The sequence below is a fragment of the Humulus lupulus genome, chromosome 5, assembly GCF_963169125.1.
Source record: "Humulus lupulus chromosome 5, drHumLupu1.1, whole genome shotgun sequence".
NCBI classification, from domain to species: domain Eukaryota; kingdom Viridiplantae; phylum Streptophyta; class Magnoliopsida; order Rosales; family Cannabaceae; genus Humulus; species Humulus lupulus.
The window spans coordinates 57,480,992-57,769,349 of record NC_084797.1 but is presented as its reverse complement, the minus strand read 5'-3'; the positions used below and the strand labels follow the sequence as shown (position 1 = coordinate 57,769,349).

Sequence of the window (288,358 nt, the reverse complement as noted above, 5' to 3'; positions counted from 1 at the left end):
GGAGATTTCTCCCGTTTGATCATCCATATCGGTCTAAGAAAGCATGGTTCAATGGAGCTACAGAAGAAAGAGGCCCCCCTAAAGTTTTGAGTGGTAGTGAAATTGTTGAAGAACTAAATCAAATTACCAACGATTTTGGAAAAAATATGAATCCCAAAAAAAGGAGTCGGGATAATAAGGTGGAAGGAATGTGGAGGAAGAAATCTATATTTTTCAATCTACCATATTGGGAGGTTAGTTTAATATATTTTGAAGTTATTTAAAATTGAAAGTTTAAGCTTATAAAATGTAACTTCAATTTGTTGATGATGTGTCTTTAATCTTTGTAGGTTTTGTTAGTTCGTCATAATTTGGATGTTATGCATATAGAAAAAAATGTGTGTGATAGTATTATTAGCACATTGTTGGGCTTGAATGGAAAATCCAAAGATCATCTTAATGCTCGATTGGATTTAAAGGATTTGGGTATCAAGAAGGCCTTGCATCCGGTGGAGAAAGATGGGATTATACGACTTCCAGCAGCATCTTACACACTTTCTAGATCAGAGAAGACAATGTTTTTCCAAAGGTTATTTGATTTAAAGTTACCTGATGGTTATAGCTCAAACATTAGTAACTGTGTAGTAGTTGAGGAACGTAAGTTGATGGGGCTTAAGTCTCATGATTTCCATGTCTTAATGCAACAATTGCTGGTAGTGGCCATTCGAGGATTGATGGAGGATGGTCCAAGAGAGGCAATTATAAGACTTAGCAAATTTTTTAATGGATTATGCCAACATGTGGTTGACGTAAAAGAAATCATAGAATTGGAAGCAGAAGTAGTTGAAACAATTTGTATGTTTGAAAGATATTTTCCTCCTTCATTCTTCGATTCTATGGTACATTTAGTTGTTCACCTTGGACGAGAAGTGTTATTATGTGGTCCTGTTCAATTTCGATGGATGTATCACTTTGAAAGGTAAATATTTTTAGTAACCTTTCAATAGTATAACATGAATTTCCCTTAACTAATGAGGAAGGTTCCTTCTTTATTTGTAGATATATGAAGTTACTTAAAGGGTATGTGATGCAACCTACACATCCCGAAGCATCTATTGCTGAACGTTACCTTGCTGATGAGTCAATGCGCTTTTGTGCATCATTTTTGAAACAATCTAATGACGAAGGTTCCTTCATTGGACGTAACGAATGTAATGATAGTGATGTGATACTTGAAGGTCGTCCACTTCATCGTGGTGTAACTGTTACACTAAATGATAAGGATCTAGCTAGTGCACATCGCTATGTATTATTCAATTTAGCTGTCACAGAGCAATATTTAGAGTGAGTGGATAAACTTATTATCTTCTAATTTCACTGTCGCTTAATTATTGATGGTGATTAATTTTTTTTTTAAAATATAGGATGCATCTACAAGAACTAAAAAAGAATAACAATACTTTAAGAACCAATCACACTCTACTTTGGAAACAACAATCACACTCTGTCATATGTCTATAAAAAAATTAAAATTTCTAAGCACATGAATGATACTCTGTTATTAGCAATTAGTTAGTTCTTTTTATATATGCATAAATAGAATAAACAATAAGAAGACATGTCTGGCAGTTAGAAATTGACTTACCACTGTTGGTCTTTTTTTTTTTTTTTTATGCTACTCCACTCCATCTTATTGTATATAAGTCATAGGGACGTTGGATTGGGATTACTTCTTAAATTCCTTGAGAGATTCGATCCATTTACATCTTCTCTTACAGAATCACTCATTTCACACATTTAAACTTAATTTAACAAAAACAGAAAAAGATATATCATATGAGGCCTGTTAACAGTTTCATTTAACATATAAATCAATTTGGTAATGCAATACAATCAATCAGTAAAAATAATCATATTCAGGAACTTAATTGTTATATTTTATAATTTAGGAACTAATTTACTAAATCAAATAGTTTAAGAGGCTGTTATGCTAATTTTTTTATTTTTGAACTTGTTAGGAATGAATTTGATGTAAAAGTATAACAGACAAAATAATAAAAAAGAGCAAGTCAACCAAGGGTGTAGTTTCTTTTGTCATGGCTTAGTTGATGATCCAGATAAGGGTTCTTTTTTTTAGGCTTTGACAGAGAAAACAAAACCCAGTTCAATATCTGGTTAGGTAAAAATGTTTATCAAGAGATTGGATAAGTAAGATATTTTTTTCTTGGTGTTATGGAGTATATAATATTCTTATTCTAGAACAATGCATTATGCTATATCAGTCAATTAAAACTATTTCAGGTCTGATCAAATTAAGGCAGTAGAAATCCTTAGTAGTTTCTGCATAATCTTAGCAACATTAGATTGTCTTGGCTTGATATGCACATATGAAAGTTAAACTCTATTGGCCTCAAGAGCTGCATTGAGACTACAATTATGGTTAGTTTTTAGAATATCTTTATGCTCTAAATTTGAACTCTTGCAACCACAAACAAATTTCAGATTCCAAATTTACAATTGGCTTAATTGTATTCAAATTATGTGAGCAGTTGCTGCCCTGTTTTCATGAAACTTTTGTACTTTAAATGATTTATTTTTTTCCAATTCTCTTCTTGAAAATGTGTTTCTAAATTTATTTGACAAAGCTATTCAAGAGACACTATTATCACCATTCACAGTCCACCAACCATCCCATCCCTGTTCAGGAGGAGTTGTACTGTGTTTACTATTTCATTGCTAGAATACTGGTTCTGTATGTTTCTTTTGCTGCTGGAGTGTTTACTGTTGGAGTGTTTATTACATACTCTTTTCTTTGCTGCCATTGTTACTGTTTTATTGTTGAAAAACTATTATGTGTACTGTGTTTACTGTTTTATTGCTAGAATACAGGTTTAGTTTTTTTGTTTTACTGCTGGAGTGTTTGGTATTCTGTATGATCAATCGCTGGTTCATTTCTTATTTATTTTAGGCGATTAGCAATAAGTTTAAAGAGATGAGGAAGAAACAACTCCCACATACATGCAGCAGGAGAGGATATGCTCGAACAATGGATGACATGGTAAAAATTTAATAAATATTTTTGGTAGCTAAACATAAGAAAATATATGTTCTCTTTCTGAAAAATGTACTTGGATACAGAGTAGGGAAAGCTCAAAACCTGTAACAAGAGTTCAAGCTTTCTTAAAGACACACACAAAGAAGAATGGTGAACCTGTGAATGCACAAGCTGCTGAAGTTATTGTAAGTAATTTACCCTTTGTTTGTAGAAACATATGTATTTGTATGCACATAGACTTATTTAACAGTCAACTTGAAATGATTTATAGGAGAAGCTACAAGTTCTTGCAAATGAAAAACCAGATTCATGCACAACACAGAATACTGTACAAGATGCTCTCACTATCATATTTGGTCCTGACAAGAATGGTAGATCATTAGCTAATGGGAGGGGAGTAACTAATACAAAGTTAGCTATTCTAAGAGCAAGAGATGACCATATTTCACAATTGGAATCAAGTCAATCTGAGATGAAGAATAAAATGTCTGAGATGATGAATCTTATTAATACTATTGCAAAAAGTGTAAACATTCAGGTAAATTAAATTAATTGACTTCTGTTTATTTTACTCTATTCATTGAAAATTATAAATGACTAAATTATTCTCAAACTTGTAGGGGTTTACTCAACCAAGTGAAGCGGAGTCACACATGCCTTCTCCTATGGTAACTACAATTTTAATTACTACCTATCATTTCACTTTTAATTTTTTAAGTATCAATATTATCTATAAATAAATATATGTTTTATCATGTAACAGAGTGTTAATAATCTGAAGTTCACTCCTGAAAACAATGCTTGCAATTTACTTGATTGGAATGGAAGTGGAGAAATTGTTGCAGAAGGTCGATGGTCTTCTAGTGATCCTTTATGTGAGGTGCATCATCTTCGTCTTGGGCCTAATGCAATGAGAGTTTGGGTTGATGTTGCTAAGAAACCTATTGCATATTTATGGAGATCAACATCACATATGAGTACAATTGAAGAAGCGGTTGGTTGCACTGTTGCTTGGCCTTCTAATAAAGTTACAATGAGGTAAAATTTCATGCAACTTAAAAATGATTTATAAATAGTACAACAAATCAGCTGTAGTAACTAATTATATCATCAAAATATATAGGAAATGAACATAATGGATGAAATTCAATTGTTTCTTGGTAGATATCTTTGGTACGTATCTTTGCATAAAATTAACTAATGAATGAACATGTGTTTTCAACTATTTTGGCTACATTGTTTTCTTAATTTTATATATTTTTCACTCTTACAGGTGCACAACTAATGAATGAAGTGTAATATTTTGGAGGGACGCCCATGATCAAAAAATTATGAATCAGTTTGTTTTAAAACTTTTGCTTATGTATTTTGTCTTGCAATATACTCGTACTTTTGGGATATTGATATTTTAGCTTTATGTAGCGAACATATTAAGAATATTTGAATTTATGTTAAGGTATAATTTTTAACGTGTTATATGTTTATCATTTGTTGCAATTATTCATATGTTAAAAGATAGAAAAATATAAAAGTTTTTGTTATGCCATGAAATTGTTCATATGACAATGATTAATGATAACAATAAAGAAACGCTATTAAAAGTAAGGATGATTACAAACAAAAAACGCTATGTCTGATTACTAATTACATTTTCAAAATGCTATTACATATCTTTACATAATGTTTGGAAAATGCTATTAAAGCAAGGGTAATTACAAACATAAAACGCTACGACTGATAACTAATTACATTCTTAAAACGCTATTGTATATCTTTACATAACAATTTAAAAACGCTATTCACAGTAAGTATGACTACAAACATAAAACGCTACGACTTATAATTAATTGCATTTTAAAAATGCTATTGTATATCTTCACATAACGTTTTAAAAACGCTATTAAAAGTAAATAATACTACAAACAAAAAACACTATGGTTGATAACTAATTACATTGTAAAAACGCTATTGTATACCTTTCAACATCATTTCTGCATAACGTTAGAAAAACGCTATTAAAAGTAAGTATTTTCAATTTAACATAATCAATGACTACATACATAAAACGCTATGACTGACATCTAATTATATTTTTAAAACGCTATTATATATCTTTCAACAGCATTTTTACATCACAATTTAAAAACGCTATGAAAAGGTCCAGACTTTTAATAACATGGGATAATATAGCGTTTGTAATAACGCTATCGTTTGTTAAAGACAGCGTTTTAAAAACGCTATGGAATGCAGTTTTTCTTGTAGTGCCATAATAGTCATCTAATCAGAGAGGTTAATCAATTATTCATAAGCCATTAATCTTAGTATTAAACAAGCTATAAACAACAGACAACAATGATAACATATCAATATTCATCATACAAAACTCAGGGTCGACGCCCCTAGACTGCACCCTCTATTTAACCCACTGTCTCTGGCTCACTTAGGCCAAGCCCAGTGTTTAACCCACTGACTCCGACCCGCTTAAGCTGAGCTCGGTGATTATTTAGCTGTCCTCAGCTACCAGTGGCCGAGCCGCGTCCTGTGCGCAAATATCAGTTCCGACACTCTTAGGCTGTTTATTTCATGCTCACGTGGAATATCACAATCACACAACATATGCATTAAAATACAGGGAATCTCAGTCCCACACAGTCGCATAAAGGTACAATTTTCTTACCTTTAATTCTGAGTGCTTTAGTTACTACGAACGATCCCCAAGCAAGATCCTGTTTCGAGCCCTAGCGTACACCTAGTCATAATCCATAAATGGTACTTCGATGAGTTTAAATTCCAAAGGACAATCTTGGGACCAAACTCGCGCTCTCGGGACCTCTAATTCCACCAAACGATTTGGTGAAACGGTCCCCTGAGCCCCCAAACAAAAACCCTAAAAAGTACCCAAAAACCAAGTTCTGAAAGCTGAGTAGCACTACAATGCTACCAGATGGGCGCTACAGTGCTAGAGTCAGAGACTCCAGCCCCCCAAGAACGCAGCCCAGCGTTGTAGCGCTCCCAACCTAGCGCTACAGCGTTGCAACCAGAACATGCAAATTTTTTGAGTTTCTCCCTTCGCATCTCCCGAACTAAAGCTCCAAAAATCCTTCCCAAATCTCAGCCAAACTCAAAATTGAATCCATAACTCACTATAGCTCACCTAGAATACACAAATAACACCAAAACTTGGCTAACAACCTCATCAAACACAGAAATCAAAATTGAGCTTTGAAGCTTAAGAACACTAACTAAAACCAGGAAACCCAAGACAATTAAGGCCATAAATTGTTACCTTAGTTGGATGAATCTGACCCTAGGATGCCTTCAGTGCCCTTCCAAGCTTTAATTTCTCCAATTCCCAAGCTTAAGTCCTTAAATTCCATCCAAAATCCAAACTCAGAAATCAACCTCAACAAAAACTCAGCAAACTCAAAGACCTTAAACCTTACCTCAACTTGGGAGCTAAATTTCCAGCTGAACTCCTTCAATTACTCCAAAGATCACAGCCCCAAAGCCTAGCCTAGACTCCTATTGAATTCTTAGCTTCAAAGTCCACAAGGAGATGGGTGAGAGATGGAAAACCGTGAGAGAGAGATGGGTGAGTTGAGTGCTTTATGTTTCTTTCTTTTCCTCCACTACTTCTACCACTTTCTCCTATAATCTAAAAGAAAACAGAGTATATCAAGTATATCTTCTAATAACCAAAAGACCCTTTTGCCCTCCCAATTAAAACTAAGCCTTTTAATCAATCTAAGGGTATATTAGTCATTTGCTCCCAATTCCCACTAATTCCTCGAGTGTTCATAATATTTACCAATTAAATCTCATCATCTAATTAATCACCCATTATTTTTCCCCAATGTCTAAAAATCCCCAATATATTTTCTAAATTCTCGAAAATACCCCTAGGCTCCCCCGAGCCGGGTATTCGTTCCCATTGTGACCTTTTCGCTAATTGCTCACTAGGATCGCCTCGTGCCGAATAATCCATATACATCCACTTAATAATGTGGTCTCGATCTAATATCACATATATATTCACATTTATGCCCTCAACGGGCCAAAATTACAAATATGCTTATAAGCTAAACAGGGCCCATATGCATATCTAATACTCATAAACATGCATTTCACACATCCATATAATCATATAATCATACATTTAATCATTAAATCACACATAAACCAATTATGCCCTCCAGGCATGCTAATCAAGGCCCTTAAGCCTTGTTAGTGATTTTGGGTCATTACAATGGAAGTCATCCATGTGTCTGACACTTGTACAATTAGCGAAGATTCATCCACTTGTATACTTGGTGCCAACAAATGTTTTACTGTTACTATGCTCAAAGTGTCAGCATCTTTAGCGCTTGCTAATTTGGCTAAGGCATCGACATTTGAATTCTGATCGCAAGGTACTTGCTGGAGATTATACTTCTCAAACTGTGCTAATAAATCCTTTGCCTTGTTCAAATAAGCAACCATCTTAAAACCCCTAGCCTGATATTCTCCCATAATCTAATTAACTACTAGTTGGGACTCACTATGTATTTTTAGTGACTTTATATTCATATCCTTGGCTAGTCTTAATCATGTGAGCAGAGCCTCGTATTCGGCTTCATTATTAGAGGCCGTAAAGTTGAATCTGATCGCACAATGAAACTGATGTTCATCAGGTGTGATTAAAATCAGTTTTGCCCCCGCATTGTGCTCCTTTGAAGATCCATCTACGAACAACTTCCAGGTAGGGGTTTGATTTTCATCATCGTTATCCATTATTGGTTCACTAGCAGGGAGTCTGGTGAATTCTGCTACGAAATCCGCTAGTGCTTGTCCCTTTATAGCTGCTCGTGGTGCATAGGAAATCTCAAACAACCCCAACTCAACTGCCCATTTTAGTAGTCGTCCAGCGGATTCCAGTTTATGTAAGACTTGCTGTATTGGCTGGTCGGTAAGTACTATTATGGGGTGAGCCTAAAAGTAGGGTCACAATTTTCTAGATGCCAGTATCAAGAAGTAGGCCAATTTCTCTATGGGTGGATATCGTAGTTCTGCTCCCACTAGCCTTTTGCTTACGTAATATACTGCTTTTTGAATGTTGTTTTTCTCTCTGACCAAAACAGCACTAGCAACACACTCCATTATTGCTAAGTAGATGTATAAAGTCTCTCCTTCGACCGGCTTGGACAAAATAGGCGATTGTGACATGTGGGCTTTAAGCACCTAAAAAGCATGTCTGCACTCCACTGTCCATTCAATTTTTTTTTCTCTGAGTAGATTAAAAAATGGGACACACTTGTCCATTGACTTGGGTATGAATCTACTTAGTGCAGCAATTCTTCCAGTCAGGCTTTGAACATCTTTAACTTTGGCAGGAGATTGCATCTCGATCAGTGCTTGAATTTTTTTCGGGATTTGCTTCGATTACTCATGAGTTTACTATGAATCCCAAAAGTTTCAAGATGTTGAAGCATTCTTGTAGGTCCTTGATGTGTTCTTCGACCATTCTCGACTTAACCAGCATATAATCAATGTAGACTGCCATGTTATTGCTGATCAGTTCTTTGAACACATGGTTGACTAGTCGCTGGTTAGTCGCACCAGCGTTTTTCAAACCGAAGGGCATTACTTTATAACAGTAAAGTCCCATATCTGTTTGAAAGATAGTGTGATCTTCATCATGTGGATGCATACTAATTTGATTATAACTAGAGTACGCGTCCATGAATGATAAAACTACATGTCCTGATGTAGCATCGACCAGCTGGTCGATTCTTGGAAGTGGGAAACAATCCTTTGGGCTGGCTTTATTAAGGTTTGTGAAATCCACACACATCCTCCACTTACCATTTTGCTTGGGAACTAGTACGGGATTGGAGACCCAAGATGGATAAAACGCTACCTTGATGAATCCATTTTCCTTTAGCTTATCGACTTCTTCCTCTAGAGCCTTAGATTTATCTTTGACGAGCAACCTTCTTTTTTATTGTACAGGTGGATGGTTTTTATTTATATTCAAGACATGGATAATCACCACTAGGTCTATCCCAACCATGTCTTTATGCAACCAATAAAAGACCTCCTGGTGTTTCTTCAAAACTCCACCAAATCATTTTTTGTTGTTGTCTCTAAGTTTTTTCCGACTTTCATAACCCTAGTCAGATCTTTCTCTTCTAACTGGACCTCCTCGAGGTCCTTCATAGGTCCAATGTTTTCTTAAAAATCCCCAAAGTGAGAATCTAAGTCCCTATCCTCACTTTGGGCAACGCCTTATTTAGTGACTTGTTCACCTGATTGGGCTTGCATTTCATTTAATACCAGCAACCTTTTTTCTACTCCATTTCCCGACCCGCTTTTCCTTGCTTTTGTGATCGAGGAATTGTAGCATTCTCTGGCTTCTCACTAGTTTCCTAATACGCATCTTACTCCTACATCAGTAGGAAACTTCATCGCCAAATGTCAGACTGAAGTTACGACTTGCAAGTCGATGAGTATGGGTCTTCCGATCACAGCATTATATGCAGATAGACAATCAACTACTATGAAAGTAGTGAGTAATGTCCTGTTCTCAAGTGTAGTACTTGCTATGATTGGGAGTCTGATTGACCCCGTTGGTGCTAGCCCTTCGTCGGAGAAACCGTAGATGGTTTGGTGGCATGGCTCTAAATCTTGCACTGACAATTTCATTCTTTCTAGTGAAGACTTATACAAAATATTGATCGAGCGTGTTGTATCTACCAACACTCGCTTTACCATCATATTGGTGATCTGAACATCCACGGCCATAGGATCAGAGAAAGTTATCAATTCTTCCTTTGTTCGAGCTTTTTTGGGAGTTCCCTCCTCGACATTCAGCATTTCGATGTCCTGATCATGACGTAGGGTTCTGGCATATCTCTCCCTTGCCTTTCCACTGCCACTTGCTATGTGTGGTCCTCCACAGATGATCAACAATGTACCAGTGACTGGGGTTGGCTGTAAAGAAGGCGAGCGTCGGCGTAAAGGCGCCTGCTCGTTGCCTATGTAAGTCTCTTACTGAGAACCTTCTCCTGCTCATACATATCTTCTTAGATGTCCTTGTCGGATAAGGAACTCGATTTCATCCTTGAGCTGGTTACACTCGTTGGTTTCATGGCCATAGTTGTTGTGAAAACAAAAAAACTTGGTCGTATCCCTTTTGGATATATCTTTTCGAATCGGGGCTGGCTGCCTAAAGGGGACGGTGGTATGACTGGCTTGATATACTTCAACTTGGCTATCAACCAGGGAAGTGTAATTGGTAAACCTTAGTTCATATCTGTTTTGTTTAGGTCGCTTGCTATCAAATGTTGCTGGCTCGTTGTTTGCCCTTTTCCCCCCATTTTTTCCATTACCTTTGCCATTGTCGTTGGGCTTACCAGACCCATTGGCAGCTTGGGTAGGGTCCTCTTTCTTTCCCTGGTCATCCTTAGGAGACTTTCCTTCATTGGAGATGGCCTCTTCGGGTTTAATATACTTGTCTGCTTGATCAAGAAATTCCAGAGTGCTCTTAACCCCATTCTTTCACAAACTACTCCAGAGGGGAGAATGGCGCCATACTCCAGCTGTGAGTGCCATCATCTTTCCCTCGTCTCCGACTGTCTTGGCCTAAGCAGCTACTCGTATGAATCGCTGGATATACTCCTTTAGGGTTTCTCCCTCCTTCTGTCGAATGTCGACCAACTGATTAGCCTCTATTGGGTGTATTCGACCAGCATAGAGCTATTTGTAAAACTCCTTTATGAACATCTCCTAGGAAACAATGCAACCCAGAGGGAACTTGAAATACCATTCCTGAGCAGATTTAGATAAAGTGGCAGGAAAAATCCTGCATCGAGCATCATCTGACACCTTTTGGATGTCCATCTATATCTCAAACTTGTTCACGTGAGATATTGGATCTTCACCTCCTGTGAAGTTGGGTAGGATTGTCATTTTGAATTTTCTTGGAACCTCTGCCACAACAATTCTATGAACAAATAGGGTGCCTTTTCTCCAATCTAATTCTATATGGGACACTTTATTCCCAACTAGTTACTGCATGACTTGATTCAAGGCCTCTATCTGAGCCTGTACAATATCTGGTATTGCTGGAGCGATTGGAGATAGGGGGAAGTACTCGTTGTGTCTTTCTCTTTGATTATTGAGTACACCCCTTAGGTCATCATATTTACCCCTTTGCTCGCTTTCACCTAGTCGGTCAAAGACATTGGACTATTTAGGCTGCCCCCGAGCATTTTGGCTTATCGATCGATTCTCCATTGGTGGAGGATTTTGTCGTCTACCTCTCTCCTTCTGCTGTCGGCCCTCGTTCCTCCTGCCAGAGTCTACCTCATTATAATCATGGCCATCTCTGAATTGTGACCTATGAGTGTGCAACCTACTATATGCACTGTTCCCCTTTCTCCCTGTTGGTATGTCTTGATAAATAAGGGGAGGCCTACGTTGGTCGTTAGGTCCTCTGCTTCCTGAGGGACATTGTCCCTTGCCAAAAGGGTTTTTCTCCCCAGCTATCTGGTGTTTAGGGCTTCTGTGATGTTACTCGGCCCTATTCTGCCTTTGCTGCTGAACGTTATCTCGACCAGCTCAAGAGGGTGGTTGCTGCTCGTTGTTTCTGTCAGGATTTTGGACTGGTTTTTCTTGTTGAGTAGGGGGAGGTTGCTCTGGTCCTTGAGGATTCCTTGGTTGTGGTGGATCGTGATGGTACTAGGGATGCTTTGACTGTGGATTTTGTTGAGGGTGGGTGCTGGGTGGCTGATCCGGTTGGGGGGTATGTGCAGGTTGTCCTCATGCTAAATGAATGCCTGATTCTAAAGTCATTGTATCATCTCTCTGCCAGCGATCCATGTTAGCCTGCCGCTCATTCAGTTTTTGGCGCTGCTGGTCAATCTCTCTTTGCTACAGCACCATTGTCTCAGCCACATTCTCTTGATTAGCTCTCAGAGTAGCTAATTCCTCTTGCAATATGTTTACCAAATTTTTTGGAAACTAGAATTATGAGAGATAAGAGAACTAAGAAGAAAGGATTTAATGATAATCACTTAGGGTTTTTATGTGGTTGGGGCATTAATGAGCCTTAATCCATGAGTCTATTGTATTAGAGCTTAGAAAGCTTTAACAATGGAGTTTTCTGGAAGTTTGGGCAGAGTAATTGCTTACCAGAGAAAATTCGGGGTCCTTTCTACGGTACACAACTAGTCTTATTTATAGGCAGTTGGGTGTAATGGGCTTGGGCTGGACTAATCCGGGCCCAATAGGGATGTAATCATGGTTAGCTCACTAATGGAGGCTTAATACAAATGATTTTGCTAAATAATACACATTAATCAATGCCCATTGGGCAGGCTTGGGCATAACCAAGCTTTACAGCTGACAACAGTACGTAGCTTCAGACTGGTCCGCGTGGGCTTCCAAGGAGATCCTGGGGACAGGATCTGTCAGGGTAGTGGCAGCACTATTTCCCAATAACAGCTTACATTCCGTGCGTAACCTCTTCTATAGGTTAGTTGAGGAGACCAAACTCCGCATTTCTTGGGAATGTGTCAACATCAGGGAAGTTCAATCCTACCCTGTCCGAAAGCATCGTCCGAGTTAATTTACCAACGTCCTGGTCCATTCACCAGGACCTTGGTTCGTTTACCAGAGCTCGGGTTCATTCTTGACAAGGGTGTATTCTCAGACTGTTGAGCCTGCCACCCTTACTCGCATCCCGGATAATTCCATTAGGTTGAGATTGGGAAGATGAATTGGGTCTGCATCTTTCTCCCGATTCCCTCATTATGATGGTGCCCATCGAACAATGTTGGGGTTACTGACGATTGGGCCAATAAGACTTTCTTCTTCCCTGTTCAGTGGGCTTAGGCTGGGCCTTTGATCTCTTCGAGAGAAACCACGAATCCATTGTGTAATGCCACGTGTCCGGGGGGAAAACAAGGATAACACAATACAATCAAAGTTGTTCACAAGGTTTCAGCATCCATCTCTTCCTCTTCCAGTTCCACATGTGGCTCGTCCTCCACTACATCTTGTGGAGGAGGTTGGTTTGCGTACTTCCAGAAGACTGCCCTGTTTGACCCGCTTTCCTGGAGGATTTTTCCATTGATTTTCTTGAAGGTCTTGAGTTGAACTCTCAATGAAAGCACCAAAATGTTGACTAATGGTTTAGCCAACGGCACGGAGTCACTAAAATGATAAAAAATTATAAGTTTAATGCAAGAATTAAACAACCAAAGGATTTATAGTGGTTCGGCCCCAGATGTTGGTAATAACCTACTTCCACTTAGTGTTTTTATTGATGTATTATGAAACATGCGATCAACGAACTAGAGTTCACTGAGTTTCACAAGCTCCAAGAAAGGCTACAAAAGTTGTGTATAAAAAGCACTAGTTCTCCCTGAATACAAATTATTGCGTCCCCCTCTTTAAATGAGTCCCATGAATCCTATTTATAGACTCAAGGATGCACATATGGGCCAATGGGCCCTATCTAATTTTGTTACAAGCATATTTGAATAATAACAGAAATCATAATATTTACACATAAATAGGGTCAAATATCTTTAAAATATCTGCCTTATAACTGTATTTGAACTCGGGTGTTGTTACTACGACCAGACCTGGTCGCATATGCCAGCACCTCTTCTACCATACTGTTCAGAATCTTTCTTGAATCCATCGAGCAGCTTATACTCTGGTCGCTGGTCGACCTAAATGTAATAACTATATAGTCACGTGCAACCCATGTGCTCACTGATTTTGCCACGTCAGCAAGTAAGTATTTTTCAGCATAAACATGTAATTTAATTCAAAAATAAAATTAAACAATTTAATTTTAATAAATTAAAATTCAAGATAATTTCAATTTTGAATATTTCAATTAAAACAATTTTAATTATGGAAGATTACAATTAAAATATTTTTAATTAAGGTAAATAATCACAATTATTTCAATTATAGAAATTACCAAATTAAAACTATTTTAATTCATTTTCTAATTTTTAATTATATGAATAATTAAAAATATATTTATGGTAACAACACCCTAGGTGTGTACCAAGGGGCGGTGACAGCTGGTGGTATGGCGGTGGAGGAGTGGCTGGACGCGGCTGAGATGCGCAAGGGCGTGGCTGGGCAGTAGGGAGGCGCGCGCAGGTGCACTGGTGTGCACGACAGATTCGCGGCAGGGGTGCAGGGAGCTTGGCTGCCTAGGTGCATGGGCATAGCTGCAGGGGCGCGTTGGCTGGCAGCACGCATGCGGCTGGCTGGGCAGCACCTCAGGCTTATGCTTGGGGTTTGGGCTCGGGCTCGTCACAGAATTTTTAACCCAAAATTTTTAATTAAAAATTTATAAAATTCCTATTCCCCAAATTGGCTTACACATTTCATCTAGAAATTTTAAGACCAATTCTAATACCCAAAAACACCATGATAAACAATCCTTAAGAATCTATCATTATGAAAATAAAAAATCCATTCATTCAACCATATATCACATATAATATAAAAATGCATATAATCCCACACAACAATTAATAACCTAGCTCTGATACAAATTGTTGAAAAACCATTTAGAGCACGGAGAGAAAAACTTTGCGTGGTGGGCCCATTATTTTTTTGTTTATAAACAACAACAATAAAAAAATTTCTTAATCTTATAAACAATTTATATGACTAAGAAAACAATCTAGAAATATTATCATGCAATATTATTAATCATGCAACAAATATGTATATAAATATACAATATATTTATATAAAATATATAAACACAAAAAATCAAGAACATATACTTTTACCTCTTGAAGCCTATTAAGTGTCCTTGAGTCTTTTTGTATTATTAATGATATTCCTATCCAAAGCTTTGAGCACTCAAACGAAGATCTTCTAGAGTGTTCTCTACATCTCAAGATGTGTGTGGGCACTTAGAGAACATGAGTTTATATTTTAGGAATCACAAGTATTTATCAACACATGAGAACTTCGATTATGGTCTGAGAATGGCTAGAATAAAGGAAGAAGAAGGAAAAACTTTTTGTTTGACAAAAAGCTATGAATGATTTGTGCTCTGTGTATTGTGTGTGTGTTATTTTCTCATCTCTTTTCTCTTCATCTTCCATATCATATATATAGAGATTTATATTACCTTATTATTCAAAATAATAATAATAATAATAACAATAATATATAATATAATAATGATGATAGGATTTGATTTTTGGTAAACATCTAACTTACCAAATTTGAAAAATATTTTCAAATTATTAAATAATTAAATAAATAAAATAAAAACTATACAGATACAATATCTATACATTGGTACACGCATGGCATAGTCCCTGGACTGTGTCAGGCGTGTACTGCTATTCCCTTTTCAGGGATCTTACATTTTTCTTTTATTTAATTATTTAACTAAATCAATCTCCCACAAAATAAGGTGTTAATCTTTTTAAGGAAAATATGGCAACCATATTTCAAAAATTTAAATTCTAAATTCAAACTGATGATCATCATTATCATTATCTTCTAAAATTAAATAAATCAAAAACTATTTTTGACCTACCAATTTTATTTTCTCTTGCTCAAATAAAATAATTAATTTCAAAAATTTATTTATTTATATATATGAAATTTGAAAATTTATATATTTAAATTAATAAATACATTTTCAAAATTAATAATTAATTCAAAATTAATTATTTAACCTCAATTATCATATAATTGCATATTTGACCCGAAGAATAAAATTCTTCTAAAATTCCCAAATTACAGTTATACCCATGTATCAACTCTTACCTTAATATGGTGTTGATAGAGCCACCCTAGGGACTTATGAACCTGTAATATCAAGCTTCAATAAATATTACATTATTAATCAAAGCTCTTTGATTACATAATCATATTTATTAATCTCGTAATTACTCCACTAAAAATATGAGATTGAACCCTTGGTAATTATAGACATATATTTACAGACTACTTTATTAAGAATAAAGTGTCCATTGATATAATCATTACATACAATGTTAATCCTCTATTGATGGTTCATAATTAAAAGGGAATAAAATTACTGTTTTACCCTTTTAGATATATCTTATTCCTAGAGTACCATTGACTTTACTAGTGAAGGTTGTGTCACAACAAGTTTGTGATGTGAGCGCTCATAACCTTTTCAATTTCAAAAGTCAACCCAATAGGAAACCATTATTCAATCTATAAGAGGGTATAGATTCCATATGTTAAACTACGTCCCCAGCTATATACATCATTGAGTCCCCAAAACAATTGTTCTTAGCCTGATCATTCTGACAAACCTTAACGCATGAATCAAAGGATCAGATTACATATATAGGATTTCATAGTAACCCCGGGATTAAGATCATCGTGTATCTGATCATCGTTTGATGTGTTTGATTAACACTATGAAATGGTATTTAAACAAGTATTAACAAATCACATCTAGTCCAGTTCCACATACTCTCAGCATGCAAAGTACCTCCACTAAAGTGTCCTACTACACTAGCAACCCGAATCTAGGTCACATGTATTCATAATACTAGTGGATCATAATAGCATTAATTAATCTAAAGATTCCATAACTTTATTTTACTGTGAACTATTTAAGTTTATCATCTTAATCTCGATCTTCCAATACCAATATGAGATTAAGACCACATAGATAAAATTTTGAATTTTATGATATTCACTTAATATTATCATATAATATCGGACATAGTCTATATATATATAATAATTCAATTCAATTATTTATTTCATTTAAAATATTTGTCAACTACAATTGCTTTAAAGGCACTATTCCCAACACAAGTCTACCGTCAACTCTCGACCTTCTACCCGGACTAGTATGACTCTAACCCAAGACCATACCAGCATGTCCTGTCCTGAAGGTAAGGATACACCGCATACAATTGTCATAGGCTCATGTTTTCTATCTATCTTTTCAATAAAGGATACAACAATAAAAGAATGAGATGCACTAGTGTCCATCAATGCATATGCTAAGTTATTAGCAACATGAAGCTGACCTGACACCATGTCGGAAGTCCCATCTCCTTTATCACCATGGGTGAGTGCGTAAACTCACGGTGCAGCTCCAATTGGCTTTGGTTGGTCATTCCCTTCCTTCTGACCAAGATTTGGGTAATGCCTGGAGAAATTTCCAGGTTTTCCAGAGGTGAAGCAATTACTGTTGTTATACTCGCCTAGGTAGCATCGGTTGCATTTTTTACATTGTGGCCAATAATTGTTCTCTTGCCTTGGTTGTTTATTGATGTTTCAACTCGGATCCACTCTCCATTTGTTATTCCCATCGTTGGAAAACCTAGAACTCCCTTGAGTATGGGTCTTCCCCATACTTCGATTCCCTTTGGATGCAAACCTCCCGGAAGGTCTGCTTTGGTTATTAGAGTATCTTCCTCAGTCATTTGAAACATATGCTCGTTCTTCAGCTCTGTAGGGCTCCTTCTTCTCTTGTAATAACCATGATTCTTGGCGGATTGTTCGCTCTATGGATTCATGACACATGTCCAAGCTGGTCTTCCCGATATCCACGAACTGAGCTATCTCTCTTTTTAACCCCTTCATGAATTTGTGTACCCGGTTGGCTTCAGTGTTTACCAAATCCGGAGCAAATCTTGAGAGTTGGTCAAACTTGCGCATGTACTCGTGTATGCTACATGACCCTTGTACCAAGTTGGAAAACTCAACCACTTTTTGATCCTTCACTATCTGGTTATAGTACTTAGCACTGAACAAGTTTAAAAATTTTGTCCATTCCATCCGTGCAGCATTACACCTTTCTTAGCGATGTCCCACCAAATGCAGGCATCATTTCTCAACATGTATATCGCAAAAATAATCTTTTCTCTTTCGGTGGCCTCAACAAAGTTGAAGATCCTTTCCATCACACTGACTCATTCATCTGCCATTAGGGGGGTCAAAGTCCCTTCGAACACAGGTAGGTTTTTTCTACCAAACCATTTAGAGATCGATTTTTGCGGTACTACTCTGGGTGCATCTGTTGGCGGATTTTCCCCCACCGGTGGGTCTTCTTGTGCTAGTGCTTCTTGTTGTTCTAGAATGTCTTCCTGGGTTGCTGAGGGTGCAGGGTTGTTTTGCACCTTCGGAAGTCTTCGCAACAATGTCTCAAACATTTGAGCGTTCATTGCATTCTGCTCACATACAATCCTTCTTAGGTCCTCCATCTGAGTCACCAAATCTGGTTCCGGATGTATTCCTTGTCCTCGACCTCTTCCTCGGTCTCAACCCCGTCCCCTACCTCAGCTGTGACCTACATCTTTGTCAGCTGTCATTCTTTTGGTTGGGTCTTGTGGATTAACAGCTCGACCTCACCTGGCTCGAGTGTTAGAAGCCATCTCAAGCCCCTATACACCATGTATAGCACAGAAGATTACTAACATAACAATAAATGAGCATAAAGTTTTTCTCACAAAAACAACAAAACGACTGAAAACAATTAGTCATAACATTCAGGGATACAACCTAGAAATAAAAAATGATCGTGACAGATCATGCCACGAAGTTTTAGTTAGCAGAACTATAAATATGAAATAGAGCCCTAACTGCACGTTGGGTTTCTACGTACGCCTGCTACTACTATACAAAAGTTCTATAACTTAGTAGGTTTGCAAAGTCTTTACAAAAGTATCCTTTCACAGCAAAAACCTAAGCTATCATATCCATTGGCACATTGAGCTCTATATCGGTATCCTCGTCGGTCTGCTCGGGATCTACTGCCTCGCCTCAAGATATGCCCTCAATCAAGGAGATAGACTAATCCATGGTCCAAACTCTATCTAAATCTGCATACGGAATTCATCCCCGTGTTGTGTACTAGCCTCCAACTTCTGTGTTGAAACCATATCTATGTCGAGCTTCTTAGGCAAATGCTGACATATCTCACCCTCAATCGTGCAGGTGTGTTAGCCCTACCAAAGACCAATGTCATCTGATGTGTCCATTGCCACATGGCACACCGATGCTCCTGATTGTACTCAAAGTGTCGAGGATTATCATCGTTAATGAGTCTATAGTAATCGATCCTGGGCATAGGGATCATGGGTATGTCCTCTATCATGGGGTCACCTATCTTAGGTAGGTCTACCATGTAACCTACAATTTATAGATTCTTGGTTAAGTAAAACAAGTAAAGTCAAAGATTCTAAAAGACAATACTTATAGTGAGTGTCGGTCTATCTTGCAGAATGTACATGTGGTTTTTTCTACAGAATCGGCTCAACTTAAGCTCTGATACCACTTGTAACGACCCAAAAAATATACATGACCAAAATTTTGCGAAAAATTAAAAACTTTTACTTTAGTTCATCTTATTGAAAATCCACATAAAAAACTTTTGAAAGATCGTGTGCACATACTTTTAGTTTAGCAAATTGAAATACAAGTAATTTTCCAAAGAGTTATAATATAGTAATTATCCCAAAAGTCATATCGAGTTTTCAACTTTGTCTTTTCAAAATGGTGATCCATCAAAACCATCCCCATGTCGGGCCACATGTACATATCTGAAAGCAAACTCTAACACTCCCCGTCCCATCTGGCTATTACCTACAACATTAATAACTAGGTAAGCAACAAAGCTTAGTAAGAATAGCCTTACAACACAAGTATACTAAATCCCGATAATGGATTGACCTAAGGTAGTTACCACTACCGACCACTAGGGTATTTGATAAGTTCCAACCCTATCACACATTTTTCTCAAATGACAGCCATATCAAAAACTAACACTTTGGTTGTACCAACAAATTTCACACATATCATAAAACCTGCACTCAGAAAATCCCTGAACATTCATGATATATAATTACACAATTTAATTAATTCAAACAAACACAAAGGAACCTAGCACCAACCCGGATTTACTCTTAACGTCCTCGCTCTAACCCGGACTATGTCTTACCCTTGTCTTGGCTCCAACCCAGACTATATTTTACCATGTCCTGGCTCCAACCCAGACTATATCTTACCATGACCTAGCTCCAACCCGGAATATATCTTACCATGTTCTGGCTCCAACCCGGACTATATTTTATCATGTCCTCACTCCAACCCGAACTATATTTTATCATTTCCCCGCTCCAACTCGGACTATATTTTACCATGTCCTGGCTCAAACTCGGACTATATTTTATCATGTCCTAGTTCCCACCCAGACTATATTTTACCATGTTCTGGATCCAACTCGGACGGAGTTACAGCAAGGTTTTGGCTCCAACCCGAACGGTGTTACACCAAGGTTCTGGCTCCAACCCAAACCCACTTACCATTAACTCGCAGAATGCATAAACATTGCAAAGGTGGGTATCAAGCATACCCTGGTCTTAATGACCCAAACAAAACTAGTGTAATCTACTACTACAAGCACACACTAGTATATTAATGTTATAGCCACAAAAGGGAAAGGCTTTCTTACCCAAATTCCTTAGCTTCCAGCAGAATCCTTAATATCGTGAATCATTTTCCTCTTGGAAATTACTGTAATTAATACAGTGTACTAAGTTTAAACTTTGGCATATACTTATAGCTAATATTCTATAATAGTTGCACTCAATCAATACTCATATACTCTATCCAGTAGTCTCATACACACTTCTTAATGTATAATAGTCAGATTTTTGTTTCGGTCTCTATATTATCGTAGGAGTCAATCTCAAAGTAGCATGCTCTCCATACCATGTGATTTAATATTTCTTTGTGAAGAAACTATTTTATTTTATACTTATGTACTCTTTTTTAGAATCAAAAGAGTCAACAAAATCTCTTTTAGAAAAATACCATAATATTTTCCTCTTTCAGAAAATCTACCATTTTCTTTTACAATACAAAATAATCCTTTTTGACTCTTAATTATATATATATATATTTGAAAAGTTACCTTTTGTTTATAAAGATTCTTTTTAGCATAACCTTCTATATTTTTTTACCAAGTTTAAAAGATAGCCTAAAACCTCTTTTATGATATTTTTGAAAATAATGGAAATTGGACCCTTAATTTATTAAAATGGTAAAAATCATAGTTTACTTATCTCAAACTGACTTAGATTGATTTAAATCCCAAGTCCTTAAATAATTTCATAAAAATAACAAATTTCCATTTCTCACATTTTTAACTCTTAATTAATAATTTCATAAAAATAACCTTTGCTATATCTCAAGTTTTTTGCCAAAGCCCCTGAAATTTTGTCCACTTATTCCTTGCCATAAGTACAGGAGCTAAGCAAAAACCTCGTGTCAAAACTTGTTTTAGATTTTTATAATTTACATTTTCTAGATTTTAAGGCAAAATTTACAAATTTGTTTCTCTTAAACCGTAATGTATTTTTCTCTAAAATATTATAGGGACCTTTATACATATAGAAACTAAAGTCCTATAAATTTTTATAATTTTTAGGATAGTATAACCCACTCAAATATTTAATGAAATCTGGGCAGTGCATGCCGCCCAGTATTTTTCCAGATTTGCATCACAATGCCAAAAAGTGCATAACTTGAGCTTAAAAATACCTTTTTGTGATTTTACAAAGCCTCAAATTAATACACAACTAAAAAATAAAAAGACGAAAAAAATGCAGTTTGACCCGTTGGAAGTCAGACCACGAATTTTGGCAGCATGCATTTTTACCAAGCCTTACCCCTCCCCTCATCGGTTTTGGGGAGGGAAATAGGGAAGTGGAAGAGACTTGGTTACTTGATTGGTTGGGACTATGTAAATAGTAGAGTCTTGCTACTTGTATGCATGAGTGATACCTCATGCCTTACCCCTCCCCTCATTGGCCAACCCCTTCATTTATTTGTCTTTTTATTTTATTTCAAAACTAACTTCAAATAATGTCCAAACTAGCTATTAGCCAATTTTCACCAATTTGCTAAATAGGCATTTTCCATCTTTTAACCTATAGTCTTTAAATTTTCATACATGAATTAATTTGAACATTTTGTGACCAAAAAAATAATATTTGTCACACTATTAAAATTAATTTGTCAATTTATCACATATTGACCAAAATGCCCTTCAAGGCCAAAGCAAGCATTTTTCACCATTAAGCAAAGTTGATTGGAATTCAAACCTCAACCAATCTCTTAAAATTTATTGGCTTAACAATAAATTCCCCAATCATCTAAAAATATTATTATACCATAGTATTTTTCCTATTTAATCCGATACTTTTCTCCCATTAGGGCTCACCCCTTGGTCCAGACCAAGTTTTTTTTTTTTTTTTTGCAAAAAGACTAGATCATTCACCAGATCATCATAACGGCTATAAAAAATCATGAATTGTCTCAATTCATATAATATTATTAAAAATAATTTTTCACAAAAATCTTTCACCGGACCAAATTGGCTACTAACGTGTGTTCAAAACACGGGACATCACATATTGAATGTTTTCAGTATGTTTTATTATTAATGTGATATTGGAAAAACTGGTATTTTGTTATGATTTGTGTCAAATTATGTATTAATAAAGAGATAGAATATTTAGGGCATTACAGGAGAAACAACCATAGTGTTGGGTTTGGCAAAATCTACACCAAGAGTAAGCCTTAATCTTGTTCTTTATCTTAGTTTTGATCTTAATGTGTATCTTAGAGGCCATTGTTGTGTTTTTAGACTTTGAGGCCAATAGGGAGGAGAGAAATCACTATGGATTTGACGAACAAAGAGGTAAGAAAACTCTCTTAATGATTTTGGTGATATATATTGTAAATTAAAAGGTACCTTTGAGATTGTTGCTGGTCTTTGAATTTCGATGATTTACAATATGAGTTTTCATGGTTTAGAGTGTTAGAAAATGGTAAGAATTTGGTCTTGAGGTTTAGATATATGAGTTTATGAGACTTATCGGGTGGTTATTGAAAATGATTGGTAGTTACCATTTTATTATAACCCTGCCGACGTTAATGTAACCATGGAAGCCGGCGGTGGAGATGGGAGGCCACAGGTGGGGTATGGAACACCCAAAAGTGCTCGTGTGCAAGTGTGTAGGGTCAATTTAAAAGTTTAGCACTAGTCGTTGGGCTTTGGTGCATGACCGAGAAGCTTAGAGGCCACCTTCATGGAAATTATTGAGGTGACCACTGATGATGATGATGATGATGATGATGATGATGATGATGATGATGAGAAGGGCCTTGGACATGGAAGGCTCGGGTGAGCCTTAATTTAACACATGGTCGAGCCATGCATGGATCATGCATGTGGGTCATATGAATGACAAGGCTTGAGAATTATTTTGGCTCAGAATTTATAAATTAAGGCTCGAGATATTATTTTCAAAGGTTAGACAATATTTAAGACTAATTATGATATCCAAAAGGAGCTTCGGGCTTGGGATTTGAACTCGAGGCTTAGGAATTAAACTCAGAGCTCGGGAAATGATAATTGAGGTTCGAGTTTTGGATTGGAGAATTTAGAAAGTATTTTCAAGGACTATAAAATACTTTAATTTATGTTTAGGGCTCGATTTTACGTTAAGGCTCAGGAATTGGGTTGGGGGTTGAGGATTTGGGCTCGGGGCTTGGGAATTCATAATTTGAGATATAATTAAAGTTTGGACTTGAAATTTTCTTATTAATAATAAAATATTATTGAGACATAAATTTTCTTATTAATAAAATAAATTTTCAGACATAGATTAATAATAAAATATTATTGAGAATAATAATTTTCTTATTATAATATGGGTTTTCAAGAGGGGAATTGTGGTCATTTTACCCTAAGGGCTTGAGTTTATTCTAAGTGTCGGGAATAGGATTTTGGGATTAAGTTGTCCTTTAAATTCTTTTCTTTTAAGACATAACATGAATATAAGCTAAGATATACATCCTGTTAGAATTAGAGGGTCTATCAGTGGTCACACTCATAAATGAAAGTACGAAGCTAAGGACTCAAGGTAAGGAAGTTATGTACCAAGACTAACTTAGGTTATGTGCATTCTATATGTTTATGAGATATGTATAGTTTATGACATGCTTTACAGTAATATGAATACTTCTTATGAATGAAATTATGTTTATGACTTGCTATGGATGCAACCGGTTGCTGGGCATGCTAAGGTTCTGTAGTTATGGGTGACCATGTGTCCGTACCGTGGTATGTCCATATTACAGGGCAATCATCGTGGAAGTATGTGGAGTTTGCCACTTAGTATGGGAAGTGGTTATTCTTCTGACCATGGGGTCATGAGGGTGATCCCATCCCTATGTTTAATTTGCTATGTTTCATTCATGATGGCTTTACTTATATGATTTGAGTTACATTGTGATAAATGAGATGGGGTATCATATAAAGGTACCGAATTCGCCAAATCTTATGATTATGTTTATAAGTTTTATGATAGGTTAAGATATTAGAGTGCTTGTTATGCCCACTGTTGACGCGGTTCTTTGGCAACAGGTAATTAAGAGAAGGAGAGAAAGGGATTAGTGCCAAACGTAGAACCGTAACAGATATAAGATCTTAGAGAATGAAATAGGTGACTCAAGACACGTTTTTAAGTGGTTCAAAGGTTAAAATCCTTCTACTCCACTAGTCAATATTATTGATATATTCTGGATATTGGGTTACAAAGTATATATCTTTCCAGGGACTATTTTTTCCAACCCTTATCAACTCCCAGGGTCTCCATATTTATAGGAGAAGGCACCTGGAAGTTGGTAAGGAGGTCATCCCGTGACCTTCTTATTTGTCATATCAACTCTGTGACATTCATGATTAATTCCTAAACCTGACACATAAGTGTGGTCAAATCGATAGGTAAGGAGATAATGGGCCGCACGGCCCAACCCAGCCGTGGGTGTCTGAACACGCACGTTCCTGCTGCGTGTCTGAGAAGTCAGGGAGATATCGGACACGTGATGTCATATATATGCACGTTTATCTTGCGTGTGTTGACTTTACAAGGGGTCATAGCCTCCATATCTAGCTCGTACCACGAGCTGCGCATTTGACCCGACCTTCGGCCTTCCGATTCCTTGTTCCAGTCTTGGCGAGTCCTTGAGGATTCCTCGAGCTAAGGGGGGTACGACCTCAAGACAGGAGCTCCGGTCTGGGGGATGTTTATGGACTAACCATGATTAGTCTGAAGCTCGGCCTGCTAATCAGCCCGTGGGAAAATCAGGGCGTACACCCACTATGTATTATTATTATGTTGTGACCTAAAATATATTTCTGTATGTTTTTCTTCCTTACTTGGTGTTTTAGCTCATTAGTTACTATGTGTGTATAGGTAAAGCTAAAGTTTAAGAACTCGATGATGATGAGTTGGAGGGAATCTCAACTGCATATGCATATTGTGACCAACAAACCTGTTAGCTTAGTGGGGTATCCTAAAATATTTCGTACCATGTTTTTATGTCTTTTAAGTATGTGTTATGTTTTCAAGCAAGTCAAGAAGGCCACTCGACCAAGTACTCTATTTTTCATCATTTAAAGACTATGTTTTGTTTTTAAATACTGAGATCTCAGATTCATACACGTTTATCTTTGGTTTTGCGATGTAAATGCTTTTATTATGTTTATGCATGTATTTTTTAGGAGTTTAACGACTGTTTTATGATAAGTTAACCATTTTAGAGTTAGTTGACCACTACGAAAATACAGTCGTTTTCTAGTGGGTCAACCATTAAGAATTCCGAGTTGTTACAATATGTCAAGTGAGCTTGTGCATAATTTAGGGAAAATGGCTGGCCGAACTTCGACCACTCGCTAATAAGCTGTAAAAATCATCTGTTATTTAACAATGGTTGCTCGTACTAATTTATTTTAATAAGACACGATTTTCTATTTTTTACCAGTTAGAAAAAGAATTGTGTGTAGACACGATTATATATAAGAATTTCATTTTCATACGTGTAGTTCATGTTTGAACAGGAAAGGTTAATTGGCAAGTGACCAAGGACCTTAAGCTCCTCGATCACTCAGGGGGAATATATGGTAATAAGAAAGGAAGACATATCATTAGATATGTACAAACACATGAGAAAAATAAGATCTAAAGCATGCAAAAAATACTTAGAATATTATTCTAAAAAAGAAATTTATAATGTGTTATGCTTCAATTGCTCGGTGCATGAGCAATTCATTGTCTAAGGATTGTCTAAGGCAAATTAAAAACATAAATAGATAATACTAAAAATCTGCACGAGCAACATATTTTCTTTGCACTACAAACAACAGAGCCTGGGTGCTCAAATTTAATTACTTAAACTTAAGAAACAAAAACTCTCTATTTTGTAGGAGGAATAGATGAACTGGTAGCATGATTGACATCTTGAACCTGGTCGCACACATCCTCATCCTGATGTGTGGTTATATCATTGGGAGTCGAGGTCTCAAGAATGTGTCAATCAAGGCACTTGCCCAACTCAACACTCCTCAACCAGTCAAGCAAGTATGAGAAGTCGACTTCGTGGTTGTGTTAAAAAATAAATAGAGACAGTTAAAAAAATTCATCATATTTCTGCTTGGTCTCAGCCACATTCTTCTCTAGCTCTTTCTTTTCTCTTGAACAGATTGGTCGTCGTCAATTTTGGCCTTTCTCAACTTCTCGAGAAGAGCGTTAATCTATTCTTCTAAACTACTGACCCACTCTTCGATTTTCTTGGCTTCGAACATGTGAGCTTCGACTTGTTGGAGGTTGTAACCAAGTTACTTGATGCCCTACAAAATAACCAAAGCATGCATGTTATAACTACTTTCAACCAAGTGGTCACAAGGTAGTTTGGTGAGCTCATTAAAGACGCAGACAATGTGTTTGTGATGCCCAACTTTTGTAGCCATCTCTGCAGACAATTATTGTTCAAAAAATTTAAATTTCCGCTCTCATCAAACAAATCAGGATGAGGAAGAGGAATTTCAAACAATGGTGTTAAAAAATTGGAAGAAAAAGAGGAGTCTAATGTGTCGATATATATTGGAAATGCTACTAATCGACTCAATAAAAATACTATTTTCATCCTCTGATGAGGTAACTCTAGAGCATCACGATCCTCTGCCAAAACTTTTTTCCCTTTCCCTTTAGGTTATGGCTAATAGTTGTCTAGAGGTTGAAGATGAAGTTAGGGTTCTTGAACCCTAACCATGAATTTATGATAATTTTGAATGAATACATGAATTGATGATAAATTAATGATTAGATATGTTTAGGAATATTGTTTTTCAATTGCAGAATTGTTGTATGTTGAAATTTGGGTTTGATGATGTTTAAGTTCATGTTCCTGGGGAAAATGGGTTAAAAATTGCATCCTGCATTTTCTGAAATCTCATTAAGCGCGATCGCGCTACACGCCAGAAAGTCAAAACTGTCTGTAAGCGACCGCGCCCAGGCCCTGGCGCGACCGCGCTACTCACCTAGAAAGGGGAGTTTGGTTTAGCTTTATGTTTTTGTTTTTGATTTTTTTGTGTCTCTGATTAGGGGTTATGTATAGAATGGTTTTAGAACTTTTGTGATGACATTTTGAGTATGAATCAACATTGGGAGGGGCATGGGTGCATTTATAACAAATTCTTGGTTTGGTATGAACATTAAGATTTTGGCATTCTCTATTATGACTAGGGCTCAGTTAGGGAACTTGAAGGGAATGGAATTATTGTTGTTGCTTGGACTTGAGGTAAGAAGAGTGGAGACCTGCACACAGGGTGTACGCTTGACGTACTTAAGAATAATTTATTTATATGTTATAAGTATGATCTATGTTTTAAGATATGCATCATATGTGTATTTGTGATATGTTTGTGTATGTTGTATGTTTTGCGTGACATGCTTATGGTATGGTAATTTTCATGCTTACGTTACAATAAATTGTATGCTTATGATTACGTTTTGGTGCTCGATTGCACACTTGACCAGAATAGTATTGGACTACGGCTGGAGTGATTCCGATATGGTATGATATGTCATGTTAGTTATGTTTTTGATATTATTTATTTTGATTGTGAATATGTTATGCTATAGTTATATCTTGTCTTATGAATAGAATGTGTATGTTTAGCATTGCTATGAATATAATATTTTTCGTTATATATTGTCTTAGTATAGGTTGGAGGGTTGTGTCCTACATAGCTCTTCTTACTGGGTGTTAGCTCATGGGTACTTTGTGTTGCAGGTGACATATGTTGATTTGTTTCGTGGCGATGGGCAATGTCCAATCCAAAAAGGAATATATATCATGAGAGTCGTTCAACCTTGTTATGATCAAAGGGATGTAAATGCCAAAGTTTTACTTGACATTTTTTATCATAAGGTCTTAAAGATATTTTATTGTGAATTGAGACCAAAAATAGTTTTGCTTGTTTACTAACATTTGAATCTATTGTACCCTAATTTTAGCCCGAGTTCATTCACTCAACTCGGGTATAGCTGGCAAATAAATAAACAGAGAAATAACCAAGGGAATGGTATCTGCTTTATCCACATAGACAACTCCAGTTTCATATGGACACGTGTGGTATTAGGTGTCCTGGGTTTAACCCAAGCTACAAACACGAAGGTTGTGAAGCGCGAGCTCATAATATTCAAACGGTAGTCGAAGTACGAGATTGGAGGAGATATTTATCTCGTGATAATTTGAACATATTGCACACCCACAGATCCCTAGAAACTTGGGTCCTTTTATGCGTTTATTTATGACTAGGCTGTCATATTTAATGTCCCAGATATCAGGAGAACATTTACTGTATGATCAAATCATATCCCATTATAAATGGGAACTATATGTATTAAATGTAATAAATATGTATATGCGTGATTGACTCACGCGGTTACTCAAACCTGTCCATGTAATTTCTCTATAAATACTGAGAATATTGGACAGGAAAAGGGACAATTATTCTGTAATGCTGAAACTCTGCCAAAATAGTGAGAAAACAACAATAATATAGACTCGTGGACTAGATGGATTTTAACCACTGAACCACGTAAAAGATTTGTGTTCTTGTGAATTCATTTCATTTTTCATTACGGTTTATTTCTAAGCACTAATCTACCTTATTATTTCTTAATACATTGTTGGTGAAAAACCGCGTCAACAGTTTGGTGCTTTCATTGAGAGGGAAATTAGTGCTTCATCAAAATCCCAGTCAAATCTCATCATGGTGCTCACTCGTTCAATGCACGACATTGAGATAGAACAACCTGGTGGGAAGGAGGCCCATCATACCGCTGTTTCAAATGGGCATGGCCCTGAAGTCCAACAACGTCCTGGAAAACAACCAGCTGGTCATGGGGATACTGGGAGTTCGACGTCATCGCCACCGAATCCAAATCCAAACTACTTAACTGTCATTGAGATGGAAAGTATGTAGTTAAGAAGCCATCTTGCTAAGGCAAACAGTAAAATTGAGGAGGTTTTGGCTCGGTTAACCCCTCTCGTAAACGACGTTAATGTTGAAAAGAGGCAAACTGGGTTTCACAAGTCCCACAGGAATAACCGATCCAAACCGAGTTGATCAGTCAGAACTGTAACCCCAAGTTCTATGCCTACAGGGTGAGGCCACCAGAATGCTCATCCTAGTGGCCCTCCTTGGGGTCATCAGCATATCAGTTGATCGGTTAGAACCGCAACCCTAAGTTCAGTGCCTCCTTCACAAGCACCTAGGAATGCCCATGGCAACCCACGAGGAGGGGATGGGACAGGCTCACAGAGACAAAATGTTCCAGCAAACCTTCCTACGTCACGATCGAATCGTCAAGTGCAGAGAGCTAGAAACAATGAGGCAGAACAAAGGCGGGCTAATCTTGTTTCCCTCGATGGGACGAGGATTGTCTCACCAATAAGGTATCCCCTGTCACCTATTATACATCCAACACCACCTCATCCTATGCGGGACATTCCAGCTTATGGAGACAGTAGGAGAACCCTCCTTCTTCTGCCCATACCTACGTCCCACGGACGCGTGTTGAAAATCCAGATCCTTGGCCTCAACCACGAGCTGTAATCTTCACAAATGGAACTGAAAGTTGTCGAAGTGGTAGGTCCGAGGGCAATCTGAGAAAGTAGCTAAGTTCAGCACAAAGTCCTCGATACGATTAACAACTTGATTTTTGTGATCGTCTAAATTCGTAGAGAAGAAATCCAGCTCAGAATAAAGATGTTAGTTATACTCGACAAGAGGGAGGCCCTTCCATAGTACATGATAATGGGAATGCCCCACCAAACTAAGCTCGAGCTTGGAGGGACAATAACCCATCAAACGTGTACGATAGGATGGGAGCTGTTGAACAACCCACAGATAACCTAGGGACTAGAGACAAAACCCTCGGGAGGCTAGCTCTGATGGAAGAGCAAATGAAGAGGCTTTTATCTTGAAAAGATAAAGATGATTGCGACTCAGAGGATGAGCTCGAGCCTTTCGCTCCTAATATTGCGGCGACCACATATCTGATAGGCTTCAAAAATGCCACACCTGCCAAAGTTTGATGGAGATGGAGATCCGTTAGACCACCTCCACCTCAGGATGTTCAACACCATGATGATGGCCCACAATGTTAGATTCGATCTAAGGTGCATTTTGTTCCCTTCAACTATGATCGGGCCAGCTAGGCAGTGGTTTAAGCAATAGAAGAGGTGTTCTATAAGTTCGTGGAAAAAGTTTTCTTCTGACTTCAAAAAAGCATTCCGGGCTTCCCAGACAGCTCGAGTTAAGGCTGATTCATTTGCCAATGTAAAGCAACAACCTGGCGAGACGTTGAAGGCATATCTAAGTAGATTTGCCAATGTCGCTGCATGAGCTAGGGATGCCGATGACAGCTCCAAGCTCATGGCAATGAGGACAGGAATCCTCATCGAGGGCGACCTGTGGCAAGAATTATAGAGAAAAGGAATTAATAGTGTGGACAATTTCTTGGCACGAGTTCAAAGATGGATTAACCTGAAAGAGGCGCGAGCTTCCATCGCAGGAACCAGCCAGATCCCTGTTCAGCCTGTTGGAGCAGTAATGGATGTTGCAGCTATGGGTCAAACCTTTACCCAGAATAACAAAGGGGGGGGGGGGGTAACAAAAGGAAGGGAAATGGTGAGGGCGACCAGAGTGGAACAAAGAAAAATAAATCTAGGGAGAAATTCAGGACTGTTTACGCCACTTATACCGACCTCACGGATACTAGGGAGCGCATCTTTCTGGAAAATTCTAATCGCCTTCCATGGAAGAAGCCAGAACCGTTGAAAAACTAAAGAGCGAAGAGAGATCCTTCGAAATTCTGCCCATTTCATAATGATATCGGTCATAACACTGATGACTGTCGACAGCTGAAGGATGAGATCAAAACTCTCATTAGAGCGGGACCTTTGGCCCAGTACGCTTGAAATCGGGTGGTTCCTAATTAGCCCGCTGGACCAAATCCTCCATCAGCCCCCAAAGTTCCAGTAAGTCAAACCAGAGTTCAAGCAAATCAGGATGATCCTCCTTCGATAATAGGGGGAGATATAGCCACCATTTCAGGAGGACCTCATCTGGTAGGCACGAGCAGAGGGGCCCAGAAGAGGTACATTAACGAACTAAAATCCCATAACGGAGTAGAGTTTGTACCAGAACAACGGTTATCGAAACAACAACAATTGAAAAAACAGCCAATCATTTTTACAGAAGAGGAAGCTAGCCACGTCCAGTTCCCACATAACGATCCATTGGTTATAACCGTTCAGCTCGCCACCGGAGGCTCCAGACGACACTAGTGGATAACGGGCATTTTGTGAATCTACTTTTTAGGCCCACCTTGGAAAAAATGGAGTTGTGTGTAACAGAATTGAAGGCGACCTCAATGACTCTGTACGGATTTTCTGGCGAAGGGTTAGTAGCCATCAGGATGATCAAATTAGTGGTAACATTGGGAGAAGGCTCACAAACTGTCTCCAAGTTATTGGAGTTCGTGGTAATTGACTGTTCAGCTGCATACAATGCGATTTTGGGCCGACATGCGTTGATGGAATTTGAAGCCATAACCTCTATCTGCCACTAAACAATAAAATTCCCTTCAGCTGCGGGGATATGCACTGTCAGAGGTGATCAGATCGCTGCCAGATAATGCTATAACATTTATATGAAGGGAAAATCATAACCCGGGCAGCAATCTATGGTCATAAACGACGGAGGCGAGGAGTCATAGGAAGTAGAAGATACTTGTGGGATGGAAGAACCTCAGCAAAAAGCGGACAGTAACGATGCCCAATGCGATGACATTGATGCACGGATAGGCAAAGACAGGTCAGAGCTCCAGGCTATCGAGGAGCTCGAGGAGATAAACATTGACCCCAATGAAGCTTCAAGAGTCATAAAGATTGGGAAGAATCTAAATGATAAAAAGAAGAAGGAGCTGATCAATTTCTTACAAGAGAGTTTGGACGTGTTCGCCTGGTCACATGAAGACATGGTGGGAATAAGCCCGAGTGTAATCATGCACACTCTAAATTTGGACAAGAACGTGCCTGCAAAATCCCAAAAACGGAGACGCTTGGGAACAGTCCAAGCTGAAGCTATTGAGGAAGAAGTAGCTCGACTATTAAAGTGCGGGTCTATTCGTGAAGCAAAATACCCGATCTGGGTTGCCAATCCAGTGCTGGTCCCAAAGCCAAACGGGAAATGGAGGACCTGCATCGACTTCTCTAACCTGAACAAAGTTTGTCCCAAAGATTGCTTTCCACTACTAAGGATTGATCAGTTAGTAGATGCCACAGCAGGTCACGAGCTCATGTCCTTCATGGATGCGTATTCTGGATATAACCAGATCGCGATGAATCTTGCAGACTAGGAACATACTAGCTTCATGACCCCAAATAATGTATATTGTTATAAAGTCATGCCCTTCCAGCTGAAGAATGCCGGAGCTACATATCAACGCTTATTCAACAAAATGTTCGCTAATCAGATTGAGAGAACTATGGAAGTGTATGTTGATGATATTCTTGTCAAATCCAAGACTACCGATAACCATGTATCTGATCTGAACGAATGTTTTAAAATCTTAAGGAGGTATGACATGAAGCTAAATCCTAAGAAGTGCACGTTTGGAGTGGCGTCAGGAAAATTTCTTTGTTTCATAGTCAATACGAGGGGAATAGAGGAAAATCCTGAGAAAATCAGGTCGCTGGTAGAAATGCACTCACCCAGGTCGCGTAAAGAAGTTCAAAGCCTGACTGGAAAGGTGGCAGCTTTGAATCATTTTATTTCAAAATCTACCGACAAGTGCCTCCCATTTTACAACTTGCTAAGGGGAAACAAGAAATTTGAATGAACTGAGGAATGCGAACAAGCATTACTCGACCTAAAAACACACCTGGCCGAGCCCCCAGTGTTATCTAAGCCTATGTCTGGAGAACCCCTGTTCCTTTATTTGGCTGTGACAGAAAATACAGACTGTGCCGTGTTAGTCCAAGAAGAAGACCGTGCTAAAAAACTAGTATATTATATAAGCAAGAGACTTCTCGGAGCTGAGTCACGATACCCACTGATAGAGAAGTTGGCATTTTGTCTGAAATTGGCTTCCAAGAAGCTCCGACCTATTTTTACTCCCATTCAATCAACGTCAAGACAGACCAACCTTTAAGGCAGGTGTTGCAAAAACCTGAAATGTTGGGACGTCTGTTAAAATGGGCTATCGAACTTAGCCAGTTTGAGATACTATACGTGTCATGGACCTCAATCAAAAGTCAGGCCCTTGCTGATTTCGTGGCTGAGTGCACCAGATTTCAAGAGGAGCTCTTGAAGGAACCAGTGCAGGAATAATGGAAAATCTTCGTGGATGGGTCATCAAATGAGAACGAACCTGGAGCAGGGATCATCTTAATCTCCCCAGAAGGGCATCGATTCCATACAACTCTGAGATTCGGGTTTGAAGCATCCAACAACGAAGCTGAATATGAGGCATTACTAGCTGGGCTGAGAGTGGAAAGGGAGCTCAAGGAAAAAGTCATCCAACGCTATAGTGATTCTCAGCTCGTGATTAATCAGGTATTGGGAGAATGTCAAGCTCGAGATACCAAGATGGCGGCCTACTTAGCCAAGGTGAAGGGAGAGCTGTCCGAATTTGAGTACAGTCCTGTTGAACAGATACCTTGCGAGCAGAACTCTAATGTTGACGCTTTGGCAAGGCTTGCCACCACCAAGGAAGCTGAGACATTGAATGTAGTGCTCGTGCATTTCTTGGAGAATCCAAGTGTAACAAAAAGGGTAGAAGTCGAAATGATTGACACAAGACCGACCTGGATGACCCCCATAACACCTCACAACAGGAAGGCTACCTGAGGATAGAAAGGATGCCAGAAAAATACTATATCAACCTCCAAGGTATGTGATAGTGGATGGGACATTGTACCGACGTGGTGATTCATTACCTCTGTTGCGAAAATTTAAAGCTATGCAAGTATACGTAATTGCTCTTGTAGTTTATTTCGGTAAGACCGATATCGTTTCCACGGAGACTGATTATCAAGTACCAATAGCCTATTTTATTTTCTATTTGGTAATCAAAATTGGAATTTTTAAAACTAAAAATAATAAATAACATAATTAAATGAAGAACAACACAGAACAATAATCTTGCAGTAAACTTGATTCAAATATATATATATATATATATAAGAAATTAGGGATTCTATTCTCCTCAACTATCCACTTTAATATTCATTAATGCAATCACAAAGATAATTCTTCTCATTAAGATGAAAGACATGCAAAAGTGTTAAATATTCAGGTTAAGAAATATAAAACTCGACCTAATGCAAATTCTCTATATTTCTATGAGAAATTTAAACAATAGGAAGCAATGAACTCAGCCCTAAATCACATAGACCAATTTGATACTCTCGTTCTAAATGAAAATCTATGTCTATTCAATTTTAGCATATCCAAATCTCACTTCTCAAATTTTGATTCAAATTCATAAATAGCATGTAAATGGTGCCCAATCAATCACATACATAATAAACAAAAATTCAATAGATCTTAGATGAAGAAGAAATTGAAAACCTACATTAATTCATAATAAAGCTTCAAGAGATTCAATAAAAAACGCTAAATAAAATTTAGTTCATGTTTATCACTAAGAAATCCATAAACATGAAATTAACATAAACCAAAAGTAAAAAGAGAAGAAAAGAACTCTAAATGATAAATCCAATCTTCCTAGAAAGCACTCCTAAAACTCTTCTCCCAGTCTAGATATGCAAAAGTGCCTCCTTTCCTCTCCTTAATCGTAATTTAAACCTAATTAGCATTTTTTAAACATGAAATGACCAAAAAACCCTTCATTAAAAATCTGCATTTTTCACATTTCTAAACATATCCTGCGGTCATAGGATGTCATTCTTGCAGTTGCAGGAATGCCTTAGAGATGCCAAATTTTTTATGGAATTGCGGCCATAAGACAGCCTTCCTGCGGTTGCAGAAAGTGCTCCGAAACACTGTTTTCCACCAATTTTTGTTCTTTTGCGGGTTTTTTCACTGTGTTTCCACACCTAAGTCACCTAAGCCCTTCGACACCTGAAAACACACAAAACACAAGCGGATAATAGAACAAAACGAAACTAAATACCTAATACTCTACCTAAAAATACATAGATAAACGAGTCTAAAACTCGTTTATCAAACTTCTCCAAACTTAACATTTGTTGCCCTCGAGCAATGAAAACAAGACTTAAGATAAACTAAACAAATAAATACAGACACTAAACAAATGAATCAAGATAACCACAATTTTCTAGCCTCAAAATTAATGAATGACAAGCATATATAATTTTCGAAAAATAACTGACAAATAATCCAGATTTTCAATCCAACCACTTCTTCAGTTCACCCTAACCCATTGATCATTTTTGTCTACTCAATCATGTACAGTAAATAACACACATTTAAAATAATTCACACATGCTGAATTCTCACCATCAATCAATCAAATCCCATATTTCCATATGCTTTCTAACTTATTATTCTCCATTAATATAAATCAATGTATGTTCAAGAATCAAAAGGTCTTTTAAAGCTTGTATTGAGAGGCTTAGGTAACGATGGATAAGATAGTCATTTAGGCTCATATATACCATAAGCATATAATCCAAACAAACCACACCTGATATTCACATCATAGTCCAACACAACCCCAAATTTCTCTTTATTTTCCAAGATCGAGAAAAATTCACACTAGATATATATATATTTTTAACTACACTTCCCCAAACTTATGTTTTTCAATGTGAGCAGACATAAGAAGTGTAGTTTATTTTCAATCTCAAATATATTTTTTTCTTTTCGAATTTTTCTCTCAATCTTTTCTTTTTATTTTTCTATCACCACAACCAAATCACAAAATTAACATCCATTACAAATTAATCCCCATTTATATATTTATATGCTTATGGTATAAATCAAGGAAATGGAAAATAATAACGTGTTTAATTAGGCTCAAAATAAGTGTTTAACAATAAAAGTTATTCTTTTAGGCTCAAAAAGGGTAATTAGGGATAAATTAATCAAGGTTGGCTTGAAAGGCTCAAACATTCCAATTTTTTTTGCCTAAATCATTTTCCTAACACATGCATTGTCTATGATTTCGCCTCAAATAACAAGCAAGCAAGTTCTAGAATTTTTCATACATTCTTTCCACATTCAAAATTCAGCAAGTGCAAATACATTTAAATGTAAGAATTTACCAATCATGATCAAATATTCAGTTTTACTATGAATTAAAGTAATCCAAAGAAGTGGTCAAACCAAGCACACGAATTGTTTTTTACAATTAAATATATTTTTCTCAAATTATATTACAAGTCATTCACATATTCTCATCGGCTAATCATTGTAATCTTGATTCGACAGACTCTCTAGATACCCTAACACGAAACACAATTAACACACAAAACCAAACACAATTTAACAAAACATCAAACTAAACAGAAACTTGACTCAACTAACCTGATACAAATAACTAAAATAAATCCCTCTTCCCCAAACTTACCAATAACATTGTCCCCAATGTTTAAATAAAAGCTAAGGAAAGGAAACTTACCTGACTCGACTCACAATGAAGGACCTGCCTCGTCGTCCCCCTCAGGTGGAGGATACCCAAAGTTGGGTGGTTGTAGATATGGTGGAAATCCACTAGTGTTAATGCCAAAATGAGTGGTGAAGGCTTGGCTGTAGGTATATTGATTCTGCGCCACATTGACACTCCATAAGTGGTGCTGCTGGAACTGAGACACCAAAGTGTCCATCCTTTAGTTTATTTTTTGGGCTTTTTTTTCGAATTTTTTTTCATCATTTTTCAATTTTTTTTCTTCACGTATTTCACGATTCCAGATTCAACAATATTTACAAGAAAATTAAAATTAAACAAAAACTAACTAAAAAAATAAAAATTGTCTCAACTAAAATAACTTAAAAACTTAATGAACTTAAAGAAATTTAAATGAGCTTGGGATGCCTCCCAATGGCGCTTTATTTAACGTCTCCAGCTGGACGCTCACTTCCTTCATTAAACTTCAACTCAGGTCAAGTCCACCCCGCTCATCCATTAGAGCCATATTGTTATAAGCAAAAACTCGTCTTTTGATGTTGCTAATCGTCGGAGCCTTCCACCGCTCGTGTAGCCTTTGAGCCTTCCCACTATAGAACTATTTCAAACAATGATGAACTGCTCGACTACCAATTTCAGCATTGGTTTTTCTCTTGGTGGTTTCCAAATTACTACCACCATTACATACCACATCCACTCTACAACAAGTTGGAATATCAATTGCTGAAAAAACATTAAATGTTATCTCTTTATTTTGCACTAGCAGCTTCAACTCCCTCCTTTTGTACATTAATTAGTGCTCTCCCTGTGGCTAAAAATGGTCTTCCCAAAATAATGGGAATGCTTGCATCCTCTTCCATGTCTAGAACGATGAAATCTGCTGGAAAAATAAACTTGTCTACCTTGACTAGCACATATTTAATAACTCCCCTTGGATGCTTGATTGATCGATCCGCGAGCTGAAGAGTAATAGTAGTAGGCTTTGCCTCACCAAGACCAAGCTTCTGAAATACAGATAGAGGCATGAGATTGATACTTTCTCCAAGATCACAAAGAGTATGTTTGCATTCAAATTTCCCTATAGTACAAGGAATAGTAAAGCTCCACGGATCTTGAAGCTTTTGTGGAAGATTCCTTTGGAGAATTGCACTACACTCTCCAGTAAGTGCCATTGTCTTAAAGTCTTCCAACCTCTGTTTCTTCAATAAAATATCTTTCATGAATTTCACGTAACTTGACATTTTCTCCAAAGCCTCAACAAATGGGATGTTAATGTGAAGCTTTTTAAACACCTCAAGAAACTTGGAGAATTGTTTGTCAAGAGAAGTCTTTCGGAGTCATTGTGGATACTGGATTTTGACATTAGAATAAAAAACTACCGGTTGAATCTTTTCTTTGGTTGCAAGGCCTTCAGTAACCTTTTACTCCACTTGGGGCTCAACTTTTTCATAGCTCCCCTATTCTTTTGCCTTCTTTTCACGAGTCCCCTTTAGAGAAGGACCCTCAATTTCTTTCGCGCTCCTCAAAGTGATAGCTTGACATTGCTCCTTAGGATTTACCACGGCATTGCTAGGAAAATTCCCTTGAGGCCTAATATTCAACACATTGGCCAACTACCCCACTTGCATCTCCAAATTTCTGATGGAGGATCTAGTCTCAGTCATAAACTGAGTTTGAGTGTTGGTGAGAGTCAATAGGGCTACTTGTAGTTCACTAGGTTGTTATGTAGGAGCTGGTGGCCTAGGTTGCTGAGAGGTTGACGCTTGTGGTGGAGCTTGAGTCATAGGCCGCTGATATTGTGGTTGAAACGATTGTTGTTGGCCCTGATTATTTCTCCAGGAAAAGTTAGGATGATTTCTCCACCCTTGATTAAATGAGTTGGAGTAGGGGTTGTTGTAGGGCCTCTGAAAATTACCCACTGCTTGGATTTGATCTTGATCTAATGGGACATTGTTGGGATATAAAGCAGCTTGGCACTGGTCAAAAGGATGAGGCCCCCCACAAAATTCACACATTACTTGGGCTTGCACAACCTGGGTAGACATGGTATTTTGTTGTAGCTACTTAGTTAGACACACAACTTGAGAAGTTAAGGCTATGATTGCATCTAGTTCATGAACCCCTGCAACCTTTTTATTATTGCCCAATCGCTCACTTGGCCATTAATAATTATTATTGGCCATTTCCTCTAAGAGTTCATTAGCTTCATTAGCACTTTTGCTCATAAACGCTCCTCCTGTTGCTGCATCAATGATTGAGTGAGTGGTACCGCACAAACCATTGTAAAAGTTGTGGGCCGACATCCACTTCTCAATACTGTGGTGAGCACATTTTCTGATCAAGTCCTTGAACCTCTCCCAAGCATTATACAAATATTATCCCTCAATTTTAGAGAAGTTATTGATCTCCCTTCTCAGTTTAGCAGCCTTGGCAGGTGGCAAGAACTTCACTAAGAACTTCTGAGCTAGAGCATCCCAAGTGGTTATAGTATTAGCCTCAAGTGAATTCAACCAACTTTTTGCTCGCTCCCGTAGTGAGAATGGGAACAAGCGCAATCTAATGGCATCATCACTCACCCCGTTCATCTTGAAGGTCTCACACAACTCCAGGAAGTTGGCTATGTGCATATTGGGGTCTTGATTTCAAAATTGTTTGCCTTTACTGCTGGTGGACAAATGCATGAGTGTACCCCTATGACAGTAGGGAGTACATATTCCCGTAGAGGTCTTTGACCAGCAGGATTATGATCTTGTGGTGTTCCCATGTTCATGTTTTCCACACTGTTGTTATTAATATCAGCTGTAACAACAGTGGAACTTTCAGCCCTCTTGTTTCTTCGGTTTCGTTTGCACTCTTTCTCGATCTCAAGATTAGTTGGAACTAGTCTGTCAGCTCCCCTTCTACTATGCATATAAAGAAAGTACCTGAGATGGAGAACAACTGCAGCCAAACAAGTTAGAAATTATTTCAAGAGAACCAACCAAATTAGAAACAAAACTAGCTATTTGATATTGATAAATTTATCAATCCCCGACAACGGCGCCAAAAATGTGTTGCGAAAATTTAAAGCTACGCAAGTATACGTAATCGCTTTTGTAGTTTATTTCGGTAAGACTGATATCGTTCCCACAGAGACTAATTATCAAGTACCAATAGCCTATTTTATTTTCTATTTGGTAATCAAAATTGGAATTTTTAAAACTAAAAATAATAAATAACAGAATTAAATGAAGAACAACAAAGAACAATAATCTTGCAGTAAACTTGATTCAAATATATATATATGAGAAATTAGGGATTCTAATCTCCTCTACTATCCACTTTATTATTCATTAATGTAATCACAAAGATAATTCTTTTCACTAAGATGAAAGACATGCACAAGTGTTAAATATTCAAGTTAAGAAATATAAAACTTGACCTAATGCAAACTCTCTATATTTTTATGAGAAATTTAAACAATAGGAAGCAATGAACTCAGCCCTAAATCACATAGACCAATTTGATACTCTCGTTCTAAATGTCTATTCAATTTTAGCATATCCAAATCTCACTTCTCAGATTTTTTATTCGAATTCATAAATAGCATGTAAAAGGTGCACAGTCAATCACATACACAATAAACACAAATTGAATAGATCTTAGATGAAGAAGAAATAGAAAACTTGCATTAATTCATAATAAAGCTTTAAGAGATTCAATTAAAATCCCTAAATAGAATTTAGTTCATGTTTATCACTAAGAAATCCATAAACATGAAATTAACATAAACTAAAAGTAAAACGAGAAGAAAATAACTCTAAATGATAAATCCAATCTTCCTCCAAAACACTCCTAAGACTCTTCTCCCAGACTAGATCTGCAAAAGTGCCTCCTTTCCTCTCCTTAATCGTAATTTAAATCTAATTAGCATTTTTTTAAAACATGAAATGACCAAAACACCCTTCATTAAAAATATGTGTTTTTCACATTTCTAGACATATCCTACGGTCGCAGGATGTCATTCTCGCAGTTGTAGGAATGCCCTAGAAATGCCAAAACTCTTCTGGAATTACGGCTGCAAGACACCCTTCCTATGGTCGCAGAAAGTGCTCCGAAACACCGTTTTCCACCAATTTTTTTCATTTTGCCGGTTTTTTCACCATGTTTCCACACCTAAGTCACCTAAGTCCTTCTTCACCTGAAAATATACAAAAACAAGCATAAAAGAGAACAAAACAAAACAAAACAAAACACCTAATACTTTACCTGAAAAACACATAGATAAACGAGCCTAAAACTCGTTTATCAGCCTCTCCTACAATGTGTTCTGCCCGAGGAAGCTAAAACCATTTTGCAAGAAGTGCACGATGGATTTTGTGGAGATCATGCTGGGGGAAAAACCTAGCAATGAAAATACTGAGGCAGAGCTATTTTTGGCCCACTCTAACAAAAGATTCAATCTCGTATCTCCAGAAGTGCGATAAATGCCAATGTTTCGCCATAGTTGCCCAAGCTGCTCCAATCGAGCTAACGATGATCTCATCCTTGTGGCCATTTGCGGTATGGGGAATCGATATAATAGGGTCCCTACCTATAGGAAAGGGAGGAGTTTGTTACGCGGTGGTGGCGATCGACTATTTCACGAAGTGGGTAGAAGCCGAACCTCTAGCAACCATCACTTCAAAGAGAGTCCTACACTTTGTGGTGAAGAGTATCATATGTCAGTTTGGGCTTCCTAAAAAGATCGTGTTAAACAATGGGACACAGTTCGACAGTGATCTCTTCACTGACTTCTGTGAAAAATACGACATTACTAAGAGTTTCTCCTCAGTAGCATATCCGCAGGGCAATGGACAGGTCGAGATTGTGAACAAAACCCTAAAGGCGAGCCTAAAGAAGAGGTTAGATGAGGCCAAAGGATTATGGCCCGAACAGCTCCCACAAGTACTTTGGGCATACCAAACTTCTCACAGAACCTCCACGAGACATACTCCTTTTTCCTTAACTTTTGGAAGCGAGGTTGTCCTTCCAGTCGAAGCCATGGTAGCCACTCACAGGCAAAGGACATTCAACCAAGGGCAGAATGAGGGACTACTTAATGCATCCCTCGATTTGATTGAAGAAAAATGAGAAGAGTTGTAGTTACAACTCGCCCATTATCAACAAAAAATCCCTCGCTATTTTAATTTTAAAGTTAAGACGCGTAGATTTGGATTGGGTGACCTGGTTCTCCGAAGGGTATTTCTTGCAAATAAAGATCCCAAGGATGGTGTGTTAGGCCCGAATTGGGAGGGACCATATCAGGTCGTTGAGGTTTTGCGAGAAGGAACTTTCAAGATAGCTCGGCTGAATGGGGAAGTAGTCCCACGGACCTGGAACACCTTACATTTGAAAAAATATTATCAGTAGCACCACCATCAATGTAAGGTTTGCTTATAAAAGCCATTTTTATTAAATAATAGGTGGATTATTAAATAATCTTTACGATAGTATGAGTTCGTGTTCTAGTTTTGTAAAAGCAACCAAGAAAGTTTCTACATTCTGGTTACTTGGTGGGGCACATAACCTCGAGATAAAAAAATTAAGCTTGCTTGGTAAGTTTAAATCATTGAAATCCCTGGATACAACCAGGTCCAAAACTTAGAGGCTTGGAAAAATTGATTATTCGACAACTTTTTAAGAGCTCGAGTTTTCAATGAACCTAGCGCAAACTAAGTAGAAGTCATTTAAGACCCTTGACGCAAATAGGTCCGAAATTTAGAAGCTTGGAAATATTTATTATTCAAGGGCTTTTTAAAGTTTGAATTTTCAATAAACCTAGCGTGAACTAAATTTAAAATCACTTAAAACCCTGGACGCAACCAGGTCCGAAACTTGGAAAGTTGGGAGAATTGTTTAATATCAAGGGCTTGTTAAAGCTCGAGTTATCGATAAACCTAACACGAACTAAATTTAAATCATTTAAAACCTTGGACGTAACCAGGTCTGAATCTTGGAAAGTTGGAAAATTGTTTAATATCAAGGGCTTTTTAAAGCTCGTGTTATCAATAAACCTAGGATGAACTAAGTTTGAATAAATCAAAAACCCTGGACATAACCGGGTTCAAGGCCTGATTATCAACAGGTATGATACAAATAAATACACAAAACATGGATATAACCGAGCTCAAAATATCTATCCCGATCTAAAAATCGATTCCTAAAATCTCAAATGTACAAGTCTAAAGATTCATAAACATGAGAGATAGTAAAGGAGAGATAAATTGAAAAAAAAAAGTTAGATATATATTGAAATTATCCCGAGGAGAAAAACCTCGAACCAAGCTCGAAGGCAATTGTTTAATAAAAAAAACTGTTAAGCAATTACAGACAAATAAAAAAAAATATATCATTGAGCTCCACCAGTTTGCCCAGTCGAGTTGACCTCCTCGCCATCTCCCTCAGCTGCCCCGGAAACCTCACCAGTCTCTGATGGTTCTTGCAAGAGCCGAGCCTTGAATCTTGCAAGGTACAGATCCCACAGCTCGGCCCCCATGAAAGAGAAGTTCCCATCTGGGTTGAAGGCCCAGGACTGGTATAGCATCTCTTCCATGGAAGACAATGAAGCCGCCTTTTCTTCTTTGACCGTGACCTCGAGCAGTTTGGCTTTGGTTTTATCAAACTCGGACTGGAGTTGTGCGGTTTAAGCCTAGGGGGCAGACAATGCAATCTTTGCAGCCTGCTCGCTTTCTTGGGATGAGGCGAGAGCGGCCTTGGCATCATGCTCACTCTTTTGAGCAGCCGCCAAGGTAGCTTTGGTGGCCTGCTCGCCTTCTTGAGCAGTTGTCAGGGCAGTGTTGGCAGCGTTTAGTTTGGCCTGGAGCTCATCATTTCTAGCCCTAGCCCAGGCCATGCTGCGATATTGGGCCAGGACAGACTGCAAAATAACAAAACAAGTGAGAGATATACCCTTGATTACAATAATAAGGAATATTTCACCAAAGAAAGACAATTTACAGTGAGGTTCATCCCCATAGCTGACTCCATGACATTCTCTAGGCTGCCCTCCTTGATGGTCCTCAGATCCCTCGAGCTGGCCTTATAAGCGTGCCCCACCATATGGCTTGCTGTCTCATAAATGATGCCCTGAAAAGTTTCAGGGATCTTTTCTAGATCCTAGGGATCTACTGGTATTCAGACGGTGGGGGCTGGAGGCTCAGCTTATATTACTTGGGCCTAAGGAGGTGCGAATCGAGGTGGATGAGGAGGAGGAGGAACCCTAGCGGTAACAGTACTCACCAGAACTAATTCTTGAGTTGAGCTCGCGTCTTTCCCCTTGACAGGGGATTTGGAGGTGTTGCCCACTGCAGGAGGGTTTTCTTTGAGATCCTGAGCCTCTTTATGGCGGGGCCCAAACCGGTTTTCTTTGTCTGAAAAGCAGTTCGGAGGTCAGTAACTCCGGGTTGTTCCATCTCTTCGCCTGAAAAGAACAAAAAGGAATTAGTTTGCAAATAAGGTTGTCAAAAATATACATAAAGAAAGAAAATAAACAAAGATCCTACCCTCCGGGTTGGGGGAGGAGTCTATTATCACGATCTGTAGCCTTGGAACTAATGGAGGTAGGGGAGAGTTTACAGGTAATATTTCTGGGATCCTAAGGGGTTCAGGCTCAAGTCCTTCCTCAGGGCTGTATTCATCTACATATTGTCTAAATCCAGGGGCAAATGCACCCTGGAGCAGAGAAGACCAGGTCCTACGGTTGGTTCCATACTCCTAAAAAATGGCAGATCTAAAGTTTAAAGTGTTATCAACAAGAACTGTGCCCTTAGAGTAACTATTGTCATGGCATACCACTAGGTGGTCTACGCATTAGAGCAGGGTTATATTACGACCTGGGTTATGAGGATGACGATGGACGAGCTAATTTGGGTTAAATCAAAGTAACCTAAAATTGGCAACAACCCTATCTAATTCCCTATGGGGGTATGGGTAACCTTGGCCGGAGGGGCCGACTGTTTCCTCACTAGAGGCACCTCGTCCTCTTCCTCCTCCTCACCCTCAGTGGCTGGCAATGCCTCCTCTTGAGAGGAGGGAAGCTCGTAGATCACCAGAAGGGTAGCCCGGGACCTCAAGGCCAGCGTTTGACCTTTGCTGATCAACTTGCATGCCAGCATCGTGACGTCATTCATGACCTGGCGGTAATCCTTCTCGCTGGGTGGAAGCCCATAAAACTTCTCATATTAACCTCCAAGGGTCACAGACTTTCCCATCCTCGCAAATATGGTTGCACGGGAAACAAATTCAGTTAAGACATGTACAAAAGAAACATCTTAAAAGGAATAAAAGTGTCACGAGCTGAAGTCACAAAAGTAAGGAACTTACGAGGTCGGTTGAAGTATCGGTGTTCTCAATTCCGGAACCCATTCGACATAAAGAACAAGTCTTTATAGTCATTGGGATGGCTGGGAAGCTCGATGACGGGGGCAGAGTTGAGAAACCATGTGAGATAATAGAACCCGTCACCTCCCCCTTTCTGCTCCAGGCTAGCTTTGAGGTAGAAAAAGTAGAGTATATCTGCCGGGGTGGGGACCTTCCATTCATGCTTCAAAAATAAATATTCCAGCCCTGGAAAAAGTCTATAAGAATTCGGGCGGAGCTGAAATGGAGCCAAATTCATGTAATTTAAAAAGTTTGCAAAGTATTGGTCCAGGGGAAGAAAGGCCCCAGCCTTCAAGTGCTCGTCACTCCAAGCTGCAAAGTCGTCTTGGAGAGGGGAGCAGCTCTGTTCCCCTTCAAACGTAGGTCGAGCAAGGAGAGTTCCAGTTCTGACCTCTATGTTGTGGCTCAACATGATTTTGTTCACCCTCCCCTGGGTCGTGATCTTCGATACGATACGTTCAGCCTCAAAGTAGGCATTTGGGTCAACCACCACCTCCTTCTCCACAACCGGGCCGAAGTGCGGGATGGGAGACTCTAGGGAGACTTGCTTCCCCTTGTCTTTTGCTGAGTGGATGAGCTTGATGCATTCTTCTTTGAGGCGGTTTTCTTGTGAGGAGCCATCAGATCTCCTAACGAGCAGAACGACCTAGTTAGTAGGCAACCTAAGACAATTTAAGGTCTATGACGCAGGGGTACGAAGGGAGGAATGCTTTACTTTTGTATACAAGTTGAGGTTAGCCTCATCCCCATCGCGTGATGCCACGCGATACCCTAAGTTACGCGCCTCAGATTCCTAACAGACCCCTGATATTTAGGGATCCGTGTGTCAGACTGCTAGACCACTACTTATCTTGGGAGGTGGTTTAGTACAAAACCACCCAAGAAACATAACCTCTAAGCTATCTGGGTTGAAACCTAAAAACCCTTTATTTCCTTTATCCCAAATGGGTATTCTCTAAATTAATTCACCATTAAAATTACCCAGATTTACCCAGAAATTTCTTAGTTTTATGAATGTCTTATTTCTAGAGCTATTTTTTCGGACTCAGCCGTTGAACCTAAGTTGAAACCTATTCCCTAAAAACATTTAGAAATAATCTAACAATGACTACAGTGAAGATTGCAGATGAACATGGTGAAGAACAAAAGTCCATAAAAAAAACTCGTAAAATCAAAGAATGAGATACTTACAGTGTGTTCTTCAACGGTGATATGTAGACTTTGCGAAGGGAAGTTCTTGGAAAACTTCTGAGCGATTGGGTGTGGTGAACGATTTTTGGGGATTTTTGGAAAAGAAGAAAGGCTCGAAAGTGTAGAAAAGGAAGTTTTTTAAATGAAAAGTGGTGAAGTCTGAAACTTGGCCACCCTTTTTATACGTAAATTGTGTAGATTGATCTGGGCCATCCAATTGAGTTAGTTCAAGATCAATGGGCCAAGGTTAAATAGACAAAACAGCGGCAAAAAGGTGACAAGACAATTATTGCAGTCCTCGAAACCCAAACAGACGCCAATTGCAGTACACCACGTGTCCAGTACTCGAGTAATGGGCATGCATGATTTTTGTAATAGAAGTCTAAAAGCCCCTACTGTGTAGGTCAAAAAGTGACAACGTCATACAAGAGTAAGGACTTGGGGGGAAAATGCTGTACCCTAATTTTAGCCTGAGTTCATTCACTCAGATCAGGTATAGCTGGCAAATAAATATACGGAGAAATAACCAAGGGAATGATATTTGCTTTATCCACATAGACAACTCCAGTTTCATATCGACATGTGTGGTATTAGGTGTCTTGGGTTTAACCCGAGCTACAGACATGAAGGTTGTGAAGCGCGAGCTCATAATATTCAAACGACAGTTGAAGTACGAGCTTGGAGGAGATATTCAGCTCGTGGTAATTCGAACATATTGCACACCCGCGGATCCCTAGAAACACGGGTCCTTTTATGTGTTTATATATGACCAGGCTGTCATATTTAATGTCCCAGAAATTATGAGAACATTTACTGTATGATCAAATCATATCCCATTATAAATGGGAAATATATGTATTAATTGTAATAAACATGTATATGGGTGATTGACTCACGCGGTTACCCAAACTTGTCCATGGAATTTCTCTATAAATAATGAGAATATTGGACAGGAAAAGGGACGATTATTTTGTACTACTAAAACTCTGCCAAAATAGAGAAAAAACAACAATAATATAGAATTGTGGACTAGGTGGATTTTAACCACTGAACCACGTAAAAGATTTGTGTTCTTGTGAATTCATTTCATTTTTCATTACAGTTTATTTCTAAGCACTAATCTACCTTATTATTTCTTAATACACTGTTGGCGAAAAACTGTGTCAATAGAATCAATGTTTTATTTTAAATTATGGATATCTGAATACTGCATGTTTTATGCATTATTTAGTACCCTAGTGTGGTTTCAGGGTTAGGATTATGGGGCGTTACATATGGTCAACATTGTGACATTGATTTGATTTAATAATAACAATACTTATTTATCTATCAATAATCAATGTCGGTCCTAGTCTGATATAACTAGATACATCTGATCTTATCTACTTGGTTCATGTCTTGGAAAAGACACCAGACCATTGTGTAAGTAGATCATATTGTAGATTTCTAAATCAGTGAAAATCTTGTGCACTGATTTAATCTTAAGACTAATTCTTTTGAACACATAATTGCAATTATAATCCACTATGCCCTTGTCACTATAATTGTAACTAGTTACACATGTTCAAGATGTTATAGACGTTTGTATTAAATAAATAATGATGTAATAAAACACATGAGCAATGCAATTGATAAGCAAAATGATTTATATTCTTTATTGAAAATAAAATGTGTTACATAAGAAATATAGTTTTATGAGGGCATAAAACCCAATGGTATCTTGATTGTACAGGTTGAAGAAACAAATGCCACACTGTCATGGATTGGATTTTAAATCGAACAAATAATTTATTTCAAGTTAACTAAGAGTAGGCCATTCATATTGGTTATACAATATATATATATATGGAGGATAACATTCTATATCTATTGAGTGTTATTTGAAAAGGTTAGATCTCAAAATAATCACACACGTCATGAAAATTTGAGTGGAGGGGAAGGATGTCACCCATATAACAATGGTAGGTCGACCAGACATTAAAACCTTAGGTAAATTTGCTCTTTGGTTGGGCTTTGTGAGCTGAAAGTGAATATCCTGAAGACCATGTTTGTGAGGATATGAGTCGAAGATTTTCTTAGATAAAGTAGATCTTGGTACTACACGCCAGCTACTTGGTTATTCCCTCTTCGATTTGTTGATCAGTGAATGCGAGTGAAACTGGATCGGTGTTTGCTCATGACCAGCCCCAGTAGATGAAGCAGCTGGTTTTTTATTTCTCGCATGAGCTGGTGGTGCAGGATTTGGAATAAGATTAGAACGAGGATTAGAACCTTGAGCAGGAGGTTGGTGATGTCTTTTGGGTCTGGTGGATTTATGTGCAATAGTTTTTTCTCTCACCACGGTAGAAGGAAATTCAGTTACTATAGTTGAAATTTTATTAGAGAGAAGGACTAGCAAAGAAGGATCACTGATCTATATCTCCATGAAAAGAGTGCTAGGTGTATTAGCTCGAACAAGGAATGTCCAATCCTTCGGAAGAAACTGACGAATTTCTTGATCAATGTCTACAACTTTGTGACGATATGAGTATCTTCTAAGACTCGAAGAAGAAGATGAGGGTTCACTTTGATCGTCATCTTCGAATAGGTATTGTCCCAAATCGTTTTCTATTGGTCGCTCACCTCCCTAGTAGTCATACATGTATATCTAAGAAGAAGACGAAGAAAAAGGGGAGGTGAGTATCTTATTCTACATGCATAGTGTGTGCTTAATGGAATCAAGTAGGGTTGTTCAATAATAAACATCATTGTTTATTCAACCAGTATCTAATTCATATTAAAAAGGTGATTTTGAAAGCTTCTTCAAGAAGCTTTTAACCTACTTAATAAGCGGGAAAAACCCATATTTTTATGAGTAAAAAAATCAAAATTTTAATTTTGATTGTCATGGGGAAAATCATGATTATTTATAGATTAAGTCTACCTAGAGCTTAAAGATAATTTTCCTACATCCTAAAAACCTATTTCCCCTGAAAATTCAATGAAAAATGCATAATTCATCAAGAAAATTCAAACGACTTTGATAGTTTCATAAAATTGAAAAATATCCTATTATTCAACATATATGCCACAAAAATATTCATAGGAAATAGAGGCTTAGAGGATGGAGACTTAATCAAAACACGGATTCAAAGAGAAAATTACCTAGAAATTGTTGGAAATTATTGTGGAAGCTTCGATTGTTTGGGTTCTTTTTCTTGGTGTTCTTAACACTTTAATGAAAAAGTGAAGAAATAAAGAGGAAAATAAGTTTTATAAGCTAATAAGGTATGTGGGAGAGTTGTCCTTTTGCCTTGGGACTTGTGTACCTGTCGGTACGGTTTTACAAAATAGGTAATCATTATTTTTTTATTCTTCGCAAAAGGAGGTGGAATCTTAAAAGGCATTCAAAATTATATGAGTTAGAGGTTGCTTGAATAAAAAGTTTATCTAGTGTTGATCGCACTATAGTAAACATTGGGGGGGGGGGAATGTTATTCCTAAAAAATTAGCCTAATGATGTGGCATTTTTATACAACACATGGTAAAAAAGAGAAATCAAATACGACAGGGAAGACTAGTCAGAGATAGCAATCAGGGGAGGTAAATGTGCTACGAAAGATTTGCAACAATAATATTTATGGTCGCTAAAAATGTTGTTGTTTGACTAGCATGTAGCTAGTCGAGTATGAAGTCCAAAACACGCATTTCAAATAGCTTATTCTATAAATATTTATTTTTAATGTATTTTTTTAATCATTTATATGTAAAATATCATGATAAAAGTCTATATAAGCCTCACGAGCCATTATGTTAGGTCATAAAGTCTATAAATACAAGACTAAATGACTCATTTATTTTCATGCACACTTTACGTACAAAAACTCTATTATTTTTGTATTCTTTCTCAAAGCTTAAGAAACTTAGTTGAATCTTGTTCTTGTTATCTTGACTCTAAGAATTCTTATTCAATAAAAGTGTCAAGTGGATGTAGATTATTACTGTTGGCAGTGAGAACTCGTCAATAATATTAAGTCAGAAAACTCAAAGATATATCTAAGAAAATGATGAATCTAGAAAGAACTTAGAGAAACTCAAAAAACAAGAGCTTTGAATAACAATGGAGAAATAATGCTCGTATATTACTCAATAGCTTTAGCACATAGTGAATTTCCCAACCCTTTGTTTGAGGGGTGGAGGTCTATTTATAGTTGGGATCTAATGGCCCCTGATACATGGTGGTCCCAGGGGACAAGAATGTATGCAGGTAAATTGTCAGGGTAGTGGTGTAGGTAGTAGTGGTGTTAGCTCTGGTACATGGTCAAAGGTGCTTAGGTAGTGCCTCCACTCTTCGTATAGGTTCGTACCACCACTACTTGTCGGATATGGATGTCAAGGTCACGCCTATGTTATGCTCTTGGTCGTACATCCCGTACTCATACACGTACTTCATGCCTAATGGTCCCTCTAACCTTTCCAAATTAAGTCTTTTCTCCAAACTTCTTTATATGTTGCTAAGTGTTGAATAACTTATTTATCTCTCAATGGATATAGAATGATTCTCCTTGTTTCCTATAAAGATGTCAGGCCTTGCATAACAAGACTCTTATTCACAATGGCATACCTCGAGGCTTGGTGTAACGACCCAAATTTGCTAATAAGGCTTAGGGCATTGATTAGCGTGCCTGGAGGACAATAAGTTAATTATTGTTATAATATGTGAATTTGTGTGAATATGTGATTAGTGATGCATGTTTAGGTGAATTAAATATGCATGTGGGCCCCGTCTGGTTATTAGGGGCATGATTGTAATTTTAGCCTGTTGAGGGTATAAATATGATAATTGTGATATACTTGTGATATATATGTGTTGCATGATCCGAGACAGTTCTAGGGAGTGGTTAGTTAGAAAGTCACAACGGGGTTGAAAATCCGCCTTGGGGCGAGTTGAGGGGAGTTTCGGGTATTAGATATTTTATGGGGTTATCGGGTTATGGAAATAAATATTTGGAGATATATTTGAGGTTAGAATGTTTAGAAAGGAATATGGGAGAAATTTACCATTTTGCCCCCGAGGACGTTTTTGGTACCCCGAGCCTTGAGGTAACCTTATAGACTTAAGTTAAATAAAACAAATATGGGAAACCCACAGAAAGCTCTAAACCGACCCTGTCTCCTTCTCTATCTCTCTTTTGTCTTCTCTCCTTTGGAAACTTGGGGAAAACCTTGGAGAATTACTCAAAGACTAAGGAAATTCAGCAGGGATTTTGGGAGCTAGAGGCTTGGAGCTTAGAGAATTGATTTAGGGATTCACTCTAGCTTAAGGTAAGCTTTAATTTCAGTAAATTATATTGAGTATCTGCTGGTTTTTCTTAGAGTATGCATGTGTGTTGGGTGAAGAATTGACTTTGAGTTTGATAAGGTTTTTGGCTTGAGTTCTTGTTGGGTTTTGTTGCTGAATCTATAGTATAACCTCTGTGATGATTAGTTTGGATAGTTGGCTTGATTCTGGGGTTAATTGGAATGGTTTTTGAGGTGAAAATGGTGAGTTTTTCTGGGCTCGAGGGATCGGGTCGTGGCGCTGTTCTTGCTGAGTCGCGACCCCTTAGAACTTGGGGCGCCTGGAATTGAAGACGCGCCGCGGCGCCCTTCAGGAAAGGCCACGGAGCGTGTAGGCTAATTTGAGGCAGGGCCTTGGGTTGAGCTGGGGGCCGCGACATTAGTCCCTAGGACTGCAGCGCTTAGCGTATTTTTGGGTTCTAGAGAGGTTTTAGGCTCGGTAACTCAATATTTAAGGCTCGGGATGGATTTTATCACCCAGATTGATAGAATTCAACGTTCCAGAGATTAGAATTATGACCCAAAGCTATTTAATGGATAAGAACTTGATGGGTGGATATTGTTAATGCGTTGTGACTAGGGTTACGGCGAGGCTCAGACTAGGGAACTGTGCTCGGGACATCAATGCTTGGAAAGCTCGGGATGCTGGTGAGAAAACTACTGTTCCCATAGAGCTTGAGTTGCAGGGCTTGGCCCTATATGACTGTGTTGTAGGGTGTGGCCCTTTAATTGAACTTGTATGTGTTTAAGTATCTGTTTAGTTATATTATGTGTACATATAAATGAATGAACGACGATGGCCGGGAACAACGAAGGCCGGGAACGACGAAGGCCGAGAACGGCAAGGGGCCGGGAGCAGCGTGTAGCACGCGGAGTGCGAGTTTCCAGGGTGAGACCCCATGGGATACCTGGGATATCCTTACGGTATAGACTGCGAACCCAGGGCCTGGTAAAGTGCCTGGGACGACATGGACGTACGTGTATAGCTTGATGATAGCTTGATTTTATGTTAAGTATTTGATATGCATATATTAACTGATTGTGAGGGTTTTTTTGCTGGGCTTCGCCTCATGGGTGATCTATGGTGCAGGTAAAGGCAAGGGGAAAGTCGATCAACCTTGAGTATGGTGAGTGTGATGAGCGGTGCGTACATGTCTAGTTTTCCTGGCTGCCTCGGCTAGGGGTACCTTTGGGGGATGATTGTGCTAAACTTAAATTTTGCCGTTTAGTCGACTCTGGTTATATTTTGAATTGTAAAAATTTCTAAACAATGTTTTTGGGATCCCAAATGTTAAACGCTTTATAATTTTCAATGAAATGTTTATTTTCAAATTTATGACTCTAATTATGGTTTTATTACACTTTTGTCCTAAAACCTTGGTTAGCGAGTTAATTTCACATTATAAATTCACTTAGTAACGACACTAAGGTAGTAGGGCGTTACAACTTGGTATCAGAGCAAACTAAGGTTTATGGTTTCTGGAGAATGACCGAACATGTACGCTCACTGTCAGTGGCAAGCTCGACTCAGGGTTGGTTGGTAATAATTGAATTGTATGTCTAATTATGTGCTTAAATGCCCTGTTTGCCTGTTTATTCCATATAGAGCATGATGAATGATTTAACGTATGCATGATGTTAGAGCATGGCCCGTTGTGTGTTATATGCTATTTGTGTGTTAGGTGGATTACTACTTATGGTTGACTGATGTGATTGGGAGGTGGTTTTGAATGCTGTTATCATGCCTGATGAACGACATCATTGATTGTAGGCATATTTTTTGAGATGCCTCGGCAATCATCTAGACTCCGCAGCATTCGGGCCGAGGATGATAACCAGGGTCAGGACCATCCACCTGCCCCACAGAATTGGCAGCAGATGTTTTCTGAAATGGAAGCAAGATTGCAACGAATAGAAGAAGAGCTGAAACAGTTGAGGCAACATGCTTCTCCACAGGTCATTGGGTTGCCAATTCAGCAGGTTATGGCGCCAGTGCCAGTCCAAACTGTTGTGGAGAACAAGTGGGAACCTTTGTATGAGAGGTTCAGAAAACAGCATCCTCCCACCTTTGAGGGTGGACCAGACCCACTGCGGGCAGAGCAATGGATGAATATGATTTCCTCTATTCTCGATTTTATGAGGGTTGAGGGGAACGAGAGGGTAGCTTGTGCAAGCTACATGTTCAGAGACGATGCCCGCATCTGATGGGATGTAGTAGTTCAGAGGAGAAATGTGACAGTTATGACCTGGGAAGAGTTTAGGAACATTTTCAACGAGAAGTATTATAGTGTTGCAGTCCGAGCTGTGAAGGTTGATGAGTTTATCAACCTGACTCAGAACCGGATGACCGTGACAGAGTATGCTCTGAAATTTGACTGATTGGCAAAGTTTGTGCCTGATTTAGTGCCAACAGATGCGGCAAGAAGAGACAAATTCGTACAGGGATTGAATGTTATGATCGCCCGTGATGTGAAGATCACCTTGGATCCAGAGATTACTACCTATGCTCAGGTTGTAGACAAGGCCCTTACAGCTGAGGGGGTCGAGGACCATATTTGGAGAGAGAGCGTTGTCAGGCGCAATGCCAGGAGGATAGTGCCTCCTTTTATTGGATCCAGTTGGGGTAGTGGCTCCAGTGAGAAGAAGAGGAAGGCCCCAGATTCCTTTGTTCCTCCCAGTTCAAATAGGAGGGCACGGGGTGGTTTTAGTGGCCGTCTGGGCAGAAGTGACAACTGGAGGAGTTTTCCAGTGTGTCCTCGGTGCAGACGATGACATCAGGGTGAGTGCAGGATTAGGGCCTGATTTGTCTGTGGGAGTGCCAATTATCTAAAGAAAGACTGCCCACAAGCCAGGAAGGAGGAGCCAAAGCAGGGCGACAGTCTCGCTCCTGCCAGGGTGTTTACTTTGACTCAGACTGAGGCGGAGGCTAGCCCCTCAGTTGTGACAAGTCAGATCTCTAGTGCTGGTTCTTTTTATACTGCATTGTTTGATTTGGGAGCTACTCATTCGTTTGTGTCTTCTAGAGTGATGGATCAGCTGTGTAGACCTAGTGTTTTATATGCTAGGGGTTTTCAAACTTTGTTGCCGACTGGGGAACTGGTAGTCTATAGGAGGTGGATTAGAGCTTTACCAGTAGAGGTAGATGGTAGGGAACTGTTTGCTGATCTGATTGAACTTGCGATGGATGACTTTGATGTGATCCTAGGGATGGATTGGCTATCGAAGTATGGGGCGATGATCAACGGAAAAAGCAGGATGGTGACTTTTGAACCAGAAGGGGAGGTACCCTTTGTATTTGTGGGAACAGCTAGTGGACCGCAGGTACCTATGATTTCAGCACTGAAGGCTAAAGACCTGATGTAGGAAGGTTGCATAGGATTCCTAGTGAATGTTGTGGATATCTCTAAGGTTGTGTCGGTTGGACCGGGGGAGGCCAGACTGGTATGCGAGTTTCCAGATTTATTTCCAGCAGACCTACTAGGGCTGCCACCGCAGTGGGAGGTTGATTTTGTTATAGAACTGGTACCAGGAGCAGAGCCAATATCTAGGACACCTTACAGAATGGCTCCGGTGGAGTTGAAGGAGTTGAAGATTCAGTTGCAGGAGTTACTGGATTTGGGGTTCATCAGACCGAGTTCCTCGCCATGGGGTGCTCCAGTGTTGTTCGTCAAGAAGAAAGATGAATCTCTTAGGATGTGTATTGACTACAGGGAGCTGGACAAGTAGACTATTAAGAATAAGTATCCACTACCTAAGATTGATGATTTGTTTGACCAGCTGCAGGGAAAGACAGTGTTTTCTAAGATAGATCTCCAGTCAGGTTACCATCAGTTAAGGATCAAAGCGAAAGACATACCAAAGACCGCTTTTCGCACGAGGTTTGGACACTATGAATTCCTGGTTATGTCCTTTGGATTAACCAATGCCCCAGCAGCTTTTATGGACATGGTGAATAGGGTTTTCAGGGACTATTTAGACAAGTTCATGATTGTGTTCATCGACGACATTTTGGTGTACTCACAGTCAGAGACAGAGCATGAGCAACATCTATGTCTGGTGTTGCAACGGTTAAGGGAGCATAGGTTATATGCTAAGTTCAGCAAGTGTGAATTCTGGTTACCGCAAGTTACATTTCTGGGCCATATCGTCAGTAAGGAGGGGATTCTAGTTGACCCAAGTAAGATTGAGGCAGTGAGAGATTGGCCTAGACCGAGCAGTGTTCCTGAAGTGAGGAGTTTTCTGGGATTGCAGGGTATTATCGGCGGTTTGTTGAGGGGTTCTCTAGAATAGCTACACCATTGATAGAATTGACAAAGAAGAAGACAAAGTATGTTTGGACAGACAGATGTGAGAACAGTTTCAAAGAGTTGAAGTGGCGACTGATCACCGCGCTAGTGTTGAGTTTGCCAACGGACAATGAGAAGTTCGTGGTTTATTGTGATGCTTCCAGATAGGGTTTAGGGTGTGTGTTGATGCAAGCTGGGAAGGTTATAGCCTACACATTGAGACAGTTAAAGGAGTATGAGCAGAGATATTCCATGCATGATCTAGAATTGGCAGCGGTGGTATTCGCACTTAAGATCTAGAGACATTATCTATATGGTGAGAAGTGCGAGATATACACAGACCATAAGAGTTTGAAGTAATTCTATACTCAGAAGGATATGAATATGCGTCAGAGATGGTGGCTGGAGTTGGTTAAGGATTACGATTGTGACATCCTATACCATCCTGGGAAGGCTAATGTAGTTGCTGACGCGTTGAGCCGGAAAGGCCCAGGACAACTGTTCAGATTGAGACAGATATCTGATAAGCTAGCTGAGGAGATGACAAGAGTGGGTATAGAGTTGGTGGTTGGTCGGTTAGCCAACATCACTCTTCAGTCTTCGCTCCTTGAGAGAATCAAGGAGGCACAGGGGAATGATTTCTAGTTGAGGGGTTTCAGGGAGAACGTCTTAGTCGGAGCGGCTAAGGACTTCTCTATCTCAGAGATTGGATTACTGAAGTATAAGGGTCGGATCTGTGTTCCGATGGATTCAGATATCTGGCAAGAGATCTTAGATGAACTGCATACCACTCCCTATTCCTTGTATCCGGGTACGACAAAGATGTACCAGGACCTAAGAGCTATGTATTGTTGGTTGGGCATGAAGAGGGATGTGGTAGATTATGTGGCCAAGTGCTTAACTTGTTAGCAGGTCAAGGCTGAACATCAGAGGCCAGCAGGGTTACTGCAGCCCCTAGGGATTCTGGAGTGGAAGTGGGAAGATATCGCCATGGACTTCGTGGTTGGTTTGCCGAAAACCGTGGGACAACATGACTCGGTGTGGGTGATTGTGGATAGGTACACCAAGTTCACCCACTTTTTACCAGTCAGGATGACCTATACTGTGGAGCAGTACGCTGAGTTATATGTGAAGGAGATTGTTCGACTGCATGGGGCTCCAAGGTCGATAGTATCCGACAGGGACCCCACCTTCACTTCCAAGTTCTGGGAAAGTCTGCCAAGGGTTATGGGCACACAGTTACGGTTTAGTACTGCTTATCATCCTCAGACAGATGGTTAGACTGAGAGGAAGATTCAGATATTGGAGGACATCCTATGAGCCTGTGTGCTGGATTTTAGGGGATCTTGGAGTAAGTATCTTCCTTTGATTGAGTTCTCGTACAACAACAGTTATCAGGCGACTATCGGAGTGGCTCCGTATGAGATGCTTTATGGAAGAAAGTGCAGATCACCTATCCATTGGGATGAGATTGGTGAGAGGAGGTACTTAGGTCTTGAGATGGTTCAGAGGACCAATGAAGCGGTTGAGAAGATTAGAGCTCGAATGCTCGCCTCCCAGAGTCGCCAGAAGAGTTATTCAGATCTGAAACACAGGAGCGTGGAGTTTCAGGTTGGTGACCATGTGTTCCTTAGGGTTTCACCTTTGAGGGGAGTGAAATAGTTTGGTGTTCGGGGCAAGCTGAGCCCTAGATTTGTGGGCCCCTTCGAGATTCTGGAACGGGTTGGAGAAGTAGCTTACAGATTGGCGATGCCTCTAGCCTTATCAGGGGTTCATGATGTGTTTCATGTGTCTATGCTTCAGAAGTATATATCTGATTCAATGCATGTTCTGAGATATGAGAATTTGGAATTAGATCAGGATTTGTCTTATGAGGAGAAGCCAGTTTAGATTCTAGACCGGAAGGACAAAGTCTTGCGGAGCAAGACCATCGCCTTGGTGAAAGTGCTGTGGAGGAACAGCAAGGTCGAGGAGGCGACATGGGAGCTAGAATCAGAGATGCGAGAACGGTATCCCGAGTTATCCAGGTAATTTTGAGGATGAAATTTTTGTAAGGAGGGGATATGTGTAACGACCGAAATTTGCTAATAAGGCTTAGGGCCTTGATTAGCGTGCCTGGAGGGAAATAAGTGAATTATTATTATAATATGTAAATTTGTGTGAATATGTGATTAGTGATGCATGTTTAGGTGAATTAAATATGCATGTGGGCCCCATCTAGTTATTAGGGGCATGATTGTAATTTTAGCCTGTTGATGGTATAAATTTGATAATTGTGATATACTTGTGATATATCTGTGTTGCATGATCCAAGACAGTTCTAGGGAGCGGTTAGCTAGAAAGTCACAACGGGGTTGAAAATCCGCCTCGGGGTGAGTCGAGGGGAGTTTCGGGTATGAGACGTTTTATGGGGTTATCGGGTTATGGAAATAAATATTTGGAGATATATTTGAGGTTAGAATGTTTAGAAAGGAATATGGGGAAAATTTACCATTTTTCCCTCGGGGACGTTTTTGGTACCCCGAGCCTTGAGGTAACCTTATAGACTTAAGTTAAATAAAACAAATATGGGAAACCCACAGAAAGCTCTAAACCGACCCTGTCTCCTTCTCTATCTCTCTTTTGTCTTCTCTCCTTTGGAAGCTTGGGGAAAACCTTGGAGAATTACTCAAAGACTAAGGAAATTCAGCAGGGATTTTGGGAGCTAGAGGCTTGGAGCTTAGAGAATTGATTTAGGGATTCACTCCAACTTAAGGTAAGCTTTAATTTCAGTAAATTATATTCAGTAACTTCTTGTTTTTCTTAGAGTATGCATGTGTGTTGGGTGAAGAATTGACTTTGAGTTTGATAAGGTATTTGGCTTGAGTTCTTGTTGGGTTTTGTTGCTGAATCTATAGTATAACCTATGTGATGATTAGTTTGGATTGTTGGCTTGATTCTGGGGTTAATTGGAATGGTTTTTGAGGTGAAAATGGTGAGTTTTTATGGGCTCGAGGGATTGGGTCGTGGCGCTGTTCTTGCTGAGTCGCAACCCCTTAGAACTTGGGGTGTCTGGAATTGAAGGCGCGCTGCGGCGCCCTTCAAGAAGGCCGCGGCGCGTGTAGCCTAATTTGAGGCAGGGCCTCGGATTGAGCTGGGGGCCGCGGCATGAGTCCCTAGGGCCGCGGCGCTTAGCGCATTTTTGGGTTCTAGAGAGGTTTTAGGCTCGGGAACTTAATAGTTAAGGCTTAGGATGGATTTTATCACCTGGATTGATAGAATTCAACGTTCCGGAGATTAGAATTATGACCCAAAGCTATTTAATGGATAAGAACTTGATGGGTGGATATTTTTAATGCATTGTGACTAGGGTTTCAGCGAGAACTGTGCTCGGGACATCGGTGCTTGGAAATCTCGGGACGCAGGTGAGAAAACTACTGTTCCCATAGAGATTGAGTTGCAGGCTCGGGCCTATATGACTGTGTTGTAGGGCGTGACCCTTTGATTGAACTTGTATGTGTTTAAGTATCTGTTTAGTTATACTATGTGTACATATAAATGAATGAATGAAGATGGCCGAGAATGGCGAAGGCCGGGAACGGTGAAGGCCGGGAACGGCGAAGGCCGAGAACGGCGAAGGCCGAGAAAGGCGAAGGCCAGGAACGGCGAAGGCCGAGAATGGCAAGGGGCCGGGAGCAGCGTGTAGCACGCGGAGTGCGAGTTGCCAGGGCATGACCCTAAGGGATACATGGGATATCCTTACGGTATAGATTGCGAACCCAGGGCCTGGTAAAGCGCCTGGGACAGCATGGCCGTACGTGTATAGCCTGATGATAGCTTGATTTTATGTTAAGTGTTTGATATGCATATATTAACTGATTGTGAGGGTTTTCTTGCTGGGCTTCGCCTCATGGGTGCTCTATGGTGCAGGTAAAGGCAAGGGGAAAGTCGATCAACCTTGAGTATGGTGAGCGTTATGAGCGGCGCGTACATGTCTGGTCTGCCTGGCTGCCTTGGCCAGGGGTACCTTTGGGGGATGATTGTGCTAAACTTAAATTTTGTCGTTTAGTCGACTTTGGTTATATTTTGAATTGTAAATATTTCTAAACAATGTTTTTGGGATCCCAAATGTTAAACGCTTTTTAATTTTCAATGAAATGTTTATTTTCAAATTTATGACTATGATTATGGTTTTATTACACTTTTGTCCTAAAACCTCAGTTAGCTAGTTAATTGCACATTATAAACTCACTTAGTAATGACTCTAAGGCAGTAGGGCGTTACACTTGGTGTAGTGCTTTGAGATGGGAAAGTGCGAGGCTTGGAAGGTGGGCCTCGCTATGCGAGGCCTTTGGCACCTTGGCAGGTGCGTAAACAAGATGAGCCTCGCATAGCAAGGCCCTTGGATCTCAAGGGTTCACGTGGGCTGCTTTGAGGAAGGGCATTCCCATGCTTAGGCATTCGTGAGGCTTGGGAATGGGCCTTGTGAGCCTCGGCGGGTGCGTACGTGAGACGGGCCTCGAATAGCGAGGCCCTTCGGTCTAGGGGGTTTATGCAAGAAACTTTGAGGAAGGGCCTCTTAGACTCCTGCTTGAGAGACCTTCCTATCTTGAGGTCTAACTTAATGGAATGGTACGTGGTCATTGAGGGGACAATTACCCATATTCACACTTGTCCCCGAGATGACAAATACACTTTTAAGTGTGCTTGTAGATTCCTTTCACATTCCTTGTGTGATATGTATAGCACTCAAGCCTCACTTTAACTTAACAAGTATGGAAGGCTCATCCTTGGTGTGCTATTTTGTGGTGAATGAAGAAACACAAAATGAACCTTGGTGTTGTGTTTCCTTGTAGTTTATAAAGAAGCACGAAAACCAACTAACTTTTGTGCTGATCCAAGTGTGTCCTTAAGATTGAATGAGAGCCAACCATTCCCAAGTGTGGATCCTAAGGTTGTCAATACCTTTGATCCCCACACTTCATTTTGAATTTAATACAAGGGCTAGTGATTTTCGGTTATTCCTATAAATACCCAAGGCTTGGACTTGTTTTCTCACACTAAAGATTACACAGGCTAGTGGTAATTCTTTGAAGTTACTTCCAAGGGCTCCAAGGTTCCATCCTCCATAGAAACATTTCTTGAGGTAATTTCTGCCCCTTTTAGCTAAATTCCACCTCCTCTTTCTTTTTTTTTTACTTATTTTCCCTTGTCCCATGCTTGCATTGTAGGGAGTAGAAAGTATCTCGTCTCCATTATTACATAGGGTCCATCCTATGCATATACAAGGGTCTGTCCTTGCATATCCAAGGACCTGTATACGTACACCCAGGTATGTCATCTTTTGTCAATGACGCAAGCATATCTCTTTCATCTTTTGTACGATGGTAGGGGCCATAGGTTAGTATGTACCTTTTCCATAAAATTTCCTTGCTTCCATGGTGTGTCAGGTGCCTATATAGGGGTCTTTGTCTTACTCCAATTATACTCCTATTATAGATATAAGGTTGCCTTCACGCACACATGTCATCAAGTCTTAGCTTGCCTACGGTGTCTAGACGGTCCTTCAAAGTCCCTCCCGATGTTGAACCTATCGAGTTTTCATCTTTTAACTCTGATGTCGATACCCACAAACCTTCCATAAATGCGGGTGTGCGAATGCTCTACCTACATCGGCTATCTTACCTTAGGCAAGAAGACTTGGGGCCTTAAGAGTGAACTCGAATTCATCACAAGTGGTGGGGGTTTAGGTCTCTCTCCATGGCATAAGACATACGTTGCCCAACTAAAATCAACCCTTCAGGACTGTATAGCTGAGATTACTTGCCTAGAGAAAATTTTCTTCCTAAACCTCCAACTCTTAATGGTGATGGATCCCCAGACGCTAGGGGACCTGCCCATAGGGGTGATGATAGTTATCCACTTGAATCTGAGTTTCTCTCCATGGTATTTCCCTTGTTTCTTCCTCCGTCCACTGGCAGACATTGTAGGGTCAAGCAGTATGCGGGTAAACATAGAGCACATAGGGAGCCTTCTAGGGGTTGATGAAGTCACTCACTCACAAACCGTATGTTGTTCTGTTCAGGTACCAACCATGCCAAAGAGAATCCCCAACAATTTTGAGATTGCAGAAATTGAGCCCACCTTGACCCAAAACAAGCTTTCTAACATGCTAAAGGCCCATCAACTGTCACTGAACATCAGCTACTTCATTCTGTCTCACAACGACCATGCATCCGAGCTGCCAGAGATGTTTGTAGCTTTCAGCAACTCGGTGATCAGATCCGGGGGGGGGGGGGGCTTTCTACTCCACTCCTCTTTGTTAAGATACTTAACTATTTTGAGCTAGCACCTCTTAATCTGTCACCCAACTCTTGGGATGTGTTGAGTTGTTTGTATATATTATATAAGCAAGTTCATCCCTTGGGGCCCTCTATGAATGAGGTCAATCATTTGTTTACTCTGAGGGCGAATCCATCAGCCCCTGGCATTTGTCATCTCCAAAAGGTTGTGGCCCTCACAGGGTATCATAATGTGGAGGGCTCCATCTCCTATAGGGGTTCGTGGAAGAGTGGTTTTTTCTTTAGCAACAACGTGTCTATCGAGCATACGCATTTTAACAAATCACATAACATTTTTCTTTCTGCATTTTTTTTCTACTTGTCTTTATCCCCCTTCTCAGGTTTTCCTTACTATACCCTTTTATTTTCCTTGGCCTTAGGTCTTGAAGGGGCTGTCGGCCTCGATTTGAGTCCTGTAGCCCGCGAACGTGTGGCAAAGGTCCTAGATATGCTGGCTGCATGCAAATAGGCCTGCTGCCTTTTTAATGAGGGCAATCTCTATTCATCCAAATTGTTGTCTCTTGACCAAGTAATTTCGTTGTGCTCTGTCTCATCCAAGCCTACCAACTAGAAGGACGTAGATGATGATGATGATGATGATGATGAGAAGGAGGAGAACTATCACTACTCCGAGGATGATATGATGGGCATCGAGGATGAGGTTGAGGTGGAGTCTGAGAACTACTCGTATTTAAGGTCCTTCACTAATGGGGCCAAGGAGAATGCTCACGATGGATGCACTGGTGATGTCACTTCTCGAATCCCATCCCTGACAGTAGGTGGTGAGTTTTCCTTCATCACCCATCCTCCCACTTCTTTTATTCCGAAAAGGAATTTCGTCTTGCCTTCCTTTGATGATGCTCTTCTGCCCTTGGGGGCACATTTGTGACATATGTCCTTAGGTGCCTCACTTCCCAAAGAGGTTCTCCATGCCCTTGTTGATGGATCAGGACCCTCCTGGTCCCCTTCTTTGTCTAGGCACACATCAACAGACGTACATGCCTCCCCCCATCAAGCCCATACATCCACTCCTTGTGGAAATCCTTTGGCGGCCGAGTATTGAGAGGCCATGAGCCATTACATGGGGAATATTCTCGTAGACGAATGGGTATGTATGACATTCCATAAGTCGAGTTGGGTGAGGCTTATATGCGAGTCTCTATGCAGGTATGTGTCAAAACACTTACTGTATGTCTTTCAATGTTGATACCGCCCGATCATTGACGTTTTGTTTCTTTTTTTTTTTTGTTTTTGCTCAAGCCTCCATCTTGGGTCACCGTTTTGTCGCCTCAAGTTCTTCATCAACGTAACAGTTACAGTCCAAGCTTGAGGGGTAGATGAAGGACCTTTCCTTGGCGCACGGGTCAGTGACTTAGAGGGACACCTTGCTGAGGTAGTCCATTAGAGGGATGCTGCACTACCCAAGACCCCATCGACCTCTTGGTCTAACACCAGGCTCAAAGCCAATATTTAGACCCTTAATGAGAAGATTAATGCTCTTGAGGGTGAGCTGGTGAATGCTGAGAATGCATAGTTGAGTGCACATTGCATGTCGTGTGGAGGACTAATCATGATGTCAACCTATCCCTCTTTAGAGACTATGCGACCAAGAAGATTACTAAGTGAAAAGGTCAAGGTGGGAAACCATAGGCCCATCTCTGAGGCTTATTATTATATTTTTTGTTGTGGTGTAACCATCTATGTTTTTTGTTTTGCATGGAACTTCTTTAAGTCTTTGGTTACATGTGGACTCTTTATGTCTGAAGTCCTTTTCAGTTTGCCTTTGTGTACAAAACCTTTATATATGGGACCTTTGCTTATCTTTGTATTGACTCCGAGGATGTATTGGCCTTTTGAGACTATGTCACCCACTTTTGGTTATCATGCGTAAGGGGCTTTGATAAGACCCTCTTCTTTGATGAATTCCTTATGTCTTCCTTGGACTGATGAAGATAGTCTTTCTCGTGCACCTTGACTATACTTGTAAGGACATGTTAACCCTTTGGGTTCTTCGCATCCTTTTATATTCTTTGTGCGTTCTTGCTAATTTGTGCGATAAGCGTCCTTCTCGTCATTAGGCATAGTACTATATTTACAATGGTATCTTTTAGGACCCTTTTTGGCTAGATGGCTTGGTGGCCGCTCTAGGCTTATTGGTGGATGCTCTCCTTGAGGCCTTACCCCTCGTGGAGGTATTATCCTTTATTAGGAGGTTATCATCATGGAAACTTTTGAATTTTTTTCACAAGCATCTCTTTTCAAACTCTTTTTGGCTACACTGCTTGGTGGTCGCTCTAGGCTTATTGGTGGACATCCTCCTTGAGGTCTTACCCCTCGTGGAGGTATTAGCCTATCACGAGGTTGTACTTTTAGAACCTTTTGGCTCCCTTGGCATCCATAAGGGTAGCTAATCCTTATGAATTCAAGAAATGATCTAGGCTTATCAACGAATGTCCTCATTGAGACTGTACCCCTCGTGGAGGTATCTAGCCTTTATCGCAAGGTTATCCCTGTAGAAAATTTTGGCTCCCTTGATATCCATGAAGGTATCTAACCCTCATGAATTTAAGAGATGTCTTGCAAGGTTTTCTTTTTTGCTTTATACCCTGCCCACCAAGTGGTTGGCGGGATTTATCTCGTCAAGCACTTTGATCATTTTCCTCATGTACTTTGATAATTTCAATTGGAAATGGGTATACAAGTGTCATATATGTGCTCGTATAATGAAGAAATATTATACAAAAATAAGAAACATATTAATTAAGGATAAGTAGAGTACATAGGTATTCGCGGTAATAACGCGTCTACTTCATCACGAGGGCAACTAGGTGACCTCTTTAATTCATAGTTTCTTCTCCGAGGAGGACTTACTACTACGTTGGGAGGTTAACTAAGGTAACCTCTTTGATTCATCTACTAAATGTAAAGCCTTACAAGATATTCCCTCTTAGGCACGTATCCTTAGGTAGTGACGGTCATCCTTCACTTGGATGCATTCTAGAGCTCTTTCATAGAAGTCGCCCATGTCCTCTATTTCTCTCTTGAGCAAACTTCCCCATATTCTGCTCTTCGGATGTACCCTTGCGATGATGGCCATTTTTAATTCGTTCTTAGATAACCTTCCACTTTAGCTACCTCTGCGTTGAAGTGTTGAATATACTTTCTTAGACTTTAATTTTCACCATGCTTTACATAGATGTGGCTCCCAGCGGGTGCTGCATAGTCAGGGAAGGCGCAATGATGCTGGAGGCATTCCCCTCCATGAGATGTCATGCGTGGTTCTTTTGGGGTGAGATGGGCGAGATTCTTCCACAGATTTATTGGCTTCTAGCTTCCTTTTTTGCGCAACTGCTATCTGGTGTCTAAGGTTCTTCATTTTGTTGCCTAGCTTCTTCCTCCTCCTGTTTATCGAGATCAGAAGGTCGCTGGTGGGTGGAGCTTGGGTCTTTCTATCCTTCATGAAAGAAGTTGTGAGGACCTTCTTTCCTTTCACTCCATCTTCACTTTGTTGGGAAAGGCCTCTCTCGTCCCTTGGCTTCTTATTTGAGGAGGAGATATTCACATCATTCGTGTGCTCCCAATTTCTTGACCGCACTTGTGGTAAAGAACTTTCATGGTGCTTCGAACATGGGGAATTGCTCTTTTGAAGTTGGATATTTCCACCGTCAACGGGTAAGGTTGTTTCCTTATTTCCCTGTTCTTTTCCTATGCACATGGTGGAAGGTACATCAGAGTTTGCGTGTGCCATGCAATAAAGAACATCTAGAATTTTCCACACTGTTTCATCTAACTTTTGGTTTTTTAGGCGTAGCTCATCTAACTCTCTCTTATCTGTTTTAGTTCTGATCTCCTCAGTGACTCGGGGGTCTAATCCGTGTGGGTTTGGTTCCCCATGGATGACTATCGCCATGGGTCCCCATGAGTTGGTAGTTGTATGAAGAGAGGTATTATAATACTCTCTTGCTTCCTTTTGTTCTCCCTTTATGCTTGCTATTCCCCCAGGAGTTGGGAATATAACGGACAGGTGATAGATCGAGGTCACTGCTTTCAATTCTCTCAGGGAGGGTCTCCCCAAAACCGCATTGAAAGCTGAAGCACAATCTACTACAACGAAGTTTAACATAACAATGGTTTGTTTGGGTTATTCCCCCATGGTGAGAACTAACTCGATCGTTCCTAAGGGTTGTATCAAGTCCCCAGTGAATCCATATAAGGAGGTGTGGAAAGGTCTCAAGTTCCTTATTCCCAAGCCCATCTTCTACAAAGTGGAATGATATAAGATATCTATAGAGCTACCATTATCCACGAGGACCTGGTGCACCCTCATATTGGCTGTATGGACGGTTAGTGTAACACCATGGTTAGCCAAGATCGTTACACTGTGAATTTTAAATAGTGCTAAACTCGGTAAATGGGTCATTAGGCCATAAACGTGCATCTAAATGTGATTAACGGTCCAGGGTTACAAATTTTTGTTAAAAGAGATGAATGTTTCATTAAAACGTTAAGCAAAACATGAGATCCCATAATAAACGTTTACAAAGTTTTTTACAATCCCAAAATGGTCATTACAACTTAAAAGTTACAACTCGCCGATCTAATCGACAAAATTAGGGTTTAACCCTAGTTCCTATGAGAAACCTTGGCCATTGTGGTTAGGTGGCCGCATATGTACATGTCGCCACCTAAAATCTCCAACTCATGGCCGGTCTAGCTTTAATTTCCCCTTACCTACACCACATAGCACCCGTGAGCCACGACCCATCAAGAAAACTTAAACATGCTCATAAGCAATTAATAGTACATTATCAAATCATAATAAGCATGCCTAGCAGTACTAACCCTACTCATGCATGCATACCATTCATATAAATGACTACAAAGTCATATGGGATCAAATGCCCTAAATAAATGGTTAACTAAATCATATCGGGCCCCGTTGCCCAAGTACATGACTAATAAATCACACTGGGACTCAGCGCCCTAGGATCTGGGACTAATAAGTCACCCCAGGGCCCATTGCCCTATCCACTGTATAACCAGCCTTGGAGTTGGCCCAACATACTTGTTGCTTTAGTTTTCCATGACCATTGGGTTGGACAAGCATATAATACGATCTTGATTAGGTCTAACCATATCAACCAGCACTCAGCGCGCTATTGCCACTCTTGACTCATAAGTCAATACTTTTTTACCAGCGTTCAGTGCTATTGTCGTCCTTGACTAATAAGTCAATGATTTTCAACCAGCGCTCAACATTATTACAATCGTTGACTGATAAGTCAATGCTTTTCGACCAGCACTCAGTGCTATTGCCGTCCTTGACTCATAAGTCAATGCTTTTCTCAATTATATAATGCTAACATGCATTCATCATATAGAAAATATCCATATACAGGGCACTCAACATGCTTAATCAATAATCACAAGCATAATCATAATCATGCGCATTTACAGGGGTCGACACCCTAATCAAGACTATGTTCAGCATTCGGACCAAGCCCTAATCATGTACATCACATAATGGGTGTAGTTTTCTTACCTCAAGTCCGAGTGTAAAGTAAAATAAGAACGAACCTCGAGCACGATCCTGATCCTGAGCCCTAGCGATAACCTAGTAACAACCAATTATAGAATCCCATAAAAAATGAGTAAATAAAGGCTTCCAGACCAAGTCCTAGCCTCTGGGACATCGAATCCTACTAAACGTGGTAGTAGGATAGATCTTGGGCCTTTAGGTTTGAGTTCCCACACTCAAAACCTCCCCGAGGCCCAAAATCCCTTAAGCGCCGCAACCCCCAAACATTTGAGCCGCGACCCGCTCAAGTCAAAGGCCTGAGCCTCCTTCTTACCTGCACTAGCACCAGAGCATGCCCTATGAGGTGCCACGGCTCAAAACCCCCACAGCCACCTGCTTCCCCTTCCCATAGTTTGAGCCGCAACGCCCCAAGAACAAGGTCGCAGCTCGACCTGCAAACTCAGTTTTTTCTTCGTTTTCCCATGGAAAATCCCTCCATAAACCTATCCAAACATATCCAAATCCCATAAACAAAGTTCCCAAACAACACAGCATCCCAAAATCATCAAAACCCAAGTTACAATCCAATCAAAAACTCATCAAAACTATAAAATCCAATCAAAGCTTAAGAACTCAAAAACTCAAAACTTAAAGCTTGGATCACCTTTGATTAAGTTGTTTTCTAGTTAAATCCTTCAGCTATCAAGCTTCTAATATTTCCTAGAATCATTAAGACTCTAACCTTGCTTGAATTTGAGCCCTAAAACTCGAGTTTCCTTCAAAAATGCAATGAGTGGTAAAAAGGAGAATGGGAGAGAGAGAAAAGTGTTTGAACGTGTTCTTCTGTTTGTGTCAAGTTACTTCGAACTCAAGTAACCTTAAGTAAAACTCAAGGCTTGGGGTCCTAAAAACACCCCCAGGGTAAAATAGTCAAAATTCCCAAAATTCCCTCATGATCTCACTAACTCCAAATATATCCTCAAATATTCATTCCCATTACCCAATATCCCAGTAATGTGCTAAATACCCAATAAACCTGTTGACGGTGAAATCTCGTCAACGAAATTAGATCGGAAAACTCAAAGGTAAGTCGAGTGAGGTTTTTGTAAGAACTAAGAATACACTTTAAGAAAAAGTAGACACAGATAAATGATGAAGCAAATCCTGGTATATTTCTCAATAGCCTCTCCTTACAATGAATTTTCCAACCCCTTTTCAGGTGGTCTTAGGGTTCCTTTTATAGTAGGCTCTAATGGCCTTAGATACATAGTGGTCCAGGGGACCAAGTGGTACATACGTACTGTGTCAGGGGAGTGGCTTCAGAGGTTGCGGTCGTACACCCCGTACAGAAGCAGGTGTCAGGAGGATGTCTCCACTACTTGTCGGTACCCATGTCTAATGCGTGGTGGCAGGCGTAGTGGCGCAGGAGGTAGTGGTGTCGGCTCTGACCCATGGCCGTAGACGTACGGACCATAACTCCTATTCTTGCATAACCACTCCTGGCATTCCCACTACTTGTCTGGTAAGGGTACTATATCCGTACTCTGACTTCTTTAGGTTTGTAGGCAAATTCCATATTCATGCATGTACCTTGCCCTTTGTGAGTATTCTCACCTCCAAGGCCATGGGCGAGGCCATGGGCGAGGCCATGGGTGAGGCCATGGGAGAGGCCATGGGAGAGGCCATGGGCGAGGCCATGGGCGAGGCCATGGGAGAGGCCATGGGCTAGGCCATGGGAGAGGCCATGGGCGAGGCCATGGGCGAGGCCATGGGCGAAGCCATGGACGAGGCCATGGTCGAGGCCATGGGAGAGGCCATGGGCAAGGCCATACCTCATTGCGAGCCCCTGGTGCGCGCGGGGCGCGAGGCCCCTGGTGCGCGCGGGGCGCGAGGCGCATGGGCGCGCGGGGCGCGAGGCCCCTGGTGCGCGTGGGGCGCGAGGCGCATGGGCGCGGGGCGCGAGGCCCCTGGTGCGCGCGGGGCGCATGCGCGGGCGCGAGACCCCTGGTGCGCGCGGGGCGCGAGGCCCTTGGTGCGCGCGGGGCGCGAGGCCCCTGGTGCGCGCGGGGCGCGAGGCCCCTGGTACGCGCGGGGCGCGAGGCCCCTGATGCGCGCGGGCGCGAGGCGCATGGGCGCGCGAGGCGCATGGGCGCGCGAGGCGCATGGGCGCGCGGGGCGCGAGGCCCCTGGTGCGCGTGGGGCGCGAGGCGCATGGGCGCGCGGGGCGCGAGGCCCCTGGTGCGCGCGGAGCGCGAGGCGCTTGCGCGGGCGCGAGACCCCTGGTGCGCGCGGGGCGCGAGGCGCATGGGCGCGCGGGCGCGAGGCCCTTGGTGCGCGCGGGGCGCGAGGCGCATGGGCGCGCGGGGCGCGAGGCCCCTGGTGCGCGTGGGGCGCGAGGCCCCTGGTGCGCGCGGGGCGCGAGGCGCATGCCTTGATGAGACATGGGATACATCCTAGGTGCGAAACGTCTTCTTGGCGTGAGGTCCTTTGTGTGGGACACCTCGGGGCAAGGCTAGGCGCATGAGGTGTTGGCATGCGCGGGGTGATGCTGGAGTGGTGTTCGCGAGGCTGGGGCCTTAACTTCGAGGGGCACGGATAAGGGCCATGTGTGCTTGACAAACACGTCTAACAAGGTGATGCAGCTTGGAGGCCTGGAATGACCTCATGAGGCCTAGGGCTCTGCGAGTGTCTAACACTTCGATGGCCTATAATTACCTTCTGCCTTCATTGCGTACTTGGCGCCCTTGGTGCCCCTTAGCTATTTACTTCTTTAAGGGACTAGAAACTTCTTTTGTGTGTTTTTCTTATTTGGTGGATTTTCGGCATCCACAAAACCCCTTGACTCACCCCGAGTCAAGTATTTGTCTCATTGTGACTTTCCCGCTAACTTGCTCTCTAGAATTGCCTCATGCCAAGTATCCCAAATATATCCACATAATAATGTGGTCCCACACATATATCACATATATGCCAAATATACCCATAATAGGCCAAATTACGAAAATTTCCCTTCTGATAAGAAACGAGCCCACATGCATATTTAATAGAACTAAGCATGCATATCAAGTCATATCATAATATAACTCACATAATCACATAATAACACCCATATATATATATTACATAAACACATAATTTTCCATAGTTTGCCATCATGGCCCCCTAATCAAGGCCCTAAGCCTTATTAGGTAATTTTGGATGTTACAACTATTCCCTCCTTACAGGAATTTCATCCTCAAAATTTTACCTGAACAACTCAGGATATTGATTCTGCATATCTTATTCCAGCTCCCAGGTCATTTCCTTGACCTTATTGTTCCTCCATAATACCTTAACTAAAGGTATAGTTTTGTTTCTCATAACCTTGTCCTTTCTGTCTAGTATTTGGACTAGCGAATTCTCATAGGAGAGATCTTCCCCATGCTCCAAATCCTCGTAACTCAATACATGAGTCACATTTGACACATATTTTTGAAGGGCCGAAATATGTAATACAATATGTACGACCGACAGTGCCAGAGGTAAGGCCAATCTATAGGCCATCTGTCCAATCCTCTCTAGGATTTCAAATGGTCCCACGAATCTAGGGCTCAGCTTGCCCTTCTTCCCAAATCTCCTCACCCTTTCCATGGTGAGACTCTAAGGAAGACATAGTCTCCCACTTGGAACTCCACGTTCCTACGTTTGGGGTCAGCATAACTTTTCTGCCTACTTTGAGAAGCGAGCATCCGAGCTCTGATTTTCTCAATAGCCTCATTGGTCCTTTGAATTGCCTTAGGACCCAAGTATTTCTTTTCTCCTGTCTCATCCCAATGAATGGGAGATCTGCATTTTTTACCATACAGTATCTCATAAAGAGCCACCCCAATGGTCGACTGATAGCTGTTATTGTAGGAAAACTCTATCAAAGGCAAATACTTACTCCTGGACCCATCAAAGTCTAGCACACATGCTCACAGCATGTCCTCTAATATTTGTATCGTCTTATCAGATTGTCCATCTGTCTGAGGATGATAGGAAATACTGAACTTCAACTATGTACCCATGGCCTTCTGTAAACTTCCCCAATACTTGGAAGTAAATGTGGGGTCCTGGTCTGTCACAATCGACCTCGGAGCCCCATGAAGGCGCACTATCTCTCTTACATAGATATCTGTATATTGGTCAACTGTATAAGTTTTACTCACCAGTACGAAGTGAGTTGACTTGGTGTATCGATCCACAATAACCCACACCGAATCATGATGACCCATAGTCCTGGGTAACTCCACCATGAAATCCATCATGATGTCCTCCCATTTCCACTCTGGGATGTCTAGTGGCTGTAATAGCCTTGTTGGTCTCTGATGCTCAGCCCTCACCTGTTGACATGTCAAGTACTTAGCGACATATTCTGTCACATACCTTTTCATCCTAGGCCACCAATAAAGTGATCTCACATCCTGATACATCTTCATGGTACCTGGATGCAAAGAGTAAGGGGTAGTATGAGATTCATCCAGAATCTCTCATTTGATAACAATATCCACTGGAACAATCCAACCCTTGTATCTCAACAAGCCCATATCTGACACTGTATAATCCCTAGACACTCCAACTAGGATGTCCCCTCTGATCTTTGTCAGTTGTGGATCACCCAACTGGCCTTCCTTTATCCTTTCTAACAGCGTAGACTGTAGCATAATATTGGCCAACTGGCCCACCAACAACTCTATACCAGCTCTGGTCATATCCTCTGCCAACTCTCTGGATATCAGCCTCGCACGTATATCTGTCCCAGACCCTTTCGGCTTAAGGCATCTCCCACCACGTTGGCTTTCCCTGGGTGATACAGGATTTCACAATCATAATCCTTCACCAACTCCAGCAAATGCCTTTGTCTCATGTTCAAGTCTTTCTGTGTGAAAAAGTACTTCATGCTCTTGTGGTCAGTGTATATCTCACACTTCTCCCCATAAAGGTAATGCCTCCATACCTTTAATGCAAAAACCACTACTGCCAACTCCAGATCATGAGTGGGGTATCTATTGACGTGGTTCTTCGCCAACAGGTAATTTAAGAAGAGAAGAGAAATGGATTAGTGCTAATAATGAACTGAAACAGATATGTGATCTTTTAAAATGAAATGGTGACTCAAGACACGGTTTTTAAGTGGGTCAAAGGTTAAAATCCTTCTACTCCACTAGTCAATATTATTGCTCTATTCTGGGTATATGATTACAGGATATTTCTTACAAGAGATCACCCAACCCCTATCAACTCCCAGGGTCCCCATATTTATAGGAGAAGGCACTTGAGAGTTGGTAAGAAGGTCATCCCGTGACCTTCTTACCTATCATGTCAACTCTGTGACATTCATGATTAATTCCTAAACTTGACACATAAGTGTGGTCAAATCAATAGGTAAGGAGATAGTGGGCCGCACGGCCCAACCCAGTCATGGGTGTCTGAATACGCACGTTCTTGCTGCGTGTCCGAGAAGTCAGGGGCATATCAGACACGTGATGTCTGATATATGCACGTTTACCTTGCGTGTGTTGACTTTAAAAAGGGTCATAGCCACCATATTCTACTCGTACCATGAGCTGGATACTTAACTCGACCTTCGGCCTTCAGAGTCCAGGCTCAAGTCTTTAGGCAATCTTGGCGAACCCTTGGGTTGCCCCGAGCTAAGGAGGTACGACCTTATGACGGAAGCTCCAGTCTTGGGGAGGTCCACGAGATGATCATGATTAGGCCGCAGCTCAGCTTGCTAATCAGCCCGTGGGAAAATAAGGGCGTACATCTGCCCCCAAGCCCTTGCTCGTGGTATACCACGTCGTATAAGGCCACAGTAGGGGCTTTTAGGCTTCCCCATGAACTCTTCACATTCCACCTCTTACGCAGGTGCCTGATACGTGGAACATCGTGGTTGGTGACGGTACGTCTTACGAGAACCCCATTTAATGGCCTAGCCTATGCCCAGCCGTCGTTTCGTATTTCGAGTGGAGGGCCTCGGATCCCTCATCAGGGCCATCCAATGGCCCTCTATACGTGACCCTTCACGTATATAAAAGGGGTGGCCACCCTACGCATGGGCCACCCTTTCATTTGAAATTTCTCAGAACTTCTTTCCTTCTTCTCTCTTCATCTCAGAAGAAAAAGAAACCCTCTTCTCCGCGACCGCCATTCTTAGTGTTCAAGAAGCTTAGGCATGAGGATTCCTTCGAATCTTTGGAGACATCAACTCCTACGAAGCTCCAATCTAGGCGACACCTTCACTTACCTCCCAAACAAACACTGTAAGTCTCCTGACCATGCGTGTTTTGAAAATATTTTTCACTGTAGCTTAGGTAAATATTTACTGTAGCCACATGCAAGGATTTACTAGTTTTTGTGGGTATGAAAGGTGAAAGCCTTTTAGGTTAGGGTATTTTGCTGTAGGAAATCATTTAGGAGTATGGTTTATAGGATGCATTTTCTGGGGAAAATTTCTGGGTAGGAGTTTTGGAATTTTGGGTGCAAAACTAGGTAGCTTAGGGGACACGCTTCACAGGTGGTTTTGCAATTTTTGCCTACTGAAACTTTCCCCCCAAGGCAAATTCTATCCTGACCCTCCTGACACACGAATTCCGAGTAATCGGGGATCTGTTGGGAGCACAGGCGCGTGTTCATTGAACCGCGTGGTCCCACTCTCTACGGGCTGGGCTTACCTCAGCTCGTGCAAATAACACTTTGATTCTTCCTCATGCTTAGGTCGCCGTTTTCTAAAATCTTTTCTTTTTGTTCGTTAGGCGACCAGAATACACCAAAGAGGAGTGCTTCCAAGCAGACCGTCAGCAGCTCGGCCTCCCAGAAAGACAAAGGAAAGGCGGTGATGCCGGACTCCCCGATCCCTAACTTTGGTCCGGCAGTGGAGCAGGAGCTCGAGGTGGCTCCTGACGCGTTCTTCGAGGCGGAGAAGATCGTCTCAAAGATCACCGACCAGACGAAGATCAATAAGATATTCCTCTCCCACAACATCGCGCTGGGGAGGACGTCAGTGATTCCCCGACCTCCCGCGGAAGGCGAACGGAGTTGCGCGCCACTCGACAAGGCATTCGCGGCCTGGAGTGGCGAGCATTTCAAGGTGGGGGCATTCCTCCCGCTGGACCAGTACTTCGCTGACTTCCTAAATTATGTGAAGTTGGCCCCATTCCAGCTCCCCCCCAACTCTTATCGGTTGTTGGTGGGGTTGAGATATTTATTTTTGAAGCACGAGTGGGAGGTCCCCACTCCAGCGGACATTTTGTACTTCTTCTGCCTCAAGGCCAGCCCGGATCAGCTGGGGCGAGGTGATGGGTTTTACTACTTAACCTGATTTCCCAATACGGTTGCGGTCATCAAGCTGCCCAGCCACCCCAACGACTTCAAGGATCAATTCTTCATGTCGACGGGGTTCAGGAACTGCGAGCTCCACTACTTCAATCATCCTCGTAAGTGTTTTTCATCCTTAGCTCGTAAGTTAAGTGTCGTTTCAGCTCCTCCCGTATCCCTTTCTGACTTAGACTAATTCTGCAGCCATCTTCGCAAGGACAGAGAAATCTGTGACCCTTGGGGCCCAATACGAGAAGCTGGCGGGCTTGCCCCCCAGCGAGAAAGATTACCGCGTGCTCGTAACAGACGAGACGATGGTAGCCTGCAAGCTGATTTTCCCAAATCAGACTTTGAACCTCAGGAGGCCCCGGGGGCTTCCCCCAGCTCGCAACACCAGATCCATCATCGTGGAGGAGGTCGCGGGAGATGAAGATGAGGAGGATGTGGGCGACGAAGTTCCCCTCGTGAGGAATAGGAAGCGGGCTTTGGAGGTCGCCCAGAGGACGGGCGAGGAGAGGATCCAATCCGGAGCACAGCAGACCCCTGGCTGGCTAGGTTCAATCCTAGGCAGCTCATCCACCATCACCGAAGTGATCCGGACCTGAACACAACCCTGCTCCACTGTGTCGACCGGCTCGTGCTGGACTACCAAGATAGCCGGCCTCGGGGTACCGTAGTAGTAGATAACACCTTAGCCTTTAGGTCGATCCTATTCGAGGAGTATGGGACCAACCTTTGGTCATGGCCATCACTCCGGAGGGGCACCGTAGCTCCGGGGCTTAGGCAATATGTAGAGGAATCTAGCCCTGAGTCAGCCTCGGACCTAGAACTTGCGCCATCTCGGGAAGTAATCAACTTAGATTCTTCTTCTAGTCCGGGGGGTAGGATTCCCTTTAGTATACACATACTTGAATTTTTACTTTTCCCCCCTTGTTTTTGTTTGTGTGATTGTTAACTTGTACTAACCATGTCTTTGCTTTGACAGAAGAGATGTCTCAGCCCGAGGAGAGCCTGCGAGGTGCGTTCTTCGGGGGGAACCCCCCAGCAGGGGCCGCTGGGCCAAAAATGAAGAGGCTCCGGACGTCTAAGCACGCTGCCGGGACCCCCACCAAGTCTCCTGCAAAGGAGAAGGAGCAAGCCCTAGCTGCTCAGGTCGTGGGAGCAGTCCCTCCTGGTGCAGGGGGAAGCAACATGCCTCCGCCTCCTCCGCGAGCTTCGGCCACCGCCCGGGACGCAGGAGCGGAGCTTGGGACCTCGGCGATTGTACCCTCCGAGGTACGCATCCCAGTCAATCCCCAGGATCTGGAGAAGATCCCAGAGGCCTTCTGGGGAATGGTGTATGAGTCGGCGAACTACGCCGTCAGCCACATCTATAAGTTCAATGAGAAGGAGCTTCGAGCCATCGAGACAATGAGCCCGGTGGGCGTACTGGAGTCTTCACTGGGCATGACCCTAACGGTAAGCTGACTTTACCCTTTGATTGCTTTTTATTATTGCACTTTGCCCTGTTTTTTCTCTCTTTTTTTCTAAGGCAATTGTCTTTTCACCTTCGCAGAGCGCCGTTGCCCTTCACCGGAGCATCGCCAGGACCAAAACTCAGCTCGAGGACATGAGGAGCGAGCACCAGACTACCCTGCAGGCGGCTAAGGATGCCTTGGCATCCTCGCAGGTCGAGTTGGAAAAAACCCGCTCGAAGGTCCAAGAGCTCGAGACCTCCCTCGCCACCTCGCGGACAGACCTAGATGCTGCGAAGGCTTCGGCTCAGGCCGCCCAGGCCGCCCTAAAGGCTGAGCAGACAACTTCGGAAAAGTCCTTGGAAGACCTGTTCTACAATTGTTGGGCCTACAATCCAGACTTTGACTTCTCCTTCCTGTCAGCGAGCCTCTGGGAGCGCTTGCTGGTGAAGTTCCAAGCTCGCCTTGATAAGGAAGCGCCCTCCGAGGCCGGGGAAGGCTCTGGCGCCGCTGAGCAAGGCGAGACGGCGACCTCCAAGGGGCCACCTGGCGGAGCTTAGGGCATTTCCTCTCTTGTGCCCTTCACTATTTTTTAATATTTTTTGTGTAACCTTTGCATGAGGTGCTTCTACCTCGAGACAATTTGATTTAATGTTTTTAATTGATCCTCTTTCTCGCCCTTACGCATTTTGGTTACAATTTTTTGAAAAACTTAGTTCGCGTTAACTTTTATCCACATCTCGAGCTCTTTAGGAAGAACAACGATCAATAGATTTAAATCAACTTCTAAGTTTTATGACTCGGTTATGACCAGGAACTTATTTTGAAAACTTAGTTCGCGTTAACTTTTATCCATATCTCGAGCTCTTTAGGAAGAACAACGATCAATAGATTTAAATCAACTTCTAAGTTTTACGACTAGGTTATGACCAGGAACTTATTTTGAAAACTTAGTTCGTGTTAACTTTTATCCATATCTCGAGCTCTTTAGGAAGAACAACGATCAATAGATTTAAATCAACTTCTAAGTTTTATGACCTGGTTATGACCAGGAACTTATTTTGAAAACTTAGTTCGCGTTAACTTTTATCCATATTTCGAGCTCTTTAGGAAGAACAACGATCAATAGATTTAAATCAACTTCTAAGTTTTATGACCCGGTTATGACTAGGAACTTATTTTGAAAACTTAGTTCGCGTTAACTTTTATCCATATCTCGAGCTCTTTAGGAAGAACAACGATCAATAGATTTAAATCAACTTCTAAGTTTTATGACCCGGTTATATCCAGGATAGGACTTAGTTAGCGTTTAATCCTTATCAATATCTCGCATTTTTTAAGAAAAACAACGGTCAATCGATATGAATCAACTTCTAAGTCATTAAGGAGACCTGGTTATATCCAGGTACCATATGCCCCCCAAGTAACTGGGAAAGGGTCTTTCATGGTTACTTTAGATTACACTTGCAAACATGTACAAAAGTTGATCTTTATTAATACATAAAGAATGGCCTTCCAAGCCTTACAAGTGAATCATTGATAATATTTCTTTAAGTGGATGGCGTTCCAAGTTCGCGGGACCGCCTCTCCATCAAGTCGAGCTAACTTATAAGTTCCCTCCTTAATGATTTCGGTGACCTGGTACGGTCCTTCCCAGTTTGGTCCCAAGACTCCATCTTTGGGATCTTTCCCGGCCAGGAAAACTCTCCTTAGGACCAAGTCGCCAACACTAAAGGCGCGCTTTTTGACTTTGGTGTTGAAGTAGCGAGTGATTTTCTGCTGATAATGGGCGAGCTGGAGTTGCGAATCCTCTCGCCTTTCATCAACTAGGTCAAGGGAATTGCACAGGAGCTCGTGGTTATGGTCCTGGTCGTAAGATTGGACCCTATGCGAAAGTACCTTAACCTCCACGGGGAGGACTGCCTCACTCCCAAAGGTTAGGGAAAAAGGAGTATGACCCGTAGGAGTCCGATGCGAGGTCCGGTATGCCTATAGGACCTGGGGGAGCTGTTCTGGCCAGACCCCTTTCGCATCATCTAACCTCTTCTTGAGGCTCGCCTTTAGAGTCTTCTTGACAGCTTCGACCTGGCCATTCGCCTGAGGATAGGCCACGGAGGAAAAACTTTTCACAAAACTCGGTGAACAGGTCGCTGTCGAACTGAGTACCATTGTCGGAGACAATCTTCTTGGGCAGGCTGAATCGATAGACAATGCTTTTAACCACGAAGTCAAGAATATTTTTGGATGTTATCGTTGCCAAAGGTTCTGCCTCAGCCCACTTCGTAAAGTAGTCGATGGCCACCACGGCGTAATGGACCCCGCCTTTTCTAGTGGGGAGGACGCCAACCAAGTCTATCCCCCAAACGGCAAACGGCCATGGGGACGAGATCATCTTCAGCCCGACTGGAGTAGCTTGGGCAACTGCGGCGAATCGCTGGCACTTGTCGCACTTCTTCATGTATGAGATCGAGTCTTTGGACAGAGTTGGCCAGTAATACCCCTGCCTCAGGACCTATAAGGCCAAGCTCTGCCCCCCAGTGTGGTCTCTACAAAAACCCTCGTGCACCTCCTGCAGGATGGCCTTTGCTTCACCTGGAAGAACACATCGTAGGAGAGGCAGGGAGTGCCCACGCCGATATAACACCCCATCTACTATCGTATACCTCGGAGCTTGATAGAGTACTCGTCGTGCATCATTACGCCCTTCAGGTAGCTTTCCCTCGACGAGATACTCAAGGATGGGGGTCATCCAGGTCGGCCTGGCCTCGATCATCTCGACCTCCGTCCTTACTTCTTCTATACTTGGTTTCTCCAAGAATTCTAGTGGTACTAACCCCAAGGTCTCCGTCTCCCCAGAGGTGGCGAACTTGGCAAGAGCATCTGCGTTAGCGTTCTGCTCTCGAGGTATCTGTTCGATCGAGCCTCGCTCAAACGCGGACAGCTAAGCTTTTACCTTTGCCAGATAAGCGGCCATCTTGGGTCCCCGTGCTTGATATTCGCCCAGAACCTGGTTTACCATGAGCTAGGAGTCACTGAAGCATTGGACGGAGCTTGCCTTCAACTCCTGGGCTACCCTCAGCCCGACCAGCAAAGCTTCGTATTCGGCCTCGTTGTTGGAGGCCTTGAACCCGAATCTCAGTGCCGAGTGGAATCTATGTCCCTCGGGGGATATCAAAATGATTCCAGCTCTGGATCCGTTCTCGTTGGATGAACCATCCACAAAGATCCTCCACGACGCCTGAGACGAGGTGACCTGGGGTGAGTCTTCTGCGGGATCCTCTTAGAATCCTGTGCATTCTGCCATAAAATCGGCCAGGGCCTGACCTTTTATAGCAGTTCGCGGAGTGTACAGAATCTCGAACTGACTAAGTTCGATGGCCCACTTTAACCTGCCTTAAAGGCTAATCGGTCATGACGTGTATCGATTGGGATTGGAAGTACGGCCTGAGCTTTCGCGAGGACGTGATAAGGCAGAACGCCAATTTCTCCATCAACGGGTATCGGGATTCAGCTCCGAGAAGTCTCTTGCTGATGTAGTAGACTGGTCTCTGAACTCGGTCTTCTTCTCGTACCAACACAACACTAGCTGCACCCTCAGTGACAGCCAGGTAGAGAAAAAGAGGCTCTCCCGCTTTGGGTTTGGATAATACGGGTGGCTCGACCAGATGTGCCTTCAGGTCGAGGAATGCGCTTTCGCACTCTTCTGTCCATTCGAACTTCTTGTTTCCTCGGAGCAGGTTGTAGAATGGCAAACACTTATCGGTGGACTTGGAAATAAACCAATTGAGGGCTGTCACTCTTCCTGTCAGGCCTTGGACATCTTTTCGCGACTTGGGCGAGGGAAGCTCGAGCAGTGATCGAATTTTGTCGGGGTTTGCTTCGATTCCTCAGGTATTGACTATGAACCCCAGGAATTTCCTTGACGCGACTCCAAAAGTGCATTTCTGTGGATTGAGCCTCATGCCATATTCCTGCAGTATCTTAAAACATTCTTCCAGGTCGGAAGCATGGTTATCGGCAGTCTTTGACTTGACTAGCATGTCATCAACGTACACTTCCATGTTTTTTCCGATCTGTTCTACAAACATTCTATTTACTAACCTTTGGTAGGTAGCTCCGGCGTTCTTCAGTCCGAACGGCATGACCTTGTAACAATAGACATTAGTCGGGGTCATGAAGCTGGTGTGTTCCTGGTCCGCCGGATTCATCGCGATCTGATTGTAGCCTGAGTACACGTCCATAAATGACATGAGCTCGTGCCCCGCCGTGGCGTCCACCAACTGATCAATCCTTGGCAATGGAAAGCAGGCCTTATTCAGGTCAGAGAAGTCGATGCAGGTGCGCCATTTCCCGTTAGGCTTTGGAACTAGCACGGGGTTGGCGACCCATATTGGAAACTTGGCCTCGTGGATAAAGCCGCATTTCTTGAGCTGGGCCACCTCTTCCTTCAAGGCTTCTGCTCGAGCTGTTCCTAGGCGTCTTTGCTTCTGGGATTTGGCGGGAATGCTTTTATCCAGATGAAGTGTATGCATGATGACACTCGGGCTGATTCCCACCATGTCCTCATGGGACCATGCAAATACGTCCAGGTTATCTCGCAGAAACTTGGTCAGCTCCGCCTTCCTTTTGTTACAGAGGTTTTTCCCGAGCTTGACCATCTGTGATTGATTCTGCGGATCGATGTTCACTTCCTTGAGCTCCTCAATTGCTTGGATCTCGGATCTGTCTTCGCCTATTCAGGGGTCAATGTCCTCACTTAAGACGACATTTTCCCCTTCGGCACTTTGAGGATTTTCAATCTCAGAATCAGCTAAGGGTTCCTGAGATTCCTCTTCACCATCTTGAATGGCCATTGCCAGCTGCCCGGGTTTAGACTTTCCCTTAATGGAAATGCTGTAGCATTCCTTGGCAGCGAGCTGATCACCATGGACAGTGCAGATTCCTGTGGAAGTAGGGAATTTCATCGCGAGGTGGCGAATGGAAGTGACGGCCTCAAAAGCTATGAGCGTAGGTCGTCCCAAAATGACGTTGTAGGCAGCGGAGCAGTCAATGACCACGAACTTGAGAAGTTTGGAGACTGTCTGAGATCCTTCTCCTAGGGTGATCACAAGCTCGATCGTCCCTATTGCTGCTGATCCCTCTCCCGAGAAACCATACAACATCATGGAGGTCGCCTTTAGCTCGGCGACGGTCAAACCCATCTTTTCCAACGTGGATCGGAACAGGAGGTTCACTGAGCTCCCGTTGTCTATCAGTACCCTCCTCACCCTCTGATTGGCGAGCTGAATTGCCACGACCAAAGGGTCATTGTGAGGGAACTGGACATGGCTCGCATCTTCCTCCGTGAAAATGATAGGTTGCCTCTCCAATCGCTGCTGCTTTGACTGACGCTGCTCCGGGACGAATTCTACTCCGTTATGAGCCTTTAGTTCATTCACATATCTCTTCTGGGCGCCTCTGCTCGTGCCGGCCATATGCGGACCTCCAGAGATGGTGGATATCTCTCCTCCAACCACGGGAGGAGGGACGTCCTGATCTACCCGAGGCCCGGGCTGACTGGCTGGGACTTCTGGAGCAGGTCGACTTGCTGGAACCCTGTTCCGTGTGTATTGAGCCAAGGGGCCGGATCTGATGAGAGTCTCGATCTCGTCTTTTAAATGCCTACAATCGTCGGTATTGTGGCCAACATCGTTATGAAAACGACAAAACTTGGAGGTGTCTCTCTTCCCCTTGTGGGGCTTTAATGGCTCCGGCTTCTTCCAAGGGACTCGAGTAGAGTTAGCTAGGAAGATATTCTCCCTAGACTGGGTGAGCTCTGTATAAGTCGCGAAGACGGGCTTGAATTTGTCTATGGACTTATTCTTCTTTTGGCCGTGCTGACTGTTTTCGCCATTTCCCTTTATTTTGCCTCCACTAGGCTGGTTGTTCTGTGTGACGTTTTGGGTCGCTGCCACGACCTCCATCCCCACTCCAGTGAGTTGTTCGGGGACCTGGCTGGTTCCCGCAGCTGAGGCTTCGGCCTCCTCCAAGTTAATCCATTCTTGGGCCCTGTTAAGGAATTCGTTAACCGAGCTTACCTTCCTTTGTATATCCTTCCAGAGGTCTCCTCCAATGAGGATTCCAGTTCTCATGGCCATGAGCTTGGAGCTATCATCCGCGTCTCTGGCTCGAGCAGCGACGTTCGCAAATCTACTCAGGTAGGCCTTCAGAGTCTCACCGGGCTGCTGCCTCACGTTAGCCAGGGAGTCGGCCTGAACACGGGCGGCCTGGGAGGCTCGGAATGCCCTTTTGAAGTTTGCCGAGAAAGTCTTCCAGGAGCTAATTGACTGTCTTTTACTTTGCTTGAACCACTACCTAGCAGGTCCAGTCAGTGTGGAAGGAAAGATTAAACATCTCAGCTCGGGGCCAATGTTGTGGGCCATCATGAGGGTGTTGAACATCCCTAGATGGTCCGATGGGTCTCCGTCCCCATTGAACTTTGACAAGTGAGGCATACTGAAACCAGATGGGTACGCCGTTGCTGCTATACTAGGGGCGAAGAGTTCCATCTCGTCCCCTGAATCATATTCATCTTTTTCTTTTCCTGACAGGAGCTTCCTCATCAGCTCCTCCATCTGAGTCAGGCGCTCGAGGGTTTGGTCCTGATGTCCTTGGTTATTCCGGGGCTGTTCAATAGCTCCAGATCCATTGTACATATTTGGTGGGTTATTGCCCCTTCTATCTTGAGATAGGTTATTTGGGGCATTCCCTCCGTTACGTATTTCGGACAGGCCCCCCCCTGAGCGATTGTGGCCATCTCCTCCTGCTGGTTCCCCCCTATGGGAGTTAAGGCGATCTCGCAGGTCACCTCCCTGGATGGTTTGATGACTTTGTGCCGAAATCAAACGCTGACGCAGGTCTCCCCCAGAGAGATCACTTCAGCGACTGCCGGTCCAGTGGCTCCTGCTAGATAGGCTTGGAGTCCGCCCTTGGTGGGGATGATCTGGGCTTTCCCTTGGCGCCTTGCTACGCTGGGAAGGTCTAGCTGATGGTGGGTTTCTCCTACTACTCCCATAGGCTGGGATATCTCGGACGGGCCGAGGAGGAGACGGATACCTGATTGGAGAAGGAGGATGCCTGACTGGAGAGGCGATCCTAGTTCCGTCAGGACGGATCAAGTTTGGTGGCGGCCTTTCGGCCCTGCCAACCTGCTGGTCCCGTGTCTGACGATCTGGACGAGGCGCAAGTTGGTTGTTGGGGACAGGCCGATGCTGCGAGCCCTCCCCGGATATCCTTCGGGAATTTCCTCGAGCTCCCCTGGGCGCTCTCGAGGATGACTGGGAACTAGGAGTTGACGTTCTGACCGAACGGCTGTATTGCTGTTGCCTGGCTTCAGGCATTTCTTCGAAGCTTGCCTCTCGGTGATGTGATGAAGGAGTGGAATTGGCAGTCGGAAGTCTATTCGCCCGGCTATGCCTGGACCGGTTACCCCAGCGAGACTTAGGAGCCTCGCCTTGCCTCTCTCCGACGTTAACGTCGGTTGTGAGAGGGGGTAGTCGGGCCAGCACATCCTTGATCTGCTGGTTAGCTATTGCTAGCTGGCTCCTCAACTGAGCGTTCTCCATCTCCACTGCCGTGTAATAACACGAGTCTGGATTAGGTGGCCGGGGGGCCGAACTTCCGGTGTCATCTTGGCCCACCGACTGCTTTCTTGGCCGCTGCTGGGTCTCAGGAACTTGTTCACCAGGGTGGCAGTATGATGAGCCTCTTGCCCATCATGTTGCTCTATCTCGTTACCGTGCCTGGATCGAGTAGTCACCATGGTTGGATGTTTGCGACAGCACTAACCAAACTTGCTCTCAATGAAAGCACCAAACTGTTGACGCGGTTCTTCCCCAGCAGGTAATTTAAGAAGAGAAGAGAAAGGGATTAGTGCTAATAATGAACCGAAACAGATATGTGATCTTTTAAAATGAAATGGTGACTTAAGACACGGTTTTTAAGTGGTTCAAAGGTTAAAATCCTTCTACTCCACTAGTCAATATTATTGCTCTATTCTGGGTATATGATTACAGGATATTTCTTACAAGAGATCATCCAACCCCTATCAACTCCCAGGGTCCCCATATTTATAGGAGAAGGCACCTGGGAGTTGGTAAGAAGGTCATCCCATGACCTTCTTACCTATCATGTCAACTCTGTGACATTCATGATTAATTCCTAAACCTGACACATAAGTGTGGTCAAATCAATAGGTAAGGAGATAGTGGGCCGCACGGCCCAACCCAGTCGTGGGTGTCTGAATACGCACGTTCTTGTTGCGTATCCGAGAAGTCAGGGGCATATCAGACACGTGATGTCTGATATATGCATGTTTACCTTGCGTGTGTTGACTTTACAAAGGGTCATAGCCACCATATTCTGCTCGTACCATGAGCTGGATACTTAACTCGACCTTCGGCCTTCAGAGTTCAGGCTCAAGTCTTTAGGCAATCTTGGTGAACCCTTGGGTTGCCTCGAGCTAAGGAGGTATGACCTTATGACGGAAGCTCCGGTCTTGGGGAGGTCCACGAGATGATCATGATTAGGCCGTAGCTCAGCTTGCTAATTAGCCCGTGGGAAAATCAGGGCGTACAGTATCTCTGTTCATACTCTTTCAACTGATGCGGTGCATAGGCAATCACCTTCCCCGACTGCATAAGAACACAACCCAAGCCCTAATGTGAGGCATCACATTAAATCACGAACGTCTCTTGATCTGTTGGAAGACTTAGAATTGGAGCTATGATCAGTCACTGCTTCTACTCCTGTAAGTTATTCTCACACTTATTTGACCACATAAACTTCTAATTCTTGCGTGTCAGTTTAGTTAATGAAGTAGCAATCCTTGAGAACCCTTCCACAAAATGCCGCTAATACCCTGCCAATCCAAGGATGCTCCTAATCTCTGAGGCATTCCTTGGCCTTGGCTAATCTCTGACTGCCTCATTCTTGGCTGGGTCTACCTTGATTCCATCCCTACTAACAATGTGACCAAGGAAAGTCACCTGAGGTAACTAGAACTCACATTTCTTGAACTTTGCAAACAGTCTATGTTCCCTCAGTCTCTGTAGAACCAACTTTAGATGTTGCTCATGTTCTAACTCTGACTTAGACTAAACCAAAATAGCGTCGATGAAGACTATCACAAACCGATCTAGATAATCTTTGAACACCCTGTTCATCAGATCCATAAAAGCAGCTGGGGAATTAGTCAACCCAAAGGACATGACTAAGAACTCATAATTCCCATACCTAGTCCAAAAGGCAGTCTTCGATATATCTCCCTCCTTGATCCTCAGCTTGTGATAACTAGATCAAAGATCTATCTTTGAGAATACCGTCTTACCATGCAACTGATCAAATAGGTCAGCTATCCTTGGCAGAGGATACTTGTTCTTAATTGTTAACTTGTTTAGTTCCCTGTAGTCAATACACATCCTCATAGAACCATCCTTCTTCTTTACAAACAGGACTGGTGCACCCCATGGTGAGAAACTGGATCTAATAAAACCCAAGTCTAACAATTTGTGCAGCTATATCTTTAATTCTTTTAACTCTGGTGGGGCCATTCTGTATGGTGCCCTGGACACTGGCTTTGTCACTGGTGCCAGTTCAATCACAAATTCAATCTCTCTATGTGGCGACAACCTTGGTAAATCCTCTGGAAACACATTCAGAAACTCGCAGACTAGTCTAGTCTCCTCTGGTCCCACTAGCATGACTTGAGTGGCATCTACCACACTGGCTAAGAATCTTATGCAACCACCTTGCAATAGATCTCTGGCCCTCAATACAGATATCATAGGTATACGGGGTCCAAGCACAGTGCCAACAAATACAAAAGGTTCCTTACCTTCAGGTTCAAAGGTTACAATTTTCCTTATGCAATGTATGGTTTCCCCATACTTCACTAACCAGTCCATACCTAGAATCATATCAAAGTCAGTCATAACCAACTCTATCAAATCAACTGAAAACTCTCTGCCCTCTACTGTCACTGGCAATGATCTGACCCATCTCTTGGATACTACTAACTCCTCAGTGGGCAATAAGGTCCTGAACCCCACAGCATAATAATCACATGGTATGCGCAGTCTATCAATAATTATACTAGCAACAAAAGAATATGTATCACCCAAATCAATCAAAATAGTATAAGGGGTTCCAACACTAAAAAGCTGCCTTTGACTACTGAGGGACAAGCCTCAGCTTCTACCTGTGTCAATGCGAACACTTGAGCTCGGGTCGAGCTGTCCACCTTTCTTACCTTCGGGCAATCTTTCTTTAAGTGTCCCACTATCCTTCATAAAATGCAGACCTTTGCCCGACACTCCCTTATATGGTGCCTCTTGCATCTGGCGCACTCTGGAAAATTCTTCCAGCCCTCATTGCTGCCCTGATAGCCTATCTGAATACCACGTGGTCTCCTGTCAGGGCCTGAGCTGGAAAGGCATCAGGAGCCTTCCTTTTCTGATCACTAGGGACCCTGCCCCTACCTGAACTCATAAATGGAGGTCCCTACCTCTAATGTCTCTCCTGGTCGCATTCTCGCATCAGATTTTGTTCTTTGTACTCTCAGTTGTGAGCACCTTCTCAACCACCTGTGCATAAGTAGTCACTCTTGGCACAGTGGTAATGCGAACATCCCGGGCTATCATAGGTTGTAGCCCTTGGAGAAATCTCTCCCTTCTGGTCCCATCAGTGGGCACTAGTTCCCCGTCAAACATTGCCAATCTATCAAATTTCAAGGCATATTCAGTCACTGATTAGTTACTCTAAAGTAACTTGGTAAACTCTTCAGCCTTTGCCGCCCTGATGGCATCATTGTAGTACTTTTCATTGAGCAGAGTCCTAAACTCTTCCCAATCTAGGGCATTAACATTTATGGTCCAAGATATCACTTCCCACCATATTTGGGCGTCCTCCTGAAACATATATGTGGCATAGGCCACCCTCACATTACCAAATACCCTCATAAAATCCAAGATATTGGTAACCATGTTCATCCACTATTTGACCTTAGCCGGATCTGCGCTACCCTAAAAAACTGGAGGGTATTGTTTCTAGAACCTTTCATAAATAGGTTCCCATTTATTCCCAGCCTCTGGCAGTTGCTCAACTGTTGGCACCATCACAGGTGTTGCCTTTGGCAAAACGTTCCTTGCATGAACCTATTGCTATCTCAGGAGGCGAATTTCTTCTTCCTGCCTCAATACCCTTTCTTGTAAATATCAAGGACTTGGTGCTAGTTCTCAGGAGCAGGTGGAGGGGTCTGACCTTGATCATTATCCTGACCATGTCGTCATTCTGGCCCTGATCTTCCTAGCCAACTGATGACTCAATCTACCTTGGAAGCATACTTCCAAGCTTATACCTTGCTACAATAATCAATTCAGCTAGTTAGGCAGTGATAACTAAACCTCTTGATGCCTCACGGTCCAAGACCAAGCATTTAATCATTCATATTCAACAATCATGCTAATAAGCATGTCGATTCATATTCATATCCAAGTCTAGTGCTAATAAGCATTTCCTGATATTCATAAACAATGCTAATAAGCATTTTCTGGCATTCATAACCATATAACAATGTTAATAAACATTTTCTGGCATACATGTATCTATGACAGCGCTAATGAGCGTGTCCTGACCTACATGTCCACATAACAATGCTAGTAAGCATTTTCTTTTGCATTCACAAGCAAAATCAGTGCTAATAAGCACATCCTTTTATATCATGTAGCAGCCAAGGGCCAGACCCTATCAGAATATCTCATGCTACCTAATAAGGCATGCAGAAAAGGCTATTATATCCTATTTAAGTAGTTAAGCACGTAACCACATAAATTATCACCGAACCCTGAGTCCAGCTTGTCTTTAGTGGCAAGTGTACATGCCCAGCTTGTCTTCATGAACCCTTAACCTTTGCACGCTCTGATACCAAGTTGTAACGCCCTGGTTATATAAATGATTACAGCTTCATATGGGACCAAATGCCCTAACTAAATGATTAACTAAATCATATTGAGGCCTATTTCTGAAGTACATAACTAATAAATCACAATGGGGCTCAGCGCCCTAGGATCTGGGACTAATAAGTCACCCCGGGGCCCATTGCCCTATCATTTGTATAATAAGCCTTGGACCTGGCCCTACATACTTGACACTTTAGTTTTCCACGACCATTGGGTCAAACAAGCGTATAATACGATCTTGATTAGGTCTAATCATATCGACCAGCACTCAACGCCTTATTGCTACCCTTGTCTCATAAGTCAATGCTTTTCGACCAGCGCTCAACGCTATTGACGTCCTTGACTGATAAGTCAATGCTTTTCGACCAGCGCTCAACATTATTACCACCCTTGACTGATAAGTCAATGCTTTTCGACTAGCACTCAGTGCTATTGCCGTCCTTCACTCATAAGTCAATGCTTTTCTCAATTATATAATGCTAACAGGCATTCATCATATAACAAATATCCATATACAGGGCACTCAACATGCTTAATCAATAATCACAAGCATAATCATAATCATGTGCATTTACAGGGGTTGACGCCCTAATCAAGACTATGTTCAGCATTCGGGCTAAGCCCTAATCTTATACATCACATAATGGGTGTAGTTTTCTTACCTCAAGTCCAAGTGTAAAGTAAAATACGAGCGACCCTCGAGCACGATCCTGATCCCGAGCCCCTAGCGATAACCTAGTCACAACCAATTATAGAATCCCATAAAAAATGAGTAAATAAAGGCTTCCAGACCAAGTCCTAACCTCCGGGACATCGAATCCTACTAAACATGGTAGTAGGATTGATCCCGAGCCTTTAGGTTTGAGTTCCCACACTCAAAACCTCACTGAGGCCCAAAATCTCTTAAGCGCTGCGGCCCCCAAACATTTGAGTCGCGACTCGCTCAAGTTAGAGGCACGAGCCTCCTTCCTACCTGAACTAGCACAACAGTGCGCCCTATCAAGCGCCGCAGCTCAAAAGCCCCACAACCACCTGCTTCTCCTTCGCATAGTTTGAGATACGACGCCCCAAGAACAGGGCCGCGACTTGACCTGCAAACTCAATTTTTTCTTCATTTTTCCCATGGAAAATCCCTCCATAAACCTATCCAAACATAACCAAATCCCATAAACAAAGTTCCCAAACAACTTAGCAGCCCAAAACAATAAAAAACTAAGTTACAATCCAATCAAAAACTCATCAAAACTATAAATTCCAATAAAAAATTAAGAACTCAAAAACTCATAAATTAAAGCTTTGATTACCTCTGATTAAATCATTTTCTAGTTAAATCCATTGGTTATCAAGCTTCTAATCTTTCCTAGAATCGTTCGACTCTAACCTTGCTTTAATTCGAGCCCTAAAACTCGAGTTTCCTTCGAAGCAATGAGCGGTAAAAAGGAGAACGAGAGAGAGAGAGAGAAAGAGAGAGAGAGAGAAAGAAAGAGAGAGAGAGAGAGAGAGAGAGAGAGAGAGAGAGAGAGAGAGAGAGAGAGAGAGAGAGAGAGAGAGAGAGAGAGAGAGAGAGAGAGAGAGAGAGAGAGAGAGAGAGAAAAGTGTTTGAACGTTTTTTTCTTTTTGTGTCAGGTTACTTCTAATCAAGTAACCTTAAGTAAAACTCAAGGCTTGGGGTCCCGAAAACACCCACGAGGGTAAAATAGTAAAAAATTCCAGAATTCCCTCATGATCTCACTAACTCCAAATATATCCTCAAATATTCATTCCCATTACCCAATATCTTGGTAATGTGCTAAATACCAAATAATCCCCTTGACTCACCCCTAGTCAAGTATTAGTTCCATTGTGACTTTCCCACTAACTTGCTCTCTAGGATCGCCTCATGCCAAGTAACCCAAATATATCCACATAATAATGTAGTCCAACACATATATCACATATATGCCAAATATACCCATAACAAGCCAAATCACGAAAATTTCCCTACAGATAAGAAATAGGTTCACATGCATATTTAATACACCTAAACATGCATATAAAGTCATATCATAATATAACTCACATAATCACATAATAACACCCATATATATCACATATACACATAATTTTTCATAGTTTTCCATCCTGGCCCCCTAATCAAGGTCCTAAGCCTTATTATGTAATTTGGGACGTTAAAGTTAGCTCCAAGGGGTTGCTCTAGGCGAAATCTTCCTTGGAATATGTACTTTTTCCTTTTCTCGACTCTTCTCCAAATGTTGGATCCCCAAAGACTGTCCTTACTTCCCCTTGCACCTCCGGAGCTCGTTCTTGGGCTCGTGGCGAGGCTGGCCTATCCTCTGGTCTTGGGTTCTCCTTCATAAGATACTTACCTAGGTGCCCCTGCATATGTGTAATGCCCTAGATAGCCAGGACCGCTACATTGTGTACTTATAAAGGTGAAGGACTTGCTAATAAAGTCATTTAGTGAAAAATGTGATACAGAAACCACTAATGAACTAGGGTTAAAAGGTTTTGGTCTCAAAAGGATACATTTTATATAACTAAACATTTATACACATGGGATCCCAAAAAGGAATAGCGATCAAAAGTCAGTTTACAAAATTTCCAGAGTTCAAAAAACCATTAGCCACTCTAAGGGAAAAATAGACGTTTCTGGTTCTCCTGTTCCTGTCTCCCTCTCAACCATGGCGGCTGAGCAGCTGATCATGTACATTCTGCTCTCAAAGCTCTCCAAATCAGGGCTGATCAAGCTTGCCTTTGCCTTTACCTGCACCACGAAGCACCCGTGAGCCAAGGCCCAGCAAGAAAACATATCATATTATATAACAAGCAACAATAACATTTGAATAACCCCTTAAGCATGTTTATACACTTAACATACCACAATAATCACAAAGCATGAAGATTCAACCAAAGATTCAGCTAATCAACACCCAGCTATACAGCATAACAATCCACCAATCAACAATAACAATCAAATCACACGGTAATCAGGGTCGACACCTTAGGTCACACCCTCTGTTTATCCCACTGACTTCGGCCCGGTTAAACCAAGCTCAGTGCATAATAAGCTGTCCTCAGCTACCAGTGGCCGAGCCGCGCCCTGTACGCTAGTGTAAACCTTGGCACTCTTAAGCCATTTTTTTACTATTTACATGGCATAATACCATCCTTCACAAAGCATACAAAATAAGGAACCCTTAGTCCCATTATAAATCCACAATCGGGTGCAGTTTTCTTACCTTTAGTTTCCAAATGTACTGGTTACGTGAGATGCCTCTTGAGCACGATTCATTTCCTGAGCCCCTAGCTTATACCTAGTCACAACCAAGATAAGGGATACCATTAATAATTGTAAAAAGGCTTCTAAATAAGGTTCTAGTCTCTAGAACATCGAATTCCACCAAACACGGTAGTAGATTTGATCCCGAGCACCCTAGGTTAAATTCCCATGCTTAAAATCCCAAAATCCCAAATTCCCTTAAGGGCCGCGGCTCAAGCCTCCCATGTCGCGGAATAGCCCCCAAACAGAGCCCATCGAGGCTTAGAACCAGACACAGGCCATGGCCCTACAAGCCCCATGACGCGGCCCGCCCTCCTTCCTCAGCATGCATCAGCTTCAGAGGGCCACGGCTCACCAGAACTATGCCACGGCCCGACCCCTTCGAACCCAGAAAAACCTCCATTTTTAACTCTCAAACCTCACTCAAAACCATCCTAATTCCATAACTCAACTATCATAGAGCTTCTAACATGGTTCCAACAACATAATCTAGCGAAAACCTAGCCTAATAACTCATCAAAACCCCACTTCAATCTCTGAAACCCAAAATCTCAAGAACACTAAAACCAGCCAAGAAAACATCAGAATTCAAATATTAAATCATAAATTCGAGCTTACCTTCAGTTCAGAATAAATTCTTTAAGCAATTTCTGAGCTAACTTCCAAGTTCCTAGCTTCAATTCAGTCTTCAATTTCAAAACCCAAAAACCTCTTAGAACTCAATCAAAACCACATAATTTAACAACAAAAAGTGTGATTCAATCCTTACCTCAGTCCTGGTTGAATCTCTTAGCTAAAACTGAGCTATTCCCTCAAAACTCTAGCTCAAATCACAGAGTTTTCAGCTGAATTTCCCTTAGATTCTAATGGTTTCCTTTGAGAGAGAAAGAGGAATGGAGAGAAGATCGGTTCCTAATGTTCCACTGAATTCTGTGTTTTACTTAGTCTATTCTTAGGCAATTAAGTTAATCCCGGGGCTCGGGGTGCCAGAAACGTCCCCGAGGGCAAAATGGTAAAATTCCCCAGTATTCCCACCTAGACTTCCTAACCTCAAATATATCTCCAATTATTTATTTCCATAACCTGATAACCTAAATAACCATCCAATACCCGAAATACCCCTTGACTTGCCCAAAGTCAAGTATTAAGCCCCGTTGTGACTTTCTCGCTTACTAGCTCCCTAGGATCGCCTCAAGTCGCATGCTGCAGACTTACCCACATAATAATGTGGTTCTCACAAATATAACATATAATCACATTAAAATTCATATAACCATACAAGCATGCTTATTATATAACCACGCATTAAACTTAATAAATTCACACATAAACCAATTATGCCCTCCCGACACACTAATCAAGGCCCTTAAGCCATATTAGTGATTTTGGGTCATTACAGTATGAGCTCCTCAATTTCCAATTTCAAATGGTTACACTCTCCTATGGTGGGGCCTATATCCTTGTGGTACTGATAGTATTTGCTGTGGTCCCTTTGGGATTGATCCTTCTTCATCGACAGAGGTCTCTTTAATGGGACTCGATTTTCGTTCGTGAGGAAAATGTGTTCCCTGGTGTCTTTCAGGTCTATAAAGAATGTATATGGCACTTTCCTGGGTTCACTCTCGCATTTTTGCTTCATTGGATGAACATTATTCAGTCATTCGTACACTTTCTTCCTTTGAGCATCACCTAGGTTGTCGTGACTAAAGGATATTTGCGAAGGCTCATTTCCTCCTGCCCATCTTTCGCTCGAGTATACTTCTTCACTCTTTCGAAGAAGTTGTCCAAGTTTGAGACCTCCCTCTTGAGCATGTTATCCCATAATTTGCTTCCTCGGCGTATTCCAGTCGTGATTTCCATCTTGAGTTCCACTCAAGTCAGGCTTCCTACCTTGGTGGCTTCCATGTTGAACCTATGGATATAGCTTTTTAGGCTTTTGCCTTCTCCCTGCTTTATGTTAGCAAGGTTGGTACCCGACATGGCATAGTCTCGTATGGCATGGTGTTGCTTGAGAAACTCATCAGAGAATTGTCGCCATGACTTGACGGTTCCCAGCCTTAGCCTCTTGAACCACTTATACGCAGCTCTCTTTAGCGTGACAACAAAACAGTGACATCTTGATCTACTATTGACCCCTCTCAATTTCATTAAATCATTGAAGGCACCTAGATGGTACTTAGGGTCCGTAGTGCCCTCATATGGGGTCATGTGAGGCTTTTTGAAGTTGGCTGGGAGTTTCTCAACTTTAATTTCTCTTGTGAATGATGATTCGTAATCGAACTCATCATCGACCATGTGTCCTCCCGACACAGTAACTATCTTTCTCCAAAGAATTCTCATCTCAGAGTTTAGCTCTTGTCTCCTTTTATTCAAGGAGTCTCTAAGGTCGGAAGGATTGGCTTCCCCTTGCCCGTGTCCTTGGGGGGAGCCATAGGGGGTGTTTTCCTTATGTCTGACCTTTTCTTGTTGAGCTTCTCCCTTAGGACAGTGAGTGCCTCCTTAGACGTAACCTCGTCTTCTGTTCTTGGGTTGGCATCACCCTTTCACCCTTACTCTTGAGGATGTCTCAATGGTGCAGAGTCATCTCGATGTCTCGGGGTATTGCTGGTGGAATGTTGGGTTCTCCCGTTGTCCATAGGGATGGTAGTCTCCCCTCTTCCATGTTCCCTCTCCCTATGCTTGGGAAGGGGCATGTTTGACTTCCCTTGCAGCAGGCCATTTAGCACCTCCTACATGTACGCTAGTGTGGTTTCTAGACTTTGATTCTTTTTGTGAAACTCGCATATCTAATCCTCATAAAATCAAGTTTTGGAGCTAGCACTCATGGAGTGTACCCAAGAACTCTTACCGGGCCTGCGCTTAGAGAGACCTGGATCCCGGTGGCCGGAGCATGGGGCAGTCGATGGCCGAGGAGGAGGGTGCGTAACTACGCCACCCACGGGGATGGCTGATGGTCCTGAGGGATCTCCATTAGGTTTGATAGTTGGGGACAATGCCTCCCTTTCCTCTCCAGGGGCTGGATGTGTTGGTTTTTATAGATCAAATAAGAGATTATACCCAGTGGAACAACAATCAAAATTGTTAATTTAACCCCACAAGATTTCTAGATCTACTTCTTCACATACATATATATATTGAATTAAAGGTACGAATAAAATATTACCTCAAGTCCTTCCTTGCTGCTATCTTTTTGTACGGCAAAAAATCCTTGAGATTCCACACCAAGATCTTCCAAAATGTTCTCAACACTCAAAGAACGAGTGTGGGATCGCTATACAAAATAATAGGAAAAATCTATTTAGTAGATGTTCTCAACACATGAGATCTGATAAAGTTTGGACCTAAGTTTGTGAAGAACAGTGACCTATGCCTGTATCACTGTTCTATTTCTCTCAGGGAGATTTCACGATATATTTTCTATCACTTAAAAGTATTGTTATGAAAAACTGATCTCCTATATTTAATGTAACGACCCAAAATCACTAATATGGCTTAAGGGCCTTGATTAGTGTGCCGAGAGGGCATAATTGGTTTATGTATGATTTAAATGATTTAATGCATGATTATGTGACAAGCATGCTTGTATGGTTATATGAATGTAAATGTGATTATATGTTATAATTGTGAGGACCACATTATTATGTGGGTAAATCTGCAGCATGCGACTTGAGGCGATCCTAGGGAGCTAGTTAGCAGGAAAGTCACAACGCGACCTACTCGGGGCAAGTCAAGGGGTATTTCAGATGATTATTTGGGTTATTGGGTCATGGAAATAAATAATTGGAGATATATTTGAGGTTAGGAAGCTTAAGTGGGAATATTGGGGAATTTTACCATTTTGCCCTCGGGGACGTTTTTGGTACCCCGAGCCTCGGGATTGACTTAATTAACTAAAGTGAGACTAGGTAAAGCTTAGAAAGCAGTAGAAGAAACCTAAACCGACTTTCTTTTTCTCTTCTTCCTTCTCTTATCTCTCTCTCAAGGGAACTTCTGAAAACTAAGAGAATTAAGCTGGAAACTCTGTGATTTGAGCTGAAGTTTTGAAGGATTAGCTCAGTTTTAGCTAAGGGATTCAACCAGGACTGAGGTAAGAATTGAATTAAATTTCTGGTCATTATAATTATGTGATTTTGGTTGAGTTCAAAGAGATTTTTGGGTTTTGAAATTGAAGACTGAATTGAAGCTAGGAACTTGGGAGCTAGCTCAGAAATTGCTTAGAGAATTGGTTCTGCAGTGAAGGTAAGCTCGAATTTATAATTTAATGTTTGAATTCTGGTGTTTTCCTAGCTGGTTTTAGTGTTCTTGAGCTTTTGATGAGTTTCTAGGCTAGGTTTTTGCTGGATTATGTTGCTGGAATCATGTTAGAAGTTTTGTGATAATTGAGTTATGGAAATAGGATGAATTTGGGTGGTTTTGAGTGAGGTTTGAATGTAAAAAATGGTGGATTTTCTGGGTTTGAGGGGCTGGACCGCAGCTTTGATCTAGAGTGTCGTGGCCCTACGGAGCAAGGAGGAGCCAGGAAGGCTTTGAGGTAAGGGAGTGCCGCGGCGCCACAGGGGCAGGGCCGTGACGCGTGTCTGTGTTCAGGGAGGCCTAGACTCTGTTTCAAGGGGCGGGTCGCGGCATGGGTCTCTAGGGGCGCGAACCTTAAGGGTATTTTTGGCCTTTTGAGAGTTTTAAGTGCAGGAACCTAACCTAGGTTGCTTGGGATCAATTCCACCACCGTGTTTGGTGGAATTTGATGTCCCGGAATCTAGAACATCATCTAAAAATCTTAATACGAATATTAATGAAATCCCTTATCTTGGTTGTGACTAGGTAAAAGCTAGGGCTCGGGAAACGGATTGTGCTCAAGAGGCATCTCTCATAATCAGAACATTTGGAAATTAAAGGTAAGAAAACTGCACCCAGTTGTGAATTGATAGCGGGACTAAGGGCTCCCTATCTTGTATGCTTGTTGAAGGATGGTATTATACCATGTGAATAATAAACAAACGGCCTAAGAGTGCCGGAGTTTACATTAGAGCACAGGGCGCGGCTCAGCCACTGGTAGCTGAGGATAGCTTATTGTGCACTGGGCTTGGTTTAAGCGGACCGGAGTTAGTGGCGTAAACAGAGGGCGTCGACCCTGATTATCATATGACTTTATTGTTATTATGGATTGATGAGTTTGTTATGTTGAATAACTGAGTGTTGGTTTGTTGATTCTCTGGTTATGTCTATGGACTATATGATTAATGTGGTAGGCTAAGTGTATGAACATGCTTTAAGTATTATTCTAGTGTTATCATTGTTTGTACTATAGTGTTATATTTTCTTGCTGGGCCTTGGCACACGGGTGCTACGTGGTGTAGGTAAAGGCAAGGGCAAGCTTGATCAGCCCTGAATCGGAGAGCTCTGAAGGCAGAATGTACATGGTTAGCTGCTCAACTGCCACAGTTGAGGAGGAGACAGGAATAGAAGGACCATGACTGTCTGTTTTGCCCTTAGAGTGGCTAGTGGTTGTTTGTATTTTGGAAATTTTGTAAACTGACTTTCAAACACGGTTTCTTTTGGGATCCCTTGTGTAAAATGTTTAATTATATGAAATGTATATTTTATGACCAAAAACCCTTTTAACTCTAGCTCTTTAATGATTTTAGTGACACGTTTTTAAATATATGACTTGATTAGCAAGTCCTGCACCTTTATAAATACACAGTGTAGCGGTCTTGGCTATCCAGGGTGTTACATTTAATATATCCAATATATTAAAAATAAAATAATAGTTTGAGCCATTTCGGGGACCATGGACCTATAACATTAAGCTCCAATAAATTGAAACTAAATAATTAAACTCTTTAATTATAATAGTTAATTTATTAATTCTGATATTTCTCCACTATAAATTCAGAATTGCACTCTTTATGTTATAGATATACTCTTACAGAAATCTTATTCTAAGTTGTCCATTGATATAACCATTTTAAATTAGTTCAACCCTCTAATTAATTAGTTCATAAATTAGAATGGAATAATTACCATTTCACCTTTCTAATTTACTTCTTATCACTACAAAAAACCTCACTTTTGCCAGCGCAAATTTGTGCCGGCAAAAGTAAGGTTTTGCGTCTGCAAAAGTCCGCAACGTACCCCCATCGATAATGACACTTTTGCCGACGCAAAACGTAATGTGCCATGGTATCTTTTGGTGACGAAAAATTGCGTCGGATAAAATAAGGATGCGCCGGGAAATTTTTTTGTCATGTTGTTGTGGAAAATACTTTTAGCGGCGCAAAAATGCGCCAGCAAAAGATGACTCTTTTAGTGGCATAAAATTGCGCCGGTAAAAGATGTGTCTTTTGGTGGCGCATTTTTGCGCTAGGAAATGTGTATATATGCAGTAAGGGTTGAGACTTTTGTCGACGTAATTTTGCACTAGTAAAAGTATTTTATAAATAAAATTTTTGATTATATTACTAATTTTATTTTCAATATATTAATATTAATTAATAAATTTTGATTTTAATATATTAATAATTATTTAATTTTTTAGTAATATTATTTAATTAGAAATAAAATTAAAATTTTATAAATAAATAAAAAAAATTACAACTATTAATATTTATTGTCTCCACCAAACATGAAAATATAAAAGTAGTTTAGTAAATTAAATGTCTAATAAATTAAACTTTAAATAAATAAATAAAAAGTTCTGCAAATGAGTACTGCCCGCCTCATCATCCCCGCCCCCGTCAGCATCATCGTCCTCGTCCGGATCCTGTTCTGGTAAGTCGACAGTAAAACCAGGAGCCAATTCACCAACCTGCTTCAACAAAGCACTTAGCAGGACATCTTGACGCCGTTGACGACTCTCAAGTTTAGTCGCATGCTTCTTTAGGTTCTGATTTTCTAGCATAATGTCCTGATTTTGCTGCAAAATGGTGTCCACTTCAGGTGGTAATTTCCCGGACATTTGAGAAGTTGACGAAGATGCTGCCCTCTTTGCGCCAATTGCCTTCAACCTAGGCAACCCCCCAAACCCTTTCTTATAGCACGAGCGGGGTCCAAGGACATCCGTGACAATATCCATATCACGCGGGAACTGACCGTCGACATTATCCCCAACACAAGAAGCAGCAGATGATACAGGGGCCATACTCTGCGATGCTCGACGCTCGGTCATCTTAGTCTGCACAATAAAAATCACGTATCTCGAATTCCAATATAACATTATTTGAAAACCTAACTTATAAATTTTTAATATAACAACATATAAATATAACTTTATTATCTATCTGCCAACATCCTATCATTAATGATTGCAGACCAGTGATTGAAAAAGAATGTACTTAATTTTGTTCCTGTATCAGGGAGTAAGTGGGCTAAAGTAAATTTGGTCATGAAAATCCATATCTAAATCAAAATCATGAAGATGTTGTTGATATATACAGTAAGTGCAGTTAATTCCATTAATGGGGAATTTATGTCTCTAAACATATACATCAATTATATTTGCTTGTGTTTTGATTTAGATATGGATTTTCATGACCAAATTTACTTTAGCCCACAAGCTCCCTGATACGGGGACAACATTAGTTACATTCTTTTTTTTTATCTTAGTCCACAATCATTAATCATAAAAATATTGGCACATAGATTATAAAGATTTAATTGTTAAAAGTTTAATTAATAATTAATAAATAATTAATAATTGACAACAACCAATTAATAATTAATATTTATTAATTATTTACTAAAATTTTTTATAGTTAAATGATCATAAATTAGTTAAGGTTATGCAACTTACATGTTATGTCGCCGCTACATCACTAATCCACTTATCCTTCTTCTTGTGGAGGTGCTCGAATGTGTCGATCATGCTCGGGAGCTCGCCAGTAGATGGGTCCATCTAAAAAAGCAAATTATTTAAACATTGTGACCTTTATAATATTTTTGTAAATGTAAGGATATAGGTTATTATAATCTACGTGATCATAAACATGGGCAACGATGGATTTGGAATCGTGTCCTCCTGGTATGGTCATTTTTGCTCGAGGCTTCTTTATTTTTCTTCGATATATGCTTCAAACAAAAAATAGTACTCATTAATCTAGATTGTAATTTTATAATTAAAAATTAATGTAAAATCTACGGCATACCTGCTGAGAATGAGAAGCCCAAAAATCGCATAGAATTGCCCAATCAGAAGAAGTAATTGACCCAAAAGGTTTTGATTTTGCTCTCTCGTTGTCCACCTCTCCTCCAACCTCTACTCAGTGTTTCTTCATTGTGTGGCGCCAATCAGTCAGATGTTCCTGCATTTTTCTTACCATGGCATCGTTGATTACTGGATTGTCTTATGGATAAATGAATTTGTCCTAAATCACAATTAAATTTGGAATTCGTTAAAATATTATGAAGATAGACAAAATATTTAATATTGAGTTATTAAAGGTTTAAAAAATGCTTACATATAGCCTCTTTCGAATAACTTGGATATCATTTGGTTTTACTTGTTCCCAAGCTAGTGTAGTTGGGGATACGGTGTTATGCAAATAACGAGCCATGGAATTGTTGAACCACTTGTCGTACGTTTGAATAGTTTTTCCAGTTTGTGCATCAAACTCTACTTTTAGATGGCTAACTTTTTTGGTGGTCAGCTCTTTCTTGATATTGGCACCGTAATATGGTCCCCTACCCCTCTTGGAGCCACCACCTGTGTCATTACTTGGTTCGACCATTCTACATTAAAATATTCATTAATTAACTAATTCAAATTATGTATGTCTGTTGTTTTTTGTTATAAAATTAACATTTTATTACTTATGGTCTTTCCCAACCTATCCTATTCCAACCTAGTGGATCCCTTGGTGATAGTAAGCAGTCATGTACTTTTCCACATTTTTTCAAGATGTTTCTCAAACATCTTGAAAAAAAATGAGGAATAGTACATTAATACATTAGCTATCCCCAAGGCATCCACTAGGTGCATGTCTATTACTTTTTTTATATATATAAAAGTTAACATTTTATTACTTGTGATATTTCTAAACCTACCCTATTTCGACCTAGTGGATCCCTTGGAGATAGTAAGCAGTCATGTAGTTCTCCACATTTTTTCAAAATGTTTCTCAAACATCTTGAAAAAATGAGGAGCAATACATGAATACATTGACTATCCCCAAGGCATCCACTAGGTGCATGTCTATTGTTTTTTGTTATAAAATTAACATTTTATGACTTATGGTCTTTCCCAACCTACCTTATTCCGACCTAGTGGATCCCTTGGAGATAGTAAGCAGTCATGTAGTAATTCTCATTTCTTCAAGATATTTCATCAAATATCTTGAAAAAATGAGAACCAGTACATGAATACATTGATTATCCCTAAGACATCCAATAGGTGCATGTGTACCTATATCTGATACTATCATTAATTAATGATAATGAATAAAGTTTTCATTGAGTTAAATAAAAAGTTAAATATACTTGTTTAAATTACATATCATTGTCCTCATCATCACTAACTACAACATCATTACGAACATCACTATCACTATCGACTAGAACATTGTCGTCATCCTCATCGTCTTCATACTCGGCCAACGTGTCGTCTTCAAATTCAACTTCATCATCGACAACAAATTCATCTGAACCTTCGCCAACCAAATCATTGACGTTGTACACTTCAGTGGCATTGACATCAACCCGATCATACTGAAGATTATAAAAAATTGGAAGTTCTACCCACAACTGAAATGAAGAAGAATTAACTTCTTGCAATATTGGTATATCATTTGTGGTCTCAGTATCATTAACATCGGAATTTGAGAAATCCCATACATTCCTCGGAATGTATTCATTAACGAGCCTCCAATCATCCCCATTTTTCACATCTCGAAGAGAATACACCAACTTCGCTTGAGATGCAAGAATGAAATGATCATCTTTATAACATTCTTCATTCACATATACGCTCGTAAAATTGGATTCCACTTTAATTCTACTTCCATTGAACCATCTACACTTGAATAGGACAACACTGTAACCCATCAAGTAGGACAATTCAATTACTTCTTCCAGAACACCATTACACCGCAATTTTGTGTTTTAAGCTTCATATCACTACCATGAATCACAAATTTCACACCATTCACTATCATCCCTAGATATGAGAGCACGGTGCCGCTTGATTTGTTTGCGAGAGCATACAATTCATTATTCACTTCAGTAGGTGTTGACTCATGAAAACCGTTCACCTATCAACATTAACATTGGAAGTTAGTTTTGGATTGATTAAGTGGGGTTTCGGAAGAGAATTGGCTAATATACATACTCTTTCTTTGAACCACTGAGGAAAATAAGCTTCTTGTTGAACTTCAAGATTCGAGCCCCCCCGTCTTCTTAATTCATCCATATGCTCACTACAAACAGACAACAATGTTATGATTTTTGTCTTTACTCGGTATATAAATCAAACAAATTTATTGAAAAAAGACTAGAAAACACACATAAGGTACTCCTTAATTTCGGCACAATTGTTCAAGATATACCACTCAGCCTTTTGCTTTAACTGCGGATTGAGGAGCATACTTGATTTCTTACCAAATGGACGACCAACAGCCAAATAAATAGAATATTCTCGATTTGGTTGGGATTCAACGCGATCTTCATTCCTCTCAGGTCGATTGAATCGAGTCTCAACCCCTGGAGGTACATTGAGCAAAAGGTTAAGGCCTCATTGACCATGTAAGCTTCTGCGATTGAACCTTCCAGATGTGCACGATTTCTTACATATTGTTTATAAACCGCCATCGAACGTTCAATGGGATGCATCCACCTAAAGTGCACGGGACCGCCAAGAATTGCCTCTTTCGGAAGATGCAAAACCAAATGCACCATAATGTCAAAAAATGCTGGAGGAAATATCATTTCCAACTTGCATAAAATGGTGATAATGTCTGTCTCCATCTTCCCAAGGTCTTTCACATTCAAAGTTCGTGAACAAAGATTTTTGAAAAAACCGCACAACTCAATAATTGGCTTTCGAACTTCAGGAACCAAAAACGACCTAATTGCGGCGGGCAACAACTGCTGAAACAACACGTGGCAATCGTGTGATTTCAACCTAGTTATCTTGCCATCATTGACATTGACATTCTTCGAAAGGTTTGCAGCAAAACCGTCCGGGAATTCAACTGACTTCACAAATTCACAGAAAACTCGACGTTCAGGGACATTGAGGGTGTAACTGGCATGCGGTTTCTTCCACTTGTTTCCCTCTTTGCAGAGGTGGAGTTTTTCCCTAATTTTCATGTCTGCTAGATCAAGTCTCGCCTTGTCAATGTCTTTATATTTTCCCTCTAAGTTCAACAAAGTTCCCAAGACACTGTCGCAAACATTCTTCTCAATGTGCATTACGTCCAAGTTATGCCTCAGCAATAATTCCTTCCAATAATCAAGCTCGAAAAATATGCTCTTCTTCGAACAATTAAGTTCAATCGGAGCCCTTTTGCGTTTCACACCACCAAATTCTTTGTGTTTCCCAGGATGTCTAATCTATAAATTCTCTAATTGCTTCAACACATCATCACCGGAGTAATCTTTCGGTGGTGGCCTGAGTTCCTTGTTACCGTCGAATAGTGCTCATTTGCTCCTCCATTCATGATCCATATCAAGAAACCTCCTATTAGGGCTGATCATTGGGCAGGTTGGTCGGGTTACAAGGCATTTTTACCCGTCTAATGTCATAATCGGGTTAGCAAAAGTGACCCATAACTTGCCCAATTAATAATTTTTTTTAACCCATCCAATAATTTGGGCGGGTTAACCCGCCCAAACCGAAATGGTATTTTTTTTTGGGCGGGTTGGGCGGGTTGGTCGGGTCAACCCGCCCAAACAAAAGTGGCATTTTTTTTTAAAATTTTTTAAATTTTTTTCTTTTAAATACTAGTACTAATAGTGTGAAGTTTATCTTTTTAAGCTTAAAAGAATATTTTAAATTTATAGTAAAAAAATTAAAACAAAACTTAATTAATTTATATATTTATTTGAATATATTAAAAATAATATATTAGTAATAAATTCTTAATTGGGTGGGTTGGGTTATATTGGGCGGGTTGATAATTATTTTCAACCCGCCCAATGTAACAATTGGGCGGTTTATTCGGGTTGCGTTTTTTTGGCGGTTTATTCGGGTTGGTTTGGGCGGATTATTCGGGTTGGGCGAGTTGTAAAAATTTCTGCACAGCCCTACCTCCTATGGCCAATGTTTGCAATTTTACTTCTAATCCCTACAGAGGGAGTTTCTTCATTGCATGTGGGGAATGCCTTGTACCCTTTTGTGCTCCACCCAGACATCATAGCATAAGCTGGGTAGTCGTTAATGGTCCACAAGATTTCTGCACGCATATAGAACAAGGCACTATTGTATGCATCTCGTGTCTCGACACCATTCACCCATAACTCCTTCAACTCGTCAAGCAAAGGTCTCATATAGACATCGATATCTTTTCCAGGTGAAGAAGGACCTGGAATTAGAATAGACAACATTAATGACTGTGGTTTCATGCACTTCCACGGCGGCAAGTTGTATGGGACAAGTATCACAGGCCACATGCTGTAAGAGTTGCTCATGTTCCTAAAAGGATTGAAACCATTTGTAGCCAACCCAAGCCTAACATTTCGAGGTTCGGCTACGAAAGATGGGTACAACTCATCAAGGTGCTTCCACGCCTTACTGTCAGCGGGGTGCCTCATCACACCATCTTCCTTTGGCCTTTTACAATAGTGCCATCTCATATCCTCTGCAGTATATCTGGAACTGTACAACCTTTTCAATCTCGGCGTCAATGGAAAGTACCGCATGACCTTATGGGCCACTTTCTTCTCGTTCCCACGATTATCTTGCCAGCGACACTCATCATAAGCCGGACAGAATTCCAAATTTGCATTCTCCTTCCAAAACAGTGCACAGTCATGCTTGCAAGCATCGATAGACTCATATCCCAATCCAATACTCCGCAACTTTGCCTTCGCCTCATAGTTAGACTTAGGTAAAATTGTTTCGTCAGGCATAGCGTCGACTAACAATTCCAGCAAACCATCAAAGTAATGATTGCTGCACTTGTTAATAACTTTCAGATGCATCAGCTTCACCAAGAAGTTCAACGTGGAATACTTTCGGCAACCCGGGTACAGTTAACTTGACATCTCCTTAAATAAATTGTCATACTTGTCGCGATGTTGAGGATCATCTTGGGGAGGATCATTATAGTTTCCAGCGGGAACGTCATCTTCAGCGTAAATATCCTCCAGGATATCCGCTATCTTATCTCTATCATGATCTCGTACCACAGCTGGTGGCGATAGCACCGCCTCTCCATGGTAATGCCACACTTTGTAGGACTGTATGATGCCATTGTTGAATAAATGCATCGAAATTGCATTTATAGGCTGGAACTTAACATTCTCACATTTCTTGCACGGACAACGTACCAAACCCCGATCGTTCAACTGATTTTTAGCAATATCAAAGAACTCCTTAACACCATTTCTATACTCCAGAGACCAACGATTTCTCGCACTCATCCAGCTTCTATCGCTCGCCATCTTTAAGCGAAATAATTAAGAAAATATTAATAATTCTCTTAAAATGAGGGAAAAGATAGTCAACATATTTCATGACTGTTTGTCTCCCTAATTATCACTAACTGATAATAATATCCTATCTCTAGCAAAAATAATTATTTATATTTACAAAAAAAAATGTAGCTAATTATTAATTATTACAATTTTTTAAATCATTTACTTATTTATTACTTTTATTTTAAAATTAAATTAATTATACATTAATTGTATTTTGTAATTTTTTATTAAATTCTTCAATTTGTATTGGATTATTTACTTAATTAATAACAATTTTATTATATTTATATTTTACTTAATTATATTTTATTAAATCATTTATATTTTTAACTTTTTTCAATTACAAAACATCTAATATTAATGTTAAAATTAATTATTAATTATTATGATTGGTAATTTTATTTTATTTAAATTATAGTTAAAAATTATTTTTTTGATGTATTTTTTAATTATACTTAAATTTTTATTTAATTAATTATTAAACTTTTATTAATTTTACTAACTCTAACAAAATTTGGGCAGCATAACGACTATATTTCAAACTATCCCAAAAATTTAAAAACCTACAAATTAAACACATATATAACCAGAATATTCCCAGATCATACAAAACATATATATACATTAACAAATACATCAATTTACATATATAAAAATATTTAACCACAAAAAAAGATATACCAAAACTAATTTTTTTATTAATACTAAAAAAATTATTAAATACATATTTACAAACATATCACATTTAATATAAAACAATTAAGACGTATAAACATACATTATTAATCTAATTTTTTTTAAATTCATACTTTAACTAAAATACATATATCACAAAATACAATATAATAAATATTAACAAGCAAAAATAAAAATACTACAGTGGGTGAAGTGGCTCCGCTCCGGCAGTGGTTCTGCTCTGACTGTTCCAGCAGTGGCTCCGCTCTGGCAGTGGCTCGGGGACTCCATAGAATCAATTTTTTTTTTAATTTAATACATAAATAAAATACAAAAGTATATTAAAATACTTACAGTGGGCAACTTGGAGGAGGAGGGGGCGATAGTGGTGGCTGGGGTGGGTCTCGGGTGGGGTGGGTGGGCTCGACTAGGGTGGGTTGGGGTGGCCGTCGGGGTGGGGTGCCGTCGGGGTGCGGCTGGTGGTGGTGGAGGATTGAGAAGAGAAGAAGAAAGAGAGAAAAAAAAAGGAAGAAAAAAAAATGGGGAAGAATGGCTCACGACTGCTGTAATATCGCTATGACTTTTGTCGGCGCGTTTCGTTGCGCCGACAAAAGTCTAAAAATGCGCTGGCAAAAGTCTTTGACAAAACCCTAGGACAAAACGGTGTCGTTTTATTTACTCCAACTTTTACCGATGCAAAATAGACTTTTGCTGGCGCAACAAAACGCGCCGGCAAAAGTCTAGCCAACTACTTTGTTGAAAACGTGCACAATTTCAAAAATGCACGTTGACTTTTGCCGGCGCGTTAGATGAAATGCACCAACAAAAGTGCTTGTTTTTGCCGGCGCAATTCACTAAATGCGCCGGCAAAAGTTTTTTTTTTACCGACGCCATTCCGAACTGCGCCGGCAGAACCCTTATTTCTTGTAGTGTATTCCTTAAGTACCATTAATTCACTAGTGAATAATTAATCTATAATCTAATTATAGATTTGAGCTCAAAATCATTAAGTTCCAGAATTAACCCTTAAGGGAACTAATATGCGATCCGTTAGGAAAGATTAGATTCCATATTGTTGATACATGTTCCCAGCCATCCATGATATTAAATCTCCAAAACAAAAGTCATTAGCCTCATTCTATGAAGAGACCCTAACGAATGAGTCAAAATATTTAATAAACATGAATAGGAGTTCATGAACACTCAGGATTTAGGTTGATCTATAAATGATCATCAGTTATGATATGAATTACAAGTCTTTATTATTAAATGGATTTTTGATAAAGACTTTTATTCATATCGGTCCATGTCATATATAATCATATTATATAAAGCACCTTTACCGAGATGTCTTACCACATCAATAATCCAAATCTAGATTATTTGTATCAACATGATACTCAGCAAACCGTACTTACAACCCCAATTAAAGAATTCCATAACTTCAATTTGTTGTTGTTGACTATTTTTATTCATTAATGTGATCTTAATTCTCTCGTAATAATACAAGATCACATCCTCAATAATGAATATGGAATTTTTCTGATATTTACAAAATTATTCAAACAATAATTTAATAATAAACCATTGTATTTATTTATTCATCGAAATAATAAATGTCTTTTACATGCTTTTAGGACATACTCCTAACAATCTCCCACTTGTACTTAAAGCAAGTAGGGCATTTCTCTCAATCCCATATTACGTACATGACCCTCGAATTGCTTTGCAGGAAGCGTCTTCGTAAACGGGTCTGCCAGGTTGTGTTCTGATGCGATTTTCAGAATGGACACATCTCCTCTATGTACGATTTCTCTGACTAAGTGGTATTTGCGCTCTATATGCTTTCCCCTCTTGTGGCTTCTTGGTTCTTTAGAATTAGCTACTGCTCCACTGTTGTCACAGTAAAGAACAAGTGGTTTCTCCACTTCTGGTACAACTTCCAGATCGGAGTAGAACTTTTTGAGCCAAACTGCCTCCTTAGCTACCTCACAAGCTGCTATATACTGGCCTTTCATGGTGGAGTCTGTAATGCTAGTTTGTTTAATACTTTGCCAGACTACCGCTCCTCCTCCAAGAATAAACACTGATCCAGAAGTCGATTTACGACTATCTCTATCTGATTGAAAATCAGAATCAGTGTAACCAGTGGGGTTTAGGTCTCCACTTGAATATACAAGCATATAATCTCTAGTATTTCTAAGATACTTGAGAATATTCTTCACTGCAATCTAATCACTCAATCGAGGATTGGATTGATAATGACTGACTATCCCTACTGCATAACAAATGTCAGGCCTTGTACACAACATGGCGTACATCAGACTGCCTACTGCCGAGGCATAGGGGTACTGTCTCATGTCTTCCTCTTCCTGAGGTGTTTTGGGACACTGCTCCTTGGAAAGTAATACTCCAGAACGGGTTGGCATATCACTCTTTTTGAAGTTTTTCATATTAAAGTGTTCTAGCACCTTATCAATATAAGTTACTTGAGACATTGCCTACGTTTTGTTCTGTCTATCTCTAAGAATCTTAATGCCCAGAACATACTTGGCTTCTCCCAAATCTTACATTTGGAATTGTTCAGCTAACTAATTCTTTGCCTTTGATAATGATGTTACGTCATTTCCAATCAGTAATATATCATCAATGCAAAGAACGAGGAATACTACTATACCATTTTTTATTTGTTTATAGACACAAGGTTCGTCAACATTTTGTTAAAAAAACCAAATGTTGTACTTGTGTCATCAAATCTAAGATTCCAAGATCTAGAAGCTTGTTTGAGTCCATGAATGGACCTAAGAAGCTCACAAACCTTTTGCTCTTGACCTTTTAATTTGAACCCTTCTACTTGAAACACATAAATGGTTTTGTCAAGGTAGCCATTTAGAAATGTTGTTTTGACATCCATTTGCCAGATCTCGTAATCCATGCACGCAGCCATGGACAAGAGTATACGAATGGATTTTAGCATGGCTACATGAGAAAAGGTTTCTTCATAGTCAACCCCTTCTTTCTGTGTGTAACCTTTGGCTACAGGCCTTGATTTGAAAGTCTCTACTTTCCCATCCATTTCTCCTTTCTTCTTGAATATCCACTTGCAACCAATGGGTTTGATATTCTCAGGTGGATCTTCAAGAACCCAGACAGAATTGGAATACATCGATTCCATTTCTTGGTTCATGGCTTCTTGCCATTTTTCCTTGTCAGAATCATTCATTGCATCTTTAAATGTCAATGGATCGTCTTTGTTTGTGTCAGACACAAGCATTTGAACTTTGTGTTCATAGTGTGTGGGTTGCTTACTAACCCTCCCACTACGACGAAGTTCTCTACTATTCTGACTGGAACTAGCAGTTTCCTCTTGCCGTTTTTCATTGGTTGTTGCTGGTGACTTTGCAACTTCATTCGAGATCATCTCCTCCAGAACAACCTTTCTGCGAGGTTTGTGGTTATTAACATAGTCATATTCAAGAAAAGTTGCATTTGTCAATACAAATGTTTTATTTTCTTTTGGACTATAGAAAATTCCACATCTAGTCTCTTTGGAATATGCCACAAACATGCACACTTCAGAGCGTGATTCCAACTTCACGGTCTTTCCTTTAAGCACATGTGCAGGACACCCCTAAATTCGAAAAATGGTGTAAACTAGGTTTACAACCATTCCATAATTCTATGGGTGTCTTTTGGATATACTTAGATGGAACAACATTCAATATGTCTAAAGCACATTGAATCACATAGCCCCAAAATGACAGTGGTAATGATGATAATCTCATCATTCATCTAACCATATCTAATAACGTTCTATTCTGTCTTACTGAAACACCATTTTACTGTGGCATTTCAGGTGCTGTGAGTTGGGATTGAATGCCATGCTCACGTAGATGGTCCTTGAATTCAAAATCCAAGTACTCTCCTCCTCGATCAGATCTAAGAGCTTTTAGTGATTTACCTAATTGCTTTTCAGCTTCTGCTTGAAATTATTTGAACTTTCCAAAAGTTTCAGATTTTCTTTGCATTAAGTATAGGTAACCATATCTTGAATAATCGTCAATGAAAGTGACGAAATATTCATAACCTCCTCTTGCTTGTACATTAAGTGGACCACAACATCCGTATGTACTAGGTGAAGTGGTTCTGTGGCTCTAGAACCTTTAGCAGAGAAAGGTCTCTTGGTCATTTTGTCTTCTAGACAAGATTCACAAATAGGGAGAGATCCAATAGATAGTTCTCTTGAAGGAATATCCTTTACAAGCCTATTTATTGGTCTAGACCAATATGGCCCAATCTCAAGTGCTACAGATATGTTTCACTATCAGAATCAGTTTAATAGATTTATGATTAGCTGTTTTAAATAATTCATAATTATAAAAATTTGTCATTCATTATAAGTATGTAAACTTTGTTTATCCCAAAGCATTTGCATAACAAGTAAATAGATAATTTCATTAAATAATAACTACTTTATTAATAAAAGAAATAAATGTTATGCAAAAATTAGAAATAAGTTTCCAAACATTAATAATCAAAATTATTAACAATAAACTAAATTTCTAGACTATAGTTTTCTTTATTTAAAGAAATTTAAAATTTCTAAAACAAAATAAAGAAATTTAAATTGTTCAACTAATAATAAAATAACTTAATAAAACTACTCTCCAACTCCTCCAGCTCTTTACTCGCTATCAAAATCCTCATCGGTCTCTTCCTCCTTTTCAGGGTTCTGATTCTGCGAAAGGAAAAACAAAAGAAAAATAGATTAGTGGCATATATTTTTGAATCTACTATCCAAAAATTTGAATATGATATTCATAGTATTTGAATCTATTATTCAAAGTTGAAAAATATATATAAATCTTATTTACCTTTTTCGTTTGATATAAACGATGACACTCAGCAAAGACTTCCTCTGTCATTGCTCGCCACATCTCATGTGCTGAGTTATAGTATATATATTTTTCTTTTGTTTCGTCAGGCATGGTTGAAAGCATGCAATAACGTGCCAACCGATCGAATTTCATCCAATTTGCATATTTTTCTTATGCTTCATAGCTAGTAGCCAAAGGTGGTTCTGTTGGAGGTTTTTCACAAACTGTTGACATCATCTTTTTATAAGAAAAAATAGATAACATGCCTTGAAACCAGTGTTGCATATTTTAAGGTTCAAAAACCAAGATTTTGAGAAAAGCATTAGTGTGTAATTCACCAATAGACATTTTTGCTGGGAATAAATAAATAAATACAAATATTATTATATTTAGAAAAAAAAATATCAAAGTTTCAGAAATTAAACGTGATGCATGAGCACAATTAAAACACATAAAATAAAGTTTAATTTCCACGATAAAACTTTCTAACACTTAAAGTGCCGCCTTAGGGTCGGTCAAATTAGTCTTAGAGAATTTATAAGACGTTCTTATCCTTATTGTTTAAAACTTAAAATAACTCATTATTTTCTCTTTTAACCATTAAAGTACTGCTTAGTTTGGTCAAGTTATGATTATCCACTGCAAAAGCTTAATCATAACTTTGTGAGTGTAACCCATTATTTCGGAGTTCATGACTTAACTTAGGATATGCCGCCTTAGGGTCAGTCAAACCTAAAATTCATCATTAGTTCCTATCTTTGTAAGAAATATAACCTTGCTATTGACATGCCTAGACACCTTCCTTAGGGGGACGAAAACAAAGCTGTCACGAGGCGCTATTCACATCTCACGGTGTTATATTAATAATGGAGACCACAGGTTATGTTTGAGATATCAACCCTCTCCCACTCACTATTTTAAATTAAGTGTTTTTAACCTAATTAATTATAGATTCTTTAAACTTTATGAACATAATTAAAATTGGACAGAAAGCGAGTTTCTAGGTCCATATCCAATTTTAAATTACCAATTATGTTCATCTAAACTTTACTAAAAAAACAATTTTAAAATAAAGTTGGTTTAAAGAAATTAAGTCATAAAGACTTAAAACTGGTGTGATATTTTACCAAGTTTTCAAAGAATAAAACTAAGTAATTTATATGCAATTGGTTTCACAAAACAATTCATAAAAACATATAGGACAGTCCTAATAATCATGTTTCTACCAATGAGATGCATGATAATGACTGTGTGGGTTTTTTATGTATGACACAAAATGCATGAACAGTTATAAATCACATGAAAACAATTATTTAAATAAATAAATAAATAAACAATAAATGTTGAACTGGGTGCTTTTGGGTATTTCTAATTTTACAACCTCTTTATAAAATAAAATAAAATAAAACCGCCTTGATCTCCATCGGGCTTCTATACTTTACTTTCGGTAGGATATTTGTCATTGTTGGTCCAGAATAATAATAAGAAAACAATTTTATAATTATCTTGATTAATTAAAACAAAACCTTTAAATAATCATTATTTTATTTTCCTTTTTAATTAAAACATATTTTAATTAAAAAAACTGAAATAAATTTATTTTTTTAAAAAAATTTAATAATATTTTCAAAAAAGTTTGTTAGGATAACAAAATTATCTCATTATTTAAATATCAAATTTCTAATAAATATGATATTTAACATTTAAACATTTTAAAAAAATTACAGAATAATTTCAGAAAAAATAAAAAATTATGGACCAGCAAGACGAGGACACATGGCACCAAACGGTGCCGCTAGGGCCCATTTATACGGAACTGAACGAATCCGTACGGACCCGTCCATACGGTCTATACGATGTCCCTGGCAGCAGCTCGGAGGGTGGCCTTGGAGGAACGGTGGTTGAATTCTGAATCTTGGGCTCCGTTTTGACTCTGTGTGATCGGAATTACAATTTTATGGTGTCAAAAACCAAATAAAATTACATAAATCCTATGCCCCTTTATGACTTACACAATGATATAATCATAAACAAATCCTAACCCAAAAACACCATACAATTAACGATTCAACATTCTCATGCATTCAATCATATTAAGCCATCCATTCATTCATCAAAAATAAATAAATGCATAAAACTAAACCCACACAGATTCAATATATATATGTGAAGAATGCTCTAGTACTATTTGTTGGTTTTTATAGATCAAATCAGAGATTATACGTAGCGGAACAACAATCAAAATTGTTAATTTAACCCCACAAGATTTCTAGATCTACTTCTTCACATACATATATATATTGAATCAAAGATACGAATAGAAAATTACCTCAAGTCCTTTCTTGCTGCTATATTTTTGAACGGAAAAAAATCCTTGAGATTCCACACCAGGATCTTCCAAAATGTTCTCAACACTCAAAGAACGAGTGTGGGCTCACTATACAAAATAATAGGCAAAATCTATTTATCAGATGTTCTCAACACATGAGATCTCATAAAGTTTGGACCTAAGTTTGTCAAGAACAATGACCTATGCTTGTATCACCGTTCTATTTCTCTCAGAAAGAATTCACAATATATTTTCTATCACTGAAAAGTATCGTTCTGAAAAACTGACCTCCTATATTTAATATATCCAATATATGAAAAATAAAATAATAGTTATTTTAAATAATTTGAAAATATCTAATCAGTTATCAGGTTTTGTTTAAATAATAATATTTTAATCATATTATAATATCTAATTATTTATTTAATATTTAAATAACTAAAATTGTGGAACAAAGAAACTTCTAGAAGCTTCTTGTGTGTGTAGCACAGTGACTGTGCACTGTGCTACACGTGTACCACATACCAAGGAAGGCATGTGCTTTTTCCCAATTTTTCTAATTATTTAAATACCAAAAATCCTAAAAATAAATTAATTCAAAATTAATTATATTTTTGTTAAATCAAATAATTAATTAATTCTCAATTAATTAATTACACATAATTATACATTAATTATGTTTAGTGCATAGAAAAATATTTTACTTATCAAATAAGTCATTTTGCCCATTTTTGTATTTATCTTTGTCAGTGTTTGTTTGAGCCATTTCGGTGACCATGGACCTATAACATTAAGCTCCAATAAATTGAAACTAAATAATTAAACTCTTTAATTTATTAATTATGATATTTCTCCACTATAAATTCAGAATTGCATTCTTTATGTTATAGATATACGTTTACAGAAATCTTATTCTAAGCTGTCCATTGATAGAACCATCTTACAATAGTTCGACCCTCTAATTAATTAGTTCATAAATTAGAATGGAATAATTACCATTTTACCTTTCTAATTTACTTCTTATTCCTTAAGTACCATTAATTCACTAGTGAATAATTAATCTATAATCTAATTATAGATTTGAGCTCAAAATCATTCAGTTCTAGAATTAACCCTTAAGGGAACTGTTTATCCATAAATCAGCTGTTGATGACGTGGCAAGGATTTTCGACATGTGGCGGACACGTAGCAGAGATACGACTCGCCTATCGACCAGCATTATTTCTACACGAAGAGATCTAGTTCAATATACGACCAGCTTGGTCATATATTTCGTTTATTTATGTAAAGATCTGTATAGTTGTGATGATATCCGAGAATATCTCTTCATTATGACTTGCAGATCCGATCATTAAGGACACATATTATTTCCTAATTCATGTAACTCTTCTTGAGCCTATAAATATACAAGAGATAGCTCAAGGAAGGGGATCGATCTTTATTCTTGGAGAATTATATTACTATTATCCATCGTTATATTGTTTTCTTCTTCTAAGGTCCGTGAAACTCAGGAACCCTAGTTCTTTGATCACACCTTGGGAGCTCAATATTAATAATAGTATCACGTGGACGTAGGTCATTACCAATCACTGGGGCCGAACCACTATAAATCTCTGTGTTCATTATCTTTCCATTAGATTATTTTCAAGCTCTATATCATTTTCCTGTCATTTTCTAGACTCCGTGTCGTTGACCAAAATCAGGGTCAACATTCTGGTGCTTTCATTGAGAGACTTGAATCCAAGAAAATCTAATGGCAAAGACTACCAAGAAAACTGGACAGGCTGCTACCGCACCATCCCAGCCTCCTCCCCCAAATATGGCTGAAGACGAACCTCATTTGGAGTTCAATGAGAAGGATGTGGACTCTGAAGCCTTGAAGACAACACTGGGGGTGTTGCAAGATGAGTTGGCCACTCTAAGAGCCAATCAAGAGAGTGCCGTCGAGATAATGGCGTCACAGCAGAGGAAGATAGAGCGCCAGCACCAAGAGCTAAGGGAAAGACAGGCGGAGATGGACCGTCGTCAGAGGGACGCCATGGCAGCCCTTGAAGCAGCCCTTTAGTTGGCTAGGAATCAGGCTGCACCTACCTCGCAGCCTGATCAACCCCCAAGTGGGCCACCTCAAAGAGGTCCCAATCCTAGCCCTCCGCTCCAGCCAACAAGCCCTCAAAGGTCGGAGCAGCCACCGATGCCTCAGGATGATATCCCACCTAGGGACCCTGAGACATAGCCTCCATCCCAGGTTGGTCGAGGCAATCCCCCACGCCCAAGGCAGAATAGGGTCGGGCAACAGCCCCGTAGCACTAGACGCCCAGGGGGCAAAGAGCTGCACCCACCGAGCAGGGGGCAACGTCCTTCTGCTAACAGAAGGAACTCAGAGATAGGCTCTGCGGTTAGGGGCCCTCAACGACATGACAATGCACGGGGACCCACCAACCAGCGTAGGCCTCCCCCTAACGCTCGGGATGTTCTAGCCCAAGGAGGAAATAGTCGGTCCCACCATAGTTAGTCAAGGTTCAGAGATGGCCACAGCTACAATGAGGCTGACTCAGGCAGAGGGAACGCTGGTCGGAGAAACAAGGATAGAGGTGGAGGCAGAAGCCCCCCACCTAGAGAAGACCGACAAGCAGGACATAATGCTGGGGGGCAGCCCAGACAAAACAACGTCTTTAGCCGGTTCAGAGCCAGCGAGCAACGACGAAGAGATGCTGACCTGAGGGTTGTACTCAATGACTGCCGAGAAAGGCACGATGAATACATCCCCCCAGCGCCAGAGGCCCCAGCAATTCCTGAAACTGTTCAGGCTCAAATCGATGCCCTGAACCAAGCTGTACAACAGCTGGTTGGGGGGCGGGCATCTAATATCGAGCATGATCGGAGGAGAGGCACCCATTTCGTACAAAGGATTGTTGTGGCAGAAACCCCCAGCAAGTTCAAGATGCCGACCCCGCCAAACTTTGACAGGTATGGAGACCCGGTATCTCATGTAAACAAATTTGAGATACAAATGGACATTCAGAAAAACTTTGAAGATGCTTGCTGCAGGATCTTCCCAGCAACCCTTTCTGATGCCGCTCAGGAGTGGTTCTTTAAGTTCCCTCCTGCAAGTATAGTATCCTGGGAAATGTTCGTGAAGGAGTTTTATGGAAAGTTCTATGCGGGTCGAGTGCACCCCACCGAGGCAAATCAACTGGTCGAGATACGCCAGAAAGAAGGGGATCCTTTGAAGGAGTATGTTCAGCGCTTCATGTGAGCCGCAGCAGGAGCCAAGACTATGGGTGATGAAGGCAAGATGATGGCCCTAACCGCTGCGGTTAGGTGCCATTCTCCTCTCTGGAGTAACCTCAGGAAGCATGGAGTTAACACTACCCAGGAGTTTTTAGATCGAGCTAATCAGTACATCAAGCTTGAGGACGTGATTTCCAACGAAGGAAAATCACCTGCAAAGCACAAGGGGTCCAAGGAAGAACCCGCCAAAGCCGCCAACGGGTCTAAGCCCAATAGCAACGACAAATCCAACGGGAATGGCAGCGGTAAAAATGGTGGAAAGCGGGCGAATGGGAAACCCTCGACCTCCGAGAGTAAGCGCCCCAAAAGTAATCGGTATGAACCGAAATTCACTAATTACACCACCCTCATCGAAAGCCAAGCCGAGGTTTTCCAAGCGACCAGCTCAAGCATGCCCTATAGACGACCAGCACCTATGAGAAAAGATATCTCCAAGAGAGATTCGACAAAGTTCTATCGATATCATAACGACTACGGGCACGACACCAATGAGTGTAACCAGCTAAAGGACGAGATTGAGTTCCTGATAAGACAGGGACACTTAAGACGATATGTACGAGCCGCGGGAGGTTCTCAGTGAGAAGCTCAAGGTGGCAACGAGTCGGCGCCTGCACGCCAGTGCTCACCACCTTTACAGCCAACTCCCATGGCAGGTACCCTACTCACCATCTGCGGAGGCCCACATCTTGCAAGAGATAGTGGAAGAGCAAGGGAACGATACGCTCGAACCCTACGCCACAACCAAGACATCAAGATGATGAGTGTCGAGGATCGTGCACCCAAAAAGGCTCGAACAGAGGAGGAACCGATCACCTTCTCTGACGACGACGCCCAGCATGTGCGATTCCCACACTCCGATCCGCTGGTCGTGGATGTCCAAATCGCAAATATGATGGTGAAGAGGGTGTTGGTCGATACAGGAAGTTCGGTCAACATCCTATATAAGTCCTCACTGGAAAGGATGAAATTATCCATCAAGGACCTAGAGCCATGCAACCAAACCATTTATGGTTTTTCCGGAGAAGGGCTCGCCCCAGTAGGGTCGATTAGACTCCCAATCATAGCAGGTACTGCGCCTGCTAACAGGACATTACTCACTACTTTTATAGTAGTTGATTGTCCTTCATCGTATAATGCTGTGATAGGGAGACCAATTCTGGTTGACCTTCGAGCCGTTACTTCTGTATGGCACCTCGCCATGAAATTCCCAATAGAAGCAGGAGTAGGATGTGTGCTGGGAAACCAGTGGGAGGCGAGAGAATGTTCCAACACCTCGATCACCAAGGAAAAAAAGGGTGTGTCGAGAGATGCCGCCGAAAAAGAGTTGCAAATGGCATCTGATGTTCAAGCACGCTCAGGTGATAATCTCACCAAATAGGGCATTGCCCAAAGTGAGGACAGAGACTTAGATCCTTGCTTTGGGGATATTGAAGAAGAAGTAGGCCCCATCGAGGACCTTGAAGAAGTCTAACTCGATGAGGGAAATCCGACCAAAGTTGTGAAAGTTGGTAAAAACTTAGAGACAACAACAAAACAAGCACTGGTGGAGTTCTTAAAAAGGAACCATGATGTCTTTTCCTGGTCGCATAAAGACATGGTTGGGATAGATCCTGCAGTCATTAGCCATGTTCTGAGCATTGACAAAAGATTTCCACCTGTGCAGCAGAAAAGAAGGCTGCTCAACAAAGACCGATCAAAAGCTTTGAAGGAAGAAGTCGAGAGGCTGAAGGAGAATGGGTTCATCAGGGTGGCGTTTTATCCATCGTGGGTCTCCAATCCCGTACTCGTGCTTAAGCCGAATAGCAAGTGGCGTACGTGCGTGGATTTTACAGACCTCAATAAAGCCTGCCCCAAAGATTATTTCCCACTCCCGAGGATCGACTAGCTGGTCGATGCCATTGTAGGACATGAGATCCTCTCATTCATGGATGCATACTCTGGGTATAATTATATTAGTATGCATCCCTCTGATGAGGATCACACTAGCTTTCGAACTGATACAGGGCTCTACTGTTACAAGGTGATGCCCTTTGGTTTGAAAAACGCTGGTGTGACTTACCAGAGACTCGTCAACCACATGTTTAAGGAGCTAATCGGGGAAAACATGGAGGTTTACGTCGATGACATGCTGGTTAAGTTGAAGAAGGCAGAAGGATATAAGGGATTTGTAGGAATGCTTCAACGTCCTTAATAAATATATGATGAAGCTGAATCCCCTTAAATGTTTCTTCAGAGTTGGATCAGGGAAGTTCTTGGGATTCATAGTTAACTAAAGAGGATTGAAGCTAATCCCGAGAAGATAAAAGCCCTGATCGAGATGAAGTCTCCAGTAAAGATTAAGGATGTCCAATGTCTAACTGGGAGAATTGTCGCTCTTAGTTGATTTATTTTAAAATCCACGGACAAGTGTGTCCCATTTTTCAATCTACTCAAAGGCAACAAGAAATTTGAATGGACAGATGAATGCGAACAGGCCTTTTGATAACTCTATGGTATAGAGTTATTTTATTAACTTTAAACTTGATTTTTCTTGAAAAGAGTAATGAATGTGATGTTGTTTGTAAGTTTGATTAGTTTTTATCTTTCTTTTCTAGTTAGTGTACTAATTTAGGAGTCTTTTAAGTTGTTAGTGTTAAATGTAATTAATTAATTAATTCTGTTTGTTTTGTTGTTTAGGAAAGGAATTTTTGAAGTGCCAAGGGAAAGAAAGGAATTCGAGGCCAAAGTGACACTAAAGCTGGAAATGCTTCTGTTTTGCTGGAGAACAAAATGCTATAGCATTTCTAGGTACAAGGAAATGACGTGGAAAAATACCAGCAGGAATTTCTGCATCTAATTCAGCGCCTATGTGGCAATCACTTAAAATTATGTCAGCTGGCTGATGTGGATTGGACTAGTGGACCAAAGAGAAGAAAGTGGGCTTTCTAATTAGGGTAAATGAAAAATTGTACCCTAGAGAGAAGGAGGAAGTACAGCCGAATAGAGAAGAGAGAAAGGACATCAACTCAGCTGGAGAAGGAAAAAAAAAGGAATATTACAGAGAGATATACACAGAAGAACCAAGTATTCAAAAGAGGATATCCACGAGAATAGAAGGAGGAGGACGATAGCATACTTTGATTCTACTTCTTCTCTTTCTTCTATCTTTCCCTTTTCTGTAGTATATACTCTTAATTCTACATTTTGTGAAACTGAAGTATTAGTTATGGACGAACAAACTCTGTTGTTGATTGTAATCACTGGTTTGAACATGAGCTAAATCTTTTGAGACTTGGATGGCTATGAACCCCTATGCTTGTGATTGATTAATGTGAATGCATGAGTTTAGCAATTTTGCCTTTGTTCATTCAAGTGAGCTTACTGTTATTTAATTGTTATTAATTGGCCATGAGTAATAATTTTCTAAGCTAGATTTGGTTCTGGAAAGGCTAAATCTAGTGGATATAACTTGGATGATGCAAGAGAATTTCCATGTTTAGGTTGTTCTTAGTAAGTAAGATAGGAATATTTTACTACCTTGCATAACTTCAGAATTGGTGTTTAATTGTTGTTCTGCAACTTGATTAAATATAGGAATATATTCAATTAAGTAGTAGAACTTAATCAGTGAGTTTTGGAAGAACCTCACGAGCATATCTAGAATTCTGTTACTCTGTGCAACTTTGCTGAACGAAATGCTGTAACAACTGGGCAGATTAGACATAGGGGGGATTTAGCTATTCAAGTCTATCATTCCATAGATACTTTTTCTTGCAATTATTTTTCCAGTAATTGTAACCACATTTTAAGCAGGTTTTATTTACAGTCATTTAAATTTAGATTCATTACCCAATCATTCCCATATTTTCCATTTATTTTAAGTTGTTAATTAGTTGGTTTTACATTGAATTTTGTTTGCAATCCCTGTGGAGACGATCTTACTTATCATTATATTACTTGTGTGACTGCGTATACTAATTTTCACAACAAGTTTTTGGCGCCGTTGCCGGGGATTGAAATTAAACTTGTGTATTATCAACTATTTTGCAATTTATTTCTGTTTGTTTGGTTCTAATTCTCCTTGTTTGGGCTGTGTGTTTTTCAGGATTAATCTAGTGCATGAACGAACAAGAAGAATTTGAACTTTCTCCTCTTGACTCCGAAATTGAACGCACTTTTAGACAAAGGAGAAAGGCACAAAAGGCTAAAAGCCGCTGCAACATGGCTGAAAATGTTGGCGAAGCAGGGGGTGCACATAACATGGCTAATCCTATTGCCTTGGCGGATGATAGAGCCAGAGCAATAAGGGAATACGCTGCCCCTATGTTCAACGAGCTCAATCCGGGCATTGTGAGGCCCGAAATTCAAGCACCTCAGTTTGAGCTCAAACCTGTCATGTTCCAAATGCTCCAAACAGTTGGTCAATTTAGTGGGTTGCCAACGGAAGATCCTCATCTCCATCTTCGCTCATTTTTGGAGGTGAGTGATTCTTTCAAGCTACAAGGAGTAAGTGAAGAGGGGCTAAGATTGAAGTTGTTCCCGTTCTCTTTAAGGGATCGAGCTAGATCATGGCTCAACACCCTTCCTCCCGATTCGGTGACAAATTGGAACGACTTGGCTGAAAAATTCTTAAGGAAGTACTTCCCTCCCACTAGAAATGCAAAGTTTCAAAGTGAGATTATGTCTTTTCAGCAATTGGAAGATGAGTCCACTAGTGAAGCTTGGGACAGATTCAAGGAGCTGTTGAGAAAGTGTCCGCACTATGGTATCCCTCATTGCATACAAATGGAGACATTTTACAATGGTCTCAATGCAGCCTCTCGGATGGTATTGGATGCTTCAGCCAATGGAGCCATTCTTTCCATGTCTTACAATGAAGCATTCTAGATTTTGGAAAGGAATGCAAGAAATAACTATCAATGGTCAACCACTAGAGCCCCTACAAGTCGAAAGGTGGCGGGAGTTCTTGAAGTTAATGCGTTAACCGCTCTAACCGCTCAAATGGCCTCAATGACCAACATTCTAAAGAACATGAGTTTGGGAGGGAACATACAGCCAGCCGCTGCCATTCAAAGTGTAGAAATCTCATGTGTTTATTGTGGAGACGGACATACTTTTGAGAATTGCCCTTCGAATCCAGCCTCGGTTTGCTATGTGGGTAATCAAAATTTCAACCGCAACAACAACCCATATTCAAACTCTTACAATCCAGCTTGGAGACATCATCCAAACCTGTCATGGGGGGGTCAAGGAGCAAGTTCAAGTGGAGCGCCAGTTCAAGGGAAGTAGTCAATTCCACCAGGGTTTCCTCAACAACCAAGAGTTCAACAACCTCACCAACCTCAAGGCTCTCAATCAAGTTCTTTGGAAAGTTTAATGAGAGATTATATGGCCAAGAATAATGCTGTAATTCAGAGTCAAGCAGCCTCTCTCCAGAATCTTGAAATTCAATTGGGGCATTTGGCGAATGATTTGAAAAATAGGCCCCAAGGTTCCTTGCCTAGTGATACCGAGAATCCAAGGAGGGATGGCAAAGAATAATGCAAGGCAATCAATCTACGGAGTGGGAAAAATCTGGAAGTGAATGAGGAGAAAACAAAGGGCAGCAAGGAGCCCACTTCAATCCAAACCGAGGGGGAGGCGAGTAAAAAACCAGCAAGTGCAGCTGCTGAATTCTCCCCAGTTGATACAGCATTGGGTCAGCATTCTATTGCAGAAAAGACTTTACACAAGCCACCTCCGCCATTTCCTCAATGATTCAAAAAACAGCAGCAAGATGGCCAATTCAGGAAGTTTCTGGATGTTTTGAAGCAGCTCCATATCAAAATTCCCTTGGTGGAAGCTTTGGAGCAAATGCCAAATTATGTAAAGTTTTTGAAGGACATTTTGACTAAGAAAAGGAGACTTGGTGAGTTTGAAACGATGGCCTTGATGGAAGGATGTAGTGCTATGTTGAAAAGTAAAATTCCCCCTAAATTAAAAGATCCAGGCAGCTTTACAATTCCATGCTCCATTGGTGGGAGAGATGTGGGAAGAGCTTTATGTGATTTGGGTGCTAGTATTAATCTAATGCCCATGTCGATTTTCAAGAAATTGGGCATTGGAGAAGCTAGGCCAACCACTGTTACCTTGGAATTGGCGGACCGGTCGATGGCTCATCCGAAAGGAAAAATTGAAGATGTACTAGTGCAAGTTGACAAGTTCATATTTCCGGCTGATTTCATTATTCTTGATTATGAAGTAGATAGAGATGTACCAATCATATTGGGGAGACCATTTCTTTCTACCAGGAGGACTTTGATTGATGTACAAAATGGATAACTTACCATGAGGGTGAATGATCAACAAGTGACCTTTAGTGTTTTTAAAGCCATGAAGTTTCCGGATGACATCGAAGAATGCTCTAGATTGAGTGTAATCGAGTCACTTGTGGCTGAAACTTTTCATAAGGAAACTTGCAAGGCTGAATTGGGGGCGAATATCTTTGAAGATGATGAAGAGTTTAGCAAAGAGGAGGAGTCCCAAGTCACATGGATAGAATCCAGCAAGCCAGCTATCAAATTCAGCAAGCCTTTTGAGTCTCTAAACCTGTTGGAAGGGAATTTTAAGCCTCCAAAGCCTTCTATTCAAGAACCACCAAAGCTAGAGTTGAAACCTTTGCCAAGCCACTTAAAATATGCCTACTTGGGGGATAATGAAATGCTGCCTGTGATTATTTCAGCGTTGTTGGGAGCTGAAGCTGAAAGTTTATTGCTAGAGGTGTTGATGAAGCATAAGAGGGCAATTGGCTGGACTATGGCAGACATAAAAGGTCTTAGCTCGACATTTTGTATGCACAAAATACTGCTGGAAGCTGGCTGTAGTAACTCTATTGAGCTGCAACAAAGGTTTAATCCCATCATGAAGGAAGTGGTTCGAAAAGAAGTGATCAAGTGGCTCGATTATGGCATTGTGTGCCCGATTTCAGATAGCTCATGGGTCAGCCTGGTTCAATGTGTCCCTAAAAAGGGAGGAGTTACAGTGGTGACTAATGACAACAATGAATTGATTCCCACAAGAACGGTGACTGGTTGGCGAGTTTGCATGGACTATAGGAAGCTGAATAATGCCACTCGGAAGGACCATTTTCCGCTGCCATTTATTGACCAAATGCTTGATCGGTTGGCGGGAAAAGAGTTTTATTGTTTTCTTGATGGATACTCAGGTTATAACCAAATCTCTATTGCTCCGGAAGACCAAGAAAAGACAACATTCACTTGTCCCTACGGTACCTTTGCCTTTCGAAGGATGCCGTTTGGATTATGCAATGCTCCCGCCACGTTCCAAAGGTGTATGATGGCGATTTTTTCAGATATGGCAGAAAACATTCTTGAGATCTTCATGGATGACTTCTCGGTATTTGGGGAGTCTTTTAACAATTGTTTAGCTAATTTGGAGAAGGTGTTGACAAGATGTGAGGAGACCAACTTGGTGTTAAATTGGGAGAAATGCCATTTTATGGTGAAAGAGGGCATTGTTTTGGGCCATAAAGTCTCTCATAAGGGCATCGAGGTAGATAAGGAAAAGTTGGAAGTGATTGAGAAATTGCCACCACCCACCACTGTCAAAGGCATTAAAATTTTCTTGGGGCATGCGGGGTTCTATAGAAGGTTCATTAAGGACTTTTCGAAGATCTCAAAACCTCTTTGTTCATTGCTGGAGGAAAACCGACAGTTTGAATTCACCAAAGAATGTCATGATGCATTTTTGACTTTGAAGAAGGCTTTAGTTACTGCTCCAGTCATTGTTGCTCCGGATTGGTCTTTGCCCTTTGAATTAATGTGTGATGTTAGTGACTTCGCCATTGGTGCAGTACTTGGGCAGCGAAGAGAGAAGATTTTTCACTCCATTTATTATGCAAGCAAGACACTAGTTGATGCTCAAATCAATTACTCAACTACTGAGAAAGAGTTGCTGGCTGTGGTGTTTGCCTTTGACAAATTCAGGTCTTATCTTGTGGGAACAAAGGTGATTGTTTACACCGATCATTCAGCAATCAAGTATCTAATTGCCAAGAAAAATGCCAAGCCGAGACTTATTCGTTGGGTTCTTCTTCTTCAAGAATTTAACTTAGAAATTTGAGATAGAAGAGGAACGGAGAACCAAGTGGTTGATCACTTATCTCGGCTTGAAGCAGGCTGTAACAAGCAAGATGAAGTGCAAATTCAAGAGAGTTTTCCTGACGAACAGCTGCTGGTTGTAACTCAAGATACCACTCCATGGTATGCTGATTTTGTTAATTACTTGGTGAGCGGATTGGAGCCTCCTGATTTGAATAGGCAGCAACTTAAAAAGTTCTTCCATGATGTGAGATTCTACTATTGGGATGAGCCTTACTTGTATAGGCAGTGTGCGGATCCAATCATGCGGCGTTGTGTGCCGGAAGAAGAAGTTTCAAGCATTCTAGAACACTGTCATTCATCTCCCTATGGTGGGCATTTTGGTGGACAAAGAACAGCTGCTAAAGTTTTTCAATCGGGGTACTATTGGCCTACCATTTTCAAGGATGCTCGTGACTTTGCAAAGAGATGTGATCGCTGCCAAAGAGTTGGCAATATTTCAGCAAGGAATGAAATGCCTTTGAGTTGCATTCTTGAGGTGGAACTCTTTGATGTTTGGGGAATCGACTTCATGGGACCATTCCCACCATCTTTTGGCAATCTATACATTTTGTTGGTGGTAGATTATGTCTCGAAATGGGTCGAAGCAGTAGCAAGTCCCACAAATGAATCCAAGGTGGTTATGAAGTTTCTCCAAAAGCAAGTGTTTACTCATTTTGGAACCCCTCGAGCATTGATAAGCGATGAAGGTACCCACTTTGTAAACAAGATCTTAGCAGCCTTGTTGGCCAAATACAATGTGAAACACAAGATTGCTACTGCTTACCATCCTCAAACCAACAGTCAAGTCGAGCTCTCTAACCGAGAGATCAAAGGTGTTCTCGAATAGGTTGTCAATCCTAGTCACAAGAATTGGTCTCAAAGGTTAGATGACTCTCTTTGGGCTTACCGTACAGCTTATAAAACACCTCTAGGCATGTCCCCGTATCGGTTGGTTTATGGGAAAGCTTGTCACTTGCCGGTAGAGCTGGAACATCGAGCATTTTGGGCCATCAAGAAGCTTAATTTTGATCTCCATGCTGCTGGAGAAGCTCGAATGTTGCAGCTGAATGAGCTTGAAGAAATGAGACTGTTTTCTTATGAAAATGCCAAGTTGTACAAGGACCAAACCAAGAGATGGCATGACAAGAGAATTCAACATTGAGTGTTTGAGGAGGGACAGCAAGTTTTGCTTTTCAACTCGCGGCTGAAGTTGTTTCCCGGAAAGCTTAAGTCTCGATGGTCGGGACCATTCACCATTGTCAAAGTGTACCCTCACGAAGCTGTAGATGTAAAAGAAGATCAGTCCGATAGGGTATTTAAAGTGAGTGGGCAGCGACTGAAACACTACTTTGGAGGGGAGGTCGACAGAGCAAAGACCTCCGTCACCTTGAAAGATGCTTGAAGAACGACTATGGGTTGCCATGTATTCAATATATCACACTTGGGCAACCCAGGAGTGGAAGAACCAGATTGTAATTATGTAAATATATTATATGTAATTAAGTTTGGGGTGTACCACCCCTTGTAAGAAGAAAAAGAAAAAAAAAATATATAAATAAAAATAATATATATATAATTACATATACATAAACTTGTGTTTTCTTGGTGTTACTAAGTGTGTGTGTTAGTGGTTGTGATGATTTTATGCAGGTGCAAGACAGGAAGCTGTAATATGGGAAGCTGGACAAGCTTGGTTAAAAGATAGAGAATTTTCAAAAAGCTAGAAAGTCCCAGGTGTTATAGCATTGCCTCAGCATTTTGGAACAGGGACGCAGGAGAACACAATGTTGTGCTATAAGCATTGCTATATCAACTGGGAGCATTTTCTTCTGAGAAATTTTGAGGCCCTTTAAAAAAAAAAGGGGGGGGGGGGGGGGGAAGAGCTGAAATAGAAATATTTTACCTAATAAATTAAATAACCCCAAAATTATAACCCATAACCCATTCCTATCACCCAACCCCAGCCACGATTCTTCTCATCCACCCCTCCCATTTCTGTCCCACACAGTACCTCTCCCAACCCCATCGTCCGCCGCTGTCAGACCCCACCGCCCAGGTGTGCGACCCATCCGTTAGTCCTCTGCCCCGCACCCGACAGCGCCCACACCAGCCACGGACCCATTCACCCAGCCGCGACCCACGCCCTTCGCACAGCCGCACCTCTGCCATCTCCATCTCACGAATCCAGCCTCCGAAACAACCAAGAATCCGCATCTCTACCTCACCACTCCGAAGCACTCACGGACCCATTCATCCAGCCACCGACCCCACAACCATACGTCCCCAACAACCCGACAGCCACCACGCACCAACCGCGACCCAAACCAGACCGAGGCTCATCATCACTGCCACCATTTGTGACTCCTTCAAGCTTCTCTCTGGTTTGTTAGCTTATCTCCTACCTCATGATTATACCATTGTTGTGATTGATTCTTGCTGAGTCTGGGAAGAAGAATTGAATTTTCTGTGCTGGTGTGGGTTTGGTGTGATATTGAGTAAATTCGTGGCTGAAGACTGTTGTGAGTCAAAGTGAAAATGCCTAAGGTCAAACAATGTGCTCAAAAATCAAAGAGAAATAATTTTGTTGAGGTGCAGAAATTTGCATCAAAGGCAGCGGAGGAGAAATACAACGATTCCATTCGCCACAAGGATTTCTATATTGAAAGGGGCATGTTGGCTAAGGAAGACGATTTTGGAGATATGCCACAGTGGTTGATAGATAATATCACAGAGAGGAAATGGGAAAACTTGTGCTTAGTGCCTGAACCAGCAATACCAGAATTGGTCAAGGAGTTCTACTCTAACTTCTTGGTCGATAAATGGCCAATTGAACTGATTGTTTAAGAAACTGTAGTGCCCTTTTCTGCTAAGGTCATCAACGATCTCTTTCTGCTGAAGCATGTGCCTTGTCAGTTCTCCAAAGATTGAGAAACGCTCACTGATGAGCTAATGCAGGATATCATACCCGAACTGGAAAAGCCCGATGCTGAATGGGATATTGACTAAAACGGGACGTTTCATTTCAAACAGACCGATCTGCAGCACGACATTAAATGCTTGTATAGTTTCGTCCAAGCCAGCTTACTACCCACATCACATGATTCAACTGTCAGCCGGGAAAGGATGTGGATGCTGTACTGCATTGTCAAGGGCATGAAAGTTGATGTTGGCAGTGTGTTGGCCAAGGAAATCTGTGATTGCGCATTTCGAGCTAAAGGAAAACTTTTCCTTCCTTCTACAATCACAGCCATTTGTTGAGATGCTGGTGTACATATTTGGCCTGAAGAGGGCACAATTCCACATAAGGGTCTCGTTAGCTTCGGTCCCGCTTGTGCTCCAAAAAGTACTACCGCATCCTCCTCCACTTCCAGTGATCCGATAATGGAGAAATTAGCCAAGCAAGAGGAGATGCAAAACCTGATGCACATGAGGCAAACACAAATTTGTGAGCGTCTCCACGCTCATTGGAGTTATGAGTAGCAGCGGAATGAAGTAATGAAGCGTGCTCTGCAAAAGAACCTGCCCAAATCTAGTCCGCAATTCCCAGCTTTCCTGGAGCACATTTTGGAGCCTTGGAATGGCGTTGTTGAAGAAGAAGAGGATTCCCATGGCGAGGAGTCCGAGTAAAGAGAGGGTTTTCTTTCCTTAGTTTATTTTATTTTATTTTAAGTTGTCTGTTTGTGTTTTGTTTAATTCCGTTTTTGTTCAATTCGTGCTTAAGTCATGTTATTTAGTAGTTGTTGCTGTGTTTATGTTAGTCCTGGTAATTGAGAGGTACTTTTTGTTTTGTTTAGTTTAGCGTCGCGCTCGATGATGAAAAGTCCACTTCCCTCCACTTGTGATATGCCTTGTGTCTGTGTGTTGAATATGCTTGTTTAGGTGCTATTGCTGTCCAAATGCCTATCCTAGTCGTGATTCTTTCAACACCTGTGTGCTTGTGTTATCCCACTGTGCTTTGAGTTTCTAGAATAACAAACACCTTGAGAAAGTTTAAGCTTCTAGAATTGGTTAGTGTAATCCTTGAGGCGAAATCCTAGCTAGCTTTACAACTTAGAAATGATCTAGGCCATCCTTGGACGATTGAGCCTTTCAAGCTATCCCATTGAATATTAATTTCCCTTAGTCACCCTTATTTGAGCCGATTTGCCTATTCCTTCTTAACACCTATCACTTATTACACCCCCCCATGCCATGAGTTTTATTTTTATCCTTCAGTAACCGAACCTAGCCTCTGCAATTTATCAAGGACAAGTCTATATGTTTGGTTAGGTGAGTGGGTTAGCCTTTGGCAATGTGGTGAGCTATTCCTAGTTTTAATTGTATAACCACATTGGGGACAATGGTGGGATTTAAGTTTGGGGTGTGTGGGAATGAGCTCACATAAAAATATTCATATTTCTCTTGCTATATATATATATCTCTTTACTGTTACAATGTTATTTTGAGAAAAAAAAACAGCAAAAAGAAAAAAAAAAAAAAAGGGAGAGAAAGAGGCAGTTTTGAAACTAAGTTTGGGGTATACAACCCCCTATCCAAGAAAATGTTGGAGGCTTCTCTCTATTGTTCTAGTTGAATTTGGAAATAAAAATAGCAAGAGAATTAGAGCTAAATCAAATTTTGGGTGAGAGCTTGAGAGAGAAAGAAAGGTCCTTGATAAGTGAGGTGGTTAGGTTATAAGCCATAGAGATACTACCTTTTATCCTACCCTAACCTTAGCCTCACATTACAAGCCTAGTAAAGTCCTTTTGATCTAGGGTGTAAAGCTAGACTACATTAGTGGAGAGAGTTGCACTAATTCAACTTATGGAAGCAAACTTTTTAAACTTGAGGATCAAGGGTAGTTATTATAGGAATTCAAGGTGTTGGTGGGAAGCATTTGCACACTCTAGTGATTGAGTTACTCTTGGGAGGCATTAGTGATATCAATAGCATTCAAAACGTGATTGAGACACATAGGTTCAAGGCATATTCCCTACCATCATTTCACTCCATTCCAAATATTTCTGAGAGCATTTTCTTCGCTAAACTATTTCTGAATAAACAGTACCCTCTCGGTTACAAGTCTCTGTTTTGTTGCTATCTTGGTTGTTTTTATTGTTTATTTTGTTTCTGTTTTTCATTACTCGAGGACGAGCAATACTCTAAGTTTGGGGTGTGATAACTCTATGGTATAGAGTTATTTTATTAACTTTAAACTTGATTTTTCGTGAAAAGAGTAATGAATGTGATGTTGTTTGTAAGTTTGATTAGTTTTTATCTTTCTTTTCTAGTTAGTGTACTAATTTAGGAGTCTTTTAAGTTGTTAGTGTTAAATGTAATTAATTAATTAATTCTGTTTGTTTTGTTGTTTAGGAAAGGAATTTTTGAAGTGCCAAGGGAAAAAAAGGGATTCGAGGCCAAAGTGAACACTATAGCTGGAAATGCTTCTGTTTTGTTGGAGAACAAAATGCTATAGCATTTCTAGGTACGAGGAAATGACGTGGAAAAAATACCAACAGGAATTTCTGCATCTAATTCAGCGCCTATGTGGCAATCACTTAAAATTATGTCAACTGGCTGATGTGGATTGGACTAGTGGACCAAAGAGAAGAAAGTGGGCTTTCTAATTAGGGTAAATGAAAAATTGTACCCTAGAGAGAAGGAGGAAGTACAGCCGAATAGAGAAGAGAGAAAGGACATCAACTCAGCTGGAGAAGGAAAAAAAAAGGAATATTACAGAGAGATATACACAGAAGAACCAAGTATTCAAAAGAGGATATCCACGAGAATAGAAGGAGGAGGACGATAGCATACTTTGATTCTACTTCTTCTCTTTCTTCTATCTTTCCCTTTTCTGTAGTATATACTCTTAATTCTACATTTTGTGAAACTGAAGTATTAGTTATGGACGAACAAACTCTGTTGTTGATTGTAATCACTGGTTTGAACATGAGCTAAATCTTTTGAGACTTGGATGGCTATGAACCCCTATGCTTGTGATTGATTAATGTGAATGCATGAGTTTAGCAATTTTGCCTTTGTTCATTCAAGTGAGCTTACTGTTATTTAATTGTTATTAATTGGCCATGAGTAATAATTTTCTAAGCTAGATTTGGTTCTGGAAAGGCTAAATCTAGTGGATATAACTTGGATGATGCAAGAGAATTTCCATGTTTAGGTTGTTCTCAGTAAGTAAGATAGGAATATTTTACTACCTTGCTTAACTTGAGAATTGGTGTTTAATTGCTGTTCTGCAACCTGATTAAATATAGGAATATATTCAATTAAGTAGTAGAACTTAATCAGTGAGTTTTGGAAGAACCTCACGAGCATATCTAGAATTCTGTTACTCTGTGCAACTTTGCTGAACGAAATGCTGTAACAACTGGGCAGATTAGACATAGGTGGGATTTAGCTATTCAAGTCTATCATTCCATAGATACTTTTTCTTGCAATTATTTTTCCAGTAATTGTAGCCACATTTTAAGCAGGTTTTATTTACAGTCATTTAAATTTAGATTCATTACCCAATCATTCCCATATTTTCCATTTATTTTAAGTTGTTAATTAGTTGGTTTTACATTGAATTTTGTTTGCAATCCCTGTGGAGACGATCTTATTTATCATTATATTACTTGTGTGACTGCGTAAACTTGCGTATATTAATTTTCACAACACCTTTCAAGCACTAAAAGCGCATATGGCGCTGCCACCCATTCTGTCGAAGCCAGTCGATAAAGAGACTTTGTTCATCTACCTGGCAATCACAGATTACGCTGTTAGCGCTGTTCTGGTGAGAGAAGAAGAAGGTGTGCAGAAGGTTGTCTATTACGTAAGCAAAAGACTGATTGGAGCAGAATTGAGATATCCCCTCATTGAAAGGTTAGCCTACTACTTAGTATTGGCCTCTAGGAAGCTGCGGCCTTACTTCCAAGCCCATCCGATTACGGTATTGACCGACCAGCCTCTTCGGCAAGTTCTACAAAAGCCAGAGGCTGCTGGAAGATTACTAAAGTGGGCAGTCGACCTCGAGCAGTTCGACATATCTTACCTACCGCGAGCAGCAATAAAGGGACAAGCCTTAGTTGACTTCATCCCCGAGTGTACAGAGCCCGCGGGTGGCGAGCAGATCGAGGAGCCTAGCGAGCCTGAATGTCAAATCCAAGCACCCTCGTGGAAATTGTTCACCGACAGATCATCTAACGAATCCCACACAGGAGGAGGAGTGATATTGATAACGCCGGAAGGGCATCGATTTCACTTTGCAATAAGATTTGACTTCACTGCCTCTAACAATGAGGCTGAATATGAAGCACTGCTCGCTGGACTGCGGTTAGACAAGGACATGAACATAAAAGCACTTGACAATTATAGTATTTCTCAGCTAGTCGTGAATCAAATCTTGGGAGAATATCAAGCGCGAGGATCAAATATGGTCGCCTATCTGAACAAAGCGAAGGATCTGTTAGCCCAGTTCGGCAGATACACTCTCCAGCAAGTGCCTCGTGATCAGAATTCCAATGCAGATGCTTTGGCAAAGTTGGCACCACATCAATAATCCGAATCTAGATTATTTGTATCAACATGATACTCAACAAACCGTACTTACAACCCCAATTAAAGAATTCCATAACTTCAATTTGTTGTTGTTGACTATTTTTATTCATTCATGTGATCTTAATTCTCTCGTACTAATACAATATCACATCCTCAATAATGAATATGGAATTTTTCTGATATTTACAAAATTATTCAAACAATAATTTAATAATCTAAATATAACAATAATAAACCATTGTATTTATTTATTCATCAAAATAATAAATGTCTTTTACATGCTTTTAGGACATACTCTTAACAGGATGTTCCTCTGGCGTACCTCCATTCTCAGGCGCTGGAGGGTCTCTCCAAAAGGCTCCTAGTTGGTCTCCATCCAGGTGGATCTCAACATCCTAAGATTCTTGTAGGCATTTTGAATGCCTTGACATTTCTTCTAATCATAATTGATGGAAGGGCAGCAGCTTGATACTTTTTCTTCCCACAGACGGTGTCCAACTGTTAATAGTGAGAACTCGTTAGCGATATTAAGTTGGAAAACTCAAGGATATCTCTAAGAAAATGATGAACTTAGTAGGAACTTAGAGAAAACTCAAAGAAGAAGAGCTTTGAACAACAATGGAGAAAAAATGCTTGTATATTACTCAATAGCCTTAGCACATAGTGAATTTTCAAAACCCTTAGTTTGAGGGGTGGAGGTCTATTTATAGTTGGGCTCTAATGGCCCCGAATTCATTGTGGTCCCAGGGGACAATAACATAAGTAGGTACATTGTCAGGGTAGTGGTGTAGGATGTAGTTGTATCAGCTCTAGTACATGGTCAGGGGTGCTCAGGTATCGAATACGGATGTCAGGGTCACGCTGTTGGGAATAGTTCCCTTAAAGCAATTGTAGTTAAAAAATGTTTTAAATGAAATAAATAATTGAATTGAATTATTATGTATATATAGAATATGTCTGATATTATGTTGATAATATTAAGTAAATATCAGAAAATTCCAAAGTTTATCTATGTGGTCTTAATCTCATATTGGTATGAGAGGATCGAGATTAAGATAATAAACTTGATACAGTTCGCAGTAAAATAAAGTTATGGAATCTTTAGATTAATTACTGCCAGTAGGGTTCGCTAGTATTATGAATACAAATGACCTAGATTTGGGTCACTAGTGTAGTAGGACACTTTAGTGAAGGTGCTTTATATATAGTTATGTTGAAATTGACCATATGTGATTTGTTAATACTTGTTTAAATACTATTTCATAGTATTAATCAAACACGTCAAACAATGATCATATACACGATGATCTTAATCCGGAGGTTACTATGAACTCCTATATATGTCATCTGGTCCTTTGATTCATGCGTTAAGGTTTTTCAGAATGATCAGGCTAAGAACAATTATTATTAAAAGTTAAAACCTAAAACTTATTCTCTCTCCCACACGTTCTCTTCCTCTCTCCTCTCATCAACCTGACTTTAACTTTTCCTCTCTCATCCCATCAATATCCACATTATTCCCTATTAAAAATATTTTAAAAAATTAATAAATAAATTTAAAGATAGAAAGACAACCCTAAACCTAATTTCTCATTCAGTCTCCTAAAGGGTCACCTTCCTTTCTCTCTCAAACTACATCTCCTCTCTCCATCTCAATCGGTCTCAAATAAACCCCACACCTTTTCATCTCTCACAGAGGCGTTGGAGCATGAATTGGCGGTGGAGCATGCAACAAACGACAAAGAAAGTAGAGTAGGAGCTAGGGAAACAAGCTCACTGGAGGGGGGCTGTCGGAGCACGGTTCGAATGGAGGCATTGATTGCTATGGGAGAACAATTTATATTCTCTCTTTGAGTTTTGTTTCCACAGTAAGATAAAAAAATACTTCTTTTTCTTGTTTTTTATTTAGAAATAGAGCAATATAAAATTTTGTAAGAAAAATTTTGAGTTTTGAGTTTTGTTTCTGATTGTATGGATTTGAAATATTGCACTATTTTCTTCATTGTCATACAAGTTTGAAGCTTCATTTGGATTTTGGCTCCATTGTTTAAAAATATAATATATTTGGGTGGATTAGAGGATGATATTTGTTGCTATTTTCAAAGGTAAATCTTTCAATAATTTATCTTTTTATTCAATTTTTGGGCAAAGGCAACACTAGTTTGAGACTTGAATTGTATATTGAGATATTTAATTGATAAATTTATCACGAATCCCTTTAATCCAATTGTTGGCTCTCTTTCTTGTTCGAATATGCATCAAATATTAAGTGTTTCAATTGAATAAAGTAGCATATGTATTGTGATGAGAAATCTATTTAACTACTATGATATTATTGAGTTACTTGTGCAAAATACCCTCTAACTGTGGTATCAAACATTAATATGTAGAAATTAAATAATTAAAAGTTTGTTTATTTTTAATTTGTAAAAGTGGATGGGAAAATGGGGCATGGGTAGGCATGTTTTCATTTTTTTTTTTTAATTTTCTTTTAATGATCTAATGTCTTCTAATTGGAGATGTGAGCCCAGCCCATTTTAGTATATCACGTCTCTCAAGGGAAGACATTGTAATATATTTCTAACACCATAGGACGTCTCCCAGTGGGAGACATTGGAAGTGTGTCACGTCTCCCTACGTGAGACATCATAGGGCCACCTACAATGACTCCTCTATTGACGTCTCCTCTTATGGGAGACATTGTAGACCTATAATGTCTCCCATATGGAGTCATAAAACTCTCATTTTGTTGTAGTGTATGATGAATGAAAAGAAAAGGTTGCTAGCGTGCTGAACACGATGCAACAAAAGGGTTACTAGAGATATGACGTAACTCAAAGGGCGGACACGCCGAGGTTATTCAAGGACCTGTGATTCTGTTTACCTCATAGAAGAAGGTCTCACCATCTTATATTTTTATTGGTTACCTCAAGATGTGACATGGACAATAGGGGTTCCATGATCACAAATAGTATGTTTATGATGTGTGATTGTGATGTATGACTATGATTACATTTATAATTATAAGCTACGAGTATGAAGATGTTATGTTTTGTCCTGATTTACGATACATGCTCTTCTTGCATTTTCTTTGATATTTTTGTATTTTTTGTACTTCCTTATTGGGCTTTTAGCTCACCCCCTTACTTTCCCCCTTTTAGGTAAACAATAGGTTTTCTCCTTGGCATGCACAGTGATGTGGCAAGTTCCGACGTCTGAGTATGTATGGCGTGGGGTGTGCTATGAACAAGTATGTATGGTGTGGGGTGTGCTATGAACGAACAACGATCAAGTTGAGCGCAAAGAATAAAAGAACCTATGTTAGGGTTTTTATTTCAATTACGTCAATGGGACTTAAAATTTTATTTCATTTTTGAATATTGCATAAACACACATTATTTTTTTTTCAACTATTGGGCCCAATTTGCATGTTTTATCAAGGCCCCACTGAGTTTTTCCTTAAAGTGATATTTTTTTTTTCTAATAACTATGAGTTGAGTGACGTTTTTATAAAAGAATAGAATTAGGGTGCACTTTACATATATATGGTCTCCATTGTGAGTACAAATATCGTGAAGTATGATTAGGGCCTCGAGGCTACTTTGTTTCTGTCCTCCTAAGGAAGGTATCTAGTCATAATAATATCAAGGTTGAATTCTTACGAAGATAGGAAAGAGTAATGTATTTTAGGTTTAACCGACCATAAGGTGGCACTCTCTAAATTAAGTCATAAATTCTTAGATAATGGGTTACACTCACAAAGATACAATTAAGCTTTTGTAGTGGATAATTGTATCTTGACCAAAACAAGCAACACTTTATTTTTAAAAGATAAAATATGAGTTATTTTGAGTTTTAAATAATAAAGATAAGAGTTTCTAATAGATTATGAAATTAACTTGACTGATCCTAAGGCAGTACTTTAATTGGTGGGTAGTTTTATCGTGGAATAGTAAATGTTAAGTTTATGCATTTTAATTATTGCATTCATGCATCATGTTTACTTTCTAAAAGTTATTGATATTTATTTTTAAATTATAATATTATATTTTTTTATGTTCTTGCAATAATGTCAAACATGGGCATTTCAAGCACTACTACTTTCACTTGAGAAACTTAATAGTGATAATTTTATAAGATGAAAATAAAATCTAAATTTGATGTTGATTTGTGATAACAATAGATTTTTCCTAACTAAGGAATGTCTTGAAGAGCCCATTGCCACTGCCCCGAAAAGTGTTCTAGACAAATATGATGCTTGGATTCAATCCAATAAGGCTAAATGTTACATGCTTGTGGGAATGAATCATGTTCTGAGAACAAAGCATGAACCCATGGAGACTGCTTTTGAAATAATGGATTCTTTGCAGGCCATGTTTTGGTAGCAATCTGATCAAAGTAGACATGAGGCTACTAGAAACTACATGAATACTAAGATGAAGAAAGATGATTTTGTACGTGAACATGTCTTTAAGCATGATCAACGTGATGCATGAAGCATAAATACATGAGGCTATCATTGATGAGTGTACTCAAGTAAGCATCATACTTGAATCACTCACTCCTGCTTTCTCTACGTTCACTACCAACTATCTTATGAATAAGTTGGAATTCAACATGACACGGGTGTTGAATGAATTGTAGACATTTGAGTCTCTTAACAAAACTATAACTAAAGAGGCAAAGGCAAATGTCACTGAAAAGAAACCTTTTTCTTTTGAGGATAAAGTCAAGAAGAGAAAGAAGAACAATGACAAGAACAAGAGTAAGGGCAAGAAGTCCAAGAAAGGCAAGAAGGCACCAAAAGCCAAGGAGAACGAGAATGACAATAACCTAAAAAAGAAGGAACCAAAAGGAAAGTGTTTCCACTGTGGAGTTGTATGTCACTGAAAGAGAAAGTGAAACAAGTATCTCAATGAGCTGAAAAAGAATGGTAAATCTAATTTATTTGAAGTGTGTATAGTGGAAGATGACATGTCATCCTGGATCATTGATTTAGAAGCCACTAACCACATTTTTTCTTCTATGCAGATACTTGAGTGATCAAGGAAACTTGTTGATGGCGAGGTGAATATGTGAGTTGGAAGTGGAGCAGTCGTATCAACAAGAGCATTAGGAACAGTCCGTTTATATTTTGGGAATAATTTTCTTATTTTGAAAAATGTTTAGTTTATTCCTAAATTTTCTAGATACTTGGTTTCTTTATTTATTTTGCCTGAACAAAGTTTTGATTTTTTTTTATAATAATGTGATTATTATTTCGAACAATGGTTTCAAAATTTGTGAAGCTAAGGAAACAAACAGACTATATATGCTCAAGCCAAATGAACGACTGCTTAATAACTTTGAGTTATTTAAAGTAGCTAAATAAAAAGGTAACAATAGACAAAAGGTTTCTAAAGAGGATGATACATATCTATGGCATCTAAGACTAGGTTATATTAGTCTAAACAGAATAAATCGGTTAAAAAAAGATGGACCATTGAGGGAACTAACTGTTGGAACTCTTTCGGTTTGTGAATCTTGTCTTGAAGGAAAAATGACTAAATGCCCTTTGTGAATGCCAAAAATTGACTAGAGCCATAGTCAATAGTTACCCTTGTAAATGTATGAATGCTTCCCTTGCGAATTCCACTCAAGAGAACCTCTACATTACGAGGCACCCTAGAAGCTATGAGGCGCATGTCAGTGGAACGAAGGGGGCGAGAGCCTCACTGGGCTGCTTACCACATGCACAAAGAGACAAGGGCGTCATGTGGCATAAGAGGGGTTGGGCTAAGGGAGTCACCCTTGCCATGCGAGGGTCCCCAACCGCTGACCAACACGGACACCACCCTCGCTATGCGAGGGTTGTGAAGGTTCAGCCTTGTTACCTCACGCGTGCCCCATGCCTTGCGAGCTTCGTCTACACCCGGGGGAAGAGGGCCAGCCTCGCTATGCGAGACACCCTCGCTATGCAAGGGTGTGGCCTCATCGCGCCGCCCATGTCTCGAGCCTCGTCTACACCAGGGGGAAGAGGGCCAGCCTCGCTATGCGAGACACCCTCGCTATGCGAGGGTGTGGCCTCGTCGCGTCGCCCATGTCTCGAGCCTCGTCTACACCCGGGGGAAGAGGGCCAGCCTCGCTATGCGAGACACCCTCGCTATGTGAGGGTGTGGCCTCGTTGCACCGCCCATGTCTCATGATACACATAGGTTGAAGCCTCCTTGGTCTAGGCACGAGGAACACTTGGGGACACCTAAGGGGGGCGTCAAACGAACATCAGGCATCGACAAGGATTGATAAGGACGGCCGGGTACAGGTCACGTGTACTGACACGAGATGTACGGTTGTGAAGGGAACAGAGTCGTGGCCCTGTCATCTACGTTTGAGGAGTAGTGGTAGTACGGACTTGTACGAAGAGTAGTGGCGCCACTTGAACACCCCCGACCATACACCAGAGCCGACAGTACTATGTCCTGAGCCACGACTCTGGCATTGTCAGGGCAGACACCGCTACGCCCTGAGCCCCTGCACTATCAGTGTACCCGCATACGTCCCTGTCTCCTAGAACTTGTTAGTATCAAGGGCCAATAGAGCCCACCTATAAATAGGCCTCAACCCCTCAGGTTAAGGGGTTGGAAAATTGAGTGTATGAGGAGACGTTTAAGAAATACATGATCTTTGTTCCATTGTTACTCTGGTTTTTTCTATTGAATGAAGTCCTTTCCTCTTGATTCTAAGCTACCCTTAGTATAAAAATCTTAGTTTTCTAACCTTTAATCGTTGACGAGATTTCACCGTCAACACCCTTTGTTAGCAAAAGGCAATAGATTCAAAGAACCATTAGAGCTTGTAGATAGCGATGTGTATGGTCCAATTAATATACAAGCTACAGGTGGTTATGAGTATTTCGCCAGTTTCATTGACAACTACTATAGATATGATCATGCTTACCTAATGCTTAGGAAGTCAGAAACCTTTGGCAAGTTTAAAGACTTCAAAGCTGAAGCTGAGAATCAGTTAGGTAAAACTCTTAAGAAGCTTTGATCAGATCGAGGTAGTGAATATTTCGATCTAGAATTTAAAGATTTCATGCTGGATCATGGTATTCTATCCCAACTCATATGTAACGACCCAAAATCACTAATATGGCTTAAGGGCCCTGATTAGTGTGCCGGGAGGGCATAATTGAATTATAAGTGAATTTATTGATTTAATGCATCATTATATTATGGGAATGCTTGTATGATTATTTGAATATAAATGTGGTTAAATACTATATCTGTGAGAACCACATTATCATGTGGGTAGATTTGCAGTGAGCGACTTGAGGGGATCCTAGGGAGCTAGATAGCGGGAAAAGTCACAACGGGGCTTAGTATTTGACTTTGGATAAGTAAGGGGTATTTTAGGTATCGGGTAGTTATTTAGACTATCGGGTTATGGAAATAAATATATGGAGATATATTTGAGGATAGAAAGCTTAGGTGGGAATATTGGGGAAAATTATTGTTTTGCCCTCGGGGATGTTTCCGGTACCCCGAGCCTCGGGATTTACTTAACTGGCCAGGATTAGATTAAGTTAATAAAAAAAACAGGGGAATAAAACACAAACCGACCTCAGTTCTTCTCTTCTCTTCTTTCTCCTTTCATTTTCAAGAAACTATAGAAAACCTAAGGGAAACAGCTGGGAAAACTCTGTGTTTGAGCTGAATTCTTGAAGGCCTAGCTTAGTTCAGACTAAGGGACAATCAATCAAGATTAAGGTAAGAGTTGAACTGTGTTTTTGAGTGTTAGAACTCTAATTTTTTGGCTGAATATTATGGTGTTTATGATTTTGATGTTTAAGGGATGAATTGAAGATAAGTGCTTGGATTTTAGCTCAGAGGTTGTCAAGGAGGTGGTTCAGCAAATGAGGTAAGCTTCAATTCGTAATTCATAGGTTAAAATTTGAGTTTTGCATGACTGGTTTTGCTGTTTTGAGTTGCTGGGTTTTAGAGAATCAAAATGGAGTTTTAGTGGAATTTTAGGCTGAATTTCTGTTGGAATATGTTGTTAGAGTCATGATAAAAGTTTTGTGATTAATGGGTTTTGAGTTAGGGTGCTTTGGAATGATTTTGGATGGGGTTAGGATGCTAGAAATGGTGGATTTTCTGGGCACGAAGGGGAGGGCCGCGACTCTGTTCTAGAGCGTTGCGGCCCTACGAAGCAAGAGAGCCAGGGAGGCTCGGCCAGGGGAGAGCGTCGCGGTGCCCTTGGGCAAGGCCGCGGCGCGTGTCTGCTTGCTGGGGGACTTGGGCTCTGTTTAAGAGGCGGGCCGCGGCTAGGCTTCAAGGGCCACAGCCCTTAGGTGCGTTCTTGAACATTTGGGGATTTTAGGCGCGGGAGTCTAGCCTAGGGTGCTCGGGATCGATTTCCCCACCGTGCTTGGTGGAATTCGATGTCTCGGAAGCTAGTATTGTACCTGAAAACCTTTACTTGAATATTAATGGAATCCAACACCTTGGTTGTGACTAGGTGCTAAAGCTAGGGCTCGGGAACGGATCGTGCTCAAGGAGCGTTGCTCGTAATCAGTGAACGTAAAAACTAAAGGTAAGAAAACTGCACCCGGTTGTATAACTGTAATGGGACTAAGGGCTCCCTAATATGTATGCTTGAAAGGATGGTATTATGCCATGTAAACAGTGAGCCAACGGCCTAAGAGTGCCAAGGGTTACACTAGCGCACAGGGCGCGGCTTGGCCACTGGTAGCCGAGGACAGCTTATTATGCACTGAGCTCGGTTTAAGCAGGCCGAAGTCAGTGGGGTAAACAGGGGGTGCGGCCTAAGTTGTCGGCCCTGATTATTATGTGACCTAATTGTTAATGGTGATTAGTTGCTTCATTGGTTATGCATATGTGTTGAGTGGTTAATGTAGAGTATTAAGTGTTTGTTCATGCTTAAAGAGTTGATTATCTATTATTGTTGGTTTTGTTGCATAATATGTTTTCTTGCTGGGCCTTGGCTCACAGGTGCTACATGGTGCAGGTAAAGGCAAGGGCAAGCTTGATCAGCCCTGACTTGGAGAGCTCTGTGAGCTGAATGTACATGACCAGCTGCTTAGCCGCCACGGTTGAGTTTTATGCAGGGGCGTGAGAACGAGAAATGTCTATTTTGCCTTAGTATGGCTGATGGTTGTCTGTATTTTGGAGATTCTGTAAACCAGCTTTTAAACTCTGTTTCTTTTTTGGATCCCATTTATAAAACTGTTTAATTATATAAAGTGTAACTTTTGAGACCAAAACCTTTTTAACCCTAGCTCATACATGTTTAGTGACAAGTTTTTTTAAATTAATGACTTGATTAGGAAGTCCTGCACCTTTATAAGTACACAGTGTAGCGGTCTTGGCTATCCAGGGCATTACATCATAGAACCTGGAACACCACAGCAAAATGTTGTTTCAAAGAGAAGAAACATGACCTTGTTGGACATGGTCAGGTCTATGTTAAGCTACTCATATCTTCCTCCCATATTTAGGGGTTATGCACTTCAAAGGGCGACATACATTTTGAATGTAGTCTCATCTAAGAGGATAAGCAAGACACCACTAGAGTTGTGGAATGGTAACAAACTTAGTTTGTGCTATTTGCACATATGGGGTTGTCCCGCTCATGTTCTTAGAGCTAAGTTAGGGAAACTTGACTCAAGGTTTGAAGTGTATATTTTCGTGGGCTACGCTCTAGAGACACGAGGTGTTTATTTCTATAGTCAAAAGGACCAAAATGTATTTTTCTCTACAAATGAAACATTCCTTGAGCATGAATAACTATAAACCTTGGAGCAAAGTAGTTTTGGAGGAACTCACTAGTGGTCAAATTCCATCACCGTCATCATTCAATAATAAACGACAAACCAAAGAAATCACAATTCCTGAAAAGGAAGCATTAATGAATTGTCATAGTGGGAGGATTGTGAGATAACCTATTTGATATGAACATGAAGCACACGTCCTTATTTCTAACACAGACAAGGATGACTCATTGACCTTTAAGGAGGCAATGGAAGACCTTGAAAAGGAAAAATTGCAAGAAGCCATGAACCAAGAAATAGAATCGATGTATTCTAATTCTGTTTGGGAACTTGTAGATCCATCTGAAGATGCCAAGCTCATTGGGTGCAAATGGATCTTCTAGAGGAAAAGAGGTGTTGATGGGAAAGTAGAGATTTTCAAGGTAAGGCTTGTAGCCAAATGTTATACACAGAGAGAGAGTGTCGATTATGAAGAGACATTTTCTCATGTTGCCATGCTAAAATCCATATGCATTCTTTTATCCATGGCAGCCACTTATGCTTATGAGATATGGCAGATGGACATCAAGGCAGCTTTTCTAAATGGCTATCTTGATGAAGTATCTACATGGTACAACCAGAAGGGTTTGTGAAGAAAAGGGAAGATCATAATATGTCCAAATTGCTAAAATCCATTTATGGATTGAAGCAAGCATCTAGATCTTGGAATATTACCTTTGATGAGACAATTAAAATGTTGACAAAGCATGTGTATATAAATATATAAAAGGAAAAGTAGTGGTTATCTTAGTTCTTTACGTGGATGACATTCTACTCATTGACAATGATGTAGAGACGCTGTCAAATGTAAAGAAATGGTTAGCTGAAAAGTTCCAAATGAAATATTTGGGCGAAGCAAGCTATGTTCTGGGAATCCAAATCCTAAGGGAAAGTAAGAACAAACTTTTGGCACTTTCTCAAGAAAATTATATAGATAAGGAGCTGGAAAGGTTCTAAATGGAGAATTATAAGAAAGGTTAGTTACCGACCAGACGTGGAATTAATCTTTCCAAGGAGCAATGTCCAAAGACACCTTAGGAAGAAGAGGACATCAGAATGTATCCCTATGCTTCAGGAGTTGGGAGTTTGATGTATGTTATTTTGTGTACAAGGCCTAACATATGCTATGCAGTAGGAACTGCCAGTCATTATCAATCAAATCTCGGTTTAGAACACTAGATTACGGTAAAGCATATACTCAAGTATCTTCAGAGAATGAGAGATAATATGATTGTTTATTTAGGGGTTAGTTAAACCCTACTGGATACATTGATTCTTATTTTCAATCAGACAAAGAGAGTCGTAAATCAACGTTTGGGTAGTTTTCACTCTTGGTGGAGGAGTTGTAGTCTAGAGAAGTATCAAACAATTTATTGACGGTGAGAACTCGTCAACCAAGTTAAGTTAGAAAAATAGAAACGTAGATATTATCAGAAGAAAAACTTTAAAGATCTAATTGGAAACTCAAAGAACACTTGCAGAAGAAAAATGGTGAACTGAATTTGTATTTCTTATGGTGTAATGCTATCGTGTTTTTTCCAACCCCCCCAATGTTGGAGAAGGGTTCCCTTTATAGTGGGCTCTAATGACCCTTGATACAGTGTGGTCCAGGGGACCAAATGGTACACAAGTACATTCTCAAGACAGTGGTATCAGGTGTAGTGATGTCGGGACAGTGGAAGTCGGCTCTGGTGCATGTTAGAGACGTGGAGGTGGTGCTGCCATTCCTCATACTACCCCTAACCGCCACTACTTGTCGGGTACAGGTGTCAAGTCTGTCCCTTGATCCTTGCAGGCATGTACGTACCTATTTAGAGGTATCTTGTTCGTATTTTTTGTCTCTTGTGGGCCACCTTGAACGACATATCTGGTTGGCCTTCTTGTAAGTGGTCCCAATTGGCTAATTGAAGAGAGTGGACTTCGTTGGTGGCCCCAACCTCACCAAGTGATGTAGGGCCTTTTCTACGAGGTGGGTATAGCATGTTATAAGTCTAGTGAGGTTTCGCGAGGACGTGGGGAGATCCTGGAACCGTGTGCACCCGCGAGTCGTAGGGTTTCATATACACCTTTGAAGCAACACGGCTGCGAGGCGTGAGGCTGTGGGAGCACCTACGCGCGTTGGCCCATGGGCGAGGCCCTTTGGGACGAGGCCATCATGCACGCGAGGCCCTTGGGCGAGGCCCTTGGGCGAGGCCCTTTGGGGCGAGGCCTTTATGCGTGCGAGGCCCTTTGGATAGACACCCTTTGGGGCGAGGCCACCATGCACGTGAGGCCCTTGGGCGAGACCCTTTGGGGCGGGGCCATCATGCATGCGAGGCCCTTGGGCGAGGCCATCATGCACGCAAGGCCCTTGGGCGAGGCCCTTATGCGTACGAGGCCCTTTGGAGCGAGGTCACGCACGCGCGGATCCCAGGTGGCGTTGCGAGGCCAGCGCGTGCAGATCCTAGGTGACGTGCGAGGGGCTCTTTGCGAGGCGAGGCCTCGTTGGGTGCATGGGTGCTCAACACGCTGAGAATTTCCGTTGAGGTGCACAGGTGCTGGGCATGCTGGGCATATCCTCATGTGCCTCCTTGCGAGAAGATGATGTCCCATGGGCTTCGTGGCAGAAGTAGGTGTCTAGGCGTTTGGGGGACCTTGTCATGTGCTTTGGATCTTTCACAAGCATGGAGTTTTGAGCATCTACACAATCCAGTATTGCATATTCAACCATGGAAGTCGAGTATATAGCGGCTTGTGAAGCATCTAAGGAATCAGTTTGGCTCAGGAAGTTCTACACTGATCTGGAAGTGATTCCAGTTATTAAGAAGTCAATAATCCTGTACTGTGACTATAACGTCCCAAAATTCCTAATGAGACTTAGTGCCTTGATTTGCATGTCGGGAGGGCACATGGAGTAATTATGTGTTAATTAATTGAATAAATATGTGATTGTGTGGATTATATGAGTTATATTATGATATGACTATTTATGCTTAAAGGCCCGCTTTTGTTACAAATGGGCATTTTAGTAATTTTGACCAGTTGAGGGTATAATTGTAAACATATGTTCTATATGTTTGAGACCACGTTATTATGTGGATGTATTTGAGATATTCAACATGAATCAGTCTTTTTGAGCAAGTTAGCAGAAAAGTCACAATGGGGATTGTTATCCAGATTTCCGGATAGCGTTTAGATGGATATCCTCGGGGAAGCAGAATTATCAATGTCTTTCATGGTAGGTGACCAGAGCTCGCGGATGGACAGGAAGGCTTCGCCTCTCCCGTTTAGTGTCCGGATTACTCTTTCAAGCAAACGCGACACGGAAGCTCGTCAACTCTCCCAGACTCCCGAAGGGGTATCCTTCGGGGAAGCTCCTTCCAGGGGAAGCTCTTCAAGTGGTCTTCGCGGAAACAGTTCCGTGCCTCGCACGGAACAAGACCAGGCGGTCGAGTCATGGAGGAGGCATAGTTGGAATGATATCCGCCTGACACAGAATCCCGCCTGACACGCCCGACAGGTCAAAGCCGCACACATCCCAGCACGCCTAAAAGTACTATTTCGCCTACTGTTCCGCTGACAACTTGGAAAAGACGGCTGCCTTTGTGCATTCCCCATACTTTCACGTAAATATACCCACATAGAGCCTGGTAGCCAGGTGACTACGGTAATTGTATCCCCTATTTATGGCTGGTGTAATTGAGACTCATGTGAGTAGAGTAAAACCCTAATCCAAAACCCTAGCTATAAAGACCCCCTCATTTTACAATAGGAGGGACGGCCAACAAATCACATAGCAAGAACTCTACTAAAATCTCTCTAGCTTCATCTTCTCCAAGAGAACCCGAGAGAAACACTGTGAGGTTGTGAGTTCCTTATACACCAGCTGTTTGACTGTTATTCTCTACAAGTATAATAACATCGACTCGTGGACTAGGGCTCGTTAACGCCTGAACCACGTAAAAACACTGTTTGTTTATTTACATTTCTGCATTTCTATAGCTCTTGTCTTTTTATTATTCCGTTCGTATTCGTTTCCGAAAAACTCGGTAAACATTTTGGTGCTTTCATTGAGAGCTGTAGGAAGTTGTTAGTCAGCTCTTTTCCTGTGTATTGAAAAGATGGTGACTACGAGAAAATCTGCGGTTGACAAAAGTGCTAGGGTCAACCCCGATACTATGATGGAAGATGTGGTACAGAACAAACCCTTGGACCACCACGGTGAAGACCCGACATCCCGCCAGGATAGGGTCAGCACTGAAGATACGACATACCTAGAAAGCGAGGAAGAGTATGTCCGAGACGGTTACTACAAAGACGGCTACTACTACGAGAAGGATCCAGAACTGGTCCAAGTAGCCGAAGAACTGGTGGTCACTAAGGCCAAGCTTGCTGAGCCGGAGCGCGTCTCCGAAAAAATGCAGCGCATGATGGAGCGCCTCCAGAGCAAGTTCGGAGACCTAGGCGACTCGGACGAGGATGCCTTTGTCCCAGGTGGTGCTGATGCCACCATACCGGATCCAGCCGCCGCTGGACCATCCAAAACCGCCCCTAACAAGGGCAAAGAAAAGGTTGGGGAGCCTGCACGCACTAACGCCCCTCCACCTCCTAAAGACGTGGATCACCAGGCCGACTGCCCCCCCCCCCCCGCGCGCAGAAGGTCTCTGGCGCTTCTAAGCCCAGACGTCCTTCAGCCCCAAGGGGGCACTCTGTGCCTAAAGGGCCCGGTGCTAAGGCACCCAGGCCTAGGGGAAGGAACAACCGCCCCAGTGATTCCGTCAACCAGGACGGTCGGGCTGCGGAAACGCACTCCGAAGATAGCTGGTCCACGGTGGATCTAAGAAGAAGGTTGGAGGCCAAGTATGAAAAGGCCAAAGGAGAAAAGGCCCGGCCTCGCGGAGATGACCTGCGAAATCATCTTAATGACAAGGTCCGGGGACGTGACCTCCCGGATAGTGATACAAAGAGGCTCGAGGAACAGATCGCTGCCTTGACCAAGCTGGTCCGGAAGCAAAGTGGGGCCCTGTCAGACTCCGAGGAGGAGGACCCGGAACCATGTATTCGGAGGATCGCGGAAACGTCCCTCCCGGATAACTTCAAAATGCCCCACATAGAATTATATGAGGGGAGGACAGACCCGCGCACCCATCTAGCTAAATACAACAAAATGATGCAAGTGGCGCGCGTCAGTGAAGATGCCAAATGCATGTGCTTCTCACTCACCCTTACCAAGTCCGCGGAGGACTGGTGGAAAAGATTAGCTCCCGGATCCATCCACAGTTGGAAGGAGCTACAGTCCGCGTTCAGAAGGCAGTTCATTGCTGCCCGAGACCACGACATGGAAGTTGGTTCCTTAACCAACATCAAGAAGCTACCCAACGAGAACCTCAAAGCTTTCATTTAGAGAATGATGGAAGCTGCTGCTAAGACCAAGGTCAGCGACGACATGAAGCTGATCGCCCTTCAATCGGGCCTTACTGTCGGCTCCCTGCTATTGGGGGAAATGCAAAGGAGACGGGCAGAAACGCTGTCCGAATTCATGTCAAGAGCTCAGGGAATCATCAACCTTGAGGATGCCTACCAGCAGGCCTTTGGAGTTCCCCCAGCTCAGGCGCCTTCCGTGATTGCGCCGAGCTTTGCTTCGCAAGCTCCCGCGCCAGCCCTCACGCTTCCAGGGGCCCAGTTCGCTCCAAGCGTGTATGGGCCTTCTGCGTCTGCTCCGACGCCGAGTCAAACCCATTTCTCTGGGTACGGAGCTGTACAGACAGGATGTAGTATCGCTCCCGGACCCTCGCAACCGCGAGCAGAAGACCCAGAACGAAATCTGAGCCAATTGCGGAATAAGCGAGGCGGAAGAAACCCCAACCGGGTAGACCATTCAAAGAAACCACGGAAGGACTATGAGCCCAAGTTCACGGAGTACACCAGTTTAATAGATTCGCGAGAGAATGTCTATCGGGCGACCTGTAATATGGTCAACTACAGGAAGCCCCAGAAAGTGTCTCACGGAGGAAGGCGTCCGCGAGACTCCAGTAAGAGGTGTGAGTTCCACGGAGACGTGGGGCACACCACAAACGAATGCCTTCAGCTGAAGGATGAGATCGAGTCCCTGGCAAGAGCAGGACACCTCGGTCAATGGGTGAGGATACCCATAATCTATCCCGGACAGGGAGTAGTTCACGGAGCTGCCTATTCTCCGGGACAGAGGGGGACCGCTAGCACTCCTGGAGCCGGTCACCCCCAAGTTCCTGGGTCTCAGTTCCCAGCACTCCCTGCTCCAACCCCTCCGGCACCCATTGCCTTATTGGCTCCGGGACCCGGAAACCCATATCCGCCCGGCCTTGCTCCGCCACCTGTTGACGGACACGTAGCCACCATTTCCGGAGGACCGCACCTTTCCGGAAGCACCCGCAACTCCCATAAAAGGTACTTGAGGGAGTTAGAGCACACCAGAGAGATGTGCGCCTTGGTTCAGTCACCTGCTCAGCGTCCCCGAATGATGGATCTTCCCATCACCTTCACGGAAGATGACGCCCGACATGTGCACTTCCCCCACAACGATCCCCTCGTCGTGGAAGCCCAGATTGCCAATAAGAAGGTATCACGGATCCTTGTCGATAATGGAAGCTCCGTAAATATCCTCTTCAAAGCTGCCTTCCACGCTATCGGATTAACCGAGACAGACCTGACCCCATGCCCCATCCATCTTCAGGGGTTCAATGGGGATGCACTCATGCCATTAGGCAAAATTCAACTTCCAGTCACCCTCAGAGGAGAAAGCGACGCTTGCGCCTTCAAGCACTGCACGTTTGTAGTAGTCGACTGCCCCACGGCGTATAACGCTATCCTAGGCCGACCGGTCCTAATCGATTGCGGGGCCATAACCTCGATACGCCACTTATGTCTGAAGTTTCCATGCGACGACGGGCGTATTGGCACCCTCCGGGGAGACCAACGAAGTGCACGAAGTTGTTATAACGTCTCCGTCCGATCCGTCTACACGGTCCAGGAGGCGGCTGTTGCCGCTCCTTTAGCGGGAGATTTACCAGAAATTGGGGGTGCCCAAGGGGCGTACGTTGACGAACTCGACCCTAGAGTGGGGATCGAGAGAGCGATAGAGCCGATGGAGGAAGTTGAAGAGGTGATCCTCAACCCGGGAGATCCCACCAAAGTCATTCAGGTAGGGAAAAACCTCCCATCGGCCATTCGAGAAAAGATCGTGGCCACTGTGAAGAATAATCAGGATATCCTGGCATGGTCCCACGCTGATATGATGGGGATTAATCCCAATGTTGCGTGCCACGTACTCAACATAGACCCATCTGCAACTCCAGTTCGCCAAAAGAGGAGGCCGTTAGACCCAGTGAGGGCCGAAGCAGTCAAAGCTGAGGTGGACAAGTTGATGTCCATAGGCTTTCTCCAGGAGTCACACTATCCCGTGTGGTTGGCCAACCCGGTTCTGGTCCCAAAACCCAATGGGTCCTGGAGAATGTGCATCGACTTCACGGACCTAAACAAAGCCTGCCCGAAAGATTGTTTCCCTCTTCCGTGAATCGATCAGATGGTAGACGCTACTTCCGGGTATGAACTCTTATCCTTCATGGATGCGTACTCCGGATACAACCAGATCAAGATGCATGTCGCGGACCAGGAACACACCAGCTTCCTCACGGACAAAGGTGTCTACTGTTACGTGGTCATGCCTTTCGGTTTGAAGAATGCTGGGGCGATGTACCAGCGTCTAGTGAACAGGATGTTCAAGGACCAGCTGGGGAGGAATATGGAGGTGTACGTAGACGACATGTTGGTAAAGTCCAAGACTTCCAGGGACCACAGTGACGACCTTGAGGAAGCTTTCGCCGTGATCCGAAAGTATGGAATGAAACTGAATCCGAAGAAATGTACTTTCAGGGTCTCGTCTGGGAAGTTCCTCGGTTTCATTGTCAGCTCTCGCGGAGTGGAAGCCAACCCTGAGAAAATTAAGGCGTTCATAGATATGCCTTCCCCCCGGAAGCATAAGGATGTCCAAAGCGTTACCGGAAGGATAGCTGCGCTCAGCCGCTTCGTATCTAAGGCCACTGACAAATGTGTCCCCTTCTTCAATGTGTTGCGAGGAAACAAGAGGTTCGAGTGGACCCCCGAATGCGAAGCAGCCTTCCAACACCTCAAGGAACATTTAACCCGAGCCCCCATTCTGTCCAAACCTGTCGAAGGAGAGGCGTTGTTCTTATACTTAGCTGTGACAGAGCACGCAGTGATTGCCGCTCTCGTCCGGGAAGATGGCCGTATCCAGCTCCCTGTGTATTACGTAAGCAAGAGGTTACTGGACGCCGAGTCCAGATATTCGATGATCGAAAAACTCTCACTCTGCTTGCTAATTGCTTCGCGGAAGCTAAGGCCCTATTTCCAGGCGCACACCATCAAAGTACTCACCAACCACCCTCTCCGACAAGTCTTGCAGAAGCCGGAGTCTTCTGGCAGATTGCTTAAATGGGCCATGGAACTGAGCCAATTTGACATCCACTACCAGCCACGTGTTTCCATAAAAGGACAAGCTCTCGCGGACTTTATTGTGGAATGCTCAGGAATGAATGACCTCCCGGAAGATCCTGTCCCGGAACTTCCCACATGGAAGGTCTATGTAGACGGAGCCTCAAATGAAAAAGGAGCTGGAGCAGGGGTCATCCTAATATCTCCCCAAGGACATCAGCTCCAGAGCGCCATCCGTTTCGCATTCCCAGCGTCCAACAACGAGGCAGAACACGAAGCCATGTTGGCCGGATTGCAACTGGCCAGAGAAGTCGGAGCCCAAAAAATCGAGGTATACAGCGACTCCCTACTTGTGGTAAACCAAATATCCGGGGAATACCAGACGAAAGGCAAAAAAATGGCTGCCTACGTGTCTCTCTCCCGCGGCCTCCTGCAGCATTTCAAAGGCTACCACATCCGCCAGGTCCCCCGGGACCAGAACTCACTCGCGGACACGCTGGCCAAGCTCGCAACAGACCCGGAGATTGAACAATATGGCCTAGTGCCCATCGGGCACTTAGAAGCTCCTAGTACCGAGACACAGAGGGTAAATGCCATCATCGACCATTCCCATTCCTGGATGGGACCCATCCTCAGATTTCTCACCACCGGAGAGCTCCCCACTGATAAAGCAGACGCAAGAAAGCTCCAGTATCAAGCTCCCCGATACGTGGTTATGGATGAAAAGCTTTACCGCAGGGGGTTGTCCATACCCTTCCTTAGGTGTGTTGCCAGAACCGAAGTCAGCGCCATCATCCATGAGGTTCACGGAGGCTTCTGTGGCGACCATACCTCCGGGCTGAGCCTCTCCAAAAAGATCCTTCGACAAGGATACTTCTGGCCCACCATGAAGAAGGATTGTGTGGATTATGTCAGAAAATGTGAGCAATGCCAGAGGTACGCCAAGGTTCCGCGAGCGCCTTCTACAGAAATTACCTTAATGACCAGCCCCTGGCCGTTCGCCGTCTGGGGCATTGACCTAGTAGGTTCCCTTCCAACTGGAAGGGGCGGAGTGAAGTATGCCATAGTCGCGGTAGACTACTTCACCAAATGGGTTGAAGCTGAACCTATGAACACGGTCACGTCTAAGAAGGCACTGGACTTTGTCATCAGGAATATAGTGTGTCGTTTTGGGCTTCCACGAAAAATTGTGTCCGACAACGGGAAGCAATTTGATAGTGAACATTTCACGAACTTCTGTGCTTCGCATGGAATTATCAAAAGCTTTTCCGCAGTCGCCAGACCCCAAGCTAATGGGCAAGTGGAAGCAGTAAACAAAATCTTAAAGACCACGTTGAAGAAAAAACTCCAAGCCTGCAAGGCTCACTGGCCGGAAGAACTTCCGCGAGTACTTTGGGCCTATCGCACAACAGAGAGAACTTCGACGGGGCACACACCTTATTCCATGACCTTCGGTTGCGAGGCCGTCATCCCAGTAGAAACTATGATCCCCTCTCACAGGCAGGACACCTACGACCCTACCCGGAACCACGCCCTTCCCCAGGAGTCCCTGGACATGATCGAAGAGCTCCAGGAGCAGTCGCAGGTCCAACTAAAAATGTACCAAGGCAAGATAGCCCGACACTTTAACACAAGAGTCAAGAGCCGTACATTCGAAGTTGGGGATTTTGTCCTCCGGAGAGTATTTCCTGCTACACAGGATCCGGGAGTGGGAGTCCTCGGACCCAACTGGGAAGGCCCCTATGAAGTACAAGAAAAAGTGGGCCATGGGACGTATCACTTAAAGAGACTCGACGGATCTAAAGTCCCGCGCGCCTGGAACGCGGAGCACCTCCGCCGTTACTATCAGTAGGCCCCGGACTATCTAGTCGAAAGTCCTTGGTGGACGTAGCAAAAGTGTAAAATGTGGAGATAATCCTCCCTGCTGTAAAACACATGCCTCAGGCTAATTTAATGAAACACGGAGAGGTTCACTCCGCTTTTACTGCATTTTTTATCCCTGTGTTCAAGGCTGCGTTTCAACAAGTGACCACGCGGTCCGGAGACGTCCGGACCCCACGCTCACTTGGGGGGGGGGGTATACATGGCTAAGGCATAGCCATACGCCCCTTGAACAAAATATACGCAGAACACCACTCGTATGCTAGCATTTTTAAAATTTTTAAGCTTAGGTTAATTTGTTATTGCCATAAACATACTTGCATTATGTGTCATGTGCGCACTATGTGTTTTTGACATAAACATACTTGCATTACGTGTCATGTGCGCATTATGTGTTTTTGCCATAAACATACTTGCATTACGTGTCATGTGCGCATTATGTGTTTTTGTGAAAATTGCCATTGAAATGCCTGCCATTATGCATCATGAAAATTATCTCCTGTAGCCCAGCGATGAACAGGACTGGGGGCTGGGGCACATTCAGAGAGCTACGCCGAAACACCCCCAACTCCCTGACAAGTCCTTTGCAGAATACTCCGCGACCGCTGTGGAGCTTTGCTTCGCAAGCTCCAGCTCCGGGTCCCGCAAGGCGAAAGATGGCAAGATCCGCGACCGTTGTAAGCCTTGCTTCGCAGGCTTCAGCTCCGGATCTCACAAAATAATGCATGGCGAGCTCCTCGACCACTGCAAGTTTCAGCTCCAGGAGCAGACATGGTCGATCCCCCACTCACAGTAGGCCTTGCTTCGCAAAGCCCCTGCTCCGGGATCACACCTGGTGGGCGTGGCAATTTCCCCGACAGCAACGAGCCTTGCCTCACAGGGCTCCATGCTAGGTCCCTGAAGTCAGCCACCATGAGGTTCGCAACGACAGTTAGTTTTGCTTCGCAAAGATCTAACCTTAAGTCTAGCGATGCTCACCAAAAGAACTCCCGTTCCGAGCCATGGAACGGCTCACCTTAGCAATCCCAGCGAACAGTATGACTACAAGTCCCGGGATTGGCTATTTGCCTTAGGAAAGCTAAAATACGGTGAAAGGAGTCTGGCCATTGGAACCAGGAAACCTTCGTAACCTAGAAACTACGTGGGAAAAGACATCAGCCGTTAGAGCTTCAAGTTGGAAGTGCATAGGTTCTGGCCGTTGGAACCAAAACCTCATGCGCCCCTACAACAGTTTCTACATTATAAAAGTCTACCCTAAACGCAAATTTAAATAAAGAACTCGGCAGAAAAGAAAGGAGAATGCTATAATTATGGCAAATATGTCTGCAATGAGAAAAGAGTACAAGGAGCTTCACCCCAAAGAAAAACTCAAATGAAAAATAATTAAAGATAAGGCCCCTTCAAGCATTGGGGGTGGCAGCAATGTTCGCATCCAAGGCCTCGAGGTCAGCGGTTTCAACTGGGGCTGGCGGAGTCGGCTCATTGGAAGGCGGAACGTCATCACGGGCAGGTTCAGAGGTCCCTGCCTCTCCGGGATCTCCTGCCTCAGGAGCTCCAGCAGGTTCGTCAATGTTGTAAGTTTGGACGTACACCTTCGGGCCTTGATCCCACACCTGTAGCTTCTCCCTCATGGCGTCGGCATCCTCTCCCAGATAGCCTAGTACCTCCGGGTTCATTTTCCAGAGTTGATGCATGAGGACCACGTGCGATATATTAATCGTCCTGTTCAGTACCACCTCGGCATCCTCCTTCTCCTTCAAGCGCTCCGCCTCGGAAGTTGCCAGCTTTGCCTCCGCGACAGCTAATTGATCTTTCCGTTTTTCCACCTCGGTCTTGGATGCATCCCGCTCTCCCTTAAGAGAATCAATCTCCTTGCACTGCATCTTATTCTGGTTCATCACGGATTGCTTCTCGGTCACATGCCCCCTGGAGGTGAATTGCAAGGCTCCAATCTATTTATCCTTCTCGGCGAGCCCCAACTCCAGCATAGACACGAGATCCCTACTCCTCTTATGAAGTTGCTCCTCCTCGTGCAGCTTGTTCTGAAGAGTGGCATATTCCTCTTGCCGCTTAAGGAGGAGATCATTTTTCGATTGCAAGCGGGCTTCCAAGGTATCCTTCTCCACCTTGGTTTGGGATAGCTCTTCCCGGAGCTTGGAGTTTTCGGCCTTCAAGTCATCCGACCGCTGTTTGAACTCAGTCTCTGCGCTGGCCCGGTACTCTCGGTATTTGGCAAGATATTTATTCTCCGCCTCTTCCTCAGCCGTGCGCCGAGCCTGGTCAATCTTCTCTGAAGCCTCCCCCCTTGTGCTCTCGACCTTATGGGTCAGTTTCTGCTTCTCCGCCTCCAAGGCCTGACGAGCCACCTGGCTCTCCTCCAGCTGAACCAGAACTATACCCACCTCCCGGAACGAGCGTTCCGCGATCAGAGAGGCCTGCATGGAAAGACAACAGAATGAGTTAAGCAGAACCAAATGTACTAAGACAGATGATCCCAAAGCTTAACTGACGGCTTACCCCGGACAATTGTTGCTTCACGGCATGTGTCAGCAACAGCGGATCCTTACTGCTACTGATGGCCCATTTCTCAGAATTGAGCTCGCACAAGCTCAGGGCCATGTCCTCCATCATCTCCGCTCTGAACGGCGCCAATGCACGTCCGAGCCTAGGCACCAGCCTCTTCTCCAAGGCTGGGCCATCCAAAACCGCTCCAGCCGGGTGAAGAGACCTCACCCCCTCGGCCAACTCAGCTTTCTTCACGGCAGACAAGTTGTCTGCCCTTCCCTGAGTAACAGCCTTCTCAGCCTCCAACCGCCTCTTCAAAAAATTATCAGCCCATCTTACACCCTCCAGGAGGGCAGCGGGGAAACGGGTTGGTTTCTGCGGGAAGTGGAACTTCAGGCCAGGCAGAGGAAGGTTTGTTTGCTGAGAAGAAGGAGACCCCGAAAGGGTGGACTCCCTTTGGGCTGGAGGAGAGGCAGACGGGGTATTAAGGCCCCGGACTGTTGTTGTTGCTGGTGTTGCTGTTGTTTTTGCTGCTGCGGTGGCGGAGGTGACTGCCTTTGTTGTTGTTGGTGCTTTTGCTGCTGCGGCAGCGGAAGTAATTGCCTTTGTTGTTGCTGCTGGTTTGGATGTTGTTGTTGCTGCCGCTGTGGCGTTGGTGATTGTCTCTATTGTTCTTGTTGCTGCTGTTGTTGTAGTTGTGGTTGCTGTCGTTGCTGTTGTTGTTGCCTTCGACCGGGAGAAGAGTGTCTAAGGCGTTTCTTCTCGGCGCCCTCAGCATCCCCTCCGGGACGCTTGCTCACCCCAGTCGTCTTCACGGGGAACACAAGCCCTTCCCCGTCGCTGCTACTACTCGAGTTCACCATGGACTCGGAAGGCCCCTTGGCAGGAGATCTCTCCACCACCGAAGACACATGCGCCTCGCCACCTGTCTTCTTGGATGTGGCAGCTTTACCTCCCCTACCGGCTCCGGCTTTTCGTCCTTTCCCCTTGGACGGATCTTGGCTGGTGGCGGCTTTCTTGATGAGTAAGGTAACTCTCCGCAACATCTTGGCTTCGGGAAATTCTGCAAGAAACGTACGAAGCAAGGTTAACGAACCAGCAAGCAATGTGAAAGAAGATAAGCAGAAGACAAGACAATCAGCAACATAAAAGCACAAGCAAGTCCGCCAGCAGGGAACAAGGAACAAGAAAAAGAAAAGTTTGAAAGGGACGACCATGCACGAGAAACGTGGATGGCCTTCCCCGAGCGAAACAAAACACCGCTTCCTGCTCCAGGAAGCTCCCGTACTCCTTGAAGTCCGGGAATGACATGCTGAGGGAAGAAGGGTCAACCATGATGACACCTTCTGGCAGACTACCGTCACTCAGACACCCGAGGAGCTCATCTACCCTATCGCAATATCTGTCAAAGGGTATCCTACGCGGATCTAGCCTAAGGAAGCGGGGATCGAACCCCATCTGAGAGGTCCGGGAAACCTCAGACAGGCTGGGGGTGTGGATCAATCGAAAACTAGTCTTACCTCTCCCGGAGGTACCAGCCCCCGGAGTCCCTTCGTTGGGGTAAGCTGCGGCGTGGCGAGCCTCGATCTCCTCTTCCTCCGTCTGGGGGTCGGGGAACCTCTCCGCCCAACTAGGGGATAAAGTATTCTCGTCCCGGGCTGCTTGGCTGATCACCTTGGACAGCTCCAGGGCAATCTGCTCCCGGATGTCAGCTGACACCTGACTTTGCCCCCTGCCACTCACTGGCTCAATGTTTTGGAAAGAGGCGAGTAGCCCATACTCCCTCAAAGATTCGGAGGTCACAAGTCCCTCCACTTTCAACTCTTCCTCCGAGAGCCCTTCGTAGAACTTTGACCTCCTTATCATCTCCGCACGGCGAGGTGTCCGCGGAACGACTTCTGAAAAATCCAAATACAAGAATTAGAGATCCTCCCGAAAGGCGAATCAAACGTAACGAAACAAAGTTGAAAAGGAGAGGAAGGAGCACTTACCAGGGACTTTGAAGTCCAAAGATAGGGCTGGCACCCTCTTCAGTGGGAAGCCAGTCGTCAGGAACCAGTACTCCCGGAGGTCTGGAACCCTCGCGGTATGACAGGTGGGACACATCACGTCCGGATGCCTCTCCAGCCTGTAAAATCCCACCTTGTCTGGATGACCTCTCATGGGCTGAGACTTCAACCCGTAGAAGTACAGCACCTCCTCCGGGGTAGGAGCCTCCAGGTTCCGAGACTTGCAAAAGATGAACCACCCCACTAGGAGCTTATAGCTGGGGGGAATCAACTGGAAGGGGGCAATCCCCGCCTTCACACAGAAATTGGCAAAGTAACTTCTTAGGGGCAAGTGCGCCCCACACACTATGTGTGCCCAGCTCCAGGCACCAAAACCCTCGTGGCTCTGACTAGCCGACTCACCCAGCACCGACAGACGGTGCCACATCAGGCCTGGGATGTTCTTCAGGCCTGTCTCTGAGGAGTACAGCTCCAGCATGCCGTAGTTCCTGAACAGGTTCGGCTTCTGGTCCATCTCCCAGATTGAACTATTGGTAGTCGGTGGGCTAGCCGCGACCACTTTTGTCTTTCCTTTCCCCTTTGCGCCGGCGACAGGGGAACCCTTCTCCTGGGCAGAATCCGCCTCTACCACAGCGATGAGTTGTTCCTTTGAGATGTTCGTCACTGAACAAAAGAAACAAAGAAGAAACACACTCTAAGCAGTCAGCACCCTTGTCATACCCTAGTGGTATCAAAGGTGTCGGGGAGACCCTCTCCGAAAACTGCTTGGAGAGGCCCCCACCGAGCTTGCCGAGGGGTTGGCACCATGCCACCCGAAGGATAGCAAGGAACCAAACTCAGACTCCGAGCCTAAGCCCGCCGAGAGAAGTGTTTTTCCAGAGAAAGACACCCTAAAGGCGTTCATGCTTATGCCCTAAAACAGCAAACCAGAACAGCGCAAGCAAGACAAGGAACGACTTTCCAAATGCAAATCGTCAAAGCATGCAAAGATATTACTTATCGACTCACCTCAATCGCATGCCTATCAAAGCCCTATTCACGCATGCACATAGGCGATACTGGCAGAAAACTCAACTCTAACAACTACCAACAACCTCAGGTTTGGGAGGAAAGAGCAAAGTAGAAATACTTACTGGTATTCGGGTAGTTGAAGGTTGAAGGAGTAACCGGATCACTGCACAGCACGATCGCGAGAAGTAAAAGCTGCAAAGACGAACGGCGATTCAAACCCTGAACTTCGGCGAATAAACCCACTGCCAAATCAAAAGAAAAGTTTCTAGATTCCTTACCAAAAGAAGTGGCAAGTTCGAAGGAATGGAAGCTTGGAAGCCTGAGAGTTTGAAGGTTTGGGAATCTGAAAATCCGAAAGATAGAGAATTTGAAAGCGTAAAGAGGAAGAAAGGTCCGTTCCCTCGTTTTTATAGCGGGAAAGAAGTCGTTTCGAATTCCTCAAATGGACGGTCCCGATCTTCCCATTCCGTGTGCATCAGATCCAACGGCTGGAGATGAAGCGACGATCCTATTTATGACTCATCGGATGGGAATAAAGTATTTATTTCCCATCATTATACCGCCTCGGGCCCGGTGTGCCATTAAAAACCGTCAAATCATTACTCAGATGCCTGACGCACGCATACTCAACCAGTCGCCTCGCGCACACGTCTTGGTCGCAGAGCCATTCCCGGCATGACGCGTGGCCGTTGCCACACTTGAGTACTTGAGTTCAAACAGAAGAAATTTCCTTTCTTTTTCATACTAACACTCAGGCGGGAAAAGGGAACCCTTCCAGGAACACAGGAGGTGGCCCCTCGCCTAATCTAAGAAACCGGAATACCCGGAGGACTGTACAAGCTCCCGGATCTCTCAAAGCTCCGTGACCTTGGGGGGTAAATGTTATCCAGATTTCCGGATAGCGTTTAGATGGATATCCTCGGGGAAGCAGAATTATCAATGTCTTTCACGGTAGGTGACCGGAGCTCGCGGATGGACAGGAAGGCTTCGCCTCTCCCGTTTAGTGTCCGGATTACTCTTTCAAGCAAACGCGACACGGAAGCTCGTCAACTCTCCCGGACTCCCGAAGGGGTATCCTTCGGGGAAGCTCCTTCCAGGAGAAGCTCTTCAAGTGGTCTTCGCGGAAACAGTTCCGTGCCTCGCACGGAACAAGACCAGGCAGTCGAGTCATGGAGGAGGCATAGTTGGAATGATATCCGCCTGACACAGAATCCCGCCTGACACGCCCGACAGGTCAAAGCTGCACACATCCCAGCACGCCTAAAAGTACTATTTCGCCTACTGTTCCGCTGACAACTTGGAAAAGACGGCTGCCTTTGTGCATTCCCCATACTTTCACGTAAATATACCCACATAGAGCCTGGTAGCCAGGTGACTACGGTAATTGTATCCCCTATTTATGGCTGGTGTAATTGAGACTCATGTGAGTAGAGTAAAACCCTAATCCAAAACCCTAGCTATAGAGACCCCCTCATTTTACAATAGGAGGGATGGCCAACAAATCACATAGCAAGAACTCTACTAAAATCTCTCTAGCTTCATCTTCTCCAAGAGAACCCGAGAGAAACACTGTGAGGTTGTGAGTTCCTTATACACCCGCTGTTTGACTGTTATTCTCTACAAGTATAATAACATCGACTCGTGGACTAGGGCTCGTTAACGCCTGAACCACGTAAAAACACTGTTTGTTTATTTACATTTCTGCATTTCTATAGCTCTTGTCTTTTTATTATTCCGTTCGTATTCGTTTCCGAAAAACTCGGTAAACAGGGATTAATACCAGACTCAGGGTGAGCCTAGGGTATTTCGGTAATTTGGTGAATTACCAGGGATTATTAAAATATGGGATATACTTGGGAAAGATATTGGTATTCGTACTATTAGTGGATTTAATTGGGAATTTTAAGTGCAATTGGAGGTTTGGTGGGAATTTAAGCTGATTGACCAAAACACCCCTCAGGTTTACTTTGAGGTTTAGATAAGGTGTTAGGATTAGTGCCCTAAAAGCATGTAAAGAAATTTTATTGATTAAATAAAAATATAAATTTATTATAGTTGAATGTTATAATTATTATTTGAATAGTTTATATGAATATCAAGAAAATTACATATTTATTTATGAGGATATGATCTTGTATTAGTACATGAGAATTAAGATCATATATAATGAATAAAATTGTCAGTAGCATATTAAAGTAAGGAATGGTTACTATTACGGTTTACTAAGCATATGGGATGCAAGTGATCTAGTTTAGATTATTGATGTGGATAGACATATTAGTAAAGGTGTTGTATATAATAGAGATTATATATGACAGGAGCGATGAGAATTAATTATCTTTATAAACTTACCGTTTGACATAAAGATATAATTCGTATCATAATTGTAGTGTTCCAGAATATTTACTTAGCTAGCTAGATAGTAGTAGTAGTTAGTAGTATGTTAGTTACTGTGGATTTTGGTTCTAACCAGGACTTAGTTGGAAACTCATAGCAATAGTTATGGATTTTATAAGTTTAGCCTATAGTTTAAGAATATTAATTATAACATAAGGTTTGATTAATATTGCTGGTCATAGACATATATTTATTATAACCTAAGGTTTAGATAGAACCATTAAGAGCATGACACTTGTCATAATCATGATTATTAAGGAATTCAGTATTTTTTATGGATAATTTTAATAAAAGAAAGATCTAAAAGCTCTAGAACCTTCCAGCAGCCCTTAGGATCGTATTATGACTCAGTCAAAGTTGTTTATTCAATTCAAATTATGCTGAAAAGTGTAAATACATGTTTAATATATCAACGTATGCCGATATATTGAAGCATAGGGGCCGATATATCGCCTACGGAAGATACGGAAAACACGTCGAATTTGCACGAACGATCGAACAAGCCTCAGGAATACAGGGAGAGGCGATATATTTCCTATAGGGGGAAATATATCGGCTCCATGTGAGCTTTTTGAAAAGTTTGGTTTCTCAATTTTAAAAATACCCTTAACCACTTAGACCTGCCTTTGAATGACTTTGACCGAGTTCTGGGCGTTAGTTGAACAAAAATTCAAATCTTTTTTATTTTATAGTAATTTATTTATTAGAATTAAAATGGGTTGGTTTCACTCCTTGAACCCTATAAATAGGACCTAGTGCTCAGCTATTTTCTTCATTCTTCAAACATTTGATCAGAGCCTCCAAGGTGCTAGTATTACTATAGAGAGATACACTTGGGTTTTGGGTTAAAGCTTTATCATTCTAATCTTTTATAAACACTTGGGAAGTGAGAAATAGTGTAATTTTGGTATTGAGATTTAGACCAATCCATAAGGTTATTCAAGATATTTCTATTCCTAAGTTCAGTTATATATGGTTCTTTAGTTTTCTTTATTCAGATCCTAACTCTTGTTTATGATTCTTGATTAGCTACTTAAGTTCTTGAAACTTAAGGTCATTCTTGGTAAGTTTCTTCTTGATGATTTAGTTCTCATATTCATCTTTATTCTTAGAGATTCTCACCATTTCTACTGTTGGTTTATAGGAGTGTTCTAATCTAGTTCTTGTTCCCAAATATCCCGACTTTTGATAAGAAAAATAGGATAGATTTTATGTCCTTATATGTTATGATATGTTATGTGTTGATTTTTATAGATCAAATCAGAGATTATACGCAGCGGAACAACAATCAAAATTGTTAATTTAACCCCACAAGATTTCTAGATTTACTTCTTCACATACATATATATATAAATATTGAATCAAAGATATGAATAGAAAATTACCTAAGTCCTTCCTTGCTACTATCTTTTTGTATGACAAAAATCCTTGAGATCTCACACCATGATCTTCTAAAATGTTCTCAACACAAAAAGAACGAGTGTGGGCTCACTATACAAAAAAATAGGCGAAATCTATTTATCAGATGTTCTCAACACATGAGATCTGATAAAGTTTGGACCTAAGTTTGTGAAGAACAGTGACCTATGCTTGTATCATTGTTCTATTTCTTTCAGGGATATTTCACGATATATTTTCTATCACTGAAAAGTATCGTTCTGAAAAACTAATCTCCTATATTTAATATATCCAATATATTAAAAATAAAATATTAGTTATTTTAAACAATTTGAAAATATAACTAATAAATTATCAGATTTTGTTTAAACAATAATATTTTAATCATATTACAATTTCTATTATTTATTTAATATTTAAATAACTAAAATTGTGGAACAAAGAAACTTCTAGAAGCTTCTTGTGTGTGTAGCACAGTGACTGTGCACTGTGCTACACGTGTACCACATGCCAAGGAAGGCATGTGATTTTTCCCAATTTTTCTTATTATTTAAATACCAAAAATCCCAAAAATAATTAATTCAAAATTAATTATATATTTTTTAAATCAAATAATTAATTGATTCGAAATTAATTAATTACACATAATTATACAATAATTATGTTTAGTGCATAGAAAAATATTTTACTTATCAAATAAGTCATTTTGCCCATTTTTGTATTTATCTTTGTCAGTGTTTGTTTGAGCCATTTAGGGGACCATGGACCTATAACATTAAGCTCCAATAAATTAAAACTAAATAATAAATCTCTTTAATTATGGATGCTCAAATTCCACCCAGGGAAAATATGGGGGTTTATCCTCATATAGCGTCAGGCGACCCGGGCCGCCCAAAACTTTTCCCTCAGCCCGTGTCTCATAAGAAGACTTAGTAAAGATGTACCAAGAGATCCGAGGGGCCACGTGAGGCCCCGCCTCGCTCTCAGCACGCCCACGCGAGGCCCCATTTCTCCAGTTGCGGGCCACGAGAGGCCCAACACCTCAGCACCTCGCCCCAGCCATGCGAGGCCCGTGCCCAGGCGCGAGGCCCGTCATCTCCCCGCCTCGCGCTCAGCCTCGGCCATGAGAGGCCCAACACCTCAGCGCCTCGCCCCGGCCGTGCGAGGCCCATGCCCAGGCGCGAGGCCCGTCATCTCCCCGTCTCGCGCTCAGCCTCGGCCACGCGAGGCCCAACATCTCAGCGCCTCGCCCCGGCCATGCGAGGCCCGTGCCCAGGCGCGAGGCCCGTCATCTCAGCGCCTCGCGCTCTGCCTCGGCCACGCGAGACCCAATATCTCAGGGCCTCACCCCAGCCATGCGAGGCCCGTGCCCAGGCGCGAGTCCCTTGATGCCATGCTCGCGCGTCACCATCTTAGCGCACCCACGCAAGGCCATGCCACCCTCTCAGCATCTCGTGGGGGGGCCGTATGACCTGCAAGGCCATGTCTCGGCCACGCCTAGGCCACACGCACCGTCTCGCAGGATGCGCCTCCATGGTGTAAGCATGTGCCCTGCTGATGAGGCTCTTCTCTATTTTCTAAGGAAGGTGTCACCAGCGGGGCTCGACTCTCGCACGCTTATCTCGCTCATGGCTACACGAGAGCAACCTTTAGACGCAAGGCACGCGTACGAAAACCGGTTATGCGAGGATGAGGAGTTAAGAGGCATAGCTCTAAACATCCGTACCGGACAGGCAGTGATGGTACAAGTTAGTACCAATGGTGGAGGCATTCCGTGCATCTCTCTGACCATGCATCAGGACCACCAGTGCCACTACGCCTAGTACCATGCCTCTGACATCCGTACTACCAAGTAGTGGAGTCATGACCAGGTACAAAAGTTGAGGTGCTCCCATGAACTCTGACCATGTACCAGAGTCGACACCACTACCCCTGGAACCAATCTCCTGTTGGTGTACTCGTGTACCACCTGGTCCCCTGAACCACCATGTACCCAGGGCCATTAGAGCCCACTATATAATGAACCCCAATTCCACATGGAAGGGGGTTGAAAAATTTACTGTAGCAAGTGCACCATAGTGAATGAAAATTGATTTCACCATTGTTCTTCTGCAACTGTTCTTGAGTTGATACTTAAATTTCTAAGGCTTTTCTATTGATAATCTTTACTTTGCAATTTTTCCAACTTAACTTAGTTGACGAGTTCCAACCGTCAACATTAATTATAATAATTAATTTATTCATTCTGATATTTCTCCACTATAAATTCAGAATTGAACTCTTTATGTTATTGATATACTTTTATAGAAATCTTATTTTAAGTCGTCCATTAATATAACCATCTTACAATAGTTCAACCCTCTAATTAATTAGTTCATAAATTAGAATGGAATAATTACCATTTTACCTTTCTAATTTACTTCTTATTCCTTAAGTACCATTAATTCACTAGTGAATAATTAATCTATAATCTAATTATAGATTTGAGCTCAAAATCATTCAGTTCCAGAATTAACCCTTAAGGGAACTAATATACGATCTTTTAGGAAAGATTATATTCCGTATTGTTGATACATGTTCCCAGCTATCCATAATATTAAATCTCCAAAACAAAAGTCATTAGCCTCATTCTATGAAGAGACCTTATCGAATGAATCAAAAGATTTAATAAACATGAACAGGAGTTCATGAACACTCAGGATTTAGGTTGATCTATAAATGATCATCAGTTCTGATATGAATTACAAGTCTTTTTTTTGGATAAAGACTTTTATTCATATCGGTCCATGTCATATATAATTATATTATATAAAGCACCTTTACCGAGATGTCTTACCCCATCAATAATCCGAATATAGATTATTTGTATCAATATGATACTCAGCAAACCGTACTTACAACCCCAATTAAAGAATTCCATAACTTCAATTTATTGTTGTTGACTATTTTTATTCATTCATGTGATCTTAATTCTCTCGTACTAATACAAGATCACATCCTCAATAATGAATATGGAATTTTTCTGATATTTACAAAATTATTCAAACAATAACATCTAAATATAACAATAATAAACCATTGTATTTATTTATTCATCGAAATAATAAATGTCTTTTACATGCTTTTAGGAAATACTCCTAACAATCTCCCACTTGTACTTAAAGCAAGTAGGGCATTTCTCTCAATCCCATATTACGTACATGACCCTCGAATTGCCTTGCAGGAAGCATCTTCGTAAACGGGTCTGCCAGGTTGTGTTCTAATGCAATTTTCAGAATGGACACATCTCCTCTATGTACGATTTCTCTGACTAAGTGGTATTTGCGCTCTATATGCTTTCCCCTCTTGTGGCTTCTTGGTTCTTTAGAATTAGCTACTGCTCCACTATTTTCACAGTAAAGAACAAGCAGTTTCTCCACTTCTGGAACCACTTCCAGATCCATGTAGAACTTTTTCATCCAAACTGCTTCTTTAGCTGCTTCACAAGCTGCTATGTATTCAACTTCCATGGTTGAATCAACTATATTGGATTGCTTAATGCTTCTCCAGACAACTACTCCACCACCAAGAGTGAATACTGACCCAGAAGTAGACTTTCTACTATCCTTGTCAGATTGAAAATCTAAGTCAGTGTATCCAGTAGGTTCAAGGTCACTACCCGAATATACTAGCATATAGTTCCTTGTTCTCCTGAGATACTTGAGAATATGTTTCACCGCAATCCAGTGTTCCAAACCTGGATTTGAGTGATAACGACTGACAATCCCTACTGCATAACATATGTCAGGTCTAGTACATAACATTGCATACATTAGGCTCCCTACAGCTGATGCATAGGGATACTTTCTCATATCCTCTTGCTCTTGAGGTGTCTTTGGACACTCATCTTTGCAAAGAGTAATTCCATGTCTGGTCGGCAATTGGCCCTTTTTTGAATTTTCCATAGAGAATCTTTCAAGAACTTTATCAATATAATTTTCTTGTGAAAGTGCCAAGAGCTTGTTCTTTCAATCTCTTAAAATTGTAATGCCTAGAACATAGCTCGCTTCTCCCAAATCTTTCATTTGGAATTTGTCAGCCAACCATTTCTTTACATTTGATAATGTCTCTACATCATTCCCAATGAGTAGGATATCATTAACGTAAAGAACTAAGAAAACCACAACTTTCCCTTTGATGTACTTATAAACACATGCTTCGTCAACATTTTGTTCGAAGCCATATGTTTTGATAGTTTCATCAAATGTTAAGTTCCAAGATCTTGATGCTTGTTTCAATCCATATATGGATTTCAACAACTTGCATACCTTTTGATCTTGATCCTTCTTTATAAGCCCTTTTGGTTGTTCCATATATATGGTTTCATCAAGTTGGCCATTCAGAAAGGTTGTCTTGACGTCCATTTGCCAGATCTCGTAATCATAGATGGCAGCTATGGATAAAAGTATGCGAATGGACTTAAGCATGGCTACAAGAGAAAATGTTTCTTCATAGTCTACACCTTCTCTCTGTGTGTAGCCTTTGGCCACAAGCCTTGCTTTATAAGTCTCTACCTTTCCATCTGCACCCCTTTTCTTCTTGTAGATCCATTTACATCCAATGGCATTAACATTGTCAGGCAGATCTACAAGTTCCCAGATTGAATTGGATTACATTGATTCCATTTCTTGATTCATGGCAGCTTGCCACTTATCAACATCAGGGTCTTCCATTGCTTCTTTAAAAGTCAATGGATCGTCCTTTTCAGTAACTGATGCAAGAACGTGTGCCTCGTGTTCGTAGCGGATAGGTTGTCTCACAATCCTCCCACTACGACATTGCACTGGTTTTTTCTTTTCAGGAATTGTGGTTTCTTTGGTTGTTTTATCATTAACTGATGAAGAAGAGGATATGAAATTTTATCTGTCATTAGTTCCTCTAAAACTACTTTGCTTTGAGGTTTAAAATCATTCATATAGTCGTGTTTAAAAATGTTGCATTTGTCGAAACAAATACCTTTTGATCACTTGGACTATAGAAATAGCCCACAAATATACACACTTTAGACCTTGAATCCAGTTTTCCAGATTTAGGTCTTAGCACATGAGTAGGACAACCCCAAATACAGAAATGTCGTAAACTAGGTTTATTTCCATTCCATTATTCTAGTGGTGTCTTTGTCACAGCTTTGGAAATAACTACATTCAATATGTAATTAGCTGTTTGAAGTGCATATCCCCAAAAAGATAAGGGGAGCGAAAAGTAGCTTAACATAGACCTGACCATGTCCAACAAGGTCCGGTTTCTTCTCTCTGAAACTCTGTTTTGTTGTGGCGTTCCTGGTGTTATGAGTTGGGATAGAATACCATGCTCCAACAAGAAATCTTTGAATTCAGAATCCAAATATTAACCACCATGGTCAGATCAGAGTGTCTTTAAAGATTTACCTAATTGCTTCTCAGCTAAGGCTTTGAAGTCTTTAAACCTATAAAAAGTTTATGACTTCTTAAGCATTAGGTAAACATGATCGTATCTAGAATAGTCGTCAGTAAATGTGACAAAATATTCATAACCACCTCGAGCTTGAATGTTAATTGGACCACATACATCACTATGTATAAGCTCTAGTGGTTCTTTGGCTCTATTCCCCTTTGAAGTGAAAGGTCATTTTGTCAATTTTCCTTCTAAACGGGATTCACAAACTGGTAGGGTTCCAACTGTTAGTTCCCTCAAGGGTCCATCTTTAGTTAACCAATTTATCCTATCTAGACTAATATGACCTAATCTTAAGTGCCAATGATACATGCCATTTTCTTTAGAAACATTTTGTCTTTTGTTACTTTGTGGAATAGCTACTTTAAATAATTTAGAATTATTGAGTAATTTTTCAATTGGATTAAGCATGTACAGTCCGTCCTTTTGTTTTGCATGACAAATATTGTTCCCATTCCTTGAAATAAAAATCATATTATTATTAAAAGAAATGCCAAAATTTTGGTCATGTAACAAAGATAAAGAAATAATGTTTCTAGTAATTTCAAGAATAAATAGAACATTATTCAAAACTAGAAAATTGTTCTTAAAATTTAAACGAACTGTTCCACATGCTTTAGCTGAAACAAGTGCTCCACTTCCCACTCTCATAGTCATCTCTCCTTGCTCCAACTGCTTTGCGTACATAAGATCTGCAAATAAGAAAAAACATGGTTAGTGGAACCAAAATCAACTATCCATGATAATTTATCATGTTCCACCATACAAGCTTCGAGTACAAGTAAATCTAATTTACCTTTCTTTTTCCCTTTCAGCTCGGTGAGATACTTTGGACAGTTTCTCTTCCAATGACCATCAACATTACAATGGAAACACTTTCCTTTAGGTGCCTTTTGTTTGGGGTCATTGTTCTTTTTTTTCTCGGGTGCCTTGGATGACTTCTTTTCCTTTTTCGGATTGTCCTTTTTAGGTTTGCAATCATTATTATTGCTTTTCCTTTTCTTCTTAGATTAAGATGGTTTTGCTTCAGCAACATTTGCTCCAGCCTAACTTGAGATCGTCTTGTTCAAAGACTCAAAAGTTTGTAATTCATTCAACAATTGTGTCATGTTAAATTATAATTTGTTCATGACATAATTTGTTGTGAATGTAGAAAAAGCAGGAGTTAAAGACTCAAGTATAATGCTTACTTGTGTCTTTTCATCCATGACTGCTCCGTGCGTCTCAGCTTCATGGAGTACACTGATCATGTTCAAGACATGCTCACGCACAAATTGACCTTTCTTCATCTTAGCATTCATGTAGGTTCTAGTAGCCTCATGACGACTTTGATCAGATGGGCGCCCAAACATTTCCTTAAGAGATTCTAGTATCTCAAAAGCAGTTTCCATGGATTCATGCTTTGTTCGTAAGACATCACTCATGCTCACAAGCATATAGCACTTATCTTTGTTATTGGATTGAATCCATGCATCAAATTTGTCCCGAACATGTTTTGGGGCATTGGCACCAGGTTCTTCAGGACATTCCTTATTTAGGACAAACTTGTGGTTTTCGCTAACCAACAACGGATTCATATTTGATTTCCATTTTATGAAGTTATCACCAGTTAATTTTTCTTGTGCGATTAAAGCGGTGATTGGATTACCAGAGATGGACATATTCTGAATAAAAAATACAAATTTTATTATTATATTTAGAAAAATAAATATCAAAGTTTCGAAAATTAAACGTGATGCATGAGCACAATTAAAACACATAAAATAAAGTTTAATTTCAACGATAAAACTTTTTAACAATTAAAGTGCCGCCTTAGGGTCGGTCAAATTAATCTTAGAGAATTTATAATATCTTTATTGTTTACAACTTAAAATAACTCATTATTTTCTCTTTTAAACATTAAAGTACCGCTTAGTTTGGTCAAGTTATGATTATCCACTGCAAAAGCTTAATCATAACTTTGTGAGTGTAACCCATTATTTCGGAGTTCATGACTTAAATTAGGACATGCCACCTTAGGGCCGTTCAAACCTAAAATACATCATTAGTTCTTATCTTTGTAAGAAATATAACCTTGTTATTGACATGTCTAGACACCTTCCTTAGGGGGACGAAAACAAAGCTGTCATGAGGTGCTATTCACATCTCACGGTGTTATATTAATAATGGAGACCACAGGTTATTTTTAAGATATCAACCCTCCCCCACTCACTATTTTGAAATAAGTGTTTTTAACCTAATTAATTCCAAATTAATTATAGATTCTTTAAACTTTATGAACATAATTAAAATTGGAAAGAAAGCGAGTTTCTAGGTCCATATCCAATTTTAAATTACCAATTATGTTCATCTAAACTTTACTAAAAAAACAATTTTAAAATAAAGTTGGTTTAAAGAAATTAAGTCATAAAGACTTAAAACCGGTGTGATATTTTAACAAGTTTTCAAAGAATAAAACTAAGTAATTTATATGCAATTGGTTTCGCAAAACAAATCATATAAACATATAGGACAATCCTAATAATCATGTTTCTACCAATGAGATGCATGATAATGACTGTGGGTTTTTTTATGTATGGCACAAAATGCATGAACAGTTATCAATCACATGAAAACAATTATTTAAATAAATAAACAATAAATGTTGAACCGGGTGCTTTTGGGTATTTCTAATTTTACAACCTCTTTATAAAAAAAAATAAAAATAAAATAAAACCGCCTTGATCTCCATCCGACTTCTTTACTTTACTTTCGGTAGGATATGTGTCGTTGGTCCAGAATAATAATAAGAAAACAATTTTCTAATTATCTTGATTAATTAAAACAAATTTTTTAAATAATCATTATTTTATTTTCCTTTTTAATTAAAACAACTTTTAATTAAAAACTGAAATAAATTTAATTAAAATCTGTTATTCAGAAAAATAAATTTTTAAATAATATATTCAAAAAAAGTTTGTTAGGATTAAAAAATTATCTCATTATTTAAATATAAAATTTATAATAAATAGGATATTTAACATTTTATAATTAAAAAAATAACAGATTAATATCAGAAAAATTTAAAAAAAATCTGGACCAGTAAGACGGGGACACATGGCATCAAAAAATACTATTGGGGCTCATTTGTATGAAACCGTACAGATCCGTACGGACGTCCGTACGACGTCCCCGGCAGCGACTTGGAGGGTGGCCTCGGAGGAACGGTGGCTGAATTTTGAATCCCGGGCTCTGTTTTGACTTTGTGTGATCGGAATTACAATTTTATGGTGTCAAAACCAAATAAAATTACATAAATCCTATGCCCCTTTATGGCTTACACAATGATCTAATCATAAACAAATCATAACCCAAAAACACCATACAATTAATGATTCAACATTCTCATGCATTCAATCATATTAAGCCTTCAATTCATTAATAAAAAATAAATAAATGCATAAAACTAAACCCACACAGATTCAATATATATATATATGTGTGTGTGTGTGTGAAGATGGCTTTGGAACCATTTTTTGGTTTTTATAGATCAAATTAGAGATTATACGCAGCAGAACAATAATTAAAATTGTTAATTTAACCCCACAAGATTTCTAAATCTACTTCTTCACATACATATATATATATATATATTGAATCAAAGATATGAATAGAATATTACCTCAAGTCATTCCTTGCTGCTATCTTTTTGTACGGCAAAAATCCTTGAGATTTCACACCAGGATCTTCCAAAATGTTCTCAACACACTAAGAACGAGTGTGAGCTCGCTATACAAAATAATAGGCAAAATCTATTTATCAGATGTTCTCAACCCATGAGATCTAATAAAGTTTGGACCTAAGTTTGTGAAGAACGGTGACCTATGCTTGTATTACTATTCTATTTCTTTCAGGGAGATTTCACGATATATTTTCTATCACTGAAAAGTATCGTTCTGAAAAATTGATCTCCTATATTTAATATATCCAATATATTAAAAATAAAATATTAGTTATTTTAAACAATTTGAAAAAATAACTAATCAGTTATCAGATTTTGTTTAAATAATAATATTTTAATCATATTACAATATCTCATTATTTATTTAATATTTAAATAACTAAAATTGTGGAACAAAGAAACTTGTAGAAGCTTCTTGTGTGTGTAGCATAATGATTGTGCACTGTGCTACACGTGTACCACATGACAAGGAAGGCATGTGATTTTTCCCAAATTTTCTTATTATTTAAATACCAAAAATCCCAAAAATAAATTAATTCAAAATTAATTATATTTTTGTTAAATCAAATAATCAATTAATTCTCAATTAATTAATTACACATAATTATACAATAATTATGTTTAGTGCATAGAAAAATATTTTACTTATCAAATAAGTCCTTTTGCCCATTTTTGTATTTATCTTTGTCAGTGTTTGTTTGAGCCATTTCGGGGACCATGGACCTATAACATTAAGCTCCAATAAATTGAAACTAAATAATTAAACTATTTAATTATAATAGTTAATTTATTAATACTAATATTTCTCCACTATAAATTCATAATTGAACTCTTTATGTTATAGATATACTTTTATAGAAATCTTATTTTAAGTCGTCCATTGATATAATCATCTTACAATAGTTCAATTCTTTAATTAATTAGTTCATAAATTAGAATGGAATAATTACCATTTTACCTTTCTAATTGACTTCTTATTCCTTAAGTACCATTAATTCACTAGTGAATAATTAATCTATAATATAATTGTAGATTTGGGCTCAAAATCATTCAGTTCCAGAATTAACCCTTAAGGGAACTAATATACGATCCGTTATGAAAGATTAGATTCCATATTGTTGATACATGTTCCAAGTCATCCATGATATTAAATCTCCAAAACAAAAGTCTTTAGCCTCATTCTATGAAGAGACCTTAACGAATGAATCAAAAGATTTAATAAACATGAACAGGAGTTCATGAACACTTAGGATTTGGGTTGATCTATAAATGATCATCATTTATGATATGAATTACAAGTCTTTATTATTAAATAGTTTTTGGATAAAGACTTTTATTCATATCGGTCCATGTCATATATAATCATATTATATAAAGCACATTTACCGAGATGTCTTACCACATCAATAATCCGAATCTAGATTATTTGTATCAATATGATACTCAGCAAGCTGTACTAACAACCCTAATTAAAGAATTCCATAACTTCAATTTGTTGTTGTTGACTATTTTTATTCATTCTTGTGATCTTAATTCTTTCGTACTAATACAAGATCACATCCTCAATAATGAATATGGATTTTTTCTGATATTTACAAAATTATTCAAACAATAATTTAATAATCTAAATATAACAATAATAAACCATTGTATTTATTTATTCATCGAAATAATAAATGTTTTTACATGATTTTAGGACATACTCCTAACATTATGATATGTTTATGTTATGATATGTTTATTATATGATATATGTATAGTATGTCTTATAGCCCTTAGGCATATGACTTGTTTAGATAAAAAAACCCCAAGAATATGTTTTATAATCCTTGGGCATATGATTCGTTTAGATAACAAGCCCCACAAATTTATATGATTTGTTTAGATAACAAGCCCTACAAATTTATGGGCATATGATTTGCCTAGCTAGCAAGCCCCAAGAAGTATGATGGCCATTGTAGTCCTATATGATATATGTTTTTGATAGTCATTTGTTTTTATAGTATATGATATAGTCTTATGCTTATAAATTATGATGTATGTTTTAATAGATTTTCCTTACTAGGCATTAGGCTCACTCCTTCATTTTTAGTGTGATGCAGGAAAATGATTATAGAGGCGGAAGGATTCTTGGTAGCATGACTTGTGTATTAAGGATGAATGGATTCAATGGACTACGTGTCGATCGAGGATGACGTTATTTAGTCTTTTGAATTATGTTTCTTTTGTATTTCCGCATTTAGTTTTTGAACAATTGATTTAAAGTTATGTTTTATGTTTTATTAAGAATGGGTACCCATACCATATTTTACATCTTATTTTGTAACTTGCACAATATTTATTTTGGGGTTTTAATAAAGTTATGATTATTTTCTTATGTATGTTTTCTAAAAAAATAGTAGCTATGTCTAGTAGTTTTAATGGTCCAAGGCCTTAGAAATAGTTGGGTCATTACAGTTGGTATCAGAGCAATGATTCATTTGCACGAAGTTCTCCTTGATACACACGCTCAAGCTCCGAATCTAACCGCCAATGTAAGTGTTTATGTTATAATTATAGTTATTATGTTTATGTGTTATAGTTTATTTCTTTATTTATTATTTTTGGCATTTATGATTGTTTATAGTGAAAACTTTTTTCCAAATGAATATTATTGTTTTTTTATAACATGTATGAGTTTGATTTTTTTTACAATCATAATAAATAATAAATTTAATAAATAATGACCAAGTTCGGTGAGGGTGGATACAAATCAATGGACCGGGTTCTATATTGAGAGTTAGGGGGCCATAGTAGTGGGAACGATTTTACTGATCCCAGCCCTCTCTATATATGGTTAACTTTGGAACAACGACGAGTTTCGAGCCTGAGAATTAAGTCATATTGGATGATTAGAAACAGACTTAGAGAGTAATAAAGATGGCTTCTTTTTCTAAGTATAGAAACACACCCTAATGATAAAGAAGGCTTATCTAATTTTTCATAAGAAATCATAATTAATAGGTCCGAGTTATGTTTACTTAGATTAAGTTTTTGCCTTAGAGCCTATTAGGGTAAGTTCTAACATGTTTTTCTCGACTGTTAGAACTTTGCTGAACATGTCGCTCAGAAGGTCTGCACGCACCAATGCCAATGCCTCCACTGTCGCTCCTGAGAATAATGAAGCCCCTCCTGTTCGCAGAAGGGGAGCGCATGCTGCTGCTAACCGAAGTGCACCGCCGTTGCCAGTTGATAACACTGCATAAATTGTCAGACTTTGACAACAAGTGGAGGAATTGTTGAAACAATAGCGACAACAGGCTCAGCCGCAGACTCAGGCTCAGCCTCCGCCTCAGCCTCAACCGCAGCCTCAACAAATGGCACCCCAACAAGTAGGTCCTCATCGGGGATGGCCAATGGCAAACTATGCGCCCTACCTAGCTCAGTACATGGAGCCAATCTATGAGCAGTTTTGTATGCAACAAGCTCCAAAATTTGAAGGGACAACGAACCCCTTCGAGGCGAAAGAATGGCTCAGAAATGTAGAGCTGATCCTAGCACACATGAATCTCGGCAACACGGACAACATGTCTTGTGTTTCATCCCTGCTTAAGAAGGATGCTAGAATATGGTGGGACTTGGTTCAACAAACTCACGACGTTGCCACCATGACATGGACACGATTTGTGGAGCTGTTCCACAAGAAGTACTACAACTCGACAGTCATTTCCACAAGGGTCGAGGAGTTTACTAGTTTGAAGTAGGGAAACTTGGCAGTTCGACTGATTAGCCAAGGTTTGACCAGAGTTGGTTCCAACTGACTTTTTGAGGGTTACCAAGTTTGTTAGAGGACTTAGACCAAAGATTGAGCTAGGGGTTAAGCTAGCGAATCCTGGAACTACTACGTATGCCAATGTTCTAGAAACGACTATAGAAGTAGAAAGGCTTCAGGCGAATTTTAGTAAGGAGGAAGCTAGTAAGCTTGAGCCTAAACAGCAAAGTCAACCTCAAAATGGTCGGAACAACCTTAACAAGAACCATCAGCATAACAACAATAATGGTCAGAAGAGAAGACATCCTGACAATAAGCAGTTCGATAATAATAAAAGAGCACGAACAAATAATGGAGACAATAAGTCGAGTTATGTAGAATACCCGCAATGCTCTAAGTGCCAAAAGAAACCTCCTGGTGAGTGTCGTGCAAACACCGAGGGATGCTTCAACTGTGATCAAGAAGGTCACCAAAAGAGGCAATGTCCCCAACTCAAGCCAGAGGAGAAAAGGGACAACAAGATGGTTCCTGCCAGATTCTTTGCCTTAACTCAGGGAGAAGCTAAAGCTAGCAATAAAGTGGTCACAGGTTAGATTCCTATCTTCAATAATGTATGTACATTATTATTTGATTCGGGAGCCACTCACTTGAATATCTCATTAGGAATGATAGAGAAATTAGACAAACCTTGTGAAAGATTTAGAACTAGGTTTGTAACATAACTACCTTCGGGTGAAATAGTCCTATCATCATGGATAGTACGAGGCGTACCGATCAAAATTAAGGACATAGAACTAGAAGGAGACCTGATAGAACTAGAGATCAAAGACTTCGACGTAATACTGGGCATGGATTTGCTAGCAAGGCATGGCTCAACCATCGACTGTAGACATAAGTAAGTAACGTTCGAGACTCCTGACGGTCAAATACTATGCTAAATGGGAAAAGTTTCAGGACTACGTATGTCGCTTATTTCATCTCTCAAAGCTCAGAGGATGATAGAAAAAGGATGTCACACATTCTTAGCCAGCGTCACGGATGTGGTAAAGGAAACACCACTAAAGGTTGGAGCATCGACATTGTAAAGGAATTCCCAAAAGTATTTCCTGATGACTTACAAGGGTTGCCGCCGACTCGGGAAATTGACTTCACAATCGAACTAGTATCGGGTACCGAGCCTATCTATAAGGCACCATACCGAATGGCACCTACCGAACTCAAGGAGTTAAAGATGCAACTACAAGAACTCTTAGAATTGGATTTCATTAGTCCAAGCCATTCGCCATGGGGAGCACTGATTCTATTTGTGAAGAATAAGGATGGAAGCATGCGGATGTGTATAGATTACTGCGAGCTGAATAAGGTAACAATTAAGAATAAGTACCCGCTACCCCGAATGGATGACTTATTTGATCAACTACGAGGAGCAACCGTGTTTTCAAAGATTGATCTACGGTCCGAGTATCACCAGCTCAAGGTACGGGAGAGGATATTCCCAAGACAACTTTTAGAACTCGTTATGGACATTACGAGTTTTTAGTTATGTCTTTTGGACTTACCAATGCTCCAGCTGCATTCATGGATTTAATGAATAGGGTCTTTAAGGATTATTTGGACAAATTCGTCGTAGTGTTCATCGACGATATCTTGGTGTATTCAAAGGATGAAGTCGAGCACGAGGAACATTTAAGGATGACCATGTTGCAATTGAAAGAGCATCAACTTTACACCAAGTTCAAGAAGTGCGAATTTTGGCTTTCGTAAGTAGCGTTCCTCGGCCACATAGTATCCAAGGAAGGAGTTGCTGTAGACCCATCTAAGGTAGAGGCTGTGAAGGATTGGCCAAGACCTAAGAACGCGTCAGAGGTAAGAAGTTTTCTAGGACTAGCATGTTATTGTTAGAGGTTTGTAGAGGGATTTTCTAAGATAGCCACTCCACTTACCAACCTGACCCGGAAATAGCAAAGGTTCAGGTGGACGGATAAGTGTGAAGAGAGCTTCCAGTTGCTTAAGGATAAGCTATGCTCAGCACCAGTACTTTGTGTACCGACACCCAACGACAAGTTTATAGTCTACTGTGATGCATCGAATCAAGGTTTGGGTTTTGTGCTGATGCATAATGACAAGGTAATAGCCTACGCCTCAAGGCAGCTGAAGGAATATGAACAACGCTATCCAACGCACGATATGGAGTTGGCAGCTGTGGTCTTTGCGTTGAAAATCTAGCGCCTTTATCTTTATGGAGAACGGTGTGAGATTTATACAGACCACAAAAGTTTAAAGTATTTCTTCACGCAGAAGGAGCTCAATATGAGGCAGCGCAGGTGGTTAGAATTAGTAAAGGATTAGGACTGCGAAATCCTATACCACCCGGGAAAGGCAAACGTAGTTGTTGATGCGCTAAGTAGAAAGAGTTATGGAAGTCTAGCGGCGTTATCTGGGATAGAAAAGCCGCTACATCAGGAGTTGATCAATGCCAGAATAGAAGTAGTTATTGGTAAACTGGCTAACTTGTCCATCCAGTCAAGTCTATCACAAGATATACGGATCGGGCAAGGGCATGATGACAGATTAGTAGCACATATGGATGCAGTTAAAGAAGGCAAGGCCATAGATTTCTCGATCTAAGGATAGGGGTTTTTGAGATATAAGGATCGAGTATGCTTGCCGAATGATCAAGGGATTAAGATGAAGATTTTAGAAGAAGCGTACAATACCTCATACTAAGTTCACCCAGGGTCAACTAAGATGACTCATGATCTTAAAGAGTTATATTGGTGGCCGGGAATGAAGAAGGATGTAGCAAAGTATGTGTCTAAATGCTTAGTATGCCAGCAAGTGAACGTAGAACATCAATGGCCTGCAGGCTTATTGCAACCGCTTATTATTCCATAATGGAAGTGGAAAGACATAGCCATGGATTTCGTGATGGGTTTGCCACGAACAAATAAACAGCACGACTCAGCTTGGGTAGTAGTAGATAGACTAACCAAGTCAACTCACTTCTTGCCTGTCAAGACTACGTGCACAATAGATCAATACGCAGACGTTTATGTCCGAGAAATAGTAAGACTGCATGGAATTCCTAAGACCATAGTATCCGATGGAGGATCGATGTTTACATTGAGATTTTAGGGAAGCTTGCAGCAAGCTATGGGTACCAATGGTCAGTCTGAGCGTACCATACAGATTTTAGAAGATATGTTACGCGCTTGTTTACTTGATTTCAGAGGATCATGGAGTAAGTATTTGCAACTGATAGAATTCTCCTACAATAATAGCTACCAGCCAACGATCGGGATGGCACCCTATGAGTTACTCTATGGAAGGAGGTGTCGATTGCCGTTACACTAGGATAAGGTATGATAAAGACAACTTCTTGGACCTGAAGCTGTTAGAGAAGCTCAGGATGCAGTAGCGCTGATTAGAAAGTGTATGTTCGATGCTCAGAGCTAGCAGAAAAGTTATGCGGATGCCAAGCGACGTGATGTGGAATTCAAAGTCGGAGATCAAGTCTTCTTAAAGATATCTCCTATGAGAGGCGTGAAGCGGTTTGGGAAGAAAGGCAAGCTTAGTCCCCGGTTTATAGATCCTTTTGAGATATTGGACAAGGTGGGAACAGTTGCATATAGATTAGCCCTACCGCCAGCTCTAGCAGATAGCCATAATGTGTTCCACATCTCGATGGTGCGTAGATATGTGTCAAACCCATCTCACGTCCTCAAGCATGATACACTAGCACTCCAGAAAGACTTGAGTTACGAGGAACGACCAGTTAGCATCCTAGATAGAGGGATGAAGGAATTACGGTCTAAGAGGATTCCGATAGTCAAGATTCGATGGAGTAATAGTTCAGAACGGGAGGCAACGTGGGAGTTGGAGGAAGACATGTTAGCCCGGTATCTGGAATTGTTTGGTAAGTAAATTTCGGGGATGAAATTCTTTTAAGTAGGGGAGAATTGTAGTGTCCTAGAATATTTACTTAGCTAGCTAGATAGTAGTAGTAAATAGTATTAGTTAGTAGTATGTTAGTTACTGTGGATTTTTGTTCAAACCGGGACTTAGTTGGAAACTCATAGCAACAGTTATGGATTTTATAAGTTTAGCCTATAGTTTAAGAATATTAATTATAACATAAGGTTTGATTAATATTGCTGGTCATAGACATATATTTATTATAACCTAAGGTTTAGATAGAACAATTAAGAGCATGACACTTGTCATAATCATGATTATTAAGGAATTCAGTATTTTTTATGGATAATTTTAATAAAAGAAAGATCTAAAAGCTCTAGAACCTTCCAGCAGCCCTTAGGATCGTATTATGACTCAGTCAAAGTTGTTTATCCAATTCAAATTATGCTGAAAAAGTGCAAATACATGTTTAATACATCAACATATGCTGATATATAACAACATAGGGGTCGATATATCGCCTACAGAAGATACGGAAAACACGTCAACTTTGCACGAATGATCGAACAAGCCTCGGGAATACAGGGGGAGGCGATATATCTCCTATAGGGAGCGATATATCGACTCCATGTGAGTTTTTTGAAAAGTTTGGTTTCTCAATTTTAAAAATACCCTTAACCACTTAGACCTGCCTTTGAACGACTTTGACCGAGTTCTGGGCGTCAGTTGAACAAATATTAAAATATTTTTCATTTTATAATCATTTATTTATTCAAATTAAAAGGGGTTAGTTTCACTCCTTGAACTCTATAAATAGGACCTAGTGCTCATCCATTTTCTTCATTCTTCAAGCATTTGACCATAGCCTCCAAGGTGCTAGTATTACTATAGAGAGATACACTTGGGTTTTGGGTTAAAGCTTTATCATTCTAAGCTTTAATAAACACTAGGGAAGTGAGAAATAGTGTGATTTCGATATTGAGGTTTAGACCAATCCATAAGGTCATTCAAGGTATTTCTATTCCTAAGTTCAGTTATATATGGTTCTTTAGTTTTCTTTATTCAGATCCTAACTCTTGTTTATGATTCTTGATTAGGTATTTAACTTCTTGAAACTTAAGGTCCTTCTTGGTAAGTTTCTTTTTGATGATTTAGTTCTCATATTCATCTTTATTCTTAGAGATTCTCACCATTTCTACTGTTGGTTTATAGGACTGTTCTAATCCCGTTCTTGTTCCCAAATATCTCGGCTTTTTGTAAGGAAAATAGGATAGATTTTTTGTGCTTATATGTTATGATATGTTTATGTTATGATATGTTTGTGTTATGATATGTTAATTATATGATATATGTATAGTAAGTCTTATAGCCCTTGGGCATATGACTTGTTTAGATAACAAGCCCCAAGAATATGTTTTATAATCCTTGGGCATATGATTTGTTTAGATATCAAGCCCCACAAATTTATATGATTTGTTTAGATAACAAGCCCTACAAATTTATGGGCATATGATTTGCCTAGCTAGCAAGCCCCAAGAAGTATGATGGCCATTGTAGTCCTATATGATATATGTTTTTGATAGTCATATGTTTTTATAGTATATGATATAGCCTTTTGCTTATAAATTATGATGTATGTTTTAATAGATTTTCCTTACTGGGCATTAGGCTCACTCCTTTATTTTTAGTGTGATGTAGGAAAATGATTATGGAGGCGGAATGATTCTTGGTAGCTTGACTTGTGTGTTAAGGATGAATGGATTCAATGGATTGCGTGTCGATCGAGGATGACGTTATTTAGTCTGTTGAATTATGTTTCTTTTGTAGTTCCGCATTTAGTTTTTGAACAATTGATTTAAAGTTATGTTTTATGTTTTATTAAAGAATGGGTACCCATACCATATTTTACATCTTATTTTTTAACTTGCACAATATTTATTTTGGGGTTTTAATAAAGTTTTGATTATTTGTGGAATCTTGATAGGCTACAAGAGGCTATCTCTAATCTATTTGTGTTTGATTTAATATATCTATATATGTATGATCCTGGCTGGTATTAATAACCTTTTTTAAAGAACACATTCCGCTGCAAAATCTAATTTTCATATTTAATTCCAACAATTGGTACTAGAGCAGTCTATATATATATATTTTAAATGTTGTGTGGGTTTCTTGCATTTTTTATATGTACGTTGATATATAAATTGAATGGATGTATGTATTTTTTGAATGTATGGTTGAATGATGGATCGTTAATTATATGGTGCTATTGGGTTATGATTCTGAATTTCTAGATCTTGTGTAAGCTAAGGGCACGAGATTTTTTGTAATTTTATTTTTGAAATATAAGATTGGAAAATATGTACACAAGAAAAATAAGAAAAAGAAGTCGAGCCATGCACCTTGGAGGCACATAGCACGAGCCCCTTGGCGACTAGCTAGCCACGCGCAAGGACCCAAGCGAGCCCCTGCTCCAGCGCACGTCGCCCAGCCCAAGCCCGTGCTACGCGCTCGTCACCCAGGCCCTACCTCAAGAATCCGCCAACCTGAGCCTCTACGCACCCGCGACTCTGTGAGCCTACAGCCAGCCCACGCCCCTGTCCCGTGCAGCACCCCAGCCAATTGCGACAACTACCAACCTGAGCCCTAGGCTCTCGATGCTGCCAACCCTAACCCTTGTGGTGCCCAAAACTAAAGATTCTATTTTTTTGTGAATAAATCTTTTATTTAATTAATTTTAAATTATTTGAATTTAAAAATGATAATTATATTATTTGATTTTTATTAGAAAAATAAAATATATTTTAGTTGATTAAGATGTAATCTTAAGTTTAAATAATTATTTGAATATGATTCTTTAATTATTGAAATTCAACTAAATTTAAAAGATGACAAAAATTGTTATTTAATTAAAAGTTAGTTTTAATTAAATAAAATAGTTAGAAAGTTAGTTTCTAATTAGTTAGATGGGCCTAAAAAATTCCTAAGAATTATAAAGAAGGCCTAAAAGAGAGGATGAGCATTCTTGGAGTCTTGCAAAAAACTTAAGGCTTTTCTTTCTTATAATTTTATTTCTATTTTTTTCAAAGGGTATTAAATTTAGAAATACCCAATAGTACTCAGTTCATCATTTATTGTTTATTTATTTATTTATCATATTTATTTAAATAAATGTTAATTAATGTTTGATTGATAACATGATCATGAATTAGTCAATTACATGTCATTCATGAAACCCCACACAATTTTTCATTAATCATGCATCTTTTAGAAACATGATTATTTAGGATTGTCCTAATTATTTATGTGAATTGTTTTGGAGAAATCAATAGCATGTAACTAAGTCTTAAATTAGTTAAAATTTGGTAAGTCACACCATAATAAAGGAAATTGTTTTTATAGGCCTTTAAAATAACAAACTTTATTTAAAAAATGTTTTAGTAAAGTTAGATGAATGTAATGGGTAATATTTAGATCACACTAATTATAGAAACAGACTCTTTTATAATTAAATGTATTTTTTTTATTTAATTACATTCATAGAGTTATTAATAAACTATTAATTAATTTGGAATTAATTTATTAGTTTAATAAAACATATTTTTTCTAAAATAGTAAGTGGGAGAAGGAGAACATCTCAATGTGACATATTGTCTCCATTATTAGTACAACATCGTGAGATATGAATAGGGCCTCGAGGCGGCTTTGTTTTCATCCCCCTAAGGAAGATTTCTAGACATATTAATACCAAGGTTGGCTTCTTATAAAGATAGGAATGAGTGATGTATTTTAGGCTTGACCGACCCTAAGGTAGATCTGTCTAAGTTAAGTCATGAATTCCGAAATAATGGGTTACACTTACAAAGATGCAATTAAACTTTTGCGGTGGATAATTGCTTCTTGACCAAACCAGCAGTACTTTATTTTTAATATATAAATTAAAGAGTTGTTTTATGTTTTAAATAATAAAGATAAGATTGTCTTATAAGCTATCTAAACTTAACTTGACTGATCGTAAGGCGGTATTTTATTTGTTGGGTAGTTTTATCGTGGAATAGTGAATGTTCGTTTATGTGTTTTAATAGTTGCATTTGTGAATCATATTTACTTTCCAAATTATTGATATTTTCAAATAGTGATATTATTGTATTTTATTTCTTTCAGTAATGTCGAACGGTGGCAATCAAATAATGGCTTTACTTTCACTTGAAAAACTTAATGGTGATAATTTTATAAGATGGAAATCAAATCTGAATCTGATGTTAATATGTGAGAACCATAATTTTTTCCTAAATGACGAATGTCCTGAAAAGCTCGATTCGAATGCCCCGAAGAATATTCGGGACAAATATGGTGCCTGGATTCAATCCAACAATAAGGCTAAGTGTTACATGCTTGTGACCATGAATGATGTTCTGAGAACAAAGCATAAACCCATGGAAACTTCTTTTGAGATAACAAAATCTCTGCATGCCATGTTTGGGCAGCAATTTGATCAAAGTAGGCATAAGGATACTAGAACCTACATGACTACTAAAATGAAGAAAGGTGTTTATGTGCGTGAACATGTCTTGAGCATGATTAACGTGATGCATGAAGCAAAAATACATGGGGCCGTCATTGATGAGCGTACACAAGTAAGCATCATACTTGAATCATTCACTCCTGCTTTCTCTGCGTTCACAACCAACTATATTATGAATAAGTTGGATTTCAATATGACCGAGTTGTTGAATGAACTACAGACATTTGAGTCTCTTAACAAAACCATAACCGAAGAGACTAAGGCAAATGTTGCAGAGAAGAAACCTTCAACCTCTGAGGATAAAACCAATAAGAGGGAGAAGAATAATGACAAGGACAAAGGTAAGGGCAAGAAATCTAAGAAAGGCAAGAAGGCACCAAAGGCCAAGGAGAACAAGAGTGACAATAACTCCTAAAAGAAAGAACCAAAGGGAAAGCATTTCCACTATGGAGTTGAAGGTCACTAGAAGAGAAAATGTAAAAAGTATCTCGATGAGCTAAAAAAGAAAGGTAAATTTGATTTTCTTGTACTTGAAGCTTGTATAGTGGAAGGCGATGTGTCATCCTGGGTTTTATATTCAGAAGCCACTAACCATGTTTGTTCTTCGATGCAGATACTTGAGTCATCAATGGAACTTGCTAATGGTGAGGTGACTGTGAGTTCGAAGTGAGCGCACCAAATTTTTTTATTATTATTTTAATTGTTTGTTTATTTTTAAAATATATGTTAATTGTTAAGTGTTATAATTTATGTTTATTTTTTGGTAGAAATTGTAATGACCCACTAATCTAGACTAATTGGACCATTATCGAAACTATACATAAAACTTACATTTTTACAAAAATACCATAATTTATTGAGTAACTTGAAAAATAAGAGTTATTTACAAAGAAACAGAATACTAAGAAGGATTATGGGATCCCATTGTTTTTAAAACAAAACATGATTTAAAATAAAAGACATTACATAATAATGCGGAAAATACACATAAAAACCATAAAAACATAAAAGGAGACTATATCCTCGAATCGAATAACGCTCGGCCCCTTGACTCCATTCATCATCGATACACATCCTCCAAGCGTCACGAATCTTACCGCCTCTAAACTTATTTTCCTGCACATAAACAGAAAGGAGTGAGCCTAATGCCCAGCAAGGAAAACCTAACACATAGTCATATACATAATTTCATAAGAAAACATAAAGACATATCATAACACATAATTCACTTATTATAATGGCCATTATTACTTGGGGTCCCATAGACTAAACAAGCTTATGCCCATGAGATTAGTGGGGTCCTACCAGCTAAATAGGCTTATGCCCACAATCCTTTTGGGGTCTTGTTAGTCAAATAGGCATATGCCCAAGCCTACAACATACACATCAATAACATATAACATATGAAAACATAACACATAAAATAGCATAATCATAAACATGTAGATTCTAGCCTATTTTCCTTACCAAAGTTACCGAGATTATGGACTGAGTTGGGATTGTTGGAACACTCCTAAAACCATAAAAAAGAGTAAGTCTAAAGAAAGGAGATGAAATGAAAGAGATGGAAAGACTAAACCATAGAAAACATACTTACCAACTTATATGCTTAAAAGCTTTGGATTCCCTAACCAAAATAAGAATAAGGTTAGGGGACCGAGTAGAAGGTTTTGAGAAAGGAAATAACATAAAAATACAGAAAAGAACTAGAGTTTTGGGTTTACCTCAAAGATTGCAAGATCAATCTAACATCCACCGAAATACTATAGCACTCACTTACTTCCCAAAGTGTTTGATAAGCTTATGATGTTTAAGCTTATAGTTTTTCCCCAAACCAAGTGTTTACACTCTCACACTCACTTAACACTAGCAGCCTCTGAACTTAGAGTAAATGGTGAATAATGGCTGGGTACTAGGTCCTATTTATAGAGTTTGGGAATGAAAATATCTTGATTTTACTTGAATAAAAATAATGGCTTTTTAGGTGAAAATCATTTGAATAATCGTTCAGCAGAGGCTGAAGACTCGTTCAGAAGATGCTGGACTGTTGAAGGAGTTTGAATGGCTGAAGGGAAAAGAATTCAAATGTATTTGAAGTCATGCTGGTGGAGGCGATATATCGCCCCCTATAGGCGATATATCGCTTGGACCTTTGTTCCCGAGGCGACCGTGCATCGATTCGTGTTTTCCGTATCTACGTGCTGCGACATATCGCCCCCTATAGCTGCGATATATCGGCATACGCTGAATATTTAAACACGAATTTACACATTTTTAGCTGAGTTTGAATGGAGTAAACAGCCTTGACTAAGCCCTCAACGTGCTCAAAGCTGCTGACTGACCCTATACATTCAAACTTTTACCCTTATTTAATTTAATCCTCAAAAATACTTAATCCTTAATTACCATTCAAAACATGTGCTTAAAATCCTATTGGTTGATGTCTAAACCTTATAATATAATAATATAACCCTTAATATCAGACACATTAATCAAACCTTAGGTTATACTTAATATTCTTAAACTATAGGTTAAACTTAGAAAATCTATAAGTACTACTATGAGTGTCCAAATAACTCCCGGTCTGAACCAAAAATCCAAAGTAACAATGATAACACTAAACATACTATAATACTACTAAACAATTAGCTAAGTAAAGTTCTTGGACTCTACAGAAATTATGTGAATCTAATTTTTGTTAATTGTTTTATTTAATTATTCTCTTTTTAGAGATTTCTTGAGTTTTGGTTGGGTGCACTAAGGTACATGGTTAGTAGAGTTGCACTTGAGCCCTTATGTGTGTGCATGTGCATGATATGCATGGTGAGCATGCAATAGACTACCATGTATTTTTCCATTTTATTTATTTATTTTAATAAAAGGGAGAAATAAGAAAAAGTTAAGTGGTAATGATTTGTATCAAAATAGGAAAGTAGGATCTTGGCCTTGAGTGTGTGTGAGTTGGCCGAGTATGAGAAATAGAGGAAGAGATGGAGAGTGTCAGACAAGGGGATGGGAGAATGAGGGCTTAGTTTCCTTTTTGGTGTTATTGACTTATCTCTTTGATTTTCGATTTGACCTTAATTTGATTTCTAGGCAAAAAATAAGGAAATTAAAAAGTAGAACTTACCCTTTCTCCCATTTGCATAGTGGTTAGTCTATAGGGTAAATATATAGTAAATGATTGAAACTTGAGAGCTCCAAAAGGTGGTTGGTCGACTGTACTAGAGAGAGAGAGAGAGAGAGAAAGACAACACGAAAAGAAAGAGAGAAAGAAAGAGGAAAATAAGGAGAAGGAGGAGAGGAGGAGGATTTTGAAAACCCTAGGTATGTGTTCTTGGATTAATGGTTTGAATCCTCTAAGTTATCTTCTTGACGCTAAGAATTTTTCTTCTTCCCTTTGTTGTGGTTTTCAAAACTCTAGGTGCATCAAAGAGGGTGACCATGGCTATTTTTGAGTTCTTGATCTCTATCAAAGGAGGTAATGGAAATAACTAGCATTGTTGTTGTGATAAATCTTTGTTTATGATTTTAGGTGTTTTTTGTAGTTTTGAGAAGACATGATTATGATATATGGTGATATGTTGATTTTGGTAGTTTCAATGGTGGGCTTCGGCCAAGCTTCTTCTTCTTCTTATTATTATTATTATTATTATTATTATTATTATTATTATTATTATTATTATGTTGATATCATGTGTTGATAAGATGGTATGGATAAAGGCATGTTGGATTTTAATTGGAAAATGAAAATAAGAATGGGATATGGTGTATGTTTCGGCCTCGTAAAGTTTAGGGTTCTTGATGTTTCTTTTGAATATTGATTAATATGCTTATGAAATTGAGTTTATATTTATGATGTATTATTAGGAAGCATGATAGGGTTGCATTTTTGTTGTGTTTATATTTTGGTAATTTAAGGTTTCATGACCATTGTTAAGAGTTTTGACTTGAAAATTTAGTGATTTTCATGTTGAAATATTGATGTTTAAAGATCTTTTATTTTTTTTTATATTATTTAAAATAAAAGATTAATATTGTAATGTTGTTATTTCATTAGATCATGATGTTGTGGGGTGATTAAAATGAAAAATTGAAAAATAGAAGTGACTATAAGGGTTCGGCCTAGTGTTATATTTTATGGTTGTGAGTGGTGTATTGGCTTATGATTTTATTTAAATCTTGGGAGATGAACATGTTGTTAAATTATGAATTTTAGTATATGTTTTCTTGCTGATTTTTTCTTATTTTATGGAAAATTGCATTCTAATTAAAAATTATAGCAACCATATGTCTTGTAAACTCATATTTTAAAAAAAACTAATATAATTAAAATGTGATTTTTCCAAACTTTAAAAATATACTCTTTAAAACTTACATGCAGATATTTATTTGACAAAATAATTAAGGAAAAATTATTTTAATACGACTAAAGAATCTATGTAATAAAATGTGTGTATAATTAGTCATTTTTCTAACTTTTCGAAAATTATGAAATTTTATGACCTTGAGGTCTTTTTTTCTACAAAGGATAATTTATGTCACATTTATTTTATTAATTTTGCTTAATGGAATAAAGTATTTTTATGAGATTAATTAATTTGTCAAGATTAATGATTTTGTGAGAAATAGAAAAAGGTTGTAATTTATTTATTTTATTTAAATAATAAATGGAATTTTATTATTTTGGTGCAAACATAGCTAAAGAAATAATTCAATAAATTAACTTTTGTGAAATAAAATATAGAATGGAATTTGTTAACCCTCGATTTGGTCAATGACACGGAGTCAAGTAAAATGATAAAAGTAAGATGAATTCAAGCCAAAAAGACAAATGACACAAAGATTTAGAGTGGTTCAGCCCCAAGTAATGGTAATGAGCTACGTCCACTTAGTGTTCTTATTAATGTAATGAAAACTTGCAATCAGTAAACTAGGGTTACTAAGTTTCACAAGCTCAATGATAGTTACAAAGAATTGCATAGAAAACAATAATTCTCTCTCTCAGTCTCCAAAGATCCTTCTCATGAACCCTTTGAGTCTTATTTATAGGCTCAAGGATCTCCTTCTTGGGCGATGGGCCTTGATTACATTTAATACAAGCGTATCTCAATCATAATGGAAATTACACTTATTACATAAATGCAAGATCAAATATCTTTAGAAAATATTCGATATACTACGACCAGCCCTGATTAACTACGAAATATTCCTTCTGCCAAGTGAATTCTTTTTTGGTCGATGGTCAACAAAAACATAACTGCTTAAATAGTCACGAGCATCCCACGTGCATACTAGTCCTGCCACGTCATCAGGTGAATCTTTTTTGGGTAAACATTTTCTCCCCAAGTTTATTTTACTGGGACCAGCATTTCATAAACTTACTCGACCAACGATTCGTCTGACCTGTCACATCTGTCAGCACCTTTTCGAAAAAGTAAGTAATCATGACCTATACAGTTTCCCAAAAATATTTTGACGACTATTGCGGTTTCCCATGCATCGAAATCTTACTCCCATCATTACCTTTTTAACTGCACCATGATCAGTATAAATATATTACCTTTCCCACTTTTCACTTTTTACCGAATCCTTCTCTCTCCTCAAGAAATCAGAAAAAAATTCCCAAGAAAAACCCAGAAAAGGTTGGTGATCTGAGACGCGTTCGATCAGCTCCGAGCAACAACCTTCATGACTCCTTTGCAAGCCATAATTTAAGTAAGTTTTGAACCCACCTTTTTTTATGCAATCTAGAATAAATTTCATGAGTTTTCTGATTTGAGCCTCCAATGTTCTTGATAAAATGTTTCTCGGGTAATCGGGTTCACACAAAGATGTACAAAAACATGTTAGAATATGAATTTTAAGTAGTAAAAAACACTAGGAAATGTTTAGAAATTAATGTGGGAAATAGGAGTACTGATTTAGGGCCCAAAATCGAAGTGAAAATTTGATTTTACTATTTTCGGAAAAACTGGGTTTTTCCCGCCTGTTTTTGGAGTAGAAAAGTTTTCTTAAAAATAAACTTTTCACTTCCACCTTTTGATCCATTTTTCCAAACTTCTCGCATGTGTGTAGTGTTTATATTAGGATGTTGTTGGTCGTATAAAAGCTTAACTTTTATACACGAGCAACGCTATCCTTATATTTCTTCTTCTTCTATCTATTGGTCGTAGATTCTCACTTCCCCTTTACTCTTCTCAGATATTCATGCACGATCCTTGGGAATGTGAGAGGCCAATAGACAACGATCTTCTCATATTTCTGTTTGAGGATCAAGAACAACCGTCATTTCCTTTCCCTGAGCCTTCGCTTTCACACCAAAACCCCACGACCAATCCTTCAGACCGTCAGCCACACATGAGTCGTGTTAAATACATGGCTCGTAAGAAAAAGAAAACCACCCATTCTCCTTCTAACCAACCAGCAACTGACACTGAGGGTCCACCAAATGACCCTCAACCTCTAAATTTTTCACCACCAAATATTCAACCCAAAGCCCAGCCTCGCGATGGCCCTTGAGCAGAAGTTGACTGGTATGTCACGCCTCTTAGTTTCATATTGGCTAGGATGGTGGCAAAGTATCATAAGAAGTACGGTCTTCCTGGGATTACTTTAGTCAAACCTACACCCGACCAAAGGGGAAACATGCCTGGAGGCGCCTTCAGCGCCAGGTCGAGGTATCACATTGAGGCAGGGGAAATCTTGCCCTTGCACGAAGTTTTCCAAGGGGTGGCCAATTACTTCGAGGTCGCCCCCTTTCAAATAACGCCCAATGGATATAGAGTGCTATCATCACTCTTTATCCTTTATAACCATAAAAAATGGCCTGTGTCTACCCCACATGAGATCAATTACCTTTTCGATCTCAAATCCAACCCCAACCAAAACAACACGGGGTTCTTCCATTTCTACCATTGAGAATCTGCTCAGACATTTATGAGCTATGTCACCTACAAGTGCAACGTAGGAAAGTACTTCTAGGAGTACTTCCTTACAACGGATCTGGTCGCTGACAATTTGGCCTTCACACGAAGAGGTAAACTTTTCAATCTCTGGTCGATGATTTCTGTTAGTTTTTCATTTCATTGTCCTTAGAAAATTGGTGTTGTGTCTAGGTCCATGGTATCGACCTGACCATACTCCAAAGATGGAGATGAGTGTCACAGCCCTGGCCAACATGAAGAACATTGAAAAGAGCATCAAGGAGCTGGTCATTGAGAGCAATCTAAGGTTGGTCAGCCTTTTGGAACCTCACTAGGAAGTGAGGGAATCCACCGCGGGGAGTGCCACTGGAAAGGGTACCAGACAGGAAATCCCCGAGCAGCAGCAAGATGTGTCACAACCCCTGAGGTGATGGGAAACGGGAGTGACCATCCAAGAACCATCTAGCAACCCTCGGGCTGCTGCGGCCCCTACCCACCATGGGAGGGGGAAACAAAAACTGCCAGAATACACCAGCCCTATATCCGAATCCTCTGACGAGAATGGTATAGATCTCTTGCTCTTAGATAACTTGCCCATCCCCTGTCATTTATTTGACAGGGATGGCAACTTTAAATTTATGACCAGTAATTTTAGTTCAGACTTCTTCAAGGCAGAGAGTGAGTGTAGCTGTAGTTCTATAAATAATATATCGACCAGTAATAGTAGTTCGAGTATATTACTTAGAATTCCCTTTTCATTATTATATTATTTTTCCAAACTACTTTGTATGATCATTTGTTTTTGTTTTGCTGCAGTCATGCCTTCCGAAGACGCTTTCGATATGTACGCAAACGTCGAAGCTCCCGCGAGCAAAAAGAAAGCAAGCAAGAGGCACCCTAGGGAGAGCAGTAGTGATCCCTCCAAGAAAAGGGCTCAAACAGAGGAATCTCCAGCGCCCACTCCATTTAGGACCACGACACCTCCTCCTCCTCCTCACAATAGTCCTCCCCCCGAGCAGGCGGAGAGATCCCTGGCCAACGACCTGCTGAGTAGTGCCTACAACGTTACTCACAAGAAGCTGCAAAGGCTATCTAGGCACCTTCGTAGCCAGGAAGCCTTTTCCCATCCCCCTCCACTCAAGAACAGCTAGGTTATCAGTGGCGGGCTGTCTGAAGTCCTCAGTGTAAGTGTATTTCTTCTTTTTTCTTTAGTCGAGCAACATTTTCTCTAATTTCCCCTGACTAGTTCACTTTTATTTTTCTGTTCGCATGGTATCCTGACCATGGGCCATAGTTGGCGTCGTCCTGAGGAGACCGAGGCCAAACATGTCGAGAAGATTAAGGCAGCTGAGACTAAAGTTGGCAGCCTAAGCAAGGAGTTGAAGAAGTGCTAAGAGACATTGGCCAGAGTTACTGCCATCAAAGAAAATTTTAAGGAGGCTTCGGAGATTAACTTCAAAGAAGCAACCAAACTTCAAGATGACCTGGTGGCCAGCTGGAAGGAAACCATTGAGCTAGAGGGGCGAGTTAAACTGCTCGAGGAAACCAATGCTCAAAACCTAGAGAAGTGCAGAGGGGAAACCTTCAACTGCTTCTACCTATTCTGCAAGAACAACCCAGGGGCGAACTTCGATTATCTTCCCGAGCAGATGAGGCAAGCTGAACTGGCGAAGTGTGCTGCTCGCCTGGAAGAGGAAAGGAAAGTTCAGGAATCCCCTAAAATTTCCTTGGCTACAAGCACTGATGGCATTGAAGAGGATGTGAGGACCACAGTCGACCTGCAATCCCAGCCAGATCCTCCTTCTGTTGCTTATTGATTTAAATATTTTTTTTATATTTGTATGTTGAGACAATTTTGTTGTGTAATGCAACTTTCCTTTTACTTATATAATTTACATCTGAGCAGTAACTTCTCGCGGTGTAAAAACATTTCGTTATGATATTATAATATTTGTTTATACTATAACATATGTTCGAATGACGTAACTTAGCATAACAATTTATTTTGATTTTACAAAATTTAAACCAAAATTTATTAAAAATACTCTAAGTGTCGTAGTTTGCTTTCCCTTATTTCGCTTGTGTGTTTACATATACCTGTTGATATGCTTTGCTTGCTTAGTATCTTATATGCCCCCCAAGTGATTGAAGAGCTTAAGGTTCTCGGTCACTTTCCATGACCAAGTCCTATTCGAACATTACTGCTCATGTACTTGTAAACAATTATCGATAATATAGCAAAACAACACACGTAATGAGCAAATACTTGTAATAAATACAATGATTGGCAAGAATAACTGGCTACGCACAATTCCTTTTATTTCTCGTAATAAATGAACAAAATCATGTCTGTACGAGTGATCAAAAATTGATCTTACACTTATAAACAACCAATCATATAATTGACTAGCCCTTATTCATAAACTTGTAAAAAGTGAAATTAATACAAGTCAGTTCTTTAAAAAGAACTGTTTATTGATAATACTTGCGCAGGTGTTCTCCATTCCAATAGCGAGGAATGATATCTCCGTTTAAGAGAGCAAGTTTATATGTTCTTGGTTGAAGAATTTCTTCAATCTGATACAGACCCTCCCAGTTTGGTCTGAGCACTCCGGTAGCCTGATCGCGAGTGTTGAGAAAAACTCTTCTAATTACCAAATCTCCCACATTAAACTTTCTTTCACGTACTTTAGAGTTAAAATATCGAGCGACCTTTTGCTGGTAAGTTTCTACTCTAAGTTGAGCTTACTCGCCCCTTTCATCTACCAAGTCCAAGGACTTCATCAATAATTGATCATCAGGGCTTTGATTGTATGTCAGCCTTCTCTGTGATGGTGGGTTTAGCTCAACAGGCAACATGGCTTCATACCCGTAGGCTAATGAAAATGGAGTATGGCATGTTGTTGTTCGATGGGATGTTCTATATGACCAAAGTACTTCTGGTAACTGTTCTGGCCATGCCCCTTTTGCTTCTTCGAGCCTTTTCTTCATTGTGTCCTTCAGAGTCTTGTTAACGGCCTCAACTTGTCCATTTGCTTGTCGATGAGTGAAAAACTTTTTATAATCTCATGCCTCTCCCAGAAATCAGTGAAAAGATCACTATCAAATTGTGTGCCATTATCCGAGCCAATTTTCCTTGGCAACCCATATCGACAGACGATGTTTTTGATAACAAAGTCCAATACTTTCTTGGTCGTTATTGTTGCTAATGGTTCAGCTTCGGCCCACTTTGTAAAGTAGTCAACATCAACTACTGCATATTTGACATTCCCTTTTCCTACAGGTAAAGACCCGATCAAATCAATCCCCCATACTGCGAATGGCCACGGGATTTGCATCTGTTTGAGCTCATTTGGGGCTGCTCGCAGTATCTTGGAGAATCTTTGACACTTGTCACATTTTTGAACGAAATCCATTGAGTCCTCATTCATGGTAGGCTAGAAATACCCTTACCTTAAGATCTTTTTCGACAAACTCTGTCCCCCATCGTGATCTCCACAGAAGCCTCCGTGGACCTTTTGCATCAGTTCCTTAGCTTTCTTCTTAGAAACACACCGCAACAAAGGCATCGAATATCCTTTTCTATACAAAATTCTGTCGACCAGAATAAATCTAGTCGATTGTCTCTAAAATGTCCTCGCTTTGTTTCTTTCCGCTATTAGCAACCCCTGTTCGAGATATTCAACGATGGGCATCATCCATGTGTCAGTCGCTTGAATCACTAGTGAAGACTCTTCCATTTGAATGCTCGATGCCAAAAAATGTTCAACTGGTACTATGTCGCATTGGCATCTTTCGCACTTGCTAACTTGGCCAAGGCATCAGCATTTGAATTCTTATCGTGAGGCACTTGTTGGAGAGTATACCTTTCAAACTGTGCCAATAAGTCCTTTATTTATTCAAATAAGCAACCATATTGAGACCCCTAGCCTGATACTCTCCCATAATTTGATTAACCACTATCTGGGAATCGCTATAAATTTCTAGTGACTTTATATCCATGTCTTTATCTAGTCTTAATCCTACAAGCAGAGCTTCGTACTCAGCTTCATTGTTGGACGCTGTAAAGTCGAATCTGATTGCATAATGGAACCGATGTCCTTCTGGTGTTATTAAGATCAAACCTGCTCCTGCATTGTGCTCGTTGGAAGAGCCATCTACGAACAAGTTCCAGGAAGGAGTTTGATTTGAACTTTCTGTTTCTTCCATCGGTTCGCTAATTGGGATTCCAGTGATTTCTGCGACAAATTCCGCTAGAGCTTGTCCTTTCACAGCTGCTCATGGAGAATAAGAAATGTCGAACTGCCCAAGTTCGACTGCTCATTTTAATAACCGACCAGCGGCTTCTGGTTTCTGCAAGATTTTCCGTAATGGCTGGTCGGTGAGTACCACGATGGGGTGAGCTTGAAAGTAGGGTCGCAGCTTTCTAGAGGCCAGAATCAAGCAATAGGCCAACTTTTCAATGGGTGGATACCGCAACTTTGCTCCCACTAACCTCTTGCTTACATAATACACTGCTTTTTGTATGTGGTATTCTTCTCTGATTAAAACAGCACTAGCAGCATACTCTGTGACTACCAAATAGATGAACAAAGTTTCTTTTTCAGCTGGTTTGGACAAGATTGGTGGTTGTGACATGTGGAACTTTAGCGCCTAAAAATCCTGCTCATACTCTTTTGTCTATTCAAACTTCTTGTTGCCCCTGAGTAGATTAAAAAATGGAACACACTTGTCCGTTGACTTGGATATGAATCTACTCAGGGCAGCGATCCTCCTAGTTAGGCTTTGAACATCTTTAATCTTGGAAGTAGAATGCATCTCTATCAGTGCCTGAATCTTTTCGGGATTAGCTTCGATTCCTCGTGAGTTTACTATGAATCCCAAAAAATTTCCTGATCCAACACCAAAGGAACACTTGAGAGGGTTCAGCTTCATCTGATATTTTTTCAACATGTTGAAGCATTCTCGCATGTCCTTGATGTGTTCTTTAGCTTTCTTTGACTTAACCAGCATGTCATCGACATATACTTTCATGCTAACGCCGATCAGCTCTTTGAACATATGGTTGACCAGTCGTTGGTAAGTCGCACCAGCGTTTTTCAAATTGAAGGGCATTACTTTGTAACAGTAAAGTCTTGTATCCGTTCAAAAGCTAGTGTGTTCCTCATTAGGTGGATGCATAGTAATTTGATTGCACCCAGAGTATGCGTCCATGAATGATAAGATTTCATGCCTTGATGTAGCATCGACCAGCTGGTCGATCCTTGGAAGTGGGAAACAATCCTTTGGGTAGACTTTATTAAGGTCTGTGAAATACACGCACGTCATCCACTTGCCATTCGGCTTGGGAACTAGTACAAGATTGGAGACCCAAGATGGATAAAACGCTACCCTGATGAATCTGTTTTCCTTCAGCTTATCGACTTCATCTTTTAGGGCCTTCGATCTGTCTTTGTCGAGCAACCTTCTTTTTTGTTGTACAGGTGGAAAGTTTTTCTCTATATTTAAGACATGGCTGATCACCGCTGCATTTATCCCAACCATATCTTAATACGAACAGGAAAACACCTCTTGGTTCTCCTTCAAAAACTCCACCAATTTATTTTTTGTTGTTGTCTCTAAGTTTTTACCGACTTTCACAACCCTGGTCAGATCTGCTTCTTCTAATTGGACTTCCTCGAGGTCCTCCATGGGTCCAACATTTTCTTCAAAATCCCCAAAGCAAGGATCTAAGTCTCCATCCTTACTTTGGGCAACACCCTATTTGGTGACTTGTTCACCTGATTGGGCTTGTACTTCATTTGCCAACAACAACCTTTTCTCAGCTTTTTCCCCCGATCCGCCTCTTTTTTCCTTGGTGATCGAGGAATTATAACATTCCTGCGCTTCTTGTTGGCTTCCTAACACACATCCCACTTCTGTGTCAATTGGAAAGTTCATGGCCAAGTGGCAGACCGAGGTCACTGCTCTCAGATCGACTAGAATAGGCCTTCCAATCAAAGAATTATATGCAGAAGGACAATCAACTACTATGAAAGTAGCAAGTAATGTCATGTTTGCAGGTGCAACCCCTGCTGTGACTGGGAGCCTGATCGACGCAGTTGGTGCAAGCCCTTCACCGAAAAAACCATAAATGGTTTGGTTGCATGGTTCCAAATCTTGCACATACAATTTCATTCTCTCCAGTGAAGATTTATACAAAATGTTAACTGAGCTTCCTGTATCTACTAGCACTCGCTTGACCATCATATTGGCGATCTGGACATCCACAACCAGAGGATATGAATGGGGAAATCAAACATGTTGAGCGTCAAACTCGGAGAAGGTTATTGATTCTTTCTCTGTTTGAGCTATTTTGGGAGTTTGCTCCTCTATGTTTAGCATTTCAATATCCTAGTCGTGACGTAAGGTTTGGGCATATCTTTCCCTCACCTTCCCACTGTCACCTGCAATGTGTGGTCCTTTGCAGATGGTTAGCAATGTACCAGCAACTGGAGCTAGCTGTAAAGGGGGAGATCGTTGGAATATAGGTGTCTGCTCGTTGCTTCCTTGAGCCTCTCGCTGAGAACCTCCAGCTGCTCACACATACCTCCTCAGGTGTCCTTGTCTGATAAGGAACTCAATCTCATCCTTAAGTTGGTTGCACTTGTTGGTGTCATGGTCATAGTCTTTATGAAAATGACAAAACTTGGTAGTATCTCTCTTGGATATATCTTTCCTGATTGGGGCTGGTTGCCTGAAGGGAACAATAGTTTGAGTGGCCTGGTACACCTCTGCTTGGATATCGACTAGGGCTGTGTAATTGGTGAACCTCAGCTCGTATCTATTTTGTTTCGAGTGCTTGTTATCAGATGTCGTTGGCTCTTGGTTCGCCCTTTCCCTCCCCCCCCCCCCCCATTCTTCCCATTATTTTTGTCGTTGCCATTGGTTTTCCTAGATCCATTGGTGTCTTTGGTGGGAGATTCATTCAGGCCCTGGTCATCTGTGGGAGTCTTTCCTTCATTGGCAATGGCCTCCTCGAGCTTGATATACCTGTCTTCTCGATCCAGAAATTCCTGAGTACTCTTGACTCCATTCTTCTGCAAACTGTTCCAAAGGGATAAGTGGCGACGTACCCTAGCAGTAAGAGCCATAATCTTTCCTTCATCTCCAACTGTCTTGGCCCCAGCAGCTGCTCACATAAATCATTGAACATACCCCTTTAGGGTTTTCCCTTCCTTTTGGTGTATTTTGACCAGCTGATTGGCCTCTGTTGGATGTACCCGACCAGCATAGAACTGTCCATAAAACTGCTTTAGGAACATTTCCCAAGAAACTATACTGGTCGGAGGGAATTTGAAAAACCACTCCTGGGCAGTTTCGGATAAAGTTACGGGAAAAATTTTGCACCGAGCATTGTCTGACACCTTTTCGATATCCATCTGTATCTCAAATTTGTTAACGTGAGATACAGGATCTTCTACTCCAGTGAAGTTGGGAAAGACTGGCATTTTAAATTTTCTCGGAGTCTCTGCCATAGTGATTCTTTGCACAAATGGAGTGCCCTTTCTCTGATCAAATTCTATATGGGATGTCCGGTTCCCAACCAGTTGCTAGATGGCCTGATTTAAAGCATCGAGCTGGGCCTATACAACATCTGATACTATTGGAGCGACCAAAGCTGGGGGTTAATACTCGTCGTGTCTTTCCCTTCTATCATTGAGAACATCCCTTAGATCTTCCTCCATATACCTTTGCTCGCTCGCGCCCAATCGATCAAAGACGTTGGGCTGTTTAGGTTGCCCCCCAGCATTTTGGCTTATTGGTCGGTTCTCCCTTGGTGGAGGGTTTTGCTCTTCACCACTCTCTTCTTGTCGCCGACCAGCATTCCTCCTACCAGAATCCGCCTCATTATAATCATGGACATCTCTAAATTGTGTCTGATGACGGTGCGACCTGCTGTTCGCACTATTTCCCTGTCTCCTTGTTAGAATGTCTCGATTGATAGGTGGAGGCCTGCATTGGTCGGTAGGTCCCCTGGAATTGTTAAGTCATGGGGGACCCCTAACCGCAGAGCCTAACTCCACCTGTCTTCTGCTCGCAGAAGGACGCTGTCCTCTGCTCAGAGGGTTTTGTTCCCCAGCAGTCTGGCGTCTAGGGCATTTAGGATGCTGTCTGGCCCTATTCTTCCTTTGCTACTTGGGATTATCTCGACCAGCTTGAGATGGTGGTTGCTGCTCAAGATCCTGGAACGACCTCTCCTGTTGAGCAGCAGTGGGTTGCTCTGGCTTCTGATGGTTTGTCGGTTGTGGCGGATTGTGGTAATGCTGGGGATGGTCTGACTTTGGATTTTGTTGTGGGTGAGTACTAGATGGCTGATCCGGCTGGGAGGTAGGTCTAGGCTATCCTTGGGCCAACTGAATGGTTGCCTCAAGGGCAGCAATGGCATCCCTCTGCCGATGGTCCATGTCAGCTTACCGCTCATTCAGCTCTTGGCGTTGCCTATCAATTTCCCTTTGCTGCAACACCATTTTTTCAGCCACATTCTCTTGATTAGCCTTCAAATTGGCTAATTCTTCTTACAGCACAATCAGAGTCGTCCTTAAGGTTTCAGCATCCATCTCCTCCTCTTCCAATTCCACTTGTGGCTCATCCTAAGCCACACCTTATGGAGGAGGTTGGGTTGGTGCATTACCAAAGGTTTGCCCAGTTTTCCTAGTTGTTTTCGCCATTTTTCCTTCTTGGAGGTCTTGAGTTCAAACTCTCAATGAAAGCACCAAAATGTTGACCCTCGATTTGGTCAATGACACGGAGTCAAGTAAAACGATAAAAGTAAGATGAATTCAAGCCAAAAAGACAAATGACACAAAGATTTAGAGTGGTTCGGCCCCAAGTAATGGTAATGACCTACGCCCACTTAGTGTTCTTATTAATGTAATGAAAACCTGCGATCAGTAAAATAGGGTTTACTGAGTTTCACAAGCTCAATGATAGTTACAAAGAATTGCGTAAAAACAATAATTCTCTCTCTCAGTCTCCAAAGATCCTTCTCATGAACCCTTTGAGTCTTATTTATAGGCTCAAGGATCTCCTTCTCAGCCGATGGGCCTTGATTACATTTAATACAATCATATCTCAATCATAATGGAAATTACAATTATTACATAATTGCAAGATCAAATATCTTTAGAAAATATCTGATATACTACGAACAGCCCTGGTCGACTACAAAATATGTCTTCTGCCAAGTGAATTCTTTTCTGGTTGATGGTCGACCAAAACGTAACTGCTTAAATAGTCACGCACATCCACGTGCATACTAGTCCTGCCATGTCATCAAGTGAATCTTTTTTGGTAAACAGAATTTATGACTTAAGAAGGTATATGGTGAAAGTAATCAAGATAGTAAACTATTCAATGACTTGCTGATTTTTTTTAAGTAACAATAAAATAAAGAAATAGAATTTACCAACTTCAAAGCGAGTTTTAAGAAACCTCCCACATACGCATGTTACATGCAAGTCAATTTTTACGTTCAAATATACGCCATTTAATTAGATGCATTATTCTTGTTTTTCAAACATTGAGGATTCACTAGTAGAATTGAGATTACTCTTCAATGAGCTATGTGAAATTATTGAATGTTTATAGTATGGTGCAACATGTGTCACGTGTGCATGGCCCATGCACACGTGGGGTATGTATGTTGGGCATATGTAATCTTACATGATTTTAAGGCGAACGTTTAATTGTGATTTTAGGCTCATTATGTAGTACCACGCACTTTATATTTTGATTGGACTTGAGGTAAGGAAGTTAGTTATAATTTTCTATGAATTATGTTGTGAAAGGTATGAAATATTATGTTGCAAAGTTATAGTGTTATGGAAAGTATGAGATATGATGAGATAAAGTGTTATGAAAAGTATGAATTATTATGTTGTGTCATGGATTGTTGTATGTCTGCTTGTATGATGTATGAAAAAGCAACAGGTTATTAGCGTGCTGAACGTGACACAACAAAGAAGTTACTAAGGATATGACGTAACTCATAGGGCGGACGTGTTGAGGTTATTCGAGGACCAGAGTTCCTGTTTACCTCATAGAGGATGTCTTACCGTTTTATGCTTTTGCTGGTTACCTCATGATGTGACATAGACAATAGGGGTGCCATGCTCACATGAAGTATGAAGTATTATTATGATTATCAATATGATACAATATGATTATGAATACGATACGATATGATTATGAAATGAATACTATATGGTTATGCTATGAGTTTTACGCTATGTATGTAATTTTCCCTGTGTTTTCTTAAAATTGTTGTATTTTTTTGTACTTCCTTACTGGGTTTTTAGCTCATCCCCTTACTTTCTCCCTTTCAGGTAGGCAATAGGGTTTCTCTTTGGCACGCACAATGATGTGGAAAGTTCTACTATCTAGGCATGTATGATGCGGGGTGTCCTATGAGCGATTAACGATCAAGATGAGCACCAAGAAGGATTATGAATTTATACATTATGGTTTATGTTTTATTTACATCAATGAGACTTATTATGTTTATTTTATTTATATATTTTTTTAAAATACTGCATAAAGACACTACATTTTTATTTTAAAACCTTTGGGCCCAAATTGCATGTTTTATCAAGGCCACAATGAACATATTCTCTAAAACTGTATTTTTCTAATAAATATGAGTTGAGCGATGTTTTACAAAGTAAATAGATTAGGGTGTTCTTACAGCTCATTTCTGCAAGAACTAAGGGAACTATGTGTTTATATTTTGGGAACAATTATCTTATTTTGAATAATGTTTATTTTATTCTTGGATTTTCTAGAAACTTAGTTTCCTTATTTATGTTGCATGAATTTTTTTTTTTTATATTTATTTTAATGATAATGCGATTGTTATTTCAAAGAATGGTTTCAAAATTTGTCAAGCAGAACATACAAACGAACTGTATATGCTCAAACCTAATGAACGAACGCTAAATAACTCAGAATTATTTAAAGTAGCAAAACTGCAAGGAAACAAGAGAAAAAAAATTTCTAATGAGGATGACACATATCTTTGGCATCTTAGACTTGGTCATATAGGACTAGACATAATAAACCGGCTAACAAGAGATGGACCTTTGAGAGAATTGAGAGTTGGAACTCTTCTGGTTTGTGAATCTTGTCTAGAAGGCAAAATGCCCAAACATCATTTCTTAGCAAAAGGCAATAGAGCTAAAGATCATTTGGAGCTTGTACACAACGATGTATGTGGTCCAATCAATGTACATGTTCTCAACCTTCTGTTATCTCTGCAACAAACAATTTTATCTCATAACCTACTTCACTATGAATGAATATCTAATATATTCAAACTCCTCTAACAATAGTTTGTAAATACAAAAAGAAAAATAAAAAATTAAGTAGTAATTATTACTCACCTTCAAAGTTAATCTTCAAAAATTTCAACACACTTTAAATTCAAACAAGTACTTCCTACAATAATAGTTTAAACAATGATTAGTAAATATGGTAATTGGATTCCTAAAATAATTAACAAAAATAAACTTAAAAAATTAATTATGTAAATAATATAAAAAATTAAGTAAAAAATAATATTGTAATATAAAAAGTTATGTAAAAAATAATACATTTTAAATAATTAACATAATTAATATTAACATTATTAAAAAAAACAAATACATTAGGTAAATAATATAAAAAATTCCAAAAAATCAAAATATTAAAAAAAAAAAGTCAAGTTTAAGTGATCAATACCTGTTTCGAACAATGAAAATGTCTTCTAGTCCTCCACAAATGTTCAAAAACGTTCAAAAAATGCTTGAAAACCACCATATAAACGTACATTAAAACTCATTAAACTCACTCAATATTTATTCATTTTTTCCTTAAAACTTCAAAATAAATCAATATTATGTATATTTACATGATTTAAAGCGTTAATGTGGAAGAAAATGGAAAAAGAATACTTAAAAATGGTGAAAATGGGCTTACCGTGCCTGGGGAAGAGGGTTTCCTCCGTTTGGCGCGACTGTGCAAATGGCTGAAGTGAGGAAATGTAGTGTCGGGTTTGGTTTTGCAGGGGTGGAGAAAAACGCTCCCCACATCTCAATTACAACTTTACAGAGCATTTTTTTAAAAGAAAAACCATATCATAGTATTTTTCTTTAGGCGGGTAATAAATGTGATATTTCATAATCATTCAAACTTTTTCTCTGCGCTTTTTATTTAAGGTTGAAAAAAAATGCAGAGAAAGCCTATATTTGTAGTAGTGACCCCTCGATCACTTGGGGGGCACATGAGATACAAAGTTTAAGAAAAACATATGAAAATATGTAAACACACAAGAAAAATTAGGGAAAGCATGCAAAAACACTTAGAATATTTTTAAAATTTTTGTAGCATTTTTTACAACATATAAAGTGTTGTGCTAAATTCGGTCACATGAGCAGGTGTTGTGATATAAAAAGTTATAATACTAAGTGGAATGTCTTTACATCGCGAGCAGTACTGCTCAAAAGTAATTATTAAATTAAAAGAGAAACTGTCATAGGCAATGTATTGTCTTAACATCATGAACATGTTGTTCGGTTGTTGCAAAAGAAAAAAAAACCAAACTATTACAAGTGCAAATCACTGAGCAAGAGGGGTCTGTTGAGCTTGCTGGTCGGTGGAAGTGCCGTCATCATCCACTCCATTGATGCATGTGACCAGAGAGATTTCTAGAGAATTAGGAGGGTTATTCTCCTCGGCCAGGCGAGCACCATACCTCTCAAGTTCTTCTTGCTTTACCGACTCAAGAAGTAATCAAAGTTGGCATTTTGATTACACTTCCAAAACATATAGAAGCAGTTGAACACCGCTCCCTTGAACTGATGCAAGTCACTTTGATTGGCCTACTCAAGTGTTTCTATTTTCTTCTCGAGGGTGTTCGATTCTTCCCTACTTGCAATCAAATCCTTCTCCAGTTCACCGCCTCATCATGATTATTCTTGGCAAGCTTTTTGTATTTGTCCACTGACTTGTTTGCCTTACCAAGGTCCTCCTTTGACTACTTCAACTCCTCAGTCAAGGCTATGATCGTATCAGCCATACCCTACTTCTTAGCAACTGACTATTTTTTCTCCTTAGTAAGCTTGTCATTCTCTTCTTCAACATGCCTCTAGCCATTGTTGAATGTTAGTAGAGCCTGAGATCAGAGAAATATCAAGGCAGGTAGTTAGAACGAAATCTTTATGTATAAATTTTTTTTATAGTAATGGAGAGTGGTTAGGATACTTACATTGAGGAATTCGTTAAAGCTTTGACCAAGGACCTGGTCGGACCTTAGAGCAGGTAAAGAAGAAAATGCTTGTGTTACATAGACGGTGCATGGCTACTTTATTGAGCTTGTCAATGGTTGAGCTGGTAGCGTTGCTGAACATCTCAGCAACAACAGAGACGTCAGTCTAGTCGGATACATATTCTTGAGGAGGAGATGGCGGAGAAATATTTGCCTTGGTCAAAGGAGGAATGGCTTCCCTGGCTAGAGGATTGGCCTCTGTTGTTCTTGGATTTTTGTCTGGGGAGGCCCCACAAGAGCCTCTTGTTTCTTTTCTGCTCGGTCTTTTTGTCTTGGCAGTGGTACCTTGTGAAGCATATAAGTCGAAGGCTTTCGTGGGCTGCATGACTACAAGGATATATCAAGTTAATCAGAGATATATGAGAAAAGTAAGAAAAAAAAGAGAGGCAAAAATCTAGTAAGAATACCCAAACTACATATGTTGGTTGCTACATTATCTATATAATGCCCTAATTTCATAAGACATTACTTGTATGAAGTTAAATAAAATTTAAGAAAAATAATTAAGTTGGACTTTTATTGAAATAAAAATGACTTCCATACATTGAAATAAAAATAGATTCTGGAATCCTTAGTTAAAAAAAAAACCATTCAACTACTACCATAACATACTTCATAGGTTTTAAAACAATTCATAAAATACCCAAAAGTAACATTTGTATAAAGTCATAAAATGCGTCAAATAAACGTGGGACCTCGACCCCTAAGGTCAAGATATCCTAAACATGTACTCCCTGCCACCACAGCCCTCCAACTCATTGTTGCACACATTTTTCCTTGTCTTTACCTGCATACAAAGTACCTGTGAGCCAAGCCCAGCAAGAAGAGCTATATAGGACACAACCCCCCAAACCTGAAACACAATAACATGCATAATACAATAACAACACATACGCACATACCATATACAAAATGAAACATCATGTTTACAATATAATCTCAACATATCATAAACACATCACAAACATTATATTGCCCTTGCAACGACCCACTGCCTTTGTGACAGACCACTGCCCTTGTGGCAACCCCTTGGATCTTATCACATACCAAATTACAAGAATATGTATTCCTTTAACCTTTACACACATGTTATATGCATCATAACATAATATTAACACGATATACAAACAGGTATTTACACGTATTTACTCTTTACACAGGTGTCCACTCTTCTTACCTCAAATGCAACAGCAACCCAATTCCACAATATGTCCTTTCAAGTAGTCTTAGCGAGCCCTATGTCAAACATCCCACAATTTTTATCTTTTAGAAAATTATATCAAAACAAATCATCATGCTAGTACCCTCACACTTTCTGGGACCCAAATCACTCTCAAGTATCCCCAAGAAAATCCTAAGACCACCAAACAAAAAACCTCAAAGCAAAAATGTTGAACCAAAATCAAACCAAGAAAAACAAGGAAAACCTTGTTTCTGGGTGTGCGGTGCAGTCGCACCAGACACCGAGTGCAGTTGCGCCCGACGTCATTCCAAGAATTCGTAGATGCGACTTCTCTTTTGTGTTCATCACCTCCATCCAACCTAAACCTCCAAAAATCCACATTTAAACTCAGTTGTGTCCCCAAAACCAGTTACATAATACCCTCAACATGTTCTATTCACAATAACAACATCAAAACACCTTCATGCATTCATCATGGCTCATGCATCGTTAGGGTTCAAGAACCTTAACTTTTTCTTCCTCATCAAGCTATTTCAAAACTCAAACCACCAGATCTATGATCATCCATTTATTCACCCCTATCATGTTTCTAACCATTATATAACAACAATATAGACCCTAGCATGCACTTCTATCATTTAAAAATAATCTACCATGCACATCTACCCATATCACCATTATCATGAATTCAAACTTAAGAACTTTAATGGAAACTTTAATGAAAACTTAATGTTGACGGTGAGAACTCGTCAACGATGTTAGGTCGGAAAACTCAAAGGTAAGTATGGAGATAGCTAGATAAGAACTTAGAATAGACTTAAGGAAAAATAAATGCAGATCAACAATGGTGTAAACATTCATATATTGCTTAATATCATGAGTATACAATGAGTTTTCCAACCCCTTAGCTTGAGGGGTGAAGGTCTATTTATAGCCTAGTTGTAATGGCCTCTAATACAAGGTGGTCACAGGGGACAAGAAGGTACTTGGGTACGCTGTCATGGTAGTGGCATAGGTCGTGGTGGAACAAAGGATTGTGGTGTCAACGCTTGTTTATGGTCAGAGACATGCAGGTTATGCCACCACTCTTCGTACTGCCACCACTTGTCAAGGATGGATGTTAGAGCTTGGTTGAGAATGACCACATCGAGTGCCTTACTTGTACGACCACTACCTGTGTGGCATGGATATGAGGATCAGATGCCTGGGGTCCTCAGAGTCATACATCAGTACATACTTCATATCCATACAATCTCTTTGAGTTGTATGCAGGTTCTTACCCTCACAGGGGGCCTATTCTTTCAACCTCTGAATGTTCCTTCTCTACTCATATAATTACTCCTTTGGTGGCACCTTCAACGAAAAGCAACGAGTTGTGATTTCGCGTGGTACAAGGCACCATGTGGTTGATTGGTGTGCGCCAAAGGTGTTGCTATATGGTACACGTGGGGTGCACCTGTTGGGTGTCATGGGCCAGCTATTTGGGTACTCCAAGTAGACGGAACGTGCGACATTTGCAGACTCTTCAAGTTTGCAAGTCAGCCTACAACACACACCTGCAGGCAAACAAACTCAGTGGTTAGCCACATACCCATCTTGGACATGCAACGGGCAATAACGAAGTATGAGCAAGCACAAAGCAAGTCATTCCTAGGAACGTCCACACAACACAAAGCACACAACAAGGCAAGTGGCACGCAATGGCCCAACGAAGATAACAAACAAGTAACACATAGGCAACAAGGAAGCATACAGGGGCAAGTATGGATAAATATCATTTTATTAATATATAGCCTTGATAGGGCAAGGGAGTACACAGCTTTGGCCCCTATCTGTTGATGGCCATGGTTCTTCCCTAAGTCACCAGGTCACCTCCCCCTAAGGAGCCTTCTAGGGAAATAAGGTCTTCCCAGTAACATATATGATTTTTGTCTGGGAGACATATTCATAATTACAAAACTGCCACTACCCTATCCCATGAGGTTGCTTGGTGCAAGACTTGACTGATGATCAAGCACCAAGGCATGCTCACTTACAAAATGGCCTCATGTGGGTGTGCCAAAGGGGCAGCATGCCACACTCTCCCCCACTTAATTCTTCGGCGTCCTCGACAAAGTAGCTTGTAGATCCTCAATCTTCTGCGTGAGCTTCTTCAAGTCTTCCGCCCTCTCCCAGTTGATCTCGTCATCTACGAGCCCCTTCCATTTTACCAGATACTCTTTATTCTTTTTACGGTCAGTGGTGACCGTCCTTTCCGCCAGGATTTCTTCAGGTTGACGCTTGCTCCTTGGCTGAATGATGACTCCTCCTCTGGTTGACTAGTTGCGCTCTAGATTTGCTGGATCTTCATGATACAGCTTCAAGTTGCTGATGTGAAGGACCGGGTGTATCTTCATCCATGCTAGTAGGTCGACTTTGTAGGAAGTTAGGCCAACTTTTGAGATGATTGAGACTGGACCCTCGTACTTGAGAACGAGTCTGATGTCTTTGTCTCCTCAAAATCTCAACTGTTTGGGCCTCAGCTTGATTAACACTAAGTCACCTACTTTGAACTCCAGTGGTCTGCGCTTCTGATCTGCCCACTTCTTCATTCTTCTTGATACTTTTTCTAAATAAGCTCGGGAAATCTTTGTCGTTTTCTTCCAGTCTTTTGTGAAGTGAAAGGCTCGCGGGTTCCGACCGTGATATTCGTCCACTGTGTGGGGCAACAATGGCTGTTATCCATTAACCCAAAAGGGCTCTTATTCGATGAAGAACTCCTTTGAGAGTTGAAGCAAAATTGAGCTACATCGAGTAGTTGCGGCCAATTCTTCTGATTGGCATTGACAAAGTGGGGCAAGTACTCCTCCAACATCCCGTTGAATCTTTCTGTCTACCCATCTGTCTATGGATGGTAGCTCGAGGATATGTTTAGTTGTGACCCCAAGAGACTGAATAGTTCAGACCAAAAGGTCCCAGTGAATCTTCCATCTCAGTCACTAACAATGTTCTGGGGCACTCCCCAATATTTGATAATATGCTTGAAAAATTGTCAGGCTGTCTCTTCTGCCGAACAATACTTCGACACCAGGATGAATGTTGTGTACTTCGAGAATCTATCCACGACCACCAAGATCGCACTTAAATCCCCTGTCTTTGGTAGACTGGTGATAAAGTCAAGCGAAACACTCTCTCATGGTCGGCTTGGGACTCGCAAGGGCTCCAACAACCCAGGTGTCTTGTTCCTATCGACCTTGTCTTCTGGAAGATGAGACAGGTCTTGGTGTACTCCACTACATTATCTCGCATTTGTGGCCAGTAGTATCCCTGCTTCAAGAGGGCATGGGTTCTCTGCCACCCTGGATGACATGCCCACAAGGTGTCATGACACTCGCTTAGTAATGTCCTCCGCAAATCTCCAGCTTTCGGAACATACAAGCGACCCCCTTTATCCCACAAAAGATCATCCTCCACCCAGAACTGGCGAGTCTTGCCTTCTTTTACGAGCTTCAGGATGGTCCTGACAACTGGGTCTTTCTCCAGGTTTTCTTTGATGCGGTCCTTGAGTGGAGTGTTCACCACGCTAGCCAACAAACTAGCCAATATCTTTAGAGTCGCCAATTCTGCGTTGCGACTCAAGGCATCAGCTACCTGGTTCAAGCGTCCTGCCCTATGCTCAAAACATAAGTCGAATTCCTCCACGAACTCCTGCCATCGAGCCTGCTTAGGGGTCAGCTTCGGCTGAGTAGGGAAATGACTAACTGCTGCATTATCCGTCTTCACCACGAACTTTGACTCCAGCAAGTAATGTCTCCACACTCGTAAGCAATGGATAACTGCGAGGAGTTCCTTCTCCTGGGCAGTATACCGCCTCTCAGCTTCAGACAGCTTGCGGCTCTCATATGCTACCGGTTGGTCTTCTTGTTCTAGTACCCCTCCCAGAGCATAATCTGAGGCATATGTCTGTACTTTGAAGGGCTTGCTAACATTTGGCAAGGCAAGAACAGGATCCTTCATCATGGCTTCCTTCAAACTCCTGAATGCTTCAGCACACTTATCAGTCCACGCCCAAGTCACACCCTTTTTCAGTAGCTCAGTCAAGGGTATCGCCCTTCTTGAGTAGCCATCCACAAATCTTCTATAATAGTTGGCTAGGCCCAAGAAGGAGCGGAGTTCCTTCACACTTGTGGGGGATTTCTATTCTTGGATTGCCCTCACTTTCTCCAAATCCATACGAATTCAGCCATGTTCCACAACGTGGCCTAGGAACTTGATGCTCTCCAGTGCAAATGAGCATTTCTCGTGCTTCACATATAGCTAGTTTTCTCTCAACTTCTTAAACACTTGAGCCAAGTGCTCTTGATGATCTTCAATCATAGCGCTATAAACCACGATATCATCCAAGTACACCACCATGAACTTATCTAGACACTCGTGGAATACTTGGTTCATCAGTGTGTAGAAAGTGGCAGGTGCATTTGATAACCCAAACGGCATCACTCGAAACTCAAATGCTCCATATCAAGTAACGCACGTAATCTTTGGTTCATCCCCATCTGCGATCCTCACCTGATAATAGCCCGATCTCAAGTCCAACTTTGTGAAGTATTTAGCTCCACTTAGCTGGTCGAACAAATCAGTGATCAGAGGGATGGGGTAGGTGTTACGAACTGTCACCTTATTGAGAGCCCTATAGTCAATGCACAGTCTCAAGCTCCCATCGTGCGTCATCTGGAATAGCGCAGGTGCGCCAAATGGTGCCTTCGACGGTCTGATGAAGCCTGCCTCCAATAACTCTTTAAGTTGTCTCCTCAACTCTTCTAGTTCAGGGGGTGCCATTCTGTAAGGCGCTTTTGTTGGAAGTTTTTCTCCCGACACCAGCTCTATCTAGTGATCAATCCCCCTCTTTGGTGGCAAGGCTTTGGGGAGTTTATCTGGCATCACGTCCCCATACATCTTTAAGACCCTCGTAATTTCTAGTGGAACAATCTTTTCCACTGCTTCTTCGAACACGGTGGGTACCGCTACATAAGTGGGCTCCTGCTTCTTCACACCTTTCTTGAACTGTAAAGTTGATAAAAGCTTCACACCAGGGGGTCGTTTCATCTTTGTAGGCACCATTGAAGGAGTCTCTCCCATTATGAGCAAGCTCCCAGTGGCAAGAATTGGAATGACACCTTTCTCGGTTAAAAATTCCATTCCCAAGGCTACATCGAAGTCGTCCATATGGACCACCACTAAGTCAGTCTGCCCCTCCCACATGTCGATTCTAACTTTTACCCCTTTAGCCACGCCAGTTGTGGCCAAGGCCTTGGAGTTGACCACTTTCATGCAGCTGGCATCTTTCTCCAGATTTAGTCCCAGTCGCGTTCAGAGATGAAGTTGTGGGTGGCGCCTGTATCGATCATCACGCTTTTGGCGGGCTTGCCATTGATGGTGGCATCCACAAACATTAGCCTCTTTCCCAAGGTATTCTTCCTTTTTTCGCTGTGTTTCTTGAGGGCATTCAACAGGCGGACATCGCCCATGTGCGCGTACTCTTCTTCTTCCTCTTCTCCTTCGCCTTGTTGTTCTTGGCCAATGAGAGCATTCAAATTTCCCATGTAAGGGCAAACTACCAACTTATGTGGGCCTTTGTAGAGCCAACAAGCTAACGGCTTCCTCCATGCAGCAGCATCTATACCACTGGAAGAATTGGACTCAGTTGTCCTTTTCTCTCCCCCACTCTTGCCCTACCATGACTTCCCAGACTTCTTACTCCCAGCGCTACTTAAGCTGGTTGGAGGGGTAGCCCTTCTTAACATGTTGCTCTTTGGAGTGTAGTTTGTTAAGCGTTCAGCAGCAGCTTGAGTGGTGGCTAGGTCAGACACACGTTGTCTTTGAAGTTCTTGCTTGGCCCATGGTTTCAATCCCTTGAGGAAGCAGAAGAGCCTATCTACTTCAGACATGTCCTTTATATCGAGCATTAGTCTCGAAAACTTCTTCACATATTCTCGGACTGTCCCGACTTGTTTAAGCTCTCTCAATTGGCGTCGAGCCATGTAGGCGACATTTTCTGGCAGAAAATGCGTCTTTAGTTCTCTCTCCAGGTCTACCCAAGATGTGATGGTGCACCCACCATTCTCTATGTCATCATACTTGGTCCTCCACCACACCTTGGCATCCCCAGACAAGTACATGGTAGCCATGGAGACCTTTCCTTCTTCCGAATCGGCCCGCACGACTCTAAAATAGTGTTCCATGTCGAAGAGGAAATTCTCCAAGTCCTTTGTGTCTCTGGCCCCGTTATAGGGCCTCGGCTCGGGTACTTTAGCTCAGCCATATTCCATACCTATCGGCCATGTTGCAGGGGCATTCCTAACCGCTTGCATGGTTAAGTTTACCTTGGTAGTTAGCTCAGCCATTTCTTCTCTGAGCACGCCAACTGCCTCCATGCAGTCTTCCATAGGGTCATTTATGGAAACTTCTTGTTCCTTCAGCATGCGCTCCACTGCCGCAATGTGCTCCACTGCCGCAATGCGCTCTTCCCACCGAGGGGAAACAGAAGTGCTTGTTGGAGTGTTTCTTTGCTCCAACGCGATTATTCTGGATAGGAGAACATCATTTTCCTTCTCTAGCGCAACTATGCGATTGTTTGCATTTGACAATCCAGAGTTATGACTTGCAGAGGAAAGATCCCTGACCCTTTCATCTAGGCCATCTAATTCCCCCACACGCTTCTCAAGTGCTTCGATCCTCTGAGTGTTGCTCACCATTAGTGTGTTTTTCCAAGCTCTTTCTAACTTGGCTCTGATACCAACTGTCACGGGCCGGCTATTTGGGTACTCCAAGTAGACAGAACGTGCGGCACTTGCAGACTCTTCAAGTTTGCAAGTCAGCCTACAACACACACCTGCAGGAAAACAAACTCAGTGGTTAGCCACATTCACATCTCGAACATGCAATGGGCAATAACGAAGTATGAGAAAGCACAAAGCAAGTCATTCCTAGGAACGTCCACACAACACAAAGCACACAACAAGGCAAGTGGCACGCAATGGCCCAACGAAGATAACAAACAAGTAACACATAGGCAACAAGGAAGCACACAGGGGCAAGTAGATAAATATCATTTTATTAATATATAGCCTTGATAGGGCAAGGGAGTACACAACTTTGGCCCCTATCTGTTGATGGCCATGGTGCTTCCCTAAGTCACCAGGTCACCTCCCCCTAAGGAGCCTTCTAGGGAAATAAGGTCTTCTCAGTAACATATATGCTTTTTTTTTTTTTTTTGATGAAAGGAAAATTATATTGAACCACAAAAACAACAGTACAAAACAAGCTCAAAAGAGCCCCTCCAACCAAGTATTACAAAAGATTAACACTCTCAAGAAACCTTACATCCTTACTAGAAAGCTTAGATCTAGGCAGGTTTTTAACTCTAGCATATAAACTATTTTGCAACACAGTAAATACTGAGTTCACAGAGAAAGAACACCGATTATATAAGCAGTGATTCCTATTCCTCCAGACCAAGTACACCACAGCAGCTAGACCAGCAGCAAGAAGCTTTTGCTGGAGACCTTTCGGCTTCCCCTTCATCCACTTAAGCCATCCCTGGTAATGGATAGGCCAAACATCACAGTTCAGCCAAGAAGCCACTCTCTGTCTCACCATTTGCGAGAAAGGACACTGAAAGAAGAGATGACAATGACATTCTTGCTGCAACTCACACACAGGGCATAACTCTGAAGAAATCTGTAAATGACACTTTATTAAGTTGTCTCTAGTTAGTAAATGCCCCAAAGTAGCTTGCCAAAGTATAAACCTATGCTTGGGCATAGATAAATTGCACCAGACAACATGATAAAAAGGAACTCTGTCCTTGTGAACCAACAGATCATATAATTTGCTGGTATGTAACTTGTTCTTCACAGAAGCCTCAGCCAAAATTCCTGCATTGATAACAATAGACAGTTTAATGAGTTTACGCCAATACCAACTTACATCCACTTGAAGCTTATAATCCCAAATTGACTGTCCTTTAAGGTAAATGGCATCTATCTATTTGACCCAAAGGACATCCTGCTTAGTAGAAACAGCCCATATGTATTTGGCAAGCAAAACCATATTCCATTTAACACTATTCTTAAAACCAACACCCCCCATCTGTTTAGGAAGACAGACTTGGTCCCAATTTGTGAGATGTAACTTGCTCCTGTTATCATTCCTCCCACTAGAACCCCACAAAAATTTCCTGCATAGATGGTCAATCTCAGCAATGACTTTCTTAGGGAGCATGAAGATACTCATCCAAAAGGCTCTTATCTCCAAAAGCACTGAGTGAATCAACTGAGTTTTTCCAGCAAAGGATAAATGTCTGTTGGACCAGTGAAAAAGCTTCAGCCTTATCTTCTTTAATATACCATCACAATCCCCAACTAGCCACTTTGTAGGTCTTAGAGGCATCCCAAGATATTTGAGAGGAAAATCACCTTCAGCAATCTGAATCTCCTTCAAAATCCCGCTGGTTTCATTCACAGAAAGCCCCCCGAAATAAATTTTTGACTTCTCCAAATTAGTTGTTAAACCAGAAACAACACTAAAAGATTTAAAGCAAGCTTGAATAACCTGAACTGAAGTGTTGTTCCCCTTGCAAAACAGAACTAGATCATCTTCAAAGCATAAACTGACCAATCTCAGCTTTTTGCATCTAGGATGAAACTTAAAAACTTTATCCTGAGTAGCTTGGATGAGGCTTCTAGTAAACTTTAACATATATGATTTTTGTCTAGGAGACATATGCATAATTACAAAACTGCCACTACCCTATCCCATGAGGTTTCTTGGTGCAAGACTTGACTAATGATCAAGCACCAAGGCATGCTCACTTACAAAATGGCCCCATGTGGGTGTGCCAAAGGGACAGCACGCCACACTGGGCATGCGAAATGTTGGCGCACAGTATGGACCTGTCGCGTGAGGGCATCTCGCAAAGCGCTGGTGAGACGGGGTCGCGAGGCGCGGACCCAAGGTGCAAGGGTGTCTCGTGAGGCGCTGGAGTGACGGGGTCACGAGGCGCTGACCTGGGGCGCAAGGGTGTCTCGCGAGGCGAGGGTCTCGAGGCACTGGAGAGATGGGGTCGTGAGGCGCGCCATCATGGTGCTTGGGCACCTAGGTGAGGCAACCCGTGCCTCGCTATGCGAAGCATTGACTTCGGCTAGGGGGTCTTTGACATGGGGGAGAGAAGGGGTTGCGAGGAGCGTCATCATAGCACTTGGGCACCTAGGCGAGGCGAGGTGTGCCTCACTACACGAGGCAGTGATGTCTCAGCGGATGGACTGAGCGACCAAGGCATGCCTTGCTATGCAAGGCCCTTGTGCCCAGAATGGACAAGTGATTCCTCCTTTCTGAGGAATCTTGATGATTTGGGAAACCATTTTTAGGGTGTTGCATAGGAGACCGTCATATATTGAGGTCTGTCCCTGTGACTTGGAGTAGGGTGTTTAAAGGGAAAATTTCCTATATTCACAGCACGGAATGACTTCGTGAGGCTTGGGGCCTTACAAATGTGTGGCCTTTTGGTGGCACGTAATAACCTTCTGCGTCGATCATGTACTTGACGCCTTCGGTGCCCCTTAGCCATTTTACATTGGTGGATTTTTGGCATCCACACTTAAGAATGTACAAGAAATCTTACCCCACGAATTCAATAGCCCTTGACCACGAATTTTTCCTTCAATCTTAGTCCAAAGAACCCTTAAGATCCAAGAGTGAAAAGAGAACTCTTCTTCTTCTTCTTCTTCTTCTTCTTCTTCTTCTTCTTCTTCTTCTTCTTCTTCTTCTTCTTCTTCTTCTTCAATGATTCCAAACCCTAACCCTAGATCAACTTAATCTACATATAATCATCATTATCCCCAAATTACCATCCTATCCCTTATCCTAAGCTTCACATTAATTCACCTATGCCCTTAATATTAATTTACTCCTAAACTAATAGTTTCAACTTATAGAAATTACAATTTCTACCATAAATTTCATAATTGCACTTTAACCCCAAATCTTACATATTCCTGACAAATATGCCCCTACTACTTGAAAGAACACATGTGATCACTGTCTTCATTCTTTGGACAACCATAAATGTACATAATAATTAATTTATACATTTTAATATCATGAAAACTTATTCATATAACATAAAGCACATAAATCACAAAATGGTTTACCAATTCCCTTGTACCACGACAAATTACCAAAACACCCCCATTTAAGGAAAGTGGATATTGCAATCTAAGTTATCGCTACTGCTAAAATATGCATTATCTGCTTCAAAGAAATCTGAATCAGAGCTATTGTTCGTTGGAATAAAATTCCCATCCCTATCAAATAGATTGGTAAGGATAGGCAATAGTGCAAGTAATGAAGAGGAGAAATTAATACCATTTTCATCCTCTGACTAGGAATATTCCACCGGACCAGGGAGCTCAGGCATTTTCTGTTTCCCTTGCCATGATAATGGGTGATAGGTACTGGTCGGGGAATTTTTCTTGGTTCCCTGATGTTGACACTGGTAGCCTGACACTTGAAGGGTTGTGAAACATCTAAAGGCTGCTCCGATGGGAGTTGGTTGTCTGTGCCTTCACCGGTGGCACTCCCCATAGTAGACTTTTTTGCATCCTCGTAAGGTTGTAAAAGTTTGACTAGGCGAAGATTAGCTAGAGTCACCAGGTTCTTGCAGCTTTTCTCCTCGTTTATAAGGCTGGCCAGAATGTCAGCCCTATCGCACATGGCTTTGTAGGCACGGTCGATGCCTTGGACCTAAGTTATAGAAAAGTATTAAGGAAAATATACGACAAAGAATGATTTGACCAGGAGTGCGAAGGATCAGGATAGAAGAAAATTGCCTTCCCAAATGAAGGATAAATTGTCCGCGACCAGATCAGTAGTGAGGGAATACTCCTGGTAGTATTTTCCCACATTGTACTTGTAGGTAGTATCTGTCAAGAAGGTGCAAGAGTTTTCTCGATGGTAAAATGAAAAAATCTCGTGTTGTTGCGATTTGGGTTTGATTTGAGATCGAACAAGTAATTGATCTCATGTGGAGTAGGAACGGGCCATCTCCTTAAATGGTACAAAATATAGAGTGCAAATAATACTCTATATTTGTTCGGGGTGATTTGAAAAGGGACTATGTCGAAATAATTTGATACCCACCTAAAGTAGTCATGGAGAGGTAGGGTTGCTCTTACCTCAATGTTATACATCTACCTGGCATTGAAAGTGCCTCTGGGTACAGTAGACCTCTGGTCGGGTGAAGGCTTGTACAGGGTAATCCTATGAAGTCCGTACTTATTGGGATATTTGGCTACCACATTGCTCGAAAGAACGCTGGGCGGGGTAATGTACCAGGGGATGTGTTCCTTCTGAATGCCAACCTTAGAAATGGTGTTGAAGAGTATCAACTTAGAGACTTCTTCGTCAGCTAGTTGGGGGTTTGTTGTAGATGATTTTGTATTGGTCGCATGGGGACCAATGTGAGGATCTTTTCTCTTCCTATAGGCCACTCTTTTTATTCTTGCAATGGGAGTTTTGCGGCTTTGAGGAGTAGTAGTAGGAGTTGGAGTTTGAGAAATAGGAAGGGTAGGCTGCTTGGTATCCTCAAAAAACAAAGCTAAGAGGTCTTCTTTTATTGGCTTCTCACCTCCCCAGTAGTCTAGCGTGAATGTCTGAGAAGAAGGAGAAATCTACGACTAATAGAAGGTACAAAACAAAGAAGAAAATAAAGGTTGGTCGTAGATAAACTCAAGAGTTTATCCGACCAGCAACATTTAAAGACAAATAGAGTGGAATGTTTGACCAGCGTTTATTTCATATCAAAATGTGAAAATGAAAAGTTTTTCGGGAAAACTTTTCATCTGTCAAAAAGGCAGGGAAAACCCCATTTTTCTGAGACTTTCAAAATTGAATTTTTACTTCAATTTTGGGTCTAAAAACATCAATCCTACCATATTTAAGCCTACCAAATATTTTTATACATACTATAAACTACATTATACTTCCCTATGCCTCGGATTACATACCCAATTCACCAAAAAATTTAGGAAACCTCAAGAACACCCTGCGGTTTTACACAGACTTGGCAATTTCAAAACACAGCCACAAGCATGCATGATTTAAGGAAGAAATAATTAAAAATTCAAGGGTCAAGAACTTACTTGGATCAAAAATTGTAGAGGAGACCGATGAACTTGTGCGGAAGTTTCCTTCGGATTGCTTGAGGAGTTTCTGAGTTCTTGAGAAAAATTGAAATTCTTGAGAAGACAAAGGAAGGCCGAGGGGTATATATACACTCGAGTAGGGCAGGTGAAAGGTGGGATTAAAAATTTGTCTTTTTGAAGCCTTGAAACATGTGAAACCATCAATTTTTGCCTAAGGCAGTGTGTCAGGCTGATGTTTGCTTTTTCGAGACAAGTGAAAAGACGGCTCAAAAGACAAATCAGATGGTCGAAGGAAATCTTCTGATCAAACAAGTTTATCAAAAAAAAAATTGCATATAATAAACTGGGGGGGGGGGGGGGGGCAAATGTTTCACCCAAAAACTAGCTTGATGGCGTGGCAAGGAATCCGGACGCATGGCGATTCAAAACTAACTAGTCAACAAGAGTCTCGTCGACCCTTGACTTGAAAACAAAAAAAGGTTCAGGGAATCTTTTTGTCACTGATTCAGACTCATTCAAATGCTCTTCAAATAATTCTTCACCAAGCTGTTCGATGCATACACGACTAGGGTTGGTCGAATAATACGCAAAGAATGCTTAGAGTTAGTTAAAACTATATATTTATTAGATATTTTCATATCTTGTATTATTTTATCAATATTTATTAGTAAATAGTGTAAGGCCCACAACCCATTTATGTACATTCTTAAGCCTATAAATAGAGGTCTTAGTGAATCATTTTTTTTTACGTTGTAATTCTTTAATCTCAAAAGATTTTACTATTTACGTGCTTTTATACACAGACCTTGTATTCACTCAAACTCACGAAACTTATTTGAGACTATTCATCTGATCAGGGTTTAGGTTTTCTACATAAATAAAGTATCAAAGTGGACGTCCGTTATTACCATTCTGGGTCCAAACCACTATAAAACTTTGGTGTCATTTATTACTTTAGTTCAGTTCTTATAATTCATATCGTTATCTTGACTTAGTGTCAGTTACTGAAACACTGGTCAACATTTTGCTCATAATTCATATCATTTTCTTGACTCAGTGTTGTTGACCAAAACGTTGGTCAATAATTTTCTTATAATTTTATTTTAATAATATTATGCTAATCAAACTAAGTCTAAAATTTGATAAATAACGTCAAAAAACATTATTATATTTATGTGCAACATTTTATAATTGTAGCATTATTTTAAAAATATATATATATACAAAATACACCATACTATGTATATTTATTAAATATTTTTATTCATTTTTTAAATTTATATATTTTAAAAAATGGAAGAATTAAATAAAATTCTTTTTAAATTAAAAGGGAAATTTAGTCATTTGACCATTCTGATTACGTTTCCAAGTTATGTAAACAAAATAAAATGTTTATGATTCTCTTTACACTTAGTTTTAGTAAACAACATTATACAAATAATGATTCTTATCCTTCTATATATTATTCCTATTCATTTTTCCCATTGAATGATGCCAATTCCGATTACAGTTTAGTAAACATGTCATAAATGATTAAAGTTTCCATAATAACCAATAAAACTACGACTATACACAATCATCTTAAACCTTCAATTTTGTTTTGAAATTCCATTCCGACCATTTTTTTATCAAATTTATGTAACTTTATAGTTAGATTTTTTTTTTTTAGAATTTCACATTCCAAACGATTGTATGCTCAATTTTTATGTTTTACCATCATTCAGGCTTCCTGGGTCGAAATGGAAAAATTTTCTTACAATTAGGGTTTTGATTTAAACTATTATACCCAACACTGATTTCTCGGTTAAAAATACCAATAACATTATATAAATTGTTTAACATCATCAAATCATTATTTTTCCATTCTATTAATGTCTTGAGAAATTCATAATTGAGATGTTAAAATTTATATGATATAGTTCTCCATGCATCTACTTGCTTTTGAGGTGCTAGTCACCAAGGAGCTTCCCATAATAGTCCCAACACTTTGAAGTACTACACCACCTAGTTGCTTGCCCAACCATCAGCTAGTTGTTGCGAAATTAATAGTGTGTGCAAGTATACACAGTCTTCAAACAAGTAATAAAGTGATAAGTCAAGTATCGTTTCCACAGGGATTGAAAATTGGAAATTAATTCACAAAATTAATTACTCACAAATTGGTTTCAAATAAAAGTAAAACAATAAGATAAAACTAAATTAATGAAAAACAAATAAAATTAACAAACAAAAACTAAGAGAAGAAACAAGCTAGAATTATTAAATTGTCCTAAAAATGCAATTATGGTAACAATGTTGCAGAGGAATGCTATAGCAACTGGGCAAAGTTGACTAGGAATTTAAATTTCATAATCCTTTTTCCAAAGTGTTTATGGTTTGGTTCTTTAATTAATTAACATATTCCTATGCCCAATTAATTTCAAGAACACCAATATAAGTACAATTCCTCTAAGTCATGCAAGGTGATAATATATCCCTATACAATCACAAATCCAAATCTAAGAAATTAAGAACTTGCATCATTCAAGTTTGTGTCCATTAACATTAACCTTTCCAGAATTAATATCAATTCATCAACCCACAATTGGCGATTAAACAAAAGTAAGCATTAGGCAATATACACACTTGAATGAACAAAACTCATCCACCAAAACATTCATGCAACAAAGTACCAAATCACAATTTCAAGTCAAGAAAATAATACTAGCAAAATAGAAATTAACTCATAAATAAATGTGCAAAAATTCAAAATTCTAAATTAGAGAAAGATAAAAAGAAAAACCCATATGGAGTTTGTCACAAGACTCCAAGATTTTCCCCCAAAATCCTCTTCTTCTTCCTCTTGATTTTTGCCAAATCTCTGAATAAAATTACTAGGGAAAAGTACCAAACCTAATACTAACACTCAAATAAAATATTTTTTTCTTTTTCTTTTTCTTCATTTTTCTGGGTGTTTTTCTCTCTACAATGGCAGCTCTCTCTCCAAAAATGGTGGCTGCTTCAAGGTTGAAGAAGATAAAAATTAACTCTCTAGGGCTCCAAAATTGGGTATAAACCCTTTCTTTTTCTTCTACACGTGGGGACCACTCTTCTTTTCAGAAATTTTCAGCTCCTTTCCACCTCATCCTCACACTATTCAAGTCTCTCCCCCTCATTTAATCACTTGCCAAGTGTGCAAACTTTATGTTGCTGGCTGTACACGCTTTGCTGCAGCAAAGTTGACTGATGCTGCAACAAAATGCCAGAATTTCAGCTCCAAGATGATTTCCTTGCACATGTTTCACTAAGCTTTCCAAGCATCCTTTCTTTTTGCCTTCAAAATAGATACCACATTTTTAGAATATAATCTCATTATTTTCCACAAGAGTTATCATTAATTAAAACATAATACACAAACAAAATTAAAAGACAAAATGATTAAAACCACACAATAATAGCACAAACACTCTATTTCACTTAAATTTTTAAGTTCAAAAGCTCAATTAATAACTCTAAAATATAGAGTTATCACTAGCCACTAAGCTCCTCTTGACCAGGTGCTTGCTAGGAAACTACTTATCTAAAGAAAAAAAAAAAGAACTTGTTTGCATGCATCATGCAATGCGATCACGTCAACTTGCATAGGGACGCAACAAAGTGACCTTTGATGAAAAATATGATAGTCAGAAGATCAATCTTCTACTAAAGATAACCTTAAAAGTAAAGGTATACACTCCTTGCAAGGACTTAAAACAACCTCAAAATCGCAGGTCGACATGAGAAGTAAAAAAAAAGGACCTTAAAGAGTCCTTGTGCAAAATCCAAGAACAACCAAGTTGTTCAGCGTAAAAGAAACCCCACAGAGGGTTTTACAATAAATAATATCATGCAAATAAAAGAAAAAGAGAAGGACACTTCTCAAGATATAAAAATAAGCATGTGTAGATAAGGGTGAAGACTCATAAAAGAAAAGGTTAATGCACTCATTTTTTTAGAAGAGATATTTACAATAATGTCTTTAAAAGAGTGGTACATCATCCTCTTACAAAAAAGAAAAAAGGAGACAAATAAGAGGATCTTATTGATCTTTGATGAGTCTTTACATAAAATATATATAAAATGATAAGGCAAATCACCTTGCCTATGAAGGAGAGCCTTGCATTGGGTTTCCCACCTTTGGTTTGCTCAACAACATCCTCTGACTAAGTAAAGAAAAAGTCAAAATATGGATGAGCATTCAGAGTCATCAAGAAACACTAAATAGTTTACTCGCTCTTTGCTTAGAGATCTTCGACTTAAGTGTGAAGTTCTCTAGTCTCCTTGGAATATGACTAATGGTTGACTTTAGCACTTTTCAGAAGAACACTTTTCTTAAGCCACTCGAGAAGCCTTTTTCCAGACTTGTTTCGTCTCACTCCTCGTTCTCCTAGGCTACTTTGGCAAAATCATCTTAATGCTCCTTAATAACATTGTCCATGAATTCCTTCTCCTCATCAACCTTGGTAAAAGCTTTTTTAGAGGCTACAAGTTACGCTTGAAGAGTCTCTATCTTCACTCAAGAAAACTTGGTGGTGTACTTGAGCATGAAGATAATAGCCATGAAGGCCTGAACACAAGAAGGAAGATAGCTATAAAACAACAAAAGAATGTAGAGAATGATGATAATAGTGTGAAAGAGATAGAAGTGTGTCATAGTAGTATATTTAAGATGGAACTTATGGAGATCCTCCCTTTTTGTGTCCATCAAATGCTTCATATCCAGCTCTAGCCCCCTTCAACACAATGAGTAAAGACTTTCCTTATTGAGAAGTTGATGCGCGAGACCGAAATGAAATTACAAACTTTTAATAATCTCCATCACAATATAGAAGTTTTACATTTATCACTCAATGGTTTTTTTAAAATTGACCTCAATCTCAAAGTAAGTAATGGAATCTATTGATGTGGTTTTTTGCCAACAGTAGACTAAGAAGTCTAAAAGAGATAATTAGGCTTTTTGTGAAACCCTCAATAAATATCACACAAGAATTTTACGTGGTTCAGTGATTAAAACTCACCTAGTTCACAAGTCTATGTTATTTTGTTTAGTATCTTTGGAAAAATCGTTTAAGACAATCTTGGCAGATTTTTTGCATAAAAATTATGTCCTTTTATCAGTCCATTCACCCTCTATTTATAGGGGTTCAATAGACAGTTTTGGGGAACGTTCAATACTAGGTAACTTCCCAAACATATAAATACCTTAAATACATTGATTGCCTGATATTACACATTTATTAGGCAAGGATTACAATTCATTAATCACGCATAAAAAAATCTCCGAGTCTATTGGCATTCAAGCTTGTGCGCTTTATGAGACTACAACGACCTGAATGTGTCTCTCAAGCTGGAGGTTGCAAGTTATGGCGATCTGACTCGAGAGAGGGTCATGGCCCAATGAGGACGATCTGGGAACGATGCCAACCAATCTCTATTACACCCATCTGGCGTGATCTAGAGGGCCTTTTGATAACTAACCTTTATTAGTATAAGCTTGATTTATTCATCCCATAACTAATGAAAAGTCTTTGTGGTTTAACAATCTTCATTAAATGCATGATAACTGTACCTCGATCAAGATGATTGAGCTCATATTTTTCAGGTATAACATTTGCCCCCCAAGCCCCTGCTCATGTATAACATCACTCCTGACACGCACAGTTGGGGCTTTTCTACTTCTGTTCTGGGGAATGTGCCCACTTACCCACTCGAGTATGGGACACGTGTCTGTTTTTCACAGGCGTCTATTCAGGTTTCGAGTACAGTGACTATTGCCTCATCAGCTTTTTGTCATCGTTTGGTTCATTTAGTCTTAGCCCTATGATCTCGAATTACATTGATCGTGTGGATCTAATTCTTTTCTGGGTTTTGCATATATATAGGGGTACAAAAACTATTTCTCGTTATCTTTGCATTTCAAATTTTCCCATTTTTCCTCTTTCTGAAACTCTCAAGCTTCCTTTGGTGATTTCCTCTCTAGATTTCTTCCTTGCATTTTCAACCTACACAATCTTTCCAAGTCCCTTCGATCGAAAAATGTAAGTGTATATTTTCCTTTCCTGAAACTTCTTTTACATGTTTTTATACGTGTTTATGAAGTTTTTTGTTTTCCTTTTTTTTTTCTAGAAATGTCTTTGGTTGAGTTTTGCACGCCAAAGTATATAGAGTACTCGTATTGAACCCAAAATGTTTGAATGAGTGGCAAAGATAAGTAGGTTTTTTGAGCATTTTCTAGGTTTGGAGTATTGCGTGAATAGTAGCTTAGGCCAAAATTACAGGTTTCTAACCTTAAAATCAAGTAGCTTAAGGGTCACGCTTCCTAAGCAATTTTTCACTAAAACCGCCTTTCAAAACAAGATTTCTAACACTCGATCTCCAAGGTGACAATACTTTCCCAATATTTAGGGCGTGTGACTTAGGGGAGCATGTGTATCAACGTAAGCAAGTCTTAATTCTGCTTTAGCGTGTAGAGCTTTTAGCTCAAGGAATGTAGCTTTCAAACCTTAGGTTGAACTCTCCCATGATCCCTATCCTAGGTTATATCCTTAGGTCGCCACTAATAGTTAGCCTTGTTTTGTACCTAGGAGAGCTTAACAATTTATAAACATGAGCAACCAATGGAACAAAGGTATAGCGAGCTCCTCATCCCAGGGTCACCATGTCGCAGAAACCCCCTTCCCACACTTTGCACAAGTGGTAGAGAGGGAGATCAAGGTTAACACGAATACTTTTTATGAGGCCGACATGATGGTCTCTCGAATAGTTTCGATGGCCCAGGTGAATAAAATAATGAGGGGCCACGGAAGCCAGAAAAATTCTAAGTTTTACGCATGACCTCTGCTTGAAGGCTAGTGGAGCTGCATTCCCCAGGAGGACGACTTCGGGGCATGGAGCGACGGGCACTTGAAGGCAGGCGTATTCCTCCCACTGAGTTTGTACTTTACGAACTTCCTAAACTTTGTGAAGCTAGCTCCATTTCAACTTCCTATCAACATCTATCGCCTCCTCGCAGAGCTTAAATAGTTATTTCTTAAGAACGAGTGGGAATGCCCCACTCATTAAGATATTTTATATTTCTTTTGCCTCAAGGTCAATCTAGACACCAAAACCGGAGGTGATGGTTTCTACTGTCTCACAATATTTCCAAAAACAGTCAGCATCATCGACCTCCCCAGCCATCCAAACGATTACAAGGACCAACTCTTCATGTCGAACAGTTTTAGGACCTGCGAGCACCGTTATTTCAATTGACCTTGTCAGTATCTTTGCCTTGGCCTTGCTAAAGTTTATCTGTAGGGATGAAAATGGGGAGGGTCAGCCCCGCCCCGCTAAAGATCTGCCCTGAACCGCTAAGCTTATGCCCCGACCCGACCCGCCCCATTAAGGCATTTGAAGCAGGTCGAGTCAGACCCGCCCCGGATGTGATGGAGCGGGTCAAACCTGACCCGGTAAGGTTTTTTTTTCTTTTTCTTTAATAAAAGAAAGACTCATTTTTTAAAATATGTTACAATATAAAAATAAATGACAAAAAAATCTCTCATACTAGACATAAATGAGCTGCCTAAATTTTTTTATAAATGGTCTTGCATACTAAAATAAAAAAATTAATATACTTCAAAGCAAAACATCAATTTTCTCATCTATCTCTCTTAAATATACTTTGTCTTATTTATATATATACATATATATATATATTTGAATCGTGGATCACCCTAAATAGTGGTAGTAATTTTTTTTTTTTTTAAATTCTTTATTACAAAAAAAAAAAAACAACAACAACAACAATCGGGTCGGGTCGTGATCCGACCCGCTTCATTTGCTAGTGGGTCGGGTTGGATCTCGACCCGCCCCGTTATTGCCCCGATTATATTCGGTTTAGGGGCGCCCCATCGGGTCGGGGCTCCGACCCACCCCGATTCACTGGGTTTTTTTGACATCCCTATTTATCTGTGTTCTCAGTATTTGCTTTATCTGATCGCTTTACTTTCTTGTGCAGCCATTTACAAGAGGTTTAGGGCTTCCAGGTCCATCTGAACCAATATCAGACACTAGCCTCAGCTCTGGCCATCGAAAAAGATTGTCAAGCGATGATAATAGATGCCAACATGTTGGTATGAGGTCTGATAAAAAAGGACCAATCCCTGGCCTTTAAACCTGAAGATCAACCTCGCAAGAGGCCTCTGGCCATCATAGAACAGGTCAAGGAAGAGGTCACGCCCTTGGTCCATAGACGGAGTTCCAGAGCGACCTAGATAATAATTTAGGTCGATCAGAGTCGGGGACAGCAGATGGCACCTCTAGCCAAGGTAATAATGATAATGAGATTAACCAAGTTTCTGCCAGCTATATATTAGTTCACCATGACCTAAGAAAAGTTTTGACTAGACATCACGAGGACCCTGATAAGGACGTCACTCTTCAGGAATGTGCCGACCTCCTGGTCCCTCGCCATGATTTTAGCCTTCCAAAAATGACCCAAATTATAGATAATACTTTGCACATTAGGCATAAATTCTTTGAGCAATATGGACGAACATTCGATCTAGGTACCCTCTAGATTTAGTCACCTTTTTGCCAGTTACTAGGCAGCCCGAGTATGATCCGAGTTTGAATGAAGAGTTGGGCCTTAAAGGGTGTCCGATGTAGTTTTGTTAGACTCCTCCACCCCCCATTATTCAAGAGTTACAGGTTTCCCAAGTAGCTAGCCCAGATCCCAATCCAGAACTAATTGTCGTAGTTTCCTCATCTAGTTCAGAGGGTAGGACTCTTCTTCTTTTACTTATTTTTTGTTTGATTAGAATTTATCTAACCCTCTTTTTATCGTTTTTTAGAGGAATACATAGACCTTACTAGCACCCTAACCAGTTCTAGTCCCACCGCCAAGAGGCAGCGGGTCTCGAAGAAGGCCACCTTTGGGGCTGGAGCCTCCATGGGAACTCAGGACAAGTTCAAGGAGACCACATCCTCCCAACCGCGAGCTACCGCGGTAATGACCAAGGAGACTCCTCCCCTAGCTCCCTGGGTAACTGGTCCTGCAGTTCCTCAGGTTATCCAGGCAGCTCTTCATGTCACCATTCTAGCTCCTCACATTGTAGTGGGTAAATTTCCCGACCACCTTTGAGCTCCCTTCAAGGGACTAACCAACCATGTGGTCGAACGCCTCAATAGGCTCTCCGTCACGGAGATGGAAGCGATTGAAGGATAGGCCACCTCATCCATTCTGAACTCTGCCCTGGGATGTCTCTGACCATAAGTTTCTCTTGTTGCTTTTTCAAAGTTTTATTCCATTGTTTTCATGGTCTAACTCTATGTTTCAATGCAATAATGTTTTGCCCAGATCCAGGCTGGAGAACGGATTCGATCTACCCTCGACGCTGTAGAGAAATATGCAAAGGAGTTGGAAGAGGTCAAAGACCAGTTCTGGTAGATCGAGGATGCAACCTCTAGGGAGTTGGAGCAAGCCCGCAAAAAACTCCAAGAGTTCAAGGTGCAATCCCTTGAAGTGATTCAACGTCGAGGACGCATTCAGCATGTTGAGGCGGACCTCGCAACCTCTCATAGCAATGAGAAGAACACCAAGGTGCAAGCCCTGGAAGTGATCCAGAGTTGCGACCAGCTTTAGGGAAATGTTGAGGAGCTCCAACTAAAGGTCAAGGAGCTCCAACTGAAATTCAAGGGAGCTGACGCACACCTCGCAGAATCCATGGAGAATATGTTTTACAAGGTCTGGTGCTTCAATCAAGAGGGTGACTTCTCCTTTCTGGATGATGAGTTGTGAGGGCAGTATTGTGCCAAATTCTAGGATCGGCTAGCCTAGAAGCCACTTGAAACGGTGGACACAGCCTTGGGAACTGGCAGAGAGGATGTTGAGGAAGAGACTTCTTCTCGTGAGAAAATTTCTCGAGCTCAGAGTTGAGGACCTCATCCATCTGTATATTTTATATGTTGTTTTTTTTTGGGGGGGGGGGGGGGGGGATATACTTTTTTATCCCATGTGATTAGGCCGAGACAATTTGCCTAAAGGGCACTGTTCAAGGTTATTTATCGTTGCTTTAAATTTACTTAACCATAATCTTTATGCATGTTCCCCACCATTAATTATTATTATGCTTTTAAACCTTCTAAGTTTTTATAAGCTTGCATAGTTATAGGGGCTGCTTTAGATCGAGGCATATGCTTGATAGCCAACCAGTTATTTTTCAGGTCACTGACCTAGTTATATCTAGGGTTTTAATTGCCTAGTCACATACTTGTTAGTGTTCAGACCTCATACCTGGTTTAGTCTAGGGATTTTCATTTGCTTTGAATTTTCTTAACATAGTTCATATTCTGAATTGTTTTGAAAACTTGAGCTTTATAAAGCCACAAAATTTCCAAATTTTAAAATTCTAAGTTGTAGAATTTTTTAATTTTTCAAAGACATCTTACTCTAGAAGGGTATATGCCCCCAAGAGATTAGAATTTATAAATATTCTAGGTCACTTTTACACAATGAGTTTATACAAAAATTGAGAAAAAATGGGTACCATGTTTAAACTACACAACAACCATCATTTTATTAAATCAAAGTAAAATTAAAGGAAATATATTTTATAAATAAGTCTTACAACATAAACTAAACTTAAAATAGACTCAATTTGTAACGTCCTCCCAATCTAGGACAATTACACTGTGTACTTTAAAATTGTGTCAGACTTTCTACCCAATTCATTTGGTTTAAAATGTGTAACTAAGGTTAATGTAAAGGGTTAGGGTTAAAAAAATTGGTCAAACAAACCGTTGACTTTTATATAAAAAGTTTTGTACAAACATGGGATCCCAAAACATTACAACCAGCTTTTTAAAAAGGAGACTATTTATCAAAAATTACATTCAGTTGACCTAAGTGGCAAAAACAGGGCTATAACCCTAGTTCCTCTGAGATAATCTCGGTTGTAGTGGTCGAGCAGCCGCATATGTACACACCGCCACTGAAGCTCTCCAACTCATGGCTGGTCAAGCTTTCCTTTCCCCTTACCTGCACCACAAAGCACCCGTCAGCCAAGGCTCAGCAAGAAAACACAACATGTGCATAAACAGAAAATATAAGCCTCTAGATACTTGTCTATATTGCCCAACAATAATAATAACCTACATAAACAGTCATTCAGTTACCAACAAGTGGTCATTGGACCAATTTGGGGCCGCTGCCCTAAACAATTGACCATAGAGTCATTCCTGGGGCCCTATGCCTAAGCTACGTTACCATAGAGTCACCTGGGGCCTTTGCCCTTAGCCTTGAATAACTAGCCATAGAGCTAGTCCAGCATACCTGACACTTTAATATTTCATCGACCATAGGGTCAGCCAATGTAATAATGCATTGCTGGTTCAGGCCTAAGCCTTTCGACCAGCGCGCAACGCGCTATAGTCGTCCTTGACTAATAAGTCAAGCCCTGATCCAGGAATACAAACCTTAATATAGAAACAGATATTAATAGGCATATCCCAACAAAATAAGCACGTATGCATCTTAATTACATAACACCATCAAATAACCATTCTTGTGATACTAGTTATACTTATTTAACGGGGCCTCATGCCCTAACCACAGAATGCATACAAAAACTATGGAACACTTAAGCAAGTATCAACAAACATATGAAGAATTAATCTTAAATATAAATGATCTTGGTGCCCAAGCCCTAACCATGATAATTTATCATAATCAGGCCAAGCCCTAATCACATATAGCACGTATTGGGTGCAGGTTTTTTACCTCAGATCCGAGTAACTGCAAATAAGAATGACCCTCGAGCACAATCCTGGTTCCGAGCCCCTAGCGATACCCTAGTCACAGTCATAAAATAGGATTCCATCAATAACGAGCGAATAAAGGCTTCCAGACCAAGTCCTAGCCTCCAGGGCCTCGAGTTCCACTAAACTGGGTAGTGGAATCGATCCCGAGCCCTAAGGAAAAGGTTCCCTTGTAAAACAAACTCCCCAAGGCCAAAATGCCCAGGCGGGCCGCGACCTGGCTCAGAGGGTCACGACACGCCCCTCCTATCAGCAAGCCCCCTCCTCTCTATCAAGGGCACGGGTCGTGACTTGCCCTAACAGGTCGCGGTGTGCCCCCCAGATAGAGACCTCCCAAGGCACCTGGGCTCAGGCTGAGCCGCGACCCCTCAAGAACATAGTCGCGACTTGGCCCCATGAGCCTAGAATTTCTTCCATTTTCAACAACTAAAATCAATCCAAACTTAACAAAATTCATCTCAACTATAATTCAATTATCACAATAGTTCTAACACCTTCCTAGCAACAAAACCCAACAAAATCCAATCTTAAAACTCACCAAAACATCACTTTCAATCCTTGAGCTAAGAGGTTCAAGAACACCTCAAAGAAACCATGAATTCTGCAAAAATTTAACTATAAAAGGGAGGTCAAATGGTTACCTTAGCTATAAGTGAAGACCCTCTAGCTTCAAGCAATCCGAAACCCAATCCCATGCCTTCAATTCTTGTATTTCTAGCGAAAATTCTTCTCAATTTTCCCATGAGCAAGCTTGGAGCAACTTAGAGAGAAAGAGAGAAAAAGAGTCAGTCAAAAGCCTCTAAGTGTTTATGTCTTTTGTTTTATTAAACTTAACTGACTTAAGCTAGCCCTGAGGCTCAGGGTACCAAAAATGTCCCCGAGGGAAAAATAGCCAAATTCCCCAGTATTCCCTCCTAAACTTACTAATTTCAAATATATCTCCAATTATTCATTTCCATAACCCGATAACCCAATTAAATGCCTAATACCCAAAATACCCCTTGACTCGCCCCGAGTTAGGTATTGGGTCCCGTTGTGACTTTTCCGCTAACTTGCTCCCTAGGATCGCCTCGTGCCGAGTAACCCAAATAAACCCACATAATAATGTGATCTCTCACATATATGCACATTTATACAATTATGCCCGCAACGGGCCAAATTATCAAGATTGCCCTTCTAATAAGAAGTGGGCCCACATGCATGTCTAATATTTCTAAACATGGTCAACTAAACATATAATCACATAATTCACATAGTTACAATTAATATAACAAATAAGCACATAATTCCATATATTGCCATCCTGGCCCCCTAATCAAGGCCTTAAGCCTTATTAGGTAATTTTGGGATGTTACAACTATCCCCTCCTTACATAAATTTCATCCTCGAAATTTTACCTAAACAGCTCAGGATAATGAGTCTGCATATCTGCCTCCAGCTCCCAGGTCACTTCTTCTACCTTGTTGTTCCTCCATAATATCTTAACGAAAGGTATAGTTTTGTTCCTCAGGACCTTGTCCTTCCTGTCTAGAATCTGAACTGGTTGCTCTTCATAAGAAAAATCTGCCTCCAATTTCAGATCCTCATAACTCAGTACATGAGTTCCATCAGACACGTACTTCCTCAACATAGAAATATGGAATACGTTATGCACACTAGACAGTGCAGGGGTAAGGCCAACCTGTAGGCCACCTACCTAATCCTCTCCAAGATCTCAAATGGTCCCACGAACCTAGGGCTTAGCTTGCCCTTCTTCCCAAACCTCTTCACCCCTCTCAGAGGTGAAATCCTGATGAAGACATAGTCTCCCACCTGGAACTCTGCGTTCCTCCGCCTCGAGTCTGAATAGCTCTTCTATCTACTCTGAGATGTGAGTACCCAAGCTCTAATCTTCTCGATAGCTTTGGTGGTCCTCTGAACTGCATCAGGACCTAAATATTTCCTCTCACCTATCTAATCCCAGTGAATAGGTGATCTGCACTTCCTACCATACATCATCTCATAAGGGGCCACCCCAATGGTAGACCGGTAGCTATTGTTATAGGAAAATTCTATCAAAGGAAAATATTTACTCCAAGACCCTTTAAAGGGCAACACACATGCTCTCAGCATGTCCTCCAATATCTGGATAGTCCTCTCAGACTGACCATTGGTCTGAGGATGATAAGCGGTGCTAAAATTCAGGTGTGTACCCATTGCCCTCTGCAAACTTCCCCAAAACATGGAAATAAAGATAGATCTCTATCAAACATGATAGACCTCAAAGTCCCATGAAGGCGAACTATCTCTCTCGCATAGAGATCTGCATACTATTCAACAGTGTAATTCATCCTCACTGGTAGAAAATGAGTTGATTTCATAAATCAATCCATAATGACCCGAATAGAATCATGCTAGCCCACTGTCCTGGGCAACCTTACCACAAAATCCATCGCGATATCCTCCCACTTCCATTCTGGGATATCTAGAGGTTGTAACAGCCTTGTCGACCTCTGATGCTCAGCCTTGACCTACTAACATGTCAGTCACCTTGCCACATATTCAGTAACATCCGTTTTCATCCCAGGCCACCAATATAAAGCTTTCAGGTCTTGGTACATCTTCATGGTGCCTAGATGTAGAGAATAAAGGGTAGTATGAGATTCATCCAGAATCTCCCGTCTGATCCTGGTGTCCATCGGAACACAAATCCGATCCTTTTACCTCAATAAGCCAATACTTGACACCACATAGTCCTTAGCTACTCTAGCTAGGACGTATCCTCTAATCTGCCCCAACTATGGATCATCTAATTGTTTCTCCTTGAGCCTCTCCAAGAGAGTAGACTTTAAAGTGATATTGGCTAACCGGCCCACTACTAACTCAATCCCTACTCTAGTCATGTCATCAGCCAATCTCCTCGATACCTATCTGGCACAATATAACTGTCTCAGACCCTTCCAGATTAAGGAATCTGCTACCACGTTGGCTTTCCTAGGGTGATAAAGGATCTCACAATCATAATCCTTTACCAGTTGTCACCAACGTCTCTGCCTCATGTTCAGATCCTTCTGGGTGAAGAAGTATTTTAGACTCTTGTGGTTAGTGTATATCTCACACTTCTCACCATACAAGTAGTGCCGCCACACCTTCAATGCAAAAACTACCGCTGCAAGCTCTAAGTCACGTGCGGGGTATCTCTGATCATATTCCTTCAATTGACGTGATGTGTAGGCAATCACCTTCCATGTCTACATAAGTATACAACCCATACCCTGCCTCAAAGCATCACAATAAATTACAAACTTATCTTGATCTATAGGAAGGCTCAAAATCGGAGCGGTGATCAAACTCTTCTTGAGCTTCTGAAAGCTGTCTTCGCACTTGTCTGACCAAACAAACTTTTGATTCTTGCGAGTTAAATTTGTCAGTGATGACACAACCTTGGAGAATCCTTCCACAAAGCGTCTATAATACCTTGCCAATCTCAAGAAACTCCTGATCTCTGAAGCATTCTTTGGTCTATCTTGGCCAATCTCTGACCGCCTCAATCTTCGCTGGATTCACCTTAATTCCATCCTTACTGACTATGTGACCTAAGAAAGTCACATGTGGCAACCAAAACTCACATTTCTTGAACTTCCCATATAACTTGTGTTCTCTCAACCTCTGTAGTACCAATCTGAGGTGTTGCTCATGCTCTATCTCTGTCCAAGGGTATATCAATATATCATCAATAAAGACGATCACAAACTGGTCCAGGTAGTCCTTGAACACTTTTTTCATCAAATCCATAAATGTTGTCGGTGCATTAGTCAACCCAAATGACATCACCAAAAGCTCATAATGCACGTACCTGGTGCGAAAATCTATCTTCGGTATATCATCCTCTTTGATCCTCAATTGGTGAACCAGATCGAAGATCTATCTTAGAGAATATCGTTCTACCCTACAACTGGTCAAACAGATCATCAATCATTGGCAGAGGATATATGATATTGATAGTCAACTTGTTCGGTTCTCTGTAATCGATACACATCCTCAGAGAACCATCTTTTTCTTCACAAATAGGACTAGTGCGCCCCATGGGGAGAAACTGGTCCTGATAAAACCCAAGTCTAGTAGCTCCTATAGTTGAACCTTTTGTTCCTTCAACAAAGCTGGATCCATCCTGTAGGGTGCCCTAGACACTGGCTCTGTCCCTGGCACTAATTCAATTACAAACCCAATCTCCCTATGTGGAGGTAACCCTGACAGATCCTCTGGAAACACGTCCAGAAACTCATAGATGAATCAGGTCTGCTCTGGTCCCACTGGCATGATCTGAGTGCTATCCACCACGGTAGCTAAGAACCTTATGCATCCCCTCTACAATAGGTCTCTAGCTCTAAGTAGGTATATGGGGTCCATGCATAGAGCCAACAATAAGAAAAGGGTCCTCACCCTCTGTGTAATGCCCTACTTCCTTAGAGCCGTTACTAAGTGTGTTTAAAATCGTGCTTTCAACTCGCTAATCGAGGTTTTAACTCAAAACGTGTAACTAAGCCATAATTAAAAAGAAAACATTGGAGAAAGTAGTTTTTCACAACTAATCATAAAAGTTTACACTTGGGAACCCAAATCATAGTTTAGAAAATATTTACAATACAAAACTGATCAGAGTCAACTAAACAACAAAATCTAAGTTCATTTACAAGCATCTCCCAAAATCCCCTAGCTGTGACAACCAGGCTGGCCAGACATGTACACGCCGCCTCACGCCAGCTGTGCTCATGGTTGGTTGATCTTCTCTTTACCCTTACCTGCACCACAGAGCATCTGTGAGCCGAAGCCCAGCAAGAAAACCCATAACAGATAACACATGCAATACATAAATCAAACATATAGCAAGCCATCAATGGCTAAATACACACGGCCTAGCCATCCCAGGCGTTTACCAAGCCCTGGGTTTGCGGACCACGCCGTAAGGATACCCCAACTATCCTGTTAGGGAATCACCCTGGCAACTCGCACCCCACATGCTCAACGCCGCTCCCGGCCTCTTGCCGTTCTCGGCCCTGCACTCAACGTGCTTGACGCCGTTCTCGGCCCCATGCCGTTCCCGGTCTACACCGTTCCCAGCTTTTGCCGATTACACATCTAATATCAAACACGATATAGCAATAAGCACAGAATTCAAGCATAAATAGATAAAGAGCCATGCTCTGCAATTCTAGCATATAGGGCTCGGCCCTGCATATCATTTCCATTCAACACATTGGGCTCAGCCCTGCACACAAGCTCTATGGAAATAGGGGTTTTTCTTACTTGAGTTCCGAGCTTCCTGAGCACCGATGCCCTGAGCACAGTCCACTAACGTGAGCCTCACCAAAACCCTAGTCACAACACATAACAATATCCGACCATCAAATTCCAACCCAAGAAATAACCAAAAACCGTAACCCTAACCTCCGGGATCTTGAATTCTATCAATCCGAATGATAAAATCCATCCCGAGCCTTACCCTTTAAGTTCCCAAGTCAAAAATATCATTAAAATCCTCACTGACACTAAGGGACGCGGCCCCCACCTTCTAGAGCCGTGGCTAGCCTCAAAACAGAGGCTAGCTCTCCATTGACCACCATGTGGGCCGCGGCGCGCCCTGCAAGCGTCGTGGTGCACTCGAATTCCCTCAGCCTCCCATGGCTGCGCGCGCATGCGGGCCGCGGCACACCCCTCCTAGGGTCGCGGCGCCATACGACGAACCCAGATTTTCCATCAGTTTTTCATCCTTTCTTCAAGCCAATTACCACCAAACCTAAGCTAATAATCTTAGATAATAACACCATCATTCCAGCTCAATATTAACACCAAAACTCAACAGAAATCTCCCCAAAACACAACCAAAGTATCCAAAAATAGCCTAGTTTCTACTCACATGCAAAGCTTGGAGAAACACAGCTGAACTTAAGCATAACTTCCATGAAAAGCTTACCTCTTGCTGAGCTTAATTCCTGTGATGATCCTCAAATTCCCAGACTTCAAGTTCCTAAAGTATCCCAGCTGAAATCCCTTCAATTCCTTGGTAATTTCTTTAGGTTTCCTCTTGAGTTCCACCTTAGAGAGTGTAAGAGAAAGGAGAGCAAAAGCTAACTTCAGTTCTTAGGAGAGTATGGGTCGGTTTCTCAAGGTTTCTAAACAGTTCCTTTCATTTACTTATTTTATATAACTTAAGTCTAAAGGTTACCTCAAGGCTCGGGGTACCAAAATGTCCCCGAGGGCAAAAATGGTAAATTCCCCAAATATTCCCGCCTAGGCATTCTATCCTCAAATATATCTCCAAATATTTATTTCTATGTCCCGATAATCCCATAACTCGACTAATACCCGAATTACCCCTCAACTCGCCCCGAGTCCGAATCTCAACCCCGTTGTGACTCTCTGGCCAACTGCTCCTCAGGACTGTCTCGGATCGTGCTGTACAGACATATCACACATATACAACATATATTTCATTTATCACATTTATGCCCCCCAATATCCAGACGGGGCCCACATGCACATTTAACTCAATTAAACATGCGTCATAATCATATATACACATAAATTCACATATAAGCAAATTAAACCACTTATTTCCCTCCAGGCACACTAATCAAGGCCCTTAGCCCGATCAGCAAATTCGGGTCGTTACACTCTGGCTTAAAGGTTACCATCTTCTTCTCACATTCTATCGTTTCCCCATACTTCTCTAGCAAATCCATACCCAGAATTATGTCAAAATTGGTCATCTCCAGTTCCACCAAGTTAACTGATAACTCACTGCCATCCACTGTAACTGGTAGTTATCTAACCCATCTCTTGGAAACCACCAACTCCCCAGTAGGCAACATCGTACCGAACCCCACAGGATAAAAGTCACATGGTCTACACAACCCGTCTACAATCGTACTACCAACAAAAGGGTGTGTAGCACCCAAATCAATAAGAATAGTATAGAGGGTTCCAGCACTAAAAAGCTAACTTGTAACTACCAAGGGACTAGCCTCGGCCTCTGCCTGGGTCAGGGTGAACACCCGAGCTGGCGTCAAGCTATCCACCTTCTTTGGCTCCTCCTTTCTGGCTCTTGGGAAGTCTTTCTTGAAGTTCCTTGTACTACCGCAAACAAAACAGGCCTTCACCCAACACTCCCCAATATGTCCCCTCCTGTACCTAGCACACTCTGGGAATGCCTTCCATGTCTCACCGCCACTCTGGTGGCCCATCTGAATGCCTTGTGGCCTTCTATCTGGCCCTATAGATGAAACTGTATCTGGAGTCTTCCTCTTCTGATCACTGGGGCCTCTGCCCCTACCAAAACTTGAGAATGGAGGTCATGGCCTCCTAGAATCCCTTCTGGCTGCATTGTCACGCCAGATCTTGTTCTCTGCGCTCTCGGCTATAAGCGCCTTCTCCACAGCCCATGCATAAATAGTCACTCCTGGCACAGTAGTAATACGAACATCTCAGGCTATCATAGGTTGTAGCCCCTGAAGAAATCTCTCTCTTCTAGTTCCATCAGTTGGCACCAAATCCCTGGCAAACTTTGCCAACCTATCAAGCTTCAGGGCGTAATCAGTCATTGTCATATTACCATGAAGTAACATGATGAACTCTTCAGCCTTCGCAACTTTAACTGCGTCATCGTAGTATTTCTCATTGAATAAGGTTCTAAACTCTTCCCATTCCATGGTGGTAACTACTCTGGTCTGGGGTACCACCTCCCACCATATTCGGGCATCCTCCCGAAACATATAAGTGGCACAGGCCACTCTCTCATTACCACTTACCCTTATAAAATCCAGGATAGTTGTTATCATAGTCATCCACTACTTAGCCTTCAGTGGATCTGAACCGCCCTCAAAGACTGGAGGGTGTTGCCTCTTGAACTTCTCATACAAGGGTTCCCACCTATCTCCCCCTGCCTGGGGCTATACAATAACTGGTACCTTTGGCTGTACCACTGTTGATATCGCTGCCTGTAGGTTCCCTGCTGGAACATGTTGCTGTCTCAAGAGGCATATCTCTTCTGCCTGCCCTCTAATTTGGCTCGCAAGTCTGCAAGCACCTGTTGCCAATTTTTTGGAGTTGCCGGTGGGGCCTAGCCCTGGTCATTCTCTTCACCGGCCTGTAACTCTTGGCCAGCCAATCTCTCTGACCTTCGAGGATTCATACTATTACTCAATCCACCCTACAGAGATCAAATCGGCCGTTAGGTAAGTAATAACTATACCTATTATCGCCTGACGGTCCAAGATCATCAGATAACAAACAAATGCAATGCTAATAAGCATGCCATCCCACAATATATTCAATCATGGTGCTAATAAGCATTTCCTGATATCCATCAGCAATTAACAATGCACATAAACATATCCAAGTATTTTCACAAGTCTAACATAGCTAATAAGCGTGTTCTTTCATTCCCTGCTAGTGTTAACAATGCTAATAAGCATTTAGTAGCCTATATACAAATAATAGCGCTAATAAGCAATTCCCTTGCATTCACAAGTGGTAACAAAGCTAATAAGCATGTTCTTTATCATTCATACAGCAGTCAAGGGCAATGCCCTATCAGATCATCTCATGCTTCCTAAACAGACATGCAGATAAGGTATTTGTATCATGTTTAAGCATTTAAACATATAAACACATAACAATTACTGAACCCTAAGTCGAGTTTATCTTTAGTGGCGAATGTACATGCATGACCAGTCTTTAGGAATGCTCAAAACCTTGGCAGCTCTGATACCAAGTTGTAATGTCCTAATCCAGGACCGTTACACTATGTACTTTAAAATTATGTCAGACGTGCAACCCAAGTAATTTGGTTTAAAATGTGTAACTAAGGTTAATGTCAAGGGTTAGGGTTAAAAATTTTGGTCAAAAGAACTGTTGACTTTTATATAAAAAGTTTCGTACAAACATGGGATCCCAAAACATTACAACCAGCTTTTTAAAAAGGTGAATATTCACCAAAAATTACATTCAGCCGGTCTAAGTGGCAAAAACAGGGCTATAACCCTAGTTCCTTTAAGATAACCCCGGCTGTGGTGGTCGAGAAGCCGCATATGTACACACCACCGACAAAGCTCTCCAACTCATGGCTAGTCAATCTTTCCTTTCCCCTTACCTGCACCACAAAGTACCCGTGAACCAAGGCTCAGCAAGAAAACACAACATGTGCATAAACAGAAAATATAAGCCTCCAGATACTTGTCTAGCTTGCCCAGCAATAATAATAACCTACATAAACAGTCATTCAGTTACCAACAAGTGGTCATTAGACCAATTTGGGGCCACTTCCCTAAACAATTGACCATAGAGTCAATCCTGGGGCCCTATGCACAAGCTACGTGTCCATAGAGTCATCTAGGGCCTTTGCCCTTAGCCTTGAATAACTAACCATAGAGCTAGTCCAGCGTATATGGTGCTTTAATATTTCATCGACCATAGGGTCGACCAACGTAATAATACGTTGCTGGTTCAGGCCTAAGCCTTTCATCTAGCGCGTAGTGCGTTATTGCCGTCCTTGACTAATAAGTCAAGCCTTGATCTAGGAATACAAACCTTAATACAGAAACAGATATGGATAGGCATATCCCAACAGGATAAGCACATATACATGTTAATCACGTAACACCATCAAATAACCATTCTTGCGATACTAGTTATACTTATTTAACGGGGCATCATGCCCTAACCACGAAATGCATACAACAACTATGGAACACTTAAGCAAGTATCAACCAACATATGAAGAATTAATCTTAAATATAAATGCTCTTGGGGCCCAAGCCCTAATCATGATAATTGATAATAATAATAATAATAATAATAATAATAATAATAATAATTGGGCCAAGCCCTAATCACATATAACATGTATTGGGTGCAGTTTTTTTACCTCAGGTCTGAGTAAAGATAAGAATGACCCTCGAGCACGATCCCGGTTCTGAGCCCCTAGCGATACCCTAGTCACAATCACAAAATAGGATTCCATCAATAAGAGCAAAAAAAGGCTTCTGAACTGATTCCTAGCCTCCGAGGCCTTGAGTTCCACTAAACTGGGTAGTGGAATCGATCCCGAGCCCTAAGGAAAAGGTTCCCTTGTAAAACAAACTCCCCAAGGCCAAAATGTCAGGCGGGTAGCGACCTGGCTAAGAGGGTCGCGGCGCGCCCTTCCTATCAGCAAGCCCCCTCCTCTCTGTCAAGGGCACAGGCTACAACTTGCCCTAACGGGTCACAGCGCGCCCCAAGATAGAGACCTCCCAAGGCGCTTGGGCTCAGGCTGAGTCGCAGCCCCTCAAGAACATAGCTGCGACTTGGCCCCTCGAGCCCAGAATTTCTTCCATTTTCAGCAACTAAAATCAATCCAAACTTACCCAAATTCATCTCAAAACTATAATTCAATTATCACAATAGTTCTAACACCTTCCTAGCAACAAAACCCAACAAAATCCAGTCTTAAAACTCACCAAAACATCACTTTCAATCTTTGAGCTAAGAGGTTCAAGAACACCTCAAAGAAACCATGAATTCTATAGAAATTTAACTATAAAAAGGAGTTCAAATGGTTACCTTAGCTGTAAGTGAAGAACCTCTAGCTTCAAGCAATCCGAAACCCAATCCCAAGCCTTCAATTCTTGTATTTCTTCTAACCAAAATTCTTCTCAATTTTCCCAAGAGCTAGCTTAGAGCAAATTAGAGAGAAAGAGAGAAAAAGAGTCGGTCAAAAGCCTCTAAGTATTTCTGTCTTTTGTTTTATTAAACTTAACTGACTTAAGCTAACTTTGAGGCTCGTGGTACCAAAAACGTCCCTGGGGGAAAAATAGTCAAATTACCTAGTATTCCCTCCTAAACTTACTAACTTCAAATATATCTCCAATTATTCATTTCCATAACCCGATAACCCAATTGAATTCCTAATACCCAAAATACCCCTTGACTCGCCCCGAGTCAGGTATTGGGTCCCGTTGTGACTTTCCTGCTAACTTGCTTCCTAGGATCGTCTCATGTTGAGTAACCCAAATAAACCCACATAATAATGTGGTCTCTCACATATATCACATATATGCACATTTATACAACTATGCCCGCAACTGGCAAAATTATCAAGATTGCCCTTCTAATAAGAAGTGGGCCCACATGCATGTCTAATATTTCTAAACATGCTCAACTAAACATATAATCACATAATTCACATAGTTACAATTAATATAACAAATAAGCACATAATTCCATATATTTCCATCCCGGCCCCTTAATCAAGGCCCTAAGCCTTATTAGGTAATTTTGGGACGTTACACAATTATTGATAACACTTCTTCAGGTGCAAAGCATTCCAAGTGTGTGGAACTACCTCTCCACTTAATTGAGTGTATCTGAAAGTGCATTCCTGTAGAATCTCTATGATCTGATATGGTCTTTCCCAGTTCGGACCTAGGATGTCATCCTTAGGATCTTTGTTAGTTAGGAACAACCTTCGATGTACTAAGTCCCCCAACCCGATTCTTCTCTCTCTAACTTTTGAATTGAGGTATCGCGTTACATTCTGTTGGTAATGGGTGAGCTGCATCTATGATTCTTCTCATTGTTCTTCAATTAGATCCAAGGATGCTCGCAGTAAGTCGTGATTCTCCTCCTGATCAAAAGTTTTTTTTTTTTTTGTCTGTGAGAGATTACTAAAGCTTCGACTAGGAGCATAGCTTCACTTCCAAAGGTTAATGAGAATGGTGTGTGCCCAGTAGAGGTTCAGTGTAACACCCCAAGTTGCTAATAAGGTTTAGGACCTTGATTAGCGTTCCTGGAGGGAAATAAGTGAATTAATATGATAATATATGAATTTAAATGAATATGTGATTAGAATGCATGTTTAGGTGGTATAAATATTCATGTGGGCCTCGTTTGCATGATAGGGGTAAATTGGTAATTTTAGCCCGTTGAGGGCATAAATGTGATAATTATATTATGTGGTTTGTACCATGTGGGTGTGGTGATATTAATGTGATGCACATGCCGAGACGGTCCTAGGGAGCTAGATAACTCAAAAGTCACAACGGGATTTGATACCCGGTTCGGGAGAAGCCTAGGGGTACTTTGGGGAATTTTGTGAGTTGAGTTGAGAATTTGTAGTTAATGGTTATTGGTGATTGAGTAACCTAGGTAACCATTAGTAACCGCTGAGAGTAACAAGTTATAATGAAAAGTGGTGGAATAGTAATAGAAATGAAATGACAAAAAATGGCCTTGAGGTTTAGTTAGGAAGGGATATTTGAGGAAGGGTGGAATGGTCATTTGACAAGATAGATAACCTTCAGCAGACGGAAAAAGGAATTTACGTATTATACTTAGTGATAGTTGGTTTATGCTAAACTTTGAGACCTTGAGATAGAACAAAAGAGGAGCTGAAGAAGGAAGCTGAATTTGAGTCCTAGGAGGAGAATCAAGAGGTTTGAAGTAACCAAGATCAAGCTTAGGCCAAAATTGTTCAGAGGTAAGAGTTTGTGCTCTGTTTTGCTGAATTTAAGTCTGAATTTTCAGAGATTGATTGTGGGAATCTAAAGGGGGAATGGCTGGTTTTACTTGGAAATTCAACTAGGATAATCAAGAGGAAAGAGGTTGGAGGCTGGAATTGAGAAGGGCTCAAGCCAGATTCTTGATTGAGGTAAGACTTCTAACATGTTTACATTTTGCTTCTGATGTGGTTTAAGATTTTAGAAGCAAGGTTTATATTTTTCAAGCTATGGTTTAAGTCTTAGAAGCCATAGTTTAGGTTTCTGAAATTTGAAACCCAAGAGTGGATTTTTGGGTGTGATTGAGTTTGTTTATGATGTTTATAGGTTGTTAAGGGTTCATTTGGTGTTTTGAATCGGTTTTGGGGCTTAGGTACTTGTTTGGGATGATTTGGAGTGGTTTTAGCTCGGGAAAAACGCAGGGGAAAACCCAGATTTGTGGGTTCACGAAGGAGCGTCGCGGTGCGAGGCTGTTTCTGGGAAGGGGGAGTGCTCTTTGACTTGCTGGGCGTCGCGGCCCTCAAGGGCAGCGCCGCAGCGCTAGGCCATTTTCAGAACATGGAATTTTTCAATTTTGAGATTTTGCCCCGGGGGATCGAGGGATGTTTCCGATGTATTGTTTTAGGAATTTGGAGATTCCGAGAGGGTGGGATTGGTCCTGGGAAGTGGTTTTGGATTGATTAGTATTAAAGGATGTTTTATATGTGTTGTGACTAGGTCTTTGGAGAGGCTCGGGTTAGAGGACCGTGCTCGCGGCCTTGGGGCATCGGAAAGCTCAGGATACAGGTAAGAAGACTGTAGCACCCGTAGAGCAGGGCTTGGGCCCATAGAATTGTTGCAGGGCGCGGCCCTAAATTGTATCATTGCTAGGATATAGCTTAAAATGAATGATTATATATTTGATTGTTATTTGAGAATGCTAAATGTGGTAATAGCATAATGAACGGCGAAGGGCCGGGAACGGCGAAGGCCTGAGAATGGGGAAGGCCGAGAACGGCAGTGGGGCCGGGAATACCACTTAGCACATGGAGTGCTCATGGTTAGGGTGAGACCCCAATTGATACATGGGATATCCTTACGGTGTAGACCGAGATCCTAGGCTTTGGTAACACTTCTGGGACGGCATGGCCGTATATGTGTTAGATTTTATGGACTGTCTGACTAGAGATGAGCTATCTGCTGTAGTGACTGTATATTATGCATATGTTATGTACTGTTTGAGTTTTCTTGCTGGGCTTCGGCTCACGGGTGCTCTGTGTTGCAGGTAAGGGCAAAGAGAAAGTTAACTAGCCATGAGTACGGAGAGCGTGGGGGCGGCGCGTACATGTTTGGCCTGCCCGACTGTTTTGGTTGGGGTCATTTTTGAGAAATGGCTATATTAAACTATATTTTTGGTAATTTGTCAACTGTAAACCTGTTTTGAGTTGTAAATAGTTTACAAACCTCGTTTTGGGATCCCAAATATTAAATTAATGAAACTTTTAGTGAAATGGAATACTTTTAAAGATTACAGCCTTGACTTTTTGTTTAACCACACTTTTGTTCTGAAAACCTCGCTGAGCGAGTTAATTGCACATTTTAAACTCACTTAGTAACGGCTCTAAGGTAGTAGGGCGTTACAACTTGGTATCAGAGCGAGCCAAGGTTTATTGGTTCTGGAGATTGACCGAACATGTACGCACGCTGCCATTGAAAAGCTCGACTCATGGTTGATTGGTATGGTTGATTATTATGCTTGAATATGTGCTTGGTTGTCCTGTTTGCCTGCTTAGTTTATAAAGAGCATGATAAGTGAAATAACATATGCATGATGCCAGGCCTAGGCCCGTTGTGTGTTATATGTTATTTGTAATACATTCGGATTGTTGATTTTGGTTAATTGTTGAGAATGGGAGGTGGAATTGGATTTTGTTATCATGACTAATAAGTGGTGTCACTGATTGCAGGCATATAGTTGTAATGCCTCGACAATCGTCTAGACTCCGCGGCAGTCGGGCCGAGGATGACAATCAGGGTCAGGACCCTCCACCTGCCCCACAGAACTGGCAACAGATATTGGCCGAAATGGAGGCTAGACTGCAGAGAACAGAGGAAGAACTCTGTCAGATGAGGCAACAGGCCCCTCCATAGGTTACAGGGTTGCCAATACAGCAGAATGTGGCGCCAGTGCCGGTTCAGCCTGTGACTGAGAACAGGTGGGAACCCTTGTACGAAAGATTCAGGAAGCAACAACATCCTACCTTTGAGGGTGGTTCGGACCCACTACGGGCAGAGCAGTGGATGAACATGATTTCTTTGATCTTAGACTTTATGAGGGTCGAAGGAAGTGAAAGGGTAGCTTGTGCTAGCTACATGCTTAGGGAGGATGCCCGCATCTGGTGGGATGTGGTGAGTCAGCGGAGGAATGTTGCAGTCATGACATGGGAAGAATTCAAGAGTATCTTCAATGAGAAATACTACAGCATAGTAATTCGAGCTGCGAAGGTTGATGAGTTTATCAACCTGACTCAGAACAGGTTATCAGTTACTGAGTATGCCCTGAGATTCGACAAACTGGTGAAGTTTGCGCCAGATTTAGTGCCAACGAATGCGGCCAGGAGGGATAGATTTACACAGGGGTTGAATGTGATGATCGCCCGTGATTTGAATATTACATTGGTTCCAGAGACTACTACTTATGCACAATCGGTGGATAAGGCTCTTACTGCAGAGAGGGCTGAGGATCAGATATGGAAGGACAGCGCTATTAGGCGCGATGCCAGGAGGACGGTGCCTCCTTTCGTTGGGTGTAGTCAGGGCAGTTGCCCCAGTACGCAGAAAAGAAGGGTTCCAGATTCATTTACTCCTCCTGGTTCTAATAGGAGAGTGCAGGGTTCTGCTAGTGGCCGTCAGGGCAATGGTGACAACTGGAGGAGTTTTCCAGTGTGTCCTCGGTGCAGGCGACGACATCAGGGTGAATGCCGGATTAGGGCATGTTTTATCAGTGGGAGTGCCAACCATTTGAAGAAGGACTGCCCACAAGTTAAAAAGGAAGAGCCAAAGCAGGGAGACAGTCTTGCACCTGCCAGGGTGTTCGCTTTGACTCAGACTGAGGCGGAGGCTAGTCCCTCAATTGTGATAGGTCAGATCTCTAGCGCTGGTTCTTTGTATACTGCATTGATTGATTCAGGGGCTACCCACTTATTTGTATCTGCTAGGGTGATAGACCAGCTTTGTAGACCTAGTATTGTGTTTGCTAGGAATTTTCAGACTTTGTTGCCAACAGGAGAACTGGTAGTCTCTAGGAGATGGGTTAGAGCATTACCAGTAGAGGTAGATGGTAGGGAACTATTTGTTGATCTGGTTGAACTAGATATGGATGATTTTGATATGATATTAGGGATGGATTGGTTAATGAGGTATGGATCAACGATTGATTGCAAGCGGCATATGGTGACTTTTGAACTGGAAGGTGAGGTGCCTTTTGTATTTGTGGGGACAGTGAATGGACCGTGAGTGCCTATGATTTCAACACTGAAGGCTTGGGACCAGATGCAGGAAGGCTGCGTAGGATTCCTAGTGAGTGTTGTAGATACTTCTAAGGTGGTGACAGTGGGACCGAATGAAACCAAGTTGGTATGTGAGTTTCCAGACTTATTTCCAGCGGACCTGCCAAGGTTGCCGCCGCAGCGAGAGATTGAGTTTTTCATAGAGTTGGCACCGGGGGTAGAGCCAGTTTCCAGGGCACCCTATAGAATGGCTCCAGCGGAGTTAAAGGAATTAAAGATCCAGCTACATGAATTGTTGGATTTGGGGTTTATCAGACCGAGTTTTTCGCCATGGGGTGCTCCAGTGTTATTTGTTAAGAAGAAAGATGGGTCACTTAGGATGTGCATTGATTACAGGGAGTTGAATAAGCTGACCATTAAGAACAAGTATCCACTGCCTAGGATTGATGATCTATTTGATCAACTTCAGGGGAGTACGGTGTTTTCAAAGATCGATCTTCGGTCAAGCTATCATCAGTTGAGAATTAAGGAGGAGGACATACCGAAGACAGCTTTTCGGACAAGGTACGGGCATTATGAATTTCTAGTTATGTCCTTTGGATTAACCAATGCCCCTGCAGCTTTCATGGATATGATGAATAGAATTTTCAAGGACTACCTGGATAAGTTTGTAATTGTGTTCATCGATGATATACTGGTGTACTCCCAGTCAGAGACAGAGCATGAGCATCATCTGCGCCTGGTGTTACAGCGGCTGAGAGAGCACAAGCTATATGCTAAGTTTAGCAAGTGCGAGTTCTGGTTACCGCAAGTTACATTCTTGGGCCATATTGTTAGTAAGGAGGGGATACTGGTTGACCCAAGTAAGATAGAGGCGGTGAGAGATTGGTCTAGACCGAGCAGTGTTCCTGAAGTCAGAAGTTTTCTCGGATTAGCGAGGTACTACCGACGGTTTGTAGAGGGATTCTCCAGAATTGCTACTCCATTGACAGAGTTGACAAGAAAGAATACTAAGTATGTGTGGACAGATCAATGTGAGAATAGCTTTAAAGAGTTGAAGCGGCGATTGATTACTGCACCAGTGTTGAGTCTGCCGACAGATAATGAGAAGTTTGTGGTCTACTGTGACGCTTCTAGACAGGGTTTGGGATGTGTGTTGATGCAAGCTGGGAAAGTTATAGCTTATGCATCAAGGCAGTTAAAGGAGTATGAGTAGAGATATCCCACGCATGACCTGGAGTTGGCTGCAGTGGTATTCACGCTTAAGGTGTGGAGGCATTATCTGTATGGTGAAAAGTGCGAGATATACACTGACCACAAGAGTTTAAAGTATTTATTTACCCAAAAAGATCGGAATATGCGCCAAAGGAGGTGGCTAGAGTTGGTAAAGGATTACGATTGTGACATTTTATATCATCCTGGGAAGGCTAATGTAGTGGTTGATGCATTGAGCCGGAAGGGCCCAGGACAGTTGTATAGTTCAAGACAGATATCAGACAGACTAGCTGAGGAGATGGCCAGAGCAAGTATAGAGTTAGTTGTTGGTAGGTTAGCCAACATAACTCTCCAGTCCACGCTCCTTGAGAGGATTAAGGAAGCACAGAGAAAGGATCCCCAGTTAGTGGGACGTAGGGAGAATGTCCTAGCTGGAACGACTAAGGACTTCTCTATTTCAGAGATGGGCCTGTTGAGGTACAAAGGACGGGTTTGTGTTCCGATTGATTCAGTTATTTGACGAGAGATTCTATATGAGGCTCACATCACTCCCTATTCTTTACACCCGGGTACTATGAAGATGTACCAATACTTGAAAGTTTTGTACTGGTGGTCAAGCATGAAGAAGGATGTGGTAGACTATGTGGCAAGGTGCCTAACTTGTCAGCAGATTAAGGCTGAACATCAGAGGCCAGCAGGGTTGTTGCAACCTCTAGGGATTCCTGAGTGGAAATGGGAGGATATTTTGATGGACTTTGTGGTTGGATTGCTGAAGACCGTGGGTCAGCATGATTCGGTGTGGGTGATTGTAGACAGGTACACTAAGTCTGCCCACTTTTTACCTGTGAGAACAACTTATACTGTGGAGCAGTATGCTGAGCTTTATGTAAAGGAAATTGTCCGACTTCATGGGGCTCCGAGGTCGATAGTATCCGACAAAGACACCACCTTCACCTCCAAGTTTTGGGAGAGCCTGCAAAAGGCAATGGGCACACAGCTACGGTTCAGTACCGCTTACCATCCTCAGACAGATGGGCAGTCTGAGAGGACAATTCAGATATTTGAATACATGCTTCGAGCCTGTGTGTTAGATTTTGGGGGATCTTGGAGTAAGTATCTCCCATTAATTGAGTTTTTGTACAATAATAGCTATCAAGCGACTATCGGAGTGGCTCCGTATGAGATGTTGTATGGAAGGAAGTGCAGGTCACCGATACACTGGGATGAGACAGGTGAGAGAAGATATCTAGGTCTTGAAATGGTTCAGAGGACCAATGAGGCAATTGAAAATATTAGAGCTCGTATGCTCGCCTCCCAGAGTCGCCAGAAAAGTTACTCAGATCTGAGACGCAGGAATGTGGAGTTTCAGGTTGGCGATCATGTGTTCCTCAGGTTTTCACCCCTGATAGGAGTGAAACGATTCGGTGTTCAGGGCAAGCTGAGTCCCAGGTTTGTTGGCCCCTTTGAGGTTTTGGAGCGGGTTGGCGAGGTAGCTTACAGATTAGCAATGCCTCCAGCTCTATCAGGGGTTCATGACGTGTTTCATGTGTCCATGCTTCAGAAATATGTATCAGACACTACTCATGTGTTGAGTTATGAGAACTTGGAGTTGGATCAGGATTTATCATACGAGGAGAAGCCTGTACAGATCCTTGATAGAAAGGACAAAGTCTTGCGAAGCAAGACCATCGCCTTAGTTAAAGTGCTGTGGAGAAACAGCAAGGTTGAAGAGGCGACGTGGGAGCTTGAGTCTGATATGCGGGAGCGGCATCCCGAGTTGTTCAGGTAATTTCGAGGAAGAAATTCTTGTAAGGAGGGGATAATTGTAACACCCCAAGTTGCTAATAAGGTTTAGGACCTTCATTAGCATGCCTAGAGGGCAATAAGTGAATTAATATGAAAATATATGAATTTAAATGAATATATGATTAGAATGCATGTTTAGGTGGTATAAATATGCATGTGGGCCCCGTTTGCATGATAGGGGTAAATTGGTAATTTTAGCCCGTTGAGGGCATAAATGTGATAATTATATTATGTGGTTTGTACCACGTGGGTGTGGTGATATTAATGTGATGCACGTGCCGAGACGGTCCTAGGGAGCTAGATAACTCAAAAGTCACAACTGGATTTGATACCCAGCTCGGGAGGAGCCTAGGGGCACTTTGGGGAATTTCGTGAGTTAAGTTGAGAATTTGTGGTTAATGGTTATTGGTGATTGAGTAACCTGGGTAACCATTAGTAACCGCTGAGAGTAACAAGTTGTAATGAAAAGTGGTGGAATAGTAATAGAAATGAAATGACAAAAAAGGGCCTTGAGGTTTAGTTAGGAAGGGATATTTAAGGAAGGGTGGAATGGTCATTTGACAAGATAGATAACCTTCAGCAGAAGGAAAAAGGAATTTACGTATTATACTTAGTGATAGTTGGTTTATGCTAAACTTTGAGACCTAGAGATAGAACAAAAGAGGAGCTGAAGAAGGAAGCTGAATTTGAGTCCTAGGAGGAGAATCAAGAGGTTTGAAGTAACCAAGATCAAGCTTAGGCCAAAATTGTTCAGAGGTAAGAGTTTGTGCTCTGTTTTGCTAAATTTAAGTCTGAATTTTCAGAGATTGAGTGTGGGAATCTAAAGGGGGAATGGCTGGTTTTACTTGGAAATTCAACTAGGATAATCAAGAGGAAAGAGGTTGGAGGCTGGAATTGAGAAGGGTTCAAGCCAGATTCTTGATTGAGGTAAGACTTCTAACATGTTTACATTTTTCTTCTGATGTGGTTTAAGATTTTAGAAGCAAGGTTTATATTTTTCAAGTTATGGTTTAAGTCTTAGAAGCCATAGTTTAGGTTTCTGAAATTTGAAACCCAAGAGTGAATTTTTGGGTGTGATTGTGTGATTGAGTTTGTTTATGATGTTTATAGGTTGTTAAGGGTTCATTTGGTGTTTTGAATTGGTTTTGGGGCTTAGGTACTTGTTTGGGATGATTTGGAGTGGTTTTAGCTCAGGAAAAATGCAGGGGAAAACCCAGATTTGTGGGTTCGCGAAGGAGCGCCGCGGCCCTATTCTTGGGCACCGCGGCACAGGCTGTTTCTGGGAATGGGGAGTGCTCTCTAACTTGCTGGGCGCCGCGGCGCTAGGCCATTTTCAGAACATGGAATTTTGTAATTTTGAGCTTTTGCTCCGGGGGATTGGGGGATGTTTCTGATGTATTGTTTTAGGAATTTGGAGATTCCGAGAGTGTGGGATTGGTCCTGGGAAGTGGTTTTTGATTGATTAGTATTAAAGGATGTTTTATGTGTGTTGTGACTAGGTCTTTGGAGAGGCTCGGGTTAGAGGACCGTGCTCGCGGCCTTGGGGCATCGGAAAGCTCGGGATACAGGTAAGAAGACTGTAGCACCCGTAGAGCAGGGCTTGGACCCATAGAATTGTTGCAGGGTGCGGCCCTAAATTGTATCATTGCTAGGATATAGCTTAAAATGAATGATTATATATTTGATTGTTATTTGAGAATGCTAAATGTGGTAATAGCATAATGAACGGTGAAGGGCCAGGAACGGCGAAGGGCCGAGAATGGCAGTGAGGCCGGGAATACCACTTAGCACATGGAGTGCTCGTGGTTAGGGTGAGACCCCAATGGATACATGGGATATCCTTACGGTGTAGACCGAGATCCCAGGATTTGGTAACACTTCTGGGACGGCATGGCCATATATGTGTTAGATTTTATGGACTGTCTGACTAGATATGAGCTATCTGCTGTAGTGACTGTATATTATGCATATGTTATGTACTGTTTGAGTTTTCTTGCTGGGCTTCGGCTCACGGGTGCTCTGTGTTGCAGGTAAGGGCAAAGAGAAAGTCAACAAGCCATGAGTACGGAGAGCGTGGGGGCGGCGCGTACATGTTTGGCCTGCCCGACTGTTTTGGTTGGGGGCATTTTTGAGAAATGGCTGTATTAAACTATATTTTTGGTAATTTGTCAACTGTAAACCTGTTTTGAGTTGTAAAAAGTTTACAAACCTCGTTTTGGGATCCCAAATATTAAATTAACAGAACTTTTAGTGAAATGGAATACTTTTAAAGATTACAGCCTTGACTTTTTGTTTAACCACACTTTTGTTCTAAAAACCTCGCTGAGCGAGTTAATTGCACATTTTAAACTCACTTAGTAACGGCTCTAAGGTAGTAGAGCGTTACATTCAGTGAGAGTTTTTGTATGCCCAAAGTACTTGTGGGAGTTGTTCAGGCCACAAGCCTTTGGCATCTTCCAACCTCTTCTTTAAACTTGTCTTAAAAGTCTTATTAACTACCTAGACCTGCTCGTTGGCCTAAATATATGCTACCGAAGAGAAGCTCTTATATACTTTGTACTTTCCACAAAAGTTGGTGAAAAGATCGCTATCAAACTGGGTCCCATTATCTGACACGGTCTTCCTTGGGAGCCCGAAACAGCAGATTATGTTCTTTATCATGAAATCGAGTACTCTCTTTGAGGTTATGGTTGCTAATGTGTAATGACCCAACTAATTCTAAGACCTTGGACCATTAAAACTACTAGACTTAGCTACTATTTTTTAGAAAACATACATAGGAAATATTCACAACTTTATTAAATCCTCCAAAGTAAATATTGAAATACATAAATGTGGGGTATGGGATCCCATTGTTTTAAAATAAAACATAACTTTAAACTAAAGGAAATTGTTTACAAAGCTAAATGCGGAAAATACATAAAAATAATAATTTAAAGAGACTAAAAATAACATCGTCCTCGAATCGTTCACGTAGTCCATCGAATCCCTTCATCCTTAATACACAAACCAAGCTGCCAAGAATCTTTCCACCGCCATAACTATTTTCCTGCATACATAAAAATAAAGGAATGAGCCTAATGCCCAGCAAGGAAAAATCTACTAGCACATATAGCATAAAACATAAGGCTACAATACATATGACTATAAAACATGCATTATAATGGCCATCATACTTCTAGGGGCTTGCTAGCTAAGCAATCATATGCCCATAAATTTACGGGGCTTAGTTATCTAAACAAGTCATATAAATTTATGGGGCTCGTTATCTAAACAATCATATGCCCAAGGAATATTTTATTGGGACTTGTTATCTAAACAAGTTATATATTTGTTATCTAAACAAATTATGTGATTGTTATCTAAACAATTTATATGCTAAAAAACTAAAACATATCATACATAAATCATAACATATATCAAAATATAAAAAGCATACAAAATCTATTCTATTTTCCTTACCAATACTGGGATTTTTGAGAACAAGGACGGGATTTGGAACACTCCTAAAACCAACAATAAGAATGTGAGTATTTCTAAGGAAAATAGATGGAAAGAAGAGAACTAAACCACCAAGAGGAGACTTACCGAAAAGAAACCTTAAGTTCAAAGAACTTGAATACCTAACCAAGAATTTAAACAACGAGTTAGGATCTGAATGAAACTAAAGAAAACTACAGCACCATATAGAAATGAACTTAAGAATAAGAATACCTTTGGATGTACTAGAACCGATCTACACCTCGATATTGAAAACACACTCTAAATCTCACTTCCCAGGTGTTTATAAAGCTTTTATCCCAACCCAATTGTTTATCACTTTATTGCAACCCTAGCAGCTTGAAGGCTCTGAACACAGCTTGAAGAATAAGAAAAATGGTTGGGTACTAGGTCCTATTTATAGAGTTCAAGGAGTGAAATACCTCCTTTTAGCTTGAATAAAAATAATGAGTATTAATTGAAAAATATTTGAATATTCGTTCAACAGGTGCTGAAGACTCGGTCAAAATGTTTAGAGGCTAGTCAAGAGGTTTAGGAATGAATTAAGCTTGGTTTCAACAACGTTTGAAATTATGGCCCTAGGGCCGATATATCGCCCATCATAGGCGATATATCGCATGGCCCTATGTCCTGAGTGCTCATTGTTTCATTTGTGCGAAGTTGACATGTTTTTCGTATTCCTCGTGTGGCGATACATCGGCTCCTATGCTGCGATATATCAGCATACGTGAATATATTAAACACGTAATTGTTCTTTTTCAGCATAATTTGAATTGATTAATCAGGTTTGACTGAGTAATACGAGATTCCAGCAAGTTCTGGAAGGGTCTAGAGCTTCTAGAAAATTATATTTTTGATTTATCCACTTAAAATGCTTAAATCCTCAAATAAACAATATTGTGACAAATGTCATGCTCTTATTGGTCTAGGAAGATTCTAGAGCTTTCTTGAACTTTCTTTTATTTAAACTATAATTAAATCCTTAAATAAACATGCACACGACAAGTGTCAAGATCTTATTAATTCTATCTAAACCTTATAGTATAATAAATGGCATCTTTCTAATCAGCTATATTAATCAAACCTTATGTTATAATTAATATTCTTACACCATAAGTTAAACTTATAAAATCTATAAGTGTTGCTACGAGTGTTCAACTAAGTCCCAACTTGAACCAAAAACCACAGTAACTATCATACTATAACTACTACTACTACTACTACTACTACTACTACTACTACTACTACTACTACTACTACTATCTAACTAGCTAAGTAAAGTTCTGGGACTCTACAATTCTCCCCTACTAAAAAGAATTTCGTCCTCAAAATTTACTTACCAAACAATTCCGGATACCGGGCTAACATGTCCTCCTCCAACTCCCATGTTGCCTCCCGTTCAGAACTATTACTCCATAGGACTTTGACTATCATAAAACTCTTGGACAGCAATTGCTTCATCCCTCTATCTAGGATGCTAACCAGTCGCTCCTCGTAACTCAAGTCTTTCTGGAGTGCTATTGTATCATACTTGAGGACGTGAGATGGGTCTGACACATACTTTCGTAGCATCGAGATGTGGAACACATTGTGACTATCTGCTGATGTTGGCGGTAGGGCTAATCTATATGCAATTGCTCCCACTTTGTCCAATATCTCAAAAGGACCTATAAACCTGGGACTAAGCTTGCTTTTCTTCCCAAACCGCTTCACACCTTTCATAGGAGATATCTTTTGGAAGACTTGATCTCCGACTTTGAATTCCACATCACACCGCTTGGCATCTGCATAACTTTTCTAACGGCTTTGAGCAGGGAGCATATGCTTTCTAATCAGTGCTACTGCTTCCTGAGCTTTTCAAACAACTTCGGGACCACGAAGTTGCCTTTCTCCTACCTCGTCCCAATGTAACGGTGATCGACACCTTCTTCCATAAAGTAGCTCGTAGGGTTCCATCCCGATCATTGATTGGTAGCTATTGTTGTAGGAGAATTCTATAAGCAGCAAATACTTACTCCATGATCCTCCGAAATCAAGTTCACAAGCGCGCAACATATCTTCTAAAATCTGTATGGTACGCTTGGACTGACCGTCTTTCTGGGGATGGAATGTCGTACTAAGACTTAACTTGGTACCCATGGCTTGCTACAAACTTCCCCAAAATCTCAATGTAAACACCGACCCTCTATCGAATACTATTGTCTTAGGGATTCCATGCAGTCGTACTATTTCTTGAACATATATGTTTGCGTATTGATCTGCTGTGTATGAAGTCCTAACAGGTAGGAAATGAGCTGACTTGGTTAGTCTATATATTACTACCCAAGGCGAATCATGTTGCTTACTTGTTTGTGGCAAACCCGTCACGAAATCCATGGCTATATCGTCCCATTTCCATTCTGGAATGCTAAGTGGTTGCAATAAGCCTGTAAGCCGATGATGTTCTGCTTTTACTTGCTGGCATACTAAGCATTTAGACACAAATTCTGGTATATCCTTCTTCATTCCTGGCCACCAATATATTGCCTTAATGTCGTGAGTCATCTTGGTCGACCCTGGGTGAACTGAGTACGGGGTACTGTGCGCTTCTTCTAGGATCTTCATCGTAACCCCTTTATCATTCGGCATGCATACCCGATCCTTATATCTTAATAACCCCTGCCCTGATATCGAGAAATATGTGGCCTTACCTTCTTTAACTGCATCCATATGTGCTACTAATGTGTCATCATGCCCTTGTCCAATCCGTATTTCTTCTAACAGATTTGACTGGATAGACAAGTTAGCCATCTTACCAATGACTACTTCTATTCTGGCACTGATTAGCTCATGTTGTAGCGGCTTTTCTATTCCGGCTAGTGCTGCTAGACTTCCATAACTCTTCCTACTTAGCGCATCAGCAACTACGTTTGCCTTTCCCGGGTGGTATAGGATTTCGCAGTCATAATCCTTCACTAATTCTAACCACCTGCGCTGCCTCATGTTGAGCTCCTTTTGAGTGAAGAAATACTTTAAGCTTTTGTGGTCCATATAAATCTTACACCATTCTCCGTAAAGATAATGGCGCCAGATTTTTAACGCAAAGACCACCACTGCCAACTCTATATCATGTGTTGGATAGCGTTGCTTGTACTCCTTCAACTGCCTTGAGGCGTAGGATATCACCTTGTCATTTTGCATCAGCACACATCCCAACCCTTGCTTTGACGCATCACAGTAGACTACAAACCTGTCGTTGGGTGTCGGTACACAAAGTACTGGTGCTGAGCACATCTTATCTTTAAGCAACTGGAAGCTCTCTTCACATCTATCAGTCCAGTTGAACCTTTGCTGTTTCCGGGTCAGGTTGGTAAGTGGAGTGGCTATCTTAGAAAAGCCCTCTACAAACCTCCGACAATAACCTGTTAATCCCATAAAGCTTCTTACCTCTGATGCGTTCTTTGGTCTTGGCCAATCCTTCACGGCCTCTACCTTAGATGGGTCTACTGCAACTCCGTCCTTGGATACAATGTGCCCAAGGAATGCTACTTGCGAAAGCCAAAATTCTCACTTCTTGAACTTGGCATAAAGTTGATGCTCCTTTAGTCGTAACAAGATCAACCTTAAATGTTTTTCGTGCTCGACTTCATCCTTTGAGTACACCAAGATGTCGTCGATGAACACTATGATGAATTTATCCAAGTAGTCCCTAAAGACCCTATTTATTAAATCCATAAGCGCGGCTGGAGCGTTGGTAAGACCAAAATACATAACTAAAAACTCGTAATGCCCATAACGAGTTCTAAAGGCTATCTTGGGAATATCCCCTTCCCGTACCTTGAGCTGATGATACCTGAACCGTAAATCGATATTTGAGAACACGGTTGCTCCTCAGAGTTGATCAAACAAGTCATCAATCCAGGGTAGCGGGTACTTATTCTTAATCGCCACCTTATTCAGCTTGCGGTAATCTATGCACATCCGCATGCTTTCGTCCTTTTTCTTCACAAATAGAACCGGTGCTCCCCATGGCGAATGGCTCGGTCTAATGAAACCCAAGTCTGGGAGTTCTTGTAGCTGCGTCTTTAACTCCTTGAGTTTGGTAGGTGCCATCCGGTATGGTGCCTTTGAGATAGGCTCGGTGCCTGGTACTAGTTCGATTGTGAAGTCAATTTCCCGAGTTTGCGGTAGCCCTGGTAAGTCGTTAGGAAATACTTCTGGAAATTCCTTTACAATGTGAACGTCTCCAACCTTTAGTGGTGTTTCCTTTACCACATCCGTGACGCTGGCTAAGAATGCTTGACATCCTTTTTCTATCATCCTCTGAGCTTTGAGAGATGATATAAGCGGTGTGTGTAGTCCTAAAACTTATCCCATAAAGCACAATCTCTGGCCATCAGGAGTCTCGAACGTCACTTTCTTGCATTTGCAGTCGATGGTTGCGCCATGCCTTGCTAGCCAGTCTATTCCCAGTATCACGTCGAAGTCTTTAATTTCCAGTTCTATCAGGTCTCCTTCTAGTTCTACGTCCTCAATCATGATCGGTACGCCTCGTACTATCCGTGATGATAGGACCACTTCACTCGAAGGAAAGTCTATTACAAACCTAGTTCTAAATCTTTCACAAGGTTTGTCTAATTTCTCTATCATTCCTAACGAGATATACGAGTGAGTGGCTCCCGAATCAAATAATACATAACATATATTATTGTGGATAGAAATCTGACCTGTAACTACTTTATTGCTAGCATCAGCTTCTCCTTGGGTTAAGGCAAATACCCTGGCAGGAACCATCTTGTCTTCCCTTTTTCCCTCTAGTTTGAGCTGAGGACACTGCCTCTTTTGGTGACCTTCCTGCCCACAGTTGAAGCATCCCTTGGTGTTTGCACGGCACTCACCAGGATATTTCTTTTGGCACTTAGAGCATTGTAGGTATTCTACATAACCCGGCCTATTACCTTCATTGCTCGTTCGTGCCAATTTATTGTTTACGGACTGCTTGTTGTCAGGATGCTTTCTTTTCTGACCATTATTGTTGCTGGAGTGATTTTTGTTGTTGTTGCGGTTGTTGTTCCAACCATTCTGAGGTTGACTCTGCTGCTTAGGCTCAGGATCACTGGCCTCCTCTTTACTAACATTTGCCTGAAGCTTTTCTACTTCTATTGTCGTTTCTAGAACATCGGCATAGGTAGTATTTCCCGGGTTTGCTAACTTAACCCCTAGCTCAACCTTTGGTCGAAGTCCTCTAACGAACTTGGTAACCCTCAGAAAATCAGTTGGAACCATTTCTAGTGCGAACTTTTCTAATCGGTCAAACTGTCGAGCATACTCTGCTACTGATAAACTCCCTTGCTTCAGACCACCGAACTCCTCAACCCTTGAAGCAATGACTGGCGAATTGTAGTACTTTTTGTGGAACAGCTCCAAAAATATGGTCCAAGTCATGGTGGCGACATCGTGAGTCTGCTGAACTAAGTCCCACCATATTCTAGCATCTTTCTTGAGTAGAGACAAAATGCAGAATATGCGGTCCGCGTTGCCGAGATTCATGTGCGTTAGGATTGGCTGCACATTTCTGAGCCATTCTTTCGCCTCGAAGGGGTCTATTGTCACTTCAAAGTTCGAAGTGTGTTGCTTACAAAACCGCTCATAAATTGGCTCCATGTGCGGAGCTGGGTATGGCACATAGTTCACCATTGGCCATCCCCCATATGGACCAACTTGTTGGGGTGCTGGAGCCATTTGCTGAGGCTAAGGCTGTGGCGGAGGCGGAGGCTGAGTCTGAGGCTGAACCTATTGTCGCTATTGCTGCAGTAATTCCTCAACTTGCTATTGTAGTCTAGTAATTTCTACAGTGTTGTCAACCGCCAGTGACGGCGCACTTCGGTTGGCAGTAGCATGCACTCCCCTTTTGCAAACTGTAGGGGCTTCATTGCTCTCAGGAGCAGTGTTGGAGGCAATGGCATTGGTGCGAGCAGACCTTCTGAGCGACATCTTCAATAGAGTTCTAACAGTTGAGAAAAACATGTTATAACTTACCCTAATAGGCTCTAAGGCAAAAACTTAATCTAAGCAAACATAACTCGGACCTATTTATTATGACTGCTTATGAAAAAAAAAATAAGCCTTCTTTATCATTAGGGTGTGTTTCTATACTTAGAAAAATAAGCCATCTTTATAATTTACTAAGTATGTTTCTAATTATCCTATATGACTTAATTCTCAGGCTCGAAACTCGTTGTTGTTCCAAAGTTAACGATATTGAGGGAGGGCTGGGATCAGTAAAATCGTTCCCACTACTATGGCCCCCTAACTCTCAATATAGAACCTGGTTCATTGATTTGTATCCACCCACACCGAACTTAGTCATTATTTATTAAATTTATTATTTATTATGATTGCAAAAGAAAATAAAACTCATACATGTCATCAAAATAACAATGATATTTATTTGGAAAAACAGTTTTCACTAAGTACAATCATAAAGAAAAAATAAATAAATAAAATAAAGAAACTAATCTATTCTAAAAATTGGGATCTTCTACATCTGATCCTTCATCTAACATATCATCATCTATCTCCTCATAGTCATCATTATCTTGAGCCTCAAAATGCCCTCGAGGAAGATTCATAAAAATTCTATGTTTTTGCTCGTTTGTGAATTGGAATTCCATTTTAGAAGTGAACCTAAGTATGAGAAAATAATATCTCATAGCTACCGGTAATTCATCTTCATCATCTATAGTATCCCATATATCTTCTAAGGCTACAATTACAGTAGGATAATCTTTAAAAAGTCTAATCACTAAAACATATTGCTCTGTAGCTCTCATCATGATTTGCTTAGTTTCCTGGAGGTGACCTATCTCCATGTGGAATAAGAGTAATCTTCGAGTGATTCTTTCTAGCACTCCTACGGTATTTCTTGGCTCTCTAATTCTTTTCAAGGCCTTAATGGCTCGGATATCCTCATAAGTTAATGCTCCATTCATTCTTAACTAAAAACATAAGGCTAAAATGTTAGCTAAACATAATAACTATAACATAAACACTTACATTGGCGGTTAGATTCGGAGCTTGAGCGTGTGTATCAAGGAGAACTTCATGTGAATGAACTGTTTCTTTGATACAAACTGTAATGCCCCACGTCACTATGGCTGCTTTTTGGAATGACGAGTGGCCCTATAAACCAACACGATTCTTTCCAACGTGCTTTGTCCTCACTCGCACGCTTCCTGGGAAAACTTCCCAGGAGGTCACCCATCTTGAGATTACTCCAGGTCAAGCACACTTAACTTTGGAGTTCTCAAGTCATGGTCTACCGAAAAGAAGATGCATCTTGTTGATATAGGTTGTACCCATCAATCCATTTAAGCCCTCTTCAATTGTGTAGTCCCATACCTACACAGTCTTAGAATCATCACACTTGACCTTCCCCAGGCAGTGTGGGATTGCACAGCTTTACCCGGTCTTTCCCCTTACGGATCACGGGATTCTGATTGTCACAATCAGCCATATTAGAGCCTTGACCCAGCCGGAAGTGTGGCCGACGAGGACGTCAGGCTGGTAAGGGGGGGTGATTGTGACAGTCAGAATCCCGTGATCCATAAAGGGAAAGACCAGGTAAAGCTGTGCAATCCCACATCACCAGGGGAAGGTCAAGTATGATAATTCTAAGACTGTGTAGGTATGGGACTACACAGTTGAAGAGGGCTTAAATGGATTAATGGGTACTACCTATATCAACAAGATGCATCTTCTTTTCGGTAGCCCATCACTTAAGAACTCCAAAGTTAAGCATGCTTGACCTGGAGTAATCTCAAGATGGGTGACCTCCTGGGAAGTTTTCCCAGGAAGCATGCGAGTGAGGACAAAGCATGCTGGAAAGACTCGTGTTGGTTTGTAGGGCCAGTCGTCATTCCAGAAAGCAGCCATAGTGACGTGGGGCATTACATAATGGTTCTACCTTAGCCCACTTCATGAAATAAACCACAGCCACCACTATATAGCGAACTCCCCATTTCTCGGTTGGAAATTATCCAATTAAATCTATTCCCCAAATGGCAAACGGATAGGGTGAGAAGATCATGCTTAATTTGTATAGGGGAAGCTCGGGCTATCATTAAAAACACTGGCACTTGTCACACCTTTGAACGTATGAGGTTGAATGTTTCTTCAGGGTAGGCCAAAAATATCAGTGCCTTAATATTTTTCAAGTCAAGCTTTAACCCCCAGCGTGATCTCGGCAGAATCCATCATGGACTTCTTTATGGATATTCTGAGCCTCCTCTGGCAAAAAACATCTGAGGAGTGGCATGGAATGACCTAGCCTATAAAGAGTCCCCTCGACCCGAACATACCTTGGGACCTGGTATAGCATCTTTCGCACGTCTTTGTGATCCTCAAGAAATTTTCCAGAAGTGAGATATTCCATGATTGGAGTCATCCAGGTCAGACCTTCGTGGATCATGTCGACTTCTATCAGTTCATCCTCTATACTAGGTTTGTCAAGAAACTAAACTAGCATCTACATTTGTATTTTTCTCGCGTGGGACCTGCTCTATGGAGTAAAATTCAAATTCTGACAATTCACATTTTTCCTTGGCCAAATAAGCAGCCATTTTGATCTCACAAGCTTGATACTCTCCCAATACCTTATTTACCACGAGTAGAGAATCACTAAAGCACTGGATAGCCTTTGCTTTTAACTCTTTGGTGATCCGGATTCCAGCCAGCAATGCCTCGTACTCAGCCTCATTATTGGAAGCTCCAAATCAAAATCGGAGAGCTGGTGAAAGCAATGCCCTTTAGGTGTAATCAAAATTATTCTAGCTCCAGATCCATGCTCGTTTAAGGATCCATCAACAAAAAGTTTCCACAATTCTTGAACTATCTCCCTCATGGGCTCGTCCTAGGCCACTAAATTAGTGAAGGCCTGAACCTTTATGGTTGTTCGTGGCTTATATGAAATCTTGAACTAACTAAGTTCGATGGCCCACTTTAGCAAATGTCTCGATGATTCAGGATTTTGCAAGACCTGCCTTAGAGGTTGATCGGTTAGAACATTTATAGCGTGGGACTGGAAATACGAATGAGCTTCCTTGAGGCTAGGATCAGGCAGAATGTGAGTTTTTTTATCAAGGGGTATCGATACTCAACTCCTAGAAGCCTCTTACTAATATAATATACTAGTTTTTTATTTCCTCTCGAACTAAAACAACGCTGACCCCGTTCTCGGTTATTGCCAGTAGAGGTATAGACCTTCCCCGATAATTAGCTTTGACAGGATGGAGGGTTCAGCTAGGTTCCTTTTCATGTCCTCAAATTCCTTCTCACATTCATCGTTCCATTAGAACCGTTAGTTTCATCTGAGCAAATTGTATAAGGGGAGACACTTTTCGGTAGACTTCGACACAAACTGATTAAGGGCGGTGACTTTTCCAGTTAAGCTCTAGACAACTTTTCGTAACCTGGGCAATGACATCTCTAACACTAATATGATCTTCCCAGGATTAGCCTCAATCCCACTCGAGTTAACGATGAAGCCTAGGCACTTCCCTGACGAGACCCCGATGGTACATTTCTAGGGATTCAGCTTCATGTCATACTTTCTTAGCACGCTAAAACATTCTTCCAAGTCAAATGCATGGTTGTTGGTTTTTTTTACTTAACGAGCATGTCATAAACATACACCTCCATGTTTTTCCTGATCTGGTCAACGAACATCTTGTTTACCAACCTCTGGTAAGTTGCTTCAGTATTCTTCAACCCGAACTACATGACTTTGTAACAATACATGTTGTGTTCGATCATAAAGTTGGTATGCTCTTGGTCCGTAAGGTTCATTGCAATCTGGTTATATCTAGAATATGCTTCCATGAAAGACATGAGCTCGTGACCAGTTATGGCATCAACAAGTTGATCAATCCTCGGCAAAGGAAAATAGCCCTTTGGGCAGGCCTTATTAAGGTTGGAGAAGTCGCTGCATGTCCTCCACGTATCGTTTGGTTTTAGAACTAGGACAGGGTTGGCTATCCACATCGGATATTTCTCCTCCCTAATGAATCCACATTTTAGGAGATGAGCTACCTCTTTTTCTAGAGCTTCTCCTCTTTCCTTCCCCAATAGCCTTCTATTCTGATGGCAAGTATGTTTCTATCCAAATTCAATGTGTGTGTGATCACGCTTGCACTGATTCCTATCGTGTCGGCATTTGACCAGGAAAAGACATCGCGGTTGTTTCTTAAAAAGGCAATCAAATCCCTTTTGTGTTCGACACTGAGATTTTTTCCAATCTTTGCAACCTTTGAGGTTGCTTCCTGGTCCAAAATTACCTCATCTATCTCTCCCAAGGCTTGGAGCTCAGATCAATCTTCACCTGTCTCTAGGTCAATTTCTTCTCACTGGGTGACCTTGTCCTCTTCCATCTGAAGTTCTTCTGCCCCCTCGACGACCTCCATCGCCTGGGGCTCCTCGGTTTCCTCAATTATCATCATGGCCTGCTGCCTAGGTCGTGATATTCCCTTCATGGAAATGCTATAGTGTTCCATGGCAATAAGTTGGTCCCCTCTTACTATATATATCCCAGTAGGCCGGACAGACGTCACGACCTCGAATGCCATTAAGGTTCGTCACCCCAAAATGTCGTTGTAGGCAGTTGGACAATCTATTATGATGAATTCGAGCATCTTTGCTACAGCTTGTGTTTCATCACAATTGGTTACAACGAGCTCAATCGTTCTGATGGCTATCATTACTTCTTCTAAAACCCCGTATAGATTCATGGAGGACGCTTTTTGGTCAGCTACTAATAGACCCATCTTCTCTAGAGTGGACCAGAATAGCACATTCATAGAGTTCCCGTTATCGATCAAGATCCTTTGAACTCTCGGTTTGTGAGTTGAATGGTTATGGAAAGTGGGTCATTATGAGGGAATTTCACATGGGTTTCCTCCCAAGAAGCACTTGATTTAAATTCGTCGGCTTGACTTTGTTGAAAAGTGCTCATCAAAGAGTGGCTTTCGCCCATAGAGAGTGGAATATGCCCTCACATATGGTTCTTCATTGTGGACGCCCTCAAGCTTGGCGAGATGTGAATTTGAATGGCTTGTGAACTCAGCTCGACTTGCTTTTGATGAATGTGCATGATGGATGCCAAGGAACCATGCCAATGGTGGTGGAGGTGGTGGTGGCCAAAAAGGATCTTCATATGCATACTCTTCTATGACCATCAACTCTTTAAATTGGAGACCAAATACTTGATTATCTTGGAAATTAATTTTCTTTCTCTTTTCTTCTCTACTTTGGATTTAAGTGGGCTCCTTTTGCCTTTCAAAAATTTTCCAAAGCATCTCCAGATCTTCACCATTTCTCAAAATGGCCTCCCCACTTTGTTCTTTCCCCTTTGAATTTTCCATATCACTAAGCACATCATTGTGGGGTCTATTACATAACTCATTGGCCAATAGCTCAACTTGATTCTCCAAATTCCTCAAGGATGTAGCTTGGCTTTGAATGAAGGCATCATTTTTAGCCATAAACTCCATCATCAACGCCTCCAACGAACTTGAGTGATCAACTTGTTGAGGTTCTTCTATGATGAAGTTTTGAAAATCCTCCAATGTCTCCCCCCATGGTTCTTGAGTGCTATCTTCAAATGTAAGCTCCATATAGCTAACACTGTTTTCCCAAACTTGGTTAGTTGTTGGAGAATTCCAACAACAATAATCGTATTCCACCATGTCTTCCAACATCCAATAGGCTTCATCGATTGATTTTTGGTAGAAATTGGTGGTACCATCTCCTTTTTCTACCCATTCTCTTGTTGTGGCATTCATCCCATTGAAAAAGACTTCAAATTGATACTCTCTAGACAAACCATGGTGAGGAAACCACATTAGAAACTCCTTGTATCTCCACCATGCTCTATGTAAAGTGTAATGCCCCAAATTCCCTAATAAGGTTTAGGACCTTGATTAGGAGGTCGGGAGGGCCATAATTGATTTATTTTGGTATATAATGATTATATGCATGTTAATGTGAATTATATTATTATATGATGATTATATGCATGCATATGGGTGTATTTATAATTATAAGGGCATTTTGGTAATTTGGCCCATTGGGTCCATATTGTAATTTGTGAATGAGATTTTATTATTATGGAGATATATTCGAGCTATTCGGCATGAGACGGTCATATATATGGATTAGCGGTTTTGTCATAACGGGGTCAATTTCGGGGTAATAGAAATGTTTATTTGGTGATAGATTGGGAGTATTTGAGATCAGGATGGAATTCTGGAAGTTTTGACTATAGTATCCCCGGGGGTGTTTTCGGGACCCCGAGCACTAGGTTTTATTTGAGGTTACTTAAGCTTGAAGTAGCTTCCCAGATAAGAACGTACGTTAGAAAACCTCTCGTTCTCTCTCTCGACAGTCCGTTATACCGTTTGAGTATTTTTTAGGAAATCTTGAGTTCTAGGAGTCGGAATCAAGCGAGGGTCGAGGCATATCGATCCTAGGAAAGATTAGAAGCTTCTTAACCAAAGGATTTGATGGAAAACAACCCAATCAAAGGTAATTTAAGTTTTAAGTTTTAAGTTTTTAAAGTTTTTAAGCTTAGAATTGGACTTTGTGAATTGTTGAGTTTTTGGTTAGTTTGAACCTTGGGTTTTGAGGGTTTTGGAGTATTGGGAAGCTTGGGAACTTTGATTTGATGATTGGGGAATGTTTGGGTATGTTTTTGGAGGATTTGGAGTGCTTAAAACACGTTTGGGAATGGCCCAGGGTTGGGGGCCGCGGCCCTGTTCTTGAGCGCCGCGGCCCTAGTTTAATGAAGCAGGTGTCAGGAAATTGGCCTTGCTGGGCGCCACGGCCCTTGCCTCAGAGAACCCTGGGGGCCGCGGCCCAAGGTGCTAGGGCCGCAGCCCTTGCCCTGTTTTCACCCCGTTTGCTCGTTTTGACCCCGGGAACTTAGCTATGGGCCTCGGGAGTGTCCCTACTACTTGGATTAGTTTGGATTGATCTCTTGGAGGCTAGATATTGGTTTGAAAACCTTTGATTATCATGTTATTGATGGTGTTCCATATTTGGTTATGATTAGGTGACCGCTAAGGGCTTAAAGGTTGATCGTTCTCAAGGGTCGTTCTTATATTGGTTCTAGCTCGAATCTTAGGTGAGAAAACTGCACCCTGTGTATATGTGACATGCATGGCTATTCTTGGTGCATGTTGGTTGATTATTAAGTATGACATGCATGGTTATTATTGATGCATGTTGGCTGGTTATTAAACATGACATGCATGGTTATGATTGGTGCATGTTGGATTGTTAAGTATAATGCATGTGATGCATGAGGAATATGTGATTAGGACATGCTTTGAGTACTGAGTATGACATTGTTCAGAGCCTGTGCCTCTGGGTTTGTGCATGGTCCTAATTGTATTAATACTTGTTGAGTAAGCATGTTGAATACCTTATTTATGAATATTGGACATGTGACATATGTTTGGTGGCATGACTTACTTGTGTATGGCACTGACTTATTAGTCAGAATCAGCAATGGTGTTGGACTCATCTGTGAAGCTGTGATTTATTAGTCAAGTTCACAATGAGCTGAACACTAGTCGTGTTTCACTGACCTGGGGGTCAGAAATGGCAGAGCGTTGTGAACGCCGGGCCAAATGAAGATTAGATCTAATCGAGGTCGGCATTGAATGACTCATATGGGGTATTAATGCTGGACCAACTAGAAGGTCAATGAAAACTATAAGCGCTTGCCTAGTCTAAGACCAGATGTTCATAGCCAAGGCATATGGCCCCGGTGACTGTTTGTCACATGGCTAGGGGACGCTGTCCATAGTTACGACTCTAGAGTCGGGAGGAAGGTTATGTTGGTGACCATTCACCATGCACCTGTCCTGATCGAACTAATGAAAGGACAACCTACCAGTTAAGCCCTGGTGACCCTATCGTCACATGGCTAAAGGGTGTTGACCCCACATTTGTGACTCTTGTGTTAGTCACCTATTTGCTGAACTGTTGGTCCTGAATAGTCAATACAATTACTATTGATATTATATCATGTTGTACTGTGTTTTCTTGCTGGGCTTCGGCTCACGGGTGCTATGTGGTGCAGGTAAAGGAAAAAGGAAGCTGGACCATCCTTGAGTTGGAGAGCTTAGGTGATGACGTGTACATATGCAGCTGCTCGTCCGCCACGGCCGAGGTTTAAAGAGGAACTAGGGTTGAACCCTGTTTTGCTGCTTAGAACGGCATGTTGTAAATATTTTCTGTAATAGACTCTGAAACTATATTTTTGGGATCCCAATGTATATATTAAACGTTCTAGTGAAACGTTACATCTTAACCAAAAATTTTAATCCCTAAACCGCTAATCATACTTAGTACACGATTTTGGCCAAATAGCTCGATTAGCGAGTTTAGCACTGTTTACAAGGCACACCGTAACGGTCCCTGGAGTTGGGGCGTTACATAAAGGCTCCGAGTCATGCTGAACAAAGTTAATGAGGACTTGTCGATGAGACATCTCAAGTACCTTGCAAAAGGACCAAACAAACAAAATCATAAAATAGAACAAGGAAAAACAAATATAAACAAATAAAAAATAAGAAACCAAATTGAAAAGCAAATGATTTTAACAAAAAAAATTCACTAAATCAATCCCCGGCAATAGCACCAAAAACTTGTTGCGTAAATTTAAGCAAATAAAATTGTGCAAGTGTACACAGTTGGCAAAAAGTAATAAAGTGATAAGTGAGTATCGTCTCCATAGGGATTGTGTTAGCAATAAATTGTGTAAAATCAACACTTAACAAATTGGAACAAAACAAGTAATAAAGATTTGATTAAACCTAAAAACTACAGAAGAGAGTAAATGAAATAAACAAATGAACGAGAGAGCAAGACAATGATGACGAGCTAGAATAATTAACTCCTCCTAAAATGTAAATCTGATGCTAGTGTTGCAGTAATGCTGTGGAAAACTGGGAATAATTAATCTAGAATTTCAATTTAGTTCATAGGCTTCTGTCAAAGTTACTATGATATCAATTCTGTAATTAAACTAACATATGTCTATGCCAATATAACTTCAAGAACATTTATCAAGCACTAATTCCACAAAGATTATGCAAGGCATTAATATATGTATATACTAACACAAATTAAATTCAAAGAACTTAATCTTGCACCATTCAAATCTTATGTCTATTAATTATAACCCTTTTTCAGCAGCCACAACTAATTCAATTACTTACTAAAGGTGATCAAGCAATAGCAAGCATTAAGCATGAAAAATACTTGAATGAATAAAACCCAATTAGCATGTTGCATCAATAACAAGTATCAAAATGACAGCTCAAGTCAAGTTAATTAAAAATGTTGATTTATACTGTTGATGTGGCAGCTCCTCATGTTGACCCAAAATTGCTTGCTGCCTGGACACAATGCTCCAGCGTTGCTGCAACATCCTGAGATTTCATGTACAAAAATTTATAATTTTAAATCACATTAGTTCCTTTCCACTTCACTCAACTCTATAAAATTTTATCATTTTCTTACTTATTTTCCCTCATAAAACCAAAACTAACTCCTAAACACAAATAAGAAGAAAATGACTCAATTCTATAGACAAAGACACAAATCACTCATCTTTTTAATCAAATTATAAGCTAAAAGTATTAAAGATAACTCTATATCCTAGAGTTATCAGTAGGGTAAGCTGGTAACGAACAAGTCAAAAGATTTAAATAATATAATTAGCATAATATTATCACTCAGAATTAAGATCGACTTAACCTATGGTCAACGTTGTGACATTGATTAGATTCGATAACAATGATACTTATTTATCAATCAATAATCATTATCGGTCCTAGTTCGATGTAACCAAATACATCCAATCTTATCTACTTGGTCAATGCCTTGGACAAGACATCACACCCCGAATGTGTAAGTAGATCATATCGTAGATTGCCTAGTGAAAATCCAATGCACTGATCTAATCTTAGGACTTGTTCTTTTGAACATATAATTACAATTAAAATCCACTGTGACCAAGTCAATTGTAACTATCCATATGTTTGGGATTTTATAAATGTTTGTATTATTTTAGTAATCATGTCATAAAACAAGCAAGCAACACGGTTGTCAAACTAAATGATTTCTACTACTTTTATTGACAATATAAAATCGTGTTACATGTCCGACATGGTTTTATAAGGGCATAAAACCCAACGCATTGATAAGCGTACACAAGTAAGCATCGTACTGGAATCGCTCACTCCTGCCTTTTCTGCGTTCATAGCCAACTATATTATCAATAAGTTGGAATTCAACATGACCCAGCTATTGAATGAACTGCAGACATTGAGTCTCTTAACAAATCCATTACCAAAGAGAGTGAGGCAAATGTGGTAGAGGAGAAACCTTCAAACTGTGAGGAGAAATCCAATAAGAGAAAGAAGAACAATGATAAGGACAAAGGAAACGGTAAGAAGTCCAAGAAAAGAAAGAAGGCAACAAAAGCCAAAGAGAACAAGAATGACAACTCCAAGAATAAAGAACCAAAAGGAAAATGTTTCCACTGTAGAGTTGAAGGTCACTGGAAGAGAAACTGTAAGAAGTATCTCTCTGAGATAAAAAAGAAAGGTAAATATGATTTTCTTGTACTTGAAGCTTGTGTAGTGGAAGACGATATGTTATCTTAGGTTTTAGATTTAGGATCCATTAACCATGTTTGTTCTTCTCCATAGATACTTGAGTCATCAAGGGAGCTGGCAGATGGCGAGGTGACCATGCGAGTTGGAAGTGGAGTGCTCATTTCAGCAAGAGCAAAGGGAACAGTCCGTTTAATTTTTGGGAACAATTATTTAGTTTTGAACAATGTTTATTTTATTCCTGGATTTTCTAGAAATTTAGTTTCTTTATCTATGTTGCATGAACTATTTTTTTATATTTCTTTTAGTAATAATGTGATTGTTACTTCGAAGAATGGTTTCAAAATATGTCAAGCAGAACATAATAACAGATTGTATATGCTCAAACCAAATGAACGAACGCTCAATATTTAAGAATTATTTAAAGTAGCAAAGCTAACAAAAGACAAAAAGTTTCAAACGAGGATGACACATATCTTTTGCATCATAGACTTAGTCATATAGGTATAGATAGGATAAACCAGTTAACAAAAGATGGAAATTTGAGAGAACTAAGAGTTGGAACTCTTTCAGTTTGTGAATCTTGTCTAGAAGGAAAAATGACCAAACATCTTTTCTCAACAAAAGGCAATAGAGCCAAAGAACCTTTGGAGCTTGTACACAGCGATGTATGTGGTCCAATCAATGTACAAGGAAGGGGTGGGTATGAGTACTTTGTCACTTTTATTGACGATTACTCAAGATATGGTCATACTTACTTAATGCTTAGAAAATCTGAAACCTTTGGTAAGTTTCAAGAATTAAAAGCTGAGACTGAGAAGCATTTAGGTAAGACTCTTAACACACTTCGATTTGATCGAGGTGGAGAATATTTGGATTTAGAATTCAAAGATTTCTTTCTAGAGCATGGTATTCTGTCGCAACTCACAGCACTAGGAACGCCACACCAAAATGGTGTTTCTGAAAGAAGAAACAGGACCTTATTGGACATGGTCAAGTCTAGTTAAGCTACTCTTCACTTCCTCTCTCATTCTAGGGATATGCACTTCAAACGATGACTTACATTTTGAATGTAGTCCCATCTAAGACCATTAGCAAAACACCACTGGAACTATGGAATGGAAACAAACCTAATGTGCACCATTTTTTCATTTCGGGCTGTCCTGCTCATGTTCTTAGACCTAAATCAGGGAAACTTGAATCAAGGTCAGAAGTGTGCATTTTTGTTGGCTACGCTCCATAGAAAAGAGGCAATTATTTCTATAGTCCCAAGGATCAAAAGGTATTTGTTTCCACAAATGCAACCTTCCTTGAACATGATTATATCAATAACTATAAACCTCGGAGGAAGGTAGTATTGGAGGAACTCACAACTGATAAGATTCCATCACAATCATCTTCATCATTAAATGATAAACAACAAACTGAGGAAACCATGATTCCTAGAAAAAAAAACCTCTGTGCAACGTCGTAGTGGGAGGATTGTGAGACAACCTGTTCGCTACGAACATGAAACACATGTCCTTGTTTCTGATACAGACAAGGATGATCCATTAACCTTTACAGAGATAATGGATGATCCTGAAAAGGAGAAATGGCAAGAAGCCATGAACCAAGAAATGGAATCGACGTATTCCAATTCTGTCTGGGAACTTGTGGATCCATCTGAAGATGTCAGGCCCATAGGGTGTAAGTGCATATACAAGAAGAAAATAGGTGTAGAAGGGAAAGTAGAGACTTTCAAAGCAAGGCTAGTAGCCAAAGGTTACACTCAGAGAGAAGTTGCTGATTATGAAGAAAAATTTTCTCCTGTGGCCATGCTCAAATCCATTCGCATCCTCTTATCCATAGCGGCTACCAATGATTATGAGATATGGCAAATGGAAGTCAAGACAACCTTTCTGAATGGCTATCTTGATGAAAGTATCTATATGGTTCAACCAAAAGGGTTCATAAAGAAAGGGGAAGATCAAAAGGTGTGCAAGTTGCTAAAATCCATTTATGGATTAAACCAAGCATGTAGATCTTGGAATATCACTTTTGATGAAACAATTAAAACATATGGCTTCGAACAGAATGTTGACAAAGCATTTGTGTATAAATACATCAAAGGAAAAGTGGTGGTTTTCTTAGTTCTTTACGTTGATGACATTTTGCTCATTGGGAACAATGTAGAGACATTGTCAAACGTGAAGAAGTGGTTAGCCAAAAAGTTCCAAATGAAAGATTTGGGTAAGGCGAGCTATGTTCTAGGAATCCAAATCCTAAGGGATAGGAAGAATAAGCTCTTGGAACTTTCTCAAGCTAATTATATAGATAAGGTTCTTGAAAGATTCTCCATGGAGAATTCCAAGAAAGGTCAATTATCGACCAGACATGGAATTGCTCTCTCCAAGGAACAATGTCCTAAGACACCTCAGGAAGAAGCGAATATGAGATAGTATCCCTATGCTTCAGCAATTAGGAGTCTAATGTATGCTATGTTGTGTACTAGGCCTGACATATGTTATGCAGTTGGGATTGTAAGTCATTATCAATCAAATCCTTGTTTGGAACAGTGGATTGCAGTAAAGCACATTCTCAAGTACCTTAGGAGAACGAGAGATTATATGCTTGTATATTCAAGGGGTGAGCTGAACCCTACTGGATACACTGATTCTGATTTCCAATCAGACAAAGACAGTCAAAACTCGAAATCTGGGTCAATGTTCACTCTTGGTGGAGGAGTTGTTGTCTGGAGAAGCATTAAACAATCCAGCATAGCTGATTCAACCATGGAAGTCGAATACATAGCGGCTTGTGAAGCAGCTAAGGAGGCGGTTTGGTTGAGGAAGTTCTACAGATCTGGAAGTTGTTCCAGATATGGATAAGCCACTAATCTTGTACTGTGACAACAGTGGAGCAGTAGCTAATTCGAAAGAACTGAGAAGCCACAAGAGAGGAAAGCATATAGAAAGGAAATACCATCTGCTAAGAAAGATTGTACACCAAGGTGATGTGACTGTTATGAAGATAGCGTCGGAACAGAACTTGACTAACCCGTTTACCAAGACAATTCCTGCAAAGTCGTTCATGGGTCACGTGCGCAATATGGGATAGGGAGATGTCTCACTTGCTTTGAGGTCAAGTGGGAGATTGTTAGGATTGATGCCCTAAAAGCATGTAAATACATTTTATTGGTTTAAATAAAAGTACAATTTTATTATATTTGAATGTTATAATTATTGTTTGAATTAATTATATAATAATATCAAGAAAATTCCCTATTCATTTATGAGAATATGATCTTGTATTAGTACGAGAGAATTAATATCATATATAATGAATAAAATAGTCAGTAACATATTAAAGTATGGAATCTTTAACGAATGGTTACTAGTACGGTTTGCTAAGCATACAAGATGCGAGTAATCTAGATTCGGATTACTGATGTGGATAGACATCTTAGTAAAGATGGTGTATATAATAGAGATTATATATGACAGGACCGATGAGAATTAATTATGTTTATAAACTTGTCATTTGATGTAAAGATTTAATTCTTATCATAATAGATGATCATTTGTAGATCAGTCTAAATCCTTTGTATTCAAGAACTTATGTTTATGTTTATTGGATATTTTGATTCACTCGTTAAGGTCTCTTAGAATAATGAGGCTAGTGACTTTTGTTTTGGAGATTCAATATCATGAATGGCTGGGAACATGAATTACAATAATGGAATCCATGTTTTCCTAATAGATCGAATATTGGTTTCCTTAAGGGTTAATTCTGGAACTTAATAGTTATTGAGCTCAAATCTATAATTAGAATATAGATTAATTATTCTCTAGTGAATTAATGGTACTTAAGGATCAAGAGGTAATTAGAAGAGTAAAACGGTAATTTTGACCAGCTCTAATTAACGAACCAATAATGGAGGACAGAACTCTACATATATTGATTATATCAATGGACTACAAGAGAAAACTCTATAAATATAATTCTATAAATACTTAGAGTGCAATTCCATATTTATAGTGGAGTAATCATGAAATTAACAAATAAGATATTAGATTAAAGAGTTTAATTAATAATCTCGTTTATTGGAGCTTCATATTATAGGTCCATGGACCTCAGATCACCTCTGTCCTACACTGTCAAGGGTAAGGATGTCAAAAGAAAGATTTGTAAAGAGAAATGACTAAATTGCAAAGGAATTAATTTTTCAGGGCAAGGAAATAATTATGTGATAATTATGGGTAATTGATTAATTGTTAATTATTTAATTATTTAACTATATAGTTTTATTTTGAAAAACTATAAGTTAAAATTAATATTAATCTTGTTTGGATTAATATGAAGAGAGAAAATAATAAATATCTTATTTACAATATGATATATATTTATTTAATTTAAAATTTGATATTTTAAGATAAAGTTAATTTTGAATTAAACTGATATTTATACTGGGATAAATATATTGTCTTAAAGATTGATTAAACAAACAAATGAGAAAATCAGAGAAACCCTGATTAGGTTGGGCGACACACATTGTGCAGCACAGTGTGTGACGCCTAACTCAGGGATTTTTATCCTTGAGATATGAATTTTGAATTTCAAATAATTTTATTTAAATTGTTATTTAATCATTATTTTTAAATATGATTTAAATAAATAATTAAATGTAAATATCTTATTAGTTTTAATTTGAATTATATTTTTAATAAAATAAAGATTACTTAATTAGATTAAATATCTTTATATAAGTTTGATAGTACGTGACTTTTTTAATAGGCTTTATTATTATTTTTTAGAATAAAAATATAGACTCTCTCTCTAAAGCGATAGTTTTCTCAAAACCTGAAGACTATTCTAAACCTTATCTCTGTCAAACCTCTCTAGATCTCATGTGTTGAGTACATCTAGAGAGTCACATAAATCAACATTTTGAATCCTACGTGCCCACACACGTCCTTGTGTGTTTTAGGATTGGTCTGGAAGATCAGGGTGTGAGCTTTCAGATTGCAGGATTGGAAGATCGTTGATTTTATACAAAAAGATTCAAGGACACTTGATAGGCTACAAGAGGTAATATCTGATCTGTTTTGTATGTGATTTAATATTTATATATGTGTATGATCTTGACTGGTATTAATATTTATTAAATTGGGTCTATATATTATGCTCCGTACCTTTGATTTGATCATTTAATACCAGCAAATTCACCTCCCACGGTGATTCCAGATCGCATCGCCAAGCGTTCGGCACAGTCATCGGCATCTCTAGCCCGAGTTGCTATATTGGTGAACCGGTTTATATAAGCCTAGAGAGACTCACCCGGTTGTTGTTTTATATTGGCCAAGGAATTGGCCTCCACCCGTAAGGAATTGGAATTGCTTTTTAAACTCCATCGACAACTGTTGCCAAGAGGTGATTGAATGCTTTTGAAATTTGCTAAACCATAGTTTGGCTGCGCCTGTCAATATGGATGGGAACAGGATGCAGCGCAGGTAGATGTTGACATTATGTGCTCTCATCAGGGTATTGAGAGTCCCAATGTTGTTTGTGGGTCGGTTGTTCTGTCATAGGTAATCATGTTCAGCATCCTGAAACCTATTGGTTATGGAGCTGCAATGATGTAAGGAGTGAAAGGCTCGAGCTCCTCATCAGAAGTACAATCATCCTGATTTCTCCCGAACAGGAGACGCTTCATTTTCTCATCCATCATAGAAATTCGGTCAAGGGTTGGATCATTCACTACCATGTTGTTTGGGAGTTGATTATTAGCTCCCATCCCAGACTACGCGTTATTCAGATTCTCGTCCCTACAAGCTTGAGCTCAGTTAATCGAGGCATTCCTATTATCACGTATAATTGAAGGATTTTCTCTAGTCTGATTATAACCCAGATCATTGTTACAAGCACGTTGTTCTCGTTGGGCATTTAGGTGATCGCGCAGGTCAGACTGATGGTTAGAGAAAAAACTCTGAGCTGAGTTCAGATAACTTCTTAGGTCGGTCTCTTTCCTTGAGAGTGTGTACTATGAATACTCTCCAACCTTCTCTTGTGACGGCTCTCCGTCCAATAGCTGCCTTCTGCGAAGCTCACCATTCACTGGTGAGGTCGCGAAGCCTGATCATTCACAAGAACTCGGATTCACGTATCTCGAGATTGTGAAGCATAGGTAACTTCTCTATAAGCAGAGTTTCTTTGATCGTCTTCATGGGCTGGTACATTCCCCTACGCTCGCTGGGGTGATGGGTGACGAATTGGTGGTGGAGGGTGCCTTATTGGCGAAGCAATCTGTCGTCCATTAGAGCGCACCATTCTCGGTCGCCCTTCATCCACTCCTATGTCCATTAGACGGCATTTTCCCAAGTGACGTATCTTGCACCGCGTGCATATTGGATGAGTCTTCCAGCTTTCATTTTTTACTTGTTCTAATAGGTGGAGGTACCACTATCTGAGCTCCATGCTCTCCAGCACTCTGCTGCCCAACTACTATACTCTCAACAGCAAGAGCCTTCTCTACCACCTGAGCATAGGTAGAGACTTCATACACTGGGGCAACTCTAATGCCCTGAGCTATTCTAGGATTCAACCCCTGGACAAATCTTTCCTTCCGAGCCACATCCGTGGGCACCATGTCTAAGGAAAACTTGGCCAAGTCATCAAATTTAGTGACATACTCGGTCACTGACGCATTACCCTGAACAAGATTCAGAAACTCATTCATCTTAGCAGTCTTAGCTACATCACAATAATACTTCTCATTAAACAGCTGCCTAAATTCTTTCCAATCCATCACAGCTGTATCTCGTGTCTGGGATACTACCTCCCACCATGTTCGGGCATCCTCCCGTAGTACACATGTAGCACAGATCACCCTATCGTGACCCACCAGTCCCATACTATCAAGAATGGAGCTGATCATGCCTATCCATTGCTCAGCTCTGAATGGATCTAGGCCTCCCTCAAAGATTGGAGGATAAAACTTTAGGAATCTTCCACAGAGAAATTCCCATCTGTTCTCAACCCTAGGCTGAGCTGATTCTGATGCCACCCCTGGCATAGGAAAGGAAGAGGTACTCCCCAACAGACTCCGTTGTTGCTTCAAATACCTGATCTCTTCTTCCTGCCTCTGCAATCTTAATTGCAAATCTGTAAGCGTCTGCTGAACATTCAAAGATGCAGACGAAGAACTGATACCCTGGCTGTAACTCCCAGCTCCTGTATTACTATCACCAGGCCTCATAATCTGCCTTGAATATAAACCTGCTGATTCAATCTGCAGTCAATAACTTGACCCATTAATCACAATAACCATATCAAGGGCTTTTCCCACGGGATAAATCTTACCACACCACAATCATAAACCACTTGCAGTGCTACAAACATGCCCATGGCATTCATACATACTCATAATCCCTGCTCTTCCAACATTCACACCATGCCTCAACTCCAGCATGCAAATAATGCAATTATATATTCACAGAGCAGGCAATCATATGATCACAGTCATATATATATTTACGGAGCATATAATCATATAGTCAAGAGCCAGGCTCTATCAGAATCTCATGCTCCCTAATACAATGTGCAGGTAAAGCATTTACATTCTATTTAAACAGCTATGCACATAGCTAGATAAATATTTACTATTCCTTGAGTGAAGCTATCTTCAGTGATGAGTGTACATGCCCAGCTTGTCTTCAGGAACCATAAACCTTGGCTCTCTCTGATACCAAGTTGTAACGCCCCAACTCCAGGGACCGTTACGGTGTGCCTTGCATACAGTGCTAAACTCGCTAATCGAGTCATTTGGCCAAAATCGTGAACTAAGTATGATTAGTGGTTTAGGGATTAAAAACTTTGGTTAAGATGTAACGTTTCACTAGAATGTTTAACATATACATTGGGATCCCGAAAATATAATTTTAGAGTCTATTACAGAAAATATTTACAACAGGCCGTTCTAAGCGGCAAAACAGGGTTCAACCCTAGTTCCACTTTAAACCTCGGCCGTGGAGGACAAGCAGCTGCATATGTACACATCATCACCTAAGCTCTCAACTCAAGGATGGTCCAGCTTCCTCTTGCCTTTACCTGCACCACGTAGCACCCGTGAGCCAAAGCCCAGCAAGAAAACACAATAAAGCATGATATAATATCAACAATGATCATAATAACCATTCAGGACTATCAGTCCAAGCAAATAGGTGACAATAGCCAAAAGTCACAATAATGAGCATAGCTCCCTCTAGCCATGTGACGATAGGGTCACCAAGGCTTAACTGATAAGTGATTCTTTCATAAGTTTGATAAGGACAGGTGCATGGTGAATGGTCACTAACATAACCTTCCTCCCGACTCTAGAGTCGTGCTATGGACAGCGTCCCCTAGCCATGTGACAAACAGTCACAGGGGTCATATACCTTGGCTATAAACATCTGGTCATAGACCAGGCAAGCGCTTATAAGTTCTTCGACCTTAGGGTCGGTCCCGCACTAATGCCATGGAGCTATTCAATGCATGATCATCGACCTTAGGGTCGGTCTAGCATTAATGCCATAGAGCCATTCAATGCATGATTCTCAACTTTAGGGTCGGTCTAGCATTAATGGCATAGAGCCATTCAATGCTTGTTCATCGACCTTAGGGTCGGTCTAGCATTAATGCCATAGAGCCATTTAATGCTTGTTCATCAACCTTAGGGTCGGTCTTTGACTAGTCAGTGCCATACACAAGTAAGTCATGCCACCAATTATATATCACATGCCCAATACTCGTAAACAAGGTGTTCAGCATGCTTACTAAACAAATACTAGTACAATTAGGACCATGCACAACCACAGAGGCACAAGCTCTGAACAATATCATACCCAGTATACAAAGCATGTCCTAGTCACAAGTTTGTCATGCATCATATGCAATATATCCAGCAATCCAACATGCACCAATAACAGCCATGCATGTCACGTTTAATAGTCAACCAACATGCATCAAGAATAGCCATGCATGTCACACATAATAATCAACCGACATGCATCAATAATAACCATGCATGTCATACTCAATAATCAACCAACATGCATCAATAATAGCCATGCATGTCATAATCAATAATCAACCAACATGCATCATTAATAGCCATGCATGTCACATATACACAGGGTGCAGTTTTCTTACCTCAGATTCGAGCTAGAACGATTTAAAGAACGACCCTTGAGAACGATCAACCTTTAAGCCCTTAGCGATCACCTAGTCATAACCAAATATAAAACCTCATCAAAATGAGTAATTAAATACTTCCAAACCCAACCCAAGCCTCCGGAACATCGAATCCCACTCAACTAAGTAGTAGGATCGATCCTAGGCCCTTAGAGTTAAGTTTCCATCACAAAAACACACTTTTGGGCAATTTTTCCCTTAAGGGCCGCGAACCTACATGGACCATGCCGCGGCCCGCCCCCTGGCAGAGCCTCCTCTACCTTCCTCAAGCTAGGGCCGCGGCGCCCAAGAACAGGGCTGCGACCCAACTTCGTACCAACCATTTTTCTTCGTTTTTCCACTTCTAAAACCTTCCAAAAACCCATCCAAACATCTCCAAATCATCAAATAAAAGTTCCCAAACTTCCCAATGGTCCAAAACCACCAAAACCTGAAGCTCAAACCAACCAAAAACTCAACAATTCACAAAGTCCAATTCTAAGCTTAAAAATTTTAGAAACTAAAAACTTCAAACTTAGATTACCTTTGATTGGGTTGTTTTCCGTTAAATTCTTCGGTTAAGAAGCTTCTAATCTTTCCTAGGATCTCTATGCCTCGACCCTCGCTTGATTCTGACTCCTAGAACTCGAGATTCCTTCAAAAAGGCTTCGAATAGTAAAATAAGCTATCGGGAAGGAAGAGAGAGATTTTCTAACGTACGTTCTTATCTGACAAGCTACTTCAAGCTTAAGTAACCTCAAATAAAACCTAAGGCTCGGGGTCCCGAAAACACCCCCGGGGACATTATAGTCAAAACTTCCAGAATTCCATCCTCATGTCAAATATTCCCAATTTATCATCAAATAAACATTTCTATTACCCCAAAATTGACCCCGTTATGACAAAACCGCTAACTCATAATCTAGGATCGTCTCATGCCGAATAGCTCGAATATATCTCCATAATAATAAAATCTCATTCACAAATTACAATATGCACCCAATTTACAAATATGCCCTCAACAGGCCAAATTACCAAAATGCCCTCATAACTATAAATACTCCCATATGCATGCATTTACCATCATATAATAATATAATTCACATGAACATGCATATGATTATTAAATAGCATAATAGATCAATTATGGCCCTCCCGGCCTCCTAATCAAAGTCCTAAATCTTATTAGGAAATTTGGGGCATTACACCCATGCTCGTCCATCTGATTGGGATGAGCTCTGGGGACATAAGTTGCTTGCTTATTCCTATGATTATGAGCAGACTGGTTATTCCTAGGTATCCGCTCTGATGGCACAGAGCTCGGGGTTGCGGTCCGAACATAATGACTTATATTAGGATGATTACGCCTATGGGACCTAGTCCTATGGGACCCACTTGTTCTCCTTCCGATATTATTGTCAGTTACAGGATGGGGTAATCGCGACAAATTTCTTCAATACGCATGTTGGTGTGGGCGAGGTGGCTCCTCAGTTGAGAATTCGCCAGTTCTACTATACTGATATAACCTCGGTTGTGGCAGCGGTGGTGCAATGAAGAGCTTCTAGTGTCGTGGTTGTAACACCCCAATTTCTTGAAACATTAACTTGACATCTACCATAAATAAAGTTTAAAATAAAATTACTACTTTTATTTATAAAATCGTTCATAAACACCACTTAAACGTTAAAAGAATGAAACTCCGGAGTTTCGTAGTTTTCATAAATAAAGTAAAATAAACAGCTTAAAATCCAATCCATAAAACTAAAAATATCATTCTAAAATAAATACTTAATAAGTTTCCAAAGTAGGACTGATCCCCCATGATCACCAAATCCTTGACATGTACGTCCTCCGCCAAAGCTCTCCAACTTATTGCGTTGTAACCACCTCTTTGCCTTTACCTACAGCACAGAGTACCCATGATCCAAAGCCCAGCAAGAAGAGTTGTACCCCATAACCTTAACCAGGAACTAAAATGATAACAATAATATAACATAAATCATAACTCATGAAAAGAAAACGTAATCCAAGTGGAGTTGGACAAGTATCATATAACATAAGCATGCATTTTCATACGTAAACATGCATTTTAAATGTAAGCATGTCAAACAGTCATCACATACACAAACACCAAAACTTAACCATAAGTTCATTAATCATAACATTCACTAACAATATCATGAATCACATAAGCATAACACATAAATAATTTATACCATAGAGTACGTCAAGCATACACCCTGCATGTAGGTGTCCACTCTTCTTACCTCAAATGCAGCAGCAATCCACACACACCCTAACACGTCTCTTCAAGTATCCTTGAGAAACCCTTTAAAACCCCTCGACATATAGTCCCAACAATTACCAACGTATATCCAAAAGTACATAAAAAGTCCTCAAAAATCATGTTTCTGGGCAAGTGGCGCGGTCGCGCCAGTGCCTGGGCGCGGTCGCGCTCACAGAGAGCTAGGCCAAACCAGCTGAGTAGCGTGGTCATGCCAGGGCTGGGCGCAGTCGTGCTAGGCCTCTACTTTCAGAGATTGCAGTGCGATTTCTAAACCTGAAAATCGAACTTAATCGTAAAATCTCGAACCCAAACCCCCAAAATAGGTATCCTAACATGTTTCTAACCCCCTGAATCTAGATATCAACATCCCTAAACCTGTATTAAACATTCATCAGCCCAAAAACAATAATAGCAGTCTTAGATCTTCCAAAACTTAGATTTGACAAAACTTTAAACATCATAGGTTTGAATACTTACAGATAAAATCCAGCCACAAGACTCCGATCTATGCCGCCTATGAACTTCCTAGCCCCTTCAATAGCCCAGACTGTTGATCTCCTTCAACCTCAAGCCTTCACAAACCTCAGATCAATAACGTGAGATTGTTCTTGGTCTGTTTCCTTTTCAGTCTATCGTCCAAAACCAGAGTCTGACAAAATATGATTTCTAAACCTATTTCACTAATTATTTGATTTATTAATCTGACTTAATGCATGTAAAACTAAATGACCTTTCAGCTCCCATCCTCAAGTTAATCCTTAATTATCACTTAAAACCCTTATTGTAATTTCCAACCAAAACTAATAGCTTCAACTTTTAATAATTACACTTTCTACCATAAAATCCAAAATTCTACCTTGGCCCCCAGTTCACCACTACACTTTGGCCCCTAACATTTGAAGAAACTAATGTGTGTGGATTGCTGGCAGAATACAAAAATAAACATACATCATAATTTACGCATATCATAATTCATATAATTAAATACATAATGTCATACAATTTACCATAATACCCTTACTAGTCATAGCGGATATTACAGTGGTGGTTGCCGTCCTGGATTTGGGGTTGTTTTCCAGGACGACGAGGTACAGAAGTGCCCTCTCCAGCAAGACTGACTAGATGGAACTCTCCATGGTCTCCAAGCCTCTCTGAATCATTTTCGAGCATTGATTGTGTTACCACCATTTTGATTGGAAGAAAATTCCTTGAAAAATATCAAAATGCCTAATCGATCTCTCAATGAAAGCACCAATCTGTTGACGCCATTTTTCTCCAACAGTAGACTAAGAAGTATAAAAAAGATAATTAGGCTTTTTGTGAAACCGTCAATAAATATCACACAAGAATTTTACGTGGTTTAGTGATTAAAATTCACCTAGTCCACGAGTCTATGTTATTCTGTTTAGGATCTCTAAAAAAATTGTTTAAGAAAATTTTGGCAGAGTTTTTGCATACAAAATTATGCCTTATTTTTAGTCCATTCACCCTCTATTTATAAGGCTTCAATAGATAGTTTTGGGTAATGTTCAATGCTGGGTAACTTCCCAAACATATAAATACCTTAAATACACTGATTGCCTGATATTACACATTTATTAGGCAAGAATTACAATACATTAATTATGCATATAAAATCTCTGAGTTTGTTGGCATTCAAGCTTGTGCGCTTTATGAGAGTACAACGAGCTAAATGCATCCCTCAAATTGAAGGTTGCAGTTTATGGCGATCTGACCCGAGAGAGGTTCTTTGCCTGATGAGGACGATCTGAGAATGATGCCAACCGATCTCCATTACACCCATTTGGCGCAATCTAGAGAGCCTTTTGATAAATAACCTCGGTTGGTATAAGCTCGAACTATTCATTCTAGAACTAATGTAAAGTCTCTGTGGTTTAACAATCTTCATTAAATGCCTGCTAATTGTACCTCGATCAAGACGATTGAGCTTGTTTTTTCAGGTACAACATAATCCTACTTGTAGTTTTATAGCTTTTGACTTATTGAGTAATGTTTATAAAAGAGTATAGACTGAATTCGTGATATCTTAAAGCCATAAAAATGTTGATGGTTAGGAATATACTTTATTGATATGGAATACACTCCTTTGAGTGGGAATAGAATAGTTGTTCCTTTTAGTATTAATACAGGGCATGGATGTAAAATGCTTAATTCTCTGTCGAGGACAAATTTTATCTATAAGTAAATTACAAAATTCCCATTAGAATAATGATATTGACTGATAAAAATATAATTACAGAGGTTAATGGATGTTAGACCTAGCTCTAATTATGGACAACTAGTGGAGGTCATAACTCATACGACTATATCAATGAATGACTTTATAAGTTACAAATGAAATAAGATTCTAGCCTTGAGTGCAACTATTAAACTTTAGTAAAATAATTCATAGTTAATAAATTAATTTATTAAGGTAAGAGTTAGTAAGATAAGTAAATTTATTAGAACTCAGAACTATAGGGCAATAGTATAACAACCTGATTTTTCCCTTAGGTACTTAATCAACACTACCCTTTAAAATAGGTTCGTAATGTAAATATGCAAATAACCTTTAAAACATTCATTTATTTATGCGGGGTCCTTAAAAATGTAAATACATCAGGAGTTCATGTAGTAGAAAGAAATACTAGTAAAATGTAAAATGAGCTTTGGACTCCAAACACTAAGCCCCCAATTTAAACATTATTACAAATAAATCTCTTTAAAATCAAAACATGAAATTCCAAATAGGGCTTAAATCAAGATCCTTGACATGTACCATGCCTATAGGGAGCCTCCAATTCATCGCCTCAACAGGTACTATGGTTCTGATAGGCCTCCAATCACCTATGTTTACACTAGGAGAGAGAAGCATAACACAAGTTGTTCATATCATTTATGCAGGTTGTTCATATCAGGTTCTCACCAGCAATATAGAGTGAAAACAACAAGCTAAGTCCAAATAAGAAAGTGTCACAGTCACACACACACCATCAACATAAACAAGTCATTCATCAATATAACACAAGTGACCTCATGTCACAACAATAATCTCATCATAGCATAAATTATAATCTCAAGGCAAACTCATGTACTACAGTGACTATTTTCTTTCCCTGAGTCCTAAGCACAACACAAGTCATTCTTCAATATAACATAAGTGACCTCATGCCACAACAATAATCACATCAAAGCATAAATTATAATCATAATGCAAACTCATGTACTAAGCACAACACAATGGGAATTAGAACGCTACTAAATTTGTTTGGACCAATAGACAAACATACTTGCATAGATAACCAAACACATGGATTCACTATGTAACTATAAATCACAAATTACCAAAAATACATTTTCCAAACCTGAGCCTCACAAACCCTAACTTAAGCCCCTAATATTCATGCCACACCCAGATCTAAAACCAACAACATAAAGCCTAGCATAAACTATACACCCATGGCCAAGGCTTCCATCTACTATAGAATCACATACAAAATCCTAAAATAAGATTTAGACCTCCTAATAATATTCTATGCCCGATCGACCAATATCTTACCTTTAGATTCGAATCGAGCCCTTTACCTTAAGGAGACAAGCGGAGTCCCAACATCTTGATCCTTGCCATGATACCAAAACAACAATACACGATTACTAACTATCCTTACCTCTCATGAAAATAAAGGTTAGAACCTCAACTTAGAAACTTACCTAAATGTATCAAAGATCTCCAATCCTTCCCCAATCCTTCATTCTCTCTCTCAAATATATTGAATCTCCATTGATGACCTAAATCTCATCCAATCAACACTAAAGCCTCAAATCTCTCACCATCAATTACACAAATCTCTCCCAATCAACATAAATACTTGAAATCTTCCTTAATGGGTAATTATCTAACAAAAGTCCTAAATAAGGAAAGATTTCGGTCATCAATGCCTCGTAATCTAAAGAAATCTTTCCATTTTAAGACTTATTCCAATTGGTCAACTAATCAATCACACTTATCCACATCTTTATAACTAGTCATGTACACTCTATTATTACTTAAATAAATAGCAAAAATCCTCAAATAAACATTGCATGACAAACCCTAGTGCAGTGCAACTGTAAGTCATATTTTGCTAAATCGATCAACATAAATGCCGCATACAACGCTTGCATAATTAATTTGATTTTCCTTGGCCTTGTGCCTCCTTCAATAAATTAATTATCAAGTTCGGACTATTTAGCTACAATTTATAAATATTCCTAATCCTGGTCTCAACACAAACCTAGCGATCCAAAATACTAACTTGGTATTAAACTATCACCACGTAAAATAGTTTAATACCTAACATGCAAATCTTTCCATGCATCACAAGTAAACATATCAGAGGCAGATATTACACATATTTTCTTTGAACTAGTTTGATAACATAAGTAAGGTATTTGGTATTAAAAGAATTATTAGATATTTCGTGTTATTATTTAAGAAATTATATTTTGGTAAGAAAAGTATGTTCATATTTTTAATAAAATTATTTTTTGCTGAAAATTAATTATAGTAATAATTATAATGTATAAATAAAATGGGCAAGTTCTAAAATTGTAGAACATCATACGACTCTAAGGGTGTGATAGGCGCAGTCCAGATTGCGTTTTGGACTGTGACATGTGCCCAAGCCCAAAAAAGAAAAGAGCTAGGGGGCTCCTTCATCTTTTTGACATAAGCTCTATTATATTCAAGCTTAAGTCCTTCTCTCCCAACCCAAAAAAAAAAAGTTTAACTCTTTAATAGCCTCCGCGCTAAGAAAAGCAAAACAAAGCTTTGCAAGAGCATCTCTTGAGCTTTTACAAAGTATCTACATTCTCATGAGTTGAGACACCAAAGTGTATGTCATATAACAACACGCAACTAAGAGAGGGAGAGAACCGAACTTCAAGACTTTGGGGCTAAGCTCAGGATGCCGAGGGGATGTTGGTGGTAAGAAGTGCGTGTCTGATCTAAGCTTAGTGGAAAGTAGGTCATAGATGATCACAAAAGAGAGAAAGAACATGAGGGAGAAGGAGTGGGAGTGGGTACAACAAAGAAGAATAGTGAGGGTGAGGGCTACTTAGCAAACCTAAAAACTTATCTTATACTATTTTAAATACTTTGAAATTATTCTCTAATCCCTTCTCTTACAAAATTCCCTTAATCAACTCCCAAAATAATTTTAAAAAGAATTACAAATCATAACAAAGGAACTAAATTATTTATTTTTAGTCCCTAATCTCATAAAATAATATAATTGCATAATTAAATCATACTTTGATTTAATAAAATTAATTCCAATTTAAATAACCAAAAATATAAAACTATTTATATTGTTTCTAAACAACAATCTTATATCAAGAAATGGCTAGTGACGGGATTTTACAATTCACAAAGAATTTTAAAAACTTCTTCATGAACGGGGGAAAATGTTATTGGGAAAAATCTCCCAAAGGCTCCATGTACAGCCTTGTAGCAAAGGAGATCTTGTGAGAAGATCCTCCCCACAAAAAATAAGGAGCCCGAGAGAATTCACTCCTCGAGGCTAGACAAAGCCTCAAGACAGGTCTCATGACCTAAAGGAATAAAGAAGATTGCTTCCATAATAAGATTGGCCTCGCGAGAAGATGCACATATATATATATTTATAGGGTACAGTCTCAACAAAAAGAATGATTCACCCAATTAGATGGTGTATGTTGTGGAAGAACAGTTCTTACAGCTCACAAAAACAGAGAATTCTCGTAAACAAACCACAGAGAACCACCAAGCACCAAAACAAACTAAAAACAATGGAACTTAAGTTAATAACATAAAACAAGTAAAAAACTACATAGATATTTAACGAGGTTCAGTCCAAGTGCAATGACTTACATCCTCGGGGAACAAACATTTCTTTTATTCCTTATCAGCTTCAAGTTACAAACAAGATCAACCTTTACAGCCTTAAGATAACTCTCTTGCTTTAGCCTATCTCTTCTGTTTCTCTCATGCTCACTAAGTATTATAGAAATTTTTACCACATTAAAAATGAGCAAGAGTACAAGTATATATAACTTTAGGACAAGTAACTAACATAACTATCAAGACTTAAGACTAGTTAGTTACAACATGACACATGGCAAAGGTTCTAATCACTTCCACAATTTCTCCACCTAATTATAACTTTGCCTTAAGCTTGCTCCCCCTGACCTCAAAGGACTTAGCTGCATTTTAGTCCAATAAGATCCAAGCAGTGTTCAAACTTACTGCTTGGTAATGATTTTGTGATCATGTCTGTAGGATTATCAACTGTAGATATTTTATCAATCAAAACAGTCCCTTCTTGAATGATCTCTCTGATAAAATGCAGGTTAATATCAATGTGATTTGTCATCTCATGATGGACATGATTCTTTGACAACTGAATGGCACTTTGACTATCACAAAATACTGTCATAGCTCTTTGTCGAATCCTCAATTCTTCAATCAGCCCCTTCATCCACAAAGCTTATTTAACTGCCTCAGTTATAGCAGTATATTTTGCCTCAGTTGTAGATAAAGCTACTACTTTCTTCAATGTACCCTTCCAACTCACAGCTGTACCAAATACAGTAAAGATGTATCTAGTAATCGACTTTCTGGTGTCCAAACAGCCAGCATAATCTGAATCAACATATCCTTTCATACTGTTCAGGTCATTCCAGATTTGTTTTTCTCCACCAAAAACTAAACCCTTAGTGATGGATCCCTTAATGTATCTCAAAATCCATTTAAGAGCTTGCCAATGTTCCTTTCCTGGGTCTTCCATGAATGTACTCACCATGCTAAGTGCATAAGTAAAATCTAGTCTTGTACAGACCATGGCATACATGACTGATCCTACAGCACTAGCATATGGTACAGTTGCCATATAGTTTCTATCAGCATCATCTTGAAACTTCTGAGTCACACTGAGCTTGAAGTGTTGAGCCAAAGGTGTTACCACAGCCTTGGAGTGTAACGACCCAAAATCGCTAATAAGGCTTAAGGGCCTTGATTAGTGTGCCAGGAAGGCAGGTTGGGATTTTTGTGTGATTTTGTGAGTTAAATGCATGGTTATGATTTAAAGCATGTTATTTGGCTATTTGTTTAACTGAGATGCATGGCTATGTTTACTAGTATGCATGTAGGCCCGGATCGTGTTAGAAGGGCGTAATTGTAATTTTGGCCATGTTGGGCATAACTGTATTGATATGTGATAATTGTATTCTGTGAATTGCACCACGTGAGTGTGGTTTTAGTATTGTGATGCACGTGTCGAGACGGTCCTAGAGGGCTAGTTAACTCAAGAGTCACAACGGGATTTCTGTACCCGGCTCGGGAGGAGCCTAGGGGTACCTCGGGAATTTTATGGCTAAGTTGAGATTTAGCGGGTAATGGCTATTGGAGATTTAGTAACCTGGGTAACCATTAGTTACTGCTGTGGGTAACAAGTTTTAAGGTAAAAAGTGATAGAATTGAAAAGAAGTGTAAAGACTTAAGTGCCCTTTGAGGTTTAGCTAAGGAGGATTAGTAGGAAAGGGTAAAATGGTCATTTGGCAAGGGTAATAGGCAATTCTCAGCTGGGTTTTAGTGGGTCACGGTTTGGGCATTTGGGTTATAGGATGGCTTTGCTAAAAATAAAGAGAAGGAGAGTTAGGGCAATGGGAAGAAGAAGAAGAAGAGGAAAATGGGCTGAAGTGGGAGCTTAGGAGGTGAATCAAGGGAGCTTGTTGGGTGGATTCTCCACTTGAGGTATGGATTTTATGAGCATTTAAGTTTGATTTCTGTTTTGAATTGTGAAATCTATAGCTTGAGTTAAGTTTTAATGTTTGAGTTTGAAGTTGCTGATTTTTGTAATCTAAGGGTGGATTGTTGGGTATGTTTGTGTTTTGAGCTTGAATCTAGAGTTTATGAGTTGTTGGATGGTTCATTTGATGTTTGAAATTGATTTTGGGGATTAGGAATTGGTTTGGGGCGATTTGGGGAAGTTGAAGCTCGGGAAAACGCGAAGGAAAAACCCAGAATTTCTGGGTCTGCGAGGGCGTGCCGCGGCACGGGTTTTGCATGCCGCGGCAGGGAGCCTCTGGTTATCTGGGTGCCGCGGCACAAGGCTAATTTCAGGATGGCATTTTTAGGCAATTTTAGGCCTTTGCTCCAGGGGTTCGGGGGATGTCTCCGAGGTGTTGTTTTAAGGTTTTAGAGGTCCCGGGAGTGCGGGATTGGTCCCGGGAAGCGGTCTTTGATTTGATTAGTGTTGAGGGATGTTTCTTGTGTGTTGTGACTAGGTTATTGGAGAGGCTCGTGCTAGAGGACCGTGCTCGCGGCGTGAGTGCATCAGGAGGCTCGGAATACAGGTAAGAAAACTATAACACCCGTAGGATGGGGCGTGGGCCCATAGTGTGATTGCGGGGCACGGCCCTATATTGCATGCTGCATGATGAGATGATTGCCGGGCGTGGCCCTATACCGCATTACATGTTAGGGTGCAGATTTAATTGAATTAGCATTTGTTTGAATGTTGCTTGATTTATGTTATGTGTGATTATGATGAAATGAACGGCAAGGGCCGAGTGCGGCGTAGGCCGGGTACGGCCGTGGGGCCGAAAGTAACACACAGCACATGGGATGCTTATATTCAGGGTGGGACCCAAGGGATACATGAGTTATCCTCACGGTGAGAACCGATACCCCAGGGCTTTGGT

The 288,358-nt window shown here is 40.5% G+C and overlaps 1 protein-coding gene and 2 non-coding genes across 3 annotated transcripts; 2 read left to right on the top strand and 1 right to left on the bottom strand.

Moving 5' to 3' along the window:
* The first annotated feature begins 39,420 nt into the window (after nucleotides 1–39,420).
* Nucleotides 39,421–39,527, top strand: LOC133781246 (small nucleolar RNA R71). Its single transcript, XR_009870032.1, has one exon. It is a non-coding gene; the product is annotated as a small nucleolar RNA R71 (small nucleolar RNA).
* An 82,122-nt stretch (nucleotides 39,528–121,649) lies between these two features.
* On the bottom strand, nucleotides 121,650–121,755 carry LOC133780793 (small nucleolar RNA R71). Its single transcript, XR_009869610.1, has one exon. It is a non-coding gene; the product is annotated as a small nucleolar RNA R71 (small nucleolar RNA).
* A 1,153-nt stretch (nucleotides 121,756–122,908) lies between these two features.
* LOC133779162 (uncharacterized) lies at nucleotides 122,909–123,307 on the top strand. Its single transcript, XM_062219154.1, has one exon. It carries the CDS (start codon nucleotides 122,909–122,911, stop codon nucleotides 123,305–123,307), a length of 399 nt encoding a protein of 132 aa, XP_062075138.1.
* Nucleotides 123,308–288,358: the final 165,051 nt, after the last annotated feature.

Coding starts and splice junctions, on each gene's coding strand:
- LOC133779162 (XM_062219154.1), top strand. CDS start 122,909: ATGGCCTTGATGGAAGGATGTAGTGCTATGTTGAAAAGTAAAATTCCC.